Source organism: Schistocerca gregaria, chromosome 2, assembly GCF_023897955.1.
Source record: "Schistocerca gregaria isolate iqSchGreg1 chromosome 2, iqSchGreg1.2, whole genome shotgun sequence".
Taxonomy (NCBI): domain Eukaryota; kingdom Metazoa; phylum Arthropoda; class Insecta; order Orthoptera; family Acrididae; genus Schistocerca; species Schistocerca gregaria.
The window spans coordinates 990254559-990542916 of record NC_064921.1 but is presented as its reverse complement, the minus strand read 5'-3'; the positions used below and the strand labels follow the sequence as shown (position 1 = coordinate 990542916).

The 288358-nt window shown below is 43.6% G+C and overlaps 1 protein-coding gene and 1 non-coding gene across 2 annotated transcripts; one reads left to right on the top strand and one right to left on the bottom strand.

The window, feature by feature from the left end:
* The first annotated feature begins 51717 nt into the window (after positions 1–51717).
* Positions 51718–266866, top strand: LOC126335490 (protein big brother). Its single transcript, XM_049998820.1, has 7 exons — positions 51718–51962; positions 78467–78553; positions 82130–82240; positions 199796–199912; positions 202288–202407; positions 242689–242811; positions 266686–266866. Exons 1-7 carry the CDS (start codon positions 51786–51788, stop codon positions 266725–266727), a joined length of 777 nt encoding a protein of 258 aa, XP_049854777.1. The 5' UTR covers positions 51718–51785; the 3' UTR covers positions 266728–266866.
* Trnap-cgg (transfer RNA proline (anticodon CGG)) lies at positions 151802–151876 on the bottom strand. The gene has a single exon. It is a non-coding gene; the product is annotated as a tRNA-Pro (tRNA).
* Positions 266867–288358: the final 21492 nt, after the last annotated feature.

The following is a 288358-nucleotide window of genomic DNA, read 5'->3' as shown; positions in this document are numbered from 1 at the left end:
ACGTTTCAGATATAGGTCTATAGTTCTGCACATCTGTTCGACGTCCCTTCTTGAAAAGGGGGATGACCTGTGTCCTTTTCCAATCCTTTGGAACGCTTCGCTCTTCTAGAGACCAACGGTACACCGCTGCAAGAAGGGGGGCAAGTTCTTTCGCGTACTCTGTGTAAAATCGAACTGGCATCCCATCAGGTCCAGCGGCCTTTCCTCTTTTGAGGGATTTTAATTGTTTCTCTATCCCTCTGTCGTCTATTTCGATATCTACCATTTTGTCATCTGTGCGACAATCTAGAGAAGGAACTACAGTGCAGTCTTCCTCTGTGAAACAGCTTTGGAAAAAGACATTTAGTATTTCGGCCTTTAGTCTGTCATCCTCTGTTTCAGTACCATTTTGGTCACAGAGTGTCTGGACATTTTGTTTTGATCCACATACCGCTTTGACATAATACCAAAATTTCTTGGGATTTTCTGCCAAGTCAGTACATAGAACTTTACTTTCGAATTCATTGAGCTCCTCTCGCATAGCCCTCCTCACACTACATTTCGCTTCGCGTAATTTTTGTTTGTCTGAAAGACTTTGGCTGTGTTTATGTTTGCTGTGAAGTTACCTTTGCTTCCGCAGCAGTTTTCTAACTCGGTTGTTGTACCACGATGACTCTTTTCCATCTCTTACGATCTTGCTTGGCACATACTCATCTAACGCATATTGTACGATGGTTTTGAACTTTGTCCACTGATCCTCAACACTATCTGTACTTGAGACAAAACTTTTGTGTTGAGCCGTCAGGTACTCTGTAATCTGCTTTTTGTCACTTTTGCTAAACAGAAAAATCTTCCTACCTTTTTTAATATTTCTATTTACGGCTGAAATCATCGATGCCGTAACCGCTTTATGATCGCTGATTCCCTATTCTGCGTTAACTGTTTCAAATAGTTCGGGTCTGTTTGTCACCAGAAGGTCTAATATGTTATCGCCACGAGTCGGTTCTCTGTTTAACTGCTCAAGGTAGTTTTCAGATAAAGCACTTCAAAAAATTTCACTAGATTTTTTGTCTCTGCCACCCGTTATGAACGTTTGAGTCTCCCAGTCTGTATCCGGAAAATTAAAATCTCCACCCAGAACTATAACATGGTAGGGAAATCTACTCGAAATATTTTCCAAATTATCCTTCAGGTGCTCAGCCACAACAGCTGCTGAGCCAGGGGGCCTATAGAGACATCCAATTATCATGTCTGAGCCTGCTTCAACCGTGATCTTCACCCAAATCATTTCACATTTCGGATCTCCGTCAATTTCCTTCGATACTATTGCACTTCTTATCGCTATAAACACGCCTCCCCCTTCACTGTCCAGCCTGTCTCTGCGGTATACATTCCAATCTGAGTTGTTGTCTTATATAGGCGTTGCAGCGCTGGGTAGCCGTGCAGTCTTAGGCGCCTTGCCACGGTTCGTGCGGCTCGCCCCGTCGGAAGTTTGAGTCCTCCCACGGGCATGGGTGTGTGTTGTCCTTAGCGTAAGTTAGTTTAAGTAGTGTGTAAGCCTAGGGACCGATGACCTCAGCCGCTTGGTCGCATAGAAACGTACCACAAAATTTCCAAAATTATATAGGCGTTGCCGACCGCAGCGCCGTATTCTGCCTGTTTATATATCTCTGTATTGGAATACGCATACCTCTACCAGTTTCTTTGGCGCTTCAGGGTAAGACGCCTGGCGGCAGCCATTCATCCCACTTGCACTTGGAGCCTCTTCGCTACGACATCACTGTTCGTACTTAGCTCAGAGAACCTCTTCCTTGTTGAGTTTTTGATGAGCTGGACTCTTATTTCTTACTGCGACATTTGTAACGGGTCTTCTTCCGCTTGGAGTAATACAAGCTAAGCAAATCTTCTGTTTAGTGTGTCAACTTCTCCGCTAATCATTTTTGCTCCAGTCCAGCTTTGCTACGTTGATAGCTGCCACCTTTCTGTGACCCACTTCTTCTTACCATTGTGTACGAAGTCGTACACAAAATATTCGATCCCATGACCTTTCGGTTTCTAGGCACACACTTTGCTACTTTTTCGTATTCTTTGTATCCCTTTCTTCGTCGTTTGGTGATCAGTTCTGTGCGGATAAAGCATGACATTTCCCAAATATCATCGATGAGGATTTCGCGCAGTTTTATTTAACTAGCTAGATCAGTTCGAATGTTGAAGGAAGATAAGTTCATACTAGCTCCAGTACGATCATGACTCATAAAGCAATACACCTCTACTGTTGATACTATTTAACGTAGAAAGTAAATACTGCATAATCTAAATTTTCAGCCTACCAATAAGTTCTTTTTAACACAGTGATCCGTTTCCAAGATAAAATCCAATGCAAAAATAACGGAGTATTTCGTACATTCATTTTATAAGAGCGAGTTAATCAGGTTTACTCCGTCACTTAAAACTTCTGTGCTAATAGGCCAGAGTCCGAGAGGAAACATTAGGGGAGTTTTGTACTTGGACCGCCGCGGCCTATTACCCAAGTAGTTTTAAGTGGTGTCAGTACCAGTCGTGAAAGAATACATTTTACACTACTGGCCATTAAAATTGCTACACCAAGAAGAAATGCAGGCGATAAACGGGTATTCATTGGACAAAAATATTATACTAGAACTGACATGTGATTACATTTTCACGCAATTTGGGTGCATAGATCCTGAGAAATCAATACCCAGAACAACCACCTCTGGCCGTAATAACGGTCTTGATACGCCTGGGCATTGAGTCAAACAGAGCTTGGATGGGGTGTACAGGTACAGCTGCCCATGCAGCTTCAACACGATACCACAGTTCATCAAGAGTGGTATATTGCGACGAGCCAGTTGCTCGGCCACCATGGACCAGACGTTTTCAATTGGTGGCAGATCTGGAGAGTGTGCTGGCCAGGACAGCAGTCGAACGTTTTCCGTATCCAGAAAGGCCCGTACAGGACCTGCAACATGCGGTCGTGGATTATCCTGCTGAAATGTAGGGTTTCGCAAGGATCGAATGAAGGGTAGAGCCACGGGTCGTAATACATCTGAAATGTAACGTCCTCTGTTCAAAGTGCCGTCAATGTGAACAAGAGGTGACCGAGACGTGTAACCAATGGCACCCCATACCATCACGCCGGGTGATACGCCAGTGTGGCGATGACGAATACACGCTACCAATGTGCGTTCACCGCGATGTCGCCAAACACGGATGTGACCATCATGATGCTGTAAACAGAACCTGGATTCATCCGAAAAAATGACGTTTTGCCATTCGTGCACCCAGGTTCGTCGCTGAGTACATCGCAGGCGCTCCTGTCTGTGATGCAGCGTCAAGGGTAACCTTAGCCATGGTCTCCGAGCTGATAGTCCATGCTGCTGCAAACGTCGTTGAACTGTTCGTGCAGATGGTTGCTGTCTTGCAAACGTCCCCATCTGTTGACTCAGGGATCGAGACGTGGCTGCACGTCCGTTACAGCCATGCGGATAAGATGCCTGTCATCTGGACTGCTAGTGATACGAGGCAGTTGGGATCCAGACGGGCGAGGTGGCCGAGCGGTTCTAGTCGCTACAGTCTGGAACCGCGCTACCCTACGGTCCCAGGTTCGAATCCTGCCTCGGGCATGGATGTGTGTGATGTCCTTACGTTAGTTAGGTTTAAGTAGTTCTAAGTTCTAGGGGACTGATGACATTAGAAATTAAGTCCCATAGTGCTCAGAACCATTTTTGAGATTCAGCACGGCGTTCCGTATTACCCTCCTGAACCGACCGATTCCATATTCTGCTAATAGTCATTGGATCTCGACCAACGCGAGCAGCAATGTCGCGATACGACAAACTGCAATCGAGATAGGCTACAATCCGACCTTTATCAAAGTGATAAATGTGATGGTACGCATTTCTCCTCCTTACACGAGACATCACAACAACGTTTCACCAGGCAACGCCAGTCGACCGCTGTTTGTATATGAGAAATTGGTTGGAAACTTTCCTCATGTCAGCTCGTTGTAGGTGTCGCCACCGGCGCCAACCTTGTGTGAGTGCTCTGAATAGCTAATCATTTGCATATCACAGCATCTTCTTCTTGTCGGTTAAATTTCGCGTCTGTAGCACGTCATCCTCGTGGTGTAGCAATTTTAATGGCCAGTAGTGTACGATCAGTTCTACTCCAGCTAGTTGTGCTCTTACCTGCAGTTCTCCCCTGCCAAAGTCTTACGTAACCACTTTGAAAGCATATACTCTTCAAAACTGAGTAGTGTCTGAAAGCCTAGTTTCTCACTGTCTGCTACAGAACGAAGCAACTCTCTTCTCATTTGCTAGTCGCAAGGGTTAAACATCTGCGTTGATACCGTTCTTTCAGTATCTTGCTGTGAAATTTGCTCTTCTTGTTTTGTAATTTATGAAACTTGGAGTGTATGAAAACACGAACAAAGAGGGGAACTAGTAGCAGTACCGTTGCATGTACAGGCTGTATAAAAAACATTCATCTAATTTTCCAAGACTGTATGTTCTACAAATGAAGATGAAAACTTGGGAGTAAATTTTACTCCACTCTTGGAACCACAAAGCTTTTATTTGCAAAAGAACTATCCGATTTACGAGGTCATATCTTTTATATGCATCCAGATATAATTTTGGTACACTTTTCACTATACTTTTAGGAGTTTTTCACAGCCCCCTACAAAGAAAGAATTAAATATTGAGAGACACTTGTGGAGGCAATTGTGCTACGCGAGATCCATTCACCGGTTACGCTACAGGAGATGCAGTACCGTCCTCTCCACGAAAATCACGTCTCGTAATTGTAAATGAACTGCGCCTGTTGAAACGAACACAAAACGCCTATCGGTACTGTATTATTGCCATCTCTACCCGAGGCGCGAAAATGCGAAAGGGGTGGGCAGCCTGGTTTCTGTACAAGGTGCGAATAACCTTACGCACCCTGTATTTTGTGCCTGCTACCTTCAACTTTGTCACAAGCTTTCTCTAAATTTACGAAAGCTATAAACTTAAGTTAAAGAAGGATAAAGCTATCTTCTAAGATATGTCGTAGGATCATAGCTAAGCAACAAGTTAAATAAAATGAGTGAATGAAAGACATGCCTCAGACTGTTGGGTAACACTTATTACGCTGCGACTAAGAAGAAACCAGTTTGCATATTACAGCTGTCATAAGATGTATCTTATGTAACGCAGACACGCCTAAAATTTAGAAATAATTCACGATAGTGATGCGAGATCCATGGCTTACGATATTTCAAGAGTGGTAATTACTGTGCTTTATAATCAATCCTTCAGCCGCTTATAGATGTTACGAGAGGCTTCTGTGTACCGAAAATAGAAAACAATACGCCGTTGTTATTCCATGATCATGATGTTGACAAAATTTCATGTAAAATATTAAAAGCGAGTTATTCTGATACAGCTGTTTTACTTAAGACTATATACGAGGGGGGACCCAAAATAAACCGGACTCCGAGGGCGCTGCCACTCGTAGACGTAGTGCAGGGTTCTCTCGCTAGATGGTGTTTGTAGAGACCTTCATGAAACAGCTGTGCAGACGGCTTCAGTGTAGAGCTGAACTTGAATGTGTGGTGTTGTGTTCTCTGACTGGTGGCGGGTTACCTCTGCGAAGTCGTTATGGCAACTTTAAAAGAACAAAGAGTGTGTGTGAAATTTTGTTTCCTGCTCAAAAAACTACAACGGAGACACACCAAATGCTTCAGGAAGCTTTCCAGGAGGACTCTATGAGCCGCACAGAGGTTTTCGAGTGGTTTGGGCGATTTAAACGTTGTGAGATGTGTGTTGAACACCAGGCTCGTTCTGGACTCCCAACTCTCCCAGACCAAAAAAAGCAAGGCAAGTGATGTCAAATGTGAAGACGATGATCATTGTCTTTTTTGATGTTCGTGAAATTGTGGATCGGGAATTCGTTCCCCAGACTGTTCACCAGCACTTTTACTTCGATGATTTAAGGCGTCTGCGAGAGGATGTGAGGAGGAAATGCCCGGAACTATGGCGATCAGGAGACTGGTTTCTGCATCACGACAACGCTCCAGCACACACGGCCTTACGAGCGACCCACTATTTGGCATCTTAGAGGTGATCTGTCGTTCCACACATTCCGTATTCGCCGGACCTAGCCCCGTGCCACTTTTTCCTATTTCCACGAATGAAAAAAAAACGCTAAAAGGAGAGCGTTATGACGATGTGGAGGCGGTAAAAACAGCTTCGCAAAGGCCACTGGACAATATCAAACTTGAAGAGTTCCAAACATGCTTCCAACAGTGGAAAAAGAAACTTGACAAGTGCATCGCATGTAATGGAGAGTATTTTGAAGGCGACTCAAGTAATTTTGTAAAAAGGTTCATCAATAATTTTTTATGACAACAATCCGGTTTCTTTTGGGTCCCCCCTCGTATTTATTGCATCACTTGCATAATATATCTTACCATATGGACAAAGGTATACCATTGTTAGATCCCTCTTCAAGAAAAGTAGGAGAAATATTAATAACCCTCATCTTGTTACACTATTGACATTTTCTCAACAATTCTGGGAAAGGTTTTTAAGACGGTAATTTTGAAACTAAGGCAGCTATAGCTAAAGTAGTTATACTTAATTGATTGACCAATTCACATTTTAGTAGTTTCAACATCCATATGTAAACATCTGTTATACGGTATGAATTGGTTACTCATTTGTTATGTTTATTTAAGAATGGTTGAGAATATCTGCAAGTTAAGATTCTGCGTCAGTCACAGTTTAAATTCCAGAAGAACCTCTACACTGAACATGCAGTTTACCATTTCAGTGCCCACGTGTGGAATAAAATGTCTGAATGAGAAGACTTCTTTTACCGGGATGTTTCATAAAATGTTTAAGGCATCCGATTATGCATATCACAAAATTCTTTAGGGGAAATTAAAGTTTACGGCTTTAGAGGTATAATTTGTAAGCTGTTCTCTTCGTGTTTAATTGTTAGAAAGCAAAAGGTTATGTTAGCTAGCTCTCATTATGAATAATCTTCTGAGTGGGAACAAATTACTTCTTGTATTCCAGAGCGTGCGGTTCTGGGACCATGAAACATATATAAATATATAAAATAATGACTTTCCAACTTATACCAATAAAGTAGTTATAGGAACCCTTTGCTGATAATACAAGCATCATAACGAAGCCAGACAGAGCTACAACAGTAGAAAGGGCAAGAACCGTAATATCCTTACGTATTATTGATTTGTTTCCGGTAAGTGTTCAATCTCTTACAAAAGATACACTGTTTATTCCAATCTGTACACTCCAAAATACGCGGTGACAATTATTGAACTATATGAAGAAAACTTAAATTAGTTACAAACTATGGCGTGCACGCACTTTATTCAACATTTAAACGTCACTGCAGATATTCGGATTTAGGTTATGACATGTTCGATATGCCTGCCATCATTGGCGATGATGTGGCGCAGACGAATAGCGAAATTCTGCATGATCCGCTGAAGAGTCGGAACATCGATGCTGTCGATGACCTCCTGAATGGCTGTTTTCAGCTCAGCAATGGCTTTCGGGATACTGCTGTAGATCCTGTCTTTAACACAGCCCCACAAAGAGGAGTCGCATACGTTGAGATCTGGAGACTGTGGCAGCCAATCGGGGCCCATGCCAGTGGCGTCTGCGCACCCTAGAGCCAGAATGCGGTCCGCGAAGTGCTCCTCCAGGACATCAAATACTCGCGTGCTTCAATGGGGTCGAGCTCCGTCTTGCATGAACCACATATTGTCGAAATCAGGGCCACTTGGTGATGAAATCATCTTCCGAAACCTTCACGCTCCGCCGCCAACCGTGCAGTTTGAACATCCTAACGCAAACCGTTCAGAAGTTATAATTATTTTATTTCATATAGTTCAATAATGTCACCTTGCATATCAGCATAAAAAAAATACGACACGGGGAGAAATCAACTACGTAAAACTGAGTGTTCAAAATTCTTGGATATGTTTACTCATCAGAACTTGAATTAAAACTAACAAATTAGAGACATTCACAAACGCTTTAGTTCGGCAATTTTTTCCTCTACGTGTACTTGCTGGTTTTTATGATGAAAGGATTAGAAAATGAGTTTACTTTGCTTACCTTCTTTCCTTAATGTCGTATGGAATAATTACATAATACAATTCTACAGAGAGATAAAGTATTCATTGCACGGAAACGTGCTGTGAGAATATCATTCAGTGTCAATCTTCGAATTTGCTGCAGAAGTGTTTAAAAAATTAAGCATACTAAAAATAGCGTCGAGGTACGTTTTCTGTCTAGTGAAGTTTATTGTGAAAATTCAGACATAATTTTAAAATAATAGTAGAATTCACAAATATAGCACTACGAACAGAAACAGCCTCCTCCACTATGAACAATTTAATCTTATTCTTCTACAGAAAGGAGCGAAGTAAGAGGCCATAAAAAGCATTTGACGACCTCGATTGTTAATTAAAGGTGCTGTCAAATAATGGAAGCTACAAAAAATAATTTTTACTTTGTAACCCCTTCTAGTCTACAGTTGAATTACTGAGCAGATAGCGTGTATGTGGCTGTCTTACATTTATCAAATTGTGTGATTGATTAAGATCTTTAAAACATACAGTTATGTAAATGACCAGATTGTAGCATTATGTTCATACAGGAAATGCGTTTTTATGGCACCCATACTAGTCATTCCTGGAAAACTTGATAATAAAATCCGTTCGCTGTATTTATAGCGTATTAGTATACCAATTTACGTTTCTAACTAATGGCTTTCTGTGGTCATGGAAGGACTTTCATTGCAATATCAGCAGGCTAGTAAAGTGTGTCTGTGAATTTTGCCGATTTCTTTTGAATATGACATACCAGTGCATCTCCCTGCGTTCACCGGACACCGTTTTCAACGATGAAACACACTGAAAACAGTGTATTTTGAACATGTGACGCATACTTCAAGATGTCACCAGTTACTCGTCCGTACTAATTCTGTAAAGAATAGAACTTCCATGTTTAAAACAGCTCCGTTTATAGAAAAGCTAATTTTTCACGCATCTCAATATTTATGATGTCATAACTCCCGAACTATGTGTCGTACAATGCTATAATTTTGCAGGTACATTCAGTGGTATAAGATGAAACTGTTGTCAAAATGTGTTGCGTGTAGGGTTAACAATAAAGAAGTAATACATTAAAACGTCGTGCCTAATGATTAAGTTTTACTGCATGGACTGCGAAAATGCAATAAGCGATAAACTTTTTTTCCTTTCATTAGTTTGTGTTTGTATTTGGGTGAGGACGGGCGGATGTAAGCGAGAAAAAGGGTCGAAATAGTTTGAAATTAAGTGTAATATTCGTTGGACGTAGTTGTGTTCTCATTTTCAAATACTTGATGAATATAGTCTGGGTAATTTGCGCGCCATGAATTACACTGGCTCAAGACGTATGTACAGTTTTTAAGTTTAATGTGCAGGGTGTCCATGGACATTATTGGATAAAGTAAATGAAACATGCCTTATACTTCATTAAGTTTTGAACCTTAGATAAACATTTAAGACAGGTAATACAGTTCAACATTTAAATCATTTAAACATGTGCATCACCCATTAACCTTCGGACTGTCACGAACGAGTTATAGTGCGGTTTTCCTGATCCCCAGACCCTGACATTATGGCGGTTAACTGAGCCACAAACATGAAATGAAGCCTCATCGGAAAAACACACGCCGGCCGGTGTGGCCGAGCGGTGCTAGGCGCTTCAGTCTGGAACCGCGATACCGCAACGGTCGCAGGTTCGAATCCTGCCTCGGGCAAGGATTTGTGTGATGTCTTTAGGTTAGTCAGATTTAAGTGGTTCTAAGTTCTAGGGGACTGACGACCGCAGATGTTAAAAGTCCCATAGTGCTCAGATCCATTGTTTGAAAAACACACACGTTTCAAGGAATCATTCTCCTCGTCCAAACGGTTCAGCGTGCTTGCTGCAAATTTTTCACTTTTTCGGTTAGGATCTGGTTGTAATGTCTGAACAATGTGGACCTTTTACTCCTGTACCCTTTGGCACTTGAAGCTCCCGCAGGGCTTGTCTATCAATTTCTGTGGCAACCATGCGAATGCCTACACAGTCTCCTCCGAAACAGATGGTCTGCCGCTGCTTTTTCTTTTCTGAACAGACCTCATTGCTAAAAAGGTTTCTATCCACGTTCTGCTTAACGTGACCTCAGGTGCTTTCTTTCCACAATGGGGCAAAGTTGTCGCTGAACAGTAATCGTTGTTTAGGTTTCTGACATGGTTTTCTCCAGGGGGGGGGGGGGGGGAGCCATTTTTACGACATGCATATCAGCCAGAACATTATGACCACTTACCTAATAGCCAGTATGTCCACCTTTGGCAAGGATAACAGCGGCGACGCGTCTTGGAATGCAAGCTATCAAGCTATGACGCCTTGTTAGATGGCTCTTGGAGGGAGTTGGCACCGCATCTGCTCACGCAAGTCACCAAATTCCAAGGGGGGGGGGGGGGGGGGGTAGGGGGTTGAGATCTGACGCCACGTTCAACCACATCGGAGATGCGTTCGATCGGATTCAGATCTGGCGAACTCGAGGGCCAGCACATCAACTGCTGCTGTGTGCCTCGAACCCCTCCATCACACTCCTAGCCTTGTGACATGACGCATTATTTTGCTGAAAAATGGCACTGCTGTCGGGAAACATGATCGTCATCAAGGGTATACGTGGTCTGCAACCAGTCTATGATACTCACTGGCCTTCTGGTGCCTTATGCGAGTTCCACTGGACCCATGCATGCCTACGTGAATGTTTCCCAGAACATAATGGACCCGCCGCCAGATTGTCTTGTAACCTCCCCCTCACTTATCGACCTTAATGATAGTAAAAATTAAAACGCGTGTACCTAATGGAAATTTGGGAAAAGCAATCGTCACCGAAGTTAATCTGTCGGTAAAGAGGGAATAAAGAGTTATATCTAAATGAAAGGAAAAATGCAAATGAAACTGGTGGAAATTAATTTTGAAAAGGGGTAAAGTTAATAAAGAAAGTAAATGTGCGGTCGTTACGTTAACAATTAACAGGCATTAATTAGATATTTGAGATTTGAGGAAAACTACGGTTGCCAGTCCTATGGACAACTACTATAATAACTGAAAAAGAAAGGTTATTGCACATATAATTAGCACTAAAAGCGTGGCAACTGAAGGTTGACACATGTTGTGTGAAAACTGAATGTTTGTTAGAAGTGATAAATTTCGCTACACTCTGACTTAATTTAGCAAAAGAATTAATAAATCTGGAAAATTGAAAGTTAATTTAGTGACTGAAATTAACAGTAAACTCTGTTTCTGAAGCAAGAAATAAGTTTGGTCTTGGGCTACCTCAACAATTATTTCAAAAGCTATTTGAATCTACGCAATTTAGAAATAAGAGATTTAACTTTGAACCTGAATTAAATGATTCTGAACAATTAACAATAGTAAAATTTAGTACGTACCAAGCTGAGCTGCAGTCACAGGTAAGCTAAAATATGGTAACAAAACTCGCACTCTTAATTTGTGCTTGTGTAATCTAAATATTGTAGCCAGCTATGAATACCTTAACTGAACTTTGAAATTAAAGCAGTGAAATAGAATGATATTACTTTAATGCTGGCGTTTGAATTTCAACGACACTCTGGTTCATTCCCGAAAAGGAAGGGACCCTGCTTGGTAATGCAATTGGGACAATGAGCAACAAAGTTTCATGCTACGTTGCTGTAATTTAGTGAGACAAATTTAACAGTTTGAAAAGCTGAGGTCTGCCATACAGTTGTAAAACTGTACGTGCTTCCAGTCTTCCTTGTTGGTTGATTGAAGGTTTGAACTCGTCGATCGGGGAGGTGGCGACAGTCACTCACTGTCGGCCGTCGCTGTTGCAAAAGCTGGATGTTGGCGCGCCTTCTCTACACGGTCACCAGGCGGGCTCTTGATGTGCGCCAGCTGATGCTTCCCGCCCGCGACACCGTGTCATAAACTATCATAGCAAGTCGAGCGCAATTACATGCTGCCAAACCCCGAACGGGCGGCAACTCGCGGGAGCGTCACTCAACACACCTGCTCCACCGCCCTACTCCAGCCAGACTCTCTTTTGCCCGCGCTCCATGCGGCAGAGTTAACACTACCAAAGATCCTAAACACTTTGGTTCTCCACACGACCTATCGATGTAATCGTTCGGTAGCATAGTTTTCCCTAGGCCAGACCCAGTGTAAAAATCCAAATAATATTTACAAAACAAACCAATTATACATCGACATAAATGCATAAATAGTAAAAAATTACAATATATAAAGACACAGAAATGTCATATCTTCAGGTAACAAATAAAGGAAAAATAATTATAGTGCAATGGATGGAAATAGGGGGATATGCATTTCCAGTGTTACATATCTCATGAAGCAGATCTTAGGATCTCTTAATGGTGATTTTATTTCCTCCTTCTTGCTCTGTAACATATAAATACAACACAAACGTAAATGAATGATTAAGGGAACTAGTAACTACTAAATGATAAATATTGTTTGTGCTTATTCATTTATCGTAGATTAAAACCCCTTTACATATTACAAATGTTTATATTTCAATGTCTAGTGGACATAAGGAGATACAAATGAATTTCGTACCTAATATTACTGATCAATTGCCCAAATCTGCCCCTTTTTATGGCTACGCGATGTAATATAAATAAAGCGAGATGACTGACATCATTTACATAACAGACACTAGAAGACTCTACGTTCAGAGATGGTCTACAGTGGTGCGGAACCTCAGTGAAAATAAAACATACGTGATCACAGCTGTTTAGCCTTATAGCCCCAATAAGCGGAAGCAATTAGCAATATCACCATATGTAATGTCTCCGGTGCGTCGGAGTATGGTTCTCGTACACGTCTACGACGATGGAAGAAGTCCAGCCACAAAATAAAAAACTCATTCAAACACTAGGACGGCAAAAGGCGGTCCTCTGAGAAGTATAATTTAATACTGTCTTCTCCTCTCTGTGTTCTGCAGACAAGAAATGCGAACTCCCAGCCACAAGGACGGAATTCAGAAAACGTCTCAACGTGAGTATAGACAGAAGTGCTCTCAATCACTGAACGCTTCGTGCTCAACGATAACTCCCTACCAGGAGACGAAGTCCAGAATCGTATAATTTCGCAACAGTACAGTGCCTAACCGTTCACTAACTATAAAATCTCCTGAGAGCAGAGACAGCAAGTCCGTCTGCACTAACAAAAGCCGGTACTGAGCGACCGTCGAACACGGGCGCTCATAACGGAAGACCTCTTTCTCTCCACCGCTGGCTTCCCAGCAAAGCTCGGCTACCCTCCCTCCTAACTGTAGAAGGCGAATCATATCCTCGAAACCACAGAATATTCTCCCTCTCTACACAATCTTTCAAACGCCGACTAACCATATTTTAGTCTTTTGTCATCCAGCATGGAAAGTTTCCGAAAAAATACCTATTCCTGTTAATTAGGAATACATACAATGGTACGTTTCTCAGAGTAAAAATCCTTGGAAAAAAACCAGCCTGCATGATTTCTGAGGTAACGCTTCCTCGTTCCTCTCTGGTACCCAAGGTTTTCAGAGAGTTTCCGTAGTATTATCTGGTTATCCTTCCGGCCTCGCTATAATACCGGCCAGCCGGCACTCTGTTGTGCTTCAGCGCTCAGGTGCTCCGATCGTCCATCTTGGGCTCCTTCCTGTGTTCGTCAGGACCAACACACCTGTGGGGGCTTTTCCACCCAGGGCTTGAGTTACGCTTGTCTTTTCATTTCCACTGGCGTTCCAACCTCTGCTAGTACCAAGGCAATTACGCTGTTTTGATAATAAAGACAATCCAACACCTTTCATACAATAAGCATTTACAACTATTTACGACGTATACATGACAATGTCAGTCTTCTGTAAGTATTCAAATATAAGATGTACAACCTATTAAATGATACCTAATTCCGGTTGTAAATCACGCTAAAGTATGTAGATGAGGGTCTGTTAGGTAGGTGCGAAATTGTAGCCATCTTACAACCTTTAACATAAGATAATACCTTTCAACCCCCCCTCCCCCCATGAACCATGGACCTTGACGTTGGTCGGGAGACTTGCGTGCCTCAACGATACACATAGCCGTACCGTAGGTGCAACAACAACGGAGGGGTATCTGTTGAGAGGCCAGACAAATGTATGGTTCCTGAAGAGGGGCAGTAGCCTTTTCAGTAGTTTCAGGGGCAACAGTCTGGATGATTGACTGATCTGGCCTTGTAACACTAACCACAACGGCCTTGCTGTGCTGGTACTGCGAACGGTTGAAAGCAAGGAGAAACTACAGCTGTAATTTTTCCCGAGGGCATGCAGCTTTACTGTATGGTTAACGATAATGGCGTCCTCTTGAGTAAAATATTCCGGAGGTAAAATAGTCCTCCCTTCGTATCTCCGGGCGGGGACTACTCAAGAGGACGTCGTTATCAGGAGAAAGAAAACTGGCGTTCTACGGATCGGAGCGTGGAATGTCAGATCCCTTAATCGGGCAGGTAGGTTAGAAAATTTAAAAAGGGAAATGGATAGCTTAAGTTAGATATAGTGGGAATTAGTGAAGTTCGATGGCAAGAGGAACAAGACTTTTGGTCAGACGAATACAGGGTAATAAATACGAAGTCAAGTAGGGGTAAAGCAGGAGTACGTTTAATAATAAATAAAAAAATAGGAATGCGGGTAAGCTACTACAAACAGCAGAGTGAACGCATTATTGTGACCAAGATAGACGCGAAGCTCACGCCTACTACAGTAGTACAAGTTTATATGCCAATTAGCTCTGCAGATGACGAAGAAATTGAAGAAATGCATGATGAAATAAAAGAAATTATTCAGATAGTGAAGTGAGACGAAAATTTAATAGTGATGGGTGACTGGAATTCGGTAGTAGGAAAAGGGAGAGAAGGAAACATAGTAGGTGAATATGGATTGGGGCTAAAAAATGAAAGAGGAAACCGCCTGGTAGAATTTTGCACAGAGCACAACTTAATCATAGCTAACACTTGGTTCAAGAATCATAAAAGAAGGTTGTATGCATGGAAGAAGCCTGGAGATACTGACAGCTTTCAGATAGATTATATAACGGTGAGACAGAGATTTAGGAACCAGGTTTTAAATTGTAAGACATTTCCAGGGGCAGATGTGGACTCTGACCACAATCTATTGCTCATGAACTGTAGATTAAAACTGAAGAAACTGCAAAAAGGTGGGAATTTAAGGAGATTGGACGTGGATAAACTGACTAAACCAGAGGTTGTACAGAGTTTCAGGCAGAGCATAAGGGAACATTTGACAAGAATGGGGGAAAGATATACAGTAGAAGAAGAATGGCTAGCTTTGAGGGATGAAGTAGTGAAGGCAGCAGAGGATCAAGTAGGTAAAAAGACGAGGGCTAGTAGAAATCCTTGGGTAACAGAAGAAATATTGAATTTAACTGATGAAAGGAGAAAATTTAAAAATGCAGTAAATGAAGGAGGCAAAAAGGAATACAAACGTCTCAAAAATGAGATCGACAGGAAGTGCAAAGTGGCTAAGCAGGGATGGCTAGAGCATAAATGTAAGGAGGTAGAGGCTTATCTCACTAGGGGAAGGTAGATACTGCCTACAGGAAAATTAAAGAGACCTTTGGAGAAAAGAGAACAACTTGTATGAATATCAAGAGCTCAGATGGAAAACCAGTTCTAAGCAAAGAAGGAAAGCAGAAATGTGGAAGGAGTATATAGAGGGTCTATACAAGGGCGATGTACTTGAGGACAATATTATGGAAATAGAAGAGGATGTAGATGAAGACGAAATGGGAGATACGATACTGCGTGAAGAGTTTGACAGAGCACTGAAAGACCTGAGTCGAAACAAGGCCCCCGTAGTAGACAACATTCCATTAGAACTACTGACAACCTTGGGAGAGCCAGTCCTGACAAAACCCTACCATATAGTGAACAAGATGTATGAGACAGGTGAAATACCCTCAGACTTCAAGAAGAATATAATAATTCCAATCCCAAAGAAAGCAGGTGTTACTGACGAATGGAAAAACTATTAGAAGCCGACCTTGGGGAAGATCAGTTTGGATTCCGTAGAAATATTGGAACACGTGAGGCAATACTGACCCTACGGCTTATCTTAGAAGCTAGATTAAGGAAAGGTAAACCTACGTTTCTAGCATTTGTAGACTTAGAGAAAGCTTTTGACAATGTTGACTGGAATACTCTCTTTCAAATTCTGAAGGTGGCAGGGGTAAAATATAGGGAGCAAAAGGCTATTTACAATTTGTATACAAACCAAATGACAGTTATAAGAGTTGAGGGGCATGAAAGGGAAGCAGTGGTTGGGAAGGGAGTGAGACAGGGTTGTAGCCTGTCCCCGATGTTATTCAATCTGTATATTGGGCAAGTAGTGAAGGAAACAAAAGAAAAATTCGGAGTAGGTATTAAAATCCATGGAGAAGAAATAAAAACTTTGAGGTTCGCTGATGACATTGTAATTCTGTCAGAGACAGCAAAGGACTTGGACAAGCAGTTGAACGGAATGGATAGTGTCTTGAAGGGAGGATATAAGATGAACATCAACAAAAACAAAACGAGGATAATGGAATGTAGTCGAATTAAGTCGGGTGATGTTGAGGGTATTAGATTAGGAAATGAGACTCTTAAAGTAGTAAGGAATTTTGCTATTTGGGGAGCAAAATAACTGATGATGGTCGAAGTACAGAGGATATAAAATGTAGACTGGCAATGGCAAGGACAGCGTTTCCGAAGAAGAGAAATATGTTAACATCTAGTATAGATTTAAGTGTCAGGAAGTCGTTTCTAACAGTATTTGTGTTGAGTGCAGCCATGTATGGAAGTGAAACGTTGACGATAAATAGTTTAGACAAGAAGAGAATAGAAGTTTTCGAAATGTGGTGCTACAGAAGAATGCTGAAGATTAGATGGGTAGATCACATAACTAATGAGGAGGTATTGAATAGAATTGGGAAGAAGAGGAGTTTGTGGCAAAACCTGACTATAAGAAGGGATCGGTTGGTAGGACATGTTCTGAGGCATCAAGGGATCACCAATTTAGCATTGGAAGGCAGCGTGGAGGGTATAAATCGTAGAGGGAGACCAAAAGATTAATACACTAAGCAGATTCAGAAGGATGTAGGGTGCAATAGGTACTGGGAGATGAAGAAACTTGCGCAGGATAGAGTAGCATGGAGAGCTGCATCAAACCAGCCTCAGAACTGAAGACCACAACAACAACAACAAATACCTCTCAATGAATAGATTACGACAGTATTTTAAATTTTTAAATTTGGTCAATAATTGTATGAAACACTGAAAAGAAAATTTTTATTGCCTCTGGAATCCGTTAGGCTGTCAACCTGTAATGGGGTGTGTGCCTCGGGGTTAGATATTTGATAGTTAAGAATTCGAAAGAAAACGATAAAATTCTCAGATACGCATTGCTGTCGGGTCGATATCGCACTGAGAGTTCTTCCATAACAACAGAATAACTAGATTATGAAGCTATTAGTTTGAGACGTACATTGGCATAAATCTTATTTGCAAATCTACTGCAACATTCCACATCAGTGCGAATTGTCGTGAATATAATCCCCGAAACACACAAAAACTGAATGACTAACACTGAATGCCAAAAATCAATTAAGGTGGAAAGTCATTAAAAATATTCGTAGTTCATAATTTTCCCACTAAAAAACAAAATTTCTCTTATCAAAACGCGACCTAAGAATCCGATAATATGAACAGACTTATAGTTTGTAATACTCCGGGGCGTACTGAAGGTTTTCTGTCGTCCGTTTTGGCGGTCAGCGCGGCAGATTGCCAAGCGAAGGGGCATAGGTTCGATTCCCGACCACATCTTAGATTTTTCTCGCTCTGGGACTGGATGTTCATATCGTCATAAATGAAAGTCAGCAAATTAAAGAAAAGATACTGATAGTTTTAGGTCCTACTTCCATTTCCATTGCTAGAGATCGGCCGACAATTTGGTCACGGTTTGTCCGATCTCCTTTCTTCAGTTTTTGGCGAGATCGAGGGTGGTAGTTTAAGTTAGCTTAGGTTAGATTATTTTCTATGAAGGAGATTAGCTTTCAATATTCTTGGGAGGTTTGGACGCCAGGACCGCCTACGTTTTGAGACGTGCTCTGCGTTGCGACTTTCACTATTAAAATAACATCGATTGCATGAAAATGAGCGATATCTGTCTCGAAAAGAACGTGGCGCTTACTGTACAATTTCCTCATTCACTAGAATAACCAAACAGCTTTAAGAATATATGAGATGAAGAGAGCAACGTCCTATTACGTACTCGAGATGATTCGTGATTACACTGAAAAGCAAGATTACAAACACACTGCATAACTTCAAATAAAGTAAACAAAAAACAGAAATGTCAATTACCCATCATTCACTGTCATTTCGCATGCTTCTGAAATAAAAATTTTTAGAACAACATACGCTGAACACCTAAAGTACTGAATAGTGGATACACGTATACCACATTATGAGACAACCTCATATAACAAAATCACCTCTCTACCGGTATAAAAACGCAAGGATCAAACACCGCGATGTCTGTGTTCTTAAGAAGAACAATGTAAGCACGTCTGAAGGAAGATTGCATAGTTCGTCTTAACAACACAGGCACTGCAATATCGTATTTGTCCGCCGATATCAGTCACCTACTTTCAATTAAAATTTACTTACAGTGTGTTTGTGTGTGTGTGTGTGTGTGTGGTGTGTGTGTGTGTGTGTGTGTGTGTGTGTGTGTGTGTGTGTGTACGAGTACAGGTTGTATCGCAAGAACGACAACATATGGGCCTTTGCGACCCACTGTAAGTCGTGCACGGATAGCCGAAGTGATTTGCTTCCTTTGTTACCTGTATTTTGTAATTTCTAATCATAGGATAAAAGTTAATTGTAGAGGAAGTGCGAGGTGCTGGGGCCATTAGTGTATTTAACACTAAATTCTTCTAGAATCTTCATATGGAAATGATGCTCTGAGCCTCCCCCCCCCCCTTTCTAACTCCGAATTTTACTGTTGCACATGGATTAAGACGAAACGTGAACTGACTGTAATCGAGCCTGCAAGTGGATTAGAGAAGAGTTTGGCACCTGCAATAATTTAATTCGACAGAAATTAATTTGACAAAGGAAAGTTTCATTAACGTGGTGAGAAATGAAAGGTTTGCTCTACCGATCTACAGAATGAAAGTTCTGTCCAAAATAACAATTTGATTTATTATGACTAAACTCAAAATTCTAAACAAAACACATCAAACATTTACAATATGTCAAATTGGATACTCAAATAAATATTGTGAAGTTGAAGTTGTCCATAAACTAGCTTGTGACATTTAAGACCAAGTGGAGTGTGGAGCAAATTCCTTGCAACTCAAATCTTAAGAGAAACTCCCAGCCAACCCAACGTTAATTGCTGCTACAGTAGGGAGAACTCAGACAATGAACACCCAAGACAGAATAAAGTTAGAAAAGACGAACAGGCGCGCTCTGCTGAGCTCTCATTATCACCTAGCAAAATGCCCTAATCTGCCGTTGCTGCGGACATACATTACCAAGCTGTCTTCTTAAATGCAAGGACACGATCTGGCATACTGGAGGCGATGGCTGGTTGTTTCGATGTCCCGTCGTGGTGATGATAATGTCACGAGTATAGCCCGAAACAAATTATCATGGTCTGGTTGTTCCAGACTAAAGACTTCGTAGCAACACAAATGCGCCTCTGAGGGAGACGAAGAAAGCTCGCTACACAATCTCTGGCGGTACAGTGTTTGATTTTAACAAGCGAAGTCACACAGTAACTCCGATACAGTCAACTTTAGCCAAAACTGCGCAAGACAGACAACATTGGCCACTTGTACGCAGAACGCTCAATTGCCAACTGTACTCTGAAAGTTAAGCTGAAGTCGAAACTTCAGCAACTTCGTGAGTTAGCCCACCAGAAAGTGTTTTCACTAAGTTTCTGCGAAGTAACAGAATCTCTAGCCCAGGCGCTCCGTGATACCCCTGCGGGCGTGTCGCCCCCGCTCTCATGACAATGTCGGCCTCTGGAAAGCATTCACTCGACTTCCTCACACCCGTCGGCTTAACCCTGTCAAGATCAGTAGAACCCGCCTGTCATCGGACCACCCGGGTGACCAGAGAAGATGCGTGGGAAGTCCGCATGTGAAGGAATAGCAACTTTTCACTGCATGCAATTAGAGAGGAAAATCGAATTACTCAGAGTAAGATAGAAATATGAGAGGGGGCTCATGCCACCTCTCAGAAGTACCGTTTCATTTAAGAACTTGATTGTTATATTCATGTTTATAAATTTGTTAAAATAATTTCTAAGTGAAGTAGTGTACTTTGCATTGCTGGAAAACCGTTCTTGTAAAATGTACTGCAAGTTAAAGGTTTAGACTGTAAAAGGCGGTTTCGGCGACCGTTCGCATAAAGATCGAAATCCGGGTTCGAGGCCCAGTCCAGCACACATTTTCACTGCCTTCCTTCCCTTATACGGCGAATACATTTTAAGTACCAAAAAGGATCACCTGCAGTTTCTTCAAGCATAAGATATTCAACACTTTCTCACTTGAACAAATTATTTTTTGAAGTAATAAATTACATCTAAAATTTCCGGTGATGATTTTGCCTACTTGCGGTTTCCAGTTAAGCTGGGATTTCATCCACAGAGTCCAAGCTATAATCCGCTTATGATACTTTTTCATCTCAGGATGGCATGAACTATCTTGGACTAAACTTACTAGTATCTCAACGTCCATGTTTCATGGGCGAGAGCGTTGGCCGATTTGACCGAGGAAAATCCATTTGAATTTCACCGATTGTCCTCCGAAGTAGCGATATGTTCGAGTGATGAGATCGGCTGCATGGCGACCGTGCACATAGAGGCGTACTGATTTGAAAAAATCGGCGGTATTCGGCCGATGTCGGGCGTCGGCGGAATCCAGGATGTCAGCGCCGTTGTGAGCGAAGTCTAAGGCTCTAAGGACCCACTGTACAAAACGTTTCTAACATTAACAGTAAGTCATGTCCTAAATACAGGGAGGCACACGAAATGTGTTACCAATTGTTTCTTTCACAATTTACGACGCACGTTAGATATCCCGCTGAGATCTCTACAGCAGTACCAGTAGAGCTTGGAAAAACAAATGAGTTACGAAATGACGTATAATTCACGATACTGCCGCTAGGAGACTAGTAAGCAGCAATGGCTGACAATGGAAGACTGACGACACAGCAACGATCGGCAGTTGTGTTACTTTTTCATGAAACGAAAAGCCTTGTTGTGACTCAGAGGCGCTTTTGGCAACAGCTTAACACACGATGGGTCCATTGCAAGAAGGCCATCCACAGGTTGCACGATAAATTTGTACAGGAAGGAACAGTATTGGAAGCTAAGCGACCTCGGCCTAAGCCTGTTTGTTCGCCAGAGAATACTGAAGCGATACGAGTTGCTGTACAGAGAAGTCCCGGGAAATCGTGTGGAAAGAGGAGGAGATTACTGTTTAACGTCCCGTCGGCAACGAGGTCATTAGAGACGGAGCACAAGCTCGGATTAGGGAAGGATGGGGAAGGAAATCGGCCGTGCCCTTTCTAAGGAACCATCCCGGCATTTGCCTGAAGCGATTTAGGGAAATCACGGAAAACCTAAATCAGGATGGCCGAAAGCGGGATGGAACCGTTGTCCTCCCGAATGCGAGTCCCGTGTGCTAACCACTGCGTCACCTCGCTCGGTCGTGTGGAAAGGCAGCAGCGCGACTGGGAATATCCAGACGCTCCGTTCAACGCATTCTTAACATGACCTCCATATGTACCCATACAAGACCTTTGCACAGGTCACTGAAGGACACAAGCAGCAGAGACTACTGTCTGCTCAGTGGGCGGAGGATAGGGAAGAAACTCTCAACACCGTTTGGTTTTTAGACGAGGGGCCTTTTCATTTAGACGGTGTGGTTAACAAACAAAATGTACGCTTTTGGTCCACTGAAAACCCACAAGTGCTTCATGAACGGCAACATTATGCTCCGAGGATTACAGCGTGGGCAGCAATTTCCAGTCACGGACTTACTGGACCCTTTATCTTTGAAGAAACTGTGGACAGCGAGCGTTATTTAAGCAAGCTTCGCAATAGCTTCATTCCACAGCTTCTTGCTACTGCCTTGCCCTTCAACACGCAGTGGTTCATACCAACTGGAGCAAGGACACATACTGCAAACACTGTGTTTGAGTTTTTACACGAGCATTTCGACATGCGGATCATTTCACTCAGCTTTCCACGTCGCTTCAATGGCGGACAATATTGGCCCCCAATAGTCCAGACCTCAATCCATGTGTCTTTTTTCTTTGGGGGTACCTAAAGGAAAAAATTTTCCCAAAACGTCCACGCGATTTAATAGAGCTCAGAAGACTTAGAAACGTCTCCTTAGAAAAATTATTGAATTACTGTGCTGGTAAACCCCTTACGTTATTTGATTTTCAAACAGCTGAGCAAAACTGAATGTACTCAGATGTTTGTCTCTTTACTTATTCTGATCATCACTAAACCGACACATAATATATTTCGCGCAACGCAATCTGACTTTCAAAAATCCCTACAAAAGAATGGTCCAACAACAACCTATACCTTTCATGAATTACTTACCGCACAAAAATCTTCGTTATTCAAACTACTGCAATACAGTGTGCGCCAATACTGCCAGCTGAATAAAAGATTCTAACTGCTGAAGTTACTAACTACTGATAGGCATAGTTGGCAAATGAAAGATTTTGATAGAGAAGAAGCTATGTATTTACCTTAATAGTGTTCAAAAGTCATTCTCCACCACTGCTGGCGGCTCACCTCCAACTGTGCAATGCTACGTGCTGTTCACATCCAACACCCCACTACAATAACAATGTTCCAACAGTGCAAATCAGCCGCAGGCAGAGCGCTACGTGGCGTTACCAATATAAAATCCTAAACGGCCTCCTTATAACTTATTCTTCAAGCTCGCAGTGAAATTACGGAAGACTTGTGACGTTGGGCAATCACTAACTTCAGTGTTCGTTTGAAGGAAGTTAGGAAACGAAATGATGGACATATTGAGCATGTGCTGAGTTAGAACCCATGGACGGCTCTTCATTGTAGTATATGTTCCTTTCAGATTGTATTGACAATAAAGTTTATATTCAAAAACAAAATGGTAACACATTTCGTGCGCCAGCCTGTATTTGAACGATGGCAGAATCACAAAGCGTGTGGAGGCAAAGATCCGTTGGCGTGAGTTACTGCGGCACAGAAGGCCAGGACAGCAGCGACTCGAGTGCCGCGGGCGGAGGCCCTCGCGAGAAGAGGAGTGTATTACGATGTCAAAATACAAGGCGGGCCCGCGTTATGAGCGCGATGACAGCTCCAGCACAACAGGCGGAACCTTCCGCTCACATAATGACGGGCTGCCTGCAGTTTTCGGCTCCTTTAAGCAGCGCGTCCTGCCTATAATCCACGGACCTTAGCGGGCTAATCCGTTTGCTCGATGTCAATATTTGCATTAAAGGTTTACCCTCGGCGCGGCGGACGCGCTCTTCACAAAAAGCTCGCAGAGGGGGAGCGGAGCTCTTGTTGCCACCGGGGGTAACTCCTCCGCTGCTGACAGCATATTGAGCGCAGCGGGGGTCTCGGGTGTCGCACGCGAGGGGTGGGGTACACGCCGCACCGCCCCTCCCGTTCCCCTCGACTGCCCCGCGCGGCGGCCCGCTATTGGTCGGTCTGGCGCTGCCGGCAGTAGGGGAGTCGGAGGTGGAGGGGCGGCCCGTGTGTCACTGCGCAGACGCCCTCTCTGTGCGGCTCTGGAAAAAGCGCAGAGCGGATGGCTAACGGAAGCTGGCGACGAGTGGGCGCTCATTGTACAGGGGGCGCTTTGTGGCGCGTTGCACGGGACAAATGAGCAGCAGCCGGCCGTGACTAGCACGGGCCTCCCTCACAAAGGACCCGTCCGCCTCACGGCGCACCCAGAACAGCTTCGCGAAACACGATAGCCGTGAAGATGACGACATTATTTCCCTCGAATTGTCGTAAAACTGCTCCCGTTTGAAGAATGAAGCTCTGATAACATCATTTCGCGACACACACCTGGCTATGAGTTTGCTAGTGGACGAGAGAGCGAGACGTTCCACCATCAGAGAGCTCGAGCACGTCTGCTATGCACTGTCTGCGTCTACATAACATACTCTGCAACGCACTGTGCGGTGCGCGGCGGAGGGTAACCTGTACCACTATCAGTCATTTCCTTTCCTGTGCCACTCGCAGATGGAGCTAGGGAAAAACGACTGTTTACACGCCTCCCAATGAGCCGTAATCTCTCTAGTGTTAGCTTCATGTTCTTTACGTGAAATGTACATTGGCGTCCGTAGAATCGTTCTGCTGTCAGCCTCAAATGCCGGTTCTCTAAATTTTCTCATTAGTGCTCCTCGAAAGGAACTTCGCCTCCCATAAGTTATCTACATCTACATTTATACTCCGCAAGCCACCCAACGGTGTGTGGCGGAGGGCACTTTACGTGCCACTGTCATTACCTCCCTTTCCTGTTCCACTCGCGTATCGTTCGCGGGAAGAACGACTGCCGGAAAGCCACCGTGCGCGCTCGAATCTCTCTAACTTTACATTCGTGATCTCCTCGGGAGGTATAAGTAGGGGGAAGCAATATCTTCGATATCTCATCCAGAAACGCACCCTCTCTAAACCTGGACAGCAAGCTACACCGCGATGCAGAGCGCCTCTCTTACAGAGTCTGCCACTTGAGTTTGCTAAAGATCCCCGTAACGCTATCACGCTTACCAAATAACCGTGTGACGAAACGCGCCGCTCTTCTTTAGATCTTCTGTATCTCCTCTGTCATCCCGACCTGGTACGGATCCCACACTGATGAGCAATACTCAAGTATACGTCGAACGAGTGTTTTGTAAGCCACCTCCTTTGTTGATGGACTACATTTTCTAAGGACTCTCCCAATGAATCTCAACCTGGCACCCGCCTTACCAACAATTAATTTTATATGATCATTCCACTTCAAATCGTTCCGCACCCATACTCCCAGATATTTTACAGAACTGCTACCAGTGTTTGTTCCGCTATCATATAATCACACAATAAAGGATCCTTCTTTCAATGTAAAATACTGACAAAGTCGTTCCATTTCATATCGCTGTGCAAGATTACGATTAGGCATTTAATCGACTCAACAGTGTGAAGCAGCACACTACTAATGCTGTATCCAAACATTACAGGTTTGTTTTGCGTACTCACCTGCATTTAGAGCTAGATGCCATTCATCACATCAATTAGAAATATTGTATAAGTCATCTTGTCTCAGGAACGACGTTCCCATACACCACAGCATCATCAGCAAACAGACGCAAGCTGCTGCGGACCCTGTCCGTCAGACATAGATAATAACAGTGGTCCTGTCACACTTCCCTGGGGCATGCCTAACGATACCATTCATTCTGATGAACGCTCACCTTCGTTACTTGAGGTCTTCGAGCCACTCACATGCCTGGGAACCTATTTCGATGCTTGTAGTCTACCTTCGTTAACTGTCGGCAGTATAGCACCGTGACAAATGCTTTACGGAACTCTAGGAATATAGGATCCGCCTGCTGCCTTTCATCCGTGGTTAGCAGGATTCCGTGGGAGAAAAGGGCAAAGTCAGTTTCGCGCGAGCGATGCTTTCTAATACCGAGCTGATCTGCAGACGGAAAGCTTTTCCCTCTGTTGGAAAGTTGTTATATTCGTACTGAGAATATCTTCTAGAGTTCTGCAGCAAACCGATGTTAATGATATTGGTCTGTAATTTTGTGGGTCTGTTCTCTTTTAACCTTCTTGTATACAAGAGTCATCTGCGCTTTTTTTCCAGTCGCTTGGTGGGAGATTCGCGATAAGTGCAGACCAAGTAAGGGGTCAGTGATGTAGAGTACTCTTCGTAAAACCGAACTGGGATTCCATCGAGATCTGGTGACTTATTTGCTTCCAACTCTTGTTTCTCTACGCCAGGGATGCTTTACTGTTTCATCCATACTGAGGTTCGTGCGATGATCTTACGGTATGCTCCTACAATTCTCCTGTGTGAACGACTTCTTGAACGTGAAATTTAAAACTTCGCTTTTACTTCCGCTATGCTTCCGCTCAAGTGCCTTTGTGTCGTCTCGCGGTATTAAGGTGTCCCATCGTATTTACATGTGCATGTACTGGGTGTCCGAAGAGGAACGTCCAATAATCAGGCAAAAATAATTCGAAGCAAAAATGTCTAAACACGGACTCTAAAATACACACCTTAAGGGCTATGAGCACTTCATGTTCGATACTGTCGAACGAGTCTACTGTTAACCTTTCTGTTTTCCATATTTTGGGAGAAGAAAGTGTGGACCAATAGAACAACAAATTGTAAGGAACGCGTGAGCTCTTAAATGCATACTTTGGGAGGTATGAACATTTATTCAGTAGAAGAGGTTTGCTTCACAGTATCGAATATGAAAAAGTGCTCATAGCTTTTAACGTGTGCATCTTAGAGCCCGTGTTGGCTATACTTCTTTGCTTTAAATGATCGTTCGTGTCATATCCCTGAACAGTGGCCATACCTCGCGGGCACCTTCATATCCCGCAAGGAACTGTAGCCTACAGTGCATGACAGAGGATACACTACAACAATACTCCTGTTCCATTCGCATATTGAGCGTAGTAAAGATGACTATTTGCTTCTATAGGCGCCCTAATCTATCTCATCTTTCTGCTGATATCTCTACATGAGATATGCGATAGTGATAGCAAAATGGTAGCGAAGGTTTCTTCCAATATAGTTCCTCTAAATTTACGCACCACAGCTTTGCGAGATCTACTTCGTCTTTCGTTCAAGGACTCCCATTTCCACTGAGCATTTCTGTTAACGCTGTTCTATTGGCTTTATCGACCCGCTACGATCCTATCAACTCGCATCTCAATATATGTTGTTCGATGTATGTTCTTATGCCTACTTGGAAATATTCCCAAGACTGGAACAATATTCTAGAATTAGACTCACTGGCGTTTTATACGCGATTTTCTTTACGGATGCAAATCTCTCTCCGAGAACCCTTACAGTAAGTCTTGCATTCGCCTTCCCCAACTCTAAGTTTACGTCATCTCCCTCTACATATCGTTTCTTAATATTACCCTTAGATACGCGATGTGACCTGCTCAAGATATTCACCACTAATACTGTTATAGGCGTGTATCTTACATTAGTAAGTTTGCTAACTCAGTTAAACCAGGTCGGACAACAATGCATTGGCCGCAGTTCCGTTTACTAAGTGGGTAAGCATTAGATAGACCTCACACCTCAAGGTTCGGGGTTGTATTATCATCACCCCTGGAAGGGACGTAAGGCAATTAGTGCAGACGTGCGTCAGTAACAGTGTTTTTAGCTTATTTTTGGTGTTCTATGAGACTGATATGAGTTCTCTTTTTAATCGATGAGTCATACTTCATATTTTTACATTGGATAGCCTTTTGCCGACAGAAGTTTTTAAAAGTCTATATGTTACACCACAGGGGTTCTGAGTAGAAGTAATATATTTAGTTGTCAGTGGTATTGTCGTTGCCTGTGTAGCTTTCGAGAGTATTAAGTGGGCGAGTCTCGTGTTGGTCAGGCTGCAGAGAAAGGTCTGGAAATAACTAGCACGCGACATAAGTGCAACGCAGGAGATGTTGGTTTTTGGAAATATGATTTCTAAAGATTGAGTTTAGAAGTGTAAAGATATTTAATTAACGAATTACATGGCACAGTTATATATTTTTCGTAAAGATTGTTGTAATAGATGAAACAGAGTTACAAAACACAGTCTTTAAGTGCTAGTCTTTTCTGTATCATTCAGTAAGATCAGTTCCTTCACCATTGCCTTACTGAAGTTTTATTTCGTAATCGTGTGTCACCACATTGCACTTAGCTGAACATAGCTGCTCAAACTTAAAATATGATGTGCTTAGCCTTGTTGCTTTTCCTTGCATTGCATTTGAGCTAGATTTTCTTTTATTAGTTTGCTGCTGCTTTGCATTCTAACATTCACTACTTTCGAGTTTGCGTTGCTAAAAAGTAAAATCCGAAAGTTTGTTAGGACCAATTTGGCGTCACTTTTAGCAGACAGTAAGATAACTTACAGTCAAGCATTGCATTTCAAAATCATCATCAGGGTGAGTTCAGTTAAAGTCTAATTCAGATTTCATTTCTTTGTCGGACATTCTTATTCTTACAGTGCGGTGCTACATCATTACGTACGTAGCATTCAAAGTTCGGAATTTTACTTGGTCACTTTTGGTACATAAATTTGCAGGGCGTTTTAACAGAAGCAGTTTGTGCAGTTATTCTTTCGAAGTGCAGTTTGTATTTTTATACAGCATTTTTACTTTGTCAGTTCTGTGTGATAGTCTTGCAAGACACGTGCTCCGATGTCATGCACTGCAGAGCTGTTCACTCTACTGCACAATACAGCGTTTCCCGAGATAGTTTTTTTTAGTATATAGCATTAAGTCTTCTTATTATTTTACTGAAAGTTAACTGACATACAGTTACATAGTTTTAGACACATTTGGTGACTCATTTCATCAGATAGCATTTACGTGCGCATATCACTTGCATTGTTCAGTTGACAACGGTCACATGACAGTATATGCGGATACGATAATTAAAAATAGGAGACAAGGATACAAAACCGAAATCACCCGAAACAGTTACAGTGTATCTGTTATTTTCTGTGTTGTTCACTATTTGTATTGAAAGGCAGTTCTTTTTTATCTGTATAGCCTATTCCCGACACAGTTCAAAAAATATTTTCGATCTGGAAAAATACGACAAACAAGAAATGAGAGACTGCTTGAACATAAAAACGGAAGATAGGCGCGTAGTATAGAAAATGCACCGTTCCTAAACCCCGTGTAAATAAATGATTAAAGTTTGCCGAGTCCGAGGACGGAGAATGTATATTCTTGATAAGTTATGCAACTTAAGTTAAATTTTTATTCAAAAACCCTTAAATTACTGTCTGAATTTTACAGAATTTTCAATTGCGCCCATTTCCTGAGTACCATTAAAATCCAGAAGCTAGCAAGAAAACCTAAGTGTCTATACTGCTTCTAAGTGCCGGATTGGGACGTTAAAGGGTTATAGGAGTTTTAGCTGTTGATTACTTCTTCCACCTACGGAATACGTTTAAATGAGAAAAATTCAAAGCTGAGTGCAAATCGGAGCTCACTTTAAACGAGAAGATAAATCAGTTCACTGCTGGGAAGAAGTTTTTGGCATACCTTGTGCATTAAAAACAATAAAACACTCTGGTGTCCAAACCAAGCTTCAGGTTGTGGGCAAGGAGCATTCTTCTGACTCCACTTACAGCTATCTTTTGTGATTCAACCTTACTCACCAATGGTTAAAACAGAGGTTATTTTTAAACGCAGGAAACGGTTGTAAGGGAGCTCAGCGCCTTTGGGGATGTAGAGATATCATTAAAAATCTAAGGTACGTGCCACAGTACTGAAAACTCGAAATTTGGTCATATTAACTAATGTAAAAAAATGTCGTGTGACTAGGGCCTCCCGTCGGGTAGACCGTTCGCCGGGTGCAAGTCTTTCGATTTGACGCCACTTCGGCGACTTGGGCGTCGATGGGGATGAAATGATGATGATTTGGACATTTATTTATTTATTTATTTCGTTAACAGTACAGAGTAACCCACCGCCTTGAAATGTAAGGTGGGTCGAATACTTCTGAATCTAATAGCAAAGACTTCTCATTGTTACAGACTTATTGGTATACAGTTGTTAATGTTTTTTTAAAATAACATAAAGAACATAATATACAAAGATTTCTCTGATGTTCCAGCGAATTGAATGCTTAACAATTGTTAAAATGGTTCCATATCATTTTTTACTACCTGGTTGATGAGAATATAATTCATACAATGCAAATGTCAAAGAAAAATAAAAAAAAATGTAACACAATGAGCGTGGTTAAGAATATTTTGTAATATATAGAGGGAAGTGATGTGCTGTATTTGGAAGAGTAATACAGTCTAAGAAGCATGTTGGTTAGTAAAGGCCTATTTCTATTTCAGATGAGAAGGTCTCGGTACAACATCGAGCTATTCTAAACACGACACTACACCCAATCCCTGAGCGGAGAAAATCTCCGACCCGCCTGTCGCGCTGACCACTCAGCTAGCGAGGGCGGACATTAACTATCCTGTTGTTGTTAAATAAAATAACATAATGGTTAAGTATGGAAACCTCAAACTAGGGATGTTCAGAAACCTAAAAAAAAAAAGATCTGATGATAACTGAAGGCGAAACGCTGACGCACGCTGCTGACACTTTTTTCAGCAACCCCCCCCCCCTCCCTCCCCTCCCCGGCGAAAGTTCGAAACTTCGAAACTGCACTAGCCGCGTAATTACATACCAAAGGGTAATCACAGAATTCCACTGCCTAACGTTATTTTCAGAACTTTATATGGTCGGACACTGTAGTATATTTGTACCTGCAGCACCTACTCCATATAGCGAGTTAGATTCTGACAATCTACCCTCGTATACTATGAAACTGACGACCAGCACTGTTTGTTGAATAGACTAGCACCACGCTCTGGATCGTTAACAAGAAATCGTTATCACCGAATAGGCGATAACAGCAAAAAAATTCAGCGTATCCCTCGCCATATTAAACAATTCTGGTATTTACCATGTTGCAGAAAGTAACAGGTGTCAGAATTCGAAAGCCATCAGTTGCTGCCAGGAAAATAATTTCTAATAGCGATTCTCCGCGGCTGGAAGTTATGAATATCAGTATTGTGCCATCAAGACTATTTTCAACCATTTTAACTACAGCTGTTGAATTACTAACCTTCCCTAGAAGTGTATTAGTTTAAAGAAACGTCTTTAAAATTATGATACTCTTGATGAATGCCCCCCCCCCCCCAGAAAAAAGAAAAAAAAAACAGATTCTTAAAAGAATCTAACACACTTCTGTAAAACAGTTCCAAATGCCTCATTAAAAATGAGTTAATGTAATGTCCGCTCCGTTTTAAGAAAAATTAGTTTTTCACTCAACTCAACGCTTATAACGTCTTATCTACCGAACTATGTGCCTGTCGTACAACGACACGAGTTTGCTGTCACGTTCATAAGTACATCCAGATGCGTTCTGCAAAGTCCGTTGCGAATACAGGAAGTTATAAAGAAGTAATAAATGAAAACGTCATGCCTGGTGCTGAAATTTTACTGCATGAACAGCGAAAATGTAATAAGTGATAAACTTTTTTCCTGACACTTTTTCCCTTGTGGGAAGTGTTGGTGAGAGGAAGTTACTAAATGTTTGAAATTATGTGTACAGTTTGTTGGAAGTCGCTAACGGCTCTCATTCCCAAACGCTGGGTGAATGAATTCTATGTAATTTGCACGGTGTGAGTCGCACTGCCTAAAGATGTGTACATGATTTCTGGCTTTAATACTTATCTTATTGCGTTAAGCTTTTAACATAAGATTACATCTATTGCAAGACTCTCATATGTTCTGTGCTACTCTAAATAATTCAGCTTTATTCTACTGGAACAAAGATGAATGGGAGCACTGAATGAGTAGTGAAAAAGATCCTTAGCTCTGTGTTGAATTTGCCTGTGGTTGACTTGCTAGTCAGTTACGCAGTACCGGGACTCTGTAGCGGGCGGTTGAGTTTTTCGGAGAATGTCATCCGTTTTTGTGAATCTGGAAAGAGCTATCGGGAAGACTTCGTTATGGAGATGAAAACTCATTTATAATACGTTCTAGTTCTTTTTGTTTATAATGAACATTTTGGAGGATAACAAAGGTATGTGCAAGAATGAATTGTTTGTTTGTCAGGATTATAAACTGAAGCAAATATTTTAACCCCCTACGTAAATAACTAGTATTAATTTGATCTCTTTGTTTTTCATTACGTTACAATTAACGCAATTGGTTGAAATGTTTGTAATTTTTGTAATGATAGAATTTTATACTTGTTAGAGTCTTCTTATGTTGTACAGTCCTTTTCCCTATACTCGAAGTCTGATTTCTCAAGAAATATTTTCTTTAAATTAAAACCAACCTCCATGATTCACAATAAACTTTTGAATATTTTTTCTTGTGGTGATTGCATCTCACGCTACACGAAGTCACGCGTTGTTTCTGAGAAGCAAAAGGAAGGAAATTAGTAGTGAGTTGTTCATTTTCCTTTAGCTGCTTCATTTTCTGATTTGTATTTGCTTGGGACAACGTCAGCACTCCAGACAGAAGAACAGCATGCTGAGCAAGAGGTAAATCACTTTTATTTCGGGGCAGATCTAACTTTGCATTCTTGAGAAAACAATGTGTAGTCTGGATCGTCAGATGTCGTGCTAACAAGCAGATTAATTTTCAGTGAGCAGTTTTGCTAGTTCCAAAAAGTTATTTTTTCCTAATACAGCAGGAATTTACTATGGTTGATATTCCAAACACTGAGTTTTAGTTAGATAATTTTTCACTGAGCATACAGTTAGTTTCTTTTGGTATTTAATTAGATTCATATTGTTTATTTCAGTTTGAAGTTCATGAAGTTTAAAGTTTTATTTCGCGAAACCGTTCATATGCGCCAGACGGGCCCACCAACAGTCAGTTTTGCTCAGCAATTAAATTCGATATTTAAAGTACACGTTACAGGAGGAGAAAGTTTTTAAAAAAGGAGAAAGTTTTTGAAAGCGGAAGATTCAGTATTTTCACATACGAACAATTCTGTATAAAATGCCAACACTCTTAATGAGTAGATTATGACAGCATTGTACATTTTTAAATTCGCTCAGTAATGATATCAAACACTCAAAATCACATTTGCCGTTATATAGGCAATTTGCAATCGAAACTATGTGAGAGTTTTAGCCTTTTAGTAATGTAGACAGATTCAGCGTCTACCTAACAGAGAGTTAAAAAGATTATTAAGAATGATCGGTTCAGCTTGAGGCTGCCAAAAATAATTTTATATTTTATTTGCTTCGATTGCAGTTTACAGTACAACCCATCTTCAGGCAGAAATATCAATCACTGATGTGCTCATGGGCAGAAATACAGCCGTCAGTTCAAACCCCAAGCGAGTACGAACGGTGTGCAAGTCATAGAACGCACGCTTAGACACACCAGATAAAAACCACGAAAGCAACATACTTTCTCACGTTCGTGTGTCCCCATAATCGCTTGGTGTCTTGTCTGGCACTGTGTTTCTGGCTGTATGCATGTTAGCATTTGATATTTCTGCTCGAAGTTGAGAACTCACGAAACTGCAAATGTAGTAAATAGCAGAGTCACAGTAAATTACTAATGTGTTCCAGCCAGCAGACTAATTAGAGCGTAACGCGCCCTTTTTACGTATTTGCTCCTGTGGCATAGAAACGGTTTGTCTGCGAACACAGATAACATTCCATCATCACTAGGGCATATATTTTGAAAGTATTATTTCTTCGTCTGCCAACTATTAGAGTACTTAAAATTTCAGCAGATAGGTACAAAGTAACGTCCAACGCTGGCAGTCTACAATATGAATTGGAAAACTTGAAAGAGGTATTCACTAAAAATGAAAACGTAAAATGCAGGCCATCGTGACCGAGCAGTTCTAGGCGCTTCAGTCTGGCGTGACCGCTACGGTCGCAGGTTCGAATCCTGACTTGGACGTGGATGTGTGTGATGTCCTTAGGTTAGTTAGGTTTAAGTAGTTCTAAATCTAGGGAACTGATGAACTCAGCTGTTAAGTCCCATAGTGCTCAGAGCCATTTGAACCATTTAAAAACATAAAATCAAGAGAGCCCTGCAAGAGGAAACGCCAGAATAATCAAAGGAAGAGGAAGAAGAAACAGATGTGAAGCCGATGCCCTTTCTACTGTGTATGGGAAATGTTTCTTCAAATATGGCCGGAATAATGAAGAAGCATAAAGTCGAAGTGATTTTATGTCCATTTGCCAAGACGACAGTTCTTCTCGGATCTGTGGAGGATTATCTGACTTCATGAGAAGCGGGTATTTATGAAATTCCTTGTCAGTGTGATGAAAGTTACACTGGGCCAACAAAACGCACTGTACAAGAATATCAGTGACACGCTCACCTTATAAGCCCAGCAAATCTGCACTGCTTGAACACTGTATTTCCACTGGCCATTCCATGAATTACAGGGAAGTCATGATATTGGCGACAGCCTTAACCTGTTGTGTTTCAGTGATCAGGGAAGATGTGGAAATACAATTAACTGACAACTTACTCAACTGAGACAAGGATTTCCTGCTACTCATTTTACATCTGCGCTCTCAGAGGAATTGTTGTTCGGAATCTTCGCTGCCTTACATTCCGTCACGTGCCATCTATTTTAATAACTAACCATACAATCGTAAGAAGTGTGGACGGGCCTGCGCGACTGCTACGGTCACAGGTTCGAATCCTGCCTCGGGCATGGATGTGTGTGGCGTCCTTAGGTTAGTTAGGTTTAAGTAGTTCTAAGTTCTAGGGGACTGATGACCTCAGCAGTTAAGTCGCATAGTGCTCACAGCCATTTGAACCTTTTTTTTGTGGACGGGATCACTCCGCGCCTGCTACGTAATATTTTTAGACGCATAAAATTTGTCAGTGACCATCTTGTTACCGCTTGTGCTTCTCTGATGCACGCTCATTTACTACGGAGTATTGTGTCAACTGATTGTAGTTCTGTCACCAAACCACCTTGAAGATAGCTTCACAGTTACCAGCCGAAATAGTGGAAGAAGGAATAATACTGACCTGGATGAACGCCCGAAAGGTGGTGGAATATTCTATAAGCAGGGAAAACTTCAAGAAACAATTCATTACTTAGCTGGCGTCCCCTAAGCGTCCTCGAAGATTTAAGAGAAATTTAAAACTGTTATTCGTTAATTCGATAAGCAACGTCTCGTCTTTCTACAATTTGTATATTACTGTATGTTGTTGTTGACTTTCTATATCTATCCAAAAAATATGCTTCTTTAGTTGTGGATGCTCGTTCGCACGATGCGGCGCTAATGTTCATTGCGAAATGTTTTGGCATATAAATGCTTTTCCAGTGTACTTCAATAACACTGTTTATCTTCTCAGTTCTTATCATTCGCGACTTTTAAATAGATTTTTTAAATAGTACTTTTCGATTCTATGAACTTCACTTGAGCGAGGAAAGTAATACGCCTATAATATCTGACACAAGCAGTAACCTGAAAATAGATACTTTAGGGCAATGGATTGTATAGCTAATAATCCATAAATGTTATCGCAGGGAAGATTGAATATTTTGTGCTCGCAGTCAGGGTAAACGAATCACACACCGAGAACATCTGGAAGCAATTTTATACAAGGGCTGCCTTTTTTTAATTTTTTTTTGCTCACAGTGAATACCACAATGACAGTCCGATGAAGCTTTGTGCAGATGTGTTGCACAGTGTCTCTAGTATGCCTGTCGATCGCAGCACGTCGCACTTATCAGTTTTCAACGTACAGTGAGCGCGAAAAGATGCCTACAACAATAGTGTCTCCCACCCGTCTCGCAAGGATTGCTCCATGTAACATCAGAAAAGAGGTAGCCGCTAACATCGAGACGCACAAATCAAATATAGTGACCTCACATCCACTCTTTGGACATCAATCTGCCAAGCCATGATTGAAGTTCAAATCGTTCAAATGGCTCTGAGCGCTATGGGACTTAGCTGCAGAGGTCATCAGTCCGCTAGAACTTAGAAATACTTAAACCTAAATAACTTAAGGACATCACACACATCCATGCCCGAGGCAGGATTCGAACCTGCCACCGCAGCGATGGCGCGGTTCCAGACTGTAGCGCCTAGAACTGCTCGGCCACTCTGGCCGGCCATGACTGAAGTCAAGGAAGAGTTTCCTAACAACTTCACAGCCCTTAGAAGGATCAGCTGCGGCTACCCGACTCACCAAGTGGAAAAAAGATGCCAACACCTGTCAAACTGGATGACACCACAAGAATCCCTACAGCCTGGACACATGGAGAAGTGGGTCATGTGGAAGCCCTTGGACAAACTACGAACCGAAGTCGCAAGATCGAAGGACAATCTCCTCATATGGAACTTCCAACTGCCAACACAACACCTTGCGAATGCAGTGAATTGCAGACAACCCGAGATCTCTTCAAATGCAACTCGTGCCCATCCAGCTGTAGCATGAAGGACAACGTCTGCAGCACCCAATGCTATCAAAGTTGCCCAATTCTGGGCGAGTACTGTACAGTTTTCTTTGTACGTACTGTATGTGTGTTCATTTTAGTATACCTATGACACGAATAAAGAAAGAATGTCCCGCACCAAGTGTGAAGCGCACTGACATTCGATTTCTTCAAGCTGAGGGTTTCCGCCTGATTTCACGCAGCCCATATAACGTAACTGTCAAGCGTGACAGCAACAGTTTGACACGAGATCTCGTAGAGAGCATTGCCTGGTGCGCTCCACGTGTGTTGTTTACGTTGTGCGGGCGAGTGTGACGATTCGTATTCTTCGTATTCCTACAAATGCTCTTACACTCCTACCGTAGTACCTATCCACACTTTTGCTGCGGTAATGATTCACAGTTAACCTCACAAAAGGCCGACCCCACTGCCACTGTTCAGGTCATACAATGGCGTTGAAATCTGCCATCAGAATGTACCGATGGATATCCCGTTACCGACGACGTCCTCAATTCATTGTGATGTCAAGTAAGGTCAACCGCCGTCTCCGGACGTGTAATTTTTACAACAAAGGGGGCTACAGCACCATCGAGAACAGCAACTTCAGCAGCACTGGCCCAACAGCAAAAGTTTGAGAAACTGCAGCAGCAACAACAGCAACAGCAACGTCGTCGTCAACAACAGCAAATACATCAGGTCAATCAGCAAGTCAGCGATCAATGTGACGCTAACAACTTAGCTCTTGTCGCCGATGCGACTAACCATCAGCGGCAGCAAGCGGTCCCCTTGGCAAACGGCTCTGTGTTGACTCTAATACTGCCCCAGACTGTGATGAGCGTTAGATACTTGGTTCATACTCTCTTTCTGCAGGCGTCACAGTACGGACAAACACAGAACACTCTCAGTGTCATCCATCGCCCCCTCACGACGCCGTTGCGCGGCCGAGTGTCAACAATCGGTACAATCGGTCTGATACAGACTGTGTATTGTCTTCGTAGTGAGATAAGCAAGAACATTGGCAAATTCCATCCTTTGTCAGGTGGAAAGTTGTTGTACGCCTATAGCTCTCATAGAAAGCACGATACTGTCAACATTAGTTCGTTGGGCAGAAATAAAGTTGAAGTAGAAAAGTCCGCTGCGGATGCCAATAATTTAATACAGGCATCCGTTCTCAAAGACAATTACTTCGATGTGTATATTCCCAACTTCCTGCTCCATGCGTATGGCATTATTCGCGATGTTATTATTATACTGACAGGTAAGGAGATGTTTGTTGTGGTCTTCAGTCCTGAGACTGGTTTGATGCAGCTCTCCATGCTACTCTATCCTGTGCAAGCTGCTTCATCTCCCAGTACCTACTGCAACCTACATCCTTCTGAATCTGCTTAGTGTACTCATCTCTCGGTCTCCCTCTACGATTTTTACCCTCCACGCTGCCCTCCAATGCTAAATTTGTGATCCCTTGATGCCTCAAAACATGTCCTACCAACCGATCCCTTCTTCTAGTCAAGTTGTGCCACAAACTTCTCTTCTCCCCAATCCTATTCAATACCTCCTCATTAGTTACGTGATCTATCCACCTTATCTTCAGTATTCTTCTGTAGTACCACATTTCGAAAGCTTCTATTCTCTTCTTGTCCAAACTAGTTATCGTCCATGTTTCACTTCCATACATGGCTACACTCCAAACAAATACTTTCAGAAACGACTTCCTGATACATAAATCTATATTCGATGTTAACAAATTTCTCTTCTTCAGAAACGCTTTCCTTGCGATTGCCAGTCTACATTTTATATCCTCTCTACTTCGACCATCATCAGTTATTTTACTTCCTAAATAGCAAAACTCCTTTACTACTTTAAGTGTCTAATTTCCTAATCTAATTCCCTCAGCATCACCCGATTTAATTTGACTACATTCCATTATCCTCGTTTTGTTTTTGTCGACGAAATGGAGAGTATCTATCCCGTCTCAAATATCAGACGCTACATCAAGAAACATCATTCAAATCCCGAATCAACAGTGTCGATTCCAGACTGCGTGATAGTTTTTCGTTCACAAACTCTACCATCGCCATGTTGCTATTTTGAGGACAGGCTGTTCGGGCGAACCAGGGCAGAAGCCATACCCATCACAGCATGAGCGGCGGTCAACACCGAACGGATGCACGCACGCCGACGATTCCAGCTTGCTTTAACTGCTCTGGTCAGCATACAGTTACAGGTAGGACGTGCGCGGTATTTCTCCATCAACAGGTACTATAACATGAAAGGGCCTACGCCAAGTTGGGAATGGTAGCTGGTAGCTCACAACACACATACTCAGCTGTCCTACAACAGCCGTCCAGTTCCCAAGGTCTCATGGATTTTCCGCCACTACCTCCAAGGCTCACATCACAACCGCCAGTCGCTATACCAGACAATTTCACGAAACCACTGCCACTGCCTATGCCATCCCAGATTGTTTCTTTCACTCATGGAGCCAGGCATCATCGGAATAACTTTCAGGCAGATAGGGTGCCGAGTCTGGCACGAGAGAGTCATCGAAATGGCACGCTCCCAGACCAGTCTGGCGATAGGGCTTTTCAGAGTTAAGAATATTCTGCCTCTCACCAACTCACCCCAATACTCTCTACGACACAACCCAGTACGGAAAACAACCACCGCCTCTTCGTAACACCAGCGAGTATGCCATCGAAAAAATCATCTGATTTATCCTACATCTCCTTCAAGATGGGAAACCTCCTGGAACTTTACAGATGCAGCCTATACGACAATTATTAACGACCCCCCTAACGCCTAGCAGTTATGGAGTGATTTAGCATACTCCAATGGAATGCCTAATCTGCAATCGCCAATAAGAAGGTACTCCATCATGAACTATGGAAGCGGAAGGTAGCAGTGGCAGCCATGATTAAGACCAGATACCGTCGTCCACCTTCGAGGATATCAGGTATACCAACAAGACAGAGAGGATGCTCGAGGAGGAGTTGCTCTCTTCATCAATAATGTGTTGTACCACACCCCAACACTGATATACCATGACGCCATTGGCACCTTTTACGCAATATCGGTCAGGACTTTGTCTCTAATCGATCGAATAACCATTGTGGCTATCTACTGCCAGCTCCGGTCGCACAGTTCCCTCGAAGAGTGGTATGCTTCGGTACAGTATTTGGAACCTCCTTTCCTATTCTGTGGGGATTTTAACATGTGCAACGTACTATGGGACTGCGCGTTTAGTAATGAATTGGATGCAGGGATTCTGGAGATTCTCTGTGAGTTCAATCTCATCATCCTCAACGATGGTTTCCCTACATTACCGGGTCAGCGACCCCCAGCCGTCAACTTGACTTTGTGTTTGGCGTCTATTTCCTAGCTTTTTGAGTGGACTACTATTCCTTCTCCTATAGGATCTAATCACTACGATCTTCTTATGTCAACATCCACTCAAATCCCTCTTGCGGTCTATAGGTCTCCTCATAAGTGGAACCTCACGAAGACAGACTGGTCCCGGTATGGCGAAATAATGGATGCACAACTTTCATAGATCTGTACAGTAACGCCCCCGCAAACAAGGTACATTATTTTTATACAATTGTCTCAGTATAGCTGCATCACATTCTGTTCCAAAGAAGATGGTGATCACCGGCACGACCTAACAGCTGGTTCCCTGGTGGTACCGAGAATGTTCTCGTCGGGTGTCTCAAAGCAGGCTAGTTTGCAGTTGGCTCAAACTGTATAGCACATGGAAGAACTACGCTCGTCAGACAGAAGATTGTGACCACCGACCTACCATAGATATAGACCCGTCCAGGCGATAGCAGCATCACCTAGCGAGGAATGACTGCTAGTCAGACACACGCACGGTACATGTAATATCAATAAGCGTGCTGTCCGTGTTTAGAACGGGAAAAGCGCGATCTGCCTGAGTTTGACTCAAGGCAAGTAGTGAAGGCTCGGAGGTTCGGCACAAGCATTTCGGAAACTGCACGACTTGTCGGGTGTTCGAGCAGTACTGTGGCGAGTGTCTTCAACACGTGACGGAACCAAGGTGAAACTGCGTCAAGACGACGTGGGGTTGTGCGGCCACCCATCATTACAAACGTCGGACGTCGTCGGCTGCCAGTCTAGTAAAACAGGACAGGCGGAGAACTTTGGCGGAACTAACATCAGACATTAATGCTGGGCAGAATACAAGCGTGCCTGAACACCCAGTGCAACGAACACTCCTAACGATGGGCCTCTGCAGCCGACACATGCTTGTGCCAATGTTAACACAACGACATCATCAACTATGGCTGAAATGGACCCGAGACCATCGACACTGGTCGTTGTCGCAGTAGCAAAGCGTTGCATGGTCTGGTGAATCCCGATACCGTCTTCATCACGCCGACGGGAGGGAGCGAATCCGTCGTCTTCCTGGGGAACAGCTCTTTGGGACAGGGGCAGGCTGGCGGCGGTTCCCTTACGCTCTGGGGAACATTCAGGTAGGCATCCATGGGTCCAGTGGAGAGGGTGCAAGGCACCATAACGGCCAAGGGGCATCGTGTTTCTTGATGACAGTGGCATTTTTCAGCAAGATAATGCGCCCTGGTATAAGGCCAGGAGTGTGATGGCGTGGATCGATCAACACAGTGCCGAGTTCCATTGATATCTCCCCCCCCCCCCCCCTCCGCCTCCACAGATCGGCAGATCTAGCCCGATGAAACACATGTGGAATTTTATTGAACATGACGTCAAAGCTCATCACCCCCGTCCCCGGAATTTACGGGAATTCGGTGACTTGTGTGCAAGAGAGGAAACTGGAGCAAATTTTGTGAGCATCTCTCGTCGATCACCCCCGTTGGGTGGCTGGGCAATGGTTTCCTAGCTCAAACGAAAGTCAGTGCCTCTCAAGCGGTTGCTGACCTGGACGGACGAGTTTATTGATATTATGTCACCACCCAGTCCACTGACAGCACCAATTGACCTCTCAGCGACCAGTACAGCTGACAATCTTCGAGATGGCTTCACCTCACAATTCTCTCACGCCGAACTCCACAGGGCTCTGACGTACTCAAGGACACATCACCCACAGCCTCTCGCAGCCAGTTTCTTGTACAGGATCAATTGTGCGGTCAAGTACTTGGTACACACCAGTTTGAAGTGGTTCATATCCGGCACCGCCATTCTGTTCTGATCAGAGACCCGAAGTTATGATTATCAACCAGTTTAGGTGGGTGGGGTAACACCCATGTTCCAGTCTCATGCGGATGGGAGAGGTCACACACGACGTCTACTAAGCTTCACCGAGGTCAACCAAGACCGAGAAGAGACGTTCAGTTGTATGGCCGCTAAGTGGCCGCCCTTATAGCGCTGAATTATGTGACATTCATAGTTCCAGTTGTCATAGACAGTTTTCTTGACCGTCGAGTTGTAATTCGTATAAGAGATCGACGCTGGGCGTAACTGTGCTGGAAACGAGCAGATCCATTACTCCATGATCAGCAGTTTGTCCGATAACGCTAAACGCGTTGTTGTTAGCATCTTCACTAAATTCGGAAGGATGGGAATATTCCACTTGATTGGATGACTCAAATATTGAAACCTGAGAAGCATCCTGGTGGAGCGACGTAGTGTCGCCCGATTCCCCTGTTGACATCTATGTGGAACACCTTTGAACGCCTTCCCAAGTTCCACGTAGAATGGTGGTTAGACGCAATACGACTTTCGTAAGGGAAGAAGTACTGTTTACAATATCACATCTCTTACGATAGACAATGAAAAAACGTTCCCGACTAATGAGTACCTGATGGCTGCATTTCTTGGTTTTTCGACCGTTTAAGACAATATATCTGAGCTCATTACCAAACTGAAACTGTTACCCCGGTATAACTTTTACGAATTATCTATGGTTTTCTCCTTCTCCAGTTTGATTCTGATCTCTCAAACTCGAAAAATATTTAAATAAACTTAGGTTGTAAAGACGTTTAACAAAACTCTCACTTTTGTAACCAGATGGCTCATTTTTAGAATCAAACCGGTGATTTGATAGTTGCAGATGCTAAACGTATATGATGTCGCAACTTGCCAAGCCTGTATGATCGCTCTGTTATATTAATGATCTGTCTATGTGCACCGGAACAAACCAACATGTTAAAGTCGGTATTGACTTCCCTGTTTCCGACCGTGCTATATTGTTCCTCCATGCTACTTTTATGAACTGACTGGCTCTTTTTGCGATTTGTTAACGCTGTAGTGGAAGATAGCTTTCTACAGATTTACTTTTAATAAAGTGCATGGCCGGAGCTAGACCCAGTTGCCAATCATTACGCTCAGCGAAAATTCTGTCAAGTTCTGAATGGTTATCCATGCAGCTTTCTTTGGAGGACACTTCCTCAGTGGTAACCAAGTGTAAAAGACGATATTAAAGTCTGTTATCTGATAAATCAGCACGTCAGTAATATGATTCAGCTGCCCCTACCGATGGGTTTTATACAACCCATAAGGCCTTCAAAAACGATGCGTGAGATTTTCGTAATCTATCACACACTGCCTGGAAGCTATTAGTCCTCCATAAAAAATGAACACAACCTTTCTGTAGGAATTTTAATGTAGTTAAATTTTGTACTGAGGTACGTTTTCACTGGAGGCCATGGTTTCGAGTTATTCAAGAGAAACGAGTTTAAAGATCACTTCTGTACTTTTTTTGGTAATTCTAAAACTACAACCTCTATCGAAAACAAAATTTAACTACATTAATTTTTCTTTGAAAAGGTCCTGTTCATTTTTTTCGCTGTGTGACTAAGAGTTTGCGGACAACAAGGGACAGAATATAAAAATAATTTGTGTGATATTTGAAGGCACTGTAACTTGCATAAAACCCATAGGTAAGAGCAGCTGAATCACGAATTCTTGTGTTAGGATGCATTCGCAGCTCAGTGTCTTCGGGCAATATGCCAGTTGTATTTCTGTCAGGTACAGCATATAAACAGATTTTATTCGGTAGAATATAAACTTAAGCTTTTCTGAGGACCACGAAAGATGGAGCATGACCGGGCGTTTTTTTCCGCAGCTGTTAGGAAATCTGTGAAGTTATTTGTTTAATTTTATTTATACACTAAGGATGGGAGCAATCTGCAGAGTTGAGAAAGAGTTGTTGAATTTTCTTCTAAACTTCCGGAATAGTTTTTACAAGTTCTTTGAGGGTATGGCAGATCAAATTTTGGAGCACTTGTGATGACCATATAAGCCAGTGACCATTCACGTTGACCTTCACATTTTCGATACAGTCCACTCACTTTCATGATGGAATGATCATATAAAGTTGATCGTCGGTAAAGCAGGCGGCAGACTGAGATTCATTGGAAGAATCCTAAGGAAATGCAATCCGAAAACAAAGGAAGTAGGTTACAGTACGCTTGTTTGCCCACTGCTTGAATACTGCTCAGCAGTGTGGGATCCGTACCAGATAGGGTTGATAGAAGAGATAGAGAAGATCCGACGGAGAGCAGCGCGCTTCGTTACATGATCATTTAGTAATCGCGAAAGCGTTACGGAGATGATAGATAAACTCCAGTGGAAGACTCTGCAGGTGAGACGCTCAGTAGCTCGGTACGGGCTTTTGTTAAAGTTTCGAGAACATACCTTCACCGAAGAGTCAAGCAGTATATTGCTCCCTCCTACGTATATCTCGCGAAGAGACCATGAGGATAAAATCAGAGAGATTAGAGCTCACACAGAAGCATACCGCCAATCCTTCTTTCCACGTACAATACGAGACTGGAATAGAAGGGAGAACCGATAGAGGTACTCAGGGTACCCTCCGCCACACACCGTAAGGTATGGATGTAGATGTAGTAGATGTAGATCAATGTGTTCATAAGAATGAGATTTTCACTCTGCAACGGAGTGTGCGCTGTTGTGTTCATATTCGTGCTGTATGTCTCATAAGACAGTTTTGGTTCAGTATAGGCCATCATGTAAGATGCTACTTTTCGATTTAAGAGCATGTACTTGTCAGATCATCAGACATGCAACACGCTTTACCGGAATCGCGCAGACTATATTTTTATATCGCTTACCTAAATGAAAGGTCTACTGTCACAAATGTTAGTCCCTGTGCCGGCCGCTGTAGCCGAGCGGTTCTAGGTGCTTCAGTCGGGAACCGCGCGACCGCTACGGTCGCAGGTTCGAATCCTGCCTCGGGCATGGATGTGTGTTATGTCCTTAGGTTAGTTAGGTTTAAGTAGTTCTAAGTTCTAGTGGATGGCCTCAGCAGTTAAGTCCCATAGTGCTCAGAGCCATTTGAACCGTCCCCGTGGAAACAGCCATATCATGGCTTTCCTGTAATAGGTGCGTGACGTTTTGCTCATCTGTTACAGGAAATGCGACCAATTTGCTTTGGTTTGGAGCGGCAAGTCTTCCTTAGAGCACAGTGGTTGACATTTGACAGCAAGCGGGCTGGACTACTCGAGACAACAGCACACCAGTGGGTGCTCAGCACTGTCGGCTCTCGTCGTGTTGCCACTTCCGCTGCGCAAAATATCATGCCCGGCAGTTCTCCAGCAGGTAACTTTCCTGGTGCGAAAATTATGCCTATTAAAAAAAAGCTTATCTCCGGCGCCAATTAAAATTAAGAATACATTGTTGAAATTCTTAGAGACAGTACAGAGATCTACAGTGATGAGTCAAAATATTATGATCACTGCCCATCGCGAGATTCAATGCCTTCTGATTGCGCTGCGGGAATATGAGGCGACAAACGGAGCAACGACGAATGGGGATCATTCCAGAGGCGATACGGGCCGCAGATGGGGAAGTCCAATGGCATAAGCGACTTTGATAAAGGTCTGTTGTTATGGCTCGGTGCCTGGGAACGAGCATCTCGGGAACGGCGAAGATGGTCGGCTGCTGGTATGCCACTGACGTCAGCTTCCGCGGAAAGTGGTAGAACGATGGTAAAACCACAACTAGGCGGCAAGGTGTTGGACGTCCACGGTCCATCAGAGAACGTGGAGGTCAGAGGCGCATCCGCTCTATAAAGCGGGATAAACGGCTATCTGTGGCAGATCTGTCAACAGAGTATAATGCAGGCGCAGACAGAGCAATTTTCTTTAAAAATACTTTATTCAACAAATAATGTTAATACGTCATAACCAGCACCTTATACATTAGTGGGTCGTAATTACTTACAATACAATTTATTTATTTATTTATTTATTTTTCCGTGGGACCAAATTAAGGAGAAGTCTCCATGGTCATGGAACGAGTCAATACATGAAATTATAACACGATACTAGAAACAGATAAAATGAAATATAATAAAACAAATTCAGGTGACAAGTCGTAAGTTTAAATAAAGAAAATCAACAATGTAACACTGGAATTTGCTTAATTTTTTAGCTCTTCCAGGAGCTCCTCGACAGAATAGAAGGAGTGAGCCATGAGGAAACTCCTCAGTTTAGACTTAAAAGAGTTTGGGCTACTGCTAAGATTTTTGAGTTCTTGTGGTAGCTTATTGAAAATGGATGCAGCAGAATACTGAACTCCTTTCTCCACAAGAGTCAAGGAAGTGCATTCCACATGCAGATTGGACTTCTTCCTAGTATTAACTGAATGAAAACTGCTAACTCTTGGGAATAGGCTAATACTGCTAACAACAAACGACATTAAAGAAAATATGTACTGTGAGGGCAATGTCAGAATTCCCAGACTATTGAATATGGGTTGACAAGAGGTTCTCGAACACCACATATAGCCCGTTTTTGAGCCAAAAATACCTTTTTTGAATCAAAGAATTACCCCAAAAAATAATACCATACGACATAAGCGTATGAAAATATGCGAAGTAGACTACTTTTCGTGTTGAAGTGTCCCTTATTTCAGATACTCTTCTAATGGTAAATAAAGCAGCATTTAGTTTCTGGACAAGATCCTGGGCATGGGCTTTCCAGAACAGCTTAATATCTATCCGAACGCCTAGGAACTTGAACTGCTCCGTCTCGCTTATAATATGCCCATTCTGTCTGGTCAAAATATCGGTTGTTGTTGAATTGTGAGTTAGAAACTGTAAAAACTGAGTCTTACTGTGATTTAGCATCAAATTATTTTCCACAAGCCACGAACTTATTTCATGAACTACAATATTTGATACTGTTTCAATATTACACACACGTTCCTTCACAATCAAGCTGGTGTCATCCGCAAACAGAAATATTTTTGAATCACCTGTAATACTAGAAGGCATATCATTTATATAAATAAGAAACAGCACAGGCCCCAGCGCCGACCCTTGGGGAACGTCCCACTGAACAGTGCCCCATTGGGACTGAACATCACAACCACTCTCAATATTGCGGAGAATTACCTTCTGCTTTCTGTTCTTAAAGTAAGAGGCGAACCAATTGTAAGCTACTCCCCTTACTCCATAATGGTCCAGCTTCTGCAGTAATATTTTGTGGTCAGTTTCTTAGCAGAATTTAATATTATTGTTATGTGTTTGCTGACCGGTTCTAGGCGCTTCAGTCTGAAATCGCGCGACCGCAACGGCCGTAAGTTCGAATCCTGACTCGGGCATGGATGTGAGTGACGTCCTTAGGTTAGTTAGGTTTAAGTATGTAAGTAGGCTGTTTAGGTTTTTTTATTGGTAACGCCACGTAGCGCTCTGTATGAAAAATCACTGGCTGTGCTGTGCGCAGTCTGTGGTTAGTTTGCATTGTTGTCTGCCATTGTAGTGTTGGGCAGCTGGATGTTAACAGCGCGTAGCGTTGCGCAGTTGGAGATGAGCCGCCAGCAGTGGTGGATGTGGGGAGAGAGATGGCAGAGTTTTGAAATTTGTAAGACTGGATGTCATGAACTGCTATATACAGTATGACTGATAAGGTAAATACATTGTTTGTTCTCTATGAAAATCTTTCATTTGCTAGCTGTCCCTATCAGTAGTTAGTGCCTTCCGTAGTTTGAATCTTTTATTTAGCTGGCAGTGGTGGCGCTCGCTGTATTGCAGTAGTTCGAGTAACCAAGATTTTTGTGAGGTAAGTGATATGTGAAACGTATAGGTTAATGTTAGTCAGGGCCATTCTTTTGTAGGGATTATTGAAAGTCAGATTGCGTTGCGCTAAAAATATTGTGTGTCAGTTTAAGTACAGTCTGGTAGAGTTTTTCTAAGGGGACGTTTCAAGTAGATCTAAGTTCTAGGGGACTGATGACCTCTGATGTTAAGTCCCATAGTCCTCAGAGCCATTTGAACCACTTTGTTATGTGTTAAATCCTCTACTTCTCTGTTTAGTACAGGAGATAAGTTACTCTATGGGCACGTGTATTCTGTATACCAATATACTACGCTACTACCCTACCAGGCTAAACTCCTGCAGCGTTACAAGCGCGCCAGTGGATTTACAAACCAACTTGGCCACGCCCACCGAGACAACTCCAGTGGGCGTGCCCCTGGCACCGGGCTGGCCTTAATTAGAAATCGCTACATGTACTGTTAATTACCTGCAAAAGACTACAACCTACTTAAAAACTAACGAACTACTATTGGTCATCGCTGGTGTGCTTTTAGTCAAATTCGAGTTTGTTTCACACCTTCCCTTTCAGGACGTGGCGGTTTCCGATCATCACTGCGGTCGACCAGTCCACGCCCCGGTGGAATGGGATAGGTGCGAGGAATTTCATTTTATTTGCTACGAATCACTAGTTCTCCTTAAGGTGTTCTATCAGTGCTTTTGATTATACACCGCTGGCAAGAATGTCAATGATTCTGAATGTGTTTGGATCTCTGACCACATGATAGACGATAGGTGCCTCAGTTTGATAATTGCTGTCGAAATCCGGTGGCTATGTCATCGAAAAGGGGACAGTCTTGGGTCACATGGTCCGGAGTGCCTACTTCACGCCACAGTCACACGAGGGGGTGGCCCTCTTCCCGAACCGGCAAAGATATGTCAGGTACGGTCCATGCCCCGTAAGGAGGTGCAGCAACCCTTCACTTGTTTTGAAGTGTGTGAGTTGTCAATCCTTCACTTGGTTTGAAATGTGTGACTTGTAACCGTTCTTTAATGGTAGGAAGCAGCTGATAAGTCCTTCGTCCCGTGTCTTCATTGTTCCAATAGAGATAGAGGACATTGTTGAATACGGCGCTATGTAGCTAACGACTCCCAACTTGTACCCGTGGTGACCCAACGACTTCGTCATTTGTGACTGCGGTGGGTGCCGGATCATTGAGATTAGGCCGTGGAAACGTGTCGCATGTTCCAATGAATCACGTTTCTTATTACACGGCGCCCATCACTGAGTCCGCCGGGCGAACGGCTGCTCCAAGCATTCATTTTGGCCTTCTGTCGGAGTTGTAGTAATCAAGTGTACCGTGACAGCAGTGGACAACGAGAACATTATTTCGGACCTCCTACCCCTCTTCATGTCTGCTGTGTCAGTGGTGTCTTCCAGTAGGACATGAGCCTGTGCCACAAGGTAAGAACAGTGTTTATAACGTCGCAGTCTGGCTAGCTAGCGGTAGAGCTGTATATAATTGACGTTACATAAAAAATCTATTTGGGCTGCGCTGAAATCCCACCGAGTGTGTATTATTTGTTTCGATCAGGTCAAACAATTGCTTGCTCCCAGTCGTATTTAAACACAACTACACGTGGGGATATATCAATTCCTATTCCGGCATTAATCATAGCTTCATCACATGTACAACACCAATATCTCCACTACAGTTTTTCATTTTACTATAGTCTAACAGTTCGTAACAGAGCGATAATTTGCTAATGCGGCAAAGAGTACTTATGCACGCCGCGCTCCTTGGACAATCAATGTCGTCGCACAGATAATTATTTACTGAGTACACAATATTGAATGGGTTGAAAGAAGTCGTTAAAGCAGTAATAACACTGAATGCTGGTTTGTTGCACTATTTTCACATCTTAACATTGCCGTAAGGAAGTAGCTTTCTCTATCTGGGTGGAATTAATGACTTATACTTCAGTCCAAGATATTATGCAAGATCCAGAGTCCATTAACTGATTTTACGAAAGTTAATTCTTTTTTCACAATTCGGTTTCAAAGTCTATATCGGTCCATCATTAATAGTTTCTAACTTTGGGTAATGTCCAGTCTTTTATTGAAAATATTCAATTTAAGAGAATTTCGGATCTTTCACTATCTGGATTCTACGCGATATCCTATTTGAAGTTACTGGTTTACTTCTTACAAGTTCAGTGCGTCGTAGTAGATCGCAAATCTTTAGCGTTCAAACATGAATCTCGTCGGGCCCACGTATACGAGCACACTCTGAGGTACGACTTGCTCCGGCAAAACTATCGTAACACGGTAACAGTGCATGGCTCTTTCTTAGGTCTTCTCAAAGAGTACCCATAAGGAGTAGTCTTTGAGATCGTTCGTCCTACTCCGAGATTTCTAATTATGGAACTTTACGATCTACTATGATTTTATTTTGAAACTATTGAGATTCTATCTTGTTTATTTCTTTCATTTTCAAAACACTAAGCTACTTGGTGCTGATTTTTTTTTCTATCTACGTGCTACTATTCAAGCAACATTATTCCAAAAGGGACTTTTTTTTATCATTTATGAAATTTGGAACTTGATTTTTTGAGACCTTTGGGCTTTGGGGTACTATTTTTATATTCTTCATTTTTCGTCCAAGGGAAGCGGCGTTATATGCTGCAGCAGTTTGAGAAGCGCAATAGTGAACTCAGCGTTAATATCTTAACCACCAGATTGGGCTGATCTAAATCCGATGGAACACATCTGGGACGCTATCGGGTGTCAATTTCGTTCCCACAAACCACTGGCCTATAAATTTAAGGGATTTGCGTCACTTTTGGTTAGACAACCGATGCCGCATACCTCCGAAAACCTACCAAGAGTTGTCGAGTCCCCGTCACGCAAAATCGCTGCTGTTATGCGTTCGAAACGGGGAATAACGCGCTCTTAAGCACGTAGTCATAATGTTTGGCCTATCACTGTATATGACACACCAGTTTCAGGTTTTTTACGTGATACTTTTTTTCAGAGATGCTCACTACAAAAACCATTTACTATCGGCTCAGCACTAGTAACTTTCATGCTTATAAAGCTTGTAATGTAACTTTTCCATAATGTTACTTCTATGTTCAGGGTAGATTTACGCTTGTGTATTGAACCAAGGACATAGAAACGACGGAGAGGCTTCGTTCCGCCGCAGTCCTCAGTGGTTCACAACTCCACAACAGGCCACAGCAGTCCACCCACCTCACCGCAGCCCCAAACAGAACCCAGGGTTATTGTGCGGTTCGGCCCACAGTGGATGCCCCTCCCCCTGGGAACGTCTCTGCAAAATTTGATCTGGAAGACCCGCAAACATCTTGTAAAAACTATTCCGGAAGTTTAGAAAACCAATATTTAAAAATTCGACAACTCTTCCTCAGCTCTGCATATTACTCCCATCCTTAGTGTACAAATAAAATTAGACTAATAACTTCGCAGATTTTCTAAGAGCTGTGGATTAAAACACCCTTGCAAGCTCCATCTGTCGTGGTCCTCAGAAAAGCTTAAGCTTATATTCTACCGTATGAAATCTGTTTGTATGCTGTAACTAACAGAAATACAACTGACACATTGCCAGAAGACACTGAGCTGCGAATGCGTCCTAACACAAGAATTCGTGATTCAGCTGCTCCTACCAATGGGTTTACGCAAGCCACAGTGAAAAGAAAGGTTTAATCGAATAAAAAAAAACCTGTTAGTCGACGAAAAATATGTTGACTCTCCTTTTCCAGCTACACTTTAGAATCCAGATGAGACCAAGGCATGGTTTGATAATCATCTGGGACTACGCACACGACGAAACGTATCAAAATATATATAAAACAAATGATAAAAAGTATCAAATTTCTAGAGTTTTTCTGGGCTAAAAAAGAAACGAATACGTGCTTTAGGAATAAAGATTTTCTGTGCGCAAGAGTAGAAAGAGAAGCATAGCTTCAGAGTACCCTTTTTAGTTACGCTGCAATCAGTATTCACGACGACTATCGCACTGTACTTTCGACGAGGGTGCGTCAGGGATGGGAGAACACAGCCGCTCAAAACCAGTTTTTTTTCTGCTACCAGGGTAACCATTACTGCGATCTCTGCAACGGATTTGAGATAGTCAGAGGCAGATTACAAGCACTCCGGCACGCCTGCAGATGTTAACACTGAAAAAAGAAAAAGAAAAAGGGAGACAAAAATACGTCCGGCGGCGCGTGCGCTACCGCGGGCGGCGAGCACCGCCATATTGTGACGTCAAGGGGCGGGGCCAGCGAGGCGCGGTGGTGGGGGGAAGTGGGCGGGGCCGCGGCGGGCGCGCACGAGGCCTCCGCTGCCTCGGGCGCGCCAGTGTGGGCCCGTGGCTGCGGGAGCGAGCATCGGCAGGGAGTGTGTAGCCCGTGAGAGCCGCCGAGCCGCCGAGATGCACGCGATGAACGACCCGAGCGCTGCGCTCGCCGGCATGCTGCCCTTCGACTCGATCGGACTCTACGAGCAGCCCAAGCCGCGCTTCATCTTCAAGATGCCGCGCGTCGTTCCGGACCAGAAGGCGAAGTTCGAGGCGGATGAGCTGTTCAGGAGACTCAGTCGAGAGAGTGAGGTAAGTGGCGCAGCCACGTCCACGCCCGGCAGCGGCTCGCCTACTGTTAGAAACAAGCGGCCAGGAGGCAAAAGAATTGTTCTGTTTCGCTCTAATCGACATCTACACATGTAGTCAACAACCCTCTACAGTGTACATCCTGCTATTATTGCTTTCCTACTCCATTCGCGTATTAAGCTGGTCGAAAACTGACATTTTGAGACCGTGGCTGCGTACGCAATACAGGTTGATTCTTGCAGAAAAGTTAACAGCAACGAACTATTCTCATAATGCTGTTTATCTCCATAAACAGCGCCGTTACCGTCTTCGAACCGACAGGTTCATCCGTCGTCTTATTGACCTTACGAGACATACTACAGCAAAAAAACTTTTCTTGACGTGAACAAGCCGACTGATGATCAGCCTGTCGGTTCGAAATCGGTGACGACGCTATTTATGTGAAGAAAAAGCACTATAAAACGTGGTTTGTTGCTCTTATCTTGTCTGCAAGAATCAGCCTGATTTTTTTTTTTGTGAGAAGTGATCTTTCTTCCTAGGATATACATTTATATCCCCCGAGCATTTCTGTTAATATCCGCGTGGTTAATCCGAGCGAAGAGTCTCTGGATTCGGTCAATGTCTATTGTCATGGCCGGCCGCGGTGACTGAGCGGTTCTAGGCGCTTCAGTCCGGAACCGCGCGACTGCTACGGTCGCAGGTTCGAATCCTGCCTCGGGCATGGATGTGTGTGATGTCCTTAGGTTTGTTAGGTTTAAGTAGTTCTAAGTTCTAGGGGATTGATGACCTCAGATATTAAGTCCCATAGTGCTCAGAGCCATTTTTTTCTATTGTCATGCCTCCAAGCACTCGAACAATAGGATTGGTCGCATTAGCATTTGTCTGCTTTTTACTATACAGATGCACTGCATCTTTCCTGAGTCCTCTCAAGAAATCTAACTCTCCGATTCGATTTTCGTTATCTCAGACACGTGCTAATTAGAAAGGTGTCAAGTGGCGAAGCAGACAGGCTATTTCATGGAAGTGCATGACGCTCTTGCTGGTAATTCATATTATAATCATTGCTAACTATCATCTAGCAGTGATAAAATTTAAATAAGATATTTTAAAAGCGTGTGCTTCGTTGACATAAAACCTATCGTGGTCTCTAGTGGCGCTAAGCCTCGTTTACTCTTACAGTGGCCTACTTCTATTTAGTTAGTGATAAAATGGAATAAAATACAGAAACAGTGCAGCCTACAATGTTCGCTACCTCCATGCTCTCGCTTTGTACGTTGTGCTGCTATTTTTATTAACTCTGACGTACGCTCGACATCTTGCTTATCAAGCTATCCAATGTGTCCTAGAAACAGTTGTCCTTCGCTTCCAGCTATTGCAGAAGAATTTATCAATAGCGTATAATACAGAAAGACACGAGTCTCTTGGTTAGTGTGGCGCCTCATCCAGTGTTTCACCGCTGTTAACGTCGTGAGGAGGAAAGTTATGTCATACAGAATAACAAAATTAATGGTAGAAACACAAATTTCCTTGCTTCCTGAACACAATGTTATTTTTGAGATTACTGACGATTGCATAGTTTATGTGCGCTTGTGAGTGAGCGTTCCCGAGCTTTCTGCGGTTGCGTATCGACAGAGCACTGCTGCCGTGTGCGGAGATGGAAAGGTTTGACGCCCACCAATACTTAACACTCGGCAGTCGATACCAGGCTTACGATTCTGCCGTCTTCCGTGGACAGCTATCTCTCTGTGTTCTTTCCACTATTAGCCCTAATTACAGTAATTACTGACGGGGCAACAGGAAAATGTATCTGACGTTTGAATCAAAGACAAACTAGAAAAAGTGGCGAGTAAGATGACTTACTAGAGGAAAGTTTCCGAACACGGCATTTTCGAATCACTTTTCAGAAATAGGTAAAGCTTGCTAGCGCTTGAGTCTACAATAAATGAAAATTAAGAGGTAATAAAGGTTAAGATATAGAGACGACAGACATACAGCACTCCTGTATGAAAGTAGTACACACATACATATCAGAATTGAATCTAAGGGCCGACCGAGAATGCAGAATCGAATCTTTTATTACGCTGTTGTCGGCTTTCCTCTACTTACAGGACTCTTAGCTGTCACAGTCCACAAACCCTACAAAGAACCCGTGAAAGACTGACTAAATACTTGTGCTCGTTACTGAAGATAATGACAACGTGGAACTTAGCAAAGGATGTGTTTTCACTCCTAGAGGACAAATATTGCGTTGTACGGACGACGCTGGCATGCACTCTGATTATGATGCATTATATGCCACCACTTGTCCTCCAAATACGGCTCCAGGATTCGAACCGTCCACCTATATGTCGAACCATCCACCTATATGTGGAACGCTTCCACAGTAGCGTACGTTATCGGTCTCAGCTACGGAAGCAGGAAAGGAACTTTGTTGACACGATTTGTTCCGCACGTGACGAATATTCCCCGCCTTTTAGCTTTGTTTTTGGATTTTCAACTTCGCATTCCCTCCTGGGATGCATTGGCGGGAGATATTGACCGTTTGCGTGCTGGAGTATTGTACAAGGGCTTCATGAAATTGGTGAAGTGAGCATCTAAAACGGTTCTTAAGTATCACAGTCAGTCATGTACTGTTATGGGCAGATTTCGGGTGGTACTATAACACGTGAGTGTCGAATCCACGAAGTACTTTGCTCACACTTTACAATGTGAAAAACTGTGTGAAAGACTATATGGCTCCCTACTATCATTTTGGATTAAATCTGGTTTTGAGTATTGAATTCTTTATTCTGGTGTATTTTCAGTAAGATACCGGACTTCTGATTTGTTTTACAGCATTGGTGGGTTGTGTTAATCCCAAGGTACACATATCACAGTAATGGAAACCGTAACAGTATGTCTGTCACATGTGCCCTGACAAATTTTTATTCTCACTTCTCCACATTACCTGATGCTGTCAATACATATAAAAATGACGGGAAAGACTTCTTGAAATCCCAAACAATTCGTATTACACATTGAACTTATTATATTTTTTGTTTAGAAAAAAGAACACTTCTACAATACGTAACGTTCACTCACACCGCAGTAGCATTCACACGATTTCACAACTCCTTTCGGGTTAACCATTGCTTTCAGTTTCCATACTTTCACCGTAAAATAATGCGTTTTCCCATTTCACACGAGTGCAAGTAAAGCAAAGATTACAAATATTTTTTCCCGCCACGAATGGGTCACTGAGCACCCCTCACTCGCGTCCAACTCACACTGTAGATAAGCTCCGACTAACACAAAATGTTGTATTTTGTATGATATAGTACAAAATTGCCGTCAACACACAAATATCACCGTTCTCGTCTACTTTCCATACATCTGAGCACGACTTCCTGATCACGCTCACCCGCGATCTGCTCGGTAGGGACTCTCAGAACAGACTCATTACAGTCCGTCAAAACCACGCTTGTCTCGGATGATGGTGTATTCCAGCGCCACCTGTGGGTTCCGGTGCGACAGATAAGTAATGCCAAGATTCGATACTTACGAAATTTATGTCGAAACAAGGCCCCCGGAGTAGACAACATTCCATTAGAACTATTGACAGCCTTGGGAGAGCCAGTCCCGATAAAACTCTACCGTCTGGTGAACAAGATGTATGAGACAGCCGAAATACACTCTGACTTCAAGAAGAATATAATAATTCGAGCCGGCCGCGGTGCTCTCGCGGTTCTAGGCAAGCAGTCCGGAACCGTGCGACTGCTACGGTCGCAGGTTCGAATCCTGCCTCGGGTATGGATGTGTGTGATGTCCTTAGGTTAATTAGGTTTATGTAGTTCTAAGTTCTAGGGGGCTGATGACCACAGCAGTTGAGTCCCATAGTGCTCAGAGCCATTTGAACCAATAATTCGAATCCCAATGAAAGCAGATGTTGACAGATGTGAAAATTACCGAACTATCAGTTTAATAAGTCATGGGTGCAAAATACTAACGCGAATTCTTTACAGACGAACGGAAAAACTGATAGAACGCGACCTCGGGGAAGATCAGTCTGGATTCCGTAGAAATGTTGGAACGCGTGAGGGAATACTGATTTGCGACTTATCTTAGAAGAAAGATTAAGGAAAAGCAAAACAACGTTTGTAGACTTAGAGAAAGCTTTTGACAATGTTGATTGGAATACTCTCTTTCAAATTCTAAAGGTGGCAGGTGTAAAATACAGGGAGCAAAAGGCTATTTACAATTTGTACAGAAACCAGATGGCAGTTATAAGAGTCGAGGTACATGAAAGGGAAGCTGTGGTTGGGAAGGGAGTGAGACAGGGTTGTAGCCTATCCCCGATGTTATTCAATCTGTATATTGAGCAAGCAGTAAAGGAAACAAAAGAAAAATTTGGTGTAGGTATTAAAATCCATGGAGAAGAAATAAAAACTTTGAGGTTATCCGATGACATCGTAATTCTGTCAGAGACAGCAAAGGACCTGGAAGAGCAGCTGAACGGAATGGACAGTGTCTTGGAAGGAGGGTATAAGATGAAAACCAACAAAGGCAAAACGAGGATAATGGAATGTAGTCGAATTAAGTCGGGTGATGCTGAGGGAATTAAATTAGAAAATGAGACACTTAAAGTAGTAAAGGAGTTTTGCTATTTGGGGAGGAAAATAACTGATGATGGTCGAAGTAGAGAGGATATAAAATGTAGACTTGCAATGGCAAGGAAAGCGTTTCTGAAGAAGAAAAATTTGTTAACATCGGGTATAGATTTAAATGTCAGTAAGCCGTTTCTGAAAGTATTTGTATGGAGTGTAGCCTTGTATGGAAGTGAAACGTAGACGATAAATAGTTTAGACAAGAAGAGAATAGAAGCTTTCGAAATGTGGTGCTACAGAAGAATGCTGAAGATTAGATGGGTAGATCACATAACTAATGAGGAATTATTGAATCGGATTGGGGGAAGAGAAGTTTGTAGCACAACTTGACCAGAAGAAGCGATCGGTTGGTAGGACATGTTCTGAGACATTGAGGGATCACCAATTTAGCATTGAAGGACAGCGTGGAGGGTAAAAATCGTAGAGGGAGACCAAGAGATGAAAACACTAAGCAGAGTCAGAAGGATGTAGGCTACAGTAGGTAGTGGGAGATGAAGAAGCTTGCATAGGATAGAGTAGCATGGAGACCTGCATCAAGCCAGTCTCAGGACTGAAGACCACAACAACAACAAAATTTATGGATATCTGTACTCTAAAAGATTTTGCGTTATGATCGTCCAGTGAACTAGGTAGCCTACAGAAAATCTCCAGTCAAAAGAAGTGTTTTTTCTGTGTCAGCCGTGGAGCAATGGCATTCGACATAACACTGACATCGGAGAGGCTTCATCTACATCTACATGTATATTCCACAAGCCACCCAACGGTGTGTGGCGGAGGGCACTTTACGTGACACTGTCATTACCTCCCTTTCCTGTTCCACTCACGTATGGTTCGCGGGAAGAACGACTGCCGGAAAGCCTCCGTGCGCGCTCATATCTGTAATTTTACATTCGTGATCTCCTCGTGAGGTATAAGTAGGGAGAAACAATATATTCGATACCTCATCCAGAAACGCACCCTCTCGAAACCTGGCGAGCAAGCTACACCGCGATGCAGAGCGCCTCTCTTGCAGAGTCTGCCACTTGAGTTTGCTAAACATCCCCGTAACGCTATCACGCTTAGCAAATAACCCTGTGACGAAATGCGCCGCTCTTCTTTGGATCTTCTCTATCTCTTCCGTCAACCCGACCTAGTACGGATCCGACACTGATGAGCAATACTCAAGTATAGGTCGAACGAGTGTTTTGTAAGTCACCTCCTTTGTTGATGGACGACATTTTCTAAGGACTCTCCCAATGAATCTCAGCCTGGTACCCGCCTTACCAACAATTATTTTTATACAGTCATTCCACTTCAAATAGTTCCGCACGCATACTCCCAGATATTTTATAGAAGTAACTGCTACCAGTGTTTGTTCCGCTATCATATAATCATACACTAAAGAATCCTTCTTTCTATGTATTTGCAATACATTGCATTTGTCTACGTGAAGGGTCAGTTGCCACTCCCTGCGCCAAGTGCCTATCCGCTGCAGATCTTCCTGCATTTCGCTACAATTTTCTAATGCTGCAACTTCTCTGTGCAACTTCTCTGTATAATACAGCATCATCCGCGAAAAGCCGCATGGAACTTCCGACACTATCTACTAGGTCATTTATATATATTGTGAAAAGCAATGGTCCCATAACACTCCCCTGTGGCACGCCAGAGGTTACTTTAACGTCTGCAGACGTCTCTCCATCGAGAACAACATGCTGTGTTCTGTTTGATAAAAAGTCTTCAATGCAGCCACACAGCTCCTCTGATACTCCGTAGGCTCTTACTTCGTTTATCAGGCGACAGTGCGGAACTGTATTGAACGCTCTCCGGAAGTCAATTAAAGTAGCATCTACCTAGGAGCCTGTATCTAATATTTTCTAGGTCTCATGAACAAATAAAGCGAGTTGGACCTCAGACGATCGCTGTTTCCGGAAGCCATGTCGATTCCTACAGAGTAGATTCTGGATTTCCAAAAATGACATGATACTCGAGCAAAAAACATGTTCTAAAATTCTACAACACATCAACGTCAGAGATATAGGTCTATAATTTTGCGCATGTGCTCGACGACACTTCTTGAAGACTGGGACTACCTGTGCTCTTTTCCAATTATTTGGAACCTTCCGTTCCTATAGAGACCTTGCTGTACACGGCTGTTAGAAGGGGGGCAAGTTGTTTCGCGTACTCTGCTTCAGGTATCGGAAGCGATAGCAATACCGCGGCACCCACCAGCACAGCGATCGGAGTTAGGGGCGCGCTCGCGGAGAACGGCGCGGCTTACATTGGCTGCGCTACCCAGTGCTCGGCGAGCTTCCGGGAAGCTGCTTGCTGGCCGATAAGCGCAGGCAGCTGCGGCGACGCCACGTCGTGCGGGCGCTGCTTGGCCGCAGTGCGAGCCCACCACTGACAACCGTGCCCGATTCCAGCCCTGGCGTCGCTTTCTCACCGTAACGAACTCAACGCGTTCACACGAAATTTCTTAGAGTATCACGAAAAAAAAAGCCTCTCTTGTCTCTGCTAACCTGTTTATTTATTCGTGTCAGAAGCAGCATAAACATGGCATATACATAAAATAAAACGATTTCGAAGCTAAAGTGGATGAAGGGTATCAGACGGATGCCATATTCCTTGACTTCGGGAAAGCGTTTGACTCGGTGCCCCACTGCAGACTCCTAACTAAGGTACGAGCATATGGGATTGGTTCCCAAGTATGTGAATGGCTCGAAGACTTCTTAAGTAATAGAACCCACTACGTTGTCATCGATGGTGAGTGTTCATCGGAGGTGAGGGAATCATCTGGAGTGCCCCAAGGAAGTGTGGTAGGTCCGCTGTTGTTTTCTATCTACATAAATGACCTTTTCGATAGGGTGGATGGCAATGTGCGGCTGTTTGCTGATGATGCTGTGGTGTCGTCGTTGGGTGACTGTAGGAGGATACAAGATGACTTGGACAGGATTTGTGATTGGTGTAAAGAATGGCAGCTAACTCTAAATATAGATAAATGTAAATTAATGCTGATGAATAGGAAAAAGAATCCTGTAATGTTTGAATTCTCCATTAACAGTGTAGCGCTTGACACAGTCACGTCGCTTAAATATTTGCGTCTAACATTGCAGAGCGATATGAAGTGGGACAAGCATGTAATGACAGTTTTGGGGAAGGCGGATAGTCGTCTTCGGTTCATTGGTAGAATTTTGGGAGGATGTGGTTCGTCTGTAAAGGAGACCACTTATAAAACACTAACACGACCTATTCTTGAGTACTGCTCGAGCGTTTGGAACCCCTATCTGGTCCGTTTGAGGGAGGACATAGAAGCAATTCAGAGGCGGGCTGCTAGATTTGTTACTGGTAGGTTTGATCATCACGCGTGTGTTACGGAAATGCTTCAGGAACTCGGGTGGGAGTCTCTAGAGGAAAGGAGGTGTTCTTTTCGTGAATCGCTACTGGGGAAATTTAGAGAACCAGCATTTGAGGCTGACTGGAGTACAATTTTACTGCCGCCAACATACATTTCGCGGGAAGACCTCAAAGATAAGATAAGAGAGATTAGGGCTCGTACAGAGGCATATAGGCAGTCATTTTTCCCTCGTTCTGTTTGGGAGTGGAACAGGGAGAGAAGATGCTAGTTGTGGTACGAGGTGCCCTCCGCCACGCACCTATGGTGGATTGCAGAGTATGTATGTAGATGTAGATGTAAATCAAATTAGGAGCCATAACTTATTTGGGTGGTTTCGAACATTATGTAAAGGGAAAAAAGGGGGTGAGAAAAGAGATGGCTCAAAGCGAGTGCTCCTATATCTTCATTGATCAGAAGCGGAATGGGGACCGGTACGAACAAACCTACTCATCGCCATATATGATTATGGAAATGTACGGAAGTGTACTTTCAGAAAGCGGTGCGGTGCGTTATCGTAAGTACTCCAGCCCATCGGTGGTTAGTAGCTAACCATTGCGTTACACGAAGTTCGTAAACGGATCAGCCAGACCAGAACGCAAAAACGAACACCGTCATGAGAAGCAATCAAACAAGAACGAGACAGATGGAATAAGCTAATGGAACTGTTTATTATTTCAAAAGTAGTCACCACAACTGTCAATACATTTGTATCACTGAGACACATCGGTCAGTGCCTTCATGATGATGATGGGGCGCTGAACAACGCCGTCATTAGCACCCGTACAAAATCCCAAATTTTACACAGTCCATTTTCTTTGCACTATCCAGTCTACTCACTCTCACAAATGATGATGATGATGATCACTGCAGAACGATTCTACTGCAGCCAACGTACATTCGAGAAGCACAGCATTTAAAAAAAAAAATATGGCACAGTCGCTTTTCCGTTGCGCCATGTGGTTAGAAACGCCATGTCACGGATTGTGCGGCCCCTGCCGCTGGAGGTTCGAGTCCCGTCTCGGGCTTGGGTTTGTGTGTGTGTGTGTGTTTTGTTCTTAGCATAAGTTGGTTTAAGTTAGTGTAACTAGTGTGTAAGTCTAGGGCCCGATGACCTCAACAGTGTAGTCCCTTAGGTATTCACACACATTCGAACTTATTTTTTTCCCTTGCCTTTTTTGAGAGTGGAACAGAAAAGGTAAGTACAAGATACCCTCCACCATGCACCATTTGTTGTCTTGCGGAGTATGTACGTAGACGTAAGACTAGAGTACAGGCGGAGCGAAATGGCGCAATGGCAGCACGCTGGACTCGTATTCGGGACGGCAATGGCTCAAATCCCCGCCCGGCTAAATCGCTCTTGGCAAATGCCGGAATGGTTCCTTCAAAAAGGGCGCGGCCGATTTCCGTCTCTATCCTTCCGTAATCCGAGCTTGTGCTCCGTCTCTCATGACGTGCTGTTGACGGGACGTTAAACTCTAATCTCCCTTTCCTTCCTACTGAGAGGCTGACTGGAGCAGGTGGCCAGAACGAGAAGTCTCCGGCGAAACGAGGAAGCGGATGTGGGAGCAGCGAGGCTGGCTGCGGCAGCGCACCTGGGAGTAGCCGTTAGACCGCAAGCAACCTGACCCCGTCTGGCTGCGGACCGCGGCCTCGCATTTCCCATATAACGACATGGATTCTCCAATGTCGCAGCGTCTTTTATTTTAGTGGCGAATATCCTTAAAATTTTTACTAGACGCGAGGGCCAAAACTGTGGCGCACCAGATCTCGAATCAGTCTACTCGCTTTTTGCGGGCAATCCTTTTACTGATGCAGCTCTCTAGACATTTCTGACGGCAGAGCAAAAGAGTCAGTCCCCCGGTATCTCTCCGCTTCTCTCCGAAACAGCGTAAACCATACACGGAGGTGACAAAATGCATGGAATACTTCCTAATATCGTCTTTGTTGATCTATTATGGATCGTGGGACGACGCCTGGTATGAACTTCTTGATGCAATAATTTACCAACAGCCGTATGTATGGTAGAAATTTATTTTATGAACTTTAATGTGCTACGAGTTTCGGCATTACATTGATCCCATCTTCAGGCCCCACTTGGTGGCTACCTAGAACTGTTGCAGGACGATAGATTCACGGACCCGGTTTTATGGCTCCTTCCATCTATAGCGATTTTACGACTGTGACGAGTGGGGCCTGAAGATGACATCAATGTAATGCAGAAGCTTAGTTCGCATTTTCCTTCCATATCACTTATCAGTAAATCAAAGAGTCCACCACTGTCGAGTCATTTATCAGCTGACAAGTGACGACCTTGAACTCTGAGTCGTAATACTTCTCAAGTTAAATTTCAAAACAGTTACTGTCCGTGTAGATGCACCCTACGAAAAGGGACGGCTGTTTATCTATAACACTTTCCACTTCTATTAACTGTGCTACAAATTCTGCACGTGTAATTACTGTGACGCTTCAGGCGCTTGTAATGACCGCATAATTTCCCGAAAGGACGCTACTATATTTTAAACGAGAAAATAAGGAAAAAACCGCAATTACCACAGCGCCTGGAGGTAACGAGCCGTACTTTATGAACTTTCTCCTAAGCTTACGACAGCCAGAGTAACTGTTCCTGGTTAGATAGCGCTGCGCAATCATCGCTATGGAAATTCCTTTCGTACTTCGCAGTTTCGACATTGTACTCCAAAAAATTTCGTTGAATACTTGTCAGAACGAAATGCGCATTCGAGACTGTTAATCAAACCTGATGGACGATACATAGCGGCAGGAAGAGTGCAGGCTTTCTCTGAACACATTTTTAAATGTATTTCGTACTTGAGATCTTAACCTCATATTAAATGAGCAATTAACCTCGTTAGGTGTGAAAACAACGAGACACGTTTGCGGTAAGTGCCAGTTAAGTTGCAGCTAAGGGAACACTGCATGGATGATGGCGTTTGGTTATGGGCTCCTAAGTACTGTCATAAACCCGCATCTAATGGGAGCTCCTCCCACTAATATTTCGCTCCAGGCTACTCCACGGTGGACTCTTCTTGGCCTTGAACTTCTTTCCATTTACTCAATACATAATACGTTCCAGATTACAATCGTTTAATTGCGAATACGCAAGTTGTTTATCAGTGGGAGTTATTTGTGAGTCATCGCACGTTGCAAGCCTCTAGTTCACATCTATCCCTACTTGTTTGTCTAGTATATTCATTTAGCCACTACTAAAGAAATTTATCGCTATCTTGTTGATTGATGTCTTCCATGAAGGTGCCATGGGTAGTAAACATTTGTTGCCTCTTCTGATCTGTTACACTAAAACGTAAGTGGTTGCTCGAATAGATCCTTAAAATTCGTCAAGTTACATTCTATGTGCAGCTACTTTCCTGTTGGATTTGGTCGTTGAACCAACTACAGCTTCATGCTCTGAAAGGTGCGCCGTTAGATGGCAGTATCCAGGGGGTATGTGATCAAGACTTCTCTCCCGACCGTTAATATCACATTATCTGCTTCAGCCTCCCAGATTTTGACATATGCATATAGGCTTGTTCGCCCAATCCTCAAGGCATTCTCTCTCTGGCTCTTAATAACTAGCTTATAAATTTGATACCTATCCCAATTTTCCCTGCAGTGCTTTTTGAGTCTTCAAAAGGACATTGTATTAGTCTCTACAAGAAACAGGTGACATTATCACACATGGTACCGGCCAACAGCGTTCTGCTTCTAAAATTGTGTTCCCCGTACAAGTAGGCTGGCTGTAGCATGTTCGTAAAACTGGTTATAATTTTCAGTTGAGTCTGGGGACACAGCCAAAAGTACATAGTAGTGAACAATATAAAATAAAAGGAAGTCTTAACTCTAAGAATAAATTAGTACTGCTAACTGATATTCGATAAATATATAGAGATCTCCGTTTTGTCACTAAGCATGTCGAAAATCTGTTTTTAATCTTAATTAGGGCCAGCGGCATGCTACGAAACTTATGCGGCCAGGAAAATTGCCTAATTGAAAACTGATAGGCACAATGCTTTGAGCGGCGAAAGTGGCAGTAAAATGGGAGCGGAAAATGCCTGGCTAACATTCGTGTATTGCGGGCGGTAGTAGTCCTTCACTATCACTATCAAGTACGAAATTATTTAAGTAATCGATTTTGTGTGTGTCATTAATACTAATGTTTCGAGTCGGACGGCAAAAGCGCCATACAAAATTTCTTCCTTACGACTATAAGAATGTGTGAAAGAGCGCAACAATGATGTACTGAGGCAACGTGATAGTCTGCCCCATGATTGAACGCGATGAGCTTGCAGTACTTCTGAGTAGTTTCTGCTTCTGCCCGCACGAATGTAGATCAGGGGCGTTAGGGTAGTCTGTTGATTCTGAAGACACACATTTTAAGGATTAGATCGACGTCTGGGGCGTAATACAGAGTATTTCTCGACGACTGCAGGATTTCAAATTTGAATAACGCATGCTAAGAAAAAAGATACAGCGACGGTGGCGCCATCTATTAGTAGCACGGAGAGTCAAGTTTCATCTCATCCACATGTCAGTAGTCATGTCGCACTGGTCAAGGCAATATCGTGCGTTCGCGATGGAGTGCTATTTTCGCTACTGCAAATCTGTCGTGCGCCATTTCAAGATTCAGCCGCGAATCCAATTCTTGTTCGTGGAACAATATTGAACTGGGTGAGAAACATCTGTGCAACTGCCAATGCATCGAATCGAAAGGCAACCGGACCTCGAAAAACTGTCCGAATTCCCGAGAACATCGAACGTGAGCATAGCAGTTTACAGGTAATCCCTCGTCACTCGTTACGAAAACTTGCTCAAACGCTAAACATGTCGCCGGCGTTCACTCGTCGGATAATCCGGTGTAATCTGCGTTATCATCCGTACAAATTGTGCCGAACGGCCGTCACGCTCGTCTGATTTAACTGTGCCAGACTTTTACTACTGGGATTACTTGAAGGCGAGATCGTACTCCGACCAGCCGAGAAGCTTGCAACAGTTAAAAGATCGAATTCACGAAGAAATTTGCAAAATTCCTCCAACAGTTACGCATGATGTGTTCAAGAACTGGGTGAAACGCCTCGAGTATTGTGTTGCCATGAATAATCAACTGTCCCATGTACTATTCATAAGTAAACTTAAATAAATGTTGTACCTTCTTAAAATGTCCAGTTTGGTTTCGTGATTAGTTTGTACGTTATTCCATACTGAAACCGTCGAAGAGTTGTGAAACACCCTCTAATTTCAACAATTTGTTTTGTAGCACTCAATATTTTATTCTCGGAGCGAATACAAAAAGGTTGTAGTTCCGAATTACAGTCGTGTAGTTAGAGTACGTAAGTTGATCAGCGGAGGCAGTTATTCGTACAGCTCGCAGTCTGTTGCAAGCTTCTTGTCCACGCGTCTTCCGCTACTTGTTTGTGTCTAGTATATCTTAACTGTTTCGAGCAGCTAACTGTGTCGCGTGCGTTGTAGCTTAGTGTAATGTCATGTGTCTACGCCGACGATAGAAGGGCTAGGATAAAACCTCTTGCCGACTCATAGTCTACTCCAAACCAAAAGTTAAAGAAACACACATTTGCCATCGCACCACGACACGGTGTGGACAAGTATGGAATATAATCTAGGGTATTGGCGCATAAGTCTGGTTATGAGAAATATACCGACCTAACTTCTTCTGATGTCTCACTATCAACAAGTCACCGTTGTATAATTAAATAATAAGCAACCAGCTGCATATAAGAAATATAATTTCTTGTTTGGTGAAGGGCACTAACTGCCTTTCTTCAGAAGGGAGAAGGCCTGTATTTTCCTGTACAGCCTACTAAAGGAGGGCACTAACTGCCCGAAACCGACCAAGAAATTAAATTTCTTATATGCAACTGGCTGCTTATTATTTCATTATATAATACTACAGTTGCTGAAGACAGACAAAATATTAAAGTCAGCGATGACATATCTTGCTAAGGAAGCATTGAATCCCTGTGTGAGAAAAATGTAATGAGAATCAGAAGTAGAGCAGACTCTGAATGTCTAATCAACCTACTTTAGAAATGCTCGTAAAAGCTCGGTATGTGGCAAAGAAATTTACAGTAATGCGACTTTTTCCAGTGCTAAGTATTTCTGAAAATATAATTTTACGAGTACAGAGAGAGGCCAAAGAGTATGACAGAAACGCGTAAAAACATGGGACATAATAGAAATTACAGTAATGCTGTTTTGCGAAAGCGGATTTCCATTAACAAATTACAATAGATAGTAGTTATCATCCAATGCAACGTGTTTCATTTTGATGTGTCTGCTGGGAGGAAGGACGATTTTTCTTCCTGTAGTAATTGCTACATTTGTAACCAACTAAATAATGCAAAATGTAATGTAGAATGCCACATGTCACATCCAGTATCTCGTTTTGACTGGTGGTCACGGAGCTATTAAACTAGTTACTGTCACTGGGTGCTCTTATCGCATGGATTATATGGTTACCAATACTTCATAAACTACACTACTGGCCATTAAAATTGCTACTCCACGAAGATAACGCGCTACAGAAGCGAAATTTTACAAAAAATGGTTCAAATGGCTCTGAGCACTATGGGACTCAACATCTTAGGTCATAAGTCCCCTAGAACTTAGAACTAATTAAACCTAACTAACCTAAGGACATCACACACACCCATGCCCGAGGCAGGATTCGAACCTGCGACCGTAGCAGCCCCATGGTTCCAGACTGCAGCGCCAGAACCGCAAGACCACCGCGGCCGGCCGAAATTTTACAGACAGGACAAAGATGCTCTGATATGCAAATGATTAGCTTTTCACAGCATTCACACAAGGTTGGCACCGGTGGCGACACCTATAACGTGCTGACATGAGGAAAGTTTCCAACCGATTTCTCATTCACAAACAGCAGTTGACAGGCGTTGCCTGGTGAAACTTTGTTGTGATGCATCGTGTAAGGTTGGATTGTAGCCTATCGCGATTGCGGTTTATCGTATAGCGACGTTGCTGCTCGCGTTGGTCGAGATCCAATGACTGTCAGCAGAATATGGAATCGGTGGGTTCAGGAGGGTAATACGGAACGCCGTGCTGAATCTCAAAAATGGTTCTGAGCACTATGGAACTTAACTTCTAAGGTCATCAGTCCCCTAGAACTTAGAACTACTTAAACCTAACTAACGTAAGGATATCACACACATCCATGCCCGAGGCAGGATTCGAACCTGCGACCGTAGGGTAGCGCGGTTCCAGACTGTAGCGACTAGAACCGCTGGGCCACCTCGCCCGTCTGGATCCCAACGGCCTGGTATCACTAGCAGTCCAGATGACAGGCATCTTATCCGCATGGCTGTAACGGACGTGCAGCCACGTCTCGATCCCTGAGTCAACAGATGGGGACGTTTGCAAGACAGCAACCATCTGCACGAACAGTTCGACGACGTTTGCAGCAGCATGGACTATCAGCTCGTAGATCATGGCTGCGGTTACCCTTGACGCTGAATCACAGACAGGAGCGCCTGCGATGGTGTACTCAACGACGAACCTGGCTGCACGAATGGCAAAACGTCATTTTTCCGGAAGAATTCACGTTCCATTTACAGCATCATGATGATCGCATCCGTGTTTGGCGACATTGCGGTGAACGCACATCGGAAGCGTGTATTCGTCATCGCCAAACTGGCGTATCACCAGAAGTGTAGTTATAGGGTGCCATTGGTAAAACGTCTCGGTCACCTCTTGTTCGCATTGACGGCACTCTGAACAGTGGACGTTACATTTCAGATGTGTTACGACCCGTGGCTCTACCCTTCATTCGATCCCTGCGAAACCCTGCATTTCAGCTGGATAATGCACGACCGCATGTTGCAGGTCCAGTACGGGCATTTCTTGAAACAGAAAATGTTCTACTGTTGCCCTGGCCAGCACATTCTCCAGATCTCTGAGCAATCTAAAACGTCTGGTCAATGGTGGTCGAGCAACTGGGTCGTCACAATACGCCAGTTACTACTCTTGATGAACTGTGATATTGTGTTGAATCTGCATGGGCAGCTGTACCTGTACACGCCATCCAAGCTCTGTTTGACTCAATGCCCAGGCGTATCAAGGCCGTTATTACGGCCAGAGGTGGTTGTTCTGGGTACAGATTTCTCAGGATCTATGCACCCAAATTGCGTGAAAATGTAATCACATGTCAGTTCTAGTATAATATATCTGTCCAATGAATACCCGTTTATCATCTGCATTTCTTCTTGGTGTAGCAATTTTAATGGCCAGTAGTGTCTTATCCTTGTTTCACGCAGCAGAGGCGAGGAAGGTAGAACACATGTGGTTTTTTTTTCCCTACGCTTGTTCCTGTAGCATGAAAGCGGCTTATTAGCAAACAGAGATTTATGGTTGAGTTATCTACCTGGCGTCCTCTGCACATCTAAAGAGTTTCTAAGCGGGCATGTAGAAGAGGGCGTAAAGCCAACAACTGCTAGATGGGGGAGTAGTAGCTGCTTGCCGCGCTCGTGCGAGCCTTGCTGGCGGAGCCGTGCAGCGGTGCGATGCGTCATGCGACGCAGAAGGCGAGCGGCGGACCAGCGTGCGATACACACGCACTCAGCGCACAGGCATTTCCTGCCGCTCGTCTCGTATCGCGCGCTACGCATCTTCTGTACCGATAGCAAAGAAACACAAAGTGCGCACAGCCACTCGACCTATCATATCTACTGCCCGTTATATTCACGGAACGACACTTGTGACACTGGCGAACTCAGATCTCCCCTCAGACGCAAAGTCAGTTTCTTTGAAGAACGGGTCAGAATGAAAGTTGCACTGTGCAGCGGTGAGTGCGCTGGTATGAAACTTCCTGGCAGATTAAAACTGTGTGTGGACGAGGTACTGGCAGAAAAAAAAAGCTGCGAGGACAGGTAGTGAATCGTGCTTGGGTAACTCTGTCAGTTGCCGACATGGTAGCTCAGAGTGTTCGGTCAGAGGGTTAGCTACCCTCTGTAGCCTCTGTAACCTTCCGAAGTTTCGAGACGAAATCAGGCTCGCGACGGCTCTAGTGCCTGAGGGTTTGACAACCCCTTCGACACAGGCTTGGTGCGGTTCGCCTACCTTCAGGCGCTAGGGTAGCCGCAAGGATGAGTTGGTGTCTAAGTTCCAGACAGGTACTCCCTTGTTGTAACGTGCTCAAGACAGTTGCGTGGGTGGCACCGAGGATGTTGCCAAACTCGGGGTCTTAGAGGGACATTTTACCGTCTTATTGGCGCACATGTTAATGTTACACTCCCGCGTGATCACGCCACAGGAGGGCTGAAAAAGCTAGAGTACCCTTCGATGCTTCGGATCACTTTCAGATTTCGTCGAATAGGTTTGAACGGTCTCTAGAGGTTTCAACACGCACAAGACAGCGAAAATTGTGGTGGTGCTGCACTCGAAAGGGGTGCGATGACGTTCAATGGGGATGCAGGCCTCCAATGTCCTTAGAGAAGGGTTGAAACATGCGAGGGTGTCATCAGTGACAAAGGGAGTCAAGAATATCTTCCTGTTGCTCACTGCACAGCCAACTGTCATTTTCGAACGCGAAATGTGCGGGAATCAACGTCCCAAGGAAAGGGGTGGTTTCATTGATGCCCACTGTCATCCCCTGAGGCCTTTTCGTGTCGACTGTGAGTGACGGTATGTCTGAAATTTTTTCCTCGGCCACTCATAAGAAAGTCGCGTTTGATTTCAACGCAGAGTGTCGCGGTACTGAAACGTAAAAAGAAGATGTGGAATGTGGGCAAGAGGGACTGTGACGACCTTCCAATCGTGTGACGCTTCCACAGTGGATGTCAGCGGAACTGTGATAAAATGTGGTGCCAGTGTGACATCATTAACCTGCCTTACAGCTCACATGAACTACTGAGCTGTGGCCTTTTTTTTAGTAAGTGTCGACACCTTGCTGTTGGAAGTGGCGTCCCAGGGCTCCATGCTTTCGCACTTTTACAGTGGAAGGTTGCAGGCACCTTTTAACCAAATTTCAAACTTGTGCGTTGCAGTGGGAGGCAGTTATGCGGTTTCGAAAAAGTTATCCTTTAATTACGTTGCGCAGAATATATTTTATACAGCGTGTCCCTTAAAGCACAAATTTTAGGGACAGGTTCCTTATACAGAAATAAGTAAAAACGGCCAAGCACAAATTCATTCTAAAATGCATAGCTTAAGAGGTATGAACCGTTGTTCATCTTCCATACTATAAAATATACCTCTTCTATTAGTTTATTCATGCTGAGCTCAAAGGGGCGATCTGTAGTGTTTACTTAGGAGAACAACAACTTCTTAGCGGAGATCGCTGTAAAAGCTTTCTTGTAATTTTATTACAGTCCTGAAGATTGTAACTTATTTTTACCGAAACCTGTTATCGATAATGAAGTTTTATAGCGATCTCTGCCAAGAAGTTTTTGTTCTCCTGAGACATTTCCTCTACTGCAAGGTCTTTGCTTTCCATATTTTAGGAGGACGAAGTATTGACCAAAACAAGAGAGACATGTCGAGTAAACATAGAGTCTAAAATGTTTACATTAACACTTATGAACACTCCTTGATCTTTGTTAGTGTGAAGCACATCGCTTCTACTGAACAAGTGCTCACAGCTCTTAAGGTATGCGTTTTCCAGCCGATGTTTAAGCGACATTTTTTTCTTATTCTAGTCCATGCTACCTCCTCCCCAGATCTGAAAAGCAAAGATCTTGCAGTAGAAGGCATCTGTTTCATTCTATCGAAGAACTAGTGCTCATATCTGTTAAGGGGCGGGGGGGGGGGGGGGGGGGGGTAGGACGTCAAACGAGCCGTCTTGGAGCAGGAGAGACACCACAGGACATATTAATTTCCACTGTCTATACTTTTACGAATAAATTCATAAAACTTTGTCAGCATGACCAGGAAGGATTAAGGGTTCACAATCATAGCAATGGAAGTTCAAAAAAAAAAAAAATAACAAAATATTTTTTTACATGAGAAAATTCATTTATTTCACTTCTATTGGCTGCATTTGTTGCTATAGTTACATGTTTCTTCATAAGTAAGAGAGATTCTTCGATGAATTTTGTACAGCATACAAACCATACTTACAGGTGTATGAAACTCTAGAAATTATTTTATTTATGAAAAATGAATGTGGTGTTACAGTTTAAACTTCATGTTTAGAGAAAACTCAAATTTTATAGTTAATTATCTCAATTTTTAGCACAGTTTTTAATAGATTTGGAAAATTCTAGAGTTTCATACACCTGTACGTATGGTATGTATGCTGTGCAAAATTCATCGAAGAATCTCCCTTACTTATGAAGAAAAGTGTACCTATAGCAACAAATGCAGCCAATGTAAGTGAAAAAAGGTGAAATACAAACGTAAAAAATAAATTATTTTCTTGTATTTTTGAACATCCACCACTAAACGTGTAAATCTTGAATCCTTTCTGGTCATTCTGACAAAGTTTTATGAATGTATTTTTAAAAGTATAGACAGTGGAAATTAAAAACTCCTGTGGTGTCTCCTGCTCCAAATCGTCCCGTTTGACGTCCTACCCCCCTTAAGGTATTCGCTTTAGAGCTCTCATTTACTAGACGTTTTTTCGATGTATAATGAGTCATGTTCATTCTCAAAATTAGTAGAATAAGAAAAAGAATAAATTACACCTGCGATGAAATACACACACAAAAATTTATTTCATACAATGTATTAAAGCTCTAAACAGCACGTACAAAAAGTAATTCAGTTCCTCTCTATTTCATGGTGACGTCTGAAACACGAAAGTCCGAAAGAGATAGGAGACAGCCATTCTTATCGAAACGCACAGGTGGTCTGTCACCACGCCGGTGTAACCGACTGGCGCTCCGCACGTGGAACGGATGCCTGAGCGGAGAGCCTGTACCCAAAGCTGACGAGTTTCTCACAAGCGGTGAGATGGTGGACCGGACCGCAGGAGGCAAGGCAGGAAGCAGGCGTTTAAACGGTCGGCTATTATAACAGCGAGGGCGATCGCTCGGCTGTGGACGCGCCCGCACAGGCCGTCACGCTCCGTAACGCTCTCCCCAGACACCTGCCTTGCACCCGTGAGAAACCCGAGAGCTCACTGCACTTCACAGTAGCGCCCGGCCGAGTCTCATGCTCGATACTAGCTCCTTACTGAAGCAATTAGTGGCCGTACACCTGAGTACAGCTAAACACTGCAACTGCTTTCGTGGTGGAGGGCCTACATTCACCCTCTTTGCTGTACAGCATGTGCGGAATGACTCGGAAAAAACGCAGTATTTAGGACGGAAGGTAGATCGAGCTTAAATGACAACTGAACTGGCAAGGATGATTATTAGCGTGTGGTGTAATTAAGATATCTACATCTACATTCTGCAAACTACTGTGAAGTAGATGAAAGGGTGTGCTTTCCATTGCACAAGCTAATGGGGGTTCTTCCCATCGCACTGTGATATGAAGTACGGGAAGAATGGCTGTTTAAACGCTTCTGTGAGCGCTGTAATTTGTCTGATATTGTCTTCGCGATCCGCGAGAGTGATGCGTAGAGTGTTGCAATACATTCGTAGTGTTGTCACTTAAAGCTGGTTCTTGGAGCTTTGTAAGTAGGTTTCCACGGTATAATTTGCGTCTGCCAGTTCAGTTACTTAAACATCTCCGCTTCGCTCTTTCATGTGTCAAGCTAACCTATGACCGTTCGTGCCACCCTCTCGTGTAATGTTCAACATCCCATGTTAGCTCTATTTAGTATGTGTCCCAAACACCTGAGCAATATTGTAGGATGGGTCGTGTGGGTGTATTGTAAGCTATCTCCTTTGCAGCCTACATTTTCTTAGTGTCCGACCAAAGAACCGAAGTCTGCCACCTGCTTTAACAACTAGATGATCGTCCCATTTTATATCCCCACTAATTATTACACCCAGGTATTTTGTATGAGGCAAATAATCCCAATCGCGAGTCAGACATTGTAATCGTAGGATATTAGGTTTTTTCGTTTTGTGAAGTGCACAGTTTCACAATTCGGAACATTTAAAGAAAGTTGCCAATTATTACACCAAAACACCTGACTCACTATTTCTGCAACTTGTTTCAGAAAATATTGAATGGCAGAGAATTGTATCATCTGTGCAAAGTCTGAGTTTCGTCTACACCTGTAGATGACCCTGCATCTAAGATTAAATGCTGCGTTCTCCGTACCAAGAAATCTTCATACCGTTCACAAATTTCCCTTGTAGCCTCGTACTATCGTACTTCTGAGAGTAAGCGTTGGTGTTTACTGACCTAAATGCTTTTCGGAAATGCAGCTAGCATTAGGAGCAAGATCAATGCTGTATAAGCTACCTGAAGGATTGCTGTTGAGTGTTCGGAATTTTTATTCTCCGGAATTAGGTGCACATATATACACTGTTACCAGCTACACTAGTGGATACCATCATCTAATGGGCCCCTCTCATGGCTACGAAAATCCACAGGAACAAGTGTCATCTGATTTGGCTGTCCTCTGCTTGGCATATAGGCGACAGGCTCATCTAGGCGATAGCTCTTCCATATTTAACTAAATACGTCGCCAGAAGCAAGTCAGCGTGTCTCAGCACCCGCCCTGCATCCTTTGACTCACTCCCAGTCCGAGCTGTACGTGTCCGCTACGCCGGGTTTTACCTCTTGGTCATAATCGTGTCTCAGTTTTCCCAGGCGGCGAAAAAACTAAATTGGAAAGTGATGTCCCGACTGCGCTTGAATAGCAGCTCCTCACTGAGGAACTTTGCGCAAAGACTGTGAGTGATCATTCATTATGATTTAGTACTTGTTTCCCAGCCTATTATACACCATATGTTTTATTTGGAAGATATGTGAAGGACCCAGACGAAAGTTGAAGCTTTGTGTCGGTACCCGAAGTCTACTGATCTCTCTCAGTTGAAGTTCTGTACAAGTCCAGTCCTAGTTCTACACCCAGTACTAACCTATGAGACAAAATTGTACAACGAATGAACTCAAACTCTCGACTAACAACGTTTTCTACAATTACAATTTAAGTGCAAATGAAAACTTTTATCATATGGCCAGTGTTAACACAAGCACTTAAGAGCAGACGTTACAGCGCTGATTATGTTCGCAAGGTATTCACGTGACGCTGTGGAAGTGAAGAGAGGTGACTGTACCAGACTTTGGAACAACCTTTTCTCGAAAAAGTGAAATCAATAGTTCGCATACCTGATATAGCGAGGATCACTTAGGCAACAACACGGCTGCCGTTATTCATTTATATGATTGATAGGAATGTGTGCACTTTTATTATGACTAAATTTAGATTTCAGCGAGTTTCTTGCCTTGGTTTTGCTTACTTGCTAATCCTGACTCCGAAAAGACTTCTCTAGCTCATATGCATAAACGTTGATTTTTTTTGCTTTTTTCATACTCCACTTCTCTCCATTCTTCGGCCAAATTACGAAGCGAAATGGTAGTGGGACAGTAAAGGGGGGTTTCGTGATTGGGATTAAATGGGAGTGGCTTACCAGCTACAGCATTTACCTGAAAATAAAGGGAAATCTCTCCATAACGGTCGAAACTAGGAGCTTGGGACTGTTGCGCGCCCTTTCTCAAAAATTTCGTGTACGTACTTTTAGTAAGCATGTGTGTTATTGGATGGAGTGATGTGTCGTGATAACGAATGTCGAAAAAGCTTTTAAGTTTATAATTGTTCCAAAATGATCATTCAACTCCGTCAGAATTTTCTGAATAGTTCTCGAATGATATAACTATAGTTCAGAGCGGTTTAAGAAAGATGTCGCTTATAATGCTCTCGTGTATGTTCTCTTCACTACTGGTAAGCATTGCGTCAACACCATAATCACCAGTTACATTCCTAGCTTATGTACAGATCGTGTGGCATTTAGAATTAAGACCGTATGCAAATCAGAAATATTTAATGTAAGTAAATTGCGAATTAGTACTTTCAACAGATTTCAAAGTAGACTATGAAGTTATTAGAGTGTAATGCTGAGAAGCAAGGCATAACAAAGTGAATTACAAGTTACAATAATCTCTAGAAATGAAAATATTGAAAGTAAATATCAGCTAGGTTGTCACATCCGTTGTGCAAATCTGTGCAATTGACATCATTTTAAATCTGCTGAAGTATAATAAATCTTTACAAACTGCAACTGTAAATAGAATCTTTCAGCAAACATTTCATAACTTCCCTCTATCTTTCTGCGGGACGCCAAAGTTGTGAAAATGCCCCAGTGTGAAAAACAGATAGGCGTAATTTTTCAGACAGACTAGGAAGCATGTTATTTAATATCACCTTTCTCGGTCCTTTGCAATAACAGTGCGGTAAATGTTGGAAGATTTTAGGAGGAGAAATAAGAAAAAGGTAGGATGGTATTTAGAATCGCGATGCTAACGCTTAATTCCGTTTTTAAGTATGTTTAATGTAGGACAGCTAATGTCATTGGTGGTAAATATTCTGGAAACTATTTCGAGACCGAGGCTCAAAAAGAAAGAACTTCCTAGATATGGTCCAAACTTTTCTGTCGATCTGGAAGAGAAAGTTACGGACCATACCATGGATCGTTTCGATCAATCTCTTGAAAAGAGAGAGAGAGGGAGAGCGAGGCAGCGCAGTGATCGAGGCCTTGGACCCCAATTCGATAGAAATGGTGTTCAGTTTTCCTTCGGATCGGTCTAATTCATGCTTACCGCGATCGCCCTCTATCACCTGAGGTAGGCAATCTCGTTCGAAAGGGTCACTTTGACATCGTCACGTCCTTCCATGTCATTAATAATATCAGATTGGATGTGACGTTAAGTCTTAACTTTTCTTGCTTTCTCTTTCGTGAAGGCAACTGGGTCATATGAAGAGGGAATTTTAGAGTTCGTTGCTGAATGTCTACGCGCCACACTTTACTAAATTGCTCAATACGCTGTCAGAGGCACAAACGGTCAGTACTGACACTGGGGTAATCTCTGACGGTTTCCTTTCATCCTTGGTGCACTTGGGCCGCGCGGTCTCGGGCGTTATGTCACGGTCCGTCCGGCTCCCCACGTCAGAGGTTCGAGTCCTCCCTCGGGCATGGGCGTGTGTCGTCCTTTAGTTAGTTTAAGTTAGATTAAATAGCATGTAAGGTTAGGGACCGATGATCTCAGCAGTTTGGTCCCATAAGATCTCACCACAAATTTCCAATTTTCGAGCAGTGAGTGTCCTTGCCGTATTAGGTACCTAAGCATTAATTTTAATGGCGTCAGTGATTCGTCTACAGAAGAATGTAGTAAAAATAAAGCAATTTGTCGGAGAGCTGATTCGAAAGCATGATGTCCTGCGTGTAAGATAACACCTTACTAGCGCTGCTACTGTGAAGAACGATGAACGCTGAAGATGCTGGCTGCTGAGATAATTCGGCGGCGCGAATGCAGTAACGCTGCGCGAAGGCGATAATAGCCCCTGACGGGCGTCCGAGGTGTTCCGCCGTGGAGTTTCTCAGCCATTTTGCAGGAAGAATACTCTAGGGAATTCTGACAAATCTACGTAGGCTCGGTCCTAAGCAGTTAACGACACGCCTATTTTGAATCCCTCACAACTACACTGATTTCTTTAATATTCCGTACTATTCCCCCCCCCCCCCCCCCTTGGGTTTCGTTTCGTTTTAGTGCAAGACCTCACGTGGCGCCTCTTCTTTCATCGTAGACCTGTCACTTGTCTCTGTCGCCTAGCTAATGTACGTAACGACGTGCTAAGAGCGTCGACTGTGCTAGTCGTTTCTATGTTTTAACTGTTTGTGTGTTGTGTTAACGTGGCGGAGATGGATAACGGGTCCATTACTGGCCTAAACGGCAGTTGGAAATCACCTAACAGTTAGAGCCAAACTGGCTCGGTCGTTCATTCGGCTGTGGGTCACTATCTTGTCGTGAAAGTTGGCGTTCGACACCTAGCGTCACATTATCATGCTAAGATCTACTCTGTGAAGTAACTATTCTTGTTCTCAATTATTCTTTGGAGTACTTCTTCATCTCAAATTTTATATGTCCACTGAAGTTTAACGTTCTTCGCTAACACAATTTTTCATGTTTCCGGGTCTTACTTCTCCAGACGTCCGATGGTTCACGTTCGACTTCCATGCAGTGCTCCAAACGAAACTTCTAGAAACTTTATCCTCAATTGTATATTAGTATCTGATACGGTTGAGCTGTTTTATTGAAGAAAGCTACCTTCGCCTATCCTAATCTACTTCTGGAACATCTTCATGTACTCTTTATCAACTGTGGTTATCCTTAAGCCATATTCAGTGCTAAGTATATGTTTCTTTCGGCGGGTCTTCTACTCTTCCTTACATCCGGCCAAGAAGCTGTGTCTTAGGCGAAATTTTGTTTTTTCATTTCTCTTCCGAAATTTTCTTTAACTTGCTTTATTGCTTCCTCGACGAACAGGTTGTGAACCACAACCGTGATTATCTGCGACTGTGCCTCTCACCGTCCCTAACACGAACTCGCCTTCGTTGATATTTCATTTTTGGTAGTCCCACGAAGATTTTGTACATGTGTCCCCTAGTCTTCTACGGATTGTTGTCTTAATCTGCCTTTAGTTATAGAAGTTATAGAAGTTATATAGGTCGACAAACGCTAAGAAGATGTAATTTTTCTTCAGTTTGACTTCAGCTACCAAGCGTAATGACAGAATTGCTCCTCTTGTACCTTTTCTCTTTCTGAAACGAAATTGATATTCCTGCACTATGTTTGGAATTTTTTCCTATCCTTCTGGATATTATTCTGATCAGAAATTTACAAGCGGGATATGGGAGAGTAACGTATGACAGTTTCCACATTTATCTGCAAGCTACCAAATATATCCTACAGTCATCAACGGCCTATTGTCGTGTTAAATTTGTAATCAGATGTAACTGTAGCTATTAACCTTCGAGAGTTAGCGCCTTTGCTCCATATTCAGTCAGAATAGTACGTATAGCGAGAGATTACGATAAAAGAGAGCATAAATCGATTCCTGCTTCGGATTAGCGACCACTGTACTGATCCAGCAACCAGTCAAGGTGGTCTCCCAAGCTTCTGTGGGGGAGTTAACGCTATTATCTGGATTAGCCGCATCCTCCCCTGCCCCACGTGTCCCACCAGTTAGGTTAAAAAGACGCTGCGTCGGATGAGATATAAATGCCAGTTCTACAATGCAAATGCTCGCTGTGCTGCAGTCGAAACGAAACCGAGAGATGCGCAGATTGGTTGCTGTGCTACGAGGCAGATTAAACCCATTGATCTTACACTTATGAGGTGAAGCAGTGTCATTCTCTTAATTTATTATGAACTTGTTGAGGATATAAGTATGGTAACTGTGCTTTGACACTAGACGTAGCGCTGGCTGTATCAGGCACTTCGTTTCTTCTCATCATAGAGCTCACAAACTTAACTCCTGTTGCACTGCGCTAAATCGCTGTCCTTGTCTTCGAAGTGATGAGTGTGGAACTGTGTTGGTGTTGCAGGTGCGGTATACTGGCTACCGGGACCGACCACTGGAAGAGAGGCAGGCCCGATTCCACAACGGCTGTCGTGAGGGCCACACGGAAATCGTAAGTGTCTCTCTCTCTCTCTTGTTTGGCTCTATCATATTTTTTTCTGAATCGAATGCAATAGGTTTCGCGAGTCTTTCATTTCTATATGCGGTTTTGAATATCCTTAAACCGTAAAACGCTCAATAATTACAAAATAAGCAACGCGAAAAACGTTTGTTTGTTTTTGATTGCCTAGTTGATTCTTTTACAAAAAAAGGGCTATTCATCCAGTTTTAGAAGACAGCAAAAATTTAAAAAAAGGAGCTGATCTTATCACGACTATATTAAAATGTACTATTCTTCCCATTCCATGGCGTATCGGGTACAGCAACCATGGGTAGTATATCGAAAGAAATGAGTCTCGGTTGCAGAGAAAAACGAAACCCTTTCGCCCCTCTGGGTAACATCAGAAATTCTATAAGAAAAAGAAAACAGTATACGTCAAGGTATGGTCCAGTATAGCTTTGCAAAGTAGGGACATACATACTCTGACAAATACTCCTTTCCTTTTTTTCTTTTCCTTATAGATTTTCTGATAATGTCCCAGAAGGATGAAACGCGTCAATACAAGTATTTTTCCCTTGCAACCAAAATTGTTTTTCTTTCGCACCGCTAGTAATGATTTTTAACACTTTATGCTCCTTTGAGTTATGCTCAAGAGACCTAAAAAGGGCTTCCTGCCCCCCTCCAGCTTCTCCCGTCAGCACCACCCCTCCCCCAAAAAAGAAATCTGATATTATCGAATAAAAACACTGATGCTGATATTTTACTGTTGCAACTCTGCAAAAATTGTCAATATTACATTCAAAGAAAAAGAAGTTCGAAGGCAGGGTTAGACGTAATGTTACAGCCGAGGCGCATCTTAGAACGCCGCCATCTTGTAGACAGCATACTAACTCTTAAAAAAATGAGCTTTTAATCCAATTTTTACTTAGGCAACTGGACATTTTTGTACATTACCGTCATCTTGTGAGATTACGGTCTGCAACCTGGCTTGCTCGCTGTGATGTTTTTAAACTACGTAGTGTTATTGCCTTGGTATTTACAAATTTTAAGTTATTGCATGACAACAGCTAATGATGCATTTAATGCACATTCGCCGCTTTTTCACATTCTGAACGATCCGAAGATGGTTTCAGATAGCAACCTAAACTAGTTGTCGTACTTTAATTGTGACAGGAAAATTGCGGTATAGACGTCAAAAGGTTTTTTGCTCAAAAATTTATTTATTAATTTAAGACCGCAGTCTCCTCCCTGGCTATGTCAGGCTTCACTGAAAAAATTATGTTTGCGTCACAAAGGAATTTTTCACTTCAGAATCGCGAATCGCGTGTTCATCGTTCTTCGAAACACGCACACTTCTCACCCCTGACTCCTCATCCTGTCCCAAACACTATTGTTAATGGATTCAACTACTAATCATTTTTGTTCGGTTTCTCATTTCATATAAACCATAGGACGATTTTTTACAGTTAAGTTACCCGTTTGATAAATCACTTTTCATCCCAAATGATTTAAACATCAGTGTTTCGTGATCTTAAATTTTCTGTATTCCTTATATCTAACACTATTTTGACTGCGAACATATATAATTTCATTCAAGACTAGGACATTCGTTTCGGAGTCTGTGATTCTAAGTGTTAACATTGGGGCAACATAAAAATTGGAAAGTTAAATAATTACGTTTTAAATGCCAGAATCCTTAAAAAAGCAAATGTTGTGTCACATTGTTGGCTGGGATATCCTACGGGGTGAGGTTCAGCCGCCCATCGGAAAAAGTGTTCTTTCTCCGCTCTCACTGGCCATTTTCCATGCGGATATGTGAGAACTATGTCGTATGTGTTCTCGTAGAGTGTAGGTTGCGTGTATAGTGTAATATTTGTAATATGTGTGGATAAAAATCCTATGTCAAGATGGCAAGTTTCCTTAGTTCTTACCAGTTTCGGCTGATTACCGAAGCATCTTCAGATCAATCTAAAATATTGTTCGGTTTGTGAGACGCACGACACATCGTCGTATTTTCTAGAACTAAGTCGCCCTAGTTATATAAAAAAAACCTGAAGTGATACTCTTAGTTGGTTATGTAAACTGAATACGTTAACCACTAATTAGAGTTGTCAATTTATATAACCAACCAAGATTTTTACTTTAGGATACTTTATTTAACTACAGCCTCTTAACTCCAAAAAATACGACGCTGTGAATTTGTCACACACTGAACAACATTTAAGATTGCTCTGAAGATGGCTCGGTAAAGAATATTTGCGATCTTGATGTAGGATTTTCATTCAACATGTTTTAAATCAACAGATCGTGTCTCCCTGCCCCCCGATTGACATTGCCAAAGAGTAACATGCGCGGCGATGGTGATAATGAAAGAAGGGAGAGGCTGAAACCCGATGCGGTACGTGATATACTGCTCTTGAATAGCACCATGCGGGCCGGTAAATTTTAACGTCCCCAACCGACAGACGGATCGCCATCAACAGCATCACGTGCCCTCACTTCATGAAACACTGCAGTGAGGTACGGAATTTAACCCAGGGCATTGGCGCAAAAACCAACGATCAGAATTTTACACCACCAACATCCTCCTCTTGCTAGCACTGAAAATTTGAAGGATGTTATTCTACCGGACTGCATTTAAAATTGCTTTATTCTGCGCTACTAGTTTAGGGCATGGCACATTCTCAGGTGCATCTACACTAGCAACAGATTCATTGCCCTAGTCAATTGTCACGTGCCACGTGTTGTATTTGTGCATGTATTTCTTCAATTTTATCGAGGCTATGGTGCCCCACCGAGGAGAAAACAAGTGAAAATTTCATCCACCACCGGGATAGGACTACAGCCGGCTTACTCAAGAGTCGAGCGCCGTTCCACAGGCGTGCGTTAGTGTCCTCGGCTACACAAGTGGGTTAAACAGTCTTTAATACGTAAAAACTCGCGTGGATCTCTAAGTTCTAAAGGTATGTGATATAACTGATGTTTTGGGAACCATTGCTCTGTCTACGTCCAACTTCATAAGACATGATGCTTGCAGAGAGTTAACGGGACTTGTCCTTTTTATGCACTTTTACCGAAATCGTCGGTATTTCTATAAAAGCTTCTGGCGATCAGTTACCATTAGTTGTAAAGCGAAACTTCAGACTTTTAATCTCAAAGCGGAAAATGGAATCCTTTAATGCATAAATATTCATATACAAGGGTACATAGTTATAAAATATCTTATCGTTCATTTGTAATTGTTCGTGGTGACTGCTTCGTACCACCTTCATGATCAGTTAATTATAGTTTTGTCTGTATTTTTTGGTCAGTAGACCGCCTCCGATAGTGAGAAGTATGCGTGTCTGACTGCCATGCGGCGATTCGGTTTCAGTTATCAGCGGTGCCAGGGACTTTTCTTTCGTGAGAGGGCTGGAAAGGGTACACCTGGCAATTGAGGATTTAACAGATAACCTTGCTATTAGTGGAAACCGCACAAAATCTCTTCAGCAGTTCCTGAGATTAGCCTTCACGAGAGAAAACGGCGGCGGGGGGTTTAAATTAAAATATGTGTACAGATAAGCAGCACGCCGGTCGGTGGTTTTGCAGGCGTTCGTGGCGACGGGCACCAACATCCAGCTGGTGTTCAACCCCAGCACCAACGGCTACAGCACGGCGGACCCGGGCCGCGAGTGCGACTTCGACAAAGAGCACGGAAAGGTGAGTACCGGCCGTCGCGATGGCCTTTCAGTCCGCTTGCCAGCGGATGCGAAAGACGGTGGCCTAGTGCAGGTCATAGCTGGCATCTAGCGCTGCCTGCCGTGATGGCCTGCGCATTTTTGAAAGCTCTGTTAAGGATCTGAGCCACTCCCACTCTAACACAAAATTACCGACAGAGACACAGACATGGAAATCATAATGGTATACAAGAAACACCTTCCCACTCTAGAAGAAAACTACCACATTAAAAAAAGAAAAAAAGACTCACACGCAACAAAAATGAAACAACTCAGAAATGAAACAACTCAGAAATGAAACAACTCAGAAATGAAACAACTCAGAAGCGAAACAACTCAGAAATGAATAAACTCAGAAATGAAACAACTCAGAAATGAAACAACCCAGAAACGAAACAACTCAGAAACGAAATAACTCAGAAATGAAACAATTCAGAAACGAAACAATTCAGAAACGAAACAATTCAGAAACGAAACAACTCAGAAACGAAACAATTCAGAAACGAAACAACTCAGAAATGAAACAACTCAGAAACGAAACAACTCAGAAACGAAACAACTCAGAAGTGAAACAACTCAGAAGTGAAACAACTCATAAACGAAACAACTCATAAACGAAACAACTCAGAAACGAAACCACTCAGAAACGAAACAACTCACAAACGAAACAACTCAGAAACGAAACAACTCAGAAATGAAACAACTCAGAAATGAAACAACTCAGAAATGACCAGATCAATTGGGCAAAGCACACAATTGTTAAATTAATAGACTACTCAGTATAATATTAAATAAAGACATATGACCCACAATCACCAATACCATCTACTCAGAGTTGGTTTCAGTCACAATTTCCTCCACCTTCCCCCCTCCCCCCCTCCCCATTTTCGCAATCGGTCTCGCATTCGAGAAGACGACGGTTCAAACCCGTCTTCGGCCATCCTGATTTAGGTTTTCCGTGATGCTGGGATGGTTGCTTTGAAAGGGCACGGCCGGTTTCCTTCCCCATCCCTCCCTAAATCCGAGCTTGTGCTCCGTCTCTAACGACCTCGTCGTCGACGGGACGCTAACCTCTATTCTCCTCCTCCTCCTTCTCCTCCTTCTTCTTCTCCTACTCCTTCTCGTCCTCCCCATTTTCCCCGTAATCTGAATTCCTTTCTCGCCTGCTCGTCCATCCCACTTATACCTCTGCTGAAGATCTAAACATACCCCCTTCCCTGCCTCCCTTTGTGATATCCTTCATAGTTCTTGAACATTTTATTTTACGAACAAGCTAGCTCAGTAATCTCTTTGCGCAGCTATGGTAGCATCAGAATGCATATGGTATTGTGCTGTTTCGCTACGTAATGACACTATTGGAGAATAGTGGGTGTTGTGTGATACCGTACATCAGCAGTCAGCGTCAATTCAATTTGTGTTCACTATATTTTGTGAAAAAAAATATAAAAGCACGTTACTGGCATAGAATTTACAAATTTATCCTTATTACAAAACACATGGTAAGCGTACTCGCCTATATATCATTGTACCCAGTATTTTGATAGACCTGCATCCCGTGTGATGATAAATTTGTAACTTTGAAACCAATAATCGTGTTTTTTAAATAAAGTTAACAATACTGAATTCTGACTGGCTGTTGTTGTACATTATTCGCAGGATAAAATTTACACTAACGGGTAAGACGCATACGTCACAGTGGTTCATCCTCGGTATCGCCAGAGCAACGATACGCGTCCCACGCTGGTGCTTACCTCCTAGAGTTACGATCTCTTCAGTCTTTACCAGTTCCTTGTGAGGCTGGTCCAGACCGCTAATGTGCAGAGTGGTTGCTGTGTGTGATATTGCCTTCTTGCAAGTGTTAAGTTTTACAGACGATGAGCACGAATCCTTGTTCGGCCTACTGCTCTTTATCTCCGATACGACTACACGAGGTTGTTCACCCGGTTCAAGTCACAATGGTGTAGACGCTACGAAGCCTAATTTGTTGCTTGAAATGAAGTTACTGGCTCTTCGTTTTCGTCATGTCTTCCGATTGGTTGGGACATCTCCTCCTGAATCTGTTAGGATGTAATGTTTTCATTTCTGCATAGTTAAGGACTCCTGCATTACGTATAGCTTGTTTTAAAAATGCCAGTCGCAGTGTTCTGCGGACCTTCGTGCTTCGTAACGTTTGTTCTAGAACACAACACTAATCACCACTTCTTCGCTCTATTGTTCTCCTAAAGGAGCTTTCTTCGCCAGTTCTTTGCAGGAATTCCTGGTTGTTAGTGTTAACTGGTCAATTCAAGAGGTGTCTGTAGCACCGTACCTAAAATGCTTCAAGAAATTTTTTTGGAAATTTGTGGTAAGGTCATATGTGACCGAACTGCCGGGGTCATCGGTCCCTAAGCTTACGCACTACTTAATCTAAGCCGGCCGGTGTGACCGAGCGGTTCTAGGCGCTTCAGTCTAGAACAGCGCAACCGCTACGGTCGCAGGTTCGAATCCTGCCTCTGGCATGGATGTGTGTGATGTCCTTAGGTTGGTTAGGTTTAAGCAGTTCTAAGTTCTAGGGTACTGATGACCTCAGATGTTAAGTTCCATAGTGCTCAGAGCCATTTGGATCATTTGAACTCAGTCTAACTTAAACTAACTTACGCTAAGGACAACAAACACACCCATGCCCGAGGCAGGACTCTAATCTCCGACGGGGAGAGCCGCGTGACAAGACTCCTAAGACCGAGCGGCTACTCGGCGTGGCATACTTCAAAAGATTTCATTTCATTTTTGCGTATCGTTCATGTTCTACTTCCACGCAGTGTTACGCTTAAAACGCAACACATAATCCCTTTTTCCCTCACTTCAGTATATATGATTTCTGAAGAATGCATTTTTCTTTTACCCGTGAGCATTGCTTTTGTTTTTAGAATTCTTTGCTTCGTCCGTCTTTAGTTATCTTAATTCCTAAATATTTGTGTGATAATGTTTGTTCCATTTTACTTTCTCACGTTTTGATGAAGTTACTGGCTATTAATAATAGTAATAATAATAAGTGTTTCTTGAAATGTACCGTAAAAACGTCATAAAACAGCATACTAAGATTGATTCATGCGCTCTAGTGATGAACATATTTCAGGTAATTTGTAACTGGTTTTCTTTCGTTCGTTGGAAGAGCGTGGCCAATAACTTGGAGCACCTGGAGTTGGAAGCAATATAACGGTGCCTGGAAAGAGACGTTTAAGGGTCGGCCTTTCGCCGGAACGCGTCGGAGAGGACTGGAGGTCCACGTGTGCCGGCAGACGTGCTAGACACCCCCTGGCTCGCTAAGCTGACGGCCGGAGCGAAAGCGCATATTGTGAGAGGCCGTTACAACGGTACTCACCCGCCCTCAGCATTCATGACTGCTCTTCTGGGGACTCCCTCCTGAGGACGCAGCTTCTGCCACGGCTGAAGAACCTCTGTGTACACACACACACACACACACACACACACACACACACACACACACACACACACACACGGGACAGAGGGAGGGGGGGGGGGGGGGAGACGGGAGAGAGAGAGAGAGAGACATCGGTTACAATGTACCAAAAACAGTCGGGAACGTTTTGAGGGCCTGTAACTGCGAATTAAGAGGTACTAACGTCTTTGTGCAATGGTTAAATAACTAGGTCCGACTCTGTAGTAATACACCGTGCCGGTTCTAGTTTTACGTGGTTCGCTTACTTCGTTTCAGTCAAATGGTTCAATGGCTCTGAGCACTATGGGACTTAACATCTTAGGTCATCAGTCCCCTAGAATTTAGAACTACTTAAACCTAACTAACCTAAGGACACGACACACATCCATGCCCGGGGCAGGATTCGAACCTGCGACCGTAGCGGTCCCGCGGTTCCGGACTGAAGCGCCTAGAACCGCACGGCCACCGAGGCCGGCTCGTTTCAGTCAGTTGCTGACATTGGTTCGTTCTATAAGATCGCGACCGTTACCATCTTCTGCACCGTTCGACTTAGTTAGAGATGTCAAGATCGACAGGACATCTGAAAACGGCTCAGTACTGGGCGTCAACATAACATCTCGGAACGAAAGCTAACGTCGCTTAGACCAGTACTGGACGGTGAAGGTGAGGTTATGAAGTTCCGCCGCCTCACAAAAACTGAGAATATAACAAAGATATTAAAGTTCATTAACAGCCGAAATAAGATTCGTACCACTTGTCCTTGGTAGGCCTTATCATAAATTTTGCACATTGTTCAAAACTGGAAGAATATGCTTGTACATTTGCACTCCGTAAGCCACTTTATGGTGGGTGGCTTGGGATTCTTATGCGTACAATTATTGGAAAGAATTTAAAAAGGTTGTGTGGTTGCTTAAGTCGCGGGTTTTCTCTGAATTTAATTATTAACTGCCACGACGCGTTTCGAGTTTAACACATCATCCGATGGCCTATTATAAACAGACAAAAGTAACGCCTGTTTTAAATGCGAACATTTTTAGGTTAGGCTTTACCGTGACTGTTACTGACATTAAATGAAACAACAAGTTCACTGTTACCAGTAACAGTGAACTTGTTGTTTCATTTAACGCCTGTTTTGTTATAAAGTTTGCAGAAACGCAAATTTCTTATAAAAGTAAATTCTCAACGAACAATATTCAAATCAAAACGGTTTTATATATAGAAATACATACGGTTTCAGATACAAGCACATGAGACTTCGCTATGGACGTCCAATACTGTAATTAACTATTATGTCGAATAAAAGGTAGTTCCATTAGTTGCAAAGTTCCACCTTAACTGTTGAAGTACCACACGAGCGATGCCCAGCGCCACCGTGTGTTTTGGGAGAGGCGGTTGTTGAAAGTGCGTGTCAAACAGAACGTACTTTAAACAATAAACCACTGGGGTTGGCTGAGCCACTGTGTGACGCTTTCACGCTTATGAAGTGAACCTGTAACGAAACATGCTGCTCTTCTTTGTATCTTACCTGTTTCCTACACCAATCCTATCTGGTACTGATCCCAAACTGACGAGCAGCATTGAAGTATTGCTCAAACGAGGATTTTGTACGCTATCTCCTTTGTGGGTGAGCTACCTAAGGATTCTTCCAACGAATCTGTTCATGGTTAGTCTTAGGTGTGAGGTCGTTCCACTTTAATTTGCTCCGTACGCACACTGCTAGGTGATTTATGGAAGCGACTGCTTCCAGTTATTGTTCTGCAGTCGTGTAATCATACAGTAATGGGTCTCCGTGCCTATGTATGTGCAATACGTTACACTTGTTTCTGTTAAGTATGAACTGCGAGGACCCACACTAAGCGTGCATCCTCTGCAGATCTTCCTGCATTTTGCTACAATTTTCTAACGTTAAACTTCTCTGTATAGAACAGCATCATCCGCGAAAAGCGTCCTGGAACTTCCGACATGATCCACTTGGTCATTTACGTATATTGTGAAAAGTAATGGCCCTATTGTACTCCCCTCTAATACGGCCAATGTTCTATTTCTCTTCGTTGAGAAAAACACGCTTCGTTGTTTGCTAGAAGCTTTTCATTCCAGTCGCACACCTGTATAATATTCCGTACGCTCGTATTTTGTTGATTACGTGGCAGTGCGGGACTATCGAACGCGTACCAGACGTCTGTGAACACTGCATCAACCTGAGCGCCGGTACCCACTATTCATTGCTTTCTGAGTGTCGTCGCCGGACAGAGCGGGCTGGGTTCAACATGATCGAAGAAGTGTCGTCTACACATTTCAAAATATCAATAATTATTTGCCCTATAAATTATGTACCTACACACATCAAAGAATACTTAGAAGACATTACGTAATGCCATTTTACTTTATTATTTGCTTCTTATTTCCTTTATAAGTGCCACATAATGCGAAAATATTTTTCTCCTTCAATAGAGTTAATTTTTTCACTATTAAAAAGACATTTTAATAATTATCGTACCTGTGTAAATTGTTAAATAAGCGCAGAGTAGGTGTCTTCTTTGTCTAGGCATTGTAAAACCTAAATTACTTATCTGGTCTGTTTTGTGGAAGAAGATTCATAGGAAAAACCTCAAAGTTCTTATGTAACCTTCGCAGTATGCCGATGCAAAATGAACAACAAAATACAAATTGAGAAGATAAAAATTCAGTTCACTACTTTGCCACGAATAAGAGCACGGCGAGAACTTCCTATGTTAGCAGACTACGCCTGCTCTCACCCCACCAACGTCTACATCAAAAATTTCATCCCGGGAAACCTTGACGATAACATTGCGTTCCGTGACGACCAGTGTGAATCAATCTATCTTTAACCTTCCCTTCTTTGTCACTAGTACATTCTTAACCCTGCTGTTTCTTTTTTTTCTCCACTGTGGCCTATCAGCGGATTTTATTACAAAAAACCCGCTTCAGTTGTCGTTACAGGGAGTTTATAGCTCTCTTAGCTACAGACCAGCTTGCAGCCTATACGGTTCTTACAGGCTTACGTCACTCACAGTAGACTAGATACATCCACGCACAAGCGCTGACGATGTCTCCTGCTATATGTGTTGTTGGTAATACTCCGGTTTTAGTCATGCGGAAACTGTGACAATGATTACGGTACTTTTTAATTTCTTGTAGCCTTCACAGTGGTGGAGACGTGGGGAAAACAGTTGCTAAGATTTTCATGCCATTGCAATAGAATTTACGCTCTTCTATTTCTGTATCCAAACGCCTATATTTATTGCTTTCCGACGGAATTGGAGTAAATTTTGAAGCCACAAGCCAATATCAGGAAGCACATTCGCAGACGAAATTCCTTTAAATCAGTTGCAAATCGAATGGAAAGCAACAGATACGGCTGTCTGGATAGAGGAATAAAAAGCGAACAAATAATATTTACTTTAAGCCGTCAAAACACTTGAAATGTAATCGCTAGTGCTCTGACAGCTGACTTACATATTTCCTATCATAATACCATCTTAATTTTGCCATTATTAGATTACTTTTTACTAGCACTTTAGCAAACACTCTGTCTCAATATAGGCACCTGGGCTACGCTTTAGCAGGAAAAATGGCGATGCGAAGTTGGTGGTCGGGGAAGGTATTAGCAGCAGTGTTAAAAGTAAACTTTCGGGAAGTAGGGCCTATATCGTGTATTTCATCTTTTACGCAGTACATACTGGTAATAGATTTTTTATGAGCTAAAATTCATTTTATCTTTCTGAGCTATAAGCTACTTGAAACTTGAAAGGGTATCTGGGAAAACTTGACTAATAGTGTTCCTATTTGTTCATTACATGTGACAGCTTTAGTATGTTAACAGAAAAGAATTAAAGGAGGTTGCCCACTGTGGTTGAAAGCGGCGGAATACATACAAAGTTCCGAAGAGTATAACTAAGCGCCCCAACATAGTTACTTACAACTTCGACGTCATTTTGGTCGTCATAAATAGCATCTAACGCTATTCCTCACTTGTTTGGAGAATAGACAGCTGTTGATCACTTAGTGCTGAACGCCTTTCTTTATTATAGAAAACTTTTCAGCAAAATAACCACTGTTCCAAAGGGGGAAATCGCCTTGTATAAGGATGAACAAATATGTTCGCCGGAATCTGGTTAGAGCCGCTTCACTTCATTGTGTATCGAGGATATACATTCCAAGGACAAGACTACAACCACTTCCATTTACGATTACATTAATTTACAGTCAGCGACAGTGAATGTGTGCAACAAGTGTGAATTTCACAAGTCCACCATATAATTGTAAACAGGCAACGTATTTGTTATGAAGCCAGAAGTTCTCACTGTAGTAACTTCGATTGTTATTACAATAAACCAGTGTTAAAAGTACAGCTCTTACATTTAGCGCAGTGAAAGTCCAATGAAGAGATGTTTCTCATACTTGTTACCATGTCTAGAAATTATGTCGATAGGTGGTGAAAGTATTGCTAAAGGACGGATTTCAGAAAGTGCCGCACGTGATCTGCAGTCATCGCGATTGTGTGAGAGGTCTTCCAGAAATTCGTGCTTCGCAGAGGAAAAGCTGAGTTCTGCGGGCGAGGGGGCGAGAGAAAGCTGACCACCGATCGATGACGGCCGCCATCTTGCCGCAGCGACACGTAGCACTGATTTCTGCTGTTGCCACCCGGCTACCCCGCACACTGCCGCTGCAGTTCGTTCTTCCGAAAACTGGTGCAGCAAAGTTAGATTTGCTTTATTTCCACTCAGTTGGGTATTAACCTTATCACACTTACTTGTTAGTGATGCAGCCTAATGGCGGAATTAAACGCACGTAGTTTGTGTTAGTCATTCTTTGTCGCAGTTAGTCACGCATATAAGTATTCTCAGTAAACAGTTCGCAGAGATTTTCTCATAAATTTCAGTATTGCCGTGTCATACTCCTAAAATGACAGCACAAATATTAGACGGCTTGTTTTGGTGGCCACAAGAAGCATATTTTTTATTTTCATATTTGTACATCTCTAGTTACAGAAGACATGTATGTTCACTGATTAGCAAACATCTGCAGCAGTAGGCGAAGAAATGTTAAACTGAAAATTGCACGTATGGTACACATTTTAAATTGTGCGTTAACTTGCAATTTGAGTCTGAAGCTTTTGGCTGTGTAATAGTTTTTAACATCTGAATTTCGGCGTTACGCCACTGCCAAACGTTAATAATTAGTGCCATGCCACGGAACACACATGTTTTAAGTGACGGAACGCATGTAGCCTTGTGTCCCGTTTTACAGCATACGGATAACAGCTGTGACAACTGAGGTAAGTAGCATCAATTTACTCATGTTGCTTTTCATAAAGAATGAATCAGAAATGCGCTCATACAAAGTAAGATCTTTGCTGCCACGTTGTTACTTACGTTTTACAGCTGCATTTGTTTCAATCTGCATGAGAAATAAGCACGAGTAAAGTGATGTTAATTAGGTCAGTTGTGACAGCTGTTGCCCCATTGTTGTAAAATCGGACACTAACCTACGTAAACCTTGTATACTTTCCTTAACAAAGCACAAATTATTTATGCTTGACAGTAGATAAGCATAATATGACATTCATTTAACATGTGTTTCTAGTAGCTTCGAATAAAGAATTTTTTCACAAGCGGTGTCTACCAACTAAGCAGCGTTCTACCCAATTCCTATGTAACTAAAAAACTGGCTAGGAACAGAAATGCCTCGCTGAACAGTTTTTCAACATTCAGAAATACGTTCAGAAAATTGTGGTTAGCAATACATGTTTTCGCCCTGAGGTAATCACTGTGTAATAGCAAAACGTAACGGCAACACATCTAAAAACGAGTTAGCTAATACTTCTAAGGATTTTTTTGTCCTTGAAGTGCCAGGTACCACAGAATCAAAATAATACATTAAGCAAGGAGAGCTTAGCTTTTCCACATCTTCGCTCACTATTCTCCGTTATCCCATGGTCGTCATTCGCGACAAAAAGGCATCCTCCGAAACATTTAAACCTTATACGTTATTGCACAGTTGCGCGTTTACCTATTATGTCAATTGTAAAAATAGCGTGCGGCAAGAGAAGCAACAATGTGCGACGTAAGGCTTTATCGTTTTGCTGAGTGAGTGCCATTCTAGTACTAAATTCGGAACGCAGGACGTAACTTATATTCCATTTGCTCATTGTACAGTAGCAAGCAATCTCGTTGCAATTTTTACCTGTGCTAAATTCGGAGGAATGTTTCATTTGATTACAAAATTTATGTTTCTTCAAACTATTCGTTAGCATCCGCCAAGTCTGCTCTTCCTGTTGGCTAGTTAGGCAGCGGTCATTGTGTTCAGAATTTTTCAAGCGCTTATTCAAGCGTGATTGTACCGAAAGGGCCAGCTGGTGTGGCCGAGCGGTTCTAGGCGCTTCAGTCTGGAAGTGCGTGACCGCTATGGCCGAAGGTTCGAATCCTGCCTCGGGCAAGAATGTGTGTGATGTCCTTAGGTTAGTTAGGTTTAAGTAGTTCTAAGTTCCAGGGGACTGATGACCTCAGATGTTAAGTCTCACAGTGCTCACAGCCATTTGAACCGAAAGCGTTCTTATGTTGAACGGGAACCCGGAGCCGGTGACTCAGTCCTTAGAGCCGAAAAGCAAGACAACCAAAAGAAGAGAAAAACGTGTGAAGTCAACGTTCATTTTTCAATACATGTGCAAAGTTTCTTCAGCAAGTGCCAGAATCATGAAGCAGCATGAACTGAATATGATGTTCCGCCTACCAGCCAAGACAGTAGCTCTAGCAACTTTTCACGTCAATCTGCTCTACGAGACGCAGGATTATGCAAAATTCCTTGGCACTGTGCTAAAAAATTCTGGGCTAATCCCACTGCGATTCTGTAACCAAGAAAGCAGTGGAAATACAACTGTCAGTCTGCTCAACTGAGACGAGTCTTCCAACGGTACAATTCGTGGAAATCCTATTATTTCGAGTCTTAGCTCGCAAAGAAAGACTTTTTTTTTTAGTCTTTGCTTCCTGGCTTTCCGAAACTGGCTAACAAGTTTAATGATTAGACACCTAATTGATTATCACTGGGGATTTGCATCTGCTCTTTGCATGGATATTATGCCTCCAGAGCTCTGTTTCTTTAGGCCCGGCGCTTGCAACATCTTTGATGCACGAGTTTTATCTGCGTCTTCCATGTTATCTGTGGAGGACATGTATTTTACTCCGCAGTATAACATTAAATGGCGTTTTAGCGCTCCGTATAAATAGGCACGCTTGAACATTAGAAACCGTCAACAACTCGCTTTGAAAATGTCTGCAACGTCTGTATATCGGAAGAGTAAATGTTGACCTTCCGTATATATGCCTGAAAAATAATGGAATACTGTACGCGTAATGTACGTCAATTTTTTCTGACAGCTATAGATAGTGAAGTATGAAAACATTTCGTACGCCTCTCGTAATTCTAAAACGCTATGTCGTCCTCGATGTAATTGTAGTCGGGCTGTGATGCACTCAGAGAATCTGATTACGGGATAACGTTAAAATCTGGCAGAGCGCGGCGTACGACGCAAAATGGCGCCACGGGCAGAGGCAGAAGGGGGTGCCGTAGCGATGGCTGCAGGCGCGCCGTGATTAGCTGGCCTGGGGTGAGCACCCCTCTACTTCATTACCCTACCGGACCTCCCCTCCCCAAGCCCCTGACACTCCCCGTTCAAATTGAAATACGCGACGAGCTTTACGGCTCAGGCAGACCGTATTATCCCCGGCAATATAGGGGACGCGTTTTAGAGCTGAGGGACGGCTAGAAATGCGCCGGAAGGGGAGGTGGTACATTCACGTCACGAAAATATCGAGTTACCGGTCGCTGACTGGGATACGTTACGCGTAGGGTCCGAGAGATAGACACAACTTTCCCGTGTGGTCACTGCTTTTCGGCGAAGGGCATCGAATGTGACAGCCAAGAAATTTCCGACATGCAGCATTTATCTTGGATTGTTTTCCGACTGATGAGTCACAGTCACTAGTTTATGAAAGAGAGGATTAACTACTTTGCAGTACTTCTCATCGTAATATTTCAAACTGTAAGCAGCCTCTTCGTAAGCATTTCTTCCAGTGTGAACCTTATCTGTATAATTTACTAATATCTGCCTCTTATTCTATTCGAATGCACAGAAACTTAAGGGGGGTAGGACGTCAAACGGGCCGACTTGGAGCAGGAGAGCCACCACAGGACATTTTGATTTCCACTGTCTATACTTTTACAAATAAATTCATAAAACTTTAGCAGCATGACCATGAAGGATTCAGGATTCATACTCATAGCAGTGGAAGCTCAAAAACGTAAGAAAACAATTTTTTTACACGTCAAATTACATTATTTTTTCACTTACTACTGGCTGTATTTGTTGCTATAGGTACACTTTTCTTCCTAAGTAAGAGAGGTTCTTCGCTGAGTTTTGCACAGCGTACAAACCATAGTTACAGGTGTATGAAACTCTAGAAGTTATTTAATTTATGATAAAATGAATCAACTGTTACATTTTAAACTTCATGTTTAGAAAATATTCAAGTTTTATAGTTAATTATCTCAATTTTTCCACAGTTTTTTAATGGATTTGGAAAATTCCAGAGTTTCATACACCTGTAACTACTGTTTGTATGCTATGAAAAATTCATCGAAGAATCTCACTTACTTAGGAAGAAAAGTGTACCTATAGCAACAAATGCAGCCAGTAATAAGTGAAAAAATGATGAAATTTCTCATGTAAAAAAAAAGGTATTTTGCTACATTTTTGAACTTCCACTGCGATGAGTGTGAGTCCTCAATTCTTCCTGGTCATGGTGACAAAGTTTTATGAATTTATTTGTAAAAGTATAGACACTGGAAATTAAAATGTTCTGTGGTGACTCTCCTGCTCCAAGTCGGCCGACGTCCTATCCCCCTTAAACAACTAATAAAATTTCGTAACATATATGCGAACGTATTGACATGGAACGGCTAGTAAACAACGTTCGCATATATGGTACGAAATTTTATTAGTTGTTAAAGTTTCTGCATATTCGTGCATTCGGAGAGAAGAAGAGGTAGATATTTGTAAATTATACAGATATGGCTTACACTGGAAGAGAGAGAAATTCTTAAGAAAGGGCTGATAGCAGTTTGAAATATTACGATGAGAAGAAATACAATGTAGATACTCCTCTCTTTCCTAAACTAGTGACTCTTCAATCAGAAAATAATCCTAGATAAATGTTGCATGTCGGAAATGTCTACCTGTTTTACAGTAAAACTATCTCAGAAACAGTCCGAACTATGGCTCCGCAAAGAGTAGCTTCTGCAGTTTCTAGATGTCGGATTTACGTTTCGACACTAACATTTGAACATTTGCGCAGTTTTTACTCACCTGGTAAAATATTAACAAGAAACATTTCAGTAACAATTGTTACTTGCATATCAGCAGCTGTGGCAAAATATTCTACAGAAGTTTGTGTTTGGCATTTTTTTTGCAGCACCACGGTAACAGATTTAACATTTATTTAGCAATGCACACCTCTCCATTTCGCCATGTTAGGACATAAAGCTTCATAATATTAGGATCCTAACTGTTTGAAAGAAGAGCTTCTGAAACTCAGGCAACCATTCCCGGCATAATCATAAATAACTAAGTTTACTGCGAAAATGTTCAGGCGGTTTCTTATTTTTACAGCCACTGTTTGCGGGCGATCACTTTTTACGTTGGGGCTTCATAAGGAAGCCACACAGTCTCCAGAAAAGTGATGGAGGTTGACACCAACAGTATAACAATAATATATTTCATATTAGTTGATTCGAAAATTTATCAACTATTTTGAAATGCCGATAAAAACTTTGGTTTCTAGCAGGAGGAAATTCTACGACATGTCTTGGTAGTAGAAAGCTTATGACTGTTAAAACAGAAGAAACACCTGTACATGATTAATAGGGCGATGGCGTATATTGAGCTGTATGGTTGTCCTTGGTCGCTGATCTGATGCGAAAATCTTATGAAATAGCTCACAGAGCTATTTTTAGGACTATCTTAACGAAGCAGGTGTCTGGGGATAATATGTGTGTGATTACAGGAAGCTCACGTGCAATATCGACAGGCCTTTTATGAACGTTGTTTTGAAGTCCTTCACGAAAGGGAAAATGTACTGTAAGAGGCTATATACTTACTGCTTCACGTTGTCTTTATGAACCGAGAGCTCCTTTTGTTTACAGCTGAAGAGCAACACCGCGCAGTGCTCGCGTCATCACCAGGCTTGTTCAAGCTGTAATGCCCGTCGAGTCGGAGATCGGATTGTGTCTTACGTAACGCGGTGTGGTTTGCAGCTGCAGAATCGCCGTGCTCCTTCCCCACAACAATGTCTGTGCAATGAGACATTTGATCGCTCATAACGCACAACTAATCCTCGGAGCCGTAGTTTTTCCGTGAAAAATACAATATCACGAAAGGTGCCTACGCCATCTGTCCCCTACTTATTTAAGGTTAAGATTTACACAATATGACACTCAGGCTTCTTCTGGAATCAGACGTAAATACGTCTGACTCACGCTCTGCTTGAGTTACTAAGGAGTTATTTGCTCTGGCGTACTAATGTACGACCACTTTCAAGCTAATACGGTGCCCTTACTGTGCGGAGTGTTTTTACAAAGCCGATCAACTCCATGGCAATTGACAGGTGGTTTTCTGTAGACATATGTTGCTCTCCTCCAAAAAAGTCGTGTACGAGGTCTGATACAAAAGAAACTAAACTGGTGCTGCAATTTTTTTTAATTTTTTGTGGTTGTTGTGACCAGGCGAAACTAAAATCGTTCCACCTGTCACATTGGTCATATACTATCATGCTGACTTCTTCAGACGACGTCGCGAACTGGAGCAGAGCTCTATATAGCCCGACACTACATGTTTTGACCTCAGCGTTAGGGCGACAGTGGCCGTGGTCTTTAGGAGCGCCTCCCACACGTCGTACGACCATTCGATAATCTCTGCACTATCGATTCGTTTTGGCAAATTTGGTGCGGCAACGCGATCTCTGTACCACGTCACAGTGGCAATCTACAAATACATTTTTCTTCTTTTCTTCCATTGCTGCAGTAAACAGTTCAGTGTCTCTGAGTCATATATTTAAAAAAAATAATTCAGAATCGGAAAGCAGTCTCGCATTAATACGTCTTGGAAAATAGATTCCTAGTCATGTGAGCAATGTCGTTTATTTTTCGTCAGTATACGTGCATCTAGGACTTAAAAGTAAGATGAAACTTTCCCTTTTTGTCTTCGTTTGTTCATATTGCATGTGTAGATACTGAGAACGTTGTTTTGACTTTCGATGGCAGTTTTAAAAAAATCAGAGGTCATCAGTCCCCTAGAACTTAGAACTACTTAAACCTAACTAACCTAAGGACACCGCACACATCCATACCCGAGGCAGGATTCGTACCTGCGACCGTAGCGGTCGCGCGGTTCCAGACAGAAGCACCTAGAACCGCTCGGCGACTCCAGCCGGCTCGTTGGCAGTGATCAGAGGTTTGGAGATTGCTCAATGTGTGCAACTTGCATCGGGTTACATTTGGAGAATAAGGTTCTGACATCACTTGTATCACATTAGCTACACTCTTTTTGTACATATAAAACAATCTCCCGCCTGAAGACCACCACCACCACCACAACAAAAACAACCATATCAGTATTTCGTAGCCATAATGCTAGCGATTAGTATGAGACTATAATTATGCTTGTGGTGTAACAAGACATAAAGTAAGAGAAAGCAGTCCTCAATACTATACAAGATTTTAACCTGCACCTTTTATGAGACATGTTCGTATTGGAGATGGTATTGATTTTTCTTCCTAAGAGCTGACTTGTCAAGCTGATTATGGTGGTACTTACAATTTAACTAGAACTGCGAAGAAAAACACTAGAACTGACCGACGAGCAAGTAACCTGTCACCCGCCGAGTAACACGTGCTCGCCACGCCGTTATCACAGTGTACACATCCGCTCTCCATATATTCAGCTTGCTTCAATATACATGCTGCAGTTAACAATGTTTTGGAGGTCTTCCTTCTTAGATACGTCAGTGTCTAGGAAGAAAATTTTGTATGCCGCTAACTTATTAGTGACTAACGTACCTCAGTGACATTAAAACGTTGGCCGCTTTGCCGGCCGTTGTGGCCGAGCGGTTCTAGGCGCTTCAGTCTGGAACGGCGCTGCTGCTACGGTTGCAGGTTCGAATCCTGCCTCGGGCATGGATGTGTGTGATGTCCTTATGTTAGTCAGGTTTAAGTAGTTCTAAGTTCTAGGGGACTGATGACCTTAGAAGTTAAGTCCCATTTTTTAATCTGATGACCTCCGATGTTAAGCCCCATAATGCTTAGAGCCATTTTCTTGACATTACAAACGACAGTGACGCTCATAAACGTTCGGTGCTACCACCTCACAACCGTGCTGTTTTTGCAACATAAGTGGTTCAGGTACATTTATATTCTGCAAAACCTCACGTACTGGATCTGTCACTTGTTAAGGGATCTCTAGTCCCTAATGTTCTAGTTTACCGTGCAGCTGTCTGCTGCCTGCCGTTTGAGCGTCGGTGGGAACGACCACAGCCATTAGTCGCCTGCCCAGAGAGAAAGACGCGACTATTCCTGCTTTCTGCTGCGGTGTGGGAAGGCGGGCAATTCCCCACGCGCCAGCCGCTTCCTCCGGAGAAGCTGTCAAAACAAACGGCGCCCTCTGCCCATCGCCGGGGCTGATAGCGCCAGCACTTCCGGTGCCAAGGGCGCGTGCCGTCTTCTCAAACTTGTGTTCCAGACGAGGCACAAGCGCTATACTACAAATATAGCACCATTCTTATCCATCATCTATCAGACATCATTGGAACAGCGGGAAGTTGCACGGCACTGGAAGAAGGCCCGGGTCATAGCAATCTATAAAAAGGGCAGAAAATCGGATGCCCATAATTACCGACCAATTTCACTGACATCGATTTGTTGTAGAATCATGGAACATATTTTGTGTTCAGACATAATGACCTTTCTAGACTCTGAGAATCTCGTCTGCAGAAACCAGCTCGGTTTTAGGAAACAGCGGTCATGCGAGACACAAAATGGTTCAAATGGCTCTAAGCACCCTATGGGACTTAACATCTGAGGTCATCAGTCCCCTATATTCAGAACTACTTAAACCTAAATAACCAAAGGCATCACGCACATCCATGCCCGAGGCAGGACTCGAACTTGCGAGACAGCTGGCCCTCTTCGCGCATGATATACAACAGGCTCTAGATACCGGCTCCCAGGTTGATGACATATTTCTCGACTTTCGAAAGGCGTTCGACTCAGTCCCGCGCTGTCGCTTGCTCCAAAAAGTACCCGCTTACGGTCTATCCGATGACGTATGCGGTTGGATAGAAAGTTTTCTAACAGACAGAGAGCAGTATGTCGTTCTAGATGGGGTGACTTCAACAGAAACAAGAGTAACTTCAGGTGTGCCCCAGGGCACCGTAATAGGTCCTCTGCTTTTTACGATTTACAATAACGATCTGGTTGATGGTACTGACAGCGGCAGTAGACTGTTTGCCGATGTTGCTGTAGTATACAGGAAAGTAGTATCACATGAAACTTGTGAACAAATCAACGAGGATTTAAAAAAAATAAATGCGTGGTGTAATGACTCGCAGTTATCTCTCAATATTAGTTAAGTGAGCCCTACGGCGCGTAACAAGGCGAAAATCCCCATTAATGCACGAGTACAAAATAAATGTCCAGTCTTTGGAAGCGGTAACATCCGTCAAGTATCTGGGTGTGACTATTCGAAGTGATCTCAAGTGGAATGTTCAAATGTGTGTGAAATCCTATGGGACTTAACTGCTAAGGTCATCAGTCTCTAAGCTTACACACTACTTAACCTAAATTATCCTAAGGACAAACACACACACACACACACACACACACACACACACGCACACACATCCATGCCCTAGGGAGGACTCGAACCTCCGCCGGGACCAGCCGCACAGTACACGACTGCAGCCCCATAGACAGCTCGGCTAATCCCGCGCGGCTCAAATGGAATGATCAGATTACACAAGTAACGGGCAAGGCGAACTCTAGATTGCGGCTTATTGGTAGAATCCTGAAGCGATGCAGTTCTTCAACAAAGGAAATTGCTTATAATACGTTAGTTCGTCCAGTCGTAGAGTACTGTTCGTCTGAATGGGATCCTTACCAGTTGGGTCTCATTCAAGAGATTGAAAAGGTCCAAAGAAGAGCGGCAAGATTCGTGACTGGTACATTTAGCCATCGCGAGAGCGTTACAGATCTCATAGAAAGTTTGAAGTGGGACACACTTGCAGATAGACGGCGCGGTAAACGGAAGGGGCTGCTCACTAAATCCGAATTCCGATCTTCGCCGAGGATGTAGATCATATATTATTACCACCAACTTTCAAATCTCGCAATGATCACAAATCAAAGCTAAGAGAAATTAGAGCTCGTAGTGAGGCGTTCAGACAGTCTCTTTCCCGTCGTGTGATCCGCGAGTGGAACAGAGGGGGGAAAATATGAATTTGGCGCGAATTGTGCCCTCCGCCACACACCGCTTGGTGGCTGGCGGAGTATATATGTAGATGTAGATCATGACGCTGGCTCTATTTAGTTAACTGATCTTCCTTTTATGGCGCTACGCTGGAGACGTACTCTGCTACGTCACTGCAACGGTGACGTGAAAGTCCATCTCTACCCAGTAGACACAATTTTCCTAACGATGGATGACTTGGTGGAGATCTTTCTTTATTGTAGAAGTCTACATTCTGGCTGTTCAGGACGATTAAACCTCGAAAATCACCTCATCGACATTGTAATAATGCCTGCCACAAAATAGTATCTTCATCTGAGGAAAGAGGAAGAAGTCACTGCGTGCCACGTTAAGAGAATACGGGAGATGAGGCAAAATTTGACAGCCCAAAGACGCAGCATACGTGACTGCGTGCTGCGCAGAATGAGCTGATGCTTTGTGTGGAATAGAAATATCTCCTTGGGCCTCTTCCCGCGATCGTTTCGCCTTGACAGCCTCCCACAGTTCACCAGGAAATTTCGGTGGTGTGCTCTTTTGACAGTTTGCTCCTTACCAGCATAGTCTGTCAGCATCATCACGGCAGTCACAAACAGCATAAAGGACCAATGTTATGCATTGTTGGCTGGGCAGTGTGGCCGAGCGGTTCTAGGCGCTTCAGTCTGGCACCGCGCGACCGCTGCGGTCGCAGGTTCGAATCATGCCTCGGGCATGGATGTGTGTGATATCTGTGATGCAACGTCAAGGGTAACCGCAGCCATGGTCTCCGAGCTGATAGTCCATGCTGCTGCAAACGTTGTTGAACTGTTCGTGCAGATGGTTGCTGTCTTGCAAACGTCCCCATCTGTTGACTCAGGGATCGAGACGTGGCTGCACGTCCATTACAGCCATGCAGATAAGATGCCTGTCATCTCGACTGCTAGTGATACGAGGCCGTTGGGATCCAGACGGGCGAGGTGGCCGAGCGGTTCTAGGCGCAACAGTCTGGAATCGCGCTACCCTACGGTCGCAGGTTCGAATCCTGCCTCGGGCATGGATGTGTGTGATGTACTTAGGTTAGTTAGGTTTAAGTAGTTCTACGTTCTAGGGGATTGAAGACCTCAGATGTTAAGTCCCACAGTGCTCAGAGCCATTTGAACCATTTTATGCATTGATGGCTAGGTTTTCGCCTTTTGTCCAGTGGTTAATAGGATGGTAAACAAGTCATCTGGATTCCCCTGATACAACCGAGGAATTTTCACTACTACCTCATTTCTGAGGACTTTTCGCATGGGCGTGAGCATTCACTTTTCGAAAGGGCATTAGAATTCTGAGAACACAGCGGATGGCGTCTTCTCTCGTAGTAAAAAGGTCGTCCGGGATGCTGGAAACTGGTCTATGACTGCTTTGTCACTATCCCTTCGCGTGCGAGACGCATATCTTCGAGCACCGTGGCTTTCACTTCCTGGTTGTTCAGTTCTTCCGAAACGGTCTGCCAGTTGCTTCTTCGTTACTGAGACTTGTCGTCTGCGCCACCCTTTAACTGTGTCGTACGAGGGTGCATCGTTGCCGAACAGTTCCTCAAATGCAGCAAGGCACGTTGCAGCGTTGTTCGCTTCAAACGAAAAAAAAAATTCTTAATTACCGCACGATACTCCGCTTTATAGACGTGCTACGTCGTTTTATTTTGGGTCCTCCAGCGGCAAGCTACGGTACCGTATTGTGGGGATCTGACTGTGTACGGAGTAACAATTATTGAACTACATGGAAAAAACGTAATTTAGTTACAAACTATTGTGTGCACACGCTTTATTCAACATGTAAGCGTCACTACAGATATTCGGATTTAGGTTATGACATATACGATACGTCCGTCATCACTGGCAATGATGTGTCTTTAACGAATAGCGAAATTCTGCATGACGCGCTGAAGTGTCGGAATATCGATGCTGTCGATGACCTCCTGAATGGCTGTTTTCAGCTCAGCAGTGGTTTTGGAGCTATAGCGGTACATTTTGTCTTTAACATATCCCCACAAAAAGGAGTCTCATGTGTTCAGATTCTAGAACCTGGATGCGGTCCTCCAGGACATCAAACACTCCTGCTTCGATGGGGTCGAGGTCCGTCTTGCATGAACCACATCTTGTCAAAATCAGGGTCACTTTGGACAATGAGGATGAAATAATTTTCCAAAACCTTCACGTACCGTCCGGTAGTTACCATGCCGTCAAGAAATATCGCACCTATTATTCCGTGACTGGACATTGCACACCACACAGTCACCCGTTGAGGGTGATTCGACTTCTCGGTCGCGAAATGCCGATCTCAGTCCCTCAAATGCGCCAGTTTTGCTCGCTGAGCCGGCCGGAGCGGTTGTAGGCGCTACAGTCTGGAACCGAGCGATCGCTACGGTCGCAGGTTCGAATTCTGCCTCGGGCATGGGTGTGTTTGATGTCCTTACGTTAGTTAGGTTTAAGTAGTTCTAAGTTCTAGGGGACTGATGCCGTCAGCAGTTAAGTCCCATAGTGCTCAGAGCCATTTGAACCATTTTTTGCTTGCTGACGAACCCATCCAAATGAAAATGGGTTTCGTCGCTATACCAAACCATACAGTGCACACTAATTCCCATCATGCCCCGCGGCCAATCGTGCAGTTTGAACGTCCTAACCCAAAACGTTATGACGATTTTATTCCACATAGTTCAACAACTTCACCCTGACGACGACTGTAAAATATGGCTGCAAACAAACAAAAAGAACTACGCAACTTCAATTTTTCGAGGCGATGGTTAAAACTGTGACTATTCCTCGTAAGGAGGGAGATCTCTGAAGGTTTATGGTTAGGAAAGACAGTCACAATTGCCCCGCATTAAGCCCGCCACGATGTCCGACGACTTCCGGTATACAGTAAGTTAGGAGCAGCAGCCATCGTCAGGGTTGCCAAGAAACATATTCGTCCGCCGGTGGACGACTGCGCGGACACTGGCCGTGCTGTGCCGTGCCGTGCTGGTGTTTAAGGCAGCTGCGGGCCGGATGCGCCTTTTGTGGCGCCGCCTGCCGCCGGGTCGCGGCTGCTCATCCGAGCCGACGCAGAGTGCGCTCGGCTGCGCAACACACAGCGTGAAACACGGCACGTATCAATGCCCGCACGGCCGCCCTACCCTTGACCGTAAACAACGCCTGTTCCTCGTACCGCGGCAGCTCCGCCTGTCGGCCCTCGCTCTCTGCCGCCTACTGATATCCACACGGGTGGTCGGCCACGTGGCCAGTTGTACGCTGCGCTCAGATGCAGTCGCTACAGAAGTGGAAAGACAGCCAGGTGTGCTTGAAGGATCCGATTCACCTGCGCTACCAATGCAAATTATGCTGTTTACGTACTATTTCTGGAAAAAGCTGTTTTATATCCAACCATCAGAAGAAAGATGAAAAAGAAAAAGAGACTAAAACATTTTTATTTGATTTAAAATTGCTAATGGCAGTCGTAAAATACTATTTCAGGCGACGTAATAATTTATTGTAAACAATAAAGACCATACACTGATCTTGATACAGGTCTTGTTAGTATTGTAATACCTGTTCCTAGGTCCCTGATCTCTCCATTGTATCAGTCTATTGAGATTACTCCATATCGTGCATTTTGAAATAGTCCAATATTCTCTCAAACCTTGAAGGGTTTCCAAGTTTTTAAAAATTTTTTTTTAATATTCGTGTCTAGGGCATCAATTACAAGGGATATAACGGAAAGCTTAGCATTTATAACCATGTGTTCATGGACCATAGGCATTAACATATTAAAACATTGGATTAGACAAACATGACAGTAATTCAGAATGAGATTTTCACTCTGCAGCGGAGTGTGTGATGATATGAAACTTACTGGCAGATTAACAATTGTGTGCTGGACCGAGACTCGAACTCCGGACCTTTGCCTTTCGCGGGCAAGTGCTCTACCATCCGAGCCATCCAAGCACGACTCACGACCCCTCCTCACAGCTTCAGTTCTGCCAGTACCTCGTCTCCTACCTTCCAAACTTCGTAGAAGGTCCCGAGTTCGAGTCTCGGTCCGCATCAGTTTTAATCTGCCAGGAAGTTTCATGACAGTAATTAAATTACTTTCACCCCGTGCATTAGAGTTAGCATACAGCTGTAAGTACTTGTACAAAAGCAAACAGTGACAAATAGATTTAAGGACAAACTAACAAACGTTAAATTGTTTTCGCCCAAAAACGAGCTACGTCCAACGCATTAGAGTTGGCCAGCATTTGACTTTCTTCGCTGCATGATGACGGGCACGACTGGCAACAACGCAGGTAAGGTACTGTCTGCTTCTCCCCACTCTCACAGGGTGAGGTGTCCACTAGCGTAACCCCAACACCAGTTCGCAGTTTGTTGGGGAACTTCCAGGTACACCATTTCTCAGTTTGACCTGCATGTAGTTCTTCTTTCGGTTTTCTCCAGTTCAGAGGAGTATTCTCTGCTCTTTTTACACATGCCTAGCCTTTGAATTGTATTGCCGTTGTTAACATACACTTACAAAACCTTTTCTGGACTTCAAATGTAACGGTGCTGGTGAGAGGCCAAACAGCGGGTGTCAGAGGTAAAGCTCCACGTCAATGTGCTTGGGAAGCTGCTTCACGCTTAATGTCAGGCTGAGCTACGCCTGCAAGTACGTATAGCTGATTCACTTTAGCTTGTCTCAGGCTTCCAATAATTAGGCGACACCTCTCACAGAGAGAGCTTGGTAGGAATTATGCCAGATAGGCGGTGCATGTTCACCCGCAAAATAGCACAACGCCAAAGCAGAAGTCCGAATAGTAGCTGGTTGCGTGCCCCAGTTAGATCCCCTTAGTTTCAGTATGACATTATTCCTTGCGGCTGCATTTTGGTGTTATGGCAATGCATTTTAAAGGTTATGGTGCTATCTAAGGTCACTCCATAGCATTTTGGGGAAAAGGCATGTTCGAGTGTAGTGCCATTCCATGAAACATTTAGTTTTTGGTTCACCTGTATGCTTTTTAAGTGGAAAGCATATACTTGCGTTTTCGAAGGATTAGGTCTTCTTCATCATGAGATGTGTTGATATGCTTTCATCTGCTACATGATTGGTAGGGCCACGGCCTTCGGTGCTTTATAGCTTACCGGAGTTATGGCAGCTTCTGTAGAGTTTTCTGGAACTCCGGATCAACAGGGGTCCAAATCTTTTTAGAGGATGCCATTTTGATTTTTCTGTGTTATTGAATTCTGCATTTTGAGACAGTACTTGGATGACTGTAGCAGTTGTGGCAGAATCCTAAGCCGACTATGCTGGTTCGGAAACTTTTGCAGATAAAACCATTTTATACTGGAGAACCGACATTCCTTGCTTCGATCATGTGCACGTTCACAAACATTAAATATGCAAATACCTGTTGACTTACAATTTAAAAAAAATAACGCTGATTTTCTCCTTGGATTAAAATAGTAAACTCGAAAAGCCAAATACGCACCCATTTGTTCATTAGTAGCAGGGTTGCCAGGTATTCCGATTTGAAAAGACGAGTCCCTATTGCAGGCCCCTGGTGGCCGAGCGGTTCTAGGCGCTTCAGTCTGGAAGGGCGCGACCGCTACGGTCGCAGGTTCGAATCCTGCCTCGGGCATGGATGTGTGTGATGTCCTTAGGTTGGTTAGGTTTAAGTAGTTCTAAGTTCTAGGGGACTGATGACCTCAGCAGTTAAGTCCCATAGTGCTCAGAGCCATTTGAACGATTTTTCGAGTCCCTATTAATCCTGTCGGGGTAGGTAAAAATCCCGATCACAGAACAACGGGCAATATTTCATATAATATTATGTGCTCCGATTTAAACTGTTCATTATGGGTTTAAAATCGAGGGATAGTCTTGTAGAGGTTACTGAAATTTTAAATTCTGCTTTTAGTTTGTCAGGCAGCTAATTTGGCAAACTTGACTTAACAGACATTGTTTTCGAGTATCAAATCAGAAGTCTATCAGATTTCATGTGACAAAAGGGCGAGTTGCGTTTCGCAGGCTTTCTAAAGCCGTGCTGATGCATGGACAGCAACTTCTCTGTCTCAAGGAAATTCATTACATTCGAACAGAGAATATGTTCGAGAATCATGCAACAAACCGATGTTAAGGATATTGGTCTGTAATTTTGAGGATCATCATTCATCATAGTGACATTGTAATAAATGAAAAGCACCAGTTTGCTTTTGTTCTACAATATTACTTTTATTGTAAACCGGTTTTCGGCTGAAAAGGCCATCTTCAGACATTTACTGGGTATTATCACCAGAGAAGTTTAATGTTAGCAGACAACATGGGAAGAGAAGTAACACATCTAGACTGATGTAGAAACATACAGTAACATCTTTGCAAATGAAAAAGCAAAAACTGAACTGTGCATGAATAACAATGGAGTAGACAGGGAAACCTTTAGCACAAAATAGGAATAGCATGCCTACATAACAGTTTCTGTTAATAAACAAAACTAATAAAATAAAATAAAATAAGTACTAGACAAGGCTTCATCAGGAGGTACGAAACATGGAGAGTGATACAAAAAAATTAAAAGAAGACACAGTTATCAACGTGAATACAGAATACATAAGGAAATTAAGCAATATCAATAAGATAAACTGAAATAAATAAATGCAGGAAAATTGAGGTGTTTGAGGGAACCTACAGTCTAAGAGTGTCGTGGTACTGCATTTTAACATCAACATTATAATCAAAGCAGTGGCTGTGTAACAGTTTCCGTTAAATAAATGAGCAAAGTAAAATATGAACAGTATTTGATGAGACAACTACAAGGGGTGTTAAACATGGACAGTAATACAAGTACCAGTTAAAAGAAAGCCTTAACTATTGAAACTACAGTCTACGTGGAATACAAAGACAACTTCAACAAATAAAACAACTTAATGAATACAGGAAAATGGGAATATGTAGGAAGAGAGTGTGTGAGAAGTAATGAACAACAAAGATGGTTATGTGAAGTTTAGGAGAGGGGAAGTGTTGAGCTGTGTCTGGTCATTTAGGATGAGATTTGGACTGTGAGCAAGATGTTTGTTAATTTCCAGGGCTTCCAGCAGGTTGACTTTTAGGCCTTTGTTTGCTAAGTGAAGTGCATGGGACACTGGCTGGTAGTTGTGACCCTCTCTCAGAAAATGCTCAGCAAATGCAGAGTCTGAATTCTGCAACCTCCAGCTGCGTTCATGTTCAGCCAGCCTAGTTATGTCTCTGCCTGACTGACCAATGTAAAATTTGTCTCAATCAGAACAGGTGATTTTGTATAACCCACTGTTAACTAATAACTGTATCTTGTCTTTGCTATTAAAAACACACTGGGCTGTCGTGTTCCTGACATGGTAGGAAAGCATATACTTGCCGGATTTCAGTGCTTTGGCTACAGTCTTTCATGCCTGACCTAGAAATGGTAGTGAACACCATTTCTTACAGACAGTGGATGGGGAAGCAGGTGGGGAATTGAGGAGGGGTACAATTTTTCGTTTTTGTTTCCTGTGCAAGATGTGGTCAATAAGAACTGGATTGTAGCCATTGGCTGTGGCAATAAATTTTATTGTATCCAACTGTGCTTTAAAATCATCTCTGGACATGGGGATAGATATGAGACGGTGTACCATTGAGCGGAAAGCTGTATGTTTGTGAGCTATGGGGTGTTGTGTATCACTCTCCACGTTTCATACCTCCTGATGAAGCCTTGTCTAGTACTAATTTTATTTTATTAGTTTTGTTTATTAATAGAAACTGTTATGTCGGCATGCTATTCCTTTTTGTGCTAAAGGTTTTCCTGTCTACTCCTTTGTTATTCATGTACAGTTCAGTTTTTACTTTTTCATTGCAAAGATATTACTTACTGTATCTTTCTACATCAGTCTAGATATGTTACTTCTCTTCCAATGTTGTCTGCTAACATTTAACTTCTTTGGTGATAATATTTACAATAAAGGTAATATTGTAGAAGAAAAGCAAACTGGCGCTTTTAATTTATTATAATGTTGTTCTACCAAGAACCGACGTAAGATTCTGTTAATATGATAGTGACATTGGTTTCGAGGGAGTAAAAATTTTTCTGGCTGCGCGTATCAGGCTCGCGGTTATAGGAAGTGTAGGGGGAAAGCTTCCTTCGCGCAGTCTGCCCGCACTAGGCCACGGTACTCTCTGCTCCCGGTCCCGGGCAGCGATCGGCAGGAGACAATACCGCCTGCGGCGCGTGACGGCGGACAAAGCTGGCCGAGGCTGGCCTGCCAATGGGGCCATTAATTAAAAGAAAAGCCTGCTAATTGGGGGCAGGCGGCTGTCAATTAGGGCGGCGGTCGCGTGCCGCGGCCATTGTCTCAGCAACAAGTCCCGGGGCCCGGCTGCACGCGCGACCAGCGCCGCTCTAATGAGGCGTGCGCGCCGCCGACAACAATGCGCCATTGTAAACAACGCCGGCATCGACGCCGGACGTGGCGCGGGTCGCCCTGGCGCCCAGCAGCAAGGCGCTACCGAGACGTTATCTCGCGACCCTACGGCTACCTGTCCTCGCTTCCTGTCAACCTCTGGACCTTTCCAGGTACCCTAAACAGATGTGTAGACGGTTCGATGAGTTACCACGGCTTCCCAACCTTTCCAGCAGGTTGACCCCTGACCCCTTCTTCAGTCGAAAATCCATGGCGGACCCCTAGTCGGTCACGAGCACAGTAACTTTAAATTTCAGAGCGAAACCCATGCAAGTTCCATGTTCCCAATGATTTCCCCCCCCCCCCTCCCGAAGTATCAATAGTCTTTGGTTTAGAGATGAATGAAAACAACTTGAAGGTCAAAAATTGAGTTATGAAATAGGTAGTGCACTAACAATGCAAGTTTAACATTTAATGATGCCTGGGGCCGCGTACGTACCAGCGCGCGATGTGATAGTCGACAAAGCTCGCTCCGCGCATGCCTAAAAGCTTTTAGCTCATCTACCGTGAGCCGGCGCACAAACGACCCCCGTATTGTTGCGAAACAATCATGTAAGTCGCATTCTCCGGCACTAAACTGTGTACACGTTCTCACTTAGGAACCGCAAAGGCTGCTTGGGAAGTAAATGTACACATGTTTTTCACACGAAAAAAAGTGATGAATTTGATTTTCACATTTTTATTCAATAATTTTACTCATTATTTTACACGATTTGGTAAAGGGTAGCCGCGGACCCCCTAGAAAGAGCCGGCGGACCCCTAAGGGGTCCGCTGACCACACGTTGGCAAGCCCTGAGTTACACTATCGCTCACTGTCCGACGATTTGGAGGCAATGTCTTACACTCCCTACGGTAAGAAATGAAGAATGAATCGATTGTTGGTGTTAATAACGATCATCGTCCTTTACCTCTGCAGATGACGTGTTACTGAGCACACCTGTTCTGTGCATGCAGTACACGTGAGGCGCCTAGTTGTTTCCACTGCCCTGTGTGGAATACGAAGGTTCTGTTATAGTTCAATAACCTGCTGTCTTCAAGTTGATGTCCCCAGCGCTAACAGCATGCAGGTCGTAGGTTCTGTATCTTGAGGCTGAAACTGACTTTTAGCGAGGTTATGTTCTGAAATAATGTATCACTTCTTTGGGATGCCACTCGCGTATTTTAATATAGTCACACGAGAAGACTACATGATTTTAATACAACACCTTCTGATACAGCAAAGTACATGATCAAACACAACGTTTACGAAAATTTATCTTTACACTATTTGTGGTACGTGTCTGTGCCTCATGACTACCGGAGAGACTCTTTCAATACTGAATACTGGCAAACACATCCTGCCACAGACAACATGACTGTACATCTCGCCGGCCGGGGTGGCCGAGTGGTTCTAGGCGTTACAGTCTGGAACAGCGCTACCGCTTCGTGGGCATAAGCTTCTCAGTCTCAAGTAGGTTTATTATATTCGAACTGAGGGTGTTTTAAAGAATTCTGCAACAAACACAAGTTAAGGATACTGATCTGTAATTTTGTGGGTCCCTTCTTTTACCCTTCTTATACATTGGAATCACCTACGCTTTAATTCCAGTCGCTCGGGACTTTGTGCTGATTCATAGTAATAAAATAATGTGTTCTCATTTGTTTACTGAAATTCTATAGGTCGTTCGTAATAGCAAAGAGCTTGGAGTAAAAATGAAATGAGCGTACGGCATCGTTGGCCGAGAGGCCCCATTCGGGGAAGTTCGGTGGCCAAGAGCAAGTCTTATTTCATTCGACACCACATTGGGCGACTTGCGTGCCGGTGATGAGCCTGAAATGATGATGAGAACAACACAACACTCAGTCCCCGTCCGGACAAAATCTCCAAACCGACAGGGAATCGAACCCGGGCCCGCTTGCATGGGAGACGAACGCGTTACCACTTTTTTTTAAATCTAATTTTGTTCGGTTTCGTTCGTTGCATGTGCTCGGGGCAGACGTCGTAAGACATCCGCAAGTTCGTTGTTGATCGATTAACTCAGTTTTTTTTATTACAGAGGGCAGCTAACCCTCTGACCGAACACGCTGAGCTACCGTGCCGGCTTCACTCAGCTAAGCAGGCGGACAGCTTGCAGTAGAAGAGGTGTGTTTCATAGTGGTGAAGACGAGCAAATGCTCATACAGGAGCATTATCTGATTCCTCCTTTCCTACTTCATTCGCGAATGGCGTGTGGGAAAAGTGTCTGTCGGTAAGCCTCTGTTTTAGCTCTAATTTTTCGCATTTTAACGCTGTGGTCATTTCGGGTGTATGGCAGGAGGTAATATGTTCTCCGGCTTCGATAGTAAACCTCTTCATGATGCACAGCGCCTCTCTTATAAGGTCTGACACTTTAGTTTGTTGTGTGTGTCAGTAATTCTCTTGCGCCGACTAAACGTTCCCGTGACGAAACATACCGCTCTTCTTTGGATCCTCCGTCAGTCCTGCCTGGTAAGCGCTCCAGAGTGATGAACAGCACCGAAGAATCGGTGGAACAAGCGCCCTGTAAGTCATTTCTTTAGCCCATGAATCAGATTTCCTTAAGATTCTTTCTATGAATCTCTCTGGCATCTACTTTTCCTACTATTTGGTTTATGTCGTCATTTCACTTATGTTCGCTCTGAGTAGTTGTTCCTGGATATTTTATGGTACGTACTGTTTCCAGCCGTTTCTCTCAATAGTATAGTAGTACGGTAGTGGCTTTCTTTTCCTATGTATGCGCAATATGCTACATTTAATTACGTTCAGGGTCAACTGCCAGAGCCTGCACCATTCATCAATCCTCTGCAGGTCATTCTGCAAATTGATACTGTCTTCTGGCGTTCCTACTTTGTTACAAACAACCCCAACATCTGCCAACAGTCTTAAAGAGCATCCGACGCTTTCTACTAGAACATTTATATACATTTTAAACAGTAATGACCCTCATACACTTTCTTTGTGCACTCTGGAAATTACCTTTACATCTTTCGATTTTGTTCTGTCAACAGCGACGTGTTGAGTATCTGTAAGAAAGTCTTGACTCCATTCGCAAATCTGGTCCGATACTCTGTACGCTTATAACTTTTTCATTAAACGGCAGTGCGAGACGGAGTCAAATGCCTTCCTGAAGTCGAGGAAAACGGCATCAACCTGAGCGCCGTGGATCTCATAGAGGAACGGAACGAGATTAGTTTCCAGAGATCTCTGTCTGCGGAATCCAAGCTGATTTTTATAGAGATTTTCGTTCTCCAAAACGGTCAAAATGTGGAATACTCTTTTTAACACCTTGACCTCGTAAGATGCGCCACGAGAAATGGAGGTCTACGTTTTACGAACCTGTCGAATACCAGTCGTCGAACGGAGGCGTTAGCGCATCAGGTTGAGGGAAATTGTTTTCATAAATTACACAACAAAGCATCAGATGTTCATACTAATGCAGTGGTTTCTTTTAAAAACCTTAGAAGAGAGATACACTGCTCAGTCTGTTGCTTCCACTATACCACCGTAAGGATGCCTACCCTTTTTGAGAACTCTGTTCGGAAGCAGAACAGAAAAAGTGCCGTACAGCGATTTGCTTCGGTCTATCATCGCCTGCTCTGGAGTGTAACGGATTTACCACGGTGCCCGCAGCAAGAAAGTAGGCATAGGAAAATGTTTCCAGCAGTAAGGGCCCACGCAACGTACAACGCAGGCCACTTCACAGGTTGAGAGGAGTGCTGTACTGTACAGGGACTGATATCTCTCATAACGTCACGATAGCGCCTCTCTCAAACTATCTCAGACTAATTTTCTGACGGTGAAATGAACCGTAACTTACGAACAAGGAGAAGAGTTGCCACCACACATAGTAATCCTCTTTCATTGTTTGAGTGGGAAGCTCAATTTGAATTTTGGCTTTCCTGAGGAAACAATCCCCATAAAATATTTGTTGTGATGCAACACGACATATTCACGTCAAGAAAATTCGCCAGTACTTGGAAACCTTTAAAAAAACATTCACTGTGGGAATAAAATCTAAGGAAAAGTCACAAGTTCATCAGACTCTTTAGTACATGGACTGCCACAACCACGTCGATATTTTAAAGTCGAATGATTGCACACGGATGCTCGTACCTAAGTTTTCAGTTTCATTTCTGCTTCAAATAAGAGTACTTCGTGGTTTCAAATCGCTGTTGATGTGTCATCTAGCGTACCGTTTCTTAAAATCGTAAGTTTAAGGATTCTCAGTGAGTAATAATGTAAAACCTGTGAAATGTTTATGCTAAATTAGAACCATTTTTGCACATTGGTCTATTATTTCTCACGTACTTCAAGGTTTTTTCTTCAAATTACGAGGTATTTCCACATCGTATTCGAAGCTAACCGATACTGACTGGCTTTGTGCAGTAGAAGTGATATTTTTTGCTGAAAGAGATGATATCCTTTTACTGCGATGTCTCAACTTACATGCTGTCGAGAAAGATAACAGATAAAGCAGCAATACTTTTGATTATTACGTAAATCAGTCGAAATGAAGATTTACAGTCGATATATGAAACAGAATTCTCCAATCGTATTTTCGGAGTGACAGCTATCTGGGAAAGGCCTTCATGCCTCAAAACTGTTATTTCAAATACCTTTAACCTTCAGTCCGTGACTCACACTGTCGCTAGCCTAATATCTGGCATGACACTGAAACGTGCAATTTTTTTTGCAGCTCCGGCTTTGTGTGATTGTGGCTCTTCAGGCGATAGAAAGACAAGTTGGCAATTACCCAAGATTACCGTAAAGTTCTTCTTAGGCGTTCATGTATCGAAGCTTCAGATGACGCTCGTGTAAACTTTTTCAGTGTTAAAATTAATCTAAGCACTAAAGGTAGCTCTGTCTCAACATTGGAGCTGTTTATGGAAACAAAGGAAAATGAAAATAAAGTTTGCCGGACGCGATTTCAGTCTTCAAATTCGTAACACCTAAGAGATCACGATCTTAAACCTTTGGTTGAATATCTTTAGTGATGAATTATAAAATTTAAAAAATACACTACTGGCCAAAAAAATTGCTACACCACGAAGATGACGTGCTACAGACGCGAAATTTAACCGACAGGAAGAAGATACTGTGATGAGCAAATGATTAGCTTTTCAGAGTATTCACACAACGTTGGCGCCGGTGGCGACACCTACAAAGTGCGGACATGAGGAAAGCTTACAACCGATTTGTCATACACAAACAGCAGTTGACCGGCGTTGCCTGGTGAAACGTTGTTGTGATGCCTTGTGTAAGGAGGAGAAATGAGTACCATAACGTTTCCGACTTCGGTCTAGTTCGGATTGTAGCCTATCGCGACATTGCTGCTCGGGTTGGTCGAGATCCAATGACTGTTAGCAGAATATTGAATCGATGGGTTCAGGAAGGTTATACGGAACGCCGTGCTGGATCCCAACGGCCTCGTATCACTAGCAGTCGAGATGACAGGCATCTTATGCGCATGGCTGTAACGGATCGTGCAGCCACGTCTCGATCCCTGAGTCATCAGATGGGGACGTTTGCAAGACAACAACCATCTGCACGGACAGTCTGACGACGTTTGCAACAGCATGGACTATCAGCTCGGAGACTATGGCTGCTTTTACCTTTGAAGCTGCATCTCACACAGAAGCACCAGCGATGGTGTACTCAACGACGAACCTGGGTGCACGAATGGCAAAACGTCATTTTTTTCGGGTGAATCCAGGTTCTGTTTACAGCATCACGATGGTCGCATCCGTGTTTGGCGACATCGCGGTGAAGGCACATTGGAAGCGAGTATTCGTCATCGCCATACTGGCGTATCACTCGGCGTGATTGTATGGGGTGCCATTGGTTACACGTCTCGGTCACCTCTTGTTCGCATTGACGGCACTTTGAAATGTGCACGTTACATTTCAGATGTGTTACGACCCGTGGCTCTCCCTTAATTCGATGCCTACGAAACCATACATTTCAGCAGGATAATGCACGACCGCATGTTGCAGGTACTGTACGGGCCTTTCTGGATACAGAAAATGTTCGACTCCTGCCCTGGCCAGCACATTCTCCAGATTTGTCACCAATTGAAAACCTCTGGCCAATGGTGGCCGAGCAACTGGTTTGTCACAATTCGCCAGTCACTACTCTTGATGGACTGTGGTATCTTGTTGAAGCTGCATGGGCAGCTGTACCTGTACACGCCATCCAAGCTCTGTTTGACTCAATGCCCAGGCGTATCAAGGCCGTTATTACGGCCAGAGGTGGTTGTTCTGGGTACTGATTTCTCAGGATCTATGCACCCAAATTGCGTGAAAATGTAATCACATGTCTGTTCTAGTATAATATATGTATCCAATGAATACCCGTTTATCATCTGCATTTCTTCTTGGTGTAGCAATTTTAATGGCCAGTAGTAGTGGGGTGGGGTTATCTATACCTCCCGCCTAATTTGACCGCAAGCCTTCCAGTGCTCTCCCAGACTAATACTGGATAGTTTGCCTTCTGTATCGCCTCCCATTTCTTCTCCCACCACGCCATGAGACAGTTCACCCCTTCACACAGTAGCGACTAGGAGGACGGGCGACTAGCGCCACTTAGCGTCAGCCCCCAGCGGCTCCAGCGGCCGCGAGTGGTGTGCGCGGCGCGGCGCGGCGCCAGCCGCCGCGTGTGGTCTGCGCCGGGCGGCCGTACAGGTGTGCCGAGCGCCGACGCGGCACTCATCCGATGCGACGCTGCTCGCCCGCCGCAGCAGACCACCCGCGCTCAAAGCCGGCCGATACACGCCGCCCTACACCTCAACGTCGGCCACTTGCGCCCACAGGGCGTTCCCTTTCATCCAGAGGCCCATCAAAACCACTGCTCCGTAAAACCTTTGCTCGCCTGCTACGGAACATTTACATCTATTCTGTATCACAGGCGCTTCAGGCCATACGTACAGCTGTCCACGGTTAAATGCAGTTATAATATTCATTTCCTTCTGTAAGACCTGGCATTTAGCAACTGGAGTCAATTTTCATAACTCTTCTCCGTTTTAAATCTCAAGGCGTCGTGAAAGGAACCATTGTTGCTGCCACTACTGTACTGTAAGTGACCTACATCCACACTCTGTAAACCACGTTACGATGTGTAGTGTCACAGAGGTCCCGAGTTCGATTACCAGTAACCATCTCACATTGCGCTTTGGACGGGGTCCAGTCAGGCTCGTGAGGGTCAATGTGAATCCATCCTGGAACACCAATGGAATTCTGAGGAAGATACAAGCATGGCGATCGAAACGATAAAACAGGAATATGACGAGACTCAACGGCTGTGAAGATTTTATAATCAATAAAAAGAAATGAAGAGCTATTATTAATATTGTTATTATTATTATTTCAATTTTGTGTGACTCAATGGCCCGCTGGAAATCTGTCTATTGGACGCCACTTCGGCGAGTTACGTGTTCTTAGCCCACCCTTGTTATCCAACCTGGCAAACGGGACCTACAATTTACCGTCGAATCCGAACCATGGCGACCGTTGCTGAGAAAAAGTGGTCTTAAAAGTCGAATAGACAGACAGGTGGACAACAAAGTGATCTTAAAACAGTTTCCTTTCAACATACAGAGGTACAGGATCCTAAAACGCAATGAAAGTGAGACGCAAACCTTCACAGTGGAGCCAAATCGAACATACTAGAGCCACACGATATTAATTTCTTTACTTCGCGGTGTGTGGTGGAGGGTACTTTTGGAACCACTGCCATTTCTTTTCATTGTTCTATTCGTGAATCGTGCATGGGAAGAGCGCATGTCCATATACCTCTAAAAAAATGGTTCAAATGGCTCTGAGCACTATGGGACTTAACATCTGTGGTCATCAGTCCCCTTGAACTTAGAACTACTTAAACCTAACTGACCTAAGGACATCACACACATCCATGCCCGAGGCAGGATTCGAACCTGCGACCGTAGCAGTCACGCGTTTCCGGACTGAGCGCCTTAACCGCGAGACCACCTCGGCCGGCGCCATATACCTCTATACGAGCTCCAATTTCTCTGATTTTCTTATCGTGGTCATGTGTGGCAGGATACACGCTCTCCGAATTTCAACAGTAAACTTCTCTTGTAGCATTTGTCGCTGCAGTTGGTTGAACTTCTTTATAACGCCCTCGCGCTTGCTAAAAAACCCCGTGACCAACCGCCCCGCTCTTCGTTGTATCTTTTCTCACTTCTACTAATACAGCTTGCTAGTGTTCCGAGACTGACGAGAAATAGCAAAGAATTGGTCGTACATTTTTCTTGTATGGATTACATTTCCTTAAGATCCTTCGATGTCGACTGTTCAAAATGGTTCAAATGGCTCTGAGCACTATGCGACTTAACTTCTGAGGCCATCACTCCCCTAGGACTTAGGACAACTTAAACCTAACTAACGTAAGGACATCACACACATCCATGCCCGAGGCAGGATTCGAACCTGCGACCGTAGCGGTCGTGCGGTTCCAGACTGTACCACCTAGAACCGCACGGCCACTCCGGCCGGCAGTTCTTAAGTATTTCAACTGTTAAACATAACGAAGTCCTCACTCAATCTGTCGTCTGCTTTTCTTACAATTAGCTGAATGTGGCTATTCCACTTCAGGTCGCTCTGAACAGTTACCACTTGTTAATTTCTAGTACTGTTTCCAGTGATCGAATGGTAATGGGTCTTTTCACCAGTTTATGATGCAATACGTTTCGTTCATTTACGTTCAGAATCAACTAACTGTCACTGCACCAATCATTTATCTTTGGCAATTCCCTATACTCTTCTAACGTTGCTATCATCCTATAGGCGACAGAATCGTCTGATAAGTCTCCTGGGGTTTCCACTGTTGACATTATAACCTACAAGGGTTATTCAGCAGCTCCTCCCATTGTTTTATGCAATCCGCAATGTTAATCTGCCCTTCAAAAACAACGCGCGAGAATTTCATATTCTCTCGCTCACTACGCGCAAACTATTAGTCGTACAGAAAAAATAAACAAGACCTCTTTGTACGAAATTTATGTAGCTAAATTTTGTACTGGGATAGGTTTTCGCTGGAGACCAGGGTTTTCGAGTTACTTAGGAAAAACGTACAGAAGTGACCTTCAATCGCTCCTCCATGTCCACACTCACACTCATTCCTCACCAGTCAGGATTTCTAGTATGTTGTTCGTGGCACTTCCTCCTACCACTATACAGAAAGTTGCGGCTCTATGAATTATTTACCACATTTGATCATTTTAGTCTTAACTGACTGGCCTTAATACGCCACTGGCTTACACGGGCATAAATTGTAAAATTGATACTTGTGTAAATTTTACCAAACAATTTTGTTAATTTTAACAGCATAAAATAAACAATTACATAGATGTATTCGTCAGGCCTTCTACCTACGAAACTACAGTTCTGTAATGGTTAAGTCTGGATCGAATTTTCAAAGTAATTAGTTTTATCATAACGTTTAGAAAAGTCGTTATCCCCACGGGCTCCTTTAAATTAATAATGTTAACCAAATAGCCAACTATGCTGGTGTCATAATAAGCCCATCAGTAGGCAGCGAAAAAGGCTGAATATCGGGAGTAGTTCCTCTGGTCGGAAATTTTTGTACAGTGTTAGGAGGGAGTGCCACGAGCAACATACTAGAAATCCTCACTGGTGAGATATGAGTGTAGGCGTACTCATTAAAGTCACAAATCTCATCAGACACGGGGTAATGTCGTATTCAGTTCCAAACGACACACCGTCACAGTGTGTAATACTGATAGGGCATGCACTTTAAAACTTGCATTCTGTCTTTGTCCCTACATCTGCTTAAAGTGAGCGTAAATAAAATTCGCCATATCGGAGCGAATTCGTTGGAACCCCACATTCATCATCACGATTCTTGTTGGTAGGCTGCTTGGCTATCTCGATCGCTTGGACATAAGTGGCTGCTTAGCTAGCACCGAGCTTCCTTGAACTCTATATGCTTCCTACATTCATTTATGCATTTTGCTCGTGCTTTTAAAGACGTTTCTAATAGGTCGTCTTGTTTCTCCGCACTCGAAGTTGACCTCTCGACGCAGTTTATGCCGGAGAGATTGCACTGCGATTCACGAACTCTCATCAGTTCTATTTGTACTTCTATGGAGCAATGGAAAAGTCTGAACTGATCAGAAATTCATTTCACATTTTAGCGCTATCATTCTATCCTGAACGACCACACGTGATAAAGGTATTACAAAAGAAGTTGTTCACACTGCCGAGTTTCGTACAAGAAGTGTATCAATTACTCTTCAATTTTTAACTTGCCCCCATGGTATGAAACTGAACTCATCATATGTCCCTTAGCGCCAAGGGACTAACTTCCCAATAATAAGAGGATTTAGAAGCTGGATCGTTAGAAATTGAGTATATCAGTAAGCGGCGGGTATCAATTTTATGTTTCGCAGGTTCCCTAATTCAAAACTGTCTTGGATTAATATCATCAAATTCCTGGATTTGGTTTAAACCGTACGTCGTAACCACTTAAAAATATAATGTGTAAAAATTAGCACTAATACAATGTAGATCGACAGATACTGAACGTTCTGCGTGGTCCATAGAACAAAGATAAACGGTTTAATTTTGACTAGCTTATGGCGATACGGTGCACAGATGGCAATTGAGATATCTGAGAGTCATACTGTGGAATTACAGTCTGGAACCACGCGGCCGCTACGGTCGCAGGTTCGAATCCCGCCTCGGGCATGGATGTGTGTGATGTCCTTAGGTTAGTTAGGTTTACGTAGTTCTAAGTCTAGGGGACTGATGACCTCCGATGTTAAGTCCCATAGTGCTCAGAGCCATTTGAACCATTTTTTTGGTGTAGAATTAAAGACGATTTCCATAGTAAGCCGGGAAACAAGAGAAGAAAACGACCAACCCCGCAAAGACACCAAAGCCGCACTTGTCAACACGCCTAATCCTACCTCTCCGTGTAGGATTAATAGAAGAAATCCAACGAAGAGCGGCGCGTTTCGTCACGGGATTGTTTAGTCAGTGTGACAGTCAATAAACTCGAGTGGCAGACGGTAGAAGAGAGGTGTTGTGCATCATGGAGAGATTTAATATTAAAATTCCGGGACAATACGTACTAGGAAGAACCGAACAGCATACTATTTCTCATATACGCGTATCGCAAAATGACCGCAACGAGAACATTCAAGAAACTGGAAATATAGAGGTCTATCTATAATCATTCTTCTCACACGCCTTCGCGAAATGAACAATGAGGAAGGGATAAGTTAGTAGTATCAGGAGTACCGTGCTCAACGTGGTATTGATGTAGATGCCCAAAAGATACGTGATGTACACGGAACTGGGACGCCTAGCAGTGTGTGTTCGTCACGATTTCAAAATTTCCTACTCGAAGTGATTAACATAAAAAGCAAGTGTGATAGGTACATCAGTATCTGAGTACAAAATACTGATTATTGAATTTGCGCAACGTAAAGTATTTACCGAGCCGTGACGACATTGATGATCAGATAAGTAAGTAGGAAACTCGGAATTGATTACGCAATGGCAGACAAAATCCCAGTAGACAATTCACTGAAGTTCAGAAGCGTCTTACCCACCATGGTCAGGCTTACTGCGTAAGCGTGCTACCCTATCTTTTGCGTTCTCGTTCCTCTGTGTGGAATCAAAGCAGCGTCGTATTGCGTCAGAGAGGTGCCTTCCGTGCTCCCTCACTACCATGCTGCACGTCCTCCGTAGCTGCTGTGCGGGTTGCGTGACGTACAGGCTAATCATCCGCCCATCTCAGTGTCGCTGTGCCCTACATACGGATTCTTACGGCCTGTATTACTCTGCCAAAGTTCTTCGGAAAATCTTTTATAAAAGCTAGGACCATTCTCTGACTTACATAAGACATGATAAAAGAACCCCAGTCCGCTGTCGAAGATTTCATGAAGTCTTTTACAAAAGATATTTGAGAATGATCCTTGATAGCTAATACAAGTCTTACATGTCTTAACAGACTTTTTTACCGACAAATACACTTTAGTATAGATGTGATAATCATAGGATTCGCTTCTGGTAGTCAAAGGATACATTTAACACTAATATTAAAAAGCATCATGTAGAATATTTTCCATAATCAGGCGTGATTTTCGCTATGCAGGGTTGGATTGAAAGAAAGGTGTGTTCCATCATCAACAGAAATTTACCGTAAATGTGTGGACTGGTATTCTTTACGAACATTTAGACAATGTTTCCCGCAGTTTTTGGATTGGGGGGGGGGGGGGGGGGGTAGGGGAGGGGTAGGCCTGTACCGTGACCACCACGTTCCTTCGACTTCACTCCTATTGATCTCTTTTTGCAGGGGCAGATGAAGTGTTTGGTATACGAAACAAATGGACGCTCCAGAAGAGCCGGTCGTCCGTTTGGATCAAGCTGAAGCCATTATTCATGAAAAAACTGTTTGTTAAGCGTGTTAAACAGTCATTAAAACGAAGAACGTAGTTGCGCATTAATGTAAACCGTCAGCATTTTCAGCAACATGTCTGAAGCAATATCCATCTCATGACTGTTTGAATGCCGTCTCTGAACATAACTAGAGCCAGAATCTTCATGGACCCCGACAGAGGAAACGGTGAACCTGCAATACCTTTGTAACAATGCAGATGCAATGAGTGCCTGTTCGACGGTTGACATGTTAATCACATTGGGGAAGGTAACGAATGCACACTATTTTTTCTACGAATGTTATTGACTCTCTCCGAACGTCTGTATGACACACATCACATCTAAAGATGAAGTAATGCTCAGTAACAACTGAAAGTGAAGTCGTATGACATTGTTGCTTAGAAGACCCCGAGGGGCAGTCGTAGCAGCCGAACAGGAAACGTTACTTTCTTTGTCCGTTGACATCTTTTCTTGATGAAATGTGACCGTTGTCTCGTAAATGTACACTACTGGCCATTAAAATTGCTACACCTAGAAGAAATGCAGAAGATAACCGGGTATTCATTGGAAAAAAAGGCTCTGAGCACCATGGGACTTAACTGATGTGGCCATTAGTCCCCTAGAACTTAGAACTACTTAAACCTAACTAACCTAAGGACATCACACACTTCTATGCCCGAGGCAGGATTCGAACCTGCGACCGTAGCAGTCGCACGGTTCCGGACTGCGCGCCTAGAACCGCGAGACCACCGCGGCCGGCTATTCATTGGACAAATATATTATACTAGAACAGACATGTGATTACATTTTCACGCAATTTGGGTGCATAGATTCTGATAAATCAGTACCCAGAACAACCAGCTCTGGTCGTAATAACGGCCTTGCTACGCCTGGGCATTGAGTCAAACAGAGCTTGGATGGAGTGTACAGGTACAGCTGCCCATGCAGCTTCAACACTATACCACAGTTCATAAAGAGTAGTGACTGGCGTATTGTGACGAGCCAGTCGCTCGGCCACCATTGACCAGACGTTTTGAGTTGGTGAGAGATCTGGAGAATGTGCTGGCCGGGGCAGGAGTCGAATGTTTTCTGTATCCAGAAAGGCCCGTACAGAACCTGCAACATGCGGTCGAGCATTATCCTGCTGAAATGTAGGGTTTCGCAGGGATAGAATGAAGGGTAGAGCCACGGGTCGTAACACATCTGAAATGTAACGTCCACTGTTCAAAGTGCCGTCAATGCGAACAAGAGTTCGTCTGGTGATACGCCAGTATGGCGATGACGAACACACGCTTCCAATGTGCGTTCACCGCGATGCCGCCAAACACGGATGCGCCCATCATGATGCTGTAAACAGAACCCGGATTCATCCGAAAAAATGACATTTTGCCATTCGTGCACCCACGTTCGTCGTTGAATACACCACCGCAGGCGCTCCTGTCTGTGATGCAGCGTCGAGGGTAACCGCAGCCATGGTCTCCGAGCTGATAGTCCATGCTGCTGAAAACGTCGTGGAACTGTTCGTGCAGATGGTCGTTGTCTTGAAAACGTCGCCATCTGTTGACTCAGGGATCGAGACGTGGCTGCACGATCCGTTACCGACATGCGGATAAGATGCCTGTCATCTCGTCTGCTAGTGACACGAGGCCGTTGGGATCCAGCACGGCGTTCCCTATTAACCTCCTAAACCCACTGATTCCATATTCTGCTAACAGTCTCGACCAATACGAGCAGCAATGTCGCGATACGAGAAACCGCAATCGCGATAGGCTACAATACGACCTTTATCAAAGTCTGAAACGTGATGGTACGCATTTCTCCTCCTTACACGAGGCATCACAACAACGTTTCACCAGGCAACGCCGGTCAACTGCTGTTTGTGTATGAGAAATCGGTTGTAAGCTTTCCCCATGTCAGCACGTTGTTGGTGTCGCCACCGGCGCCAACCTTGTGTGAATGCTCTGGAAAGCTAATCATTTGCATACCACATCATCTTCTTCCCGACGGTTAAATTTCGCATCTGTAGCACGTCATCTTCGTGGTGTAGCAATCTTAACGGCCAGTATTCTATAGTATTGAGGCAACTCTCTTTCGGGTGGCGCCACTCGCGTAGTAATGCTTTCGTGCGTGCTGTGGCTGTTTAGAGGATTTTAGAGGATGGAAGATTGGCGAAGAAGAACAGCGCTATAGTCAGTGAAGATCTGCCAATCCTGAGAGTGTGGCTAGCGGGCAGCAGTAGGACAGGCCGTCAGGCAGCCACGTGGGGGGACAGCAGTTCGACTGTGCTGCCGCGCCTGACGGAGCAACCCGAGACGGAGCGGGCAACCCGACTCCCCGCACCGATACCTGCCAGCTCAGTCGAGGCCAGACACACACACACAACACACAACACACACACAACACACACACACGGGCCCACCTCTCCTCTCAGTGGGTGTTACGTTCCGGGAAAACGTTGGGCAAGTGAAGGTGAGGATAGAATTACAATCGTCTATAAGAAAATACAACAGTCTGATAGCTTTTGAGTTCCAGCATTATGATCTCTGCATATATGAGAACGTCTGCGACTTTATGCTACGTGACAGGAATTTTTCATGTGGGTTCGTTCACTCATGCTATCATTTCTCGACCTGCTTTGAGGTAGTTTCCTGCTTCGAAGCTTGAGGCTTGCCTAGCACATACCTGCATTCGCGACATTTCGTCGGCCATTGGCAGGACTTCGCGGTACAGAATTTCAGATGGCTCTGAGCTCTATGGGACTTAGCTTCTGAGGTCATCAGTCCCCTAGACTTAGAACTACTTGAACCTAACTAAGGACGACACACACATCCATGCCCGAGGCAGGATTCGAACCTGCGACCGTAGCAGCAGCGCAGTTCCAGACCGAAGCGCCTAGAACCGCCCTTCCACAGCGGCCGGCGCGGTACAGAAAAATGTCTTCGTTTATGGAGGAAGCAGTACAGGAACTGGCTGTATGCACGTACGCTGAAAAATGCCACAGAGGATGCACAAGCAAAGCAGTGTGACTGTGTGGCTAATTTATCGACGTCAGAAACTGTTTTATGGTTTTGCGAAAAAAACCATCTGTATCTCGCTGACGGAGTTATAAGCACTGAATTCTCTTTCAGTCCATTCTTTGGTATATATACACATGAGGTAAGCTTAACTGATCGTAATTGCTGAAAACAATCACAGGGGCCAGGATTCTCTGCAGGTTTTGATTGTAAGAAGAGTAGTACACAAAAAACAGTAGACCACAGCAACAAAACCAGAGGTGCTTTACTTGGTACCTGTTGTGTAGACCTTGAAACTAATCTTAGTGACGAGAGGGAAAACTTGCTTTCTACAACTTCATCTGATACACAGATGGCCGGCCGGAGTAGCCAAGCGGTTCTAGGCGCTACAGTCTGGAACCGCGCGACCGCTACGGTCGCAGGTTCGAATCCTGCCTCGGGCATGAATGTGTGTGATGTCCTTAGATTAGTTCTAAGTTCTAGGGGACTGAAAACCTCAGAAGTTAAGTCCCATAGTGCTCAGAGCCATTTGAACCATTTGATACGCAGATGACTCCAGTTAAATTAAAAAGAAGACACTGTCGTTTCCGCTACACTAGATCGCGTGTTTATGGGGACTTAACGTCTGAGGTCATCAGACGAATGTATTGGAACGCCACAAGGACCTTTAACATTGTCAGCTTTGTTGCTCCTTCTGTACGTCAGCTGGAACAAACACCGTTGGCTCAAACAACCCATAACCATCATAACCTGTTGGGATCGCATCCGACCTCTCTTGTCTCCTTCGCGAAAAGCTCTTGCCACCTTCGTGAATCTGTAGCCCGTACGGAGCACAATACGTCTAAAAGTATTCTTGGATGAAGTAGTGATGAAATGAAGTAAGACAGTCGTAAATCGGCAGTTAAACAATAAAATGTGACGTTCAGCCTGAGTTATACACAAATCACCTAGGAGTTTACAGTTGGAGTGCAGAGTCTCTTACCATAGATTCTGAAGTTTACGTCAAACGTAAGATAACGATAAAACAAAAGTAAGGTCAATGATCCTGCGATTTCAATTACATAAGGGAAGCTTCATTTTTACGTGCGCACACCGTACCAGTACCAGCTGACGTTATCTACAGCTGTCTCCGCTGACCATTAAACAACGTTTAGCGCTCTCTCGAAAGCAGGATGAACGGCCATGGAATAGTACCACGGCCCGCTACATGTAATGCAGCCTTGTGTCACCGACACGTAAATACCCACTGCTGACGCAAAAGCCAGCCGTTCTACTGTCCAGGAAAGCAGCGGCTTCTGAGAAGAGAAACGATTAATATGTTCCCAGCGCGCCAAATGATTTAACGCAGTAGGAACAGACGAACAACGCCTTTAACACACAAAAAACATCGAAAAACTGCAGCAGCATTCACCAGCTTCTCCATACAACTGAACATTTAATATGGACGCAATACAAAAATTTCGTGAACAAATCCTACAAATTTAACGCCGAAAGCTGACAGTGATCGTGCTTGACCGTGGCCAAGATGGTGTGTGTAGTTGTTTCAAATACTTATGATGCAAAGAAATTTTCATCGCCCCGTCTTGTGCTGCCACGGAATATAGAGAGGTGACATAGCTGCACATCTGAAATCAATAAGTCAGTGTCCTAAATTAAGTAACAGCCTGTGTTCAATGCCTCGATGAAGTGAAAGGCTGCGAGCAGCAGTTGATCGAAGTCTCCCAGCCAACGGTGCATTCGAGTGAACTTTAATGGCGCTTCTTTATCTTAGGAATCTTCAGACATAAGTTTAGTCTCACTTGAGGTGTTACTGGGCCTTCAACTGGTCGACACAAAAACGGACAGGCAGAACACATCATCGGCAAGTTGTAATTCTTCCATACTGGTAAATCCTACTACCTCAATGGTTAACTTTGGTAGACAATTGTTTGTTATTGGAAACAGTTTTTGAGAATAATTTTTGGTACGCAACGAGATGGAGATGAAAGTCAGAAAAAATTACTATAGTTTTGATGATAAAATAATGTGTAAATGGAATACGTGATTAAAGAATTTTATGAGGAAAAATTAATATATCTTCGCTAACGGGTCCTTAGCTCAAGAGGTTTGTCTACTGCTACAAGTAACGTGTCATGCCACAGTCATAACGCCTGGAAAATTGTATTGTAAATGTGATACCGCATCTGATCTCTGTTCTGACCACTTATTAGCTTCGGAATTCTCCTACATTTGACACAGCCTGCGTTATTCATCCACCAGTTAACAATTTCCGCAAATGGGTGTCTTGGCTTAATCTACCCGTTTCCTCAATAATTTTAATTAGCTAACGCTGTCAGACAGGTGTAATACCAATTTAAATGATGCTACACACTTCTTCATTTTCCCCATCTGCACAGATGATGAAAACTCATGCAATACTGACAGTAGGTCGGTCCAGTGGAGTGTGGCGGTGGCAGACACGTGTGAAGAGGAATGGGACTGAAGTCCGTACTGCTATCTTGATTTAGATTTCACAAGGCCAAAAACAGAGCACAAGAGAACCGAAAGCTTATTTTGTTTCGAGCCATTCGCAATCTCTTCTTTCAGTCCATATCAGGGTTATACTAATAAATCTGTAGCAATTACACTAGCTTGTAATCAAGAGAGAGAGGTCTCTTACATGGCAAGCGTAAACAGTCCCACTACCTGCACAGAGATTTTGCAGTTTCGATGTACAGGAAAAAAAACAGGAGCCGTGATTCTATATTAGCCGATACCAAGAATTTTCCTTGTTGACAAATCAGGTGGGTTGAGACACCTGGTGTGGAGCACAGAGGAGTTGTGTGTCTCTGGGCTTGATGCACAATGTTAACAGCTCGGAGAGGGGCTTCAAAACTGTGCGCCTATACTGATACCGATCGCTGACGACTTCGGCAAATTGTGAAGCAGCGGCTGGTAGAAAATCGTACTCATACGACAATAGCACCACGAAGTTTAATCTTCATTTGTGCGGGTAATAACAAGTGAGGCGAACACACGCGAGACAGATCCCACAAGGACGTGTTTTTCATCTTTATCCGGTCAGCATGCTGTCACGTTAACATTTCATCAAGAAAAAGTGTCAGACTGATCAGAAGAAAGAAAACGTTTCCTGTTCGGTTGCTACGACTGCCTCTCGGTTCTTCTAACCCAACAATGCCATACGACTTCACTTTCAGTTGTTACTGAACATTGCTTCACTTTAGATGTGATGTGTGTCATACAGACGTTCGGATAGAGTGAATAACATTCGTAGAAAAAAAAAGTACATTCGTTACCTTCCCCAATGTGATTAACATGTCAACCGTCGTACAGGCACACATTGCATCTGCATTGTTACAAAGGTATCGCAGGTTCACCGTTTTCTCTATCGGGGTCCATGAAGATATTGGCTCTAGTTATGTTCAGAGACGGCATTCAAACAGTCATGAGATGGATACTGCTTCAGACATGTTGCTGAAAATGCTGACGGTTTACATTAATGCGCAACTACGTTCTTCGTTTTAATGACTGTTTAACACGCTTAACAAACAGTTGTTTCATGAATAATGGCTTCAGCTTAATCTAGACGGACGACCAGCCCTTCTGGAGCGTCGATATGTTTCGTATACCAAACACTTCATCTGCCCCTGCAAAAAGAGATCAATAGGAGTGAGGTCGAGGGAACGTGGTGGCCACGGTACAGGCCTAACCCTCCCCCCCCCCCCCCCACCCCCCCCCAAATCCAAAAACTGCGGGAAACATTATCTAAATGTTCGTAAAGAATACCAGTCCACACATTTACGGCAAAGTTCTGTTGACGATGGAAAACACCTTTCTTTCAATCCAGCCCTGCATAGCGAAAATCATAGGATGAGAGACAAAGCGGACTCCCTAAAAAGGTGACCAGCAGATTTCCTCACGGTGAAGTTAACGTGTCATAAAATCATCCATCAACTTACTGCCGCTTGTAATGCCCAAGAGCCCTCCATAAACGAGCTCCAGCTTTGCACGCGCTCTAACTTTGAGCCTCACGCTCCTACGCTCTTAGGGCTGTCAGGAGGAAGCAATGCGTTTCGTTTCGTTTCATAACGCCGTCCCGCGCGCATTTTTCAATACGCCCCGCGCGCGGTCCACTGCAGCCACTTAATCACGGCGTTTTCATATAGCCGCCCGCAGCGGTGCGGACACTCCAGCAGCTAATAACGACGGCGTTCCGTATTGTCGTCGCTGTCAAAGTCCATCTGCCGGCGCATAGCTACGTGCCTTTTAATATACTTGGAAGGGCGAGCAGTCATTTCTCGCAGAGATTAATAGGGCGATGACTCAGGGTCAGCGCGCAGCTCCGAACAATGGCTGTTTTTACCCTTTGAAGCGGGACTGCATCTGGGGATTGGCGCATCTCGCCTGATAGAACTCCTGTGCTGTGCCGGGGGGGGGGGGGGGGGGGGGGGGGGGGCAGCAACGAGAGCTCCGTCGGTTTGCGATTCCCCCAGTCTCGCTGAAAAATCGACTGCCGCTCTCGTGACACAAATCTAGAGGAGGATCAAAACGCCTGTTGTTGCACAGGCTTTGTACCTGTTAGTTAAATTTGCACGGTATATTGTTCCGCTTCAGAGAGGATTTAAGTGTTCGCCAAAAGGAGCTCGACTTTCAACTAGTCTTCAGGTGGGGAATGAGCCAAATACCCGCCGACACATTTACTAAGTTCTCGATTGTCTTAGAATGTTTGTATTCTTACGTAATCTGCTCTGTGGTCCTGAATATGTTGTAATTCCGTAAAAAGGTAAGTTTTAATAATCACAGGTGTCCATAAAGAAAGAAAAAAACTGGAGGCAGGGTTCTGATGACAACACTGCTTGTTTTAAATTCTTAAAGACTGTCTCGGGCAGGTCTTCCAGAAGCTCCTTGACTCTCAATGTTCGCTGTGGTACCCTAATATATGAGGTGTGACTAGAAACTTCACTGCTTAGTGGTTCAGCGGACAGTTACACGGAGGGTGGGGAGTGAGTCATTGCCTTGTCCTAGAATGTCCTCTGACAGGAAACTGCGTTTCCTTTATTCAGTTCGTTGTAGCAGCTGGTTGGGTGTGGGGTCTGTTAGGGCTTGTTGCTGGATTCTGTCTGCTTGAAAATGGAAGTAAAAACGGAGCAACGAGTGTGTGAAATTTTGTTTTAAAACCGGGAAGTCAGCTACTGAGACTTATGAACTATTAAACACAGCTTTTGGAGGTAATTGTATGAGCCAGTCAAACGTTTTTGTCTGATTCAACAGATTTAAAAATGGCCGCGAATCATTTGAACATAAACTACGGTCCGGCTGTCCTTCCACTTCAAATGGAAATGAAAATATTGTGAAAGTTCGCGACTCAGTGCGCTCTGATCGTAGACTTATAGTTAGGGGGATGGCTGCTGAACTTAATTTAAGTTTCTATGCAGTTCAGTCAATTTTAACTGAAGATCTGTACATGCGTCGAGTAGTCCGTGAAATTCATTCCAAAAGTGTTGTCAAGTGACCTTGTTACATAGGGCAATTACAGGTGGCGAATCGTGGGTATATGGATATGATCCTTAAACCAAAGCGCAGTCTTTGCAGTGGAAGACTCCAGGTTCACCACAACCGAAAACAAGCACCGCAAAGTAAACTATATGTCACACACACCATTAATTGGAAAACAGCAGAGCCCTCTAGTATTCCTACTGTGACGGGCCACAGTTTCGTACTGTCAGCTGTTAACTGGAGTTACGTGGCTGAACTAATACTGCCGTCATTTATAGTGCTGTCGCAAAATATCTGGGTCAATTTTCATTGAATCCCTCATACATATGGGCGTTTCCAAAATTTACGTTGTGACTATCGAAAATACCGGCGACTTATTACGAGGTGTGATTGGAAAGTTTTAAGAATGGGCTTGTAATTGTACAATACTGGTGCTTACATGCTACTGTCATGCATCTCCTTAAAAATAGTCCCCTTCTGATTGAACATAACGACTCCAACGGTGTTTCCACTTTTGGAAACATTCCGGGAAATTTTTTTCCTGAATTGTGTTAAAGACGCTCTCCGTATTTTCCTGGATGTCTTCAGTCGAGTCAAATTGCTTCCCTTTCAGTGAAAATTTCAGTTTAGGATACAGGAAGAAGGCCGCAGGGGCCAAATCAGGAGAATATGGCGGTTGTGGAAGCACAGGAATTTTGAATTTGGTCAAAAATTCAACGATGGAGAAGGCACGATGAGCCGGAGCATTCTCATGGTGTTGCACCCAACTCCTGTCTTTCGACAATACAGTCCTTTTCTTCCGCACCTTTTCGCCCAAACGGTGAAGGATACATAGTACTCTTGGTTAATTGTCTGTCCTCTAGGAGTAAATTCATGATGAACAATACCGATAGAATCGAAAAAAAAATCAACATTGTCTTCACGTTCATAGATCCTGAGAAATCAGTACCCAGAACAACCACCTCTGGCAGTAATATCGGTCTTGATACGCCTGGGCATTGAGTCAAAGCCAGTTGCTCGGATACCATTGACCAGACGTTTTTCAGAGAACTGGAGAAGGTGCTGGCCATGGTAGCAGTCGAACATTTCTTGTATCCAGAAAGGCCCGTACAGGACCTGCAACATGTGGTCGTGCATTGCGCTCCTGAAATGTAGGGTTCCGCAGGAATTGAATGAAGGGTAGAGCCACGGGTCGTAACACATCTGAGATGTAACGTCCACTGCTCAAAGTGCCGTCAATGCGAACCACAGGTGACCGAGACGTGTAACCAGTGGCACCCCATACCATCGTGCCGAGTGATACGCCAGTATGGCGATGACGAATACACGCTTCCAATGTGCGTTCACTGCGATGTCGCCAAACACGGATGTGACCATCATGATGCTGTAAACAGAATCTGGATTCATCCGAAAAAATGACGTTTTACCATTCGTGCACCCACGTTCGTCGTTGAGTACACCATCGCAGGCGCTCCTGTCTGTGATGCAGCGTCAAGGATAACCGCAGCCGTGGTCTCCGAGCTGATAGTACGTGCTGTTGCAAACGTCGTCAAACTGTCCGTGCAGATGGTTGTTGTCTTGCAAACGTCCCCATCTGTTGACTCAGGGATCGAGACGTGGCTGCACGATCCGTTACAGCCATGCGGATAAGATGCCTGTCATCTCGACTGTTAGTGATACGGGGCCGTTGGGATCCAGCACGGCGTTCCGTATTACCGTTCTGAACCCACCGATTCCATATTCTGCTTACAGTCATTGGACATCGACCAACGCGAGCAGGAATGTCGCGATACAATAAACCGCAATCCCGATAGGCTACAATCCGACCTTTATCAAAGTCGGAAGCGTGATGGTACGCATTTATCCTCCTTACACGAGGCATCACAACAACGTTGCACCAGGCATCGCCTGTCACTGCTGTTTGTGTATGAGAAATCGGTTGGAAACTTCCCTCATGTCAGCACATTATAGGTGTCGCCATTGGCGCCAACCTTGTGTGAATGCTCTGAAAAGCAAATCATTTGCATGTCACAGCATCTTGTTCCTGTCGGTTAAATTTCGCTTCTGTAGCACGTCATCTTCGTGGTGTAGCAATTTTAATGGCCAGTAGTGTATTATGTGTTGAACCACAACTCCTAAATTTCTATCTTTCATACCTAAAAACCACTTCAAAGAACCACTGTGACAGTCGGAAAAAAATTATTCCTCTTTCTTGTAGGTGTAGTATTACTAAATGAGGATAATGAGACGGGGTGAGTGCAGTATCGACGCTGGCTCTGCTGCCCCGTTATCGCCACTGACTGCAGCCGCGGCAGGCCGGCAGAGTTGCCTCCGCGCGCTGACAAAGCACCCGCCGCTCTGACAAATTGGTGCAATCTGGCCTCACGGCGCGGCGCTCGCATCCTATTATGGGCCCGGGAGATTAATGTTGCTCCAGGTGAGCCTCTCCCACGACCGTAAAAAAATAAATAAAAAGCCAGCCAGACAGCGCGTCCCGGCGCCCAAAGCACGCGAGCAGTGTCAACACGGCCGTCCCGCGACGCTTGTGATTCACGGCTTGTACCGAAAGTGCTGCCACATCCTCGCCACAAGCGCGAGTCATCCTTCAGGGCCGGAAACTGGAGGGCGTGATTGGAAGCAGGCATACTGCGACCAGCTGTCGTGCGATGAACTTGACGGCATGCCGCTAAGTCGTCTGTTATGTCACTCACTACAGGTGTCATCACGTGATTTAGAGTAGTCGGCGTATGACGTTTAAGGCTTGAACTTATGACGTTGTCGCGACAATTGCTATCTGGAGGCACCACTCTGCCTGGCGATACGTCACTTTAAAGTATCTATCTCTTACAAACATCGCGTAAAAAATCTGTCCATATTTTAATTATCTTTTTTTTTTAAAAAAAAAAACAGAGGATATTTCTCCGTTTTAAACCCAACACGTTGTATCTCGGGTACTATTCAACTCTTTGAAATAAGTTTTGTTTTTCATATTTACCAAAAGACCTGGCTAGGCAAAGGAACTTCCGAAGTTCTGTGTCACATTAAATTTACAATGCATAAGCTCCGGAGAACGGCGTTATTTTTCAACTTGGCCATTATTAGCTCGTAAAAAAGTATGAGCTTTAAGACCTCTAACTCCTATAAAAGGTCATGTGAATTTCTGAAGTTCACGTATGATACAGATCTCTGTCGTGCCTCGCGGCTTATAAATAAATCTGTTCTCAGTTTTTCTAAGGATCGGAAATTTTCTCGTCCCAACTGTTTTTGCTGTTTAAGAATCGGTAGGCACAATGGATTTGCGCAACACAAATGGCAACACAGCGGGCTCCGATGATGGCAGTGCAGCTCTCATCGGTGTATTTATCAAAGCATATCAGCAGCTAAAGGTCTGGATTTCATTGTAATTTCATTCGATAAAACTAATGTCCTAGTGCAAATGCCAAATTTATAGGACGACGTGATTAAGGGCTCGATCCAAATAAATTTGTCTGAAAACCTAATGAACAAGGACAGAGATTTAAATTTAAACAAGTCTTAATATGTAGCTCTCAATTTATTAAGATCTCACCGGCCATCCAGCAGAACTGGGAAACGCTGAGAGAGTATCCGTTTCACGGAATATCAGTGCGGTTTGTAAAAAATAGGAGTATCAAAGAGTTGTGGGGGTTGGGAGTCGAACTCAGCTACACATTATAAAATTTGTTTAATAAGATGTCCGCAAGTCAGCATCGTGGAATCAGATAATAAGCCGCTTCAGTTATAAATAGTTTTATTGATTCAATCACAACCGTTTTCGGGTAATTATAAGCCCATCTTCAGGTGAACAAGAACCTGAGGCCGTGTGAAGCGCCCATGTGCCTCGTGGTTCTCGTTCGCCAGAAACTGTTCGCATTGAACGAATAAAAGAATTAAGAAATGAAGCTGTTTATTTTCCGGTTCTTAAGGTTTACATACCGGTGCGAGAACAGCAGTGTTTCACAGCCTGGGTGGAATACAGACAGCGAATACACGTACCTGCACCAATCGCAGCACCCGGAGAAGGTGACTGGGTCAGTCGTCAAAATATGGTGTGTAAAACAGAAACAAGTGGGATGAACAGCCGAGACCACACCATTAATGAATCACGCCGAGGGGACCTGAGTGAGCAAGGTAGTTAACACCACAGTTTCACATATCCGCACTGGGCGTCGGTAGACAAGAAAATTTGAGAAACACAGGTGCATGAGATCGCTTATTAATTCTTGGCAACAGTGCCACTATAGAGTACTGCTTCCAGCTGTGTAAGTGTGAAAGATCTGTGAATGTGAAGGACGTTATTGACGCGCCCCGCGATGTGAAAGAGGACGATCACGCTTTCACTTTAGGGGCTCACCTGTCAGAACCCCTCTCCCCCCCCCCCTCCCCCCTCACGCCCATGCACGGAGGACAAAGCGGCACGCGCCGCTTTCCACGACACTGGAGCCACCCCCCGCCTCCGTCTCCACCCCCGCAGCCTAATTGGAGGTCGGACCATAGTGACACGTGGCCACCCACGTCGTGGCGCATCACGCTTCGCCGACACTCATCATCCCAGTGAGGGGGGAGGGGGGGGGGGAGAGAGCGGGCAGGTAGGTCGCCCTATCCTTTGTCAATCTGCGTCGTGCGCCACTGCTCGCCATGAATCTCATATACTGCATGAGTCCTCTTGAAACCTAACATTGATCCGGCATCAGTCACTGCCTTGTCGACTCTTACTCCCGTCTTTACTTTCTCACACTGAGCTCGTGGAAATATATTACCACAACTGGATCCCAGAAGCAAGCGATCTGTATTCTCTGTTATGAAAATCCAGGTTAACTAATTTCCTTTTCGCATTTGTTCAGATAAATAGGAATAGGGGCGAACGAGATAGAAATGGAATAAGAACCAAAACATGCAAAGGATATAGATACATCACAGAAAATTGTAGGGAAGGCAATGGAAAGATGTATACTAAGCTGTAAAGTTTTATTAATGGAAGGGGGAAAAGTAGGAAAACACTTATGTCCAGTAAACATGTGCTCTAAAATGCATACCTAAAGAGCTATGAGCACTTGTTCGCCGCTGCAGTCATGGACTGTGGGGCTGGTCCTGGCGGAGAGTCCTCCCTCGGGCATGGGTGTGTGTGTTTGTCCTTAGGATAATTTAAGTTAAGTAGTGTGTAAGCTTACGGACTGATGACCTTAGCAGTTAAGTCCCATAAGATTTCACACACATTTGAACATTTTTGATGCAGCTCTCCATGCTACTCTGTCCTGTGCAAGCTTCATCATCTCCCAGTACCTACTGCAACCAACATCCTTCTGAATCTGCTAACTGTACGCATCTCTTGGTCTCCCTCTACGATTTTTATACTCCACGCTGCCCTCCAATACTAAATTGGTGATCCCCTGATTCCTCGGAACATGTCCTACCAACCGATCCCTTCTAATAGTGAATTTTTGCACAAATTTCTCCTCTCCTTAATTCTATTCAGTACCTCCTCATCAGTTACGTGATCTACCTATCTAATCTTCAGCATTCTTCTGTAGCACCACATTTCGAAAGCTTCTATTCTCTTCTTGTCTAGAAACGTCCCCTTAGAAAAATTAATGAATTACTGTGTTGGTAATTCCCTTACGTTATTTGATTTTCAAACAGCTGAGCAAAACTGAACGTACTCAGACATTTCTCTCTTTACTTATTCTTATCATCACTAAACTGACACACAATATTTTTAGCGCAACGCAGTCTGACTTTCAATAATCCCTACAAAAGAATGGTCCTGACTAACAATAACCTATACCTTCCATGAATCACTTACCTCACAAAAACCTTCGTTACTCGAACTACTGCAATACAGCGAGCGCCATTACTGCCAGCTAAATAAGATTCTAACTACTGAAGACACTAACTATTGATAGGCGTAGTTAGCAAATGAATGATTTTGATAGAGAACAAACAATGTATTTACCTTAATAGTGTTGAAAAGTCATAAGATATATATCAGTTCATGACATCCAGTCTTACAAATTTACTCTCTCTGATGGACACACGTCCAGATCATCCGCTCTCAAAACTCCGCCATCTCTCTCCCCACATCCACCACTGCAGGCGGCTCACCTCCAACTGCGCAACACTACAATAGCAAATTCCAACAATGCAAACCAGCCACAGACTGCACACAGCACAGTCAGTGATTTTCATACAGAGCGCTACATGACGTTACCAACAAAAAAACCTAAACAGCCTACTTACAGTCTAAACTAGTTATCGGCCATGTTTCACTTACATACATGTATGGCTAGAGTCCATACAAATTCATTCAGAAAAGACTTCCTGACACTTAAATCTATACTCGAAGTTAACAAATTTCTCTTCTTCAGAAACGCTTTCCTTGCCATTGCCAGTCTACATTTTATATCCCCTCTACTTCGACCATCATCTGTTATTTTGCTCCCCAAATAGCAAAACTCCTTTACAACTTTAAGTGTCTCATTTCCTAAACTAACTCCCTCAGCATCACCTGATTTAATTCGACAACATTCCATGATCCTCGTTTTGCTTTTGTTGACGTTCATCTTATACCCTCCTTTCCAGACACTGTCCATTCCGTTCACTTGCTCTTCCAGGTCCTTTGCTTTCTCTGGCATAATTACAATGTCATCGGCGAACCTCAAAGTTTTTATTTCTTCTCCGTGGATTCTAATTCCTACTCTGAATTTTTCTTTTGTTTCCTTTACTGCTTGCTCAATCCTTATTAATACATATTGGTAAAACGAATATCGCACTAGACTAATATGGGGCCGCTCTATCGAATGAGCACGTCAGATTCCACTTTAAAAATCATTTTGTTTGCAAGAGGAAACAAACCGACGCTTTCGAACGACAATAGGCTTCGCGTGAAAGACGTGGTGAGCGTTATTTGTTTGGACTGACTGCTCTTACACACGGCAAAAACGAGACTGCAAATATCTTTTACAGATATCAGAGAAAACGCGCAGACATTTTTTGGAGCGACACACTGTGTGTCCTTCCACGTGTCAGCCTCGCTTCCTTTGCTTAGTACTCCCGTAGTTATTCCAAGTCCTTTCACTGAACACTTTTGTTGAAGCTTGTTTGGATAAGAAATTGAAGAGCGTCTCTGTCTTCCTTGATCTCACAGCTGCTTACGACACCATTTGGAAGGAAGGTCTTTTATTAAAACTGAACAAGGTGGTCCCCTGCGTGAAGATATCAACTTTAATCGAAAATATGCTAAGTAACAGACTAATTCAAGTTTACTCAGAAAACAGCAGAAGCCGATTCCGCAAATTGAGTAATGGTCTACCACAAGGTTCGGTCCTGTCTGCAGCACTTTTCAATTTATACACTCATGATCTGCCTAACACACTCTCCCGCAAATTCATATAAGCGGATGATATCAACCTCACTGTTCAACACACTAATTTTGCAGAAGCAGAGAATATACTCACCCAAGACCTTGTACTCCTGGATGAATACTTTAAGAAATGGCGTTTGAAACAGAACCCTCACAAAAGTGAGGTATCTACTTTTCACCTGGACAACAGGCTCTCAAATTACCAACCAAGAGTCAATTTTAGAGGGGAAGCATTACGGTTCAATGGCACGCCTACATATCTGGGCCGGCCGTGGTGGCCGTGCGGTTCTAGGCGCTGCAGTCCAGAACCGCGGGACTGCTACGGTCGCAGGTTCGAATCCTGCCTCGGGCATGGATGTGTGTGATGTCCTTAGGTTAATTAGGTTTAAGTAGTTCTAAGTCCTAGGGGACTGATGACCTAAAATGTTAAGTCCCATAGTGCTCAGAGACATTTGAACCATTTTTGAACATACCTGGGTATGACTTTGGAAAGGACCCTAACAAATAAAGCCCAATTACGTAAATCTGCTGCAAAACTGAAGAGCCGTAATAGCCTTCTTCAGCGTCTAGCTGGCACATCATGGGGAGCTGACGACGCCAACACAATGAGAACATGTGCTCTAGGACTCGTCTATTTCTCAGCAGAGTACTGCTCGGCAGTATGGCTTAATAGCTGGCATACCCACCTTGTGGACACTCAACTTCGTCACACTATGCGTATCATATCTGGAACATTACTTGCTACTCCACTCCAATAACATACCACCTCCTCACATCAGAAGACAAAAACATCTTGGTCATCTGTGGTCAAGAATACTGAATAACTCGTCACTCCCAATTCAGGAAGACGTGAGACAGCTAGAATCATCCAGGTTGAAGTCCCGTAAACCGGCATGTAAAACGGTCATGGAATTGTTAAGCAACCATTTCGACCCCAAAGACAGCTAGCGGAAAGAATGGACATCCTCTACGCCACAGGGCATCTTGAAAGTTGAAGATCCAACAGCAAGGCTCAATGGTTTCAGCTTGCCAAGATACACTTGGAGCAGGCTTAACCGTTCTAGATGTGGTGTGAGAAGATGTGCTTCGATTCTTCATAAATGGGGTTGGGTAGACACCCCATACTGTGACTGCTGACGTTCCACAAACAATGAAGCATATAGCAGTGGACTGCCCCCTCCGTGCCCTCCCTGCAAATCTAGTGGATACGAACGTGGTTACTTCCGAAGTGGTGTATTGTACCAGTGGCTTAGATTTGAAGATCTAAACTGTATTTTATGTGTTATTATGATTGTTATGTATCATACGCTAAATAAATAAAGTACTCCCGTACCATATGAGCTCTTGATCTTCATACAATTGGCTGTCTTTCCTCCAAAGGTCTCTTTAATTTTCCTATAGGTGGCATCTGCCTTTTCCCCAGCAGTGCATGCTTCTAAAGCCTTGCATTTGATTTCTAGGCATCCCTGCTTAAGTCATTTTGCAGTACGTCACTCTCATTTCTTAGACAGCTATATTCTGTTTTACCTGCTTCATCTGCTACATTTTTATGTTTTCTCTTTTCGTCAGTTGTATTCACTATCTGTAACGGATGAAGTTAGTCAAGAATGACTCTGACTATCTACATCTAGATGTAGATGTAGATGTGGACGCCAGAGAGCCACGATGGTTGGAGCTCACGGATGTTTAGGTAGGAAATGGAACTGGAGACGCGACGGCCGCTGAGATTACAAGGCGGCTGCAGCCATCTGCGGGCGACACGTTCTGCTGCGAGTCGGGGCTGTGATTACTTTCAGTGCTGGCGGCGCGACACGTAACGAGAAGCCCGGCCGGCTGTCAGCGGCCGTAAACGCTGCGTTTATTACGCAGCGACACACACAAAGCGCTCAGCCGAGTCGGCGTATAAAACGGATGCGCGCCCCCAGCCGCCGTTACTTTTGTTTGTTTCGGAACGTCGGATTTACACAAACTTGTAAACAGCGGTCGTCGGCCGCTCTCCACTTTGTAGCGACCGGCTCGCCCCTTAATGACTGCCGAGCCCGTTATTACCTCCGGCTCTGGCCGCCGTTTTCTGCGCCCCTTTTACGGCCCCCATAAACAACTGTGAGGGAGCCGAGGGCGCCGGTGAACCGCCGGAAGACGAAGGAAAGGAAACACCAATTACGCCCTCGAAACCTATGGGGAGAAAAGACCCTGTCCCGAAAAAATATATATTTCATCACAATGGTGCCAACAAAATTCCAATAATAAACTTTGCCTGGATGGCCTGATGCCTGTTATACGCGGGAGAAGTTCTTACCTAATTCGACTGCGCCGGCTCGTGCGCTGCTGGGTAACCTTACTGGCTGGCGACACGGAAGTCTAGAATGATCTAGAACGGGTTTCATTGAGCCTAGAGAGGCGAAGCAAAGTTCGCAAAATTCTGTTTTTATTTATTTATTGTCGCTACTGGTTTCGGGTAATAACCATCGTTACAGTATCTGCATGCAGCAGCCAAAAAAATATACACTCCTGGAAATGGAAAAAAAGAACACATTGACACCGGTGTGTCAGACCCACCATACTTGCTCCGGACACTGCGAGAGGGCTGTACAAGCAATGATCACACGCACGGCACAGCGGACACACCAGGAACCGCGGTGTTGGCCGTCGAATGGCGCTAGCTGCGCAGCATTTGTGCACCGCCGCCGTCAGTGTCAGCCAGTTTGCCGTGGCATACGGAGCTCCATCGCAGTCTTTAACACTGGTAGCATGCCGCGACAGCGTGGACGTGAACCGTATGTGCAGTTGACGGACTTTGAGCGAGGGCGTATAGTGGGCATGCGGGAGGCCGGGTGGACGTACTGCCGAATTGCTCAACACGTGGGGCGTGAGGTCTCCACAGTACATCGATGTTGTCGCCAGTGGTCGGCGGAAGGTGCACGTGCCCGTCGACCTGGGACCGGACCGCAGCGACGCACGGATGCACGCCAAGACCGTAGGATCCTACGCAGTGCCGTAGGGGACCGCACCGCCACTTCCCAGCAAATTAGGGACACTGTTGCTCCTGGGGTATCGGCGAGGACCATTCGCAACCGTCTCCATGAAGCTGGGCTACGGTCCCGCACACCGTTAGGCCGTCTTCCGCTCACGCCCCAACATCGTGCAGCCCGCATCCAGTGTTGTCGCGACAGGCGTGAATGGAGGGACGAATGGAGACGTGTCGTCTTGAGCGATGAGAGTCGCTTCTGCCTTGGTGCCAATGATGGTCGTATGCGTGTTTGGCGCCGTGCAGGTGAGCGCCACAATCAGGACTGCATACGACCGAGGCACGCAGGGCCAACACCCGACATCATGGTGTGGGGAGCGATCTCCTACACTGGCCGTACACCTCTGGTGATCGTCGAGGGGACACTGAATAGTGCACGGTACATCCAAACCGTCATCGAACCCATCGTTCTACCATTCCTAGACCGGCAAGGGAACTTGCTGTTCCAACAGGACAATGCACGTCCGCATGTATCCCGTGCCACCCAACGTGCTCTAGAAGGTGTAAGTCAACTACCCTGGCCAGCAAGATCTCCGGATCTGTCCCCCATTGAGCATGTTTGGGACTGGATGAAGCGTCGTCTCACGCGGTGTGCACGTCCAGCACGAACGCTGGTCCAACTGAGGCGCCAGGTGGAAATGGCATGGCAAGCCGTTCCACAGGACTACATCCAGCATCTCTGCGATCGTCTCCATGGGAGAATAGCAGCCTGCATTGCTGCGAAAGGTGGATATACACTGTACTAGTGCCGACATTGTGCATGCTCTGCTGCCTGTGTCTATGTGCCCGTGGTTCTGTCAGTGTGATCATGTGATGTATCTGACCCCAGGAATGTGTCAATAAAGTTTCCCCTTCCTGGGACAATGAATTCACGGTGTTCTTATTTCAATTTCCAGGAGTGTATAACAACCAGAAATGTATAGAGTACAATAAATTACACATGTGGTGGTTCAACTTAATACTTACAAAAAGTTCATAACAGTGTGTCATTAACTTATCACGTTATGTCATATTCCTGTGGCAATGTTATTAACAGCATAGCTCGGGCCACAACTTCGTGAAACCGCCCCCGAGTACAGGTCGCGCCGCGATTTTCTCAATGAAAAAGCCGCCTATCACTCGAAAACTGGACTCATTTCATATGAGAAAAATTTACGAACGACTCGCTACCTGCCCCTTGATTGGTGCTGCTTTCTATTGTCAACTTGTAAGATTATTTCCAAAGAAACATTAGAGAACGTTAACAGCTGCTGTCGCTAATGGCTGAGCAATATGGTCGCATTGACGTACTTTCATGCCTGTATTCGTTAGGTTTCGCTGTTTTCTGTAAATCTGGTACAAATATATGACGTTCGTCGACTGAGCACGAAACTTTGTCTTTCTCGAGCAAGGAATTGCCGTTCGGAGTGGCCATGCGGTTCTAGGCGCTACAGTCTGGAGCCGAGCGACATCTACGGTCGCAGCTTCGAATCCTGACGCGGGCATGCTTGTGTATGATGTCCTTAGGTTAGTTAGGTTTAATTAGTTCTGAGTTTTAGGCGACTGATGACCTCAGAAGTTAAGTCGCATAGTGCTCAGAGCTATTTGAACCATTCGAGCAAGGAATTGCTCAAAATACACCTTGCACTTTTTCCTTTGGCGTATAACTGTGCTTTGTCACCAGGCCTTTAAAATTTGCATTCTGTCAAAGAAATAAAGTAAATATGAAAACAAATTCTGAAGTTTGGTCCTTTTTTTAGTATGTATTACTCTACAAGATACATCAGTGGCATATGTGCCATTAACACTTTAAACAACGTCATAAATGGCCAGTTTCCAGAGATTTGATATTCTTCTAAGTGACGAGTCACCAAAGTGTTAACACAGCCTCAGCAGAACTGTTGAACATAAAAAAGAACAAACGAGTATCCATGCTCAAGAGGTGGTGTCTCACTTGTGAAAGCATAGTTATAACGGGTTATCGGTTAATTGTAAACAAAGACTAATCGACCTCAGATGTGTAATATCACAAACAAATGAAGGTAAAGATATAGCTAGTGAGGTTTGGCCCATTTAGTGTTAAAATGTACTAAAATATACTGCAAAAAGTCAATTCTAGACACAAATATGATGAATATATATTATCAATGTAAAAGTCAGTTGAACAAGAGTGTAAGGAAAAAAGATAAAAAAATGATGATTTATCAGAGCCAGTAGTGTAACAATGTAAAATGTGTAATAGTATTAATTAACATGTAAGTGGAGATAACGAAAACATGGCCGGCCGTTTTGGCCGAGCGGTTCTATGCACTTCAGTCCAGAATCGCGCTGCTGCTACGGTCCCAGGTTCGAATCCTGCCTCGGTTATGGATGTGTGAGATGTCCTTAGGTTAGTTAGGTTTAAGTAGTTTCTAAGTCTAGGGGACTGGTGACCGCAGCTGTTAAGTCCCATAGTGCTCAGAGCCATTTGAACCATTTTGAAAACATGGATAATGTGAGCAGTAATATTACGGGATGATATAACAACCACAGCATTCCATATACACAGGTATGTTGGTGACTAATCGTGTTAAGATTTAAGTATCAGGAAACAGCTTTTTGATAAAGTTGTGGAAAAATTACAATCATTGTAACAGAGAAATACCATTTATTGTAAGCTGGATGCAAATGGCAGGTACGGGAAACGACAAAACTGTCTCATGAAATAAAATTGATAGAATTAAGAAGAGAAATAGAGACACAACCTGCCGAAGATGCGTAAAATCGAAAGGCTTGCGCCAGACTGCGGGCCAAATGACAGTATTATAATTAGTTTCATCTGAAACGACTACGTGTGGTACATGTGTGTCAATCCTGAGTATCCTAAAGACTGTAGTGTAGAGCTCCGGTGCATTACGCCTTGGAAACCAGTGACGAGGAAATCTCTGGAATGTTGTAAGTTTACGACGGTGATTACAGATTTATTTTAGCGGATTAGTAAGAAGAAATAGTTTGGAACTGATATGGCATCTTCGTTGTGTACTTTTCATGAGAGCGCTACATTTGAACATAACACATTTACTCTTTGTAAACTCAGACCTCGCTGCTACTACGCGTGGCTGCGTGTGTAGATTCGAAGGCTGGTGCGACAGATAAGAGACGACGATCCACATCGCTGGACACAATTTTGTCATTGAGTTCAGTAGATTGTTACATCTGAACCGAGATTTTTGCCTAACGTTGTTCGGTCGGATGAAGTGCAACTTAAATTTAATGGAACTGTCAACAGGCATAATAGTGTGTACTGAACTGAAGGCAGTCCTCACATTACTGTTGAAAAAGCTGCGAATTTACCAAGTGTAAATGTATGGTGTGGTTTGTCTCCAGGGGACTCTATCGGGCCTTTCAGTTTTGAAACTGCTGTAAATGGACAAAAATTCATAGCAGTGCTTTCTGGCATTCGTGCGATGTACGGTAATGATAGGTTTCATTACTACTAAGATGGTACGTCTCCGGACTATCATATGGATGCGCAACCATGCCTGGGTCAGAATGCAGCAGATCTGTGGACAGGATGCAGAGGGCCAATCGATTTTCGCGCACGCTCTCCAGACCTTGCTCCGCTCGATTTTTTCTTTTGGCGCACATTAACGGTTCTGGAGTACCGTCGTGAACAACTTAACCTGGACATCGTTTGGCATGACTTTCAAGCGATATACGCAGAAATCTCACTGGTGCGAAGTACAGAATCAGTCGTGACTCAGAGATGTATCTACGTCGAAGGCCGCCATTTTGAACATTTGCTATAACTGGTTTCCGTTTGACCAAAAAGGACACATATTTTTAAGAATTGGACTATAGCATTACTTTCCCCAGAAATTTAACCTTGAAGGGTGTAAAGCAAATTTTTAATGGCAGTTCAAAAGTGTGTAAATGTTCTCAGGTTTCCAACAGCGACGAGCGTTCGGAGACCTGGCGATCGATTTGGTCTTGTGTTGTTTCAGCAGCCGGCTTATCTTTCCCGACACGGAGCCACTGAACGGTAAGCATGTTTCTTTTCCGGCTTTTCGTCGATGATCTTATTGTGAGTCCTCCTTAAAATAACTTCGTCTATTTGATGGACGTTATAGGCGTTGTCCCTGCAGACCGTGCGTGGGTGGATCGGCTGATGGGGGAGGTTATCGGCGCCTGATATCATCCCTGCACTAAATGCAGTGATTTCAAGCAGGGCTCACAATAAGACCAGCGACGAGGAGCAGGAAATGAAACTTGCTTTTTTGCCATACTGTGTCTCCGTGTGGGCCGAGAGAAGCCGCCTCCTGAAACGGCACGAGATTAATTAGACCTTCTGGTCTCCGAAAAAATTTTGTCAGTTACTGAGACCAGTTAAAGACGGAGCAGGTCTCAGAACACCTTCGTCTACAAGATTGCTTTGTGTATGGTCAGTCTTACGGCAAACATTGCGCACCGTGAACAACGCGGGAAGGAGCATGAGATGTTTTATCACCTAAGCTAACCCGAGAAATCTGCTTTAGCTGAGCGTGCTTTCGAAAGCGGACACCGGTTAGAATTTCACGTAACATCCGTCGTGGCTCGCACTAACAGCTTCTGGGTTTGTGTAATTAAAGAAGTCATTGCAATAGAACACCCCTAATAGAGACGCTGGCTGCAGCTCAGCGAGGCGTTGATTCTAGCGATCGGGAGGATCGAACACTGAGTCAATGTATTCCAGTATATGGTGCGTACGTCACAAAGGTAGACCTGAGCTCTCTCGCCCGCTGCATTCAACAGACAAACTGCGTTTCTACACCTGTTAACTCGTATCTAGGTGGGCTCAAATGGTTCAAATGGTTCTGAGCACTATGGGACTTAACTTCTGAGGTCATCAGTCCCCTAGAACTTAGAACTACTTAAACCTAACTAACCTAAGGACATCACACACATCCATGCCCGAGGCAGGATTCGAACCTGCGACCGTAGCGGTAGCGCGGTTCCAGACTGAAGCGCCTAGAACCGCTCGGCCACAACGGTGGGCAGTTCTTAAGTATTTCAACAGTTAAACATAACGAAGTCCTCACTCAATCTGCTTCCTATCACATGAAACCCTCCTTAAAAGCTACTATCCGTACTCACCAGGCGTTCACCAAATAGTGCCACTTTCTCTTTCGAGATTACCTGGCTCCCCGTGCAGCGGAAGCTATCGGAGGGGTAGCCCTCCGTCACCAAACTCACACACAAAAAGAGCCTTCGACTAAGGTGGGTAAACCTCTCTGTTTAGGTATTGGAAACCTAAGTTGGTCATCCTGTGCTCTCCTTCGAACGAGAAGCAACATAGTCTGCTCTCAGCGGACGATGACCAACTCAGCGTTTCCTACAAAACAAAACCGAAACCCCACATTAAAACACACATTTATATTCAATAGGCCTTATTTGAGTGCTCAGTCTTTCTGAATGAGTTCATGAATTGAGCTGAAATCAGGTAGTAAAGTGAATAAGTTGTACGGAATTCGACAAGCGTCTTATTAAACGACTTCACAGAGGCGTTTCAGAGTGCTTGACCGAAAGCTCGTGTAATTCTAATCACTTGACGCGGCTGGAAATGCGAGAAGTTGTTTGTTATTCAATGTTTACTGCCGCAAGTTTCTACGCTCTTACAGTTAAAGAGTGTGCATACACTTTTCTGGCGCACCCTGTGTTTGAAAGCTGGAAGACATAAAAGAGATAAGGCAACATACTCCGTTGCAGGTAAAGCGCGTATCAGACTGCGGCATAGCAGAGGCAAACTACACGAGACCATGCTCTACATCTACATCTACATCCATACTCCACAAGCCACCTGACGGTGTGTGGCGGAGGGTACCTTGAGTACCTTTATCGGTTCTCCCTTCTGTTCTAGTCTCGTATTGTTCGCGGAAAGAAAGTGTGTCGGTGTGCCTCTGTGTGGGCTCTAATCTCTCTGATTTTTATCCTCATGGTCTCTTCGCGAGATATACGTAGCAGGGAGCAATATACTCATTGACTCCTCGGTGAAGGTATGTTCTCGAAACTTTAACAAAAGCCCGTACCGAGCTGCTGAGCGTCTCTCCTGCAGAGTCTTCCACTGGAGTTTATCTATCATCTCCGTAACGCTTTCGCGATTACTAAATGATCCTGTAACGAAGCGCGCTGCTCTCCGTCGGATCTTCTCTATCTCTTCTATCAACTCTATCTGGTACGGATCCCACACTGGTGAGCAATATTCAAGCAGTGGGCGAACAAGTGTACTGCAACCTACTTCCTTTGTCTTCGGACTGCATTTCCTTAGGATTCTTCCAATGGATCTCAGCCTGGCATCTGCTTTACCGACGATCAACTTTATATGATCATTCCATTTTAAATCACTCCTAATGCCTACTCCCAAATAATTTATGGGATTAACTGCTTCCAGTTGCTGACCTGCTATATTTTAGCTAAATGATAAAGGATCTTTCTTTCTATGTATTCGCAGCACATTACACTTGTATACATTGAGATTGAATTGCCATTCCCTGCACCATGCGTCTATTCGTTCCAGATCCTCCTGCATTTCAGTACAATATTCTATTGTTACACCCTCTCGTTGTACTACAGCGTCATCCTCGTAAAGCCTCAATGAACTACCGATGTTATCCACAAGGTCATTTATGTATATTGTGAATAGCAACGGTCCTACGACACTCCCCTGCGGCACACCTGAAATCACTCTTACTTCGGAAGGCTTCTCTCCATTGAGAATGACATGCTGCGTTTTGGTATCTAGGAACTCATCAATCCAATCACACAATTGGTCTGATAGTGCATATGCTCTTACTTTGTTCATTAAACTACTGTGGGGAACAGCCGGCCAGAACGGCTGTGACGCTGCGGCAGCTGCGCCGCAGCGATTCCCGAGAACGTGTAACGGGGCGCCGGCTCATTTGAAAGGAAGACGGCGGGTGGAGGCACCGCCCCGGCGCTGACCGCTGGCCGCAGCTGCTGCGAGAGCGCTAATCCGGGGCGGAGGCGTACTCCGGCCAGTGTCCGGCAAAGTGCCGGCGCACCGCCAGCGCCGCGGCGCTCCGCGCTAATTGCCAACACGCGGGCGCGCCCGGGGGGCGTTCCGGCCTCTTTGTGCCCTCATCAGCAGTCGTGTAATTGAATTTTCGCCCGGTAGCGGCGGCGCGCCCACCTCGCCGGCGTCGGGGTGGGCGCCGCGCGCGCACAATGCCCCTCGCGCTGTCGCGCAAATCGGCGTGAAGCCTTTTCGACTCCGCTCGCTCCTTTCTTCCTGCCAACCCCTTCGGCCCGGCGAACCCCCGCCGCGCGCCGCGCGGAGGTCCCGGCGCCGCTCCTCGTGTACTGCGCATCAGACACTGCCCTCTCCATTGTCTCCCCTTTTATATGTTTTCATCAGAGCGGCGGAGTACGTCCGCGTTCGCGCTCTCGCTCGTTCCCTCGTCGCCCGCTCTCGCCTCCCCGCGGGCCCCGGAACGAGGCGTGCGAAAATTATCGGCGAGTTCCCGATAGATTTATTTCCCCAAAAAGTAGCGCCGGCAACATCTGTCGTAGACGCGTACAATGGGAGCGAACCCCTTTTGTCGGAGCGGACCTCCCAGGGCGCTCGCCAAAGGGCTCGCGGGGCGCTGGAGACCGCCCGGTGCGAAGTCGACCCCCGGCTTTGTGGCCTTATTAACGACAAGCATTTGGCGCCGCAAATAACCTGCTAGGCGCTGCCAACACAGCGGCCGAGCCTTGTACTCTCTTTCCGGTCGGACAGCTGCTGCTGCGTAACTGAAGTGTCCCCTGCTGTTTTAATGCCGTAAGCGCCTGGGAAGCTTACTCAGATGTATGCATCGGAGCCCTTCATTTCTTCGCTGTAGCTATTCATCATCTGCCGTTCGCGGCGTTGGCCTAGTTGGTGCAACGGCAGGCAGAAACTGTAACAAATGTTCTCTTTAGAAAGGAGGATCAGCACCCTTTTTCGTTGCTGTAAGCATTTCCGAACGTTGTATGAACGTTACCCCGACAGCACATTGCTTTTGGGAAAACGCAAATCATTGTGTGCAGCATTGGAAAATTGCGCAGGTCGCACCAGTGTTCAAGAAGGGTAGTAGGAGTAATCCATTTAACTACGGACCTATATCATTGACGTCGGTTTGCAGTAGGGTTTTGGAGCATATACTGTATTCAAACATTATGCATCACCTCGAAGGGAACGATCTATTGACACGTAATCAGTATGGCTTCAGAAAACATCGCTCTTGTGCAACGCAGCTAGCTCTTTATTCGCACGAAGTAATGGCCGCTATCGACAGGGGATCTCAAGTTGATTCCGTATTTCTAGATTTCCGGAAAGCTTTTGACACCGTTCCTCACAAGCGACTTCTAATCAAGCTGCGGAGCTATGGGGTATCGTCTCAGTTGTGCGACTGGATTCGTGATTTCCTGTCAGGAAGGTCGCAGTTCGTAGTAATAGACGGCAAATCATCGAGTAAAACTGAAGTGCTATCAGGTGTTCCCCAGGGAAGCGTCCTGGGACTTATGCTGTTTCTGACCTATTTAAATGACCTGGGTGACAATCTGAGCAGTTCTCTTAGACTGTTCGCAGATGATGCTGTAATTTACCGTCTAGTAAGGTCATCCGAAGACCAGTATCAGCTGCAAAGAGATTTAGAAAAGATTGCTGTATGGTGTGTCAGGTGGCAGTTGACGCTAAATAACGAAAAGTGTGAGATGATCCACATGAGTTCCAAAAGAAATCCGTTGGAATTCGATTACTCGATAAATAGTACAATTCTCAAGGCTGTCAATTCAACTAAGTACCTGGGTGTTAAAATTACGAACAACTTCAGTTGGAAGGACCACATAGATAATATTGTCGGGAAGGCGAGCCAAAGGTTGCGTTTCATTGGCACGACACTTAGAAGATGCAACAAGTCCACTAAAGAGACAGCTTACACTACACTCGTTCGTCCTCTGTTAGAATATTACTGCGCGGTGTGGGATCCTTACCAGGTGGGATTGACGGAGGAAATCGAAAGGGTGCAAAAAAGGGCAGCTCGTTTTGTATTATCGCGTTATAGGGGAGAGAGTGTGACAGATATGATACACGAGTTGGGATGGAAGTCATTACAGCATAGACGTTTTTCGTCGCGGCGAGACCTTTTTACGAAATTTCAGTCACCAACTTTCTCTTCAGAATGCGAAAATATTTTGTTGAGCCCAACCTACATAGGTAGGAATGATCATCAAAATAAAATAAGAGAAATCAGAGCTCGAACAGAAAGGTTTAGGTGTTCGTTTTTCCCGCTCGCTGTTCGGGAGTGGAATAGTAGAGAGATAGTATGATTGTGGTTCGATGAACCCTCTGCCAAGCACTTAAATGTGAATTGCAGAGTAGTCATGTAGATGTAGATAGACGTAATTCGTGGTATACGTAAGTCTCGCCAAATTAACGGCCGAGATTTTTCCCTCACCAGGTTTGCAGACAGTCCGTTCCCCATACCGTCTCAAATCGTAGTATCGCGACGTCTGATGCCGGCATAATAATAAAATACAATCAAGATGCCGAACAGGGACACATAAAGTGCAGTGAAAACATCCACCTCTTAGGAGTTTCAACCATTAACTTTTCTATCTTTAATCTCGTGACCTGGAACTCGAGTAAAGCGAACTGCTATTCTTTATAACTCATATCTGTGTTGTGCTGAGTCCGCAGCTCGTGGTCGTGCGGTAGCGTTCTCGCTTCCCGCGCCCGAGTTCCCGGGTTCGATTCCCGGCGGGGTCAGGGATTCTTTCAGCCTTGTGATGACTGGGTGTTGTGTGATATCCTTAGGTTAGTTAGGTTTAAGTAGTTCTAAGTTCTAGGGGACTGATCTACATCTACATCCATACTCCGAAAGCCACCTGACGGTGTGTGGCGTAGGGTACCCTGAGTACCTCTATCGGTTCTCCCTTCTATTCCAGTCTCGTATTGTTCGTGGAAAGAAGGATTGTCGGTATGCTTCTGTGTGGGCTCTAATCTCTCTGATTTTATCCTCATGGTCTCTTCGCGAGATATACGTAGGAGGGAGCAATATACTGCTTGACTCTTCGGTGAAGGTATGTTCTCGAAACTTTAACAAAAGCCCGTACCGAGCTGCTGAGCGTCTCTCCTGCAGAGTCTTCCACTGGAGTTTATCTATCATCTCCGTAACGCTTTCGGGATTACTAAATGATCCTGTAACGAAGCGCGCTGCTCTCCGTTGGATCTTCTCTATCTCTTCTATCAACCCTATCTGGTACGGATCCCACACTGCTGAGCAGTATTCAAGCAGTGGGCGAACTAGCGTACTGTAACCTACTTCCTTTGCTTTCGGATTGCATTTCCTTAGGATTCTCCCAATGAATCTCAGTGTGGCATCTGCTTTACCCACGATCAACTTTATATTATCATTCCATTTTAAATACTTCACTGAACGTCTCAGACCCTGCCCATAGGTCGCAGAGACAAATTTGAAATTTCTTAAACAGCCTCAAGCAATGATTTAGTACTTAAAAAGACAGTATCACTATACTTATCCATCATATGATTCGAAGATTTTTCCCAAAGACATTAAATGGACAGTTTCGAGAAACTACATTGTATCTATATTCGTTTGTCACTCTGAAAAACAACTTTTGCGTAATATATGTTTCACTGCATTCTACATCAGTGTGTCACGCATACATTTGCGCGAGCATCCACGAACCACAAACAACCGGACTCGCGCAAAACGGTAGATTTTAATGCTATGGCGTATTCAGTCTTTTTATTGAATCTTGTTCACGTAATTACGGTTAACGGGAGAGCTTCCTGAGTGAAAATAGGCTAAACGAAGGAGCAGCCGTATCTGTCTAAATAATTGTATTTGCATAAAATCTCCGACGATATTAATGGAAGCCTAGCAACAACTGCGCAAGTCAACGTGCTTCGGTAACAGTCGACAGGAAATGGCACTGCAGAAGCTCGGCCCTTTCACAGGTTCGTTATGCTGGCAGTTGGTTGCCGAGAAAAGTACGTCAGCGAGCGGTTCCCGCAATGAGCGTTGGCTGCATATGTAACGTGCGGGAAGTCCGAGGGACGCCTTTCGTCACGGAGGAGCGTGGCTCAGCGGCTTCTTCTCGTCGTATAATATCGCTGTCGGACAAGTGTAGACTGCGTCCCGAACCACACATTTCACGACACATAGCTGTCGGACAAATGAAGACTGTCTCGAGTCACACATTCCACGGGACTGAAGCTTACGGCAACTTCTATAAGAAGCCACTTTTCATTTAGACCGGAGGACGAATAGTATTTCTGTTACAACTTATATAAAGCCACGCAAGTCAAAATAAACGTGGGCGGCAGACATGGTTTATATACTGTGATGCCCTGTTACTCAGTTCTGAGTATGATTAAGTGGCAATGTGTTGCTTGTATCGACATTTCCACTGTTTGACTGCCGAAGTAAAGGAAATATGAATGCCCTGAAATCGGCACTCATCTGACCAGAGCACGGTTTCCACTTACACTCTATTACTAAAAAGTCGGAAAAAAGAACCTCTCAGCAGTAAGACTAGTTGGGAGTATTTTCACAATTTTTAGTAACATTGAAAGAGAATGTTTTCACTATTTTTCCAGATACATAAATCTATGTTAGAAACTAATGCAGAGATACGTTTTTACTATAACAAAATTCCACAGTCCGAATAGGTTGAACAATAAGGCTCATGAATGAGATTTTCACTCTGCAGCGGAGTGTGCGCTGATATGAAACTTTCTGGCAGATTAAAACTGTGTGCCGGACCGAGACTCGAACTCGGGACCTTTGCCTTCCGCGGGCAAGTGCTCTACCAACTGAGCTACCCAAGCACGACCCACGCTCCGTCCTCAATATCCTTTCTTTCAGGAGTGCTATTCCTGCAAGGTTCGCAGGAGAACTTCTGTAAAGTTTGAAAGGTAGGAGACGAGGTACTGGCAGAAGTAAAGCTGTGAGGACGGAGCGTGGGTCGTGCTTGGGTAGCTTAGTTGGTAGAGCACTTGCCCGCGAAAGGCAAAGGTCCCGACTTCGAGTCTCGGTACTGCACACAATTTTAATCTGCCAGGAAGTTTCAAATAAGGCTGATGGACTGTGTAACCTTAAAACTAATCGGTCTTGGAAAGCTAGAGGCAGATGAAACTTGAAAATAACTATTCTATGTACATGGTGCACACGGTGCACAGGTATATACACACATCAAAATACACTCCTGGAAATTGAAATAAGAACACGGTGAATTCATTGTCCCTGGAAGGGGAAACTTTATTGACACATTCCTGGGGTCAGATACATCACATGATCACACTGACAGAACCACAGGCACATAGACACAGGCAACAGAGCATGCACAATGTCGGCACTAGTACAGTGTATATCCACCTTTCGCAGCAATGCAGGCTGCTATTCTCCCATGGAGACGATTGTAGAGATGCTGGATGTAGTCCTGTGGAACGGCTTGCCATGCCATTTCCACCTGGCGCCTCAGTTGGACCAGCGTTCGTGCTGGACGTGCAGACCGCGTGAGACGACGCTTCATCCGGTCCCAAACATACTCAATGGGGGACAGATCCGGAGATCTTGCTGGCCAGGGTAGTTGACTTACACCTTCTAGAGCACGTTGGGTGGCACGGGATACATGCGGACGTGCATTGTCCTGTTGGAACAGCAAGTTCCCTTGCCGGTCTAGGAATGGTAGAACGATGGGTTCGATGACGGTTTGGATGTACCGTGCACTATTCAGTGTCACCTCGACGATCACCAGAGGTGTACGGCCAGTGTAGGAGATCGATCCCCACACCATGATGCCGGGTGTTGGCCCTGTGTGCCTCGGTCGTATGCAGTCCTGATTGTGGCGCTCACCTGCACGGCGCCAAACACGCATACGACCATCATTGGCACCAAGGCAGAAGCGACTCTCATCGCTCAAGACGACACGTCTCCATTCGTCCCTCCATTCACGCCTGTCGCGATACCACTGGAGGCGGGCTGCACGATGTTGGGGCGTGAGCGGAAGACGGCCTAACGGTGTGCGGGACCGTAGCCCAGCTTCATGGAGACGGTTGCGAATGGTCCTCGCCGATACCCCAGGAGCAACAGTGTCCCTAATTTGCTGGGAAGTGGTGGTGCGGTCCCCTACGGCACTGCGTAGGATCCTACGGTCTTGGCGTGCATCCGTGCGTCGCTGCGGTCCGGTCCCAGGTCGACGGGCACGTGCACCTTCCGCCGACCACTGGCGACAACATCGATATACTGTGGAGACCTCACGCCCCACGTGTTGAGCAATTCGGTGGTACGTCCACCCGGCCTCCCGCATGCCTACTATACGCCCTCGCTCAAAGTCCGTCAACTGCACATACGGTTCACGTCCACGCTGTCGCGGCATGCTACCAGTGCTAAAGACTGCGATGGAGCTCCGTATGCCACGGCAAACTGGCTGACACTGACGGCGGCGGTGCACAAATGCTGCGCAGCTAGCGCCATTCGACGGCCAACACCGCGGTTCCTGGTGTGTCCGCTGTGCCGTGCGTGTGATCATTGCTTGTACAGCCCTCTCGCAGTGTCCGGAGCAAGTATGGTGGGTCTGACATACCGGTGTCAATGTGTTCTTTTTTCCATTTCCAGGAGTGTAAGTTTTACATCACCTCTGCTCCTAGAGTTCCAGAACCTGTACAGAAAATTGGAATAGAGATTAACATAAACATCATTTCCGCCGTTCTTATTGCTCATGAAAACCACACATTGCATGTTGTCCACCTTCAGAGGTGGTGGTTCAGATTGCTGTACACACTTGTACCTCAAATACCCAGTAGCACATTCTCTTGCATTGATGCATGCTTGTATTCGTCATGGCATACTATCCACAAGTTCATCAAGGCACTGTTGATCCATATTGGCCCACTGCTCAACGCCGATTCGACGTAGATCCCTTAGAGGGTTGGTCGGTCACATCGTCCATAAACAGCCCTTTTCAATCTATCCCAGACATGTTCGACAGGGTCCATGTCTGGGAACACGCTGGCCCCACTAGTTAAGCGATGTCATTATCCTGAAGGAAATCATATACACGATAGGGGCGCGAATCGTCGTTCCATAAGACGAATACCTCGCCAATATGCTGCCAATAGGGTTGCACTATCTGTCGGAGAATGGCATTCATATATCGTACACTTGTTATGGCACCTTCCATGACAACCAGCGGCATACGTCGGTCCCACATAATGCCACCCTAAAACATCAGGGAGCCTCCACCGTGATGCACACGCTGAACAGTGTATGTAAGGCGATGACTGTCTGTTTGAAGGCATATGCGACACTCATCGGTATAGAGAACCTGATACCAAATCTTGAGCGGTCCATTCGGCATGATGTTGGGCCTATCTGTAACGCGCTGCATGGTGTCATGGTTGCAAAGATGTACCTCGCCAAGGACGTTGGGAGTGAAGTAACACATCATACAGCCTATTGCACACAGTTAGAGTCGTAACACGATGTCGTGCGGCTGCACGAAAAGCATTATTCAACATGGTGACGTTGCTGTCAGGGTTCCTCCGAGCCATAATCCATAGGTAGCGGTCATCCACTGCAGTAGGAGCCCTTGGGCGGCCTGAGCGAGGCATGTCATCGACAGTTCCTGTCTATCTGTATCTCCTCCACGTCCGAACAACATCGCTTTGGTTCCCTCCGAGACGGCTGAACACTTCCCTTGTTGAGAGCCCTTCCTGGCACAAAGTAACAATGCGGACGTGATCGAACCGCGTTATTGACCGTCTAGGCATGGTTGAGCTACAGACAACACGAGCCGTGTACGTCCTTCCTGGTGGAATGACTGGAACTGATCAGCTGTCGAACCCCCTCTGTCTAATAGGCGCTGCTTATGCATGGCTGTTTGCATCTTTGGACAGGTTTAGTGACATCTCTGAACAGTCAGAGGGACTGTGTCTGTGATACAGTATCCACAGTCAACGTCTGTCTTCAGGAGTTCTGGGAACAGGGGTGATGCTAAACTTTTTTTGATGTGTGTATATTAGTCCTAATTTCTTGCAACACGCGTTCAGTAAGCTATGCTGCATTACTAGACAGGAAACGAATTCTTGATATGCGTGCATAATGCTTACGAAAGGCGCTTTCTTATTCTAGTACAAGTGTTACACCCCACGGGATCTTGTCTGACACCCTGCAGAAACAACACTAGCACGTGAAGATGTCGTCATAACGGCTGATTCTTTGAAATCATCCTGGAATTGTGACAGTGCTTTGATTAGACACTCGGCACTAGAGCTCTGGAGTCAGAAGAAACAATGATAAGTGTTGGGGTCAAAACTATTTTCAGTCTTCACCATTATCACCGCGTCTTCACACACAAAGAAGATTCCCGTATCAAATTTTCCTTGTGTGGTGAGCGTACTGTAAGACCTTCAGTACACACACCATCACATTATTTGGCTTGTCGCTCTTACGAAGTAGGCGAGTGTCAACAATATGTCTCGTGGTCTTATCGTGGCGTGTTTATCTTCTGCCGTTAGGTCAGACGATAGAAATGCCACTTGCACGCTTAGAGTAGCAGATTGACGGTGACCAACTTTAAACAGAGCTTGATTAATTTTCACACACATTTATTAAAATAAAAACAAGCATAAAAAATTACTTAACTTGGTTCTGGATGCTATTTACAATTGACACTCTGAAGTTCCTTTGGTATTGGTACGTTAATCTTATTCTCACATATATCTCTGATACTTGACAAAAGTGTCTATACATTTATCTTCATGGCTATGTACAGGAATAAGGTAATCTTATTAGGCGCAGACTGAAACTTGACTATAGACTGGTGCAGACTGGTGCAGACAAATGCAGGCTGACTAATCGGCGGTCTGTACACTCGTTATAATACCTCGTGCGTTCAGGTATCACTGCGCGAGTGTGATCCGCGAGGAGAAAAGGTTCTACGATAGCAGCAATCTCATTGGCTGCGTTACATATTAATACGCGGATCGGCGGAAGCAGAATTTGGTCCGTCTCTATGGCAGCGACTGCGGAAACGCACGAGCGCTGCGCCTGCGCTGTGGGGCGCGCTCTAGTGGGAAAGTTGTGTACGCGCTGACTACGCTGAACTATGTACACAACACCTCGTAACTGTGAAAACCAGAAGAGGCGAGAACACTCCAGAGATGGCTGTTTTGAGTAGATTTTGACATTAAAACTTTTTCGTGAAGAGAGCAGACTTAACTTTTTGACACTGCCGTTGCTAACAGAACTGCTCCACTAACGCGATGCAAAGGAAACCAGTAAATGGGCGGAGACCGGCCGACAATGATCCCGACGTCCCACGGCCCCGGTCTAAAAACATCCCGAGTCGTACCTGGGTGCTAAAAGGGGAGAAGGGGCTACGACGTAACAGCAGGCGCGAGCCAGGGCATCCCGCTTACGTATGCACCCTGGCGTCCGGCCGGAATAATCTTGATATATGGAGCCGAGGGGCAGAGTTATTAAGACGTGCCCGCCTCATTTTGTCTCGCTGGCTTCTTTTCAGCACTGCTTTGCAAGCCCGTGTCCGGGACATATATTACTTGTCAGCGGCGTCAAAAACATACAGATGCGAGGGGCGTGTCGCAGGCCGGACCCGCTAAGACAAAAGCGCGCGCCGGTGTGGGGGCGCAAAAAACTGGCCACGGGCGAGTCGCGACGCGGACGCAAAAAGGTCCCCGCTCCCAGTGGCGTTGGCCGCCGCCATCTATCACCGCCTCGCTGACCCGGCCGCCATTCAGGCGCTGCCCCCGTTCCACGATTACCATAAAACGGCGCGCTTGTTTGACAACGCGACGCACAAAGCTCACCGGCGGTGCGACGCCCTGCTGAAACAAGAAAGTGGCGCGCAGAATGGCGAGCGGGACGAGTAGGGGGGGGGGGGGGGGGGGGGAGGCAGTTTCCGTGTCGTTTTCATGCACGACTGGTCTGTTTGTTTGAGAGCAGTCGGACCGGCGGCGTGTCTGAAGAGATTTGATTTAGTGCCGCTGGCCCAGAGGGACAAAGCTCCGCGTGTGCTTTGCCGAGCCCTAATGTCCCCTTAATAAGTTAACGCCCTGGTCACCGCGTCCGTGCTGCCACCCCTTCCGGTGCCGGCCTTCTGTTATTCTCCGCCATTAAGCGATGCGCAGTGTCGGCACCTTTGTTCTCCAACACCCGTAACTAAAGCGCGACGGATGCCCGTAAAAAAAAAAAATGCGGGACAGAAATTCGGCATAATGTGCTAACGGAATTCTGTATACAGGGTGTTACAAAAAGGTACGGCCAAACTTTCAGGAAACGTTCCTCACACACAAATAAAGAAAAGATGTTATGTAGACATGTCTCCGGAAACGCTTAATTTCCATGTTAGAACTCATTTTAGTTTCGTCAGTATGTACTGTACTTCCTCGATTCACCGCCAGTTGGCCCAACTGAAGGAAGGTAATGTTGACTTCGGTGCTTGTGTTGACATGCGACTCATTGGTCTACAGTACTAGCATTGTTGGTGATGTCTTGATTGGGCCCCATGTTCTTCCACCTACGCTCAATGGAACACGTTATCATGATTTCATACGGGATAATCTACCTGTGCTGCTAGAACATGTGCCTTTACAAGTACGACACAACATGTGGTTCATGCACGATGGAGCTCCTGCACATTTCAGTCGAAGAGTTCGTACGCTTCTCAACAACAGATTCGGTGACAGATGGATTGGTAGAGGCGGACCAAGTCCATGGCCTCCACGCTCTCCTGACCTCAACCCTCTTGACTTTCATTTATGGGGGCATTTGAAAGCTCTTGTCTACACAACCCCGGGACCAAATGTAGAGACTACTCGTGATACAATACGCGATTTCCAGGGCTGCATCAGCGCATCAGGGATTGCATGCGACGGAGGGTGGATGCATGTAGCCTCGCTAACGGAGGACATTTTGGACATTTCCTGTAACAAAGTGTTTGAAGTCACGCTGGTACGTTCTGTTGCTGTGTGTTTCCATTCCATAATTAATGTGGTTTGAAGAGAAGTTTTAAAATGAGCTCTAACATGGAAAGTAAGCGTCATTTTTAAGTAAGTACCGTTTTGAAATTAAAAAAAGACATGCTAAGATAACTAATAATTTTATTTTTACACGGAAGCCTGTACCTTAATCTACGCACTGATACTATTACAGTCTGACTCTTCCTTGTTTACGTTGTGTGCTGAGTGTTTAAGATGCCTCCGATAATCGTGAGTCCCGCCGACTGTTAAGTACGGGCTGTTATAAGATTTCTTAGTGCTAAAGGCCTAAAAGCGATCGACATTCATCGTGAGATCTGTCCAGTTTACGGGGAAAACATTATGAGTGATAGAATGGTAAGAAAGTGGGTGAGAGCATTTATAGATGGCCGCACAAATATGCATGATGAACAACGGAGTGGGCTTTCTTTGGTCGTTAATGAAAGTCTGGTACAGGAAGTGGACAGTAAGGTGAGTGAAAACAGACGCTTTACGATTTCCTCCTTGCGGGATGTCTTTCCTAATGTTCCTCGTAGTGTTTTGTATGGCATTGTGACCGAGCACTTGAATTACCGAAAATTGTGCGCACGTTGGGTGCCGAAAATGTTGACGGATGTGCACAAAACCAAACGTTTAGACAGTGCATTGACTTTCCTTGAGCGGTACCACAACGACGGTGATGATTTCTTAAGCCAAACTGTTACGGGCGATGAAACATGGGTGGCCTACGTCACACCAGAATCAAAGCAACACCCCATGGAATGGCGGCATTCAGATTCACCCAGAAAAGTGAGGTTTAAGCAAACAATTTCTGCCCGGAAAATCATGTGCACAGTTTTTTGGGACAGAAAAGTATTGCTTGTGGAATTTCTGCCTCGTAATGAGACAATTAATGCAGCAGCTTACTGTAAGACATTGTACAATCTGCGCCGTTCAATTCAGAACAAAAGACGTGGCAAGTTGATCAAGGGCATCGTTTTGCTGCAAGACAATGCCCGTCCGCATGTGGCGAATCAGACCAAAGATCTCATCACTTCTTTTCGATGGGAAACTCCAGATCATCCTCCGTACAGCCCCGATCTTGCGCCCAGTGACTACCATCTGTTCCTGCACTTGAAGAAACACCTGGGCGGTCAGCTCCTTCAACACGATGACGAAGTCAAAACAATGGTGATGCAGTGGCTAGCAAGTCTGGCGGCAGACTTCTATGAGGAGGGTATTCAAAAACTGATACAACGTTATGACAAGTGCCTCAATATTGACGAAAATTACGTAGAAAAGTAGATTAACGTACAGGCTCTCATGTAAAAATAAAATTATTGAGATACCTTAGCAGGTCTTTGTTTGAAATTTCAAAACGGTTCTTACTTAAAAAAGACGTCTCGTATTTAACATCCACTGCTGGAAAAGGGCCTTTTAACTGAGGCTTTTTGCAGATGATGCTGTGGTGTATCGAGAGGTTGCGACAATGGAAAATTGTACTGAAATGCAGGAGGATCTGCAGCGAATTGACCCATGGTGCACGGAATGGCAATTGAATCTCAATGTAGACAAGTGTAATATGATGCGAATACATAGAAAGATAGGTCCCTTATCATTTAGCTACAAAATAGCAGGTCAGCAACTGGAAGCAGTTAATTCCACAAATTATCTGGGAGTACGCATTAGGAGTGATTTAAAATGGAATGATCATATAAAGTTGATCGTCGGTAAAGCAGATGCCAGACTGAGATTCATTGGAAGAATCCTAAGGAAATGCAACCCGACAACAAAGGAAGTAGGTTACAGTACGCTTGTTCGCCCACTGCTTGAATACTGCTCACTGGTGTGGGATCCGTACCAGATAGTGTTGATAGAAGAGATAGAGAAGATCCAACGGGGAGCAGCGCGCTTCGTTACAGGATCATTTAGTAATCGCGAAAGCGTTACGGAGATGATAGATAAACTCCAGTGGAAGACTCTGCAGGAGAGACGCTCTGTAGCCCGGTACGGGCTTTTGTTAAAGTTTCGAGAACATACCTTCACCGAAGAGTCAAGTAGTATATTGCTCCCTCCTACGTATATCTCGCGAAGAGACCATGAGGATAAAATCAGAGAGATTAGAGCCCACACAGAAGCATACCGACAATCCTTCTTTCCACGTACAATACGAGACTGGAATAGAAGGGAGAACCGATAGAGGTACTCAGGGTACCCCTCCGCCACACACCGTCAGGTGGCTTGCGGAGTGTGGATGTAGATGTAGATGATGTACGCAGCCAAATACAGGGTGTCCCACAAAGGGGTCCACACACTATGAACTTTCATAACTGAGGAGATATTATTGATAACCCGATCCAGTTGTCATTGCAAGGTGCTCTCAACAGTAGTGCGATGGTGCTTAACGGTTACTGCTGAGTGTAGTTGCTATTCCAAACAGTATCCCACACGAATAAACCAACTGCGCCTTTACTTGTGGTTACTCGTACCTTAGGCACCTGGCCAAATACACAGTTCTGATTAAACAGAATAGCTCGATGTAGTCAAGGGGCAGAGCCGCGCACATCTGCTTTCATGAGTAGCAACTATTTCGCCGCAAATAATAACCTGTATCTGTGATCCTGCAGTCACATAACCTATGCACTGGCTAGAATTACGACAGTGTATTATGCTGAATGATGTTGCTTCAAGTATAGACATCTCAAATAACCGGGAAGTAGTCCTACAATATTCAGTTAAAATAAAGACATAAAATACTCTTACGAAATGCAATAAAGTTACGTTTAGAATGTTACGAGCATGGCAGCAAAAAAATCTTCAAACCATATAGTCATCGAAGATACGCAAAAACTAAGTCCGTATCGTATTCATAATACACTAAATATTCACCGCTTCAAAACGTTTCAGATTTCAACATGATGGTTTACAAGTTATATCACAAGCGTTACAAAGAATAGTAACTTATACTTTGTCTACCCTCAGTTCCGTAATACAACGGAAAAAAGTTAGTCTTCTACTCTGGGGTACATTCACATTTCTCGTGAGTTACGGTTCCTTGAAAAGTTCAGTGTTAAATGTCGTGTGACTAGGGCCTCCCGTCGGGTAGACCGTTCGCCGGGTGCAAGTCTTTCGATTTGACGCCACTTCGGCGACTTGCGCGTCGATGGGGATCTAATTATGATGATTAGGACAACACAACACCCAGTCCCTGAGCAGAGAAAATCTCCGGCCCAGCTGGGAATCGAACTCGGCCCCTTAGGATTGGCATTCTGTCGCGCTGACCGCTCAGGTACGGGGGCAGACAGTTGAGTATTGTAACGGCCGTTCACCGCCCAGAATCAATCACCTACGTGACAACCACACACTGTACCATAGACAGGTGTGCCTACTTCCAGCACTCATTTGTTTCTCTTTTGGTGGATTCGTCTCAGTTGTCAGTAACTGCTCGTAGGGAATAATAAGGATGAAAAGTTGTCCTTAGGTCTTAAAGTGTTATTGGAAGTGTGAAAACATGAAAGAAGTGCAGAGACGGTGGCGAGCAGAATTTGATACTGGGCCACCTGTAACAATAACGAAATTGCGCGAGAAGTTTGAGAGGAAAGGAAGCGTCATCTGAAGAAGGGACGTTGCGGCACGAAGAAATCCGTAGCGGACGAAAAGAGAAGTGGACGCAGTGGTACAAGCTTTCACAACGTCTCTTAAGAAGTCCATAGGGCAAGCTGTGCATGAGTCAGAAGTAAGCAAATCAAGCGTTCAGCGCATTTTAAAGCATGCAAAATGGAAACAGTACATTTCCAGATTGCTTCACGGGATGGATGAGTACAATTCGGATAGGCGCCTGGAATTTCATGAATGGTTTTGCAACTGAACAGTTGACTGATATCATTTTTGGTCTGATGAGGCGACGTTTAAACTGAATGGAACCATCAGTCGCCACAACTATTTGTACTGGGCAAGATATAATCCCAATGTCACGGAAGAACGAGATATTAATCTTCCTGGGTCATCAGTATGGTAGGTATGTCTATCAAAGACCATTTTTGAAGGCCCAGTGAGAGGTGTAAAGTTTTTTCCCGTATTTCAGGTACGAACTGTACCAGCTGTTCACCAGCTGTATTGAGATGAATACTGTTCTTTTTTACCAAGACGGTGCATCCTCACGTTACCATCGTGACTTGCGGCAAATCCTGGATGAAACATTTGTTGAGAGGTGGACAGGCCGTCGACGAAACGTTTTTCCACTCAGATCTCCCGATGTAATGGCGTTAGTCATCTTTCTGTGAGGAACTCTGAAGGGGACCGTCTGCGCCACGACGCCACGGACGCTGAACGAAGTGACTGCCTGTGAATCCATTGCAATGGCGACCACAAAACATGTGTGTCGATCTGTTCCGCAGCTTTGCAGGCGCCGTATTGCTGCCGGTGGAGGACATTCTGAATATCTTCATCAATAAAACATCATCAGTAATGTCGTGACTATCTACGTGACTAAAAATTCACAGTTTTGTTATTTTTGTTAGTTATTGAAGTTCAAACAGTTGAAAACCTCTGTGTGGGATGCCCTGTATTAAGAAAAGTTTTACTGAATATGACAACGGTCATGGAAACCTAAGGTCGCACAACAATTCTTTGTTCATTAAAGACTAATTATCTCTTTTCCAAGTTCCCTACCTTATCAAAATATTTCCAAGGAAGAATGAGAGAAAGTCTCAAAATCTCAAGGAAGATAATTCAAGATTTAAGTTCGTGCCATTGCATCAGTCATCCGTGGCCACCGTCTGACAATGAGCTGATATACTTCAAGGTTCCAGACTATCTATTGAAGCCACGCACTAAAATCACACTTTTTTCAACTTCGAAAACCATGTGACAATTTTTTTTTATTTATTCCTGCAGCTGTGAAGATTCTCTTCATGCAGTCTCACCGATTAGTTTGGAATGATGTGTCTGTATTTTCGTCTGATGTTTGTGAACTTAGTGTTGATGAATCGCAGTAACAAGGTAAATAGAGTTCGCTTCACTATCTTTGTTATGCTGGTTTACAAACCCTATCGCTAACCTGAAGTGTAACGCCGATGTTCAACGCCGGGTAAATGAAGCAGGAACTGTACCTCGAGAGGTATTTATTTACTTCCTTATTTCCGCCTGGCTATACTAGTTACCGCCAGATAGAGGCACCTCAGTCTTACAGTGACATCTGTTGTATTCTTTTGAGTGAGGGGTAGAGCACTCGGATTGAAATTCATCTGTGCCGGTCCCAGGTGCAAGATGCGTTGAGTCACGGCCAAACTGAGCGCAGAAAGCGAACTCGGAAGGCCAGGCGGCGAGAAAGTGTGTCACGCCAGCCAGCGGGCTTACACTGCGTGCCGGCGCTGCGACTGCTGCCTTCAAGGACGGGGAACTCCGGCGAGGAGGCGCGGGAAAACCGCCACACGTCACGGTACGGCTCTCCGGCGCGCTTGTCGACGCCTGCCATTCCATCTACCTCACTCGGTGGACATTGTGTTCACAGAGTTAATAAAATCATCATAGTTCCCGTTGATTCCCCTATGACTGCAGGGACAATAACATTCAACAGAGAGTCAAATGAAAACGAGACAGATTGGGAAAAAAAAGAGAAAGTAAACTATTATTTCAAAAGTCAGATCCACAGCTGTTAATACTTTTACCCCATTTTGGAACAAGACGGACAATGCCTTCATGGAAAAACGTTTGCGGTTGCCTATGGAGCCATGATTCTACTTAGGTGTGCACGTCTTTCTCCAAAGCAAATCGAAGGCCACGAATGTCGTTTTTCAGGGCTCCAAAAATACGGAAATGACATTGGGCAGAGATTGTGCGGAGGATGTGTAAGATCTTCCCAGCGAAAATTCTGCAGCGTAGTCGAAACAGGCACACCAGCTCCGGGAAACTCACGATGACGTTTTTCTTTGACTGCAAGAGTCCGCTCCTCATTGCCTTTCTGGAACACAGAGTGCAGTTTACGCACAGCAGCACTGGGGCACTATGCAAAAATTGAAGCGCGGCATCAAGTCGAAACGCCCAGGAATGTTAACGGACGGCATCATTCTGTTGCACGATAATGCTCGCCCACATTTTTCCAAGGTTGTCTCGAGAACGCTGTAGAACTTTCGCTTGGAAGCCTTAACACAATCCTCCATACAGCCCCGATCTCCCCCCATGCGATTTCTATCTTTTTGGAGCCCTGAAGAGAGACATTCGTGGCCGTCGATTTGCTTCGGATGAAGAGGTGCACGTCTGGTTACAATCACTGTTCCCTAGGTAGCCGCGAACATTCCGTGAAGGCATTGACCGTCTTGCCTCACAGTGGGACAAACGTACTAACAGTTACGGTGACTGCTTTTTTCCATCTATGTCGTTTACATTTGACTGTCCCTTATATTTATGTCATTAGTCTTCTGATTAGTTTGTTGGGGGTCGACACCCCCATTTGAAAATAGCAATTGAGAGGCACTCCCAAGGGATGTGGGGCTCGACGATACAAACGTGTGTGAAATCTTATGTGTGGAATCTTATGGGACTTGACTGATAAGGTCATCAGTCCCCAAGCTTACACACTACTTAACCAAAATTATCCAAAAACACACACATCCATGCCCGATGGAGGACGCGAACCTCCGCCGGGATCAGCCGCACAGCCCATGACTGCAGGGCCTAAGACCGCTCGGCTAATCCCGCGCGGCCTCGACGCTACATACTGAGACCATCTTCCCGCACGGCGCTGGTGATTGGACAGATATCTCCAACACAAATATTTCCTGTCTTCTCTTTATTGTCTTCTCAAAAATTAAAGTTTTCGTAATTTTCACTTACAAAATTGCTTGTGTTATAGTTTCAAGGAGTAAACACAACTGTATCTTACAGAAAAGATAATTCAATCCACATACCCGCAAGTTCATGTGGTGCTGAATAGGCAGCGGTGCTCGCGACCTTAGTTGGTTCAAATGGATCAAATGGCTCTGAGCACTATGGGACTTAACATCTATGGTCACCAGTCCCCTAGAACTTAGAACTATCTAAACCTAACTAACCTAAGGACAGCACACACATCCATGTCCGAGGCAGGATTCGAACCTGCGACCGTAGCAGGCGCGCGGTTCCGTACTGAGCGCCTAGAACCACGAGACCACCGCGGCCGGCGACCTTAGTTCCGTAGGCAAATTTCGCAGTGCGGAGGGGCCCGTGGATACCGGCTAAGTGAACTAACTGGAACCCTACGGTGCGCACAAAATTGGTCAGTGGCGGTTCCTAGCTGTCTAAATGGTTCAAGAATGGTTCAAATGGCTCTGAGCACTATGGGACTTAACAGCTATGGTCATCAGTCCCCTAGAACTTAGAACTACTTAAACCTAACTAACCTAAGGACAACACACAACACCCAGCCATCACGAGGCAGAGAAAACCCTGACCCCGCCGGGAATCGAACCCGGGAACCCGGGCGTGGGAAGCGAGAACGCGACCACGTGATGCGAGATGTCTAAATGGAGACTTGAAGAAAAACAAAAAGCAGCAATCACACCGAACTTTCTGGATTATTAGTCGGTTATTTCTAATCTCTGTCTTCCCTTATAGTTTTCCCTCTCTATGGCTCGTACTAGTAGCATGCAAGTTGTTATCTTGTGTCTCAACAAACGTAACACACGTCCTCTTCGTCTAGTCACCGTTTTCCACATATTCTCTACCACTTCTATTCTGCGGAGACCACCTCATTTCTTATCATTCCTTACAATTTTCACACTCTTCTACAGCACCACATCCCAGACAGTTCGGTTCTCCTTTTTCTCTCTTCCCGTCCTCCATTACTCACTTCCATATAGTGCCGCGACCCAGACGTATCTACACTATCCAAAATTCCTTCCTCAAATTTAAGTCCATGTTTGAGGCAAGAAGACTTCTTTTAGAAAGGAGTGAGGTCTTTGCCTTTGCTAGGCTTTTTCTTATATGCTCCTTGCTTCGTCCGTCACGCGCTTTATTGCTTCCAAGGTAGCATAATTCCCTTATTTCGTCTGCTGCGTAGTCCCCAATTTTAATGTCAAGAATAACGCTTCATTTCTCCTCGTCCTCATCATTTTCTTATTTCCATATTTACTCTAAGTCTATATTCTTTAGTCAGATTGTTCATTCCCAAGAAACGTGTTTGTGATTCTATCTTACTTTTACTAAACGGCGTGGTCTAGGACGCCATGACACGGTTCCCGCGACTGCCCCCGTCGAAGGTTCGAGTCCAACATCGGGCATAGGTGTGTCTGTTGTCCTTAGCGTAAGTTAGTTTAAGTTAGATTAAGTAATATGTAAGCCTAGGGACCGATGACCTCAGCAGTTTGGTCGAGTTGTAGACACTTGTGAGAAGCGACATTTGTGAGAAACACGTATGTGGCAACACTTGTGAGATATTCGGGATGCTAAGGGACCGCCGCAGGGTGGGTCGCAAATGGTGTGCCACTACCTGCTCGGCCATTACCTGCTGCCGCTTGGTGTGTGTGACTGAGCGCTCAGCTTGCGCCGGCCCGGCAGCTGTCGAGGGACGTTCACACTCCTCCAGTGCAGCCAGCTTACGTTATTTCAGAATTTTTTTGGGCAAGGAAGAGTAGCCTTAGTAAAACTAGAAATCTGAGCTGATTTTGCCCCCACAATATCATGTCAACCATTAGTTGCAGCGCAGTTATGCGCAAGACCTTTTACAATGGAATTTTTGTTCTGATTAATCTTACATAGGGCGTAATTTTCGCCCGACCTCATATTTAACGATGTATTTTACAGAAACTATAGAAGCCGAAAATGTTTTCCATCTTTCAACACCTCACCCAAAATTTGATATGATAGGAGTGGCAACCTTAACCATATATTAAGAGGAGCCAACTAAAGAATTTGGTTCTCGGTAGAAGCATTTTCTTTCATTATTTTGAAATAAACCTCAGTTTTTCCGTACCACGCAGGGAAGTGTACTGAGGTCTAATGTGAGTCCTGCTAGCAATTTGCGTTAAGGAATGCAATTTATGTATTGAAACAAGATGTCAAACAGACATTGTTTCTAAAATTCTCTACACATAAATGCTGATTGTGATTGTTAGAAGAGCTATGACTTTTCAGACTTCATTAGTGAATCTTTACAGTTTGCAAGAGACAGTTAGCCGACTTTTTGTCGTTTCCAGGGAACATCATTCGTCCCGCATTATATTTATTTACAATATTTACAGGATGATTATTTATTTACAATTTTTACAATAGGGCTATCGGCGTGAACTTAACTCCTTTTCAATATTTACAAGTGTTGCTGTAGCTTCAGCCGTTTCCTTTTCATTGTAATTTCTGTGCATAAGTCACGCAAGTAAGAAATGATTTTATATTGCCGTCAACTTGGAGTCTTGTAAGGGTCTTAGAAACTATCTCATCTCTCTTATTTTCCGACCTAGATTTAAAACTATTCGGTCCCATGATATTCTGCGTCTTCTCTGAGAATTTTTACTAAGAAGTAAAAATTTGGATGAACCTTCGAAATTAATGTATTTATCCTCCGATTCCATCCTTCTGAAGTATTGTTGGTGCGGTAACGCCTTCCTGCGCAGTTTCATATATCTCTTGGCATGTCTTCATTATCCAGCCATTGTTCAACAAAATAGTCGTACAAATCCTGCAGTTTTTCATTATCTGGCATGCTCTCCTGAATGCATAGCCACCCATTATGTAACATGTCCAGGGGAATGTGAGCCAAAGCGGAACACAATCTTATGTGAAAACGACTTTCTTCGTTTTCCTTGTAGGCAGCAACAAGGCCGGAATTCTGCACTTGCCCCTACAAGCACTGATTGAAATGGTTGTTGCAGCCATTAATCTTTGCATCAGGAAACAAATGTGTTACTGATTGCATGATTGCAGCTTCAAAATCCATCATGATAGCTGTAGGATTCCATCCAGGTACGTTTCTCTCAACAGCTGTGAAAAAGCGATCGTACGTTTCTGGCTTTTTATTAGGTAGCAAGACGTACACGGTTGGAACTGTGTTTGTTTCCTCCACAGAACTACAAATATCTGCATGAACAATAATAAATAACTGTCGAAACTCCTTGCTGGAGCTTTTGAACGTTCCATCGACAAAGAACGAATTGCAGTCTATTATACAGGATTTTCGCATGTGAATCATTTGGTCCTCTGTCGTCATGTGCAAGTAAAAATTTGCTCCCATCATTCATTAGCAAATAATGTTCTTGCAGAAATATTCCTGTCCAGTCGTTGCGTTAGAACTTCAGATATCCGAAATGGTTGGAGGGCCCTTCCCATAATGCTCCAAACATTCTTAATTGGGGAGGGATCTGGCGACCTTCTGGCCAAGGTAGAGTGTGGCGAGCAAGAAGACAAGCTGTAGAAACTCTCGCGATGTCTTCGGCCTGGAATCCCATAGGCTTCAGTGATGAGTCCCGCTTCAAACTGAGCCTCGATGACCAGCGAAGACGAGTCTGGAGACAGCCTGGACAGTGGTTGGATATGAATCTGACTCTCGCCCGGCACACGCCCAAGACCCAGATCTGGGGTGACTTTTCTTTTCATAGCAGGACCTCTTTGGCTGTCATCCGGGGCACCCCTAAGACCACAGAGGTAGCTCGATGAAAATCTGCGCCTCGTTTTGTTACCCTTGATGGCAAGCCACCCTTACATAGGGCGTAATTTTCGCCCGACCTCATATTTAACGATGTATTTTACAGAAACTATAGAAGCCGAAAATGTTTTCCATCTTTCAACACCTCACCCAAAATTTGATATGATAGGAGTGGCAACCTTAACCATATATTAAGAGGAGCCAACTAAAGAATTTGGTTCTCGGTAGAAGCATTTTCTTTCATTATTTTGAAATAAACCTCAGTTTTTCCGTACCACGCAGGGAAGTGTACTGAGGTCTAATGTGAGTCCTGCTAGCAATTTGCGTTAAGGAATGCAATTTATGTATTGAAACAAGATGTCAAACAGACATTGTTTCTAAAATTCTCTACACATAAATGCTGATTGTGATTGTTAGAAGAGCTATGACTTTTCAGACTTCATTAGTGAATCTTTACAGTTTGCAAGAGACAGTTAGCCGACTTTTTGTCGTTTCCAGGGAACATCATTCGTCCCGCATTATATTTATTTACAATATTTACAGGATGATTATTTATTTACAATTTTTACAATAGGGCTATCGGCGTGAACTTAACTCCTTTTCAATATTTACAAGTGTTGCTGTAGCTTCAGCCGTTTCCTTTTCATTGTAATTTCTGTGCATAAGTCACGCAAGTAAGAAATGATTTTATATTGCCGTCAACTTGGAGTCTTGTAAGGGTCTTAGAAACTATCTCATCTCTCTTATTTTCCGACCTAGATTTAAAACTATTCGGTCCCATGATATTCTGCGTCTTCTCTGAGAATTTTTACTAAGAAGTAAAAATTTGGATGAACCTTCGAAATTAATGTATTTATCCTCCGATTCCATCCTTCTGAAGTATTGTTGGTGCGGTAACGCCTTCCTGCGCAGTTTCATATATCTCTTGGCATGTCTTCATTATCCAGCCATTGTTCAACAAAATAGTCGTACAAATCCTGCAGTTTTTCATTATCTGGCATGCTCTCCTGAATGCATAGCCACCCATTATGTAACATGTCCAGGGGAATGTGAGCCAAAGCGGAACACAATCTTATGTGAAAACGACTTTCTTCGTTTTCCTTGTAGGCAGCAACAAGGCCGGAATTCTGCACTTGCCCCTACAAGCACTGATTGAAATGGTTGTTGCAGCCATTAATCTTTGCATCAGGAAACAAATGTGTTACTGATTGCATGATTGCAGCTTCAAAATCCATCATGATAGCTGTAGGATTCCATCCAGGTACGTTTCTCTCAACAGCTGTGAAAAAGCGATCGTACGTTTCTGGCTTTTTATTAGGTAGCAAGACGTACACGGTTGGAACTGTGTTTGTTTCCTCCACAGAACTACAAATATCTGCATGAACAATAATAAATAACTGTCGAAACTCCTTGCTGGAGCTTTTGAACGTTCCATCGACAAAGAACGAATTGCAGTCTATTATACAGGATTTTCGCATGTGAATCATTTGGTCCTCTGTCGTCATGTGCAAGTAAAAATTTGCTCCCATCATTCATTAGCAAATAATGTTCTTGCAGAAATATTCCTGTCCAGTCGTTGCGTTAGAACTTCAGATATCCGAAATGGTTGGAGGGCCCTTCCCATAATGCTCCAAACATTCTTAATTGGGGAGGGATCTGGCGACCTTCTGGCCAAGGTAGAGTGTGGCGAGCAAGAAGACAAGCTGTAGAAACTCTCGCGATGTCTTCGGCCTGGAATCCCATAGGCTTCAGTGATGAGTCCCGCTTCAAACTGAGCCTCGATGACCAGCGAAGACGAGTCTGGAGACAGCCTGGACAGTGGTTGGATATGAATCTGACTCTCGCCCGGCACACGCCCAAGACCCAGATCTGGGGTGACTTTTCTTTTCATAGCAGGACCTCTTTGGCTGTCATCCGGGGCACCCCTAAGACCACAGAGGTAGCTCGATGAAAATCTGCGCCTCGTTTTGTTACCCTTGATGGCAAGCCACCCTGGACTTACATTTCAGCAAACAATGCACGCCTGCACACGGCGAGAGTCGGCGGATCGTTCTCCAGGTGAGTACGTTTGGAGCATTATGGGAAGGACCCTCCAACAAGTTCTTGATTTCGATGATCTAATGCGCCAGTTGGATAGATTATGGCACGATATCCCTCAGTACGACATCTAACAACTCCTATCATTCAATGCCAGGCCATCTCTATGGCGTATTTTATAGACCTTTCTCCATACCCCTGTTTTTATCTGTGTTCTCTTCCATCAATTGTGATTAACGTGTAGTCATTTTTAACTGTCGCAGGTTCGAATCCTGCCTCCGGCATAGATGTGTGTGATGTCCTTAGCTTAGCTAGGTTTAAGTAGTTCTAAGTTCTAGGGGACTGATGACCTCAGATGTTAAGTCCCATAGTGCTCAGAGCCATTTGAACCATTTTTCATTTTTAACTTCTCTCTTTGTCTTTCTGTTTTACAGTTTTGACATTGGCGCGTATGACCCTAGTTGTTTTTGCACCCTAAAAAAAAGAGACAAAATGCCAAGCCAAATTACTGCTTGCATAAGGGCGAGAGGTGGACCAACGAATTATTGACTTGCTGGATTTGTGCAGCTCTTCGTCCTGAATGAAATATCCAGTTTCTCTCACATTGTAATCATTGGTTTGTCTGTACATGCACATTACATCTACCGATTTCCGTCCCATTCGGATCATTTCTTCGTGGTGCTTTGTTATTTCATTTTCTTAGAGTATATTTCCTAACACTAGAAATAGATGTTAACAAATTTAGATTCCAGAAACGCTTTCGTTACTGTTGCCGATCTTCATTTTATATCCCCTCTACTTCGGCCATCACCACTTACTTTACTGAAGAAATAGCAAAAGCACCCACTACTTTTAGTGTCTCGTTTCCTAATCTAATTCTCTCAGCATCGCTTACGTATCTCTCGCGAAAATGAAGGTACACTTTGGGAGATTCGAAATAACATTGAAGCTTACCAATAATACTTCTCGCCCGAACCATTCGCAACTGGAACAGGAAAGTGGGGATTTTGTGTGTGTGTGTGTGTGTTTGTGTGTGTGTGTAGTGTGGGCTGAAGAGATCATCCTCGATGACTTATTCTTCTATGATGGGATGTAAGGATAAAAGGAAAACACTTTATTTATTACACATTCAGTTAGGCTTGGGCATTCAATGGATCCTTTAGCCTGCTGTCTTTGGTGATGTCTATCTGCTGTGGAGGGTGATATGTGTCTAAGCTGTTATGTAGGACTACTTCCTCGTGTGATGACAGATTGCCTATGGTGGTTGAAACGTTACTGACTTCGGTACTCGATACTTGTGCCAACTCGCAAGGTTTACCGTTCCCACCGATTCTAATTGTCGAACTTCGTCCATAAGGGCATCGATCGTGTCAAAAACTCGTAGAGCCTTGTCATGGACCTTCTCTTGTACAGTGGCCTCTTGGAGTGCGGTGCGGATGTCGACGTTTCTTGTCCACCATGGAGCTCCTGTGATCCATCGGTAGCAAATGTTTTGCAGCGCTTGGAGTTTGTTGTAGTTGGAGACGCACGTAGTTCCCCACGAGGTGGAGCCATATAACATTGTGGTTTCCACCGTTGCCGTATACAATTGGAGTTTAGTCTTAGGATTGACATCCTTACTCTTCAGGAACGGAAACAATGACCTGGCCATTTTCTGGGCTGCCGTCTTCTTGTCGGCAATATGCTGCGTAAAGAGTAATTTTTTGGTCAAGGTAGACACCGAGGTACTTCACTCCCCGCGACCACGGGGATGATCAGCTATTTGGAGTCTGTCGTTCAGAACTGGTTTCCTCCGTGTGAACAGAACGGCTGCTGCTCCACCACCGCAAGCTGGCTTACGGAGTGCAACTGTAGATGAAGGTGTTCGGGCTTGCAGAGACTGCGAACGGGCCAGGAGGATGGAGCGGTGTGGCAGGGCAGGTTGCGCAGCCTTGTCGCGCGGGCGTGCTCGCGCCCCCTGGGACCTGCCGCAGAGAGCGACCGCGCTGACTGATGGCCGCCGCATTCCGGCCGGACAGCGGCCGGCCCTGATTTACGGCCGCCTCTGCTCGCACAATACACTGCCTGCCCGCCTCACAGCGCTCCTCAGCCGGCCCGCATTGACTCCTCACCGACATCCCTGGCCGCTCGCTCGTCCGTTCCGCCTGCGCTGTGCCCTGTTGCAGTTGCTTCCCGGAACAGATCCGGCAACACCCGTACCCGGGGCTACCACCAGCTGATTTACAGCCCATTCTTAAAACCGACCGTACAGCCCATTCCTAACACCGACCGTGTTTCTCGGATGCCGCTGCTACATAATGGACGCAAAATCTACCTCCAAAAGTACAGAATTAGTTCAGGGACATTTTCGGAGCATTTTACTGCTCTCCGAGGCCTAGTTACATATCGGTTAAGTTCTTATATTCGTTTAATTTGTATCTGCGCTGCGATAAAAATAGTTGCACAACAGTGCAAGTAACGATCATATGCGCTGTGTGCAGAGTTGCGCTCTACGAAAAGTACGGGCCGGTAGGTTTGGCACAGTACGTAACTGATAGCCTTCGGAGAGCCAGGCCTAACAAAGCTCTGCCATCTGGTAAGCAAAATGTATGAGACGAGCGAAATACCCTCAGACTTCAAGAAGAATATAATCATTCCAATCCCAACAAAAGCAGGTGTTGACAGATTTGAAAATTACAGAACTATCAGTTTAATAAGTCACAGCTGCAAAATACTAACGCGAATTCTTTACAGACGAATGGAAAAGCTGGTAGAAGCCGACCTCGGGGACAATCAGTTTGGATTCCATTGAAATGTTGGAACACGTGAGGCAATACTGACCCTACGACTTATCTTAGAAAATAGAGTAAGAAAAGGCAAATCTACGTTTCTAGCACTTGTAGACTTAGAGAAAGCTTTTGATAATGTTGATTGGAATACAATCAAATTCTGAAGGTGGCAGGGGTAAAATACAGGGAGCGAAAGGCTAATTACAATTTGTACACAAGCTAGATGACAGTTATAAGAGTCGAGGGACATGAAAGAGAAGGAGGTGAGACAGGGTTGTAGCCGCTCCCCGATGTTATTCAATATGTATATTGAGCAAGCAGTAAAGGAAACAAAAGAAAAATTCGGAGTAGGTATTAAAATCCATGGAGAAGAAATTAAAACTTCGAGGTTTGCTGGTGACATTATAATTCTGTCAGAGACAGCAAAGGACTTGGAAGAGCAGTTGAACGGAATGGACAGTGTCTTGAAAGGAGAATATAGTATGAACATCAACAAAAGCAAAACGAGGATAATGGAATGTAGTCGAATTAAGTCGGGTGATGCTGCGGGAATTAGATTAGGAAATGAGACACTTAAAGTAGTAAGAGTTTTGCTATTTGGGGAGCAAAATAACTGATGATGGTCGAAGTAGAGAGGATATAAAATGTAGACTGGCAATGGCAAGGAAAGCGTTTCTGAAAAAGAGAAATTTGTTAACATCAAGTATAGATTTAAGTGTCAGGAGGTCGTTTCTGAAAGTATTTGTGTGGAGTGTAGCCATGTATGGGAGTGAAACGTGGTCGACAAATAGTTTAGACAAGAAGAGAATATAATCTTTCGAAATGTGGTGCTGCAGAGGAATGCAGAAGATTAGATGGGTAGATAACATAACTAATGAGGAGGTATTGAATAGAATTGTAGAGAAGAGAAATTTGTGGCACAACTTGATAGAAGAAGTTATCGGTTGATAGGGCATATTCTGAGGCGGATCACCAATTTAGTACTGGAGGGCAGCGTGGAGGGTAAAAATCGTAAAGGGAGACAAAGATATGAATACACTAAACAGATTCAGAAGGATGTAGGTTGCACATGGATAGCTGCATCAAACCAGTCTCTGGACTGAAGACCACAACAACAACAACATTGCTGGGGAAAGAAACTATGAATGTGTGAGAGAGGACTTCTCTTTGCTTTTTCTTCGTATGGTTCTTTTATTGCACAGAATCAGCACCACAAATCATTCAATTAGGCCATTGTGTATTTTATATCCTTACAAAACATAAATTGAATTTTATAAGTAAAAAATGATTAGCTGCTCGTGTAACTTCTGCGCTGTTGTGTAACAAAGACAATTGCTTTTGATCCAAGTGTAGTTGAAGTTCACAAACACAAAAAATCTATATAATTATTATCGCTCTTTCGTACTGAACCGAAAGTTTATCATGATCAAAAGCAAGAGTTTCCTGTTATAACTGATAACTGCGAATGTTGTTTGGCTATAAAAGAAACATATTTTATGAAAGCTCCGCTAAGTATTGAAGCTATGTCTCATATATTTTTGTCTGGCATTTCTTTCTAATTTCATCTTTTTTTTAGGAGATCACGTTTTCTAGCGTTATATGGTAAATCTGTATTTTATTTTTACTCCAACAGCCCCCGTTTGAAATCAACTATTTTCGAGTAAAACACGAATTACACAACGAAAATTTCAATTTTGCTATAAAGACTGTTAACAGACAGTAGAACAACAATGTAGTATAGAAATGTTCCGTAGGTTATGCAGCCCTTTATATACCCACAATCAGTTTCTAGAGGCTTCACCGTTTCCGGTTTCTAGGGAAATGTAGTAAGTCACTGATCGCATACGCAGACAAAGTTATCGATATAAAGTAACTCCTAATGTACTGGTAATGTGGTTACAGTCTTAACTGACCAAACCTACCAGGAAACCTACCGTAGTCTATGCGTCCTTACCATACTCTACTGTAGCGTACGGTAGTTTTACAACCCTTGGCTTGTTGGAAACAAATTTGGTCCGTTCACCCACGATACTTGCTGTTGAGAACAGTCATTCCCAGTTCAGTCTTAGCCATCTTGCTCGCATTCAACACTGTTCGCTCCTGTTTGCATACGGTTTCTCTTCGTGGTTAGCTGCACGTTAACAGTGATACACGGCAGTATGGATAGGTGTACCGATACAGGCATGGTCGATATGCACCTCTTGTACCTGCTCACTGAATGCAATACAAAGCACGATACTGATTGGCCGATGCTTTTTTGCCTCGTTATGTACAACAAAAAAGGTCATGGCGTTAATTACTATGAGTAATGATCGACCCTCTCAAGACTGACTCCAATCCTGCATACTGCCTTTGTGTAATACAGAAGGCCACAAAGAAATGGACAAACTGACCAAATCTAAAACTTGATAAAATAATGTGATGGGCGATGAAAATTTGATCTAGATCATTAGGACGCTTTAAAAGTGGGGAGAGTGGAGAGCAGAAATACTGGATACATATTAAATGACGAGGAGAGAGTTCTGTGTTAGGCTTTAGAAAACGCCCTTTTCCAAAATCACATGTAAAGTATGCCTGTAATGGACCCGCTGATAAGGGATCATACGAATTCATACCAACGAAATTACCAAAATTAAATAGCGAACTGCTTAGCACACGCCGGCCGCTGTAGCCGAGCGGTTCTAGGCGCTTCAGTATGGAACCGCGCTGTTGCTACGGTCGCAGGTTCGAATCCTGCCTCGGGCACGGATTTTTGTGATGTCTTTAGGTTGGTTAAGTTTAAGTAGTTCTAAGTCTAGGGGACTGATGACCCCAGACGTTGAGTCCAAATGGCTTTGAGCACTATGGCACTCAACATTTGAGGTCATCAGTCCCCTAGAACTTAGGTTTTCCGTGATTTCCCTAAATCGCTTCAGGCAAATGCCGGGATGGTTCCTTTGAAAGGGCACGGCCGATTTCCTTCCCAATCCTTCCCTAACCCGAGCTTGCGCTCCGTCTCTAATGACCTCGTTGTCGACGGGACGTAAACACTAACCACCACCACCACCCCTAGAACTTAGAACTATTTAAACCTAACTAACCTAAAGACATCACACACATCCACGCCCGAGGCAGGATTCGAACCTGCGACCGTAGCGGTCGCGCGGTTCCAGCCTGAAGCACCTAGAACCGCTCGGTAACACCGGCCGGCGATGTTAAGTCCCACACTGCTTAGAGCCTTTTTTTTTTTGTGCTTAGCACACGGAGGCTAAATGATAGCCTTAAAGAGGTTAGAAGGAAAGGAGTACGCAATCTGGGATGAAATAGGCGATCCAGTAACGCTTTCAGAATATAACTTAGCACTCGCTAACATGTTCTCAGACATGTCAGCAGAAGTGGATGATATACTTTCTAAGCTACAGAACCCTGTGTGAGTTATATGAAATACAGTAAGTTTGCAAGAGACGAAGGGCGCTGTCAGACGAAATATCAGACCTTCATAAATAAAAAAAAAGTAAGCAATCAGAGTTAACATTCCACTATACATCTCTCTCACATGTTACTAGATACGCCGAAGGCATATACATGTCCTGGAATTAATATATTTGCGTTACCTGCCTTGTTTACAGCTCAGTAAAGGAGAACAGCGCTGTGGGGACTATTAAATCGGAAGGCAACCCGAGGCGCTCGTGAAAGCGTGGCGATACTCGTGTTTTCCAACAGTAAGCGGCGACACGAAGCCCTTGGAAGGTCAATTTTACGCTCGAGTCGTTCGAGGTGTATTGCTACTGCCAACAGGTGCAGTTTCTCCACTAAGGCGCAAGGCGTCAGTACTGCGGCGGCCTCGCGCTGACCTACGAGGAAAAGCTCTGCTGCTGCTGCTGCTGCAACCTGTACCTCACAAGGAAAGTCTGTCTCGAAAGTGTGACACACACTGAATCGTGTTACGTAATGGAAAGTCACAGTCCTAGACATATATCTCACGAGTGAAGATTCTGCTTTGTGTGCCGAAATGTTGCTCCGGCTCACGAAAAAGTAATTTGATTTAATTGTAATGGCTGTGAGAGAAACAATAACGAATTGTAGTAGTGTGTAATCCATTTATGAAATATCGAACACAAAACTGTAAGTCAAAACATTCGCAATTGTTCTTTACTGACCAGAAAATGAACTGGCGCAAGAGATGAATGTATGGTAAATATTCGAACAGTGCGTGTTGGAAATACGCTTTGTAGCTATCTTGTGTAGACGTTTACTGACAGCTTTAAGGTATCCCAGAAATTTCATTGTATATTTACACACTTGTAGTTTTCCTTTTTTTGTTCAGTAAACAACCGACTTGTCAAATGGTTCTGAGCACTATGAGACTTAACTTCTGAGGTTATCAGTTCCCTAGAACTTAGAACTACTTAAACCTAACTAACCTAAGAACATCACACACATCCATGCCTGAGGCAGCATTCGAACCTGCGACCGTAGCGGTCACGCGGTTCCAGACTGTAGCGCCTAGAACCGCTCGGCCACCCCGGCCGGTCATCGACTTGTCACTTTGAGATTATCTTCAGGTCATATCAGAAGTAATTACGCTGTTATATATGTTATTCAGCTATTTACATATAATATACATGAAGATGACTGAATTCACTTCAGTAATAAAGAAAGAACACAACTGTGCTAACCTACAATGCTGTTTCTTACGTATATTTTACAGTTGTATGCTAAAGCGATAACCATCATTAACAAGAAAATTACAAATAATCAACTGTCTAGAAATATCTTCTGAACAACCAAATATGATTATGTTAAGTGAAATAAAGATACATCCGCTAATGACACCATATCATCACAGCAACAAGTATGGCAACATAGGAAAAACAACATATTGTTCTCTGCTCATAATGGAATTCTCAAAATATATTTTAAACGAACAGGGACGAAAATAATGAGTTTCTCTTAAAGCATATTGACTCTTACTCTTCGTGTTGCGTGAGTTGTCTCCTATGCATGGAAGTTTGTTTTAGGTGTCTGTGATGGGCGTGTGTAGCGTACTACATTTTATTACTCACAAAGAGGGAGAATGGAGGGACCCAAAAAACTGGCTCTGCGGTCTTGCTTAATGTTAATGAGAAATACCGGAGGAGTGAGTTTATGCCACGGCTCTGGTGTACACTCTTCTGAGCTCAGTAACGAGAATGAGATATACTCAAAAACAGTATCCTCCATCACTTTCGTACACTATCATTTGCGGAAAGCGTTGTTTTGGTGCTTTAAACCGTTGATGAAATATGAGATACATCCGATATGTTTGTGTTCAAAGACGTTTAGTTCTTTGGAGTTAAGAGATGTGCTCGGATAAGTGAAATGAAATTTGTATGTTAATCCGTATCCGCAAGTCTTCTATTTGCATCGCTATCTTTTATACACATCCGGGCATGTTAAAATTTTGTAAATCATTTTAAGCCTTTCCAAATGTCGAAGTTCTGACGGCAGGGTTATCACTGGCCTAAATTTTCGTCAGCTGAAGTTAGAACTCGTAATTTACATTCCATTGCTTATGAACATCCAGGCTGATCACGACTGCAGTTTAATACACCATAGCCTGTCATATTCTTGAGATGTTTCGTCAAGCTGCAACTTCTGGCGTAGTTAATGAAACGGAATCTGTAATATTTTGCGCAGAACATTTGCGAAGCACTGGGAAAGTTGTTAAAAGTTTTCGTGCGTAGTGAATACTGTTTAAAGTAATTCATGTAGTTTAATTAACAAATACGCGTTAATTTACCAATAATGATGAATCACGTTAACGTGCTAAATCACTCAATTAAGAAACGTTGCACTGAGTCCTTGTAAATACATTTAAAACTTAAGTTGAAATATTTACTAATTTTATACCGAACATTATTTGTGTCGCAAAAGACACGTAAACTGGAATCGGACCATGAAGTGAAGATTCCAGTGGATGGAATATCCTGCTAACATTATGGCAGCTTTCAGTAACTGCACACTGTTTCTAGAAACGAAACAGAGATGACCCTCATTCAAGGCTACTGCTAGTACGAGGGAAATAAAATGCATGTATAATAGTGTGGAAAATCAGGAAGAAGAGGCTGTCGCCATCTGTAGCCCTTACAAATATCGACAACGCGTCTACCCTTTGCAGGAAACGGCACACTGAAGCAAACGTTCTGACACTCCGTCCCAGACGAATAGTAATAATAATGGTTTAAGCAGTTCAACTGATCACATATAACCCAAATAGACGAAAATGGTGATACTGACAATGTATTTTCATTCTTAACTACAAAGTAATTCTTAACTGCGGGTAGCCGTTAATATACAGCAGATATCTGAATCAGAACAAGTTTTTGTCCACGAAGTAGCTGTTACTGCCGACATACCAGCATCCGCGCAGTTTATCTTCTGCATTTTTTTCTGTAGAGCGCAGAAGAGCTGTGTCATAAAGGTCCAGGAAATGACTTAAAATGGGTCGTTTTCTAGGGAAACTACACTTTGTTTCTTGAAATTAACCGACGCGTGGGGCCCTAAACGGCAATAGTAGGTGATAAAAACGTAACGAACGCCTAATGACAGTGAACGTGGAACAATCGTTAAAAGACAGCGAGCAACGTAGAAAGGTAAAATGAACAGTTGGTTTAAGAGATCATTCGGTACGGGTTTCTAGGACAATTGTTCATGGTCGACTGTTAAATCTCGTTCGCCTTGGATAAGGAATAGACGCTTTCCAGAGGCTCTGCTGCATCTGCTAAAATCACAGATAACTCAGGTGACAAACACAAACTGAAGCGCAAGAGGGTTAATCAAATGACACTGAATTAGGAAATGGCACATTGTCAGTGCTTCGTTACGATGTGAACAAAATGGTGAGGGGTCGCTGCTTAACAAATGACGATGACCTAAAAACAGTGCCCTGCAGGCAGCCTAGTTGAAATTAACTGCTCGCTAGGACATGGGCGAGAGGAAGTTGCTCAAGATGTAGGGAAGGGATTAATCTCCCTGAACGGAGATACTAAATACGGTTCTTCGAAATTCCTTCACCAAAGAAGACGAAATAAATATTTCAGAATTGGCATCAACAACTGCAGCAAACGCGCGTAACTTAAAAATGGACATCCTCAGTGTAGCGACGCAACTCGAATCACTTAATAAAGGCAGGTCTTCCGGTTTAGACTGCATGCCAATTAAGTTCTTTTCAGAGTATGCCGACGTAATAGCTCAAAATTTAGCGTTCACATACAACCGCTTGCTCGACGAAACATCGACCTAAAGACTGAAAAGTTGAACCGGTAACACCAATTCTCGAGAAAGAAAATAAAAGTAATACGCTGAATTACAGATGCAAACCACTTAGGTCGATTTGCAGTACAATTTTGGAACATATACTGTGTTCGAACATTATGAATTACCTCGAAAAAAAAAAAACTCTACTGAGACGCTGTTAGCACGTATTCAGAAAATATGGTTCTTGTGCAACACAACTAGCTCTTTATTCTCTGGAAGTAATGAGTACTATCGACACAGAATATCAAACTGACTCCATATTTCTAGATTTCCAGAAAGCTTTTGACTTAGTTCCTCACAAGGGACTTCTAATCAAATTGTGTGGCTATGGAGTATCGTATCAGCTGTGCGACTCGCTTCGAGATTTCCTATTGGAACTGACAGAGAGTTATAGAGAAAAAAAGAAGTGATATCTGGCGTTCCCTCCGCAGTTCCTACTCTATTATAAAAATTTAGGGTTCAGCATGACCACCGATCTTAGATTTTGCAGATCATCAGAAGATCAAAACAGTTCCAAAATTATTCAGATAAGATGTTTGTATAGTGCGAAAAATGTCAAGCCAATGAATCCTAACAAGAATCCGCCAAGCTTCATACACGACAAATCACACAAATCTGAAATACTTAGGGATTACACTTACTAATAGCTTCAGTTGGAACGATCATATAGACATGTTGTGGTGAAGGCGAATCAAAGACTGCCTTTTATTGACAGAACACTTAGAAGATGCAACAGGTCTACTAAAGAGACTGTCTATACTACGGTTGTGCGTCCTCCTCTGGAGTATTGTTGTGCCGTATGGGAACTGCATCGCATGGAACTGACGGAGAATATCTAAAAAGTTCAAGGAGGACAGCTCGTCTCGTGTTTTTCGTGAAATAGGGGAGAGAGTGTCACGGATATGATAAGAGAGTTCGGGTGGCACTCATTAAAAAAGAAGCCTTTTTCGTTGTGACAGGATCTTTTCGCGAAATTTCAAACAACAGCATTATCCTCCGAATGTGAAAATATCAGAGCATGAACGGAATTACTTAAGCGTTCGTTTTCCCACATGTTGTTCGAGAGTGGAACTGCAGAAAAATAATGGTAAGTGGTTCTATGAACCTCTTGTCAGGCACTTGAGTGTGAACTGTAGAATAGTCAAGTAGATGTAGATGTAGAGCTTGTTCGCAGAGACAGGGCTAGTGTTCGTATCAGAGTAATAGACTGTTCCTACGTACAGCGAAACTCAGATCTCCCGACAAACAGAACTGCTAAGAAGCCTGCGTAAGATTTGCAGCCCTGACAGCATCATCAGCAGCGTCATTTTCCAGGAATCCATATGAACTTCGCATTAGTGTCAGCATCAGTGAACGGGTGAAAGCGTTTCTGGTTCCGTACATCGAGAGACGAAATAGTCATTCTGAGGTAAAAGGGGGAACTACATGTGAATGTTGTTGTTGTGATGTTCAGTCCGAAGACTGGTTTGATGCAGCTCTCCATGCTCCTTTATCCTATGCAAGTTTCTTTATCTCCGAGTAACTACTGCAACTCATATCTTTCTGGATCTGCATACTGTATTCATCTCTTGGGTTTCCTCTACAATTTTTACCTCTCTCACTTCCCACCAGTACTAAATCGGTGAGCTCTTTACGTCGCAGAATGTGTCCTGTCAACCGATCCCTTCTTTTAGTGAGGTTGTGCCAGAAATTTCTTTTCTCCCCAATTCTATTCAGTACCTCTTCTTCATTTGTTACGTGACCTACTCATCCAATCTTCAGTATTCTTCTGCACATTTCAAAAGCTTCTATTCTCCTCTTGCCTAAACTGTTTATCGTCAGTGTTTCACTTCCATGCTTCCAGAAAAGACTTCGTAACACTTAAATCTTTATTCGATGTTAACAAATTTCTCTTCTTCAGAAACGCTTTTATCACCATTGCCAGTCTACATTTTACATCCTCTCTACCTCGGCCATCGTCAGTTATTTTGCTACCCAAATAGCTAAAGTCGTTTCCGAATTTAATTCCCTCACCATCACTTGATTTAATTCGACTACACTCCATTATCCTTGTTTTCCTTTTGTTGATGTTTACCTTATACCCTCCTATCAAGACACTGTCCATTCCGTTCAACTTCTCTTCCAAGTCCTTTGCTGTATCTAACAGAATTAGTGCCATCGACAAACCCCAAAATTTTTATTTCTTCTCCTTAAACTTTAATTACTACTCCAGTTTTTTTTCTTTTGTTTCCTTTACTGCTTGCTCAATGTACAGAATGAATGACATAAACGTTACGATGAATGAAATCCCGGCCAAGAACCAACGCCGCCTTAAAGATTACGCGTGTAAGCTTTGAGCGGAGCACCAACTGGAAGCGTGTGGCGAGCCTCGCCCATCATTAATTGTGGCCCCGGCCAGCGCGGCTGTGATGCAAATGAGCGGCCGGGTAGCTGTACTGCGTGTCACGCGTCGTTATGGCGCTAATGGTGTCTGCTCACCATGTTGCCTACGCGCTCTTTGTCAGAGGACACGCCAGCCTACAAGCTAACAGAGTTAATCTGTCGTGAGTCGGTGAGCAGCTATCGCAAGGCCTGTCAGTCCAGGTCCGGGGTCCCGGCTCCACAAAAGAGTGTAAACAAGCCAGTCACCTCGCGGTCTGTTCCAGCACACTAGTACCACGATAATCATGATGACGAAGCAGGTTGCGACCGCAACACCTCATCACCGAGTTTACAATGCTGAGTACATGCTCTGAGTTTGTCGTTTATACATCAAAACCACGTTACCAACCTTCCTCAGATCCTATTTGCGAGAAGAATAGATAATCGTTTGATGATTTGTTTAATACTGTTACTCTTAGCGCTCGTAGCATACAACGCACAATTAAAATTCGTGAATGTTGGTATTAATCACAGAGAAGTCGACAGCAGTAATTTTTATGTTATCCGCTACGCGTTTCAGAGGATAGAGGAATAAGTATCTAACAAGGGAGCATCCCCATCGCGCCCGCCTCAGATTTAGTTATAAGTTGGCACAGTGGATAGGCCTTGAAGAACTGAACACCGATCAATCGAGAAAACAAGAAGTAGTCCTGTGGAACTATGAAAAAAAAAATAAGCAAAATATACAAACTGAGTAGTCCATGCGCAAGATATGCAACATCAAGGAGAGTGTGAGCTCAGGAGCGCCGTGGTCCCGTGGTTAACGTGAGCAGCTGCGGAACGAGAGGTCCTTGGTTCCAAGTCGTCCCTCCAGTGAAAAGTTTACTTTCTTTATCTTCGCAAAGTTATGATCTGTCCGTTCGTTCATTGACGTCTCTGTTCACTGTAATAAGTTTAGTGTCTGTGTTTCGCGACCGCACCGCAAAACCGTGCGATTAGTAGACGAAAGGACGTGCCTCTCCAATGGGAACCGAAAACATTTGATCGCAAGGTCATAGGTCAACCGATTCATCCACAGGAAAACACGTCTGATATATTCTATACGACACTGGTGGCGGCATGTGCGTCACATGACAGAAATATGTTGTCGACCCACCTAACTTGTACACTTGGCGAATGGGTAAAAGGATCCTTCTGCCTTGCCCGATTTAGGTTTTCTTGTGGATGTGATAATCACTCCCAAAAAAGTGATGAAAACATAAGAGTTTGTCACATAAACAGCAAAAAATGAATGCAACAGTTTCACAAACGCACAGTTTTCCCTGTGCTCTGTCAAAACATGTTTTTAACGTTTTCAAATTTGTCCGTGTGTAGACCGTCAAATCCTGCATATGTCCAAGCAAATCTGAACATGTCCTGGAATTTCGGAGAGCAAAGTTAATTATGTGTGAGTGCCTGAACTTTGATAATTATCTGAAAATAAAAAATTAAATGTTTCACTGGAGGGAAGACTTGAACCAAGGACCTCTCGTTCCGCAGCTGCTCACGCTAACCACGAGACCACGGCGCCTTTGAGCTCAGATGTCCTTGATGTTGCCTATCTTGCGCATGGGCTACTCATTTTGTATATTTTTGCTTTTTTTTCATAGTTCCACACAAATTCTTCCTGTTTTTTCGATAGATCTATGTTCAGTTTTTCAAGGCCTATCCACTGTGCCAACTTATAACTAAATGTGAGGGGGGTGCGAAGGGGAAGTTCCCTTGTAAGTAAACTCTGGCTTCGGAGTCTCCCACAAAGTATATTTCATGTTGAGTTAAAAAATAGTATTTTATTTAGCTCTCACATAAATTCAGAAATGTAACAACTGTCAAAACATACACATACAACATAAAATCTTTGTGAAGGAAGCGGCTGGGACTCTTTAGGAAACAATTCCCACATTCGCCTGAAGTGATCACAGAAAAAGTGAATCAGGATGGCTGAATGGTGGTTTTCATTCTGCTGCTCCGGAATGCAACTACACTGGGTTTTGCCCTTATACCAATCGCTTGCTGTTGAGGAGAGGTGCTACGTAATATTGGGTTAAGATGCATCTGACATAATCGAAATCGGACCACAGGACTCGTGCAGCTTAGTTAAGTGTTTTGTTTTAACTGGGAAGCATAAAAGTAGTCTTGGCAGTTCTGAAGGTGACAGGGATAAAATACATGCAACGAAACCTTATCTGCAATTTATACAGAAGCCAAATTGCATTTATAAGAGTCGAAAGATATGAAAGTGAGGCACTAATTGTGAAAGGGATAAGACAGGGTTATAGCCTATATATCACTTATCTCATTCGGTACGGTAACGGCAATCAAGGAGAAAATTTGAAAAGAGAATTGAAGCTTATGGATAATAAATACGATCGATAATGTTTGCTGACAACGTCGTAGTTCTGTCAGAGCTGGCAAAGGAATTGCAAAATCAGTTGAAAGGAATGCGTTGCGAAGAGATTAAATCATCAACAAAATTAAAACATGGGCAATGGAATGTAACCTATTAGAGAAGATAAACTTCTTTGCCAAGATTTCTAATAATAACCTTTATTCTCGATAACGAGTTTCATTAATCAGTGTTACCATTTTCGGATCACGACAAAGATTGTTGCATATTTCTTAAAATAGCGGTAAGTGTACCCTTTCTCATGACTTGGCGCTTATCGAAAATAAAGAGAACTTGGCAAAGAAGCTTTTCTTCCTTAGTCTATTATCACCGATAGCCCATTTCGGCTCAAAATGAGTAAACTAAAGAAATGTAATGGAATTTAATTAGATGGTGCCAATGGAACTACGAAGGTTGGATCCTTAATAAAGGCAATTGTTTATTTACAGCCGGCCGTGGTGGTCTAGCGGTTCTAGACGCGCAGTCCGGAACCGCGAGACTGCTACGGTCGCAGGTTCGAATCCTGCCTCAGGCATGGATGTGTGTGATGTCCTTAGGTTAGTTAGGTTTAAGTAGTTCTAAGTTCTAGGGGACTGATGACCAGAGTAGTTAAGTCCCATAGTTCTCAGAACCATTTGAACCATTTGTTTATTTACAGCTCGTACAAAATAGATACGTGTTTCAAAGTTTTACTAACCTTCAAAGAAGTCACTAGCATTCTGTATAACCCGTTGCCAACGATTTGGAAGTCGTAGGATACTCTAAGCAGTGCCAGTTGTGTTGACAGAGCGGGGCGGTCTATTGCCCGACGTGTTTGTAGCAGTTCTGAATCGAATGCCGTGAAGTGTTTCCTTCAGTTTAGAAATCGAATTGAACTCACGAGGGCTTAAGTCAGGAGAGTGCAGTAGGTGGTACAGCACTTAGCAGCCCTATCAGTCAAACGCGCTTGAGCACTGTCCCGCATAACGATGGTCAGGTCCTGCAGAAAGTGTCATCACTTCTGTCTCTTATCTGGTCGTAGGTTGTGTTCTAAAAATGAACAGCAAAGAGACAGAAGTGATGACACTTTCTGCAGGACCTGACCATAATTTTGCAGGACCATGCTCAAGCTTGTACAGTGCAAGATGTTACTGTTTGACTGGTGGGGCTGCTAAGTGCTATACCACCTACTGCACTCACCTGACTTAAGTCCTCGTGACTTCAGCTCGATTTCTAAACTGAAGGAAGCACTTCACGGCATTCGCTTCAGAACTGCTACAAATTCGTCGGGCAATAGAGCGCGCCGCTCGAACTGTCAACACAACTGGCACTGCTAAGAGTATCCTACGACTTCAACATTGCTGGCAACGGTTTTATACACAATGCTGGTGACTACTCTGAAGGTCAGTAAAACATTGAAACGCGTATCTATTTTGTACAGCTGTAAATAAATAGTTGCCACTATTAAAGTTCCAACCCTCGTATATTAGGAAAATGACAAACTTAAAATGGATGAGTCCTGCTTTTTGCGCAGCAGAATAATTCACAATGGTCAAAGTAAAGAAAACATAAAATGCACATTGATAACATCACGAAAGGTTTTTCCGAGAAAGAGAAGTCTGTCAACAAGCAGTATAAACGTGCCGGGCAGTATTTTGTGGGAGTTGCATTACACGAGAGTGAAACGTGGGTGATACGCAGTACAGATAATAGTAGATGCATTTGGAATGTGTTGCTTCAGAAGAATGCTAAGGATTAGCTGAGTGGACCGGCTGATTAGTGAAGCACGCACTCTTAAGCCCTCAAGGAATAATTAATTTAGTACTGGATCAGGCGTAGGTGTAAAACAGGCCCCAAATGTTCAGTTCAGAAGTTATCACCAGGATAAAATGAGCGAAATAAGAGCTCGTATGGAAAGATATAGGTGTTGAAATATCGGAACACGTGAGGCAATACTGACCCTACGACTTATCTTAGAAGCTAGATTAAGGAAAGGTAAACCTACGTTTCTAGCATTTGTAGACTTAGAGAAAGCTTTTGACAATGTTGGCTGGAATACTCTCTTTCAAATTCTGAAGGTGGCAGGGGTAAAATACAGGGAGCGAAAAGATATTTACAATTTGTACAGAAACCAGATGGCAGTTATAACATTCAAGGGACATGAAAGGGAAGTAGCGGTTGGGAAGGGAGTGAGACAGGGTTGTAGTCTCTCCCCGATGTTATTCAATCTGTGTATTGAGCAAGCAGTGAAGGAAACAAAAGAAAAATTCGGAGTAGGTATTAAAATCCATGGAAAAGAAATAAAAACTTTGAGGTTCGCCGATGACATTGTAATTCTGTCAGAGACAGCAAAGGACTTGGAAGAACAGTTGAATGGGATGGATAGTGTCTTGAAAGGAGGATATAAGATGAACATCAACAAAGGCAAAAAGAGGATAATGGAATGTAGTCGAATTAAGTCGGGTGATGGTGAGGGAATTAGATTTTAAAAATGAGACGCTTAAAGTAGTAAACGAGTTTTGCTATTTGGGGAGCAAAATAACTGATGATGGTCGAAGTAGAGAGGATATAAAATGTAGACTGGCAATGGCAAGGAAAGCGTTTCCGATGAAGAGAAATTTGCTAACATCGAGTATAGATTTAAGTGTCAGGAAGTCGTTTCTGGAAGGATTTGTATGGAGTGTAGCCATGTATGGAAGTGAAACATGGACGATAAATATTTTGGACAAGAAGAGAATAGAAGCTTTAGAAATGTGGTATTACAGAAGAATGCTGAAGATTAGATGGGTAGATCACATAACTAATGAGGAAGTGTTGAATAGAATTGAGGAGAAGAGAAGTTTGTGGCACAACTTGACCAGAAGAAGGGATCGGTTGGTAGGGCATGTTCTGAGGCATCAAGGGGTCACCCGGTTAGTATTGGAGGGCAGCGTGGAGGGTAAAAATCGTAGAGGGAGACCAAGAGACGAATACACTAAGCAGATTCAGAAGGATGTAGGCTGCAGTAGGTACTGGGAGATGAAGAAGCTTGCACAGGATAGAGTAGCATGGAGAGCTGCATCAAACCAATCTCAGGACTGAAGACGACAACAACAACAACAGGTGTTCGTTCTTTCCGCGCGCTATACGAGATTGGAATAATAGAGAAATGTGAAGGTTGTTCGATAAACCCTCTACAGGCACTTAAATGTGATTTGCAGAGTATCCATGTAAATGTAGATGTAGACTGAATGAATCCATAAAAACACAGCACTGTAACGTATGAAAGGAATCGCTTCGAAGTTTCCTTTTTTTTCATTTGTGGCACCTAAAGAAAGCATTGGCGAGTAAAAAATTACGTTGTTAAATTAAGCTGCATTGCTTCTATTACATGTTTTACACATTAGTGAACGAAAGTAGATGTCAGTATAAGCTTTACGATTTGTTTGACCCAGAAATGAGGAAATGAAATAGTGCCACTGTTGAAAGACTAGTGTATTATGGATGGAGCGTAGCATATGATCCATAATCTCACATCCTTGTCGGTCAGAAAGACGCTAATAGATTTAAAAAGACATTGGGATTTTCCCGATTCCGTTGTTACGTTGCAGTTCCTTGTTGCCGCCGACGTCAAAGCCTGATCCGCAGGGCTTCCTCGTACCGCTGGCGGTAGGCACTAAAAAAAAGGAGCACCAGGTCAGGATGCAGAGGCGCCAACGCCTGCTATATAAGGTTTCCGCGAACGAAATCGGTGTCAGCACTTCAGGGAAGAGGCGATGGAGCCCGGCCAATCAGCCCCGGGTGTTTACGAAACGCAGCCTTGAGCCGCCGCCGCTGCAGGCTGCGTGTTTCTGCGATGGTATCGGGCGCGCTGTTTTCCGGTCGCCGGGCACGAAAGCTGCGCAGCGCACGTGCCGCGCCTTGCTCAACGCCGACCTGCCCTGCCCTTCGCTTTTCCTCGCCTTTTTTATCCGCGGGGCGCGCCAGTTTGGCCCAGATTTCGGGCATGACTTAGCAGCTACAACAGTATCGCCTCTCCTAATCGTATAAGTGTTACTTTCAGACCGGATCCGTTTTAGCACTGGTACTACTAAGCTATAGCCCCCCCTCTCCTCCACCCCCCCAAAAAAACAAAAAAAAACGCACACGTGGACAGGCTTTAGGCTCTTATCCATGCTTTATTTCATTCTTTGTTACTTCTAAAGGAATCAACGTAAATTCCTGTCACGATGTTCTACTTAACGGAAAGACGAAGAATTTTCGAACTGAGAAGTTCGTCGACCTCAAGTCTTCATAACAAGACATAACGGGAACATTCAGGGGTTTGGAAAAGGAGCATCCGATTTCACAAGAGTGTTCCTCAGATGCAGATTCTAAAACCACTGTAACAATATTAGGCCAACGTAGCGAGCTAGTGCAGAGGTGACCACATTGGGCTTGAATTCTGGAGGACGACGGTTGGAATCACCGTCTGGCAATCCAGATTTAGGTTTCCGTAAATTTTGTAAATCCAAAAGGTAAAACGACAGAATGATTCATTTGTAAGGGCGGATTTCTCTCCCCAGGCTCCCGTAATCAGAACTCCTGCTACCAGGTGTACCGGTATGAAATGAGCGTTTTTTTTTTGTTGTTGTGAGAATGAAACACTAATTTTGAATTGAAAAGTAAAAACATTTTATTCAGAGTAGTGACCATTGCTTTCTATACATTTTGACCACCTTTCTGGCAATTTGTGGAGTCCACGCCAACAGAAATGTTCGTCTTTCGAAGCAAACCAATCAGATAGCCAATTTTCGACTTCTTCGTAGGAATCGAAGTGTTCCTCAGCCAATGCGTGTTCCGTTGATGAAAATGAATGGTAGTCGGAAGGGGGCAAGTCTGGTGAACACGGCGGGTGGGGTAGCAGCTCCCAGCCAAGTCTTTTGATTGTATCCTCAACCAGTTTTGCTTTGTGTGCAGGTGCATTGTCTGTAAAAATATTACTTTGTCATGTCTTCTGGCCCATCCTGTTTTTTCGATCAATGCATAGTTCAAATTGATCATTTGTTGTCTGTAGCGATTAGTATTCACAGTTTGACCGGGTTTTAAAAGCTCATGATACACCACACCTTTATGGTCCCACCAAACACAGAGCATTGTCTTCTTGTCGAATCGATCTGGTTTTGCAGTGGATGTTCATGATTGTCCCGGATTAACCCATGATTTTTCCCTTTTAGGATTCCTAAAATAAATCCAGTTTTCATCGCCAGTAACAATTCGATGCAAAACTGATTTTATTTCATGTCTTTGAAGCAAAATTTGACAAATGATTTTTCGGTTTTCCATCTGTCTTTCATTCAATTCATGTGACACTCATTTTCCACACTTTTGGATCTTTCCCATAGCTTTCAAACGGCCAGAAATTATTTGTTGTGCAACATTTAGCATTGCTGCCATTTGCTTCTGACTCAAAGTATAATCTTCATCCAACATTGCTTGCAATTGGGCGTCTTCGAAATTTTTGGGTGGTCTTCCATGTTCTTCATTTCTTGCATCAAAATCATTATTTCTGAACAGTTGAAACCATCTTTTGCATGTTGCTTCTGATAGAGCATGACCACCATATGCCTCGACAAGCATTCGATGCGACTCTGCAGCACTTTTTTTTTTCAAATGAAAACAAAAAATTAATGCTTTCCGCAAATCATCACTTTCTGCTACAAAATTCGACATTGTTAACACGATGAAAACATATGATGTTGTTTGTTCCATGACTTGATGTATACTAAATATCTTTGACAGATGTCATACTAACCAAACAACAACAAAAATAAGGCTCGTTCACAAAAAATGTTCCCTATCGACACATTTGTGTCTTAACGCTCATTTCATACCGGTACACCTGCGACTTCTACACTGAAGCGCCAAAGAAACTGGATAGGCACGCGTATTCAAATACAGAGGCATGCGAACAGGCAGATTACGGCGGTGCGGTCGGCAACTCCTATATTAGACAAGTGTCTGCCGCAGTTGTTAGATCGATTACTGCTGCCACAATGGCAGGTTATTAAGAGTTAAGTGAGTTTGAACGTGGTGTTACAGTCGGCGCACGGGCGATGGGACACAGCATCTCCAAGGCAACGATGAAGTGGGAATTTTCCCGTACGACCATTTCATGAGTGTACCGTGAATATCAGGAATCCGGTAAAGCATCAAATCTCCGACATCGCTGCGGCCTGAAATCCTGCAAGAACGGGACCAACGACGACTGAAGAGAATCGTTCAACGCGACAGAAGTGCAACCCTTCCGCAAATTGCTGCAGATTTCAATGCTGGGCCATCAAAAAGTGTCAGCGTGCGAACCATTCGACGAAACGTCAATGATGTGGGGTTTCGGAGCCGAAGGCCCTCTCCTTACCTTTGATGACTGCACGACACAAAGTTTTACGCCTCGCCTGACCCCGTCAACACCGACATTGGACTGTTGATGACTGCAAACATGTGGCCTGACCGGACGAGTCTCGTTTCAGATTGTATCGACAGGAATCCATGGACCTCGCATGTCAGTAGGGGCTGTTCGAGCTGGTGGAGGCTCTGTAACGATGTGGGGCGTGTGCAGTTGGAGTGATATGGGACCCCTGATATGTCTAGATACGAATCTGACAGATTAGACATACGTAAGCATCCTGTCTGATCACCTGCATCCATTCATGTCCATTGCGCATTCCGACGGATTTGAGCAATTTCACCAGGTCAATACGACACCTCACACGTCCAGAATTGCTACAGAATGGTTCCAGGAAAGGTCTTTCGAGTTTAAACACTTACACTGGCCACCAGACTCCCCATACATCAACATTGTTGAGCATATCTGGGACGCCTTGCGACATGATATTCAGAAGAGATCTCCACCCCCTCGTAGTCTTACGGATTTATGGACAGCACTGCAGGATTCATGGTGTCGGTTCCCTCCAGCACTACTTGGGACATTAGTCGAGTCCGTGCTACGTCGTGTTGCGGCACTTCTGCGTGCTCGCGGAGGCCCTACACGATATTAGGCAGGTGTACCAGTTTCTTTGGCTCTTCAGTGAATTATGACCTCGTTGTCGACGCAACGTTAAATCTTCACCTTCGTTCCTTGATATTAAGCCTATGGCACGAACGTTGTTAATCAAACTGTGCAAGGCGCGATAATTGTGTGGCGGGCCTCAATTGAACACTGGAGCCTACGAACTTTTCAGAAATTGTGTGTTGAGGACCGAAACAATAGGAATTACTCAAGAGCTCTACTATATGATGTAACGGATACTTTAAACCAGAAAAAACGTAGTGCTTTCAGGTAATCACTGACTGAACATAGTAAGGCTGTAAGAAAATGCTACAAACACCTATGACGAGCTTCCGCCAAGCACGGCCGGTTCGAGTATATTTCCCACACAAAAAACTTGTCATTCGATGCCCACCTCTCCCTCCTTTTTCCTCGTGGACCTTCACCTGTGTTAGCTGTCGCTACTAGTTGTGATACACCCTGTATACGAAACTTGCACTTTGGGTCCCCTGGCGCCCGTCCATTATGGCGCCCCAAGCGGTGGTTTGTGTCGTTCGGGCCTTAAACATTCACTGCCTTGAAGCAGCGAGGATGAAGTGCGACAGTAAAATTTCGTAGCTTTATAACTTTTGCTGGTGAAGAGTAGTGTCGTTCTGAAAACATTTTGAAGAGCATTAATGTTCCATCAGCAGTGCTGTACGGCGTTATTCGTCGGACAGTGTTGCAAAGTATTAAATACTGTTTGTAACTGAAACTGAAGCACGCTGTAGAAGTCCGCTTACTGTTCAGCTTCCGATGGCGAGAATTTTTCACCGTCCGGATTTCGACTTCGGAGGATTAATACATTATCTCCAAGATGACAAACAACACACTCTTCACCTTGAACAAAATTACGTTTGACCGAAATTGCTTGTCTGGAGCACGACTGACAGGGCGAAAACGATGTTTCGAAATGCATCGCTCTGTATAATGTTTGTCTCGGGCTTCTTCTTTCCAGTTGTCATTCCGTAACATTAACAGGCTTTGCAACTACATGCGGCAATGTCGGTTGGTTGCTTGATTTGGGTTCAAATGGTTCAAATGGCTCTGAGCACTATGGGACTTAACTGCTGTGGTCATCAGTCCCCTAGAACTTAGAACTACTTAAGTCTAACTAACCTAAGGACATCACGCACATCCATGCCCGAGGCAGGATTCGAACCTGCGACCGTAGCGGTCGCGCGGTTCCAGACTGTACCGCCTAGAACCGCTTGGCCACTCTGGCCGGAGATTGATTTGGGGGAGGGGACCAAAGAGCGAGGTCATTGGTTTCATTGGATTAGGGAAGGACGGGGTAGAAAGTCGGCCGTGCCCTTTCAAAGGAAACGTCACGGCACTTGCCTGAAGCTATTTAGGGTAATCACGGAAAACCTAAATCAGGATGACCGGACGCGGGTTTGAACCGTAGTCCTCCCGAATGCGAGTCCAGTGTGCTAACCATTGCGCCACCACTCTCGGTGGGAAATGTCGGTGTTCCATTAACTGTTATAAGGAAATTATTCTAGGGTCAACTAACAAATGTAGTGGCATATCACAGTACTGTTAGGTAAAATATTTGTTACCTTCGTTGTCTCCTGTATTATTTAATGATTGCGTTAAGTTAAATGTCAGGGTCATCTCTTTGCTACTAAATAACTTGCAAACGGAAATAGGATTATTCTCAGTTTTACGGATGGTAAAATTGTTTTTCATTAAAACACAACCGGTTTCGTGGCTCTTTGTCGTTCGTGCCGGCTGCTTTTGCCTTGCCCTGATCCGGGCTGCCCTGCCGTCTCACTGACGCAGGAAGGTTGTAAAGAATGGAGCTCGTCTTCCATACCTTTTGTTCGCCATAGTATTGACTATATTCACTGAATAGAAATTTCTGACTAGGGGCCATGGGTATGCTTATGATATTTTAACGTTGCTGCATCGATGATATACCTTTAGCTCGTGAAACCGGTTGTGTTTTAATAAACAACAATTTTACCAGCTGTTAGCGGAGTTGTTCTTAATATCATGCATTTAAACAGCTGCAGTTGGCAGGAATGTAAAATAGTTTGTTATTCCTCAGTGTTTCCTTAGTAACGATACTGAGGAAAACGCATCGAGATAAACTGTATATTTACCGTAACATCGCTCGCCATGTGTGCAATGACCAAGCGCGGTGCGTAGTTGTTAGCACACTGGACTCGCATTCGGGAGGACGACGGTTCAAACCCGGGTCCGATCATCCAGATCTAGGTTTTCCTTTATTTCCCTCAATCGCTCCATGAAAATGCAGGGAAGGTTTCTTTAAAAGGGTGCGTCGATTTCCTTCCCTATCCTTTGCACCCTCCGAGCTTGATCTCCGACTCTAATGACATCAGTGTCGACGGGAAGGTAAACTCAATCTCCCTTCCTTCTACTTACCATGCGTACACTGTGCTACCGCCAGAGAGGTGAGAAGAATATGGGAGATTTCTGAGGACTTCTGAGCGCCGGCCACAATCGCCAAGCAGATGTTAGAGCTGTGCTGTCCGCCTCTGACGTATTTGTGATGGATCGGCCGTTTTTACATGCAGAGCCGCTGGACATCTTGGCACATTTTGCGCTTGAGTGAGGACGGCTGCTTTGTGAGTTGCGTGAGAGCACACGCGGGCGCGCAGACGTGTGCGTGGCGGCTGCCTTTGAAGTGAGGGCGCCCTTCAGACTGAGTGTCAAGCGTGATCGGCGGCCGTGACGCGAGGGCAGCGCCCGCTGACATTTCGGAGCCACCTCCCTGCACACCTTCCGGCGCGGGGTCATCGCACTCTTACAGGTCACCGGCGAACGCCCGAAGCCAAGTTGAAAGGAACAGCGCGCCTAAGTTGACGAGAGCTCTTGAGGGTCGATATTGGTTGCAGCTCTCGACTATTACCACTCGCACTCATTGCTACGGCTGAATGAAATTATTTACAGATGTTCACGTATCTTCAAAAACTTTATACGTTATAACGAGGTTAATATTAATCGCCCTATTTTTGTCGCTAAAATTACTAGCAGAGAAATAATGCTGTCTCCTTGTGACTGTGATAAATAAAATACACTATTGTCCATTAAAACTGCTACACGAAGAAGAAATGCAGATGATAAACGGGTATTCATTGGACAAATATATTATACTAGAACTGACATGTGATTACATTAACACCCAATTTGGGTGCATAGATCTTGAGAAATCAGTACCCAGAACAACCACCTCTGGCCGTAATAACGGCCTTGATACGCCTGGGCATTGAGTCAAACAGAGCTTGGATGGAGTGTACAGGTACAGCTGCCCATGCAGCTTCAACACGATACCACAGTTCATAAAGAGTAGTGACTGGCGTATTGTGACGAGCCAGTCGCTCGGCCACCATTGACCAGGCGTTTTGAGTTGGTGAGAGATCTGGAGAATGTGCTGGCCGGGGCAGGAGTCGAATGTTTTCTGTATCCAGAAAGGCCCGTACAGGACCTGCAACATGCGGTCGTGCATTATCCTGCTCAAATGAAGGGTTTCGCAGAGATAGAATGAAGGGTAGAGCCACGGGTCGTAACACATCTGAAATGTAACGTTGACTGTTCAAAGTGCCGTCAATGCGAACAAGAGTTCGTCCTGGTGATACGCCAGTATGGCGATGACGAACACACGCTTCCAATGTGCGTTCACCGCGATGCCGCCAAACACGGATGCGACCATCATGATGCTGTAAACAGAACCCGGATTCATCCGAAAAAATGACATTTTGCCATTCGTGCACCCAGGTTCGTCGTTGAATACACCACCGCAGGCCCTCCTGTCTGTGATGCAGCGTCGAGGGTAACCGCAGCCATGGTCTCCGAGCTGATAGTCCGTGCTGCTGCAAACGTCGTCGAACTGTTCGTGCAGATGGTCGTTGTCTTGAAAACGTCGCCATCTGTTGACTCAGGGATCGAGACGTGGCTGCACGATCCGTTACCGACATGCGGACCCCGACAGAGGAAACGGTGAACCTGCAAAAACTTTGTAACAATGCAGATGCAATGTGTGCCTGTTCGACGGTTGACATGTTAATCACATTGGGGAAGGTAACGAATGCACACTATTTTTTCTACGAATGTTATTGACTCTCTCCGAACGTCTGTATGACACACATCACATCTAAAGATGAAGCAATGCTCAGTAACAACTGAAAGTGAAGTCGTATGGCATTGTTGGTTAGAAGAACCCGAGGGGCAGTCGTAGCAGCCGAACAGGAAACGATTACTTTCTTTGTCCGTTGACATCTTTCCTTGATGAAATGTGACCGTTGTCTCGTAAATGTACACTACTGGCCATTGAAATTGCTACACCAAGAAGAAATGCAGAAGATAACCGGGTATTCATTGGACAAAAAAAAAAAAGGCTCTGAGCACTATGGGACTTAACTGATGTTGTCATTAGTCCCCTAGAACTTAGAACTACTTATACCTAACTAACCTAAGGACATCACACACATCCATGCCCGAGGCAGGATTCGAACCTGCGACCGTAGCAGTCGCACGGTTCCAGACTGCGCGCCTAGAACCGCGAGACCACCGCGGCCGGCTATTCATTGGACAAATACATTATACTAGAACTGACATGTGATTACATTTTCACGCAATTTGAGTGCATAGATTCTGACAAAATCAGTACCCAGAACAATCAGCTCTGGCCGTAATAACGGCCTTGATACGCCTGGGCATTGAATCAAACAGAGCGTGGATGGCATGTAAAGATACAGCTGCCCATGCAGCTTCAACACGATACCACAGTTCTTCAAGATTAGTGACTGGCGTATTGTGACGAGCCAGTTGCTTGGCCACCATTGACCGGACGTTTCTGTGTCCAGAAAGGCCCGTACACGATCTGCAACATGCGGTCGTGCATTATCCTGCTAAATTCCGAGTGGAATGTGACACTTGACGGATCGGGTGCAGTACCATATGGTCGTATGCAGGGTGACCCGCGAGTGCATATGCAGAAAAGGCTGGCGCATTAAGCAAACGTGTTCTTCGCCATGTCTCGCGTCGACCGTAACGACCTCGCTGCCGGTTGGTGTTAAAACTCCGACAAAAAGAAGTGTGCTGGGCCTGCCTTGCGAGGCTCTTAGCTGCGCATTCTCAGCCGTAATGAACACCGGCGGCAGCCTCGGAAAAAGCGCCGGTGGCTCTCTTTGTGCGGGGCGCGTGTGACGGCCCGAGGTGTGAAGCGGTGTCAGCGCGTGACGGCGGCATTGTGGCCGCCTAAGTAGGAGCTTGTCCCGCGCTAAGCAGCGGCCTCTGCCGGCGCCGGTGTAGCTTTAACAAGGCGCTCTGTTTAACGAAACCACTTTCCCTTTCTCGCGCCCTTCATTATTATGGGATTAAAGAGGCCCGTAAATAAACAAAGAAGCCTCCTTAGAGAACGTTCCTGGCCGTCTAGATCGTGTTTCTCTCGCGCCCGATTGAATTGTCTCGGTGGCCGTTCTACAATAAAACGTCAGGTGAAATCGGATTACACTCCGGGAAAAAAAGGCCGCCGTCAGCGCCTATTACGGAAGACGTGTGGATATGACCCCACATTTCGTACGACGTTGACGTAATCAGAGAGACTTATACAAGAGTCTTGTTTCTGGTCATCATTGCGTTTCGAATCGGAGGCTAACAATATAAGGAAGTCTCGTCAGAGACTGCAAAGGACTCGGAAGATCAATTACGTGGAACGGATAAAGTCTTGAAAACATATGCAATGATGTATATTCGAATTACACAACTGGCCATTAAAACTGCTACAGCACCAAGATGACGTGCTACAGACGCAAAATTTCACCGACAGGAAGAAGTTGCTGTGATATACAAATGATTAGCTTTTCAGAGCATTCGCACAAGGTTGGCGCCGGTGGCGACACCTACAACGTCCTGACATGAGGAAAGTTTCCAACCGATTTCTCAAACACAAACAGCAGTTGACCGACGTTGCCTGGTGAAACGTTGTTGTGATGCCTCGTGTAAGGAGGAGAAATCCGTACTATCACGTTTCCGACTTTGATAAAGGTCGGATTGTAACCTACCGCGATTGCGGTTTATCGTATCGCGACATTGCTGCTCGCGTTGGTCGAGATCTAATGACTGTTAGCAGAATATGGAATCGGTGGGTTCAGGAGGGTAATACGGAACGTCACTGGATCTCAACGGCCTCGTATCACTAGCAGTCGAGATGACAGGCATCTTATCCGCGTGGCTGTAACGGATCGTGCAGAGCCACGTCTCGATCCCTGAGTCAACAGACGGGGACGTTTACAGGACAACAACCATCTGCACGAACAGCTCGACAATGTTTGCAGCAGCATGGACTATCAGCTCGGAGACGATGGCTGCGATTACCCTTAACGCTGCATCACAGACAGGAGCGCCTGCGATGGTGTACTCAGAAACGGACCTAGCTGCACGAATGGCAAAAGTCATATTTTTCCGATGAATCCAGGTTCTGTTTACAGCATCATGATGGTCGCATCCGTGTTGGCGACATCGCGGTGAACGCACATTGGAAGCGTGTATTCGTCATCACCATACTGACGTATCACCAGGCCAGATGGTATGGGGTGCCATTGGTTACACGTCTCGGTCACCTGTGGTTCGCATTGACGGCACTCTGAACAGTGGACGTTACATTTCGTATGCGTTACGGCCCGTGGCTCCACCCTTCATTCGATACCTGCGAATCCTACATTTCAGCAGGATAATGCACGACCGCATGTTGCAGGTCATGTACGGGCCTTTCTGGACACAGAAAATGTTCGACTGCTGCCCTGGCCAGCACATTGTCCAGATCTCTCACCAATTGAAAACGTCTTGTCAATGGTGGCCGAGCAACTGGCTCGACACAATACGCCAGTCACTACTCTTGGTGAACAGTGGTATCGCGTTGCAACTGCATGGGCAGCTGTACTGTACACGCCATCCAAGCTCTGTTTGATTCAATGCCCCGGCCTATCAAGGCCGTTATTACGGCCAGAGGTGGTTGTTCTGGGTACTGATTTCTCAAGATCTATGCACCCAAATTGCGTGAAAATGTAATCACATGTCAGTTCTAGTATAATATATTTGTCCAATGAATACCCGTTTATCATCTGCATTTCTTCTTCGTGTAGCAGTTTTAATGGACAATAGTGTATTTTATTTACCCCATCACAAGGAGACAGCATTATTTTTTGTTTAAAAAGACAAATGTCGAAACGTAGGCATTTTTCACTGGTAACTCCAGCATGTAAGCCTGACGGCCGCCTTTCTCCTTGTTGCAGGTGCACCTGCGGTCGCACTTCATCATGAACGGCGTGTGCGTGAGGTGGCGAGGATGGATCGACCTGGAGCGTCTCGACGGCGTCGGCTGCCTCGAGTACGATGAGGAGAGAGCACAGGTACTCGCCCTCCCTAAGTACTTCGTGTCTGGTGCTCATTACGTCAGTGATTTCATTTAATATTCCTCTCGAGTGAGGCAAATGAGCGTGGCAAAGACATTTGTCTCTTCAGAGCAAATTTTAAGAATGTAGTTATCTCAGTACTGTCTTTCACATATTACTTTATTTAATCAGTGGCCTGTGAAGTGTGTTCCTATCGCTTCCGCAGGCATTATTAATTTCAGTAGCCTTCCTTTGTGACTGGAAGCATTAAAACTGCAATCTCATATTGTACTTCATATATAAGCCATATTCTTCACTTCTTAATAATAAAAAACAGTTCATACTTGGTATAACTTTGTCTCATTTCTAATTTTTAGTCCTGGCATCAGGTTTATTTCGTTCCATATTTTGAGATAACTGACTGGGCGCTCTACCCTTGTGTATATGATAACTATTTTATAATATCAGAAGTAGTAGGACACAAAAAAATGTGTCAAATATTTGTCGTTTATAGAAATGCTTGAATTGCGTAATAAGTATGTGAACTTCTATAAAAAGAGTTATTTTAAGTCCATTTTTTGCAAATACTGAAAAGATGCGTATTTTGTAAATTGAAGGTGGAGGGGGGGGGGGGGGGGGGGAGGGAAGGAGAAGGGAAAGAAAAGAGAAGGAAAGGAACTCGTGATGTCGGCTGCATCTGGACTTTGTGTGTTGGACCGGGATTCGAACCCGGGATCCTTTGTTTACTAAGCAGCTGCGTTATCGCAACTGAGCGTCCTCGGCCCACTCACATTCCCATCTAGTGACACCACCTAACGGCGATGTTTATTTTACCGTACGCGCTTCCTTTTACTAATTTAAAACATCAGAGGTAGCATATTTGCCTGTTTATCGTTCACGGAAGCATTGTTTTATATGAACAAAAGAAAACGCGTATTGCCGGGTGGGATTAGCCGAGCGGTCTAAAGGCGCTGCAGTCATGGACTGTGCGACTGTTCCCGGCGGAGGTTCGAGTCCTCCCTCGGGCGTGGGTATGTGTGTTTGTCCTTAGGATAATTTAGGTTAGGTAGTGTGTAAGCTTAGGAACTGATGACCTTAGCAGTTAAGTCCCATAATGGTTTCACACACATTTGAACAAAACGCGTATGGCAAAATAAATATTTTTTGTAGTTGCAAACATTTCAAATATCTTTAATAATTGTAACAATACATTCCATCCTGGATTTTCCGTTGTTTGATAATTGTAAGTTAACTACGGGCCTGTGACGTCAAAAATTACTCTATATAATGTTTTGTATCAAAGAAACTTGCGCTGGTAAGTGGTGAAAGCACGTAGAAATCCAGTTACGTCAGAGGATATTTTTCCTTAGTTAGGCGACGCAACAAGGAAACAAGCTGATTGTCTTAGCAGTATTACTCCAGGAAGCCGCACGTCGTCTAGTTTTTGAGCTTTCTGAATGGAACTCCCGGAAATAATTTGTGACACTTCTCTGAATTCTTCATTTATGTTCTACTCGTATATTTGTCAGAAAGTACATAATTGCGGCATTATACAGGGGGCGTCAAAAGTCCTTGGACACCTACATAAGTTGGAAGATTTAAGGGAAAATTGAAATATGATGATGGGAACATAGATTTGACGTGGGGCCGCAACTTTTGGAGTGAATGTCATTCATGGCCGCCATCTTGAAATCCGCCATTTTGGTTCAAGTAAAGTTTTTTTTTTTTAATGGGAAGGGGGTTGTATGACACATCAAGTAATACTCGCTTGAGCTCTGGGTGGTGTAATTTATTTTTGTCTATCTCGTACAGTTTAGAAGTTATTAATGTGGTTGCGGCGACTACAGTTGTGCATTGCACGAGATGGACAACACGTAGAACATGTGTTGTAGCAGTCGGTATGAAGGTAATTTCCCAAATTTGAACATTAATAACCTCTAAACTGTACAAGATAGACAAAAACAAATTACACCACTCAATTCCAGATCTCACCCTCCTTCTCATTAAAAAAAAAGACTTGAATCCAAAATGGCAGGTTTCAACATAGCGGCTATGAATGACATTCATTCCAAAAGTTGCGACCCCACATCAAACCTATGATCCCATCATCACATTTCAATTTTCCCTTTAATCTTCCAACTTATGAAGGAGTCCAAGGACTTTTGACTCAGCCTGTATTAATGATAAGATAGTTTGCAGGCAACAGACAGCATGCTGTGAGGGGTCTTAAGTGTGCAGCCCTTTCAGGCAATGTTTCACCCTCCTAGCTTCTAACTTGTCATTAGTAACTGCTGTATCCTCCTGAAATTGACTTATTCCAGAGTTGTGGTTGGTAGTCGTGTGTTGAGGGCAGGAGTAGAGCTTGTGTGTGCATGAGTGTCGATGTTTTACAGCTGGAGGATTCGATGCTGCGTGACCAGATCGAGCGCTACAACCAGCGGCTGCGAGACTTCGAGGAGAAGCAGAGAGCGTACCGCCAGCACCAGGAGCGACCCGCCGACGCCGACCTCGAGGTCAGTCAGTACCCCACTCACTACACACGCGCCAGTTCCTAGTCTCAGTCGACTACTCGTCGTCGCAAGGGAGTCTACTGCAGCGTCCCTGCCACATTATTCCTTCACCATGGCCCCTGTTGACGAAGCTCTTCCTTACACAGCTGATATGTTTCCTACTGATACAATAGCTTTGTTTCGACATTGTCTATGCTCGACTTATTTTCAGTATAACAACGAGTTTTATGAACAAATTGATGGGGTGGCCATGGGTGGCCCTCTAAGCCCTGCCTTTGCTAATCTGCACTCCTGGAAATTGAAATAAGAACACCGGGAAACTTTATTGACACATTCCTGGGGTCAGATACATAACATGATCACACTGACAGAACCACAGGCACATAGACACAGGCAACAGAGCATGCACAATGTCGGCGCTAGTACAGTGTATATCCACCTTTCGCAGCAATGCAGGCTGCTATTCTCCCACGGAGACGATCGTAGAGATGCTGGATGTAGTCCTGTGGAGCGGCTTGCCATGCCATTTCCACCTGGCGCCTCAGTTGGACCAGCGTTCGTGCTGGACGTGCAGACCGCGTGAGACGACGCTTCATCCAGTCCCAAACATGCTCAATGGGGGACAGATCCGGAGATCTTGCTGGCCAGGGTAGTTGACTTACACCTTCTAGAGCACGTTGGGTGGCACGGGATACATGCGGACGTGCATTGTCCTGTTGGAACAGCAAGTTCCCTTGCCGGTCTAGGAATGGTAGAACGATGGGTTCGATGACGGTTTGGATGTACCGTGCACTATTCAGTGTCCCCTCGACGATCACCAGAGGTGTACGGCCAGTGTAGGAGATCGCTCCCCACACCATGATGCCGGGTGTTGGCCCTGTGTGCCTCGGTCGTATGCAGTCCTGACTGTGGCGCTCACGTGCACGGCGCCAAACACGCATACGACCATCATTGGCACCAAGGCAGAAGCGACTCTCATCGCTGAAGACGACACGTCTCCATTCATCCCTCCATTCACGCCTGTCGCGACACCACTGGAGGCGGGCTGCACGATGTTGGGGCGTGAGCGGAAGACGGCCTAACGGTGTGCGGGACCGTAGCCCAGCTTCATGGAGACGGTTGCGAATGGTCCTCGCCGATACCCCAGGAGCAACAGTGTCCCTAATTTGCTGGGAAGTGGCGGTGCGGTCCCCTACGTCACTGCGTAGGATCCTACGGTCTTGGCGTGCATCCGTGCGTCGCTGCGGTCCGGTCCCAGGTCGACGGGCACGTGCACCTTCCGCCGACCACTGGCGACAACATCGATGTACCGTGGAGACCTCACGCCCCACGTGTTGAGCAATTCGGCGGTACGTCCACCCGGCCTCCCGCATGCCCACTATACGCCCTCGCTCAAAGTCCGTCAGCTGCACATACGGTTCACGTCCACGCTGTCGCGGCATGCTACCAGTGTTAAAGACTGCGATGGAGCTCCGTATGCCACGACAAACTGGCTGACACTGACGGCGGCGGTGCACAAATGCTGCGCAGCTAGCGCCATTCGACGGCCAACACCGCGGTTCCTGGTGTGTCTGCTGTGCCGTGCGTGTGATCATTGCTTGTACAGCCCTCTCGCAGTGTCCGGAGCAAGTATGATGGGTCTGACACACCGGTGTCAATGTGTTCTTTTTTCCATTTCCAGGAGTGTATTTATGGAATTTTTCGAACAACAGGTGCTGCAGTCGGCCAAAAAAAGCCCTTTGAAATGGTATCGATACGCGGATGACACCTTTGTGATATGGAATCATGCTGAAGAGGAACTGAGTGATTTTTTGGTGCACATAAACAGTTTCAATCCAAGGATACAATTCACCATGGAGAAAGAGAGTAATGGACAACTAAATTTTTTGGCCGTATTGGTTATTGAACGGGCAGATGGGACTTTAGGGCATAAGGTATAGAGGAAAGACACACACACCGATCGTTGCCTACATAAGAATTCTAATCATCATCCTAGGCAGAAGAGAGGAGTCATAAAAACTTTAGTGGACAGAGATAATAACATCTGTGAGCCAATTTGCTTGCAAGATGAATTAAGCCATTTGCGAACAGCTTTCAAGAGAAATGGGTACACTGACAAGGAAATAGATCGAGCACTCCACCCTAGAAGAAAAGTGTCCGAAAATACGCGACAACAACAACCGTCGGCTGGAAAAGTTTTTCTTCCGTTTATTCATAACACCACGGACCGTACTGGTAAAGTTTTAGTTTCAAGTGGAGACAATCTTTCGACCTACCAAGAAAATTAGTGAAAGTTTAAGATCGGTGAAAGACGCACGGCACCCCTTAGCTACCCCAGGTGTATATAAAACTCCGTGTAGCTGTGGCATGGTTTATATTGGAACAACTAAAAGGAGGGTTAATACCCGCCTAAGGGAACACAGACTGAGAAATCAGCTGTAGCGGAACACGTTTTCAAAGACGGTGACCACGAAATAAAATTTAGTGAGACAAACGTGATAGCTAGGACCTCACTTTATTATACTCGCATGTATAGAGAAGCTATAGAGATCTACAAGCACGGAAATAATTTTAATAGAAAAGAAGGATTAAAACTAGACAAGATATGGCGTTCGACTTTGTACCAACGCAGTAACAATCGATTACCTGTAATCGAGAAAGATGGCACTAGTCAGAGATAGTTTTAAAGTCGAAAGCACGTGACGAGTGGTGGCGCCATCTAAGCGCTCTGTATAAGTGGGACCACCAGCACCTAGCAGCCAGTCGCCGACTCACCTCCGAAGACGTTGCCCGCAGCCGGCAACGAAACGTCAGGAAGGAGAAGGAGTTTTATATATTATCAGCAGTGTTGACGAATTGATTGCCTAGCACCTGGAGCACGGGTTATATTGAGGTTGGACAAAGTGATACATACATCAAAAAATTATTTGCATCACCTCGGTTGCGAGAGTACCGGAACCTGTACAGAAAATTGGAACAGAGATCAACATAAACATCATTTCCGCCCTTTTTATTTCTCATGAAAACCACACATTGCACGTTTTACCACCAGACAGTGAGACCTCCAGAGGTCAGAGAGTGGTTGAAAGTTTTAGTGTTCAGCTGATTTTATTTTTGGTTCAGATTTTTTGTGGAGGGGTTCATGGACAAGTTAGCGGAAAAGCGTTGGGACAGACGTTAGTTTTCGGCATATATTTCTTTAGATATAAAGTGAACTCAGTTTAGTTACGGCTTTACATCACAGTTTTCGATCAAATATATACGACTAGAAACACAGGACTAATAGTGCTCCACAGCAGTGAGGGCAAACAAGTGAAGTTTGGAACATGAAAACGTAAGTGAATTTATGGTGCGACCTCGAACATGTGACCAGATGAGAGGAAACGCAAATGCGAACCAACAACGTGAAGAACTGTAAGTAATCACTTACTTTCGTAAAAAAACGAGACGTGAATTGTTTTATAATCTACAAATATCACGTATCAAGATTAAACTGTGTCATCTAGATCACATTGAAGATGCTTTAAAGTAAAAGGCGAATCACGTCTGGAAGAAGTAAACTACGTATACTGCCACAAGAAGAGGCGATTTTTATTTGCATACGAATATTTCGGTGGTTGCTGCGGATGACAGCCGTGTAAACAAACTTGCTATATAATTTTTTTGCTCTCTGGTGTTTGATCTCTCTTGTGGGGGAACACTCGTTGGAAAAAAAATAATAAAACTTCATGTCACCTTCGCAATGTTCGACAAAAATGAATTAAACAATAAAATAAAGATTGAAAGATAAAAAATTCATTACGGCAAGATGAATGAGCGGAGCGCGAACTGGTTAGCTTCCGATGTTAGCAGACGACGCTACTGTCCCCTGTTGCTAAGCATGTGCTCTCTTCAACATGCACAGGACTTTATAACTCGACACTAGGGACAGTCAATTGATCATTGACGTCACTGATTCACTCGAGACTTGGCGGGCGGCAAATCTACACGCAGGCACTTGACGCATACCCATCTCCAATAGCCGAAGGCTAAATACTGTCTGCTGTTCCATACGTACGTAGCCACACGTAATTTATTTTAAATAGTGTGATAGCTTGTGCGTCTTTTAATGACTTCCTGATCCAGTTTTCTAGTTCCCACTTTTATTTTTTATCTTTCCTTATGTAACGTACATGTGACTAAATAATTTTGAAATATTATTCACGCAGGAGCGTATGGATTAGTGACATATGAAAAGAGAAACAGGAAAATTTGCTTGCGGGTGGTTACAAAAACAACTGAGGTGTTCTCTAAACCCCTTAAATAGATCAAGTAGGCCTACTGCACATATGTGAAAATGTGAAATCCCCACTGAGGGTATGTCAGAAATAACTGAAATGAAATGCTTATGGCTGTATTTCAGTCTTCTATTTCTTCGATAAAATGGATGTCACATAAAAAAAATTGGTAGTTGATAGCGACGAAAGAAATGGCGGACGATATCTAAGAGATGGGTAAGCAACTTATTTTCAGCAGTTGTTGTATTTGTCGATGTCTACATTACTTTCTTTCTGTCTAGTAATGAAAGCTCTTTGGTGTAACAAATACCCACCCGACATTCTCAATAATGAACACTACACACTCCAGAATATGTCCTACTCTACAGTTTTTACCGTCAGTTTGTTATATTTCCGTCGTTCAAGCGTATGTTTCAAGGAGAGTTGAACAACATATTAACACCTCCTAAATGTCGATCTCACGAACTGATCATGATGATAAAATTAGAGGAAAAGGAGCTCACTCAAAAGCGTACTGCAAAGTTTTCTTTCCGTGCTGTCATCGCGAATGGAATAGAAATGGGAGGCAGTGTAAATGGAACCCGAAGCAACCTCCACCGCACTCAATAAGGTAGCAATATAGAAGTAGATGTAAAACCATGCTTAGAATGGTGTTTTGCTGCTGATGAAAACTGTCTCGGTACTGGATACGGGTTTACATAGACATCACAGCTTTTATTTGAAGATATTTACATGTAAGTAAGTAGCTATTTACGCTTGCGCAATATGTGTAGGGGATCGGAGGAACTAATACTCAATGGCAAAAACAGAAATTTTCTGTAAAAGCTATTTGCTTTATGAAAAACGTACAATAATTATTTAACGTTCGGCTCATGGTTCGGAAGATTTTAATAAGCTGATCATCTAGCAACAGAAGACGACATAACTGCTAAAATTGATTTCGAAAATATGGTTGGTTTTTTGACTGATGCGAAAGCCACTAAAAGCTTCCGTTTAGTTGCGTCACACTTGCTGCAGTTGTAATTATTGGTAGTATTGCCCAGCACCATACGTGAATACTGGTTATTATTTGACCTACTAAGGACTGCTAACATAAAATTTCACGACAAAAATGAGAAGGAACACAAATGAGATATTTCAATAGACTCGTACGCCTAAATTATGTAAATACTGTCCTCAATGAAAGTATCCAAAGTCTTCGTTAGCCACACCAGTACTTATTAGAAATATTATGGTAACCATCCAAGTGTATGAGCTCAACTTTATTTGCAAATCGTTAACAGTTTGGGAGTGTCTGCTATTATAAGTACAAAATGTGGTAGGAAAGTAAGTGTGGAACAGCAAAACAGTACTACGGAATACGGACCGTTTACTTTCTTCCGTCAATAAAAATTAAGAATGGAAAAATGCTATATAGCTTCATCTTTTCCATCAGTACTATTCAGTGGAGAATTTGGGTCATTTTTGTGGTATTAGATTAGATTAGTACTTGTTCTATAGATCATGAATACGACATTTCGTAATGATGTGAACATGTCAGGTTAATAAAAGGTGTCTAATCAAGATATTACATTAGACAAAATATTACATGACACTCAATAGTTTTAATTTTTTGTGGGGGTTGGGAAATTACCCACTTACTACATCCAAAAATTCATCTAATGAGTAGAAGGAGTTGCCATTAAGAAACTCTTTTAATTTCCTTTTAAATGCTATATGGCTATCTGTCAGACTTTTGATGCTATTAGGTAAGTGACCAAAGACTTTTGTGGCACCATAATTTACCCCCTTCTGAGCCAAAGTTAGATTTAACCTTGAGTAGTGAAGATCATGCTTTCTCCCAGTGTTGTAGCCATATTCACTGCTATTACTTTTGCATTCGTTCGGATTGTCAGTAACAAATTTCGTAAGTGAATATTTATATTGTGAGGCTACAGTGAAGATTTATAGCTCTTTAAATAAGTGTCTGCAGGATGATCTTGGATGAGCTCCAGCAATTATTCTGATTACACGCTTTTGTGCAACGAACAATCTTTTACTCAATGATGAGTTACCCCAGAAAATGATGTCATACGAAAGTAGAGAATGAAAATAGGCGTGGGAAGCTAATTTACTCAGATGTACATCGCCAAAATTTGCAATGACCCTAATAGCATAAGTAGCTGAACTCAAACGTTTCAGCAGATCCTCAGTGTGTTTTTCCAGTTCAACCCCTCATCAATGCATACACCTAGAAATTTTGAATATTCTACCTTAGCTACAGATTTCTGATCGAAGTCTATATTTATTAATGGGATGATTCCATTTACTGTGTGGAACAGTATATACTGTGAGTCATTGCTTCTTGTGAATGTCGTGTCTTTCCGTCAGCACTAATTAAAATTTACTGCAATCTCTTCTGAGTTAAATTATAGCCATACACTCAATGGTCACAAAGGAGCGGCGGCTCGGTTTTTATGTCGTCATTAGGTGGAAAGTGACGCAACCCGCTGTGAAGCCGCCTTTAATACTCGCCGGCAAGCCCAGAAAATTATGCGGAGTCACGCATCAGTCGTGCGTAGGCGCTCAGCGAAAGGGATCACGCACCGCAAACCGCCCACCGAATACGCCCAACTGCCGCACAGCTCTCGACTCCAGCCCTCAGCAATCCCCAAAGTTAGAGCCCATATCTTTCTTGGCACGCTTTTCTTACACACAAAGACAAGCGTTGTACGATACCTCCATTCCTCATTCATTTGTCCTCGACATCAGTGGCATTTTTATAATTTAACCTGCCCACAGACGCCAAATTTTCGATATTTATTATAGTAATGAAATACTAATCCCAAAAACTGAGCTTATAACGAGAAAAAATTTAACTCTTGAATTCTTCTCTACATATGTGTTTAATTTCAAGTTGCCAAAATTACTGGAAAACCCGTCGAGCTTTAGTTTTATATGTCTCTGCGAAATGCCTTTAGTAAATTGGTACATAAAAGGAGAAATAAAAGATAAATCGAGGTCTATGGCTCCACGATTTATAAGGGGCAGCCACATGAAAACGAGACAGGTGTAAAAAAGTAATTAAACTGTTTATTAATTCAAAAGTAATCTCCATAACTGTTAATAATTTATCCCACTGTGAAACAAGATAGTCGATGTCTTCATGGAAAAATGATTGCAGTTGCATAAGGTGGCAAGAGTGTACCCAGGAGTGCACCTCTTCGTCCAAAGAAAGTGAATAGCCATGAAGTCTTTCTTCGGGTCTCCAAAAATATGGAAATCGTATGGTGAGAGATCCAGACTGAATGGAGAATGTGTAAGATTTCCCAAGCGAAACTTCTGCAAAGTAGTCGAAACAATCTGCCAACAAAGTGGCCGCCCGCATGTTGCCAAGGCAGTTCCGACTGCACTGCAGAAGTTTCGCTGGGAAGCCTTACACAGACTACTTACAGTCGCGATCCCTCCCCATACATTTCCATATTTGGAGCCCTGAAGAAAGACATTCGTGGCTGTCGATTTGCTTTGGACGAAGAGGTGCATGCGTGGCTGCAGTCGTGGTTCCGTAGAAAAACGCAAACTTTTTCCATGAAGGAACTAACGGTCGCCCCTCACTGTGGGACAACTATACTAACAGTTGTGGTGACAACATTTGAAATAATAAACAGTTTATTCACTTTTTCTCCACGTGTTTCGTTTTCATTTGACTGCCCCTTATGCCTGTGACGAGGGAAATACAAACAACTAACTCAGATTTCTGGAACTATCGGAAGCACACCACTCTTTAATAAGAAATCTATGCGGTGGAATGACTACGTGTTTAGATGTTGGAACCATTGGGGAATATGCTGGAACTTTTATTACAGTGAGACGAAATGAAAACACATCCACTGCTACTGTAACACTGCGAAACATTCAAGCATCAGTTGGCGACTCGTCTTAATGGTCATGGCATTCTCGAGGCTTGTCCGTGTAATGAAGTCACAGAGAGGTTTTACTGCAACTCAGAAAGGTGTTTTCGAAGAAGGGTAGTCGTGCGCCATTGTGGCTAGAAGTTCCCTAGGGCAACTGGAAATATTTAAATTATTGTCACTTAATTGCGGCGTATCAGGTTGTGGATGATGATGATGATGATGATGAAAGAGAAAACATGAAAGGCAGCGCCTCTCAAATATCCGAACTCAATGGCGTCATCTGACCATTCTGTCACACTGTGAGATATTTCAGAGAGGTTTGGGAATTAAACTAGCTTAGTTTGGCCTTCAGAAAGTTTAGGCCACCACATATCCTTCTCTTCGTGGCTAAATACAGGAAATGTACATTTACGCCATCATCAGCTTCTTGATTGAATGTAATATAATTGCGTTGTAGCATACAGCGACCCACTGTTGAAAACTTGTTGGGTAAATTGAAAACAGTCTTTGACTGCAAAATTATTTATATCATGACTGGTTTCGATCCATGAGATTATCATCAGGTGCGTCTGTCATCCTGAACTAGTAAACGAAACAAAAATTTTCACTCGAGATAGGCACCATCAAAAGATGTAAACATAATCGTAACAAAAATAACAAGTTGCTGACTGTGACTCTACATTATGTGTCAATAGTTTTATCGTAGTTTTGTTATGTTTTCACGTCTTTTAACGGTGCCTATGTTGGATGTAAGGTTCCTTGTATGTAAGGTTCCTTGGATGTAGGGTTCCTTGGGTGTAAGGTTCCTGGTTTACTGGTTTAGGATGACAGATGCATCTGATGATTTCATAGATCGAAACCGGTCGTGAAATTAAAAAAAAAATTGTCATAAAGACTGTTTCAGTTCCACGCCATGATTCTATCCGAATACGTCTCGGTTCTGAAAGCAGGTGTTCCTAGAATACAGACTGGTAACCACACCTATTACACTAAAGGAAGGGGGAAAAGAACGCCTTGGGACAGCATCGCATACGTAAGCACTAGAAGTACATTTCTGAAGTCCTCTCAGAGTAAGACGAGTTGGAGGGTCCGCAGAGGCACTCGCGCTTGAAGTGGTGTTGAAGGAGCGCTGCCTGCACACGGGAGGCTGAGTCACGCCATTATTTGCCTCGTTAGCTGCGCTCTCCACACTCTCCGTCATTATTTGTTTAAACACAACTCCTTTGTTTCTTTCACGCAAACTTTGAGCTGCGACATACAGCGCTTGCGTGGAAATGTAACGTGAGTGAACCTCTTGCTCTGTATACGTTCTAGAGAGCCAATTAACAGTGCAGTGAGCGTGCCTTGCTCTGAGTCATGAATGGAAGATTTTCTAAGACCGGAAATAAGGGGAAATCACAGCTAGATTTCAAAAGCAGAAGGTAATCGATTATAAAAGACTAAAAAGAGAAATACGTGGTTTCTCTTTACTCTTCTGTGGTGTCATAGCTTCCATCTGTGAACAATCTAGGTTGTGGGAGTTTATGCTCAAATGTTCAGATAACGGATGATAATGAATAACTAATTCCAAAACCAGTAACTTAAATACACGAACACATAGCACCAGTTGACATGATGTTGTGGTCTTCACTCCGAAGACTGGTTCTGCTCTCCGTACTGCTCTCTACCCTGTACAAGCTTCTTCATCTCCGAATACCTACTCCAACCTACATCCTTTTGAAGCTGCTTACCATTCATCTCTTGGTGTCTTTCTATGATGTTATGTTACCCCCCCCCCCCTCCCCCCACACACACACACACACTTCCCTCCAATACTTAACACAATGATTATAATTTTAGTACAGTTAACTACTCGAGAGGTACAGAACAGAACTAAGTTATTAAGAGAATATAGTCTGGCTTGAAAGGAATAATTTGGCTTGAAAGGAATAATTTGGCTTGAAAGGAATAATTTGGCTTGAAAGGAATAATTTGGCTTGAAAGGAATAATTTGGCTTAAAAGAATAATTTGGCGTAAAAGAATAATTTGGCTTAAACTATGTCGGCGAGGAGAGAAAATGCTGAAAATGGGAATTATAGAGGCCATGGTATGAAACTGGAGGCAGATACAATTTTAAAGTCAGGTCGACAATACAGTTATTGCCAGTCACTACTAAGTTACGATCTGTGTCTATGTCTGCCTGGGTATTTGGTTTCTAACCAGGTGATAATTTTGTTTTTAAAACATATCTCATCCAGTTCTTGTCGTGGATAACATGTCCCAGCACAAACAATTTCGTAAAATCCATGCAAAGAAACGATACTTCCGACGAAATACACTAGCGTATACAGGGGAGTCATCATGCTATACCGTTCGTTCTACGTGATCTTTTTCTGTGGATAATTGGATAATTTTAATTTTTGTTTTATGTACGCCACATTACTATTAACCTTGTCATTAGTATAATTATCTTTATCCGTCAAGTGACACAACTGTACTGAATCTCATTCCTTTTCTTTTGCCAATGAAAAAGTATAACAGATCTACAGAGAAAAACGAATTGCCGCTATTATTAATCTTTTGCACAATTGTAGTACATACTTACGTAAAACGAAAGCTGACGTGGTGTGATGTGCTTCTCGAAGGTTTCGAGAGATAGAGGGAATTTTGCTGCTGCTGCTACCAATACTATTAGAACTACAACTACTACTGCCTAATATTGTTAAATATCATATGCGAGCGTCAACCGTCGCGCAGTGGAGTTCGTTAGAACTGAGTAAGTCTGCCCTACTGCTTTCGAGAGTATAATCAGACTATAACAAGGAACTGTGATGATATGACCGTTCATTTTTCGATACATTTATGCGCATATCGCAGTGAACACATAGGAAGTTATACCTACTTTCAATAACATACATTTTATTTGCGAGACACGTGCTAATGTATGACGGAACAGTCTACCACCTTAGCTAGTTGTGTTAATCGCCGCAACACGAATGCTGGCGCCCTCGTATGTTTACAACAAACTAGTTATACTTCGAATATCGAAAACACATTTGAAGCGCATCGTACGAGAACGATTCGTAACATCTAAGCATCAACGATAACGGTCCGAAAGATGAAACAATCGGTGCCCGTTATGTGTGTACTTCGCTTGTTAGTTGGACAAAGGAACGGTACGAAGGAAAAGTGGATCACCTCACCTCTAATGGAAGTGACTGGGCCTCGCCGTGGGCTCCGATAGCCGGTCGGTAATGCGCTTATGGGCGGCTGTCAGCAGGCGACCCCGGTAGCCTCCGGGACAAGCAGTTTGTGCGGCTCGCGGATACGATGAGGCGCGTCAAAAGCCGGCGCAGGGAAACAGAGCTGTCTGCACGGCGGAGGGGGATGGTGAGGCGAGGCGGTGTATTTTTCGTTTGGAGCGATACTGCGATGTTTGGCTCTTAACTCCGTGAAGGGCCGCGCGGCCCTCGCGCAGCAAGCGACCCCAGAATCTGCGGACAATGGCGGCCATTCAGCTGTCAGCCGGCCTCTTCCTTGGACCTCAATGGCCATTGTTGACCGGCGGGTCGGCAGCCGCCAGCGCGCGGTATGCAGATGGCGAGCTGCGCCGCGGGCTTCTTTCTGGAGCCTACGCGCGCCTATAAGCCGGTTTCTACACTGTGAACGAGCTATCACAACTCGGATACACGTGCGACCCCTCCTGTGTAATTATTTCAGGAAGCGTGGCATCTGCACGCCCCTGCCTTTAGGAACTGCCACGCACTCGGTCATACTGTCTCCACTTCTACGTATGTACACTGCAAGCCACTGCACAGTGTATGCTGGAGGGTGCATCGTACCAATATAATAGCTTTTCTTTCCTATTTTGTTCGCGTACTGAGCGAGAGAAAAATGGCAATCTGTAGGCCTCTGTATGTGCTGTAATCTCTTATCCTGTTCTATACTGAAAACACCGACTTTTTCGAATACGTATCCTCTCGTTTTACTGTTGCGTTGGCAGAAGAGCCAACACCATGTTACAAGAGGAGGCCGAAATGCACGCGTTTTAGCTCACACAGGCTGGCGTGAGGAGGGAAGAGCTATACTGACGTGAGGTCTGGCACATGACAAGGAATGAGAATTCACAAAGTGGACATAATTAGTTTGATACTTAACTTTAATCCAATAATGGAGAACGTCGCTCTTTATGGTACATGATTCACAATATCAATAGAACGGATACTGGCGCCTTGCTATGTCGTAGCAAATAACGTAGCTAAAGGCTATGCTAACTATCGTCTCGGCAAATGAGAGCGTAGAAGTCAGTGAACCATCGCTAGCAAAGTCGGCTGTGCAACTGGGGCGAGTGCTAGGAAGTCTCTCTAGACCTGCCGAGTGGCGGCGCTCGGTCTGCAATCACTGATAGTGGCGACACGCGGGTCCGACGTATACTACCGGACCGCGGCCGATTTAAATGCTACCACCTAGCAAGTGTGGTGCCTGGCGGTGACACCACATTTACTTAATGTTGTTTCGTGAAAAATCTTCGTCTTTGCTCCATGGATTCCCGTTTAGAAATTTGAGCCTCGTCTATCGAATATCTAAATAACTCACGCGGATACAACCGAATAAAGGACAGGTGAACTGCCCGTCGTTTTGTGACCACAGAGAGGCCGAGGATTTTCCGTAAATCCTGGTTACAATCCAGCTCTCTCTCTCTCTCTCTCTCTCTCTCTCTCTCTCTCTCTCTCTTATCAAACAGGAGGATGAAATATGCGAAACTTGCTTCACTGTCGTTGATTAATATTTCACTAGCGATAATGCCTGGTGTTGCTGATCTTTGATTGTATGGTGGCACTAGTTGTTTACGGTTTGTGATGTCTTTTAGCAAACCCGTCTTCGGTTCCAGGTCAGCGTTGCCCAACATCTGTCATGCACAGCGATCTTTCGCTTCATTTATGTCCTTCAAATGAGGGGGTGTTCACCTGTAGAAACATCGGCGGTTGTCGAGAACGTTGCCCGGTTGCAATCCCGTAAATTATTTATACGAGAGTTGGAACTTTAATAGTGGCAACTATTTATCTACAGGTCGTGCAAAATATGTACGTGTTTCAAAGTTTTACTGACCTTCAAAGTAGTCACCAGAATTGTGTATAACCCGTTGCCAGCGACGTGGAAGTCGTAGGATACTCTTAGCAGTGCCAGTTGTGTTGACAGTTCGAACGGCACGGTCTATTGCCCGACGAATTTGCAGCAGTTCTGAAGCGAATGCCGTGAAGTGTTTCCTTCAGTTTAGAAATCGAGTTGAACTCACGAGGGCTTAATTCAGGGAAGTGCAGTACGTGGTATAGCACTTAGCAGCCCCATCAGTCAAACAAATCAGTAACCGCTTGCACTGTAGGTGCTTGATCATTGTCCTGCAAAATGATGGTCAAATCCTGCAGAAAGTGTCATCACTTCTGTCCCAATGCTGTTCATTTTTGGAACACAAGCTACGATCAGCAATGCTCAATCGCGTACAGTGCAAGCTGTTACTGATGGGGCTGCTAAGTTCTATACCACCTACTGCACTCCCCTGACTTAAGCACTCTTTAAGTTCAACTCTATTTCTAAACTGAAGGAAACAGTTCGCTTCAGAACTGCTACAAATTCGTCGGCAATAGACCGCGCCGCTGGAACTGTCAACACAACTGGCACTGCTAAGAGTATCTACGACTTCCACATCGAGTAAATGAATAGTTGCCACTATTAAAGTTCCGACCCTCGTAGATTTCCATTTATGTTAGGCTTCCGTAAGGGCTACACTCACCAATTACGAACCTAGCAGCGGTTTTCTCAATTAATTTAATGCCTTTTATCATGTGTACTTGACAAGGACTACAAACGCTGGACCAATACTCCAGAATTGATGAACTAGCATCTAGTCTGCGGTTTCTTTGCAAACGTACGGCACTTTACCGGAATCCTCTTCGGCTACCTTGATACTAATTCTACGTGTTTGCCTCTTCTTGCAGCGGTCGCTTTCGCAGTCTTATGAGTAACTATTTTTATGATGCACAACCTATTTCTTAGCAGCATCTTCCACATGACATTGTTGAGCATTTCTGCGACTGCATGACTTTGGGCAAACTGTCTTTCGACATTCCAACTTCATATGGATGAGAAACTATATTGAACACTTCGTTTTATGGGCGATAATCTACCTTCTTCGTGGCTGATTTATATTTGTTTGTGATTCTTCAGATGAATCTATGTGGCATTGCCCTTCAACATAAACTTTAGTTTAGCTATCTGTCTGAAATCAATCCAAATGGAAACGTCTCGACGTTGAGCCCATTGATCTTTCACGATGAAATCAAAGAATGATACGCATGTTCGTATATTCATCTCATTACATTACATGTGCTTATGTTTAGATTCACCCCCAGCAGTTCCAGTGAAGATCTTCCATTATCGCGAATAGTAATTGACAATCTAAAACAATTCACTGAGATACACCAGATGTCACTTCCATTTCTCACGATGTCTCCACAGTAAGTACCATACACCATAATGGCTGTGCTTGTTAAAACTGCATCAGTCTAATCACATATATGGTCTTACATTCCGCCTGCCGGAGTGGCAGAGCGGTTCTAGGCGCTACAGTCTGGAACTGCGCGACCGCTACGGTCGCAAGCTAGAATCCCGTCTCGGACATGGATGTGTGTGATGTCCTTAGTAACAGTTAGGTTTAAGTAGTTCTAAGTTAGGGGACTGATGACCTCAGATGTTAAACTCTCATAGTGTTCAGAACCATTATTTTTTTTTCTTTTCTTTTTTTTTTTTTACTGAGAAATGAAAAGAGTACGAAGCGTAAATAGGAGAAGAGGGAGTATTTGTTTTCCTGTTTGACAGGGGGAAAGCAGATCATCTATCTTTGTGTTTGGGACACGTTATGAAGCTGACGTAAGGAGGTGTTTCAGCTCTTTCCTAAAAGCAACAAGGCATTTAATTGCGCATAGAGTGCATGGCATTTAATTGTGCATAGAGTGCATGGTAGTTTGTTCCAAAGGCGGATTTCAGAGAATATTTTTATTTTACTGATTAGCACGGTTAGGGTACTAGCTGAGACCTTGGCTCGATTACTTTGACACAACATACAAAAGGGCAGTGCACTGGCGGAGCTGTCATTTGTACTCAGGTGAAAAGGTGTCTGACGTGATTATGGACGCATGGCGAGAATTAAAAGACCTCGGACGTGGAATGATAATTGGAGCCAGACGCATAGGACATTTCATTTCGTAAATCGTTAGGGAATTCAATATTCAGAGAAACACAGTATCAAGAGTGTGTCCACACTACCAAACTGCTGGCATTCTCTCTCCACGGACAACGCAGAGGACGAAAATATTCACCTAACGACCGAGAGCCGCTACGTTCGCATAGAGTTGTCGGTGCTAACAGACAAGCAACATAGCATGAAATAACCCCAGAAATCAATGTCGGATGCACGGCGAACGTATCCGTTAGGACAGTGAGGCGAAATTTGGCGTCAATGGGCTCTGGCAGCAGACGACCGAGGCGAGTGGGTTTGCTAAGAGGAAGAGATGACTTTCAGTGTTTCTCCTGGGCTGGGCAACGTATAGGTTGGAACCGTGGCCTGGTCGGATGAGTCCCGATTTTAGTTGGTACAAGCTGATAGCAAGGTTAGAGTGTGGCGCAGACCGCACGAAGACGGCAACAAGCACTGTGTAGGCCGGTGGTGGCTCCATAATGGTGTGGGCTGTGTTTACATGGTGTGGACAGGATCCTTTGGTCCAACTGAATCGATCATTGACTGGAAATGACTATGTTTGGCTGAAGAATTTTTATGGATGACAATACCCCAAGTCAGCGGCCCCTACTGTTCGCGATTGATCTGAAGAACATTCTGGACAATTCGAGCGAATGGTTTGGCCATCATATCGCCCGACATGAATCCCATCGAATACATATGGCACATAAGCGAGAGTTCAATGCGGACACAAACTCCTGCACTGCCAATACTTTCGCAGTTATGGGCGGTTGTGAAGGCAGCACGGTTGAATATTTCTGCAGACGGCTTCCAACGACTTGCTGAGTCCATGCGACGTCGAGTTGCAGCACAACGCCGCACAAAAGGAGGTCCGAAAGAGTATTAGGAGGTATCCCCTGACTTCTGTCACGTCAGTCTATATGCACAACTGTCTTGAAATTACGGGAGTTGTTTACTGTGTCGTCATCGCATGAGGCAAAGTGCAATAATATCTTGGCCGGGTAGCTGAGGAGCTATTTCAACACTGGCTCTAGTAGCAAATGCCGATATTAATGTCAAGGAGAGAAAAATGAAGAACACGTGCCCCTCACGTACATCCGTCCAGCGCCGCCTTAAGCCGTCGGCACACAGACCGTGAATCCGAACATTGAGCGTTGAGCGTGCCGAGTTTCTGACGTCCTAGCGCGGAATAGCACGTTCGGGAGTCTTTTCGAACGTGCAGAGCAATATCTGGCATGTCAGATATACTGAGCGTGCGTCTGAGCGTTGATCAATGAGATGGCACAACGCCACCTACGTCACACGCCCGCCGTCTCCCTTCAGTACAGAGTTGTGAGGCGCCATATGTATGCATATATGACGTTTCTGAGCACCAGCAAATTGAGAAACACTGGAAAACCCGTTGTTAACTGTGTGATTCGTTCCAATAAAATAAACAGAAACATCACATTCGTCGCAAAAGAATTATTGTAAGTTGCATATTATGAGAGTAGGCTATTTGAAGGCAGCGACACACTGAAGATTCACCCTAAACGCGTTGTTCTTGGTACAATTTTTTATAATTAAATTTCAAGGTTTTCAGCATAGGATAACATACTATGATTAGTTACGCAGGCTGCGTCGTTGGCTTAGCGTAATGAGTAGCTCCACTGTTCTCTAGTGAGTTAATTGTTGGAGCGGTCGTTCGCGTCGCAACACTTCCGTTTCTTTCCCGTAACATTCGCGTTTTTATTAGATTCTGATACTTTATTGTTAGTTTAATATAAGTATATACTATAATATTTGATGTTATGCAAATTTGAGTTCACCTTTTTTCGAGGAGTGACTTTGTTCGATTGGCTTAAACTACAGAGCAGCTTGCGCTACTTGTATAAAGATATTTTGCTCTTTTTTCTTTTACGCTTCGTAATTGACATGTTACAAAGATTCTGCTGCTGAGTAGGAACAGTGATCAAGTAAGACTGACATTGGGGTTGTACTAAAATGTGGGAATGATGAAATAATGTTTATCTTATGCGGAGGAGTATTCCAAATTTGTACCGCACTGTTTGTAATGGAACTTTTATAAGCCTGTGTCCTTATTGATTGGAGATGGTACTTTCCTTCTCGTGGACGATGGAGGAAATGTGCGTTTTAACAGAGCTAACGTGGGAATTTTACGCGCGCCCTCAACTGCCGCTGCAGTGCGTTGCGATCGCGTATACCACGTCGGGGCCCACGTGCCGTGTGCACAAGTCGCATCGTTCCTGAGCGTTCAGAAGCACGTTGAACTCGGCACGCTCAACGTTAACGTTCGACAGCACGGTCCGTGTGCCGACGGCTTTAGTGGGCGAAGCCGCAGTCTCGTGTCGCCGCTGAATTAGGTTTTACTACACAGCAGGGCCAAACTGTGACACGCTTTCGGGCGAAACGGAGCGTACCCACCTGCGGGTCGTGTATGCAAGCAGGCCAGGAGGATATTTTGCCACGGCGGAGGCCCTTCGCGTGCCGCAGCCCTCGAAGCGCCGACCGCGACACGAGAGGGCGCTGCCCGCGACGCGCCGACACCCCGGCGAGACCCCGCCGCGCTGCGCCGTGCCGTGTTCGCTCCCGGAGGGGGCAACAGCTCTATTTCGAGCGCGGCCCGGACTCGAACGGCCTTTCATCGAATGTGACATTTGCCAACAAGAAGTTGACACGCGCTTTGTGCGGCGGCAACAGGCCGGCAAATGGCCCCCCGCGGCGCTTTGTGCACCCCTCGCCGGCCGCCTCCTCCCCTCCCCCCCTCCCCCTCCACCGTTGTGCGACGACAAAAACGGCCCCGGGGCAGAGGGCCGCGGCGAGGCGCTAAGCCCGCTGCGACAACTCATAAATCGAGTTTAAAGTAGCCATTGTGCACGCGGTGACTAATGACGGACCGATATCGGCGCGCGCCCGTTATTTACGCCCGGTTCTCTATATTAACTGCCCTCTTCGGAGAGCGCGCGGCTCCTGTATTCCGTCTGCGATAGCGGCGCCGATACGGCCCTCGCCGTGCACAATACCGTCCGTCGCCACTTCGATTCGTCACGTGTGTCCACCGATGCTCAGATTTCTCATCCTCCAAGCCTGTCCCTGACTTTCAGGAATCCCAGTTCGGTCGCTGCTGGCGAACGCCAAAGAGTCAAAACATGACAGCCTAATTACTGAACGCCTGAGAGGAAGAGATTCCCTTAATGAACTTCCCAGGCACGTTAACACCTCGTGCCGTACCACAATTCGAACCGATACTTGTCTTTCGTGGGAAATGTCCTCTTTTCGGGTATCCAGGCACACCTCACGGCTTCACGTCCAGGAAATATATATATATATCCCTCTCTCATGAAAACGCTTTGATTAAACTGTATTCGTTCATTACTCTGTAACCTTCCCTCTTGTCCAGGAGTTGCTATTTCAGTAGAAACTAGCATACCCTCACCGCCCATCGTTTAACCCTCTGAGAGCCCAAAAAATACGAAAAAATATAAATTTAAAAGTTTTTACATAATTAGTCTTTTTATATCATGTTGTTGTTGTTGTTGTAGTGGTCTTCAGTCTGGTTTGATGCACCTCTCCATGCTACTCTACCCTGAACAAGCTGCTTCATCTCCCAGTACGTACTGCAGCCTACATCCTTCTGAATCTGCGTAGTGTACTCGTTTCTTAGTCTCCCTCTACGATTTTTACCCCCCACTCTGCCCTCCAATACTAAATTGGTGATTCCTTGATGGCTCAGAATATACCCTACCAACCGATCCCTTCTTCTAGTCAAGTAGTGCCACAAATTTCTCTTCTCTCCAATTCTATTCAATACCTCCTCATTAGTTATATGATCTACCCATCTAATTTTCAGCATCCTTCTATAGCACCACATTTCGAAAGCTTTTATTCTCTTCTTGTCTAAACTATTTATCGTCCATATTTCACTTCCATACATGGCTACACTCCACACAAATACTTTCAGAAACGACTTGCTGATCCCTAAATCTATAGTCGATGTTAACAAATTTTTCTTCTTCAGTAACTTTTTCCTTGCCGTTGCCAGTCTACATTTTATATCCTCTCTACTTCGACAATCATCAGCTAATTTGCTCCTCAAATAGCAAAACTTCTTTACTACTTAAATGTCTCATGTCCTAATCTAATTCCGTCAGCATCACCCGAGTTAACTCGACTACATTCCATTATCCTCGTTTTTATTTTGTTGGTGTTCATCTTATATCCTCCTTTCAAGACACTGTCCATTCCGTTCAACTGCTCTCCCAAGTCCTTTGCTGTCGCTGACAGAATTACAATGTCATCGGCGAACCTTAAAGCTTTTATTTCTTCTCCATCGATTTTAATACCTACGCCGAATTTTTCTGACGGCCTAAGTGGTCTGAAATAAATGTTGTTCATTCGAAAGTGTTTATAAATCCTCCCCATGAAATGAAGAAGTAGGGTTATGGAATACGTCTAGCAGTGCGCCGCATATGTTGCTGGAATATCGTACTTCTCCCTCGGCTGCGAACTCTCTGGCGCCGTGTCGTCAACAGCGCGGCGTGGCGTGCGTTGCTGACTGCCTCCAACCCTCTGCGAAGAGCCGAACGTCAGTCGTGGCAGGCAGCGGGGCGGCCGGAGGGCTAAGCGGATTCATAAAGCGCTGCCCCCCGGGGCTAAGTGTTTTCGCTAACTCGTTAATGAAATTCTTCCCCGGAGAAGGGTAGCCGGGCGCCGAGGGGGCGAATGAAATATGGCGCACCTGACTCTGCAGCTGACGTTAAAACGTCTGTACGAGTTGCTGTCTCACGTACCGGCCTCCCTTGCATTAATCACCGGCCCTAAAAATAAAGCCGGCGCCATCGGGGTGTTGACCGGGCCGCAGCTGTGCCTCTGGTGCCAATACAATTACCCTACAGCAACAGCGTCACTCGGTGCAAGTCACTTCCCTCCTTTTGTTTCGTATCGATAATAGCGGTTCGACCAAAATTTCAGATCTATGTCCTACAGTCTTCCACTGTCCTCAGTTTTCCACGACAGATTCCCTCCGTCCCTCCACACACACACACACACACACACACACACACACACACACACACCACACAATTAAAAACCTCTAACGTTGGCATTGTCGAAGTGACGTTTAGAATCATGGAATCGATAACATTTTGATCGTAATATGCAGGAAAGCACAGCTTTTCGGATCTAAATTGAAATTCTTCCTTATAGAATTATTTATTCTGTGAACGAATGTCTCCTAAAATTTAGTATCTTTCATTGCGTTATGTTAATGATACATATACACCACCGGAAACCTTTACTGTCAATTGTTTTCTGTTTTTAAACAAACATTGTGTGGATTACGTTCGTAGAAGTTTGTTCCATTATGATCCAGTCCCTAGCAAATACATAATTCTGGTGAAACATTCGTTTCCGCTTCCGAGTAGCACTGTTACATGTGTGACATCGAGGGGAGGGGGTAGCGAACACTTTCGTTAAGATGTCGGAGTCATACTGGTAATAGCAGTTTGTCACCATCCACTTACCTTTAGTTAGGTCTTCAAGATATTCCTTAAATAACTTCGAGTGAACACACAAATGGAACCTTCATCAGTGCTCCACACGATATTTCCTCACATTTTTATCGAATTAAAGGCTTGAAGATAGACGCCGGTTATCACGCGAAATCCTACTTACAAAGTTTCAAGGTTCAGTGCTGCATAAAGATTTATGAGAGTGCGTGGTGTCTGTTCTTTCGGACATGTCCGATAAAACACACTCTACGCATTCAAATAACTGATTCGCCTCAATGGACTATTAATCCATCACCTTCAGTGAGTATGCACAATTGCGTCCGACCTCCTGCACTAATATCAAAGTGGCTCCGGCACACATTTTCACTCGTTGCCCCTGATTCCGCATAAGTCTCGAAACAGCTGACATCAGTAATTCCTTCCCTTTCCTTACATTGTCCTACCCACTCCCACTCCATCTTCAGTTCACATACTCAGTGAATTATTTAGATATACACTTCAGCTCTTTTCGTATCGCTGCAGGAGGAACCTGGAAAACAAGACTGGACTAGTTACAGTGCGCTCAGAGACAAACAGCCATTCTTCCGCCCTCCATACGGGAATACTACGGGGAGAAACCCCAATTTACTTCTAAGTAAGCGAAAGCAACAACATAAAAACTACGTTCCTCGCACAACAACAGCCCTGTAACACATTTTCTATACTTTTCTAGGCTAAGAAAAGGCTTCACATTATCTCGCTAAGTCAGATAAAAGAAAATGTCATTGTTTTTCGACATATTTATAAAAAGCACTGTATTTATTAACGTGTGTACATTCCATATCTCCAAATAAACCAGTTGATCGATTTCAGCCAAACTATTATATTACTATTATATTATTTAATATTTGGAAATAAGCAACTTTGGGGCACTGAGGGAGTGGGGGTGTAAAGTAGTGATATAGAAGCATACCTCAGGAACGTCTGGAGCAACTTCAACCAAATTTTGCATGTACATGACTCATTATTTCCACATAAATAATTTGGATTAATATATCCCTACCATTTCTTGATTTTTCTGTAACACGTGAAAGGAATTTCTACCAAACTTGTCATATGTATCACCTATCTATAAAAGATTACTGTGCCAGTAAAATACTACCTTGGCTGCGTACCGGCAGTAAGGCATCATGTAGTAGTCAGCCATCAAAGAGTGTTTCATCAACAGAACGAACTCATTTGTTTTTAGAGTAATGTTTATAAGCAGAAATAAATGTTTCTTTCAAGACTCCTCGAGTTTTTATTTAAACATAAGTTCTTGCATGAATCAAACAAACAAAAAAAGAAATGTCCGTGAAAGTGAGGAAATGAAATGAAATAGTTACCATATTACGTATTATGCAAAAGACGTCTGTTCCACTTTCACACATGAGAGGCTGAACTAATGCCTACAACTTTTTGCACATTTCTTACCCAGGGAGAATTACAAACCTCAGGATTCAGATAAAACTTCAGGGAGAAATTCATTACAAATAGAGATGAAATATGTGTGCAATAATGAGTGAAATGTTAAAAGTACGAGAAATATATGAATAGCTTATTTCAATAGTGGCACACGTCCATTACCTCCACTTTTGCCTATAATGCGTCTGCAATTAATGATCCAAACAAACAGAAATAAAGGTTCATCTCTAGCAAGAAGCCATATCCTTGAATATTTCTCGTATCTCAACTACAGATTTTTCAGCGATCATTTAACTTTAGGACTCTGTATCTCAAAATGAACAAAAATGGACTTGTACCACTATTGGAATAAGCGCTTCATACGTGACTTTGCGTACGCGGGCGAAGCCGCTGGCAGAAGGCCCGTTGTTACATATTTCTGTCACAGGTCACACACATGCTGTCGATTCGACTTTGGACTTATTACTGAGATATCGTCACATGATATGCATAAGCTACATAGCAACTATCAATTTAGCAGGTCCGGATAGCGCTCACAAATAGGGACACGGTGCCGAACGAAAAGTATCGATACTCTTCTCGTGAGCAGTATCGCAAGAAACGTATCTTACTCATAAGAGAAGCGAAAGAAGGCTATAGATACCCTGAGATAGCAGTACACGCCTTTGATTAAAAAAAAATTAAAGCAGTGTGCAGTGTGGCTAGGTGACTCAATGGTGTAGGGATGAATCCTTGGTCATTCCTAGGATTTTTATCTTTATTCTCCGGCAATATTTGTTGCTATGACAAATGTCGAGTTATACCGTGGTTCGGAATCCACGTTAAAGTGTAGACCCCTCTATAACTAACCGGATAAGACAGTTCAAAGTTTGGAGGAAGGCAACGACATACCACCTCCAACAGGGCCATGCCTAGTAATGCACTATGGCGTAATGCCCAATCACGGAAATGCTTTAATTTAGAAACGGTCTATGGGCTCCAGTCTCTCCAGTTCTGTTTCTAAAATCTATCTATAACAGAGACAGTCGACTTTCACAAGTCTGAAATAGAATAACACAAGCAATGTTATTATTTTCATTAAAAATTACAATAAAAAACAATGCAACTTGTAATATAAAATTACAGAACAGACTATCAACAAAACAAGTGGACACAACCCACAATTCCTAAATTTATAGTTTATGATTTTCTAAGACACATTTTTGGTACCGTAATTTTTGGAATTGGATTACCTGAAATTACATTTTTCTATTTATGCCCTTCTTCCTCCTATGTCGTCGTGTATTTATCCCAACAAATGCATAACGCACAAGTCACTCTCTTATTATCTTTCTCAGCGTTTCCTTAAATGCTTTTTCATGTTAGAAGTATTTGCCGAAGACTTCAAACTTTTTAAACATATTCTGCAAATCACTTTATTATTACTGAGTTTATCAAAATACTGCAATGTTGTACGTTTCCTAGACATCATCCTATCTGCTGATTCAATCATTCTTGCACTTAAAGCGTTTAAAACAACATTATAAAAACAAACAAATAAATCGAATCGTGAAAACATGGAGATTCCTGCGAACGAAACGCTGCCGACTTTGGCGAAGAATCGCAAAGATTTTCTTACATTCCCTCTGTAACTCGCATGCACTCCGATCGGTCAGCTGTTATTCTATTGGAGCTCGCACTTGCAATTGTTGAAAGCGCTGGAACTGAGCGATACGGCCAAAATTTTCGGTAAATAGTAAAAAATAATAAATTGTTACTAGGATCATTTGATACGATATATTCTATAAAGTGTTGATACGAGTAAAAGTCTCCGATCGAAACGAAAGTAGTCGATACCATGAAGTGTCACCACCTCGCACTAGACGAGCCTGTTGAGTTCAAGACGGTCGCTGTATCTCCTTACGGGGACGTTAATGAAAAACTCATACTATGTATACGATGCACCAAATCCACAATTTTGAAAATACGTCAGTGAAATTTTGCGTCATACTTTACAATGAATTAACACATTTACTGTTAAATGCCTTGGGTTATATACAGGGTGTTACAAAAAGGTACAGCCAAACTTTCAGGAAACATTCCTCACACACAAATAAAGAAAAGATGTTATGTGGACATGTGTCCGGAAACGCTTACTTGCCATGTTAGAGCTCATTTTATTACTTCTCTTCAAATCACATTAATCATGGAATGGAAACACACAGCAACAGAACATACCAGCGTGACTTCAAACACTTTGTTGCAGGAAATGTTCAAAATGTCCTCCGTTAGCGAGGATACATGCATCCACCCTCCGTCGCATGGAATCCCTGATGCGCTGATGCAGCCCTGGAGAATGGCGTATTGTATCATAGCCGTCCACAATACAAGCACGAAGATTCTCTACATTTGGTACCGGGGTTGCGTAGACGAGAGCTTTCAAATGCCCCCATAAATGAAAGTCAAGAGGGTTGAGGTCAGGAGAGCGTGGAGGCCATGCAATTGGTCCGCCTCTACCAATCCATCGGTCACCGAATCTGTTGTTGAGAAGCGTACGAACTCTTCGACTGAAATGTGCAGGAGCTCCATCGTGCATCAACCACATGTTGTGTCATACTTGTAAAGGCACATGTTCTAGCAGCACAGGTAGAGTATCCCGTATGAAATCATGATAACGTGTTCCATTGAGCGTAGGTGGAAGAACATGGGGCCCAATCAAGACATCACCAACAATGCTAGTACTGTAGACCAATGAGTCGCATGTCAACACAAGCACCGAAGTCAACATTACCTTCCTTCAGTTGGGCCAACTGGCGGTGAATCGAGGAAGTACAGTACATACTGACGAAACTAAAATGAGTTCTAACATGGAAATTAAGCGTTTCCGGATACATGTCCACATAACATATTTTCTTTCTTTGTGTGTGAGGAATGTTTGCTGAAAGTTTGGCCGTACCTTTTTGTAACACCCTGTATATATATTTAACTGTTTTACCGAATTTATAATTTTTATTTTGAAAACGTAACATTTGTATCTTTTTCGAAGAAACTATCCATGAGATTCGAACAAAATTTTTTTTCTGTTGAATCAAAAAAAAAAAAAAATGGATCAAATGGCTCTGAGCACTATGGGACTTAACATCTGTGGTCATCAGTCCCCTAGAACTTAGAACTACTTAAACCTAACTAACCTAAGGACATCACACACATACATGCCCGAGGCAGGATTCGAACCTGCGACCGTAGCAGTCACGCGGTTCCGGACTGAGCGCCGTAACCGCGAGACCACCGTGGCCGGGTCTGTTTAATCTCCTTGCATATAGTAAGCTTGTCTCATGAGCTTTTTGAATATATCGAATAGGAGAGTTCCAATATTTTTCAAATTATAATTCTGTAAGTATAACAAAAAATTCAAGTAAAATTCAAAGTACTTTGCCCCACGGGTCTACACTATATATTTTATTTAGACCTTTCGGAGCTCTACAATCTGGTACTACATAAAGTTATATAGCTCTTATGTATTACGTATCGTATATCAAGAGATCGTGCTGGCACTTTTACTTAATCTAACTGATGAAATTTAAACGCCTAAACAGAGTATATTGAATCACAGCTAAGAACAGGATCGATTAAACCAGCTTGCAACACAAAACAAAACTGATACACAGGTCAAACGTATAACAGTCCTCTGTTTTCTGTCGGGGGTTTAAAAGTGGGCGTGGCAGGAAGCTCGCATCACATTTAATTATTTTTCAGGCACTTCGGTTACAATTTCATCATTGAAACTTAGGGATATTCTTGTCCACGAGTTCTCCTAAAACAAAAATTGAAAATTGACATTTTCGGCCCATTTAACGAGCTTCCCCCCTTAAGGCAGTGTGTCAGGCCAAGTGTCATTGATTAATGTCAGCGCAGTAGCAAAAAGAACGGTCGAGTGCATTTCAGTGTTGCAGCAATGCTGGAATTCCTGCAACGCTACATTTAACGGTTCGCCGTGCCGGCCCTTTTCAGCTAAACCTGGGTACATGTTTTGAAAGCCGTCGAACATTTATCTTTCCCCCTCAAAATATCTCACACAGCTGGACAACCCCGAATGGGACGCCGGCAGCTCCTCGAGGACGCCCCCTCGCGGAGACACTGCCCGCCCCCGCTCCGCCTCACAATATGGGAGACGACATCAGTCACCAGCTGTCCGCCGCGGCCCGGCGTAAACACAGCGGCCGGAACGCGCGGAATGCCAGTTGCTGCGCGAAAAGCCGGCGCCGGCCGTGAGAAAGCCGGCTGGCTGCTGCGTCGAGCTGCCCGCGGCGGCGCGCTCCTCAAAGGCGACCCTCATTTTCGACTCACATGCCTGATATGTCACCGGCAGGTTCCACAGTCGCCCTCCTGTTTAAGCGCCTCTAATCCCATTGCGAAACGACAATGCTAATCTGCTCCGGGTCGCAGGTAACTGCCGCGTCCCCCGCACCCCGCCACCCCTTCGTCTCTTTTATCTCTTTTGAGGAATAATAGGATGACACTGTATCTCGCGCAGCCCCGAGGGCGCCGGCCTCGTCGCGAATCTTTTGATGGCGGAGGGGACATTTTGGTTTTCTCCGGCTCGCTTTTTTGTGTCATCTGCATGCTTGCAGAGGGAAGGCCCGGGCGTGGGAGGTGCGTGCGCAGAGCGGGGTTGTGGCTGCAGATATTGATCAGCGCCGGGTGCCGGCCGGCCCCTGGGAATGCGTTCCCTCCTCCTTGCGCCTGCGTACCTCGCTCCACGCAACTTCTCTCGCGCCGCGCCGCTGGCCTGCACCAGTACGGCAGCCCACAGAGTCTTGCCTACCGCCTCCAAAAAGTCTGTACGTAAAACAACCTAACAAGTCTAAATGACCACCTCAACAGAAGAAGAGAAGGTACCACACTGACTGAACCCAATACTAAATTTTTAGCTTAGTGTGGCACCTGTGCTCTCTGTTGTCATACAGGGTGACTCGAAATGCTCCTACATATTTTCGGGGGTTATTCACAAGTATTTTCAGAATATTTTGGTATAAAAAAATACAGAGAGCGAAAGGCTATTTACAATTTGTACTGAAACCACATGGCAGTTATAAGAGTTGATGGGCATGAAAGGGAAGCAGTAGTTGGGAAGGGAGTGAGACAGGGCTGTAGCCTATACCCGATGTTATTCAATCTGTATATTGAGCAAGCAATAAAGGAAACAAAAGAAAAGTTCGCGGTAGGTATTTAATTCCATGGAGAAGAAATAAAAACTTTGAGGTTCGCCGATGACATTGTAATTCTGTCAGAGACAGCAAAGGAGTTGGAAGAGCAGTGGAACGAAATGGACAGTGTCTTGAAAGGAGGATATAAGGTGAACATCAACAAAAGCAAACGAGGATAATGGAATGTAGTCGAATTAAGTAGGGTGATGCTGAGGGAATTAGATTAGGAAATCAGACACTTAAAGTAGTAAAGGAGTTTTGCTATTTGGGGAGCAAAATAACTGACGATGGTCGAAGTAGAGAGGATATAAAATGTAGACTGGCAATGGCAAGGAAAGCGTTTCTGAAGAAGAGAAATTTGTTGACATCGAGTATAGATTTAAATGTCAGGAAGTCGTTTCTGAAAGTATTTGTATGGAGTGTAGCCATGTATGGAAGCGAAACGTGGACGATAAATAGTTTAGGCCAGAAGAGAGTAGAAGCTTTCGAAATGTGGTGCTACAGAAGAATGCTGAAGATTAGATGGGTAGATCACATAATTAATGAGGAGGTATTGAATAGAATTGGGGAGAAGAGGAGCTTGTGGCACAACTTGACTAGAAGAAGGGATCGGTTAGTAGGACATGTTCTGAGACATCGAGGGATCACCAAATTAGTATTGGAGGGCAGCGTAGATGGTAAAAATCGTAGAGGGAGACCAAGAGATGAATACACTGAGCAGATTCAGAAGGATGTAGGCTGCAGTAGGTACTGGGAGATGAAGAAGCTTGTGAGGGGATAGAGATAGCATCAAACCAGTCTCAGGACTGAAGACCACAACGACAAGGGATTCATTGTTTCTAGTGCCGCGTTACAGAGTATTAAAATTTCGTTCGATTTGTTACCTCCATTTAGCTTCACATCTGTCATAGGGACCTAACCCTGTCTTCACACAGATATTTGCACCCGGACGACTTGCGTAGCGATAATTTTGTTTAAGGCCCACTGCAAAGATTTATGATTAAATTCAGAGAACAACGTTGTGTAATTGAATATTTACTCCAAACTGTTGTATAATTAAAACAATTTAAGCAGCGCATACCAGGAAAGTTGTCAGGAGGCACTACGTCATCGACAAACGTCATCACATTTCAGTTTTTACGAAATATTTATAAAGCAGCTGACGAATCCGTCACTACCGGGGTATTCCTTTTGCCAATTTTACATCAGAAACGAAAACAAAAAATGAACTGTGTTCGTAGCATAGTGTGGAAAAAATTTCATTTCCATGTATTCGTGAAAGAAATCTATGAAATTGAGAGAGAGCCGTACAAAGAAATATGCATAATGTATCAAAACATTATCATGATTGCAGACAGTTTCGGTGTGTGCCTAAAACACGATTTTGCCAACGTCTCTATGGCAACGGCTCTTCATAGCTCTATAGACGGCTATCGTTTTCGCCTACAGCCCTTTATGCTTAGCAGTTCAAAGCTGTCAAAAGCGCTGCCAGATATCAGGGATTTCCATAAGTTGACTCGACTGCAGGAGAGTCTTGGTGTTAAAGAATAAATATATTAAAACTTCATGCATGATGCGACGTTTTTTCACATATCTCAATGTTTATGACGTCATATCTCTTGAACTATATGTTGCACAGTTATATAATTTTGTAGGTACATTCAGCGGAAAATAGGGATACCGTCTGAAAAAGTGTTGCGAATAAAGTTAGTAGAGACGTCATGCATGATGCGGAATTATTTCGCGGGAAACACTGTTTTTGACGTCATATCTCCTGAACTATGATAGTTACGTGGTGCTTCCCTCCACTGTGATTGTTGCCTGACTGTATGAGCTATATGTACCCAGCTTGGATCAAATCGGTCCATTGGTTTACGATGAGATGTGGAAAACACACACACACACACACACACACACACACACAAACATTTTTATAGCCTGTATGGATGACGTGTACAAACCTTCCTCATGAATCAGTCTATGCATAAGTGGAAATCGTATCAAAATCCCTAGGACTTCACAGACAGGCAGAAAAACGCAGCGGTGTGATTATATTTTCAGCGCAATTTATACACATATGATATACACAACGGTTTGGATGTCGACAACATGCGCTGTGTGCATTGCTTGAAAACAAACTTCTTCAATTGACTCTCGGTTCTTCCTTTTGACGAAAGTGACACCCACTTAGTAAAGTTGGTATTTAGCAGTTTGTATTTAGCAACAGGTTTGTTTTGTCGGCAGTGTTAGTTGTACAATAAAAGTTGATACACAACATTATGGACGGGGTTAATACTGAAGAGTTGAAAACGTTCAGATACAAAAAGAGTGTAAAGTGGTTGACGTCGGTGCGGGAACAATTCAAATAGCGTCGTTCTACCATTGTATTCAATAACCCGAGGCGCGTATCAGGAAATTCTTCATCGGCAAAACTATCTATTCTTGTGTATAGCACTTACAACATTCTTAATGTACAACTAACACTGACGGAAAAACAAACACGATACAGAACCGAACATTAGGCTCCTGAATGCAGTCTTGCAGGTGAAGAATAATGTCGGCTTTACTGTTGTCACCAGAAAGCAAGTACCGTGGGCTGTGAGCTCTAAACTTGTTTCATCGCTTATATAAAAAAGTATCCTTGAACAATCTCCGAAATTTTGGCGGTAGAGCTCGGGCTCATCCTGTATATCGTCCTCCTTTTATACAGAAGTCTGCAATCAGTGACGCTGTGGTCTGAGCACAGGCCTTTTATTCTGGAGAAACTTAGCTTCACCGTAGCAGAAAAATAGTCCTTGAAAAGTCTGACATGTAATGATTATTTAGTTTCATGTATGAAAATTGATTTACATGATGGAAGTACTTCGTAGCCACGTCGTACCAACGTGGAGTCGATGAGTCTACACATATACTCTGCTGCAAGCCACGGTGCGGTGATTATTGAAACTCTTAAAATATTGAAGGGCAGACAGCGCAATGTAACATCATAACATGTTGCCTCGTATCATATACTGGATTGTAGAAATTGAGTACAGCTGGTTACCAAATATATACTATTTTCAGTTGGGGATCGGATAAGCCGGCCGCTGTAACCGAGCGTTCTAGGCGCTTCAGTCTAAAACCGCGCGACCGCTACAGTCGCAGGTTCGCATCCTGCCTCGGGCATGGATGTGTGTGACGTCCTTAGGTTAGTTAGGTTTTGTATTTCTAAGTTCTAGAGGATTGGTGACATCAGAAGTTGAGTCCCATAGTGCTCAGAGACATTTGAACATTTTTGGGTGTCGGGTCCCAAAATATTTGATTTGTAGTCATGCACACACTAATGCACATATCAGGGAACTTTTTAACTGAGAGATTGAGAAGATAATTTGCTTAATAAGATAGTCGTTATATGTGGACGCTAACGGAAAAGCAATTTCCTTGAGTTAATAATGACGTGAACAAATATTTGACAGAATTTCACGCCATTTTCAACTAAAGGATTATTACTACTAGTACAAAATAATAATAATAAAAATAATAATAATAATAACAGTACCAGTACTTTCTTTGACAACAGAGGATGTGAAACAAAGCGCTCGTGTGAATTAAACTTCTTATCATTACACTATTAGCTGTAAAAATATTCGCCAGGACAATAGTATTAAACCAGTACTGACACGTTTTACGAAGCGTAATAAGGAACTTCTTTTTCGTCCAATAGACACAATGGCCTGCGCCGTAACAACGCCTAAAATTTCTAGAGCAATATCTACAAATAAAAACAAATACGCTCAACTACACATATAAAAAAATCACATGACAAAAGCATACCCATTTGGTCTCAGTTGTGAACTAGGGTCATCACTAAAATACTGAATCTGTCCAGAAGGAACCAACTGACGTTTTTGGCGAATGTTCTGATTTTGGTTTGCTTCAACTATTACAGGCGAATTTTGATTGGGTCTTTTAATAAGTCCATAGCCACTTCATTTACAGCCACTGGTCCACTCGAATAAGTACTTCATATGTAACAACGTTGCTCTCAGTGGCAAGCATCTCTACACCAAAAACAAATTACTTCAGCGATGTAGGGGGAAGGATAGGCAATATATAGCGCTACCTTAACTAAGGGGCCACTTTCTCTGTACGTTCGCCCCGATAGCTGAGTGGTCAGCGCGTCGGTCTGTCACGCCAAGGGGCCCGGGTTCTATTCCCGGCTAGGTCCCGCTCAGGGACTGGGTGTTGTGTTGCCCTCATTATCATTTCATCATCATCAGTGGAAGGCAACGGGAAACCACCACTGGAATCACTTCCCTAAACGCTCATGCGGTGGACCTCTCTGACGAGACTTCCCCCATCACAAGACCAGCCGTAAGGTAGAACACAAAGTTAGTTTCTCTGTCATACATACTTCTTCCGATCGGTCATCAAGGTTTATTCGCCTTCTTCAAGAAATCTGTGGGGCAAATCTTTTGCAGTACTAGATACAGTTTTGTGTTCCTAATTCCTCACCGTCAGCAAATAAGACTGGGGTTTGCTTTTATTTATCACGGAGTCTCTAATGATATTAAGTGCAGAAAGATTGCCACAGTCTAAGCCACAGATATAAGTCCGACAACACCATAGACAAGAAATCCTCGGAAAGGCTACATCGTGACCACAAATACAAATAGCTTCCAGTGAGACTGTATGTTACTGGAGTGGACGGGCCCACACCGCTAGCCAGGAGCCGGCAGCTAGCTGGAGCGCGTGAAGCGGACCGCCGGCACCTTCCTACCTGCCCACGGCCTTGGCTCCAACGGCGCCATTACCACTTCCTTACAAAATTATCAGCTTTCTGCTTTTTTTACGCCAGCCTAATTTCCTGTTCTGTAGTCTGAGACCTTTTGTTAGGTCCTCGAGTCTAAAATATTTAACGACGCGCTTAATGGACAGCCCGTAAATGGGGAGAACGTTTTTACGAGCGTGCGTCCTTTACGGAAGGATGGCTAACACAGGCTGAAGTTTCAAGCGGTCTCCGGTTGTATTTTTTTGCAACCTGGCGTTTGCAACTTGCTACTGGAACGATAAACAAGTTAGGTACTCCACCCTGTGGATAAATAATATAGTAACTGTAAACTTCAAGAGTAATGCAAACCACATTTACTTTTTATTTCGCGTTCTCGAAAAGTGTATCCAAAATGAAACGCCAACATCCTAGGAAGAACATAATTTTTTGGATCTTATTGAGTGAATTCAACCAGAATGATAAGCCTGGCTTTTAATTTGTATTTCCATTACTGCGGCAGGAACCTTTCTAACAAAACTGATGTGGAAATTACACTACTGGAAATTGAAATAAGAACACCGTGAATTCATTGTCCCAGGAAGGGCAAACTTTATTGACACATTCCTGGGGTCAGATACATCACATGATCACACTGACAGAACCACAGGCACATAGACACAGGCAACAGAGCATGCACAATGTCGGCACTAGTACAGTGTATATCCACCATTCGCAGCAATGCAGGCTGCTATTCTCCCATGGAGACGATCGTAGAGATGCTGGATGTAGTCCTGTGGAACGGCTTGCCATGCCATTTCCACCTGGCGCCTCAGTTGGACCAGCGTTCGTGCTGGACGTGCAGACCGCGTGAGACGACGCTTCATCCAGTCCCAAACATGCTCAATGGGGGACAGATCTGGAGATATTGCTGGCCAGGGTAGTTGACTTACACCTTCTAGAGCACGTTGGGTGGCACGGGATACATGCGGACGTGCATTGTCCTGTTGCAACAGCAAGTTCCCTTGCCGGTCTAGGAATGGTAGAACGATGGGTTCGATGACGGTTTGGATGTACCGTGCACTATTCAGTGTCCCTCGACGATCACCAGAGGTGTACGGCCAGTGTAGGAGATCGCTCCCCACACCATGATGCCGGGTGTTGGCCCTGTGTGCCTCGGTCCTATGCAGTCCTGATTGTGGCGCTCACCTGCACGGCGCCAAACACGCATACGACCATCATTGGCACTAAGGCAGAAGCGACTCTCATCGCTGAAGACGACATGTCTCCATTCGTCCCTCCATTCACGCCTGTCGCGACACCACTGGAGGCGGGCTGCACGATGTTGGGGCGTGAGCGGAAGACGGCCTAACGGTGTGCGGGACCGTAGCCCAGCTTCATGGAGACGGTTGCGAATGGTCCTCGCCGATACCCCAGGAGCAACAGTGTCCCTAATTTGCTGGGAAGTGGCGGTGCGGTCCCCTACGGCACTGCGTAGGATCCTACGGTCTTGGCGTGCATCCGTGCGTCGCTGCGGTCCGGTCCCAGGTCGATGGGCACGTGCACCTTCCGCCGACCACTGGCGACAACATCGATGTACTGTAGAGACCTCACGCCCCACGTGTTGGGCAATTTGGCGGTACGTCCACCCGGCCTCCCGCATGCCCACTATACGCCCTCGCTCAAAGTCCGTCAACTGCACATACGGTTCACGTCCACGCTGTCGCGGCATGCTACCAGTGTTAAAGACTGCGATGGAGCTCCGTATGCCACGGCAAACTGGCTGACACTGACGGCGGCGGTGCACAAATGCTGCGCAGCTAGCGCCATTCGACGGCCAACACCGCGGTTCCTGGTGTGTCCGCTGTGCCGTGCGTGTGATCATTGCTTGTACAGCCCTCTCGCAGTGTCCGGAGCAAGTATGGTGGGTCTGACACACCGGTGTTAATGTGTTCTTTTTTCCATTTCCAGGAGTGTATTTTATCTTATGTTTTTATTCTGGGCAGGGGGCTCTGTCAACTGATGCGTGATACCCCTGTCTTAATCACAGACACGTCTTTAGTCCAGTTTCTCATATTGCTCTCCTTTATCTTCATCATAACAATACGCCTGTATTTGATGCGTTTGTGTCGTCACACTTAGGTTCATAGAAGGACAAAAATTCACGTATGATGGCACATTTCATCACAGTGATAGCAACGTGAACGATAAACGATTCTGCATAAGTACTTCGCAAGGCCCTGTGATAAGGTTATTTGAACTATTGTGGTATTTAAGGTATTAAGATATTTCCCAGCGGAAGTCGTTAGTTCAATTTTGGCGTTAAAATCGAGACATTTCGCATCATGTACAGGATTGTAACAACTCGAATACAGTTTCGGCTAAACTGAGAACGAATTATCTGGAGATAGATCAACTCGTGCAAAGAGAAACCTTAGGACTGGTGACTCACACTGGTTTCTAATCCTCTCCCACGTTGAATATGGGTCTCCTGTATCCATAGATATTGATATTGATACAAATTTAGAGCTAACACCCTGTCCGATATGAGATTTGTAACTGTTTTGTTTCTTTGCCGGTGCACGTGTCAATAAACCGTGTAATTCGAATTTTTAAAAGTCGCCACTTAAATTTTCTTTTTCTAGCTTGTTAACTGTTAAGTGATCGTTAAGACTGCATTTTGTATGCTCTACATATTTAAGACTTCAGCCTGCTAGTAAGAATTTATATGCTGTTTGATTAACGGCGTTACAGGGCCATCTGTTGAGGGTGACAGAGCCATCTTAGCTGGCACAATTAAAACTCACTTTAATGTACAGTGACAAGTTTTACCTCTGTGCAGTTTTGTCTTTTGTTTTTCATAGTATTTCATGTTGTAAACTGATAATTATTACACATCTTTGTATATAGTATAAATGAGATCGTTGGTGATGGGCTATTGAACTGATTAATAAGTAATTTAAATAAAACATATGCAATGATTAACTTACAGCTAGTGTTGTACTTCAAAACACATTTTTTCGCAGTTCTTCTAATTGATCTAATTATCGACACTGCGTTACAAGAACACTTCTTGTTTGAGGTCCTCACCAAAGTTCAAGGTTCCCGCAGTGACTGAAAGACACTTTAAGCGTATCATGTTTTACTAATATCATCGTAATATTTCGGAAGCAATAATGTTCCACGCTTTCAGAATCGTTTTTATGCACTGCACGAGCAATTAACAACTCGAGCTTAGCTGACAAGGTGGGGAGCAGCCGCCTGCAAAGGGCTGGACTGAATCTGAAAGTTAATTGCCGTAAATATGTAGGTGGTGTGTTATTTTTTCACTTTGCTTTGGTAGATACCTACTCGATGGGTTGTCTTTCGCCTTTGTAAAGATACCGAGTTGCAAGAAAATGTATCAAAATAGCGGTAGAACGAGTAATCCAAGTAAAATCTGATTCCCAGGGAATAACGGCAAGATATTGTCCATTTCAAAGCTTTCCCCAGTTATTGCTGTATACTGCTAGAGAGCGCGAAGTTGATACCAGGAGATAACTCTCAATTTCTATCATCTAAACATTACAACTTTGTAACAGTTGTAGAGGTCAGACGGTTTACAACGGTTAAGGAGTATGACTGAATGACACCTCGTTACAAGTAAAGACGTCATTCTGCCGGGGCTGGACGCCTTTTTCCAAAATTATAAGTTACTGGGCAATCGTGACTGGTCACTTTCGGCATTAGAGGCTATTTTCAGAAGTCAAATAGCTGTCATAACCATAGAAAAAAAAAAACAGAAATGTGTCTCCAACTCACATCGATACGCTGCTGATCTAGTTGGCCTCTTCGATACAAGTTAGAGCCATGTTCTGTTTTCGAAAATATTGACGCATGACTCACTTGGAAACTTCTAGATGTTACTATAAAATGACTAATGACTAACATAGGGAGTCATGGTTCTCTAGCAAATTATGATTTTTAACAAAAAGCTTATTGCCCCGGTGGAGTAACACATTTAACTTTCTAACAAGTTCGTATAGCTGTGGAACCTAGCATAAATAAAGTGACTGAACCATATATTTAATGTCTATAAGGTTATAAATTGTTAGTAACCAAATAACAATAACAGCGGTGCTTGGAAAACATAATGAATATAGAAGCATAAAAAAGAAATGCTTTATATGATGTAACTATTAATTATTTATACACTCACCGGTTTTCGGCTTTGTAGGCCCTCATCAGACGAGAACTGGATGTCCCGAACAAACAAGAGGAGCAAGCCATAGCGTAATGCGCTAATCGGCAACATGAAACTCAGACTCTTTGGTTTTTTAATATAACGCTGTTAGTTTACGTTTTGCGCTAACATTGAAACTTTAACGTTGAGCGTATATGTTCTATTTTTACGTATTTATTTATTAGCGACAGCAACGGTGAATAATTCCTACTACGTATGTGTATAAAAATATGTCAAACGCAAAGTTTCTTTTCACAGCAAACACCACAAAAGTTTAATTACAGGTATCATGCCAGTCAGAGACGCTTTGCATTGAAAAAATTTAAAGAGTTCATAACGTAGGGCTAATTTACATGGTTGCATGATCTATATTTAGAGACACGTGACTTCATAAATCCGTTAGTTTGTAAGTGTGCCGTAAGTGGATCCCTTGAGTGTGTGCAGCAATGTTCATATGCAATATGACCTGATAACCTTCAGATTAGTCATATTTGCAAGATGTTACGCTTATTCTGAGGTACTAGTAATCACAATAGAAAACTGTATTACTATGTATCTATGGCATGGATAATGATTAGGTTTGACTAATATTTAAGTTTCCCTAAAGATAAATGAAGATTAACAAGGTTGTACCAGAAACAAAAAACTGATGAATTTCGTCGCCTAAAACTATTTTAAAATGTGACAAATTGCTACTTTGCTTCATGTCTTAGTTACAAACTGAAAGCTTTTCGGGACATTTTCACTTTGGTGAACTAGGAAGCCATTTTGCAATATGGCCACAGCTTAATTTACTGAAATAGACTCTGCAATACAAGTGTGCAGTTCAAAACCTAAAAAGTATGTTACCTCTTGATACAAAAACAAGAGGCAGTATAGTGGAATCTCAGCTGTGACACATGTCGCAAACGTGCCCTTACGTTTCATTCAACAAAGGTTTAAATTAAATTTAACATAATGGATGAAAATTGCTAGAATGCCTGTGAATCGCGTAAGCAAAATTCATGATACTTTTGAACGAGGTCTACCTGTGCTAGCGATATAATGAAATTCAAAATCTTCAGGTCACTTACGAGTAAGGCCGGCCGGGTTGGCCAAGCGGTTCTAGGCGCTACAGTCTGGAACCGCACGACAGCTGCCGTCGCAGGTTCGAATCCTGCCTCGGGCATGGATGAGTGTGATCTTCTTAGGTTAGTTAGGTTTAAGTAGTTCTAAGTTCTAGGGGACTGTTGACCTCAGATGTTAAGTCCCATAGTGCTCAGAGCCATTTAACCTGTAACACTACCTTGGGGAACGCTAGAAATCACTTCTGTTTTACTCGATGACTTTCCGTCAATTACTGTATTTCTTTCCCCCATTCCTGTCAATTTTTCCATTATTCTCTCCCTGAAACTCTGTACAACCTCTGGTCTAGTCAGTTTATCCAGGTCCCATCTCCTTAAATTCCCACCTTTTTGCAGTTTCTTCAGTTTTAATCTACAGCTCATAACCAATAGATTGTGGTCAGAGTCTACATCCGCCCCTGGAAATGTCTTACAATTTACGACCTGGTTCCTAAATCTCTGTCTTACCATTATATAATCTATCTGAAACCTTCTAGTATCTCCAGGGTTCCTCCATGTATACAACATTCTTTCATGATTCTTGAACCAAGTGTTAGCTATGATTAAGTTATGCGCTGTGCAAAATTCTACCAGGCGGCTTCCTCTTTTATTTCTCTCGCCCAATCCATATTCACCCACTATGTTTCCTTCTCTTCCTTTTCCTACTCCGGAATTCCAGTCACCCATGACTATTAAACTTTCGTCTCCCTTCACTACCTGAATAATTTATTTTATCTCATCATATATTTTATCAATTTCTTCATCATCTGCAAAGCTAGTTGGCATATAAACTTGTACTACTGTAGTAGGCGTGGGCTTCGTGTCTATCTTGGCCACAATAATGCGTTCAATATGCTGTTTGTAGTAGCTTACCCGCACTCCTATTTTTTTTTTATTCATTATTAAACCTACTCCTGCATTACCCCTATTTGATTTTGTATTTGTAACCCTGTATTCACCTGACCAAAAGTCTTGTTCCTCCTGCCACCGAACTTCACTAATTCCCACTACATCTAACTTCAACCTATCCATTTCCCTTTTTTAAATTTTCTGACCTACCTGCCTGATTAAAAAATATTTTGGATTTGAGGGCCGCCAGTTATGCAAAACACCGTTTTTCTTTAACACCCAAACATGTTTCGGCACCACTGTGCCATCATCAGTGGGTTTCCTTTTTATTTTGCACTGTAATATGAACATTTATGTTAGAAGTTTGTAAGGTTATGTTAATATTTAGAAAACTTCCATATACAAAAGGCAATAGCAGAGGGAAAACAGGTCTTAAACGAATACACTACACTCTGCAAGGGCACACTATTCAACACATTAAAGGAACTTTACAAATAAAGACAGCACAAACAGATAAAGTCCACACACACACACACACACACACACACACACACACACACATACACACACACACACACATACGAAAAGTAGACACACAAAAAAAAAAAAAAAAAAAAAAAATTCACAAAGACGCACCATTCACACACAAAAGAAATACCACATAAAAATGACAACGCAAAAAAGCTAAAGAAGCTTACAGAAAACACACACACACACGCACACACAAAGATAAAACACAAACAAGATTCAAATTTAGCGCCGAACTCTCTAGTGAACAAATGAACATCGACTGGGCTGGGACACACAACAAACCGCGATCATACTGTGTTTTGGCGAGGTGGAAAAGTGTTTTCATCAAAATATTTGTGATAAAACCGGCTATACTTGCGTGTGCATCACTACACGTCAACATAATGCGGGAAATGAGAGTGCTGGCCACGGAAAACTGTAAGTAATAACCGAATATAGGCGCGAAAACATCGCGAGTAACTAAATTACATTCCAGAAGATAGGTTAATTCCCACCAAAAAACGTTCTAAACAACATTGTTTGGTTACAGATGACAAGCTACAACATAAAAGGGATCTGTAAATTTCACATTCATCAAATGTAAAGGTATATACAAAAAAGCGATCGATTGTTTCTACTAAATATTAACATAACCTTACAAACTTCTAACATAAATGTTCATATTACAGTGCAAAATAAAAAGGAAACCCACTGATGATGGCACAGTGGTGCCGAAACATGTTTGGGTGTTAAAGAAAAACTGTGTTTTGCATAACTGGCGGACCTCAAATCCAAAATATTTTTTAACTGCAAACACGGCCAGTACAAGGAGCTGCACATCAAAATGATGAATACTGCCTGATTAAATTGTTTTCTTTTCGTCGTCATTTATAAGAATAAAATATTCAGTGTGATTCTCCCAACGTATTTGATAATCGAAATATCCACGGGTGTACTGCCGGTCTACACTGTCCAACGGGAACAATGTTTCGGCGATCATACATTTCGCCATCATCAGGTGAACTGACGGACTGAGCTCCTGTGAACGTGCCGGCACGGAGATCCGTACGCTATGGCTGCTCAGAGGGAACTGGGTTCGGTCGCGGCTGCCGCCGGCACGTTCACAGGAGCTCAGTACGTCAGTTCACCTGATGATGGCGACATGCATGATCGCCGAAACATTGTGCCCGTTGGACACTGTAGACCGGCAGTACACCCGTGGATATTTCGATTAAAATATTCAGTGATTGCTTGTTGCTTGGCGGAGGAGGCGACTGCTTCTGAGACGTGTTTGTGTGTGGTGTTGCAGCTGCGGATGGGCGGCGGTTTGGGCGGCCACCACCAGGTGTCGGGGCGGTGCCACGGCGGCGCGGGCGGCGGCCCGCAGCGCGTGGGCGTCGGCGTCGGCGTCGGCGTCGGGCTCTCCCTGCAAGTAGGCCTGCCCGTGTCCCCGCCGTAGGCGAGGCGCGCCAGCCAGCGAGCAGCATGGGAACTCTCGAGCCGCACCGCCCACACAGGAGCGGGCAAACCCTGCCCCGTCTCTGTGTAAAAAGCCGACCAAACACCACACTCCGCCGTTCGTTTCTGGAGATAACATTATTTAATTTTTCCGCGTGTGGAGCCGTGATGTACCGCACTGCAGAGGATACTATGTGCTGCCCGAAACTAATTTACTGCTTTTACAGTTCACTGGCATACTTGGAGAAAAATTCATTTAATCACCAGCATCGCAACGTGGAACGTGCCAAAAAGAAAGAAAAAAGAAACAAAAACATGAACGTTTACAGGAAGAAGATATTTAAACGTCTTCCTGAAAAGCCTGCGGGAAGAACAATAATTTCCCGCCACACTTGTGTCACTTCAGTTTCTTAGTTATTTCCGCAAGAGTCTGGTATTCACTGTATGAATAGGTTCGTTAGTTGTGCGGTTAGTACATTCAAGTAAGTAACGAGGAATTCTGGCCTTTTGCGCATGTAGGAATGTAGCGGTCAGTGCTAAAGAAAGTCTGCCAACGCTTCAAACTGCCTGTGCAGTGTGAGGGCTAAAGTATTTCAGAATTTCTCTTCCAGCTAGACCCTCTCAGTGCTTACAGAAGCAGAGGGTGGCGCAAAATATGTGTTAGAAAGTATTTGCCTACTGTGGTTTAACTGTAGGCCTATGCCGTAAATAATTCTCCTTGTGATACAGCTCTGAAAATTCTATAGGTCACTCACCGATGTCTCAGTTCACATTTCAGAATGGAAGCACTGACAGTGGAACCGCGTTTGTTGATTGTAAAGACATTTGAAGTAAATTTTGAATGTGTCGCTGTGGTGAGACGCGTATTCAACAGCACATTGTTCCAAGAACTGCACCATCCACGATGACCACTTCTCGACGAAGTTACGGTGCAGAACTGAGGTCAAATCGTAATGATAAAACTTAAGCATCCTCTGATACAGATTCTGTGTAATGTTTTCCCTGTTTTTATTTTTAACAAGTTGATGAACTGTTTTGAAAAAACAAAGTCTCTACATGATTCCCGGAAGGCTCAGTCACGAACACGAGCCTTAGTTGAAAGCCTGGAGAATGTGAAACGAGTGCAAACTTAATTCAATGAGGAGCTATAAGATATGCAGCACAGCAGCTGAAAATGTCACGAGAATCTCTCCAAAGAATAATGGAAGAGAAATTTTGCCTCACAAAATTTTACGGTGCCGACCTCTGAGGGCACGGACGTAGAGCGGCGATACTCTTTTGGAAATGAAATGACTGAGGCCTTTAAAAATGAAACAGTTGATACGGATCAGACCTGGTTTAGTGATGAGACACACTTGCATCTCCCTGGGTACGTCTGAACTGGCGCCACTGGGCTACTGAGAATCGGCACGTTCAAGCTGCTACTCCATTTCATCGAGAAAAAGTAGCTGTTTGGTGCGCAATCAGTACGAGAGGCATTATTGTTCCTATTTTTACTTACTCTTCTGTCACAGCAGGCAATTACAGACATGTTGCTAGAACATGACTTTGTAGCGGTTGCACGGCGCGGCCGAATGCTCCGAAACTACTGGTTCATGCAGGACGGCGCACGTCTCTAAGGAGACGTTCAGTGATTAGATCATTGCACTGGACACATTTGCATTCACTGGAGATGGTGGGGGATGGGCCCCTTATAAACCCCATCTCAACCCGTGAGATTATTCCTAATGGGTTTATCTGAAGGACAGAGTCTTCAAAGATCCATTCGAACAGTCCAGGATTTTGATACCATTATCAGAGACAGTCATGGAGTGTAAAATTATGTTATTCAAAAACTCACCTAGGAATCTTGTTCAAGGCTCTACACCCTCATTGCTGCAGAAGGAAAGCACTCTGAAAACCTTCTGTGTTAAATTTCAGGTTGTCTGCTATGGCATGGATATGATAATAAGAATGTATCACCACATGTTATGTTGTAGTCCACAAAAACTTTCTATCACCTATTTTGCGCCACCCTGTATGAAATCTTTCGTTGCTGGAAATTTGTATTAGATATTACCCTTTAAGTTAGACAGAATGACAAATTATCGTACACTTTACAACCATAGAGTATATTCAAATGTAAAAATGTCCGCCTTATAGGCCTACTTGTCAAACACTTTTGCATGGGACTGACAGCCACTGCACCTAATACACTCGGTCGAAGATGTTATTCCTGCTACTTATTGTTTGACAGAGTAACCTTAGAGTAAATTAAAATCGCTGTGGATGGAAACGGAAGTTTGTAACTGTCACCTGGCCTGGATATCGACTTTTGCTTCCAGGGATGTCATCTTCTCGATCTCTGATTCAGGCAATATACGTAGTATCACCTAACGTAGACCCCTACACTATTGATCAACGGTTACTTATATCGAACCGCTGTTTGAAAGCAGTGAGTGCAAGCAGCTGAATATTGGTAACGTTTTACGTACTGAACTAATAACCGTACTTTCATTTTATGTAAGAGCTTTCAGCTATCGTTATAGTACTGTACTGCTCTTTCGTAAGGCTCGCGAGTGCCATTTATAAAAGTGCATCGTTCCATAAAAATGAGCGGTTACTTCAGCACGACAGTTGATTTAAGTGCTAGAAAAATTACGGCACAGAACAATACTCGCAACTTTCAATGCTTTCACTTGCCACCGTTTACTATCTGGAACCATTTGCTGAAAATTAGGGGCCTGACAGCGGTCGATAAGGCTCGTATTAAATTTCTATTCGTTGTTACTTGTGTTGTCACTTTAAGCTTCAGTAATTTATCGGAGTTGTAACTGTGCGACGCACCAAGTCGCTCTGTACCATCTGTTTGCAATTCTTAAGGAAAGTAATACTCCATCTTTGACTGATTTCGATAGTTCACCTGTGGCTACAACTAGTGTGTCCTGTTACTGGAATTTTCATTATTTCGCTTCTTTCGTGTAGTGATTCGAAAAATGTTTGCACAATAGCTGAAATTTCGGCCCCACTATCTGCCAAATATTGTGCCTTCATCGTGCCAATGCCAATTACTATTAACGCGCGGGGGAATTACTTCAATAACTACCTCCTGTTCTTCAAAAAAGCAGAACAATTTTATGGCTGGCACTCACCCGTTATCGGCTTGCCAACACTGCGATTTCCAGCCTTATACATCTCAAGAGATCTTAGTCTTCTTCTGGCATAAATAATGAGTCCGTGAATAAGGGAGTGCCAGATATTTCTTCGTTACTGTGTGTAAAGGGTTTGTCTGTCACGGAAAAAAAATCGCAAGTGGCGTGCGCTGTTCCCGTACGGCGGTAGGCTGCCCCCCTGCGTACTTACACAGCGGGTAATCCGCGAGCATATGTCCAAGATGGAGACTTAGGCGCAGGGCTCAGAGTAGCAGCGTTCTCGCGTAGCGGCCGGCGTGACGCATTGGCAAACAGCGGGATCAGCCGTGATCCGGCCTGGGAGCGCGAGCAGCCGACGCCCAAATCCGGGCGCAAACAGCGCTTTGCTGCCCCGTGCCCTCTGAACGAGGGCGCTATGTCGCGAAAATTAAGCTTCGCCACGAGCACGGACTTACAAACCGCTCATGCACTGTTTGCGTGATTCAGCACACAGAGGCAATTCAGGAACTCCCCTAAACGTTCGTGTCGACACTTAAATTCTTCAGGTGCCCCTCTAATAGGGCTCTTTCTTCCATTGCTGGTGATCACCAACCAAAAGCCGTTGAACATAATCGCTTGTTTACTTCTGTGATAAATTCCACGTGCGTCGTTATTGGGCAGGCCTGCACAGTTATAAATTATGCGCCCTTCCCAAATCAAACAAATTCTACCTACAACAAAATTCCAGCAGCAAATGATCTACTGTTTTCTTAATGCGCAACCCCGTAGAAGTCCTACATTCTTTGCTTAATGTCAGCAAAATCATTATATTATTTTCTCCACGAAATGTTTGACGTTGAAGTACGTGAGAAAATCCCTTCAACTGTCCTATTTTGTTCGGCCACTGTCTTGTATATATTTTGCATTTCTTTTACAGATGAAACATTACAGCACTGTTTCGTATTTATAGCCTTGAATTTGTCACTTTAACGACGTTCGTAATGTACCTTATATTTTAAATGTAATACGATTAGCACAATACTAGAATTAAAATGGCACAGTTCTTCCAGTTTCAAGTGACTCACAACTAACGAACTAAGACACTGTCATTTCTTTGCATAGATTTTTCAGTATATATTGTAAACCAAAGACTTTACAAATTTACATTTATGGCAATTAACAATCAAAGAACATTTGTTGTTACCTTAAGACAGGAATTTTCTATTGTGTCTTCTTGACAAACGTTCATGCATGAAGTCATAATCTCGAATCGACACTTCCATCAAACGCACATATAATCCACATAATGTCATCACGATTGTGTAAGAATTACTTTTTTTCCTTCAAATCAACATGCTCGATCTTTCCCATGCTGTGTAGCAATTTCTCCGTAATTTGATATGTGTTTTCATCCAAAAAAGTTCTTTGCATGCTTTGTTGCAATGCATCGAGTTCTTAACATTCGTAAGTACTGGAAACATTTACCACGGTACGTAGCTGTAAACGAGAGCATCCGTTTAATATCGAAACTTTGTAAATTTAGTCGTGTATATTTGGAAAGTTATATGTATTGTATATTCTCCTGACGCTTATAATTGTTTTGATTGCTATTGTATTATTTGACGAGTTGTATGATTTTATGAATTGTGTATAAATAAATATTTTCGTAAAAGTAGTTGAATTTTGTTTTATTTTTTATTTTTGCACGTCACATTCCTTTAATTTTGTAACTGCACTGTAGTTGTAATTTTCAATTATTGCTTTATTAGATTATAAAGGATTTTACATTTTAAGATATGTGCTCCACGGATTACACTTCATGAAGTGTTTACCCGTTCTTTGTGTCACCATAATTATGAAAGATATGAAAGATACTTTTCGAAAGGCACTATACTGCAGAGTCGCTAGTCTCAACACGTAGCTATTATCGGGGGCAGAAATATGAAGTCGTCTTACTGTAGTATTCTATTTGACAAAAATATTTCTAAATATCCAAAGGTTGGCGTCGAGGGGTATGAAAGGGAAGCAATGGTAGAGAAGGGAATGAGGTCGGGTTGCAACCTATTGCCGATGTTATTCAGTCTGCACACTGAGCACGCAGTAAAGGAAACCAAAGAAGAACTCGGAGTAAAAATTAAAGTTGAAAGATAAGAAACAAAAACTTTGAGGTTTGCCGGTGACATTTTAATTCTTTCAGGGACATCAAAGGACTTGGAAGCGCAGTTGAACGGAGGATAGACTCTTTATTATTTATTTATTTAACCTGATCAGATTAGGGCCATCAGGCCCTCTCTTACATCGGACCAGTGTTCCACACATGCAGCATTTGACACATCAGAGTTACATCATGACAATAGTTTAAATATGAAAATTAGATTAGTGACATTATGAATAAAGAGTAATGACTAAGACCTAATAAAGTAAATGCTGGCAGTATTTTTACAACAGATGCTATACATACAAATTATGATAAAAGCAATAATAATAATAACAGTAAAAAAACAAAATCAAATAATAATGATAAACATGCTAAAAATTGGCAATAGTAATGAAGATTTGTGCAGATGTACATAAATATCTTGGTGTGTAAAGTAGATGTTTACAAGTATAGCGAGGTTTGGGGAAGTAATGAGGTGAAGTGCATTCATGTACAGAGGAAGGCATTACTGTTGCTTAAGTAGATACGTCATTAACTGTTTCTTGAAGCCGGACATGTTTTTAAGTTCTCTAAAATAACGAGGGAGGTTATTCCAGAGTCGGGTTCCCGCTACTGTAAAGGACTTGGAGAGGTGATTGAGCGATGCAGTGGAACAGAGAGGATTTTATTATGATCGGAACGTGTGTTGCTGTCATGTTGTTCCGACATAAGCGTTAAGGACGAGGAGAGATATGATGGGCAGTGTACATTTGTGAGGCAGTAAAGAGTGTATGGAAATCTCTGCGTTTGTCTGCATGCAGCCAGGACAATTTTGCATATGCTGGTGAAATGTGATCAAAAATCGAACGTTACAGATATATCGGACGCAGGCATTCATGACCATTTCCAGACGCCGTGAATGTTCTTGGGAGAGGCCTTGTAGGATAATATCGCTGTAGTCAATGATTGGGAGTATAAGCGTTTGTACTAATTTCTTTTTCAGATCGAAAGGGAAGAGTTTTCTATATTTTTGTAGGACCTGAAGGGATACTGATGCTTTTTTGCACACTGCAGTTGCATTCTCTGTCCAATTTAGATTTTCATCTACTATTACTCCCAAACTCTTTGCTGAGGGAGAGAAGTTAATATTTGTTCCATTTAGGATAAGAGATGGTACGTATTCCCGATGTTTTGGGCTAATGAGCTTAGAGTGACCAACAAGTACGGCTTGGGTTCTAGATGGGTTTAGTTTTAGTCCTATGTCCTGTACCCATTTTGATAGTTCATCGAGGTCAGTATTGAAATTTTCAATAGCTTTCTTAAGATTGCTTGGTTTCGCACTTAGATGCAACTGAAGGTCATCAGCATACGTATGATATTTACAATAGGTCAGAACCGATGACAAATCATTGACATTGTTGTGTACCTGATTCGTTCCGCTCCGCCCGGGTCGGCTTAGACTAACACTAGAATTTCTTGTTGCTCAGGAAGTACAAACCGACCTGAAAAGCGAACCTGAAGCCGTAGTTGCAACTTATGTTAAGAAGGACTAGAAATATAATAACTCTAATATTATTTGCTATTGCAGTGGTCACCCGTTTGAGGTTTATGTTCTAGAATTTCATAATAATAATCACAATAGATTGAGTTGTTAATCAAACAGTGTGACGAATATTAACCTTGTAATTTCCGCACCAAGTTAAGTGGAGATTTTAATACAAGTTTTTATGGCACACCTACTCTACAGCTGTACTTAAGCTCTCTGCGTATCATATAATCTACCTCTCCTTCATATATTTTGCGACAAGAGTTATGGGAACCAACAGTGCTGGTATTGATCCACTTTTGTAGACACATCGAGACTTAAGTCACTGAGTAGATTAAATACTTGTAGTTAAACTAGAAGACGAATAATGGAAAATTAAATGAAGGACTTACAACGAATCTTTCACGTTGGGATAAATTTATTTTATTTTTTGTTAGATGTTTTCGTTAAATAGCTGAATAAATTGTAATTAGGAATAATTTAATTAAGCAGAGTAGAAAAGATAGTCAAAGAGATGTTCATCGGGCGGACATTGTCGTAATGTAACGTCATTGCGTTGTTCGGTTGTTAAAAAAAAGTCGTTTGTGTTCCGTTCTGCTGTTCGGTCGTGCGCGTATCTGAAAGGAATTAATTCGGGGACTAGAACAACCTTTCACATAATAGTTACGACTCGATGATCCGACAAAAGGGGTTAACGGCAGTGTTAATTTGAATTGTGGGTGACAGGATTAGTTTTAACATATACGTGAAAACGGACGTAACGAAAGTTGTTCGCATATCATCCTTGAACGTGACTTTGTATTTAATTAACGATTGCGGCTCATTAAAAGCTATTATCTCATGATTAGGATCAATCCCTCTTTCCTCCGAGATAGTGATCATTCATTAACATTTACGTCATAAGAAAAGAATTATTAATAAAAGTGATGTTAAATGACAGTTACGTGTTATTCTGTTAGTGTGGAACCGACCTAATATCTCTGAAATAACATTTATATATAATTTGTGTTAAATACTGACCTGAGATAGGAAGTAAATTGAAATTAGTGAACATTTGATACTGAGACTATAGAAGCAGCAGCGCTTAAGGTTTCTCTTCTCTAAAATGGGAAAATAGGTACGAACTTTAACTCAATAGTCGACATTATGAATTGCAAAGACATTAGCATTTCATACTTATTTTGATAGCGCGCTGTTAAACAAAGGAACGTTGAGTCCCTGTACGAGTAATAAAATTAAATCTAAAAACATAATTAATAACGACGAACGCCGCTTTAACAAACTGTATTGCGTGTTGTCATCGGGCAATAACTGCTCAACCCTGGAGACTTGGTGAAATTAGAAGTCGGGCATATAAAACAAACTTAAAAATCCATTCAAGCTACAGTGGAGTCGGCACAACACGACGTGGACAGTTATAGACTTCAAACTGTATTTGCGAAATATAGCCCAGAGATATGAATTAATGAAGAGAATGAGGAATTGTTTAACACACTTAGAGAACTACTATCCAAAAAATTAACCTTGTGAGATAATAAAATTGTGCCAAATACTGACTTACAAATAGAATCAGGATATTCAAAGTAAGCATCAGAGGACATGTATAGTGACTGGGCTAAATCAAATTACGAATTGATTGGTAAAATTTGAAGAATATCATGAGAGCATCAAAATGAACATATCTCAAAAAAAAAAAACTGTTTCGACAGTCACAAGATAAATACTGGTTCGCACATAGTAAAGAGTGAGACAGAAAAAAGAACTCAGGAAAATGACAAAATTTCTTCAAAGGTACGTAAATAATGAACTGATCAAATATAGTCCCAAAATTTGCAAGCACTTTAATAAGACCATACAAATGAAGAAATCAATAAAAAAATTTTGGGGTAAGTAGCACATGATATAGGCCCGGACAGTTCGTTAGGGACAGTCTACAGTTTCCATGATAAGCCTTCCAGAACAAGTTATATAAATTTCGACTCCCGGATTAAAAGAAATAGACACGTATTTGTCGATTCACGCAGATCAACTACTAGCGCTGCTAAACGCAGCAGCTAGTATTCAAAAAAGAAGTTCTCGATACAGGGGTATTCGAAGTTTTGGTTGGAACCGCTTGGTGAATCGCTCGTTTGTGGCGGGTTCGTAGCGTGTGACCGATTGCAAGCGATACCGCTATCTCCATCGGCACTCATCGTCCACTACTTTGGAGTTTTTTTAAATAACTTTCGACCTGGAGTTAGTTAGAATCCCTAAAGTAAGGCAACTTTTTTATCAGTAGTAGTTGGCAGGTGACAAGAGAAGAGACGGTGGCGTCTGGTAACTGATGGCCAGACTGTGTGACAAGTCATGTGCTATGTCTCGGGTCTTTGCGCAGTGTCTCCTGGAGTGAAGGAGTATGACACTGGTGACGGAGATCCGCCCGTCGCACTGAAACATTAAAATCAGTGTCTATTTGAGTGGACTAGGCCAGAGGTAGGCCATACTAGATTTCACTTTCTACCTTGTAGCGCGGGGTGGCCGTGTGGTCTGCGGCGCCTTGCAACGGCAAAAGCAAGCAGGTAGTGGCTAAGCTAGATTTCTGTTTCTAAATACATATTCAAACTGTTACACATGTGGTAAAGCCTGATGACAAAAGAGTGGTGGGGAGACACTATTCCTACGAAATGATATTCCAAGACAACGATTTTAGAATGAAGTATGTATTGAAAAATACACAGTAAAACTTCACGTGATCTTCACACATGACTTTTGTCTGAAGAATACAATGCTTAACAAAGTGAACAATGATTTAAAAAGGGTACAATGTTAACAGAGAATTTCTATAAAAATAAAACAGCTTAATCAAAGAATATGTAAACCGTGTAAACCCATGATTCAGAGAAGTGTGGAGGTCTTTCTCTCAGCTCTGAGAAAGTTAACTAACTGAGAATCATTCCGACAAAATAGGTACGCAGTGCTGCAGCCTTACCTCAAAATTCGTCTCTTTAAAAACAATCACGTTATTCACAATTTATATTCCTTTCACCTTTCATTGTTCACATCATATTCATCCTTGCTGTCTTCTCCTAATCTTACAGATAACGCACAAGTCCACACAGCACTACTAAATAAGTCAATCACCTACCACACCTCAACTAAGAATATATCAGACTGCGCAAAAATAAACACTGTGCCCCAAGACCAAAGATTGTCTAACAGTAACATAACTCCACAAGTCCTGTACAGTATAGCTGTGTGAAAGTGTTTTGAGCTATGTTTCTTATAATCGGATAAATATCAGACATAGATTTAGTAGCAGAATGCTTTCGAGAATATATTTTTTCGCAGCTCTTGGAGCCTTTCAGAATGATGCCTTATTACACAAGCCGCAAACCTTTTACATTAATGAAACACATTCATCGCTAGTAAATGATGTGAAGCAAGAAACGCACACAGTCGGGCTCTACATATACAGCGTGTTACAAAAAGGTACGACCAAACTTTCAGGAAACATTCCTCACTCACAACGAAAGAAAATATGTTATGTGGACATGTGTCCGGAAACGCTTATTTCCATGTTAAAGCTCATTTTATTACTTCTCTTCAAATCACATTAATCATGGAATGGAAACACACAGCAACAGAACGTACCAGCGTGACTTCAAACACTTTGTGAAAATTTACAATTTGATCACGTTGGAATGAAGCCTCATCCGTAAATAGAACATTTCCACTGAAATGAGGATTGACACATTGTTGGATGAACCATTCGCAGAAGTGTACCCGTGGAGGCCAATCAGCTGCTGATAGTGCCTGCACACGCTGTACATGGTACGGAAACAACTGGTTCTCCTGTGGCACTCTCCATACAGTGACGTGGTCAACGTTACCTTGTACGGCAGCAACTTCCCTGACGCTGACATTAGGGTTATCGTCAACTGCACGAAGAATTTCCTCGTCCATTGCAGCTGTCCTCATCGTTCTAGGTCTTCCCCAGTCGCGAGTCATAGGCTGGAATGTTCCGTGCTCCCTAAGATGCCGATCAATTGCTTCGAACGTCTTCCTGTCGGGACATCTTCGCTCTGGAAATCAGTCTCGATACAAACGTACCGCGCCACGGCTATTGCCCCGTGCTAATCCATCCATCAAATGGGCAACTGCCAACTCCGCATTTGCAAAACATTGCACTGACTGCCAAACCACGTTCGTGATGAACAATAACCTGTTGATGCTACGTACCGATGTGCTTGATGCTAGTACTGTAGAGCAATGATTCGCATGTCAACACAAGCACCGAAGTCAACATTACCTTCCTTCAATTGGGCCACCTGGCGGTGAAACGAGGAAGTACAGTACATACTGACGAAACTAAAATGAGCTCTAACATGGAAATTAAGCGTTTCCTGACACATGGCCACATAACATCTTCTCTTTATTTGAGTGTGAGGAATGTTTCCTGAAAGTTTGGCCGTACCCTTTTGTAACACCCTGTATACGTATAATCGTACACTGCGCTATACTGATAGACTGGAAGCTGATTCTTGGTGTATCTGTACTGGAAAGGACATTTCCTCCATCACATGCGCTGCTCGCTCTCCATCTAGCAGACTGACTACAGCGTATGCCACTGAAGATAGGCCCGTGCTGACTAAACAAACCATTCGAGGGAACTTACACTTACTCCCTGGATTTTTTCTGACTTTTCGACCAATGCTACCTGGTAAATGTGGCAGACTGGCGAGCAGCATTAAAGAATCGGTCGAACTTAATGTTTGTTGGCTACCTTTCTTTAAAGATCTTTCAATAAATCTCTCTGGCAGCTGCTTTTCCTGGAACTAGTATCGATTTCCAACTGACGCATAGACCAAGCTGTGTTAAGGTTGTAACTGTTTCCAGTGTTTGTACAGTAAATCCACACAAACTACAAAAATAAATTTGTGCATGTACAGTATATAGGCACTTATGTACAGTATGTTCTACGTCTCCTCCTAAACCACGGGACCGATTTCGACCAAACTTGGTACACGTACCACTCATTGTCTGGAAAGAATTGCTGAGAGGATGAGAACTACCTACTTATCAAAGAAAGGGGGGGGGGGGGGGAGAGTAAAAAGTAGTGTAGTCAACAACGCGCAAATACCCATATTCTATTCATTCAGTATTTGAGAATGAGAGCATTTAGTGACTTGCAACAAACCACTACGAAACATTTTCTCGGTGAGAACCACCACAAAATAATGAAAGGAAACAGCTCATCGCTTAACAGTCCGCAGCTAGTGGTCGTGCGGTAGCGTTGTCGCTTCCAACGCCCATGTTCCCGGGTTCGATTCCCGCCGGGGTCAGGGATTTTCTCTGCCTCGTGATGACTGGGTGTTGTGTGATGTCCGTAGGTTAGTTAGGTTTAAGTAGTTCTAAGTTATAGGGGACTGATGACCATAGATGTTAAGTCGCATAGTGCTCAGAGCCATTTTTTCATCGCTTAATACATTTCTGCTATTCACCCAGAAAATTGTCACATCGAGCATGACGTTTTAATTTATTACTTACTTTAGTCCTAACTGTGTCCGCAAATCTTTTGCAGACAGTATTCACATATACCACTCAATATACGTGCAAAAATACATCATTATGCGACACACAGTTTAGGAGATGTGACGTCATAACCACTGTGATGCTTGAAAGATTGCCGTATCATTCATGAGTTTAAATTTATTAATTCTTTGATACTAACTCCATTCGCAATATATTTTGTAAACAGTGTTCACATATGCAGCTGAATGTAGGTGCAAAATTATGATTGTTCGACACATAGTTCTGGGGATATGACGTCATTAACATTTAGTTGCTTGGAAAGGAAACTGCAAGGCGAAATTTGTTAAAGATACAGGGAAAATATGTTTACAAATACGTGTGAAAAAATGTGACATAAGGGTATACATCAAAAGCCACTGATCGATTTCAACCAAACATGGTAACATATTACTGTCCGGAAAGGAATAATGTGAGGCTAAGACCTAGCAACCTTCTATTGGGGTGTGAGTGATAACGTGGAGAGAAGATTGGGTAGGAAGAGATGGACAGGCAAACAAGGGGAAGCAGGACAAAGACAAGGGTATGGAGGAGGAGGAGATGGAGAGAGAGATGGGAAGGGGGGGAAGGCAGAGAAATGGGAGATGAGGAAATGGAAAGTGAGAGGGGAGGAGTAAATGAACAGAGGAAGGAAAGAGGAAGAGATGGACAGAGAGATTATTGTGTCGGCTACAGTGGGTGTCAGCACGGATACAAACGAGGAAGGAGAGAAGTTGCGATGGCTGGTGGCAGGAAGGAAAAATGAACTGTACATTAAATTCTTTCTAATTAATAGGACACTTTATTTTTAAAAAGAAAAGAAACGTGAGTTAACTTCTTTTTATGAGGTGTCGCACTGTGCTTCCTGTTCCTCCTCCGTGGAATTAATTTGACACGTTATTACAAATCGCAGAACGCAGGCTAAGTAACGTCTCCCTATTACTTAATACTGATGCTTTCGAAGTTTGCGGCCGAACTGTGGCGACCAGCGATGGGCGGCTGGTTAAGTCAGCGTCGACAAGGGGCGCTCAAACTCTTGTCTTCCTGGAGGTGTGTCGCTGACCTCTCTTTCCATGGCGCACTGGTGAGCGCCTTCTTGACGCCGTTACAGGGCGCTACGCTGGTCGGTGTGCAGTCGACGCTTGGGGACTGCAGAGAGAGATAGGTAGGAGGTGGTCAGAGGGAGTGGGGAGGGGAGGCGGCAGAGCGGCGTGTTGTGATGGGTAGAGTGAGGGAAGCAGATGCAAGTGGAAGGAAGGAAGATTAGGGCTCACGTCCCGTCGACATCGAGGTCATTAGAGACGGAGCACAAGCTGGGATTGTGTCAAGGATGGGGAAGGAAATCGGCCGTGCCCTTTCGAACGAACCGCTTCATCATTTCCCTAGAGCGATTTAGGGAAATTACAGGAAACCTAAATCTGGAAGGCCGGACGCGGGTTTGAACCGGTCCTCCCGAGTGCGGGTACAGTGTGCTAACCACTGCGCCACGTCACTTGGTGATGAAGTTGGAGTAAAAACAGGTTGCTGTTGTTGTTGTTGTTGTGGTCTTCTTTCCTGAGACTGGTTTGATGCAGCTCTCCATGCTACTCTATCCTGTGCAAGCCTCTTCATCTCCCAGTACCTACTGCTGCCTATATCCTTCTGAATCTGCTTAGTGCACTCATCTCTTGGTCTCCCTCTACGATTTTTACCCTCCACGCTGCCCTCAAATACTAAATTGGTGACCCCTTGATGCCTCAGAACATGTCCTACCAACCGATCCCTTATTCTGGTCAACTTGTGCCACAAACTTCTCTTCTCCCCAATCCTATTCAATACTTCCTCATAAGTTATGTGATCTACCCATGTAATCTTCAGCATTCTTCTTTAGCACCACATTTCGAAAGCTTCTATTCTCTTCTTATCTAAACTATTTATTGTCCACGTTTCACTTCCATACATGGCTACACTCCATACAAATACTTTCAGAAACAACTTCCTAACCCTTAAATCAATACTCGATGTTAACAAATTTCTCTTCTTCAGAAACGCTTTCCTTGCCATTGCCAGTCTACATTTTATATCCTCTCTACTTCGACCATCATCAGTTATTTTGCTCCCCAAATAGCAAAACTCCTTTACTACTTTGAGTGTCTCATTTCCTAATCTAATTCCCTCAGCATCACCCGATTTAATTCCGCTACATCCCATTATCCTCGTTTTGCATTTGTTGATGTTCATCTTATATCGTCCTTTCAAGACACTGTCCATTCCGTTCAACTGCTCTTCCAAGTCCTTTCCTGTCTCTGACAGAATTACAATGTCATCGGCGAACCTCAAAGTTTTTATTTCTTTTCCATGGATTTTAATACCTATTCCGAACTTTTCTTTTGTGTCCTTTACTGCTTGCTCAATATACAGATTGAATAGCGTCGGGGAGACGCTACAACCCTGTCTCACTCCCTTCCCAACCACTACTTCCCTTTCACGTCCCTCGACTCTTATAACTACCATTTGGTTTCTGTAAAATTTGTAAATAGCCATTCGCTGCCTTGTATTTTATCCCTGCCACCTTCAGAATTTGAAAGAGAGTATTCCAGTCAACATTGTCAAAAGCAAGGTGGCGCATGAAATGTGTTACCATTTTCTTTTTGAATATAAACTTTATTGCCAATACAATCTGAAAGGAACATATACTACAATGAAGAGCCGTCCGTGGAGATTTGTTCTAACCCAGCACATGCTCAGTATGTCCACCATTTCGTTTCCTAACTCCCTTCAAACGAACACTGAAGTTAGTGATTACCCTACGGCACATGTCTTCCGTAATTTCACTGTAAGCTTGAAGAACAAGTCTTCTGAGCTCCAATGAATCACAGGGACGTTTCGGGAAAAGTTTTTTCTCTAGGTACGCCCAAAGAAAAAAGTCACATGGATTGAGGTCTGCACTACTGGGGGGCCATTTTGGCCGTCATTGAAGCGACCTGGAAACCTTAGTGAAATGATCCGCATGTCGAAATGCTCGTGTAAAAAGTCAAACACAGTGTTTGCAGAATGTGGCCTTGCTCCATCTTGCATGAACCACTGTGTGTTGAAGGGCAAGGCAGTAGCAAGACGCTGTGGAATGAAGCTATTGCGAAACATGCTCAAATAACGCTCGCTGTTCACAGTTTCTTCAAAGAAAAAGGGTCCAGTAAGTCCGTCACTGGAAATTGCTGCCCACGCTGTAATCCTCGGAGCATAATGTTGTCGTTGTTGAAGCACTTGTGGGTTTTCAGTGGCCCAAAAGCGTACATTTTGTTTGTTAACCACACCGTCCAAGTGAAAATGCGCCTCGTCTGAAAACAAACGTTGTTGAGAGTTTCTTCCCTATCCTCCGCGCACTGAGCGAACAGTTGTCTCTGCTGCTTGTGTTATTCAGTGAGCTTCTGTGCACAGGTCATCTTGTATGGGTACATATGGAGGCCACTTTTAAGAATTCGTTGAACGCAGCGTCTGGATATTCCCAGTTGCACTTCTGCCTTTCTACATGATTTCCCGGGACTTCTCTGTGCAGCAACTCGTACTGCTTCAATATCCTCCAGCGAACAAACAGGCTTAGGCCGAGGTCGCTTCGGTTCCAATACTGTTCCTTCCTATACAAATTTATCGTACAACCTGTGGATGGACTTCTTGCGAGGGACCCATCGTGTGTTAAACTGTTGTCGAAAACGCCTCTGAGTCACAACAAGGCTTTTCGTTTCATGAAAAAGTAACACAATTACCGATCGTTGCTGTGTCCTCAGTCTTCCATTGTCAGCCATTGCTGCTTACTAGTCTCCTAGCGGCAGTATCGTGAATTACACGTCATTTCATAACTCATTTGTTTTTCCAAGCTCTGCTGGTACTGCTGTAGAGATCCCAGCGGGATATCTAATGTGCGCAGTAAATTGTGAAAGGAACAATTAGTAACACATTTCGTGCGCCACCCTGTACCTGGGTAGCGCTGGGTACACAATTGGTGTGCGATTAAATAACAACGGTTTTGTTGCAACATTTTAGTATATTCAACAAACTCCCACGAAAATGGGTGAGAATGTTCAGAACTGTATAAATGCTAGGTGTGTTATGGCTACTCGACAATAATCGTATTTGTGCTCACTCTGTGTAGATACACCTTGTAACAAGCAGACCGAAATGACCAGCTACCGAGCATTTCGACACGAACTTGGAGGTGGTTTGCAGCGCGTGAAATGCTAATGTTGTGTCCGGTTTTATTTCGCGGTGGTGACCACTTCGTTGTTTTTTTTTTTTGTTTTTTTTTTTTTTTTGGTAACGCCGCAGCCGCGACCGCGCGCTTTAATGACAGAGGCAGAGCGGAAACCTCAACGCAGATGGATTCCGACGCGAAACCGCCGGCGTCCCCCGCGCGCTGTCGCTCGGTTCACCGACGAGCGGTCGCCCCCGCGCCGACGTCAATTATGCACGCCAGCAGATGTGGCCGGCTCGCCCCCGCACCTGAATATTTCCTTCCGTCCGCTGCCAGCGTCCGTCTCTTCGCGTGCGCCGGGATGGCCGCAACAGACGCTGGCTTATCAATGTCTTAAGCCGAGCCAGTCACGTATGGCAGAAGGCGCTATGTAACGTAGATCGTCGAACGTTGTCTTCCGGCTGGCGCCCACGACGAGAAACTTTGGCCGCAACAGTAACTGGGATGCCTTTGGTAACAGAGATAGGAGTATCAGGCATTCTGAGTGGCCACAATAGCATCAAACGTATTGTTCGTGATCCTCTCGAGTTTTTATTCTGTTCTTAGGAACTAGCAGGTGAGAGTTATTTCGATTCCTTCAAATACCTGTGCGTAACATGCTGATGTTGTTGTTTTTATGATCTTCAGTCCTGAGACTGGTTTGATGCAGCTCTCCATGCTACCCTATCCTGTGCAAGCTTCTTCATCTCCCAGCACTTAGTGCATCCTACATCCTTCTGAATCTCCTTAGTGTATTCATCTCTTGGTCTCGATCTACGATTTTTACCCTCCACGCTGCCCCCCATGCTAAATTTGTGATCCCTTGATGCCTCAGAACATGTCCTAACAACCGATCCCTTCTAGTCAAGTTGTGCCACAAACTCCTCTTCTCCCCAATTGTATTCAGTACCTCCTCATTAGTTATGTTATCTACCCATCTAATCTTCAGCATTCTTCTCTAGCACCACATTTCGAAAGCTTCTATTCTCTTCTTATCCAAACTATTTACCGTCCACGTTTCACTTCCATACATGGCTACACTCCATACAAATACTTTCAGAAACGACTTCCTAACGCTTAAATCTATACTGGATGTTAACAAATTTCTCTTCTTCAGAAACGCTTTCCTTGCCATTGCCAGTCTACATTTTATATCCTCTCTACTTCCACCATCATCAGTTATTTTCCTCCCCAAATAGCAAAACTGCTTTACTACTTTAAGTGTCTCATTTCCTAATCTAATTCCCTCAGCATCACCCGATTTAATTCGACTACATTCCATTATCCTCGTTTTGCTTTTGTTGATGTTCATCTTATATCCTCCTTTCAAGACGCTGTCCATTCCGTTCAACTGCTCTTCCAAAACTTTTGCTGTCTCTGACAGAATTACAATGTCATTGGCGAACCTCAATTTTTTTATTTCTCCTCCTTGGATTTTAATACCTACTCCGAAATTTTCTTTTGTTTCATTTACTGCTTGCTCAATAACATCGGGGATAGGCTACAATTTGACCCTGCGAAAGGTAAGTGCGTCCTGTATTCACTGGGACTGTGGTCTGGAGTGTACAGGGCGTTCCAGATGAAGCGTATGTCTCTGTAACTCACAAAATAACAGATTACATGGACATTTATTGAGATAGGTCCACATAAGAAACATTACACTGAGATGAAAAAGGTCATGGATATGTAGGTCTACAGGCCTTTCTTCCCCAGAACAAATGCAAGAAAAATTTCTTTCCAACCAATGGGGGCCACAGGAGTTTTAGCCAACGACCCCCTTCTTCGGCATAAGCGCAGGTTAACTCCTGTTACTGTCCAATGACGGCGGCGTACCAGTGCTAGCCCGAGGCATTTACGCTTTAATCCCACATCTCCAGCACAAGTGTGGGAAAACTCCCATTTATAAGAGAAAGTGACACTGGACTGTCATAGTGCTCAATCTACAAGTGACACCACATATCTTGAAGATGATCCCAGCAGAGGGATCGAAACGTCGACTGTTTGAAGAAATATGAACGCTGCCGAACAACCCAGAAGATTTTAACGTCAATCATGTGATACCTCCTAATATCATGTCGGATCTCCTTTTGCATAGCGTGACATGGCCTCAACAAATCGCTGGAACTTTCCTGCAGAGATATTCAGCCATGCTGCCCCTAGACCCGTCCATAGTTGCGACAATGTGTAGAACTTTGTGCACGAACTGGTCTTTCAATTATGTCCCATAAATGTTCGATGTCGGGTTATCAATTCCCTCGAATTGTCCAGGACGATCTTCAAACCAATCGCGAACAATTATGGCCCGGTGACACGGCGCATTGTCAATCATAAAAATTGCATCGTTGTTTGGGAAATTGAAGTCTACGAATAGCAGCAGATACTGGCCGAACATAACCATTACGTCAATGACCGATACAGTTCCACTGGAGGAGCAGTACATTTGATGGAAACATGGCCAACGACATTATGGAGACATCACCAGCTTGCACGGTGCCTTGTTGACAACATGGCTCCGCGCCATCATGACCACCCTACCAACAGCTCTTACCAACTGAAATCGGAACTCATACGACCAGATCAAGGTTTTCCAATCGTCTGTGGTCCAATCGAAACTGTCACGAGCTCAGGATGGGCTCTGCAGGCCATATCTTACTGTTAGATAAGGCACTCGCGTCGATCGTCTGCTCCTATAGCCCATTAACGCCAGATTTCTCCGCCCTGTCCTAACCAATACGTTCGTCGTACGCCCGGCACTGCTTCCTGGGGTTATTTCACGCAGTGTCGCTTGCCAGTTAACACTGATAACTCTAAGCAAACGCCGCTTCTCTCGAGAGAAGGTCATCGGCCACTACGTTGTCCGTCGACAGTCATTACTAGGCCACAGGAAATCCTACGTGGGCACGTCCTATCGATCGTCAACTTAGCTGGTACATTAACACGTGATTTGGAATCCTTGGGGATGAAACCAATGGTCCCACTACTTCGCAGGAACCGCGTGATTTTGCAAGAAATGAACAACAGGTTCCGTGCAAGATGGTTGGGGCGCCCTAATCCTAAGGATTGGTCCGAATGCTCGCCCGATTTAACACCAGCTGATTTCTTTTTGTGGAGACATCTAAAGAATAGTATTTATGCCAATGAACCCACAACCCGAAATGAGTCAAACGGCGCATCGAGGAAACACGTTGCTCTCTGACACCAGCGCTGTTACATCTCGTCCGCAGGTCTTATAGAATGCGTACTGTGTTGTGCATTTATTAACGTGGGCGATCATTCGAACATCTCACTTAAACCAACATTTCGCCACTTCAGCATTTATCTGCAAACAACCAAGTACTTTATACAGCATGTTGCATCCACTTCTAACACTTTGAAGGTCTCTAGTTCCCAAGCTACACATATTACAAATATGATTTAAACTGATTTGTACACAGCTGGTTTAAAACATCAGCTACATGACAGAAAAAACTAAAGTTCTAGTAAAAAACTGTATCTCGTTGATGTAACTCTCTGGAAAATAAGTCAATAACCTATGTTCAAAACCGGCAGAAAGTGTAAAGTTTCTTATGTGGACCTATCTCAATAAATATTCCTGACACCTATTTTTTGTATGTTACAGAGGCGTGCACTTTAACTGAAACACCCTGTATACACTGTCAGAAATGGAAATTGTTATATCATAATGAGATACAAAAGCCTGATATTTTCAAAATTTGTGACGTTGTTCACCACGTAAAGGGTATTAAATGAATACAATTTCATTTCATTTGAAACTGATCCATAATCAGTATGAAAACAGACCCCTGTGGGCACCAATTCTCTTTTGTTTTCGTTGTGTCGTCGTTAACAGACAGACTCGAGATGTCATGCTTGAAGCATATGCTTTTCAGCTTCATGGCTGTATTCTGGTATGAAAGTATGCGTCTTTGCATCACATCATTGACGTGCTGTACGGTTGCCAAACCAGGGGACAAAGCAGTCCAGTCAAGAATGCGTTAACTCCGCAGGCGTTTCTGGAATGAACTAAAGTGTGGGTCTTGCTTTATCCGGCCAGCGTATGGCATTCAGTACCCTTGCAGTCAAGGATTTGACAACAGGGTTTCCCACGGAGCGTGCCTCTGGATATTCTGTCAAGTTATTTTTTCCATTTTATGGGTAATATTTCGATGAAAGATACAGTTGTCTTCTTCAGGCGCTGCGAGTTTTGCTGATACACGTATTCGCTGCCGGGATTCCAACCAAACTGTGAACCACTGTTGGTCTCACGCCGCTATTTATAGTCGAATTCGGTTCCCGACGCCAACTACTCCCGCTGATGCCCTTTTGTTTTTCAGAATTCGCACTGATATTCCGTGAACCGCAGCGTTTTCTAACTCTGACGCCTGTGATGGTCGACGAAATATGAATAAATCAAATGGCGTTATTTAAACTGAAACAGCCGTCCCTATTTATTGGAGATCGTGACTTCTTTATTTCAATACACTCCTTAGTTATGCTGTCCCAGAAACTTGGCGTTTGCACCACGATACTGATCTCATCGTATTTCGTATTGTGATTATATTCGAGGCGACAGCTAAATTGCTTGGTTATTTTAGTCGGGTATGTGGCCGATGTTCCTTGCGTGTCTCCTCGACTTTTATGAAAGTCTGTTCGGCGTAAGGGAAGCCACATTCGCACAGAGTGCGGTACACACACGGCTTTCGTAGACTAAGATCGTCTTCACTATTCGACCATCAATAGTTCATAGTCTAGTTGGAGTCTAGCAGCGAGTACACGTAACAGCAGAACTCGCAGCGCCTGAAGATGGCTGTTGTGTAGATCTCGAAATGTTGTACATAAAACAGAAACGACAACTCGGCAGAACACCCAGAAGCTCACTATTAATCAATCGCGCAGAGAAAACCCGAGGGATTCAACAATTACCAAATCGGTATTTTGGCTATATCCATTGGCTCCCAACATCATATTTCCAGAAGTTGAACGGTTGTGGGTCTCTAGAACGGGTCAGGTGGGACACAAAAAGAAGTTTTTCAAACCGAATGGCCATAAATACGACACTTATTACAAATCACGAGGTGGAACGTTTTTGGCCACAGGATTTGTGCAGAAGCTTGTTATGCAGAAGTGATTTTTGTTCGGGAATAATAATTCTTAATGAATCCTGAATGAATTTTTTTTATTAAAAACAATTCTTAATTGATTTGTTATGTGCATTGAAAACGAAAATTTCGAAAAGTCTCCTTTTTCAAATTTATTAGGGATTTAACAACAATATATAACATTTTTAATGACAAACTTGGGCTATTTGGATGTCATTAGGTGTAGTTCTCTTTCTGATCTGGTGAATTCCTTACCTGAAAAAAGTAGCCTATAATTAATCACTAACCTGACTAACAACGCGACTCCACATGACTCCCGTGCGGAAACAAAACTTTGATAGAAACGAAGGTAGCACTAAATTTCAATTTGACCACTTAAATCAAAACATGATATTCGCTAGTTATATTCTAGTATCTTCGTCCAACACACCGAGAGCGTTTCGCCCAGTTAACTTTGATTTACTGCAAACAATTGCGTAGATCAAGATTCGTCATCATCAGATGAAGTGCTTGTACTAACAGGAAGATGTCGCGAGGAATTACTGAAAGGCAATGATGGCTCCGACCTCGAGACATCTCTCTATGGTACGATAAATTCATGAGTTGTATGAATCATAGTTGGTTTCACCGACGTACTGATATGTTGGTTCTTTTTATTACAACGAGAAGAGAAGGACATAGAATTTTTTATGTGGTCCTGCAGCAAAATTTAACGGTCAAGAATATCTTGCTATCATTTCTGTCTAGGTCTCACGAATATTTATCAACATATTGTCATGAAATATACTTCCTGAAAATGAAAAATACTGCGGAAAAGTGGAATCTTATATAAGCACTGTGAATGACCAAATCCTTCCTTCTAGAAAGAGAAGAGTTCTGAGATGTTACTAGATGATGAAAAGCTCTCGGGTTCAGAGCTAAGTGGCAGCGGATGATGGGTATGTACTCGTCGAAACGCCGCGATATTTCAACGCTGTCACACGCATCAGAACCTGATATGTTTTGAATATCAATAAACCTAGGCATATTTGCATTCATGTGCCGCTTGTTAATCGTTATCCTTTGTCGCTTGTGTTTTCATTTTAAATAAAACTTTTATTTATTACTAGTGCATGAAACTGCATCATTGCATGATAGCTGAAAGACAGAAAAATCTGATAGTTATGTGCTAAGTGTGGCGACGGCAGAGGAAAGGGTCGCTGGACTTCTCTGTGGTAACCAGTCAGCTACGGAAAACCATAGGTAAGAGGTTACTACTGACTGGAAAGGCTACCGTTCCGTTTAATTTTCAGTAATAACATTGACAATTTCAGTAAGCAACTAGCAGATTTTTATACGTTGCCCATACGACACTAACAATGCTTTGCGACAGCAGCATACGGTCAGTTTATAACTGAGGTTGTCACATAGCAATCGAACCATATGTGACAAGTTTTCGTTGGAGACTAGGTATCGATGAACTTTAAACTACAAACAGAGTTTTGTGAAATCTTTACTTCTTTTCAATTTCTTGTCTTATTGTTAGAGAGAAAGCTTCATGAATTGAAAATCACGTGTAACAAAGGTAATATTACTTTTTCAACAATTGCAGCATTAATGAAAACTGTAAGCTCTCTCTTGAAGTCATGCTATATGAACGAATATTCCATCAACATAATTTTAATTTTAGTAGAGTTTGGATTCTGTGTTTCCCAGAGACATGAATGGGAATTTCAGTTTATCATTAAATTTTTCCACAGTAAATATGGCAGAGCAGAGTCTCTGGACTGGCCATGAAAGACATTTTACCCGGAGGCGGCAGCCTTTTTGAATGAAATTTTTCCCGGAAGAAGAAGGTCGCTGGTTTTTGCTACTGTGGGTCAAGGACCGCAGGTGTATCACGTGACAGCCGGTGCGAGCCCGCAGGGTTCGGTGACAGCGTAGCGGGGGGTAATTACGGGGCAACGGGCTAACGTTCGTGGGACTCGAGATGGTATCGCGCGACTAGCGCCCTTGCTTTTGACAGCTCCCTGAAACCGACACGGGTAACCCAATACGCCGGCGGCATTTCCATCTGAAAGCGACAGGGCACAAGAGCCACCCCCTCCCTTCTGCCGTCGCCACTTTTGAGCTGTTAGCGTCTGTGTTGATTCAGAAACTTTTGTGCGCATTCTGTGACGCCTATTCCTGATACGTCGTTTTTGGTTTCCTGTTTGTTTACAGGCACGGAAGAAGAGCGACTTAAGCCATGGTCACCACAACTAGACGACATTTCCCTCAAGTAACTGCGCTCCTTCACTTTCATCTCGTACTACACTGTGTATACCGTAATCATTGTCTGTAATCTACAATTAATCTTGTTAAGTGTACAAATAAACCAAATAAATGTTTCATTATTGTCATATTACTTTGTTTCATTCTCCTTGAACATATCCTGTATTTTATGAAATTCTCCTTTGCCATGTGGTACGTGAATGTAGCGAAAGAACATTAAAAAGTAGCCTGTCAATAATTCGGTTACAGTTTCATTACCCAACGCCATGATCGCCCACACGACAGCTTGTAGTGAAAGGGAGCAGCGGCTACACCTCAGAGTTTGGAGTATTTTTAATATTTATGAAGACTAATGACAACTTTAAAATACCCATAGAAAAGTTCCAGTCACGGCCCTGTTAAAAATCTGTGTAATATCGAGTTTTAAATCATTTACTTGTAAAAAATATTAAATAAAGCTTTTCCTTTCCCTGATAGTTAAGAGGAAAGAGGAGGACCCCCCCCCCCCCTTCCTTGCCTCCGGATATGGGCGCCCTTGCTCAATGCTACTTACAACACAGGAAGGAAGAAAAGAAGCTTGAGCGTCCCGTCAATTTCGCATCGAAATCAATAGATTTTTTTTTTTTATTTGTGGTAAGTTCTTATGGGACCAAACTGCTGAGGTCATCGGTTCCTAGACTTACACACTACTTAAACTAACTTACAGTATGGGCACACACCCATGCCCGAGGGAGGACTCGAACCTACGACGGGAGGAGCCGCGCGAACCGTGGCAAGGCCCCTGAGACCGCGGGGCTAGCCCGCGCGGCAGAGCTGGTTTATTATCTCAGCTGGACAAGTGTAGGGCGGAAACAGAGTGTGCCCTTTTTGAAGCACCATATTGGTGTTCATCTTAAGTGTTTTAGGTGAACCACAGGTTTTTATCACTAACACTTGTCACTGGGCTTAATTTAGCTTTTGCGAGTACTCACGTAGTCAATTTTCTTAGTAGCGCAAATACATAGATTGGTCTACGAAACAGTACGGTAAGAATAAATATTTAGTCGATTTTAAGATATCAGTACTATAGTTTTATTGCACTTTACATGTGGATTTGAGTATGCCTCATCTAAGAATAGTCGGGGACATTACCTCTGGTCTTTCGTAAAATATTTCTAATTTCATTTTTATATTCTTTAGGTATAGTCAGTCTAAATAACGACTTACCATCGTGTATTTCATTCCACGTCCAAAACGCAGGTTTGGTTACTATAAGAAACAATAGTTTGGTTTAAACCATAAAATAGTCTGGTGGGGTGTTCACTTCGCCGAATGTCGCCTGAGGGTAACGTATATCCACTCTACCAACTTAGCACCGATTCTCGGCATCTTGTGTGTTGTATGTAACATCGGATGAGCATTGCATGTTTGAACTGACTTCATCTACATACTACAATAACTAAATCCGTAATATCCGCTAAAAACATCAGAGAAAAGTAACCAGATGACCCTTAGAAAACTAACTCGTACAGGAGAAACATCTGTTGAGCTCAACGGGTTCATGCTTCCAATATGTCAATAATATTTGTGGTGATGAGAGGAGTGTCTTAAAATTCGTAGCGCAGTATTTAAGTGAGCTAGGGAAAGGCAGATAAAAATCTATTTTTCTATTGCGAAAATGTCAGACATGCTCTAAAAAGATGCAGTACTTACTAAAAAAACGAATGGAATCCCTTAATATAACATTCCTATGTGTATATAGCAACATTACGAGAAACGATTCTTCAACAGATCTTACATTGGTACCAAAATTACAACAATCCCTGTAATGACCAACCGAGTTACAATAGAATAAATGTAAGATACTTTCAGAAATTTTTCTACGTGTGAATGGCAGTTTGAGGATAGCTAATATAGAACAAAACGACTGAAACTGTAATAAGCACTGTATTCTGCTTGAAGAAACTGAATGAGTTTCAAACAAGTGTATGTGACCTACTATAAATGTAAAGGATATAAAAGAACAGATATAAGATAAGAATATAAATAATGAAAAGTTGTGTGAAATTTTTATGAAACTCTCACTTACAAGTCGAGTAACACAGGGCTGTGGTTCAACAGCAACACTCAATATTGGTCTATGGTATTTCCGCTAACTTTACTGTTTTACTAATGAGCTTGTCGAAGCTAAGTGACTTACTTCTCGCTGGTCAAATATCTAAGCGATATAGCTCGTCAAAGAACACGAGCTCACCATTCCGTCTCTCCAAAGGAGAACAAAGAACTGCGACCATGTTTTAGTCTGAAAGAGCACCAACAACCGAAATCCAAAGACAACAATCGCAAAAAAAGAAACTAATAAGTAATGGTTCAGGGAAACGAAATGAAACTCACATTAGACATGCTTTTTAGATGGATATGGGAATAAACGTAAATGTGAATTTCATTAGAGCTTCATGGTAGAAATTTCTACAAAGTGCACAGAAAAGCGCAAGAAGTAAAAAAGTGACTTATCGCATCAATTCTCCCAACAACAACAAAAAATTTTGTGATGAAGTGTGACTGCACTACCAGCAGACGGAGACTATTCGTCTGTATTATAAAGCGCAGAAGAATAAATAAAAGTCTAACCCATTCAAGAAGAGTAATCATTCAACGTTTTTAGTGCTAAGAAAAGCCCAACACTGTTCTACTAGAGGAACAAAAACGATCACACGTTGTCAGTACATGTTGTGCTTTGAGACGTAGTCTTACATGTGCAAGTGTTGTATTTGACAATGGAGTGAGTGCATTAATCAGACGATTCAACGATTTGTGCAGGTTGCAGATCTCGGTCTTGTGATCGACCTGACGCAAAGAGAGGCGCTTTGTTGATTTATTATACTTTTATTTCACATATCTGGACAATTACCAGGAGACAATATTAATAATGTAACAATTGTATGTGTGCAGGTCATGACGCGGACAGGCAATAAATGTGGCCAGGAGGTATAAAAACACAAGCGATGATGTAAGAAAGAATATGGTGAAGTTCTCTTAAAAAAAAGAAGAAAAAAAGTTAATAAATCCGGCGAAGATAATAGAGAACAAAAGCCTTTCTTCGTATTTGAACGCTGAGGTTGACCTTTAACCATTAATAAGAAAAAGTTACAGTGATGACAGCAAGATGTGATTTGTTTGTTTCTCGCTGTCGTACGGTTCTAGAACACATGATATTTTTTGGAACGGTTAACAACAATGTAAGATGAGTCCAGAGTTTTCTTATATCGGACAAGTAGAGCCAAACTAGTAAACTCATCAGGTGAAACTTCCTGACAGATTAAAACTGTGTGCCGGACCGAGACTCGAACTCGGGACCGTTGCCTTACGCGGGCAAGATCCCGAGTTCGAGTCTCGGTCCGGCACACAGTTTTAATTTGCCAGAAAGTTTCATATCAGCATACACTCCGCTGCAGAGTGAAAATCTCATTCTAAAAACTCATCAGGTCTTCTGTAGCGGTTATGGTGAGATGAGAGGCATTTTTATTAGTAAGCGAGGTGCTAAGGGAACTCTACATTAGGATATGCTGAGGTAGACACATATGTGATGAGCATTCTGCTTGACAAGTTGCTATCAGCTTAACTACCACACAGGAGAATGCAGCACAAGCATTTGGAAATTTCCAGTGCTGGCACTGAATTGAACCACATCACAATAGTGAATATTCGACAGAGCAAATGGCCAAACTTGCCTGTGATTCAAAGCTGGTGGGAATAAGTTTTTGGAATAAATGTGTACAAACGCTATAAAGTTTCCTATATAGTATAATAGTGCTTTCTGTGCAGTTGAGATAGTGTTCAATGATGATTACATCAGGAGATTTAACAGATTTTTTGACGGACGGGAGGTAAACGCTCTCGGAAATGAAACCTGATCAGCTTTGAATGAGACATTGAAATTGCCTGGCGTTTCTTTGTATTTCGTTTCAGTCCAAGATTTTGCACCCATCTGGACTCGAAGCCCAATTATTAGAGCAATAGCATATTTCCTTCCCGTTTTCGATGCTTTACTGTTACGGGAAGTCGTGGGTCTAAAAATTTTATTCTAGGAGTACATAACGGACGAATCATTTCTGACATACGAAGAGAACAATACCTGACCTGTATAGTGTTGCTCCAACCACAGCACGGTGCTTTTCGGCAGTATTCTGCCATCAATAAGTGCATTACAGTTACACGTACTTTAATCTTAAGTGTGATGAGGTTTACTTGCTGGGTGTGCCGATGAGGTTATATGCTGACTAGACAAAAGTCATGGGATATATATATATATATATATATATATATATATATATATATATATATATATATATATATATATATATATATGTATGTATATATATATCAGTGAGGTGACTCAAACAGGCAATTAACTGAAGGCATATACTGACCACATAGCACAATATCGTCCCAGCCCTTCGCCCCCATGACGGGATATCCGGACACGATCATTGACCTGCTGCAACAAAAAACGTAATTTATCCGACTAGGCAACACAATCCCATTGGTTCACTGTTCAACATAATCATCCCGCGGCTAATGCAATCGCTACTACGATGTCGCTGGGTCAACATGAGAACGCGTAGGTGTTGTCTGCTGGCGACCCTCATGTTCAACAATGTGCACTGAATGGTTTGCTCCTAATCACTGGTGCCTGACCCAGTAGTCTATGTTGTTGTCGTATCTGTCACAGATCGCCGCCTCTCGCCAAGTCTCCGACCTCCACATTCTTTTGTGAGTTGTGAACGTCCAGAGTCTTGTCACTTACTCGTGGTTTCACCGCCCGTCATCCACTTTCCATAGATCATAACGACAGTAGCACGCGAGCAGGCCGTCACTTTCACCACTTCCGAGAAGCAATCTGCCCTTTGTCAAAGACGCTAGAGTCAGTGGAGTCAGAGACCCGTATTGTTGTTACAATGATTCCCCAATATCTTAGAACAGTGGTTCCCAACAGGTGGTCCGCGAACCCCCACGGGGTCCGCGAGCTATGCCAGATGGGTCCGCAAGATGCTATTATAATAAAAAATATATTAAATATATTTCGTATGATAACTGATTTTTTTGTTTTGGCCCCTTCATGCATGAGCAGAGCTTTAGCGAACGCTAACTTCTGCGTCTAGCGTCTTCCTAGAGACAACTGACACTAGCACAAAACTAGAATTAGATAGAGGCAAATAGTTCTACTGCATGCCGTTAGACTGCGGGTGCTGCCTCTTTGCAGCTGTCAACTGACAGTCACTTTATACAGAAACTTGCATTTCAGACGACAATCGGCCATTGTTAATTTATTGGCAGTGCTTTCACAGACCGTGAAAGTTTCAAGTTTGGTACCTAATATTTCAGAAATATTGGACTCAAAAGTCAGATTGAACTCTTCTCATTAAGAACTGAAAATTAAAATTAACTGTATACTGATGGAGTACTCTGTTGTAATTGTATTTTTTCAAGTAAATAATCCATTTTATGAAATTAGTGTTTTCTTATTTTTCACACATGTCTACTCAACGCACTCTCAAGTGTAGTAGACTTGAAAGACCAATACACTCAGTTTTTATTTTTTCCTGTCATTTTCAATTTTGAGCAATAATCAGAAATTTAACAATAACAATGATGGCTAAATTGAAGAAGTTTTAAACTCAATATTTTTTCAATTATATGTCAATGATTTTTCTGAGTACCAAAAATAGAAAACGTATAAAAAGACTCTTAATTTGCCTTTTTTAGGTACTTGATACTGCGATATGACAAGGTACCAGTCATGCTTGGTGAAGGAGTCCTCGAAAAAATTTTGTTGGGAACCCCTGTCTTAGAAATTCAGTGCCCAAACTAACAGATATTACGACGGATCTAACGAAGACAATTGCCGTTAAACTACCACATGTGAGAAACGTACGAGGGATGATCAACGTAGACTATTTTTTCCTGTAGCTTCCTTGGTAATTTTCTATCTGTAACACGGTTATTTGAAAAGAGCGGTTTCTTACGTATAACATGCATAGGCGACTGCACTCGCGTATCGGTTGGTTGGTAGCGATGCACTATTTGGTAGACGCTCTTTGCATTTCGCATACCAAAGAATGGAGATGACGCGAGAGGAGCAGTACGGCGCAATAAAATTCTGTGGCCGTTTAAACCACACAGTCACTGAAACTAAAAACTGCAGCAAACATATGGTGAAGATGCACTACTACGTGCGACAGTGTTTAGGTGGTTCAAGGACTTCAAAGAAGGCAAACGTGCCCGTTTTAAGGAAAGTGCACCTGGCGTTTCAGCTTCTGCTGTGACTGAAGTCATCACCAACATAGTTGCTGTGATTGTCCTCGAGGATGGGCGGATAACATTACGTAATGTCAGCGAAGTGCTCAGAAATATTTTATACGTCGGTGTCTTTACGATTGCGCATTATCATCTCGGTATAACCAATTTTCGTGTCCACGGGGTGCCACATCGGATGACTCCCGAACAAACGGCTGTGCGAATGCAGGCAAGCCATAACGTGCCACCTGTCTTTGTTGATGGAGGGATGTGTTTCTGGGATCGACTATGATCGATGATGAGTCACGGCTGAGTCATTATGATACTGAAGGAAAACGAGCCGGCACACTGTGAAAATTGCCAGATCCTGCAACATCAAAAATGTTGAAAGTTGTTCCCTCTACAGGGAAAGTGATGGTGATCACATTGTTTGACTGTCATGGAATTATTTGCCTGCATGCAGTTCACCCTTACACTACTGTTACACCAGCATACTATACGTCAGTACTGACTGAAATGAGGAAGCACATTGCAAGGAAACGACCAGAACTTTCTCGAACTGAGTGACGATTCCATCATGACAATGAATGGCCTCACGTCACAGATCAAGTCACGCAGTTTCTGGCTCAATTCAATGTTACCTACACATCGCATCCTCCTTATAGCCCCGATCTTGCACCCTGTGTGTTTTTTTTATTCCCATCACTATAAGCAAAGGTTCGGGGTTATCGATTTGAGAACTCAGAAGTATTGTTCTAGAAAACTGAGGCGATTCTCAAAGACTTGAAAAAGAATGGCCTGCACTATGTGATCGAGGATTGGCATAGAGACGCTATAAAAAGTGTAATAATGTAGGAGGCGAGTACTTTGAAATAGATGGTGTAAGCATGGAAATGGAGTAATAAATATCTGTGAAAAAAATAATCCGTCTTGCCCTCGTAAGTACGTATGCGCAAGTACTACAGTGTCGAAGGAGATAAAAAATGAACCTTCAAATATCATTTTACCAAAGCTGATGGGCGCATGCAAACCCGCGTACAACGGTTATGCGAGGTCATCAGAAAGAATCTGCAGAAAACACGAGGGTCGGTAATGTGGGTGATTACTTTCTTTGGCCCAACATGTTGCTTCCAAAAACGAGGTGAGCAAAGTACAGTCGTTCCTGCAAGAGCACTTGCTGACGTTACTAGAGCAGGTACCACTGCGTATCAATGGGATGACGTGGTTCCAGCACAATGGGACAGCACCGCCGTTTGCAGAACTAGTAGGGGCAACATTAACCCGTACTTTCGAGAGTCGATGAGTCGACCGGTGACGACACATAGGTACCGCACTAGGGATCAGCTGCAAAAAGTCTTGCACTGGTCATACACACAGAACAGCCACATATTTTCCACTGAATATCGGTATTTCTTTTAATTTATGATCTTTTAATTCGACGTATGGCGTTTCTGAGTCTCCCGTTTGTGGAGTTTCTCAGGATTAAAGGACGTCTTAATAAACTACAACCATTTAATTGGGCTATTCTGAAGCACAATTTGTTCTAACTGCACTATCGAACCCGGGACGCACGTTTGGCAGTTACACGCACTAGTATAGAGTGTCGGATGGAGAATCCGATTTTCGAGTGTATTTGACACTCTCTGTTTTATACACATGTAGATTAGTTCATCACTACAGCATCGATAATTGGTAATTAGAGCGTGAGCGAAATAGAATCCGCCCTGTTACGGGAGCGCGCCTTCGTTTCCATTCGGCCAGTCATGAGCGGCAGGGACGAGCAGCGCAGCCTGCGCCCAGGCGAGGTAATGACATCGCTGCGAGCCTCGCCATTGGCCAGCCGCTTTGTTTCTGTCAAGTGAAATATGGCCGTCCGGGCCTGCGCTCCTCGTAACGGCGCGATAACTCACGCGCATGCGCGCGGCGAGCTGGCCATCTGGCCCGCCGAGCCCGGCCAGATTAATTAATCGCTGCTGTTGTGCAACAAGGCCGGGAACAAAAAAGAGAAAGACGAACAGAAGGAAGCAGGTAACGGCGCGTTAGGCGGCACGTATGGCGCGCGTGTAATTACGTGCGGCGCGCAGCCGTACGCAAATTCGCGCCCCGCCGCCTGCAATCGGCGCGGCTGATAATTTATTGACGAACAGTGCGCCGACAAAGGCACGAACACCGCGTTTCAATTAGTGCAGAGGAGAGGCCGGACTCGGCGGTGATCGCTGGGCGAGCTGTAGCACGCGACAGCTGCAAGACACGGCAGTCCCCGCCGGGAACTACAACAGCACCGAGTACACGCCTTTCCAAACCATCATTTTAAATAACAATTACTGATACACTGTAGAATCATTAGTTTCCAACGTCATCCTAGGTTTTATTTCTTACACTACTGGCCATTAAAACTGCTACACCACGAAGATGACGTGCTACAGACGCGAAATATAACCGACAGGAAGAAGATGCTGTGATACGCAAATGGTTAGCTTTTCAGAGCATTCACACAAGGTTGGCGCCGATGGCGACACCTACAACGTGCTGACATGATGAAAGTTTCCAACCGACTTCTCATACACAAACAACAGTTCACCGGCGTTGGCTGGTGAAACGTTGTTGTGATGCCTCGTGTAAGGAGGAGAAATGCGTACCATCACGTTTCGGACTTTGATAAAGGTCTGATTGTAGCCTACCGCGATTGCGCTTTATCGTATCGCGACATTGCTGCTCGCGTTGGTCGAGATCCAATGACTGTTAGCAGAATATGGAATCGGTGGGTTCAGGAGGGTAATACGGAACGCCGTGGTGGATCCCAACGGCCTCGTTTCACAAGCAGTCGAGATGACAGGCATCTTATCCGCATGGCTGTAATGGATCGTGCAGGTACGCCTCGATCCCTGAGTCAACACATGGGGACGTTTGCAAGACAACAACCATCTGCACAAACAGTTCGACGACGTTTGCAGCAGCATGGACTATCACCTCAAAGACCATAACTGCGGTTACCCTTGACGCTGCATAACAGACAGGAGCGCCTGCGATGGTGTACTCAACGACGAACCTGGGTGCACGAAAGGCAAAACGTCATTTTTTCGGATCAATCCAGGTTCTGCTTACGCACAATGGAAGCGTGTATTCGTCATCGTCATACTGGCGTATCACCCGGCGTGATGGTATGGGGTGACATTGGTTACACGTCTCGGTCACCTCTTGTTCGCATTGACGGCACATTGGACAGTGGACGTTACATTTCAGATGTGTCACGACCCGTGGCTCTGCCCTTCATTCGATCCCTGCGAAACCCTACATTTCAGCAGGATAATGCACGACCGCATGTTGCAGGTCCTGTACGGGCCTTTCTGGACACAGAAAATGTTCGACTGCTGCCCTGGCCAGCACATTCTCCAGATCTCTCAACAACTGAAAACGTCTGGTCAATGGTGGCCGAGCAACTGGCTCGACACAATACGCCAGTCACTACCCTTGATGAACTGTGATATTGTGTTGAAGCTGCATGGGCAGCTGTACCTGTACACGCCATCCAAGCTCTGTTTGACTCAATGCCCAGGTGTAACTGCGTACTGATTTCTCAGAATCTATGAACCCAAACTACGTGAAATGTAATCAAATGTCAGTTCTAGTATATTTGCCCAATGAATACCCGTTTATCATCTGCATTTCTTCTTGGTGTAGCAATTTTAATGGCCAGTAGTGTATTAATATGGCCAATGTCCATACATAGTTATCCCATATCAAAAGAAAAAAAAAAAAACAAAACGCTTCCTTCGAAGAACACCTGCGAGAGTTGTCTATCCGTAACTAAACTATGGCTCATTAGCACAGATATCGGCAAGGGGGAGGGGGGGGGCAACGTGCGACGTCCCGTTTTTCGCCCCAACGTCCCTTTTAGCGCCGTCTGTTTCTACTATATGAGACGTCCGTAATACGAGGGTGTTTTTCCATGTAGATTAATGATTCGATTAGATTAGATTAATTATTCATTCCACAGATCCATAAAAGATGGAATCCTCTTGGGTGTGGAACATGTCAGATACACACATTACAAAAATGTAATTAGAAAAACTTGAGTTTCATTAATTTTAATTACCCTCAGTCAATAAACAGTAAAATTATGTACATGAATTAAATTTAAACTTCTAATATTTACAGGTTTAATACTTACATCTGCTTTCATTAAATGCATCATTTAGACATTTGCTAGTTTCTGGGCTATTACAATCAAGTATTCTCAAAAATTAAAGTAAATTATTCATTTCAGTGACCCTCAGTTAAGAACAGTCAGATTATGAACAAGATTTAAAATTAAACTTCCACTATTTACAGACTTATGACTTACATCTACTTTCCATACATCCACCATTCATACAGTAGGCAGTAGGTAGTTAGTTACTCGGCTGTTACAACCCGCATCTCGTGGTCGTGCGGTAGCGTTCTCGCTTCCCGCGCCCGGGTTCCCGGGTTCGATTTCCGGCGGGGTCAGGGATTTTCTCTGCCTCGTGATGGCTGGGTGTTGTGTGTTGTCCTTAGGTTAGATGGTTTAAGTAGTTGTAAGTTCTAGGGGACTGATGACCATAGATGTTAAGTCCCATAGTGCTCAGAGCCATTTTTGTTACAACCAAGTACTGTCAAAAATTAAAATATAATAAATTTTCATTAAAATGGCCTATTGCACTTGTTGAGAAACTCATGGATGGAAATGCAGTTGGGCACCAAAAATTCTTTTACGTTATCTTTAAATTGTGCCTTGTCTGAAACTAAACCCTTAATGGTTGCTGGTAACTTATTGAAAATATACGTTGCTGAATACTGGACTCCTTTCTGGACAAGAAGAAGTGATTTTAAATCGTATTGATACTGTGTACTAAGCAGTTAGTTGGAAAAAGAGATGTATTACTTACAACAAACTTCATTAAGGAATATATATACTGAGAAGCTGTGGTTAATATGACCAATTCTTTGAATATGTTTCGACATGGTGTTCTTGAATTTACACTACTCATTACTCTAATTATACGCTTCTGTACTCTAAAAATTTTTTATCTGTTTGTGGAGTTACCCCAAAATATGATACCATTTGACATAATGGAGTGAAAATAAGCAAAATATGCCAGTTTTTTAATATTTATATCTCCTATGTCTGACATCATTCGCATTGCAAACACAGACTTGCTTAGGCACTTCAGCAGTTCGTTCGTTAGTATGTTGCTTCCAACTGAATTTATTATCAAGTAGTAATCCCAAGAATTTTACACTCTTGTTCGGGGCGGACGTCCGATGACATCCATTTAGGTTCTCCGTTAATCTGTTCACTCAGTTTTTTGTTACGCTGAGTTACCGTGCCGGCATCCATCTGAGCCACCGAGGGCACAGAGGATAGTGCGACTGCAGGCATTTACCCCTTGCACGCTCCCCGTGAGACTCACATTTCCAACTTAACGTCCGAAAGAACAGATACCATCTTCATATAGTTAAGGCTAACCGGCCACTGACCTTCTTCATCTGTGTGGATGCACGCGCATTGCCCGAACCCTTAGGGGACTCGGTAAGATTGTCTGCCGCGAGTAACGAGTGTAGCGGGCAGGGCCACTACGAATGTAGTGTGTGCACATTAAATTGGGAATGTGGGTCTCAAGGGGAGCGTGCAAGGGGTAAATCCCTGCAGTCGCACTATACTCTGTGCCCTCGGTGGCTCAGGTGGATGCTGGTACGGTAGCTCAGCGAGTTCGGTTAATGACCTGATTGGCCTCTGTAATAAAAAACTGAGCGAAGGATCAACAAACGAACTTGACTGGATGCCATGTGACGTCCGCAACGACCAAACACAACGATCAACAACGAAAAAAATGCAAAAAAAAAAAGGATGGATGGAGCGTCTGCCATGCAATAAACAGGAGATCTTGTGTTCGAGTCCCAGTCAGGGCACACATTTTCAACTACCCGCGTTGATGTATATCAATGCCTGTTGACAGCTTAGGGTCTTGATTTAATTAACATTTCATATATACATTTAGGCCGCGGAAAACTTTCTTGAAACATTTTTCAGACGTAATTACGTCATATAATTATGATGTTAACTTGCATTTAAGAAATAAAATTCTGAAAATTAAATCCCTCATTCACAATCACTTTTTTCCCCATGTTTGTCATCCTTTCTAAATATGCGTGGTATAAGAGTGGCTACACTGAATAGAAAGTACCAAAATGTGAGGCACCTGTTCAGGTTTGCTTTAAAAACTGTGATCCTGTTTGTGATTTTTGTCATGACATTGGAATTGTCCGATGTGCTTGGCGTGCAAAATCAAAGCACATTCTGCGCTTCCTCATTACTGCACAGGTTTCCAATAATGTTACAACAATAACGTACAAACAATTTCAGATACAACATAACTGAGTCTGAAAAGGTTACTATTTTTAAAATAAATCATCAAATGTGCTAAGAATACACAAATACAACAATGATATTTTATATTTCATACAATTAAAAGAACACACACACACACACACGCGCGCGCGCGCGCGCGCGCGCGCGAGCTCACACACAGATCTGGGAAAGACTAATTACACATTGGAACGAACACATATCAAGCGCGCGTATAGCGATATAAAGAAGATTCTAGCTGATTTCTGACAACTGCATTTTTATGCATCTTTGGGATTCCCTTCATCAAAGATGATTGAATTTCATATTAACGATGCAGTGCAGTTTGCTATGAGTAGAATGTCGAAATGAAAAGCAAAATAGTGGGGGAGGAGGGAATTTCGTAAAAAGTGACTTTTTCGGTAAATCTGGGTTCAGCATTGAAACGTACACCATAGAACGTTTATCTGAAGTTATATATATATATATATATATATATATATATATATATATATATATATTATTGCATCAATGGTATTCATTCAGAAATATTGAGCAAATTTTTTTTTCAAGGGGGTGTTTAACCCATCAATGGCCATTTGGTCACATATAAAAGAATATGTGCTACTTATTTTGCTCTACACTGCAACCTGTTCAATCCGATCAAAATCAAATATATCCCTTGGGTAGGTTTACTTGTGAGTTGGGCGTTGTGACGTGAAAGCTACCTCTTATATCAACTAGGTGGCAGCGTAGTATCAGATGTTACTTTTCGGATTTTCATTAGGTAAATTATACAATTAGTTTTTAAGAAATTTGTGCAATAATTAAACTAGTCCAAATCTGTAGTTAAAGAAAATTAAAGACCTTCTATAAAGATTATACAGTAGTAACAGCTACGACGTAAGTGTCATATTTAAAGGCTTTAAAAATAATCCAATACAATTTTAAACGTTTTTTAAAAATTTTAAATGTTGTTGTCACTGCACATAGCACGTTCTATAAGGGAAAAAATTTAAAAGTAAATGATCATTATAGTATAAGGAAGGTTCTGATGATTTCTTAGTTTTATTTCTAAAGCAACATGTTTTGCACATTCACTTTTTAATGTGTATTGTATGTTAGTGTGACATCACCACTGGAGGTTGTTCATTGGATAATTGTCTATTGCATGAGTTGAAATGTCGTGTCCAGATGTTGTAATTGTACTCTGATGTCACTACGGTTGTGGTTTGTAATTTTGTGACACTAAGTAGGTAATAAGAAATGGTGACCTTGAAAGGGGACTGCACTACTTGCCATCATGATTTTCAGGAAGTTGTGGCCATAAATGTGAATGAAGTTGCAAATTTGATAAATGTACTCAGCCTCTATAATATCGATATAATCATATTCTTGGTAAGACTGTGTTTGAGACCAGAGATTTTGGTCAGAGAGGTTAACTTCGCTCTGTCAGAGTAATTCAGCGAGTAAGCAGTAGCAGAGTGTGTTGGACAGTCTGGCAACATACCTGGTTTGAAAATGATGCAAAGTGACCGGCTGTATAGTGGTGGCAGCATTATTTAAAAATGATTTTATAATAATATGCTCTGAGGAGAGAATTTGAGCAAATGAGATTATATTGACAGAAGAATGATAAAAGCCGACTTTCAACGTAATCCAGTTTTTTATATTTGTAATTGTGGAGCTTGTCACTGCTAGAACGTTGCGTATAGTTTAAGTTTGCTGTAGATATTTTGTAATGAAGCCTGTGGTCTTATCTTATAGTTGAAACAAATGTGAAGGGAGCAACTGTGCACAGGAGAGTTATTAAGAAACATTTTACTAACTTGCCTAGGTATGAGAACTTTAAGAAAAGGTATATTGTTATGACTTAATGAAGCAGAGTTAAACTTGGCATTTTTCTTCTTATTTATCAGTATATTAGTTCCCCATTTTCACTTACTTTCATGACTCTGTTTGCACACTCGCATTGTACATCGCGAGCTGTGTACTGAGAAACATTTACGAAAATTGGTAAGACACCATCTTGCATTGCACATCTCAAGTACGACAAATGAAATTTTATTTTTCACAGTCCCATCATTATTCCTAATAGCTACAAATTGCAGAGCAGACGAGCATTCCGTGCGCACAGGTAAACCAATAAATTTAATTACCATCAAAATTCATGTCCACTGTAAGGCACAGTGTCTAGCAGAGTGCATTCGTGAAAATAATATCAGCTTCAGATCAGAGATATTTCAATATTAAAATCCGCCTCCGTAGCCTAGCGATAGCGTTACTGCCTACCATGCAGGGGGCCCGAGTTCGATTCTCGGCAGGGGGCTGGGTGTTGTGTGTCTTTCATCATCATTGACTCGCAGGTCGCCGATGTGGCCTCAACTAAAGAGGGCTTGCACTACGGCGGCCGAACTCCCCCTCATGGGGCCTCTTGACAAACAATGCCATGCGATCATTTCATTTCAATATAAAAAACAAGATTTACACATTTCTCAGATACCAGATACGAGTTAAAAATATAAGATGGTCATTGGCTTTAAAAAAAGATCCTGCAGAACTTGCGATGTGCAATAACAATGAAATTTAAAAAATTATAAAAATTTTAAAAACTTTTATTTGACTGCTTTAAATCATATATATATATGACATATGCATTGCAGAAAAAAAATTTTGGCAGTGTATTACTTAAATGACGATACTGCTCCTTTATGAAAGCTTGTATACTGACAGCTATTACTACTGTAGGGTCTTTATAAAATATCTGTACTTTTCTTTAACTTCAGATTTGGACTATACTGCTCCTTTACGAAAGTTTGCATATTGACAGCTATCACTACTGTAGAACCTTTATAAGATGTCTGTAAATTCTTTAACTTGAGATTTGGACTACTTTAATTACGTACAAATATCTAATAAATGAATTGAATAATTTACCTAGTGAAAATGGATACAGTAATGTCTGTTACTACGATATCATCTAACGGACATAAAAGGTAGCTTGCCTGTCACAGCACCCGACTCAGTACAGCTCCAGACGAGCATGTGATCGAGCGAGGTGGCGCAGTGGTAAGCACTCTGGATTCGTATTCGGGAGGATGACGGTTCAACCCCGCGTCCGGCCATCCTGATATAGTTTTGCACGATTTCCCTAAATCGCTTCAGACAATTGCCGGGATGGTTCCTTTGAAAAGGCACGGTCAACTTCCTTCCCCATCCTTCCCTAACACAATGGGATCGATGACGTTGCTGTTTGGTCCGTTCCCAAAAATCAACCAACCAACCAACGAGCATGAGTGTAGTGGCACGTAATCGGCGAAACTTGGACGGCAATATGGTTGTAAATACAGTGACGGAAAAGTAATCGTAGGAAACAACAGTTAAGGTAGAGTGACGAAACTTCGGGAATATATTTGTCTAGGTGACATACACTATCGGCCATTAAAATTGCTACATCACCAAGATGACGTTCTACAGACGCGAAATTTAACCGACAGGATGAAGATGCTGTGACATGCAACTGATTAGCTTTGTAAGTAGGCTGTTTAAGTATTTTTATTGGTAACGCCAACACCACGTAGCGCTCTGTATGAAAAATCACTGGCTGTGCCGTGTGCAGTCTGTGGCTGGTTTGCATTGTTCTCTGCCATTGTAGTGTTGGGCAGCGGCAGCTGGATGCTAACAGCGGGTAGCGTTGCGCAGTTGGAGGTGAGCCGCCAGCAGTGGTGGACGTGGGGAGAGAGATGGCGGAGTTTTGAAATTTGTAAGAATTGGTGTCATGAACTGCTATATATATTATGACTAGTGAGGTGAATACATTGTTTGTTCTCTATTAAAATCTTTCATTTGCTAACTGTGCCTATCAGTAGTTAGTGACTTCCGTAGTTTGAATCTTTTATCTAGCTGGCAGTAGTGGCGCTCGCTGTATTGCAGTAGCTTGAGTAACGAAGATTTTTGTGAGGTAAGTGATTTGTGAAACGTATAGGTTAATGTTAGTCAGGGCCATTGTTTCGTAGGGATTTTTGGAAGTCAGATTGCGTTGCGCCAAAACTATTGTGTGTCAGTTTAAACACAGTTTTGTATAGACATTGCTGCTCGCGTTGGCCGAGATCAAACGACTGTTAGCAGAATATGGAATCGGTGGGTTCAGGACGGTAATATGGAACGTGACTGGATCCCAACGGCCCATCACTAGCAGTCGAGATGACAGGCATCTTATCCGCGTGGCTGTAACGGATCGTGCAGCCACGTCTCGATCCCTGAGTCAACAGATGGGGACGTTTACAGGACAACAACCATCTGCACGAACAGTTCGACAACGTTTGCAGCAGCATGGACTATCAGCTCGGAGACCATGGCTGCGGTTACACTTGACGCTGAATCACAGACAGGAGCGCCTGCGATGGTGTACTCGACGACGAACCTGGATGCACGAAAGGCAATACGTCATTTTTTCGGATGAATCAAGGTTCTGATTACAGCATCATGATGGTCGCATTCGTGTTTGGCGACATCGCGGTGAACGCACATTTTAAGCGTGTATTCGTCATCGACATACTGGCATTTCACTCAGCGTGATGGTATGGGGTGCCATTGGTTACACGTCTCGGTCACCTCTTGTTCGCACTGACGGCACTGTGAACATTGAACGTTACATTTCAGATGTGTTACGACCCATGGCTCTACCCTTCATTCGATCCCTGCGAAACCCTACATTTCAGCAGGATAATGCACGACCGCATGTTCCAGATACTGTACTGTCCTTTCTGGATACAGAAAATGCTCGACTGTTGTCGTGGCCAGCACATTCTCCAGATCTCTCACCAATTGAAAACGTCTGGTAAATGGTGGCCGAGCAACTGGCTCGTCACAATACGCCAGTCACTACTCTTGATGAACTGTGGTACCGTGTTGAAGCTGCATGGACAGCTATACCTGTACACTTCATCCAAGCTCTGTTTGACTCAATGCCCAGGCATATCAAGGCTGTTATTACGGCCAGAGGTGGTTGTTCTGGGTACTGATTTCTCAGGATCTGTGCACCCAAATTTCGAGAAAATGAAATCACATGTCAGTTCTACTATAATATATTTGTCCAATGAATAGCCATTTATCATCTGCATTTGTTCTTGGTGTATCAATTTTAATGTCCAGTAGTGCATTTAAGTGATTAACACTGCAAGATCACAGGTTAACGTAAACGCGAGATAAACCATTGCAAATGTGAAATGCTGGTACATCAATAACCGATGTAACCGCCTGAATGTTGAATGCAAGTATGTAAACGTGCACGCATTGTGTTGTACCGTTGCCGGATGTCGGACTGTGAGATGGAGTTCGACGCCTGTTCATCTTGGTCGGTCAACACAGAGACGGTTAATGCTGTTTGTTGATGAGGCTAAAGCTGTTGTCAGATGATGTCTGATGATGCCAGGGCAACATGTCGATGCTGTGTAGAGCATGTTCGGTTACAATAATCGAGTGTGGGTCAGCGACAACCTATTGTAAAGCATTCCGGGAATGCTGTTCATTAAGGGCAGTACAGCAGGTCGAATAACCAGACTGACGTACAGTTTTGCACCCCAGACAATAACTCAAGTGTTTCTAGTACGGAGACAGGTTGGCTGCAGCCCATCAAACAGCCTCCCAACGCACAGGCATGACAGACATCGTGGCAGAGCCAGATTTCATCACAAAACACAACATACTTCCACTCTGCTCTCCAACGAGCTCTCCCTTGACATCGCTGAAGTTGAAAATGGCTGTGGTTTGGGGTCAGTGGAATGCCTGCTACAGGGCGTCCGGCTCGGAGCTTTCCTCGAAACAAACAGTTTGTAACAGTGCTGTGGTGCCAACTGCTGCTCAAATTGCTGCTGCAGCAGCAGCAGCACGATGCTCCAGAGCTACACGCCGAACGCGATGGTTTTCGATTTCGGTAGTGCCAAGTGACCGTCCGGAGCCCGGTGTTCTTGCGACCGTATATTTCCGTAACCACCGCTGCCAGAGAGTCATGTTCACTGGCTACATTCCTGGCAAGTATTTCTGCAGTATCGCAGAAGGAACATTCAGCTTCTTGTAGCCGTATTACACGATATCGTTCAAATTCAGTGAGGAGCTGATAACTGCCTTAAGGCATTTTTGACTAAAATCAACTCAGCACGTCCAATCTCAAAGCTATCTAACGCTCACGATCGTTATAGCGTGTATTTAAAGCAAACTTGATTTGCATCATCATAGTGGCGGTAAAATTTGTCTGCTCAACACCATTCAGATGTGCAAACACGCCTACCAGCTTTCGTTTGTATTGTACAATTCCTTCCTGATGCGATTTTTATCCGTCAGTATTTTTATCAATGACATGCTGATTGGTTGTAATATACTCGCTGGTAGAGCTTGCATTTCGAAACTATTTAAATTTTCAACACTGCCAGAAAATATGGCTTAATTTTGAAAACGATGAGGTATATTACATATAAGTAAGATATTATACTTATGTATGTCATTACTACTGACATAGAAAATATCTTTACAAATACAGTGTGTGTCTATGGCGTCTTGTACATCAGTAGGTGACAGTGAAGTACTGTTGAAATCGGTCATCAGTTCAAAATAAATATTTAAAGACGATTTTGTATCTGAAGTATTTCTTCAGATATGTACGCATGCAAAGTTAACTTGATATTTCGACAGTTCTTGCACTTGCTTACTCTTGCTGTTTTCGGTATTGTGTGGATTATATTCTTCCAAAAGTCTTATGATATATATCCAGGCTCATAAATTCTACAAACCAACTGGGTTAGGGATTTTTTGTTCATTACAGAATCCTCGTATATTTCTAGATATGGTTGTGATTGTACCAAACTGTAGATCTAGCACTGCTGAGTGCGAAAGGTAATATTGTTGCTTTAGCAGTCAGCGTGTAACTTGGGTTTCTTGGTTGTCAGACTGTTCACGGGAAATTGAGCCTTTCTCCTGGACTGGCGATACCTCCGTCCGATCCTACAGTCAAAAGCTACCGAAGACTGCCAAAATAGAACCCCTAGCTCTTCGTCCCCTTTTCGTAAAGCACATATCGAACTGCAGAAGGACCATTCCAACACGCGGATTCCAACTACCGTCAGCTTACTGCAAATACCTGTTAAGTGCTGATTTCGTCACTTTTATGTTTTGTGTGCATTCTGTATCATAAAATGAGTATCTTTTCTGGAAATTTGTGGCACGTTCCTATGGGACCAAACTACTGAGGTCATCGGTCCCTAGGCTTACACACTACTTAATCTAACTTAAACTAACTTAGGATATGGACAACGCACAGACCCATGCCCGAGCGAGGAGACGAACCTCCGAAGGGGGGAGGGGGGGGGGGGGAAGGGAGGGAGCCGTGCGAATCGTGGCAAGGCGCCCCAGATCGGGCGGTTGCCCCGCGCTGAGTATCTTTCAGCTGGGGGATCCCTGTTAAGTGCAATTCTCACTCTAAGAAGTTAAACAGATGTGGCAGAAATCTGTTAAGTGTGTAGGTGAATATTCTATACAGCACGTAAATTATTTTTGTCTGTAGGCTTGGTGAAACTATTTTAACAACACCGTTCCACCAACTGCACGGATGCCCGTAAAAAAAAATGCGGGACAGAAATTCGGCATCATGTGCTAACGGAATTCTGTATACAGGGTGTTAAAAAAAGGTATGGCCAAACTTTCAGGAAACATTCCTCACACACAAATAAAGAAAATATGTTATGTGGACATGTGTCCGGAAAAACTTAATTTCCATGTTAGAGCTCATTTTAGTTTCGTCAGTATGTACTGTACTACCTCGATTCACCGCCAGTTGGCCCAATTGAAGGAAGGTAATGTTGACTTCGGTACTTGTGTTGACATGCGACTCATTCCTCTACAGTATTAGCATCAAGCACATCAGTACGTAGCATCAACAGGTTAGTGTTCATCACGAACGTGGTTTTGCAGTCAGTGCAATGTTTACAAATGCGGAGTTGGCAGATGCCCATTTGATGTATGGATTAGCACGGGGTAATATCCGTGGCGCGGTACGTTTGTATCGAGATAGATTTCCAGAACTAAGGTGTCCCGACAGGAAGACGTTCGAAGCAATTGATCGGCACACCGGACCTCGACTCTTATCGCCGGGGTGGATTCGTGCCGAGGTCCGGCACGCCTTCCCGCTCGGGAAGCGGTGCGTAACACCGTACGGCTAGAAGGGCGGGCCGCAGCATGAAATGCATTAAACAGACTTGGTTCAGACAACAAATTTAGACATTATTCATTACAAGTTTCTTGAATCTGGTGACACATTTATGCAAGAGGTTGGCTGAGTGGCTGGCTAAACATACTCAGACTAGCAAGATCGAAACCTGTTCAAAACAAGAAAGGTTCTCCTTATGTAGTACACTAACTGAAACATGGAGAATTCAAGGTTTTACCTACACTTTCTGCAGCTATCATTACAAAGAGAAATACTGATAGTCTGGGAAATAAAGTTAACTGGCTAAAAGTGAAATGTTTTTGCTACCAAAAATGCGAGCCAGGAATGAAAGAGTACAACCACTCATCAGATTATAGGGAGAAACACATACATGTTGTAATGGACCTTCTTTAAATATGAAAAATACTGACTTACAAGATCTTCATCCTAAGATTCTGCCAAGAAGAGGAAAGAAAAAGAAGTGCCTGATACAGTTATGTAAAAAGAGAATCAGTCTTGAGGAATTTCAGACTCGGTATAGCTCTCTTCCTTCTTGAACTGCAGCCACCGACGCAGCTCCTGACCCCGGTCTAGAAGACAGTGGCGGCAGTGACGCGGATTTACAACGTGCAAGAAAAAAAATAACTTCTTCACTGTTTTATAATCATTTAGTGATCTAATAAAATGACAGATTATACTGATTCTAATTATTTAGTGACGTATTTTTATTATAACTTTGCTCAAGGAAATAAATAATTAGTATGATGTCTACCAAAACT

What these genes read in the sequence shown, in the direction of transcription:
- LOC126335490 (XM_049998820.1), top strand. Translation starts at nt 51,786, where the DNA reads ATGCACGCGATGAACGACCCGAGCGCTGCGCTCGCCGGCATGCTGCCC. An exon ending in GACTCAGTCGAGAGAGTGAG is followed by an intron (nt 51,963 to 78,466) that starts GTAAGTGGCGCA and finishes TTGGTGTTGCAG; the next exon opens with GTGCGGTATACTGGCTACCG. An exon ending in GCGTCGGGCTCTCCCTGCAA is followed by an intron (nt 242,812 to 266,685) that starts GTAGGCCTGCCC and finishes GTTTGTTTACAG; the next exon opens with GCACGGAAGAAGAGCGACTT.